The sequence below is a fragment of the Amblyomma mixtum genome, chromosome 3 (assembly GCF_055824585.1).
Source record: "Amblyomma mixtum isolate Tamu chromosome 3, ASM5582458v1, whole genome shotgun sequence".
Taxonomy (NCBI): Eukaryota; Metazoa; Arthropoda; class Arachnida; order Ixodida; family Ixodidae; genus Amblyomma; species Amblyomma mixtum.
The window spans coordinates 124,456,307-124,730,594 of record NC_143014.1 but is presented as its reverse complement, the minus strand read 5'-3'; the positions used below and the strand labels follow the sequence as shown (position 1 = coordinate 124,730,594).

Sequence of the window (274,288 nt, the reverse complement as noted above, 5' to 3'; positions counted from 1 at the left end):
CGTGCCAGCATTAACGTTGGAATATGCGGCCACCCTTCTTCTCCACTTGTAGGGATACTGTCAGCAGCGAAGATTCTAGGTTTTCGTCGATATGTGAATTGTCCGCACTCAAATATCCGGCTCGGCAATTTGGCTGCAAAGCCGCCGGTCGCCTCAGCCGTCAGGATTCTCAAGTTGTTTTCTTTTTTTCGAATTCATGTATTTTTGCTTAAAATGTATAGAAGAGGCTTTTGCTGCGATAGCAGTACCAGTGGCACTTGGCAAAAATGGCCGCGTCGTCCGTGTGAAGCTTCTGCGGGTGAAGCCTCCGCCCTACAGAAGTGTCACCAACCCACCGATCTCCACCCACTAAAAGCTTACGCAGGAGAACGAAAAAGCGACGACGCAGTGGAGAAAGCCAGCTACCCTCCAGAAACACCACCCACCTTCCCACCCCCGTAGTTAGGAGGCTGCCCACCCACACATGGTAACCTTCGACCCACCACCGCGCACGACTTCCATCCTCTAGAAGCGCCGCACTCGTCCGTCCTAGTTCACCCTTCAGGAGAGCTCTGTCGCTAGATTAAAATCACCAATGCAATATTCGGTGGCAAAATCTAACTGGGCTGCTTTCTTGCAACAGGTTTCGTGTTGTCAATGTTTCTTTTAATGGCAAAATACGCCACGCTTACTTCACTGAAAATGTAGCTACACCTTGTGTCCAGAGGCGTACGGTGAAGCACAACTTCAGTTGTACTGCACCGTAGTTCAAGTTTAGTTAAATTAGCTTAGGGATTCGGATGAGGATTTATCAATGGCAATAATTTTTTTCGGAAAACCTTCGAAGGACCAAAAAACTTTTTCCTGAAGCTCCGAAGCTTTGAGGGGTATTAGTTATGCATCAGCGAACGAATTCTTTAAAAAGCAGAGAGAGAGAGAGGAAAAGATAGGCGAACGGCGTTTGGCGCCTGAGTGCACCAGGTGGTTATATTTCTACTATATTATATCATATATTATATATTATTACCATATATTATAGTATATTTCTACTCGCGGTGACAACTGACGGCACTTGTCAAACAGATAAAGCGAATACAGTAAACGTTTTGTGCGCATTTATTTCAGTTCTGTCTCTTCCTGATCGCCTTCGTGGCATTTCTTCTTCCTTTGCATCGCTCGCGAGTTACATCACATCGCTTGCGCCCACCTGGGCGCCTTTGAATCAACGCGCCAGCCTCGGCGACCACTGTGGCTCAGCGGTTGCAACTCTGTCTCCACCGCTGCTGCGTCGTGGCTTCCACAGCTAGGCAAGGAGCCCGAAGCCACGGACCGGTAGTCCATCGCTTCGCTCCTGAACGCCAGGTTTCCTACGCTGGCCGAGATGGAGGCCAAGGGCAGGCCTCCAAATGAAAGCAGCGACTCCAGTGTGTCACCCGAAGAGGTAAGCCCAGTTGTCATACAGCAATCATCGGCAATCTTATTATGGACGCGACAGCCCCTGTTGGTAGCCCGCTGCATGTTTAGTTGCGGGAGACGAGGACCGGAAGAAGTCGAGACTGTCCCTCCGGGTCTGCCTCTTGTCTGCTGTCGCTCAGCAACACGCTAAGATTGATGTTTCAACGTCGACCAGACTGGGTTTTACTTTGGTGAAAGGGTTCAACTCACAACTGAACCTAGTCGGGTGGACGCTCCAGTTTTCTGTCCGTACACGCACGCTCGGCCTAATTACCAAATCACCGTTAGACGTTGCGGCGTGGACAGAAAAAGACAAAGGGGAAAGCCTGTATATATCCGACAAGCGTAGACTCGTCGGTATGGACACTATCAGTGAGCAATATATAATATCATACCGATGTTCCATACCATCTGTGAGTGGCAGTCAGTCACTAAAAAAACTGGTTGCTGTCGTTCACAGACTATGCATGGGTTTTGCTGCAGTCAAGCGTCGCTGAATTCCATGTTCAGTTGTACTTCTACCGCACTTGAGGTAATCGATGGGACCGAACATCTATTTTGGTAAGGCAACAGCTGCAGCAGCATAGCGTGAGTGGCCGCGAGAGAACGCGACCTTTAAGCGCACTGAGCGACTGACCCGCCATCTTGTCCCTGCTGCAGAGCCACACCTCGGGCCAGAGCCTGCGGCTGGACATACCGCTGACATGGGAGAACACCACCCATGTGTGCTGGCCATGCAAGGTCAGTTTCCAGCTTCCTAGCAAATTCATCGCCCACCCACTATACAAGCATGGTTTTCGCGGCACCCCCCGTCGCACCAAAGTGGAATGTCCCATCTGCCGCCGCAAGTGCAAGAACCAGAACATGATGGCCCTCCACCTGGACATGCACATGGGGGAGCGGCAGTGCTTCATGTGCGGCGCACAGTTCGCCAGCTCCCGCTCTGCCTTAATCCACAAACGCATCCACCGCAACGGTAGCCGCTTCCAGTGCAGTTTCTGCGGGAAGGTGTTCGATCATGAGAGCGGCCTGGACGAACACTTGCGCTTGGATCACGCCCCACAGCATTAGCCGAAGCGTCCGCGTGCTCCGGCCAGCCTGCAGCCCGCACAGCCAGGGAGAGCAGACACCACAATGTGTCACAGGTCGCATCTGAAGCTCTCTGAGTTCTCGCCTGTGGCTTGGAGTCAAATGGGCGCGTTAAAGTAAACAAGTTATCCGTTTTGAAAGCCCAGGTTTTCGCATGGTTTTTGTAGCTCTTCGCCAACCTGTGTATCCACCCGACCGAATCAGCAGACCAAAGGTTGCTAACAACGGGCGAGCGGCATTTCTCAATCTGTGCTAAGAACACGAAAAGGTCACTGTAGTTGATTTCTGCCCTTTTTGAGAGAAGTGGTCAAAATTCAGCCAGGAGCCCTCCACTACGTCGTCTGCTATACTCCATGTGCAACTTCAGGATGCTAGACCCACTACCATCACTGAGCAATATTTACCGTTTATATAGCCCAATATAGATCAGCGATGGCATAGAGGGCAAGGACAGCGATGGCGTAGAGGTAGAGCATCCCCCTCGCGTGCTAGAGGACCGGGGTTTAAATCCCGGTTAAAAAAAAAAACTCAGCGTGTCGATGGAATTGCCTAACCAGGCCTGGGGTGCTGCCTGATCTCGGTGACCAGACGAGAACGCACTCCCTCACCAGAACAGGACTTGGTCTCCCTGGTGTAGTACTTGGCCGCTACCTTCTACGAACAAACCAATTAACCCTAGGCCCTCAGTCCCCAGCGGCTGCGGAGCAACTGACCAAGGCGGCGGTCAGACCTGTGACGCACCGGAGGGTGCTAAGAATCACTGGCTCCAGACAGGCCACCATTGGAAACTGAATTTGACAACGTTTAACGCTAGAACCTTATCCAGTGAGGCTAGCTTAGCAGTGCTGTAGGAGGAATTAGCGGGTATTAAATGGGATGTCATAGGGCTTAGTGAGGTTAGGAGGACAGGTGAGGCTTATACAGTACTAAAGGGCGGGCACGCACTGTGCTATCGTGGATCAGCAGACAGACGAGAACTAGTTGTGCGATTCCTCAACAATCAAGATATAGCTGGCAACATAGCGGATATTAATAGTATTAACGAAAGGATGGCAGCTAATGTAATTAAGCTTAATATGACGTACAGGCTGAAGGTGGTGCAGGCCTACGTGCCCACATCAAGCCATGATGACCAGAGAGTTGAAGGCTTCTATGAAGACGTGGAATCGGCAATGACCAGAGTAAAATCACACTACACTGTACTGATGGGCGACTTCAATGAGCAGGTAGACAAGAAGCAGGCTCGGGACCAGGCGGTAGGCGACTATGCCATAGGTTCCAGGAATAGCAGGGGAGAGTTATTAGTAGAGTTCGAAGATAGAAATCATTTACGGATCATGAGTACCTTCTTCCGCAAAAGAGCAAACGGGAGGTGGACGTGGAAGGGCCCCAGTGGTGAGGCTAAAAACGTAACAGACTTCATACTGTGCGCTCATTCTGGCATCGTAGAGGATGTGGAGGTCGCCGGAAAGGTCCGTTGCAGCGACGTCAGAATGGTAAGGTCTCTTATTAGCTTAGATTTCAAGAGGGAACGCAAGAAACTAGTAAAGCGGAAGGCCTTTAACAAGTTAGCGGTAAGAGGGGAAGTAGAGGAATTGAGGATTTAGTTGAAGAACAGATTTTCTGCTTTAGCTGAAGAAGACTGTAATATTGAAACAATGAATGGTAATCTCACAGCTTTCATTGCGGAGTGCGCCGTAGAAGTATGCGGTAGGATGGTTCGACAGGATGTCGCCAAATTATCTCCGGAGTCTAAAGATCTCATTAAGAGACGCCAAAGCATGAGGACATCTAACTCCAGAGTGAATAGAACTAGCAGAGTTATCAAAGTTAATAAATAAGCGCAAAGTAGCCGACACAAGGAAGTTGAACATGGAGAATATCGAGCACGCTCTAAAGAACGAAGATAGACTAAAAGCAGTGAAGAGAAAACCAGGCATAGGTAAAAACCAGATGAATGCCTTAAGAGCATTAGCAATATGGATAAGATAGTTAAAGTAGCCGGAGAGTTCGGCACAAATCTATACAGAAGCGAATGTAATCAGAACACTTGCCACATAGCGCTAAACAGGCACGGGCACAGGGAGACACACAGGACGGGGCTATGTGGCAAATGAACCGCCACCGACTCGCCCAAGCTTCCACTCTGGTAATCAGAACGTTAATGAGAGAGGCAGTAGTGCACAGCAATGGGATTTCCCACCAGAGACGGAGGAGGAAGCAAAAAAAGCCTTGGGAGCAATGCAAAGGAGGAAAGCAGCTGGTGAGGATCAGGTAACCGGAAATTTGTCGAAGGACGGGGGTGAGATTGTGCTAGAAAAACTAGCCACCCTGTATACGCAATGCCTTGTCACCTCGAGCGTACGAGAAGCTTGGAAGAGCACTAAAATTATCTTCATTCATAAGAAAGGAGACGTCAAGGGCTTGAAGAATTACAGACCGATCAGCTTACTGTCAAGGTATTTACTAAAGTAAATACTGGCAAATGCAGGGCAGCTGGCAAAGGCAGGGTTAATTGGACAGACATGGAAAAGGCATTTGCCCTGCAGTGGGAGTAGTTAGGCTGATGATGATGATGATGAAAGCGCGCAGTTCTTCTTTCGAGACCAGGTGGCGCCACAGGAGCGCTCGGAACATGGCGCCATTACGGGCCTCGTAAGCCACCGGCGTGTACGCCTCGACGCAACAGTGAAAATATCGCGGGTGGGTGCCGAATGTGTTCTTTCTACGAAGATGTGGAAAGGGAGAGGAAATACATGCTGTATTTTGGATTGCAAGAATTGTGACAAAGAGTTAAAAGTACGGGATGCGATCATTTGCGAGCTTCACGGAACCGAACTGCACAATGACGCACTGCCCCTGTTCGCGCTCGTTCGCCATGCACCCCTTCTGAACGGGCGAACACAACAAGAGCGTTCGCCAGCGCTCGACAGCCATTATAGAAAGAATGGTTTCGATCTTGGAAAATCTGCGAGGGTAAGTTTATTAGCCCACCCGATAGATAAGCAGGAGATGTGCTTACGCATTTGTCGACACTAGCCTCCGATATCTGAAAAGCTCCTTTTATTTCCGTTCCCTATTCTTCGGTCACACAAGCTGAGATGATAGTTATTTTAAAGCAAGGTTTGCATTTGTGGCTTCCGCAAGAGTGGGTAAGGTGTCCAAATTCGTGATTTTGTTCAGATTATTGCTATGCTGTTTCAACGTTGTGTTATGGCATATTCTGACTTGCTTAACCGGTGTAGGATGATTCCAATGGCGGATGACACCAAGCGAATCATCTTTGTTGCTGTTGGCTTTTTCACGCATTAGGCTTTCTTAAGGTCACTGCCTCAATCTGCTTGGCAGTGTGCTGCTTACAAAGCATATAGGTGTTATCGCATAGATGCGTTTCGTATTACGTTTTGCAGCACTAATGCATGCGGAAAGTAAAGGTAACATTGTTTCGTGCATTTCTGCCTCAAGCTAGCTGCTACTCATTCATATCGGCAAAGTGCTGTTTCAGTAGTTCGTGTTGAAGCTGTGAGCGTTGCTGTGGATGAAAAATCGCATTATGAGCTCGGCCCGCACCATAAAAGACACATCACCGTCGTCCTTGGCGAAGGAGAAAGACAATAAAAAATCCATGAGGCCCGCGGCAGTTTAACAAACATTCGACACTTACTATGACGAAGCGCTGGCCATCCAAAATAAATCTGCCAGAGAAGTTGCTCCTTTTACTTTGGGAGGTCGTCTCCTTTGGGAATTGTGTTCGCCCTTTTGGGGGCCAAAATAATTGGCGGGGGCTTAGCTTTGGTTAAGCCTGGTAGGTTGCGAAAGCAAAAGCGCAGCGCCTCCAACTAAAGGAACGCAGTGCGCCGCGTCTACAGGTCACGCGTGGCTACCGGCCGCCGCTGCGCGACGACGCAAAGCGTCTTCGGTAAATTGTTTATATTTTGTTTTTGATGATGTTGCGACTGAGAGCAAGAAAACATAATCTGCAGCTGGTATGACGTCACGGCGGCAGTAGCGCCACAGGTGCGCGGCGCGGCGTAACTGCAGCCGGGCTATCTGAAGGAGCGAGTTGGTCAAACCGAGTTGGCTAAAGGTCAAACGTAGCTGCAGCCGGGTCACGCGAAGGCTTGAAAGAGGGAGTAGTACTGCTTTCGCAATAAAAAAATTCCCTGTGTGTATTTGCAATCGGCAACAGAGGGCATGCATAATCCCGTGTCCTCGACGGACGAAATACACTTGAAGCGAGTCACAATCGCGGTAGTCGCCTTGAACTAACAATTAAGAAGAAACAAGGCATCCACATCAAGTTACGATAAATATTAGACGCTGCTCACCGTCATAAATGCTACAAAGGCAACTATTTTCACATTATTTACAGCATGTTTACAGCAGGCGAGAGCTACACTGCATGCCGCCATCTTCCCACAAACTACGTTGCCAGGTTCCAATTCCGTTTATTGTCCAAATTTAGCATGTGTCTAAACAACCGGCAGAACACGAACCGTTGGATCATGGCGGCGTTCATGCGTTACCTACTAGCTTCTATGGCCCCAGTGCGCAACTTTCCCTATAGTGCCAGTATTTTCACTATTGTCATCCGCCTACCGACTCCCCGCGGGGGCAGGAAGCGTTTGGGCCGGCCGAGCAAAAGCTCCCTAACCCCCCGGGAAGGTTGGCGCCTCCGCACTGGACCCGCCTCGACGCCCAAAGGTCCACGTTTAAGTGACGTGTGTCCAACTCGCCGTTCGAGAGAGGTGGAATTCTCCATCGTATGAACCCCACTTTAATTACGGTGGGATGCCGACCTCTCGATGCATGAAAAGCCTAACTGCAGCACTTAAACGCTTAACCATTTAATGCTTGTTAACTAGCGTGCTGTATTTTGATGCACGCCACCTCTGACTTTGTTATGCCGAAGAAAGCTGCCTTCTAACTCGAAAAGCTCATTTTTTAAAAATGTCTGTCGTAGATGAAGAACCCTGTATAATCCTCATAAGTATAACAGCAATTGCCCGGACGGAGACTGCCTTTCGTTCAAACTTCGGTTGGCGGATATGCTCTTCCACTTTCACTCACTCTGTTCAAGTTAGTTCTTGAAAAAGAAAGTTTGTCGTTCTCTTCGAGAGTGAACTGCTGAAGATGACGACGACAGTAATGACCCAGGCTTTATGTAAGGTTTGGGAACGAACCAGTCTTTGAATATGGATATGAGCACGAGAAAGGACACACAGTGAGAAAATCCAATGATTGTCTGAGTCTATTCTCGAAATAGCGAAAAAGAATGCGCAAAGCTGACAAGACCAAAGAGCCAAGAAAACGCCACATTGCGAAATAAGTGGCAGAAAGCGACTCCACAGGAATGGTAAGTTACATTTCTTTTGGTCACAAATGCTATCTTGAAGGCGAAATTCATGCAATCTAGCAATTCATGCAATTCATGCTGAATTTCTTGAAGGCGAAATTCTAGAGGCCCGTGTGCTGTGCGATGTCAGTGCATGTTAAAGAACCCCAGGTGGTCGAAATTTCCGGAGCCCTTCACTACGGCGTCTCTCATACCCTCAGTCGCTTTGGGACGTTAAACCCCAATAAACCAACCAAACCAACCAACAAATGCTATCTGCCCATTAAACCTTAGCAAGAACAGCTGTTTGTACGATTTTCATTTCGAATACATGCCTTAGAGATGGTATTCGACTCAACTCAGGATATAGACGTGGAATATGAGACACATACCCTGCGTGAATTCGCGAGATGCTCATTTTAAAAATTTCAGCGGCGTTAGCAAATTCTTCGCCTGAGGTCATATTTGTGGTTACACTAACTAGCAAAAATCCTGCAGTTGTGATTCTTCATTGATTCATTTTCATTCAGGTCATTCAACGCTAAGCATTACGGACTAGCAACAGAAGTTGTACATCGTTGTGTGAAGTGACGTCAGAGGTGCGATGCCGATGACAGTAGCGCCGAATAGTCCCCAGTGAGGCTCCGCTAGGAAACCAGCTGCGTTGCAAGAACTTGGGCTAACACAAATAGAGCTCGTCGTCTCGATATTGTCAGGAAAGAATGAAACACGAACAGCACTGTGGGCCGTTCCTCCCGAGTTTTCTATGCAAAATCGACTAACAATGAGAAATTAAACTCGTGTATTATACGTTTCAGCATTCACGAGGCATTACGCGCCGCGCTTCTTCCCTACTTGTAGAGAAACGGTCAGAAGCGAAGATGCTAGGTTTGGTAAGTGTGCGAATTCTCTGCACTTGAAATTCTCGCTCGATAATATGCCTCCAAAGCCAGCACTCGTGTCAGCTCCTCCTGGAAGACGAGTGCGGGGGTTCAGCCGTTACAGTTCTGAAGTTTTTTTTTTTTTTTCCATTGCATGAATTTCAGCTTAAAAGTCGTAGAACAACTTTTTCCTGCGATAGAAGTACCGGTGGCACTTGGCGAAAATGCCGGAGTTGTCCGTGTGAAGACCTGCGAATGAAACCCTCGCCCTCCAGAAGTGTTACCAACCTGCCCCAATAGAAGCCCACACAGCAGAACGAAAAAGGAACGACGAACTCGAATTAAAAGAAGCAGTGGGAAAGCCTACTGCCCTCCAAAAGCACCACCCACCTTCCTTACCACGTAGTTGGGAGGCTGCCCACCCACACATGACCACCTTCGACCCACCACCGCGCACGACTTCCACCCTCCAGAAGCGCCGACCTACTCCGTCCTAGTTCACCCTTCAGGAGAATACTGCTGCTAGAGTAAAACCATTCGTTAGAGTAAAGTCACCAAAGTAATATTCGGTGGTCAATCCAACTGCGTACATTTCTCGCATCAGGTTTCGTGCTGCCAATTTTTCTTTTAATGGCAAAACACTGCACGCTCACTTCACTGAAAATGTAACTGTACGATGTGCCCAGAGGCGTACTGTGAAGCACAACCTTACTAACAGTAGTGATTGGGAGGAGCATTTTTCAGTGACAAGGATTTTTCGGTAACGGTCGGAAGGAGCAACAAATTTTATTTTCCGAAATTCCGAAGCTTTGAGAGTCATTAGTTATCTATTATCGAACGTATTCTTTTATATCAGTGAGAGAGAGAAAAAAATATAGACAAACGACGTTTGGCGACTGAGTGCACCAAGGTGTCCTTCCTCATCACTCCTACGAAATTGAGCAGTATTTCGGACAAACGGAACAATAAGTCCGCCAACAGCAGATTTTGCTAAAAAAATCAGCCCTCTCATTAGAAGCAATGCCAGAGTGTCCAGGGACCTAGTGAAAGCATACCTCTATAATATGTGGTGGAAGAAAAGATGGAAGGGAACGGCTCATGGGAGTATCTCTCAATCTTTCGGGCGCTGTCAAGACGGAAGGGCTCTCCGAAATTATCATAACCTGTCAGATACCGCAGAGAATCCTTATTAAGGCTAACTAAATGGCCAGAAACTCAGCGGCAGAATAGGGGTATTGTCAAGGGCCAGAAATTAATAACTCCAATCAAGAACCCTTAAGTAATCGTCAATGCCTTCCTTTTTATTTTGCTTGAAGGCGTCTCTCTAAGAACGGCAATATGGTTAGGAAAATTTTCAAGATACTACTTTATAAACCTACTTAACATATTGGCAGGCAGAATCTTAGCCTTCCTTGGGAGACGGTCTTCAAAAGACACTACCGTATCAGCCCACCGGTGAATAACTTGTACTAAATAATTTATTCATGCAGAATTTTTTTACACCAGGGGATTGATGAGCATAACCTAAGGGAGCTTAAACCTAGGCCAAATAGTGCCAAAGAAAAGAGTTGGGTTCGTTGAAATGATGGGTCTAGCCAAACCAGGAACAGGCTCCAAAGACCTTAAAAGCATCCGCACAGTAAGAAGAAGAATCCGCGAATTCAGATGAGGTACCCGCGCAGTCCAGCAGTTCATTTAGTTCTGTCTCTCCCTCTTCACCTTCGTGGCATCTCTTCTTCCATTGCATAGCTCGTGAGTTACGTCACATCGCTCGCGCGTAGCTGCGCGCCTCTCACTCAGCGCGCCAGCCTCGGCGACCGTTGTGGCTGAGCGGTTGCACCTCTGTGTCCACCGCTCCTGCGTTGTGACTTCCACAGCTTCGCGAGCAGCCCGGAGCCAAGGACCCGCAGACCTCCGCGTGGCTCCTGACCGCCAGGCGCAAGTCTCCAGATGAAGGTGTCGCCTCCGGTGTGTCACCCAAAAAGGTAAGCCGTGTTGCCATCCAACGACCATGGGCAATCTTATTATGGACCCGAAAGTCACTGTTTGTAACCCGCTGCATGTTTAGTTGCGGGAGCCGAGGACTGGAAGCAGTCGAGACTGTCCCTTCGGGACTGCCTATTGTGTGCAGTCGTTCAGCAGCAAGCTATGGTTCATGTTGTTTGAACATCGACCAGACTGGGTTTCGTTTTCGTGAAAGGTTACTTGAAAGGAGTACCGAACCCAGTCAGGTGGACGCTCCATTTTTCTGCCCATTCACGAGAGCTGGGCCTAATTACCAGATCACCATTAGGCGTTGCGGCATGGACGGAAATGGACAAAGCCGAAAGCCTGTATACATCCGACTAGCATAGACTCGTCGGTATCGAATATATCACTGAGCAACGAGCCATCTGCCCTGAAAAAGCACCACCCACCTTCCCTCCGCTGTAGTTAGGAGGCTGCCCACCCACACATACCCACCTTCGACCCACCACCGCGCACGACTTCCACCCTGCAGAAGCGCCGACCTGCTCAGTCCTATTTCACCCTTCAGGAGAATACTGCCGCTAGAGTAAAAATATTCGTTAGAGTAAAGTCACCAAAGTAATATTCGGTGGTAATCCAACTGCGCACATTTCTCACATCAGGTTTCGTGCTGTCAATTTTTCTTTTAATGGCAAAACACTGCACGCTTACTTCACTAAAAATGTAACTATACATTGTGCCCACGCCGTACGGTGAAGCACAACCTTAGAGGACGGCCTAGTCGAGTGAAGGGCTCTCGAAGTAAATTTTGTGGAGAGCAGCGCACTGCCGGCATGAGAGGAAACAGTGATCTACGGAATAAATTTTGCAACATGACCAACAAAGATTGCTCACAGATAACCCCGATCGACGTGAATAAAGATTTAGCCACGGTATTCTGCAGCGCAAGAAGGTCATGGACGATTCACATTGCTTTGAACTGCACGTCCGCACACTCCGAGCAGCAAGGAGAGGCTCGTGGTTGAAGTAGTGGAGACGCTGGAAACGCTGAAAGCATGCTAAAGTCAAGTAGACAGTATTTGGGACGAACGGTACCATAAGTCCACCAAGGGCGGAGTTTGTCAAAAAATCAGCGCTCTCATTAGAAGCAATTCCACAGCGCCCAGGGACATAGTGAAAGCATACCTCTGTAATATGTGGTGGACGAAAAGATTGAAGGGAACGGCTGGTGGGGTATCCCTCAATTTTTCGGGTGCTGTCAAGACGGAAAGGCTCTCTGAAATTATCATCACCTGTCAGATACCGAAGAGAATCCTTATTAAGGCTAACTAAATGGCTAGAAACTCAGCGACAGAATAGGGGTATAACAAGGGGCCAGAAATTAATAACTCCAATCAAGAACCCTTAAGTAATCGCCAATGGCTGCCTTTTCATTTTGCTGGAAGGCGTCTCTAAGAGCGGCAATATTGTTAGGAAAATCCTCTAGATACTACTTTATAAACCTACTTAACAAATTGGCAGGCAGATTCTTAGCATTGCTTGGGAGGGGGTCCTCAAAAGAGACTACCGTATCACCCCACTGGTGAATTACTTGTACTAAATAAATTATTCATACAGAATTTTTTACAGCAGGGGATTAATGAACATAACCTAAGGGAGCTAAAACCCAGGCCAAATAGTGCCAAAGAAGAGAGTTGGGTACGTTGTAATGATGGGTATAGCAAATCCAGGAACAGGATCCAAAGGTCTTAGAAGCATCCGCACAGTGAGAAGCAGAAACCGCGAATTCAGATGAGCTACCCGCGCATCCAAGTCCAGCAGTTCTTTTAGTTCTGTCTCTCCCTCTTCGCCTTCGTGGCATCTCTTCTTCCTTTGCATCGCTCGTGAGTTACGTCACATCGCTCGCGCGTAGCTGCGAGCCTCTGACTCAACGCGCCAGCCTCGGCGACCGTTGTGGCTTAGCGGTTGCACCTCTGTATCCACCGCTGCTGCGTCGTGACTTCCACAGCTTCGCAAGCAGTCCGGAGACACGGACCAGCAGACCGCCGCGTCGCTCCTGACCACCAGGTATTCTACGCCGACCGAGATGGAAGCCAGGCGCAAGTCTCCAGATGAAGGTGTCGCGTCCGATGTGTCACCTACAGAGGTAAGCCGTGTTGCCATCCAACGACCATCGGCAGTCTTATTATGGACCCGAAAGTCCCTGTTTGTAGCCCGCTGCATGTTTAGTTGCGGGAGACGAGGACCGGAAGCATTCGAGACTGTCCCTTCGGGAGTGTCTATTGTGTGCAGTCGCTCAGCAACAATCTATGGTTCATGTTGTTTGAACATCGACCAGACTGGGTTTCACTTTGGTGAAAGGGTAGTTGAAACCAGTACCGAACCCAGTCAGGTGGACGCTCCATTTTTCTGCCCATTCACGAGAGCTCGGCCTAATTACCAGATCACCATTAAGCGTTGCTGCATGGACAGAAATGGACAAAGGCGAAAGCCTGTATACATCCGACCAGGGTAGACTCGCCGGTATCGAATATATCAATGAGCAATGAGCCAGCCGCCCTCGAAAAGCACCACCCACCTTCCCTCCCCCGTAGATAGGAGGCTGCCCACCCACACATGACCTCCTTCGACCCACCACCGCGCACGACTTCCACCCTCCAGAAGCGCCCACCTGCACCGTCCTAGTTCACCCTTTAGGATAAGACTGCCGCTAGAGTAAAAACATTCGTTAGAGTAAAGCCACCAAAGTAATATTCGGTGGTGAATCCAACTGCGCACATCTCTCGCATCAGGTTTCGTGCTGTCAATTTTTCTTTTAATGGCAAAATACTGCACGCTTACTTCACTGAAAATGTAACTATACCTTGTGCCCAGAGGCGTGTGGTGAAGTACAACCTTACTAACAATAGGGTTCGGGAGGAGCATTTATCAGTGACAAGAATTTTTCGGTGACGGTCGGAAGAAGCAACAAGTTTTGTTTTCCGAAAGTCCGAACCTTTGAGAGTCATTAGTTATCTATCAGCGAATGTATTCTTTAATATCAGGAAGAGGGAGAGAAAAAAATATAGACAATCGACGTTTGGCGACTGAGTGCACCAAGGTGTCCTCATCACTGCTACGAAATTAAACAGCATGCAAAAAGAGTAAAACGGATATTTCGCATACTTTTTTATGTCTCTCGGAAAGTATATTCCAGTCCTCCTGCGTGTCCCCTGCTTTTTACGCCCGTTCAGAACAAAATATTACACAAACACAGAAAGTACGCTAGTCCCAACTACACGCCGCTTCATGAAAATCGCCACACGTGCTCTTTTCTGTACGCGGTTCGAATATTAACCGAATGCTTCGCAGCAATATGAAAAGGCCTAGCGGGATCTACAGGGTGTTTGGCACAGTTAAGTAAGCCACAAATTGGTGCTAGCCGCTTAGGGTCATCCAGCGGTGGGCACTGTGCCAGGAGAAACCTCAACTTTAGCGAAGAGTTGCGGCGCCTTTCTGCAGCTGTCGCAGCTCTAGAATTACGTTTGATTTTATGACTTCAGTTTACGTATCCACGGTTGTGGCGCATTTCCTGGTTTTCCTAACCACTTCAGGTCTGTGCTGCCTTCAGCTTGTGTAAGCACTTTTATGTCGAGAGTGCGCTTAAACACAAGACCATCGAGGACGGAATTTATTTTAGCAAATCTGCAGATGTCTTGAATAAAATGATACTTTAAGAGGCGTAGGCCATGCAATTTTTTTCATGCTGCAGCGTCCTCACAAAACTGGTCAACTAAAAAGCTCAACAGAGGCTCATGCGTGTTTTCTGCTTATTCATTCTTTTATACGATACATTTATACACTAAACTTTGTTTTTAAAGGCGTATTCAAATCAGCCAAGAATTGGTAAAAAGTTTATGATTGGTAAGTCTGGCGTGCTTCGAAAGAAAGTGTGCGTACCCTTACTGTACCTCAGTTTTATGGGACAGAAAAAAAATTGTATGAAAAAACTAGGAATAGGAGAAGCAGGGAGACTGACCAGAAGGGTGTTCCGGGTGGCTATCCTGCACTGGAGGAGAGGGACGAGGAGATGTAAAAGAGAAAGACAAAACTCAGAAATCTCTTTACTCTAGTAATGTGCTCAATTTCAGTTTAATTCTACTGTGGCTGCTCTGAATTTATGCACTACAGAATCGAAGCCTACACCCACTTTGTCCTTTAGTTTCATAGTTAGCCGGTGATAACGGATGGGCAGTATTACCCCTGGAACTCTATCTACACGTTCCGAGCGTTCATACAATCTTCGAATTATAGCCTTGTGCGGCCAATTTCCCTAATTTAAATTAGATTTACGTCCGGCTCCACCCCTTTTTTTTATTTTCCCGCATACGGTGGGAGGAGCCCACCAACGCATGGAGTGTCTTTCAGGCAGTCGCGTGGCGGCTTTCCTTTTCCTTTTATTTTGTTTTTGTTTTGTTTCCGCGAACAAGAAGATCTAATCAGAGACTACATGTAGCTGCAAATTAGGCCCACGGAGACAAAAATATCCGTGGACGTTTTGCTTTCGCCGATCCCTACGTATCACTCCGCCGATGGAAGAGCGGCAAGCCGCCACGGGACTGGTTGAAAGGTTGATCGACTCTTCCCACCGTCTGTGGGGAATTAAAGAAAGAAGGCTGGAGCCGGGATGTTTAATCAGATTTAAAGTAGAGAAATTGGCCGCATAGCGGAATAAGTCGCAGTTTCTAAGAACGCTCGGAACGTGTAGATAGAGCTCCAGCAGTAAAAGTACCAGTTCAGATTACTCTTCAGTGCACCTTTAACGAGAGGTAAGGAACGGAAGCGTGCTCCTTCACAAAACACAATCATTAAAGGGACTGCAACCACATCACTACCAAAAATGACAGCACCATCATCACCATCAGAAACGGTACAGCAGCGAGCAAGAACTACGACATAACAGGGACAGCAACGACAGAGAACACAACGAGAACGTCACCAACACCGCTGAGAACACCGACAACAGTCACGCCATCGCCCCCTCGTTGCTGAAGCCGCTACCCCTAGACTAAGCTGCAGAATTTCATGCCTCTTCATTTTAAAAAATGTTGAATATTTGGAATCACAAAACTTCCTCGTCGTAGAAAGACTCAGTTTACTTTGTCGCTTTTTTGCGCACATCGTGTAATACCTATTTGTTTTTATTGTACTGGTAAGTAGCCATATTATAAATTATTGTTTTCGTGGGGAACCGTATCTGCGCAACTTGTGCAGCTATCCGCTTGCTCTCTATATTTTTTTTTTTTACAGAGCCTTCCGTACAGGTTGGGATTAGCTCAACAATAGCAGAAAATAATGGGCTTGTTCAATTAAGTCCATAACACAAAAGGTTAACAGTAACAGTGTCAGCCGGATATCGTCTACTCCAGATGCCCCCTTGGCCCCGCCGCGGTGGGTCAGTGGTTACGGCGCTCGGCTGCTGGCCCAAAAGAAACGGGTTCGATCCCGGCCGCAGCAGTCTAATTTCAGTGGAGGCAAAATTCTGCAGGCCCATGTACTGTGCGATGTCAGTGTCAGTGTTAATGAACCCCAGGTGGTCGAAATTGCCGGAGCCTTTCACTGCGGCGTCCCTCAATGCCTGAGTCCCCTTGGGGTGCTAAACCTCAATAATCGAAACCAAACCAAACCAGATCCCCCCTTGTGCACACATTGCACGGTTTGACAGGAAGCATCAGCAATTACGGAGGACGGTGGCTAAATTCCAAGCATTTGTTTTAGAATCATCTTTACCCGGTGCATTCGACTCAAGGCAGTAGCAAATACTGACGGCGCTTGTCAACGAGCAAAAGCAAATACAGTGTACGTTTTGGCGCGTATGATGTCCCCAGGAGGCTAAATGCCGCATACCCACGACGGGGGATTGACCACGGTGCATAGCGGATACAAACGCACTCATGTGCAAGGAGTGGAGTATTTGGATAATTTTATGTCTTAGACTAGAATATGTAGGGAAAAAATGGGAAGAAGAACAACGCAAAAGAAAAAGCAGTGAATTCTTATTCTTCCAGAGGAGTCTACCTGGTGTAATTATATTGTCGTGAAGATAATCGCACACTGGTTTCAGGGCAAATCCCTACGCGCTTCCCCCAAGGAGAGGAGAATCGGAATAGATAGAGGACGCCCTATTCGAGGGAAGGGGTCTTGAAGAAAATTTTATGGAGAGAAACGAACCGACGGCATGAGAGGAAACAGTGATCTACGGAGTCAATCTCGCCACAAGACCAACAAAATTTGGTCACAGATAACCCCGATCGAGGTAAATAAAGATTTAGCCACAATATTCTGCAGCGCAAGAGGGTCATGGAGGACTCACATTGCTTTGAACTGATCATCCGCCCACTCCGAGGAAATGACAAGTGTTGAAAATCCGGTGCAGCAAGGAGAGGCTCATGGTTGAAGTAGTGGAGACGCTGGAAACGCTGAAAGCATGCTAAAGTCAAGTAGACATTATTTGGGACGAACGGAACCATAAGTCCACCAAGGGTGGACTTTGCTAAAAAATCATCCCTCTCATTAGAAGCAATGCCACAGTGCCCAGGGTCCTAGTGAAAGCATACCTCTGTAATATGTGGTGGAAGAAAACATTGAAGGGAACGGCTGATGGGGTATCTCTCAATCTTTCGGGCGCTGTCAAGACGGAAGGGCTCTCTGAAATTATCATAACCTGTCAGATACCGCAGAGAATCCGTATTAACGCTAACTAAATGGCCAGAAACTCAGCGACAGAATAGGGGTGTTTTCAGGGGCAGAAATTAATAATCACAAACAAGAACCCTTCAGTAATCGCCAATGGCTGCCTTTTCATTTTGCTAGAAGGCGTATCTGAACGGCAATATGGCTAGAAAATTCTCTAGATAATCCTTTATAAACCTATTCAACATATCGGCAGGCAGATTCTTAGCATTCCTTGGAAGTTGGTCGTGAAAAGAGACTACAATATCAGCCCACCGGTGAATAACTTGCAGTAAATATTTATTCATACAGAATTTTTTTACAGCAGGGGATTGATGAACATAACCTAAGGGAGCTTCAACCTAGGCCAAATAGTGCCAAAGAAGAGAGTTGGGTACGTTGTAATGATGGGTCTAGCGAATCCAGGAACAGGATCCAAAGGCCTTAGAAGCATCCGCACAGTGAGAAGCAGAAACCGCGAATTCAGATGAGGTACCCGCGCATCCAAGTCCAGCAGTTCATTTAGTTCTGTCTCTCCCTCTTCGCCTTCGTGGCATCTCTTCTTCCTTTGCATCGCTCGTGAGTTACGTCACATCGCTCGCGCGTAGCTGCGCGCATCTGACTCAACGCGCCAGCCTCGGCGACCGTTGTGGCTTAGCGGTTGCACCTCTGTATCCATCGCTGCTGCGTCGTGACTTCCACAGCTTCGCAAGCAGTCAGGAGACACGGAGCCGCAGACCGCCGCGTCGCTCCTGACCACCAGGTTTCCTATGCTGGCCGAGATGTTAGCCAGGCGCGAGTCTCCATATGAAGGTGTCGCCTCCAGTGTGTCACCCAAAGAGGTAAGCCGTGTTGCCATCCAACGTCCATGGGCAATCTTATTAAGGACCCGGAAGTCCCTGTTTGTAGCCCGCTGCATGTTTAGTTGCGGGAGACGAGGACCGGAAGCAATCGAGACAGTGCCTTCGGGACTGCCTATTGTGTGCAGTTGCTCAGCAACAAGCTATGGTTCATGTTGTTTGAACATCGACGACACTGGGTTTCACTTTAGTGAAAGGGTCACCAACACCGCTAAGAAGAAAGATTACAGTCGCGACATCGCCCCCTCTTTGTTAAGCCGCTACCCCTAGACTGAGCTGCTGAATTTCATGCCTCTTCATTTTAAAAAATGTTGAATGTTTGGAATCCTGAAACCTCCTCGTCGTACGAATTCTCAGCTTACCTTGGCGCTTTTTTGCGCACATCGTGCAACACCGATTTTTTTTTATTGTACTGCTAAGTGGCCATATAATAAATTATTGTTTTCCTGGTGAGCCACATCTGCGCAAATTGTGCAGCTATCCGCTTGCTCTCTCTCTCTCTCTCTCTTTACAGAGCCTTCCGTACAGCTTGGCATTAGCTCAACAGTAGCAGAAAAGAATGGGCTTGTTCAGTTTACTCCACAACACAAAAGGTTAACAGTAACAGTGTCAGCCGGATATCGTCTACTGCAGATGCCCGCATGGCCCCGCCGCGGTGGGTCAGTGGTTACGGCGCTTGGCTGCTGGCCTAAAAGAAACAGGTTCGATCCCGGCCGCGGCGGCTCAATTTTGATGGAGGCGAAATTCTAGAGGCCCGTGTACTGTGCGATATCAGTGCCCGTTAAAGAACCCCAGGTGGTCGAAATTGCGGAGCCTTTCACTGCGACGTCCCTGAATGCCTGAAGCCCCTTTGGCTGCTAAACGTCAATAAACCAAACCAAACCAGATCCCCCCTTGTGCACACATTGCACGGTTTGACAGGAAGCATCAGCAATAACGGAGGCCGGTAGCTAAATTCCAAACATTTGTTTTAGGGTCATCTTTACCGAGTACATTCGACTCAAGGCAGTAGCCCATACTGACGGCGCTTGTCAACGAGCAAAAGCAAACACAGTGAACGTTTTGTGCGCATATGATGTCCTCAGGAGCCTAAATGCCGCATACCCACGGCGGGGGATAGGCCAGGGTGCATCGCGTAGACAAACGCACTCATGTGCAAGGAGTGGAGTATTTGGATAATTTTGTGTCTTAGACTAGAATATGTAGGGAAAAAATGGGAAGAAGAACAACGCAAAAGAAAAAGCAGTGAATTCTTATTCTGCCAGAGGAGTCTACCTGGTGTAATTATATTGTCGTGAAGATAATCGCACACTGGTTTCAGGGCAAATCCCTAGGCGCTTCCCCCAAGGAGAGGAGAATCGGAATAGATAGAGGACGCCCTATTCGAGTGAAGGGGTCTCGAAGTAAATTTTATGGAGAGAAACGAACCGACGGCATGAGAGGAAACAGTGATCTACGGAGTCAATCTCGCCACAAGACCAACAAAGGTTGGTCACAGATAACCCCGACCGACGTAAATAAAGATTTAGCCACAATATTCTGAAGCGCAAGAGGGTCATGGAGGACTCACATTGCTTTGAACTGATCATCCGCCCACTCCGAGGAAATGACAAGTGTTGAAAATCCGGTGCAGCAAGGAGAGGCTCATGGTTGAAGTAGTGGAGACGCTGGAAACGCTGAAAGCATGCTAAAGTCAAGTAGACATTATTTGGGACGAACGGAACCATAAGTCCACCATGGGTGGACTTTGCTAAAAATTCAGCCCTCTCATTAGAAGCAATGCCACAGTGCCCAGGGTCCTAGTGAAAGCATACCTCTGTTATATGTGGTGGAAGAAAAGATTGAAGGGAACGGCTGATGGGGTATCCCTCAATCTTTCGGGCGCTGTCAAGACGGAAGGGCTCTCTGAAATTATCATAACCTGTCAGATACCGCAGATAATCCTTATTAACGCTAACTAAATGGCCAGAAACTCAGCGACAGAATAGGGGTGTTTTCAGGGGCAGAAATTAATAATCACAAACAAGAACCCTTCAGTAATCGCCAATGGCTGCCCTTACATTTTGCTAGAAGGCGTATCTGAACGGCAATATGGTTAGGACAATTCTCTAGATACTACTTTATAGACCTACTTAACATATTGGCAGGCAGATTCTTAGCAATCCTTGGGAGGGGGTCGTCAAAAGAGACTACCGTATCAACCCACCGGTTAATAACTTGTACTGAATATTTATTCATACATAATTTTTTTACAGCAGGGGATTGATGAACATAACCTAAGGGAGCTTAAACCTAGGCGAAATAGTGCCAAAGAGGAGAGTTGGGTTCGTAATAATGATGGGTGTAGCCAATCCAGGAACAGGCTCCAGAGGACTTAGAAGCATCCGCACAGTGAGAAGCAGAAACCGCGAATTCAGATGAGGTACCCGCGCATACAAGTCCAGCAGTTATCTTAGTTCTGTCTCTCCCTCTTCGCCTTCGTGGCATCTCTTCTTCCTTTGCATCGCTCGTGAGTTACGTCACATCGTTCGCGCGTAGCTGCGCGCCTCTGAATGAAAGCACCAGCCTCGGCGACCGTTGTGGCTTAGCGGTTGCACCTCTGTATCCACGGCTCCTGCGCCGTGACTTCCACAGCTTCGCGAGCAGCCCCGAGCCACGGACCCGCAGACCGCCGCGTCGCTCCTGACCACCAGGTATTCTACGCCGACCGAGAGTGAAGCCAGGCGCAAGTCTCCAGATAAAGGTGTCGCCTCCGGTGTGTCACCCAAAGAGGTAAGCCGTGTTGCCATCCAACGACCATCGGCAATCTTATTATGGACCCGGAAGTCCCTGTTTGTAACCCGCTGCATGTTTAATTGCGGAAGACGAGGACTCGAAGCAGTCGAGACAGTCCCTTCGGGACTGCCTATTGTGTGCAGTCGTTCAGCAGCAAGCTATGGTTCATGTTGTTTGGACATCGACCAGACTGGGTTTCACTTTCGTGAAAGGGTAGTTGAAACCAGTACCGAACCCAGTCAGGTGGACGCTCCATTTTTCTGCACATTCACGAGAGCTCGGCCTAATTAGCAGATCACCATTAGGCGTTGCGGCATTGACGGAAATGGGCAAAGGCGAAAACCTGTATACGATGTCTGTTAGAAAAGTATCCGACCTTTGGCCTAAGAAAAATAATTGGCATAACTGGAGCGTTGGAAACCTAATAACCTTCAAAGTAGTCTCCTTGGGACTCCACACACTTCTCCCAGCGGTGCTGCCATTCTTGGAAGCATTCCGAAAAGGCCTCTTTCCGAATGGAGTTTAGCTCAGCTGTCGCTCCAGCCATAATGTCCTCTCTTCTCTGAAATCGCGGTCCTTTCAATGACCTCTTGATTTTGGAAAACACCCAGAAGTCGCAGGGGGCCATATCAGGAGAGTAAGGAGTCTGTTGAACTGCAGGAGTCTGGTTCTTCGCCGAAAAAATCTGAATCAAGTGCGAGGAATGTGCAGGGGCATTGTCGTGATGGATGCGCCAATTTCCTTTTGACCTCAGCTCCTGTCTCTTGCGCCGCACAGCATCACGTAGGCGGCGGAGGACATTCCTGTAGTACTCAATGGTCATTGTTTGACCCTGCGGGGTGAGTACTCGCGGAGTGCCACACAGCGGTAGTCAAAGAAAGCAGTCAGCATCACTTTCTTGTTGCTGCGCACTTAGCGGGCCTTCTTTGGTCTAGGTGACGTTGAATGCTTCCGCTGTGACGACAGGGATTTCGTTTCCGGGTCGTACCTGTACACCCAAGACTCGTCACCAGTGATTATGGTGTTGATGAGGTCGGGGTCACTGTTTGTGGAATCCGGCATGTCCTGTGAGACTTCAACACGAAGCTGCTTTTGCTCCATTCTGAGCAGCTTCCTGCACGAATTTCGCCGCAACTGTCTCCATGGCTAAATTTTCGGTGATAATGGAATGTGCAGAAAAATTGCTGATGTCTACCTTTTCCGCTATTTCTCGGATAGTCACACGACGGTTCCGCATCACCACAACGTTCACTTCAGCAATGACCTGGTGATTTCGGCATGTTGTATGGCCGACCGGATTGTGGCTCGCTCTCCACCGATGTGCGGCCGTCCTTAAACCAGTTTTAACACAGCTTAACCTGTGTGCTGCTCATAACTTCGTCACCGAAAGCCATCTGAATATTCCGAATGGTTTCCACTTAGTTGTTGCCCAGTTTCTGGCAAAGTTTGATGCAGTAGCACTGCTCCTGTCGGTCCGTGATTTTACTCGCAATAAAAAACCGACGAGAGCTCTGCGGACTACCTCACTCAAACGCTGCATCCCAGCGACTGACGCTATCAGCAGGCGGGAAAAAAATTTGTACATGCGCATGAAGGTTCAAGGTAGGCTTATGCAAGGTCGCTTGTTTCATATCCCTCAGGTGTTCGAAAAAAAAAAATCGGATACTTTTCTAACAGACCTTGTATATCCGACTAGCGTAGACTCGTCGGTATCGAATATATCAGTGAGAAATGAGCCAGCTGCCCTCGAAAAGAACCACCCGCCTTCCCTCCCCCGTAGTTAGGAGGCTGCCCACCCACACATGTCCCCCTTCGATCCACCACCGCGCACGGCTTCCACCCTCCAGAAGCGCCGACCTGCTACGTCCTAGTTCACCCTTCAGGAGAGTTCTGCCGCTAGAGTAAAAACATTCGTTAGAGTAAAGTCACCAAAGTAATATTCGGTGGTGAATCCAACTGCGCACATTTCTCGCATCAGGTTTCGTGCTGTCAATTTTCCTTTTAATGGCAAAATATTGGGCGCTTACTTCATTGAAAATGTAACTATACTTTGTGCCCAGAGGCGTGTGGTGAAGCACAACCTTACTAACAATAGGGATTGGGAGGAGCATTTATCAGTGACAAGGATTTTGCCGTAAGGGTCGGAAGGGGCAACAAATTTTATTTTCCGAAAGTCCGAAGCTTTGAGAGTCATTAGTTATCTATCAGCGAACGTATTCTTTTGTATCAGTGAGAGAGAGAAAAAAAATTTAGAGAATAGACGTTTGGCGACTGAGTGCACCAAGGTGTCCTCATCACTCCTACGAAATTAAGCACCATGCAAAAAGAGTGAAACGGCAATTTCGCATACTGTTTATGGCTCTCGGAAAGTGTATTCCAGTCTTTCTTCGTGTCCCTTGCTTTTTACGCCTGTTCAGAACAAAATATTACAAAAACAAAGAAAGTACGCTAGTCCCAACTACACGCCGCTTCATGAAAATCGCCACATGTGCTCTTTTCTGTACGCGGTTCGAATATCAACCGAATGCTTCGCAGCAATATGAAAAGGCCTAGCGGGATCTACAGGGTGTTTGGCACAGTTAAATAAGCCACAAATTGGTGCTAGCCGCTTAGGGTCATCCAGCGGTGGGCATTGTGCTGGACAAACCTCAACTCTAGCGAAGAGTTGCGGCAACTTTCTGCTGCTCTCGCAGCTCTAGAACTCCGTCTCATTTTATAACTTTAGTTTGCGTATCCACGGTTGCGGGCACATTTCCTGGTTTTCCTAACCGCTTCAGGTCTGTCCTGCTTTCAGCTTCTCTAAGCACTTTTATGTCGAGAGTGCGCTTAAACACAAGACCATCGAGGACGGAATTTATTTTAGCAAATCTGCAGATGTCTTGAATAAAATGATACTTTAAGAGGCGTAGGTCATGCAATTCGTTTTCATGCCGCAGCGTCCTCACAAAACTGGACCACTAAAAAGCTCAACACAGGCTCATGCGTGTTTTCTGCTTATTCATTCTTTTATACGATACATTGATATGCTCAACTTTGTTTTTAAAGGCGTATTGAAATCAGCCAAGAATTGCTAAAGAGTTTATGATTGAATGCGTACTGGTAAGTCTGGCGTGCTTCAAAAGAAAGTGTGCGTACCCTTACTGTACATCACTTCTATGGGACAGAAAAAAAATATTATGAAAGAACTAAGAAAAGGAGAAGCAGGGAGACTGACCAGAAGGGTGTTGCGGTTCGCTATCCTGCACTGGAGGAGAGGGACGAGGAGATGTAAAAGAGAAAGACAAAACTCAGAAATCCCTTTACTCTAGTAATGTGCTCAATTTCAGGTTAATTCTTCTGTGGCTGGTCTGAATTTATGCACTACAGAATCGAAGCTTACACCCACTTTGTCCTTTAGTTTCATTAGTAAGCCAGTGATAACGGATGGGCAGTATTACCCCTGGGACTGTATGTACACCTTCCGAGCGTTCTTAGAATCTTCGAATTATAGCCTTGTGCGGCCACTTTCCCTAATTTAAGTCCGATTTACGTCCGGCTGCACCCCTTTTTTTTATTTCCCCGCATACGGTGGGAGGAGCCCACCAACGCATGGAGTGTCTTTCAGGCAGTCGCGTGGCGGCTTTCCGTTTGCTTTTATTTTGTTTTTTTTTGTTTCCGTGAAGAAGAAGATCTAATCAGAGACTACATGTAGGTGCAAATTAGGCCCACGGAGACAAAAATATCCGTGGACGTTTTGCTTTCGCCGATCCCTACGTATCACTCCGCCGATGGAAGAGCGGCAAGCAGCCACGGGACTGGTTAAAAGGTTGATCGACTCTTTCCACCGTCTGTGGGGAATTAAAAAAAAAAAGGCTGGAGCCGGGATGTTTAATCAAATTTAAATTAAAGAAACTGGTCGCACAGCGCAATAATTCGCAATTTCCATGAACGCTCGGAACGTGTAGATAGAGTTCCAGCAGTAAAAGTACCAGTTCAGATTCGTCTTCAGTGCACCTTTAACGAGCGGTAAGGAACAGAAGCGTGCTCCTTCACAAAACACAATCATTAAAGGGACTGCAACCGCATCACTACCAAAAATGACAGCACCAACATCACCATCACAAACGGTACAACAGCAAGCAAGAACTAGGACATAACAGTGACAGCAACGACAGAGAAAACAACGAGAACGTCACCAACACCGCTAAGAACACCGACAACAGTCACGCCATCGCCCCCTCGTTGTTGAAGCCGCTACCCCTAGACTAAGCTGCTGAATTTCATGCCTCTTCATTTTAAAAAATGTTGAATATTTGGAATCACAAAACTTTCTCGTCGTAGAAAGACTCAGTTTACTTTGTCGCTTTGTGCGCACTTCGTGCAATACCTTTTTTTATTGTACTGGTAGGTGGCCATATAATAAATTATTGTTTTCGTGGGGAACCATATCTGCGCAACTTGTGCAGCTATCCGCTTGCTCTCTCTCTCTCTTTTTTTTTACAGAGCCTTCCGTACAGCTTGGGATTAGCTCAACAATAGCAGAAAAGAATGGGCTTGTTCAGTTTAGTCCATAACAAAAAAGGTTAACAGTAACAGTGTCAGACGGATATCGTCTACTCCAGATGCCCCCTTGGCCCCACCGCGGCAGCTCAGTGGTTACGGCGCTCGGCTCCTGACTTGAAAGATGCGGGTTCGATCCCGGCCACAGCGGTCTGATTTCAGTGGAGGCAAAATTCTGCAGGCCCATGTACTGTGCGATGTCAGTGCCCGTGTTAAAGAAGCCCAGGTGGTCGAAATTGCCGGAGCCTTTCACTGCGGCGTCCCTGAATGCCTGAGTCGCTTTGGGGTGCTAAACCTCAATAAACTAAACGAAACAAAACCAGATCTTCCCTTGTGTACACATTGCATGGTTTGACAGGAAGCATCAGCAATAACGGAGGACGGTGGCAAAATTTCAAGCATTTGTTTTAGAATAATCTTTACCCGGTACATTCGACTCAAGGCAGTAGCAAATACTGACGGCGCTTGTCAACGAGCAAAAGCAAATACAGTGAACTTTTTTGCCCGTATGATGTCCTCAGGAGGCTAAATGCCGCATACGAGGGGGTACCCAAAAGAAACCGGAATAATTTTTTGAATCGCAAAGCTTCTGTGGTACCGCGTTTTGCCGCTAGGAGTGCATAGAACGAACATTTCAGATAACAATGGTCATGTAAATAAATCTGCAGTGGAAGTCAGCAAAAAGCGATTGGAGGATTGGTGGCTGAAAAGCAGAGATGTGGCATAAGGTTAGAATAGAAGGAAACCGTAGGAAAAGTTGATGGAGAATCTTAATGAGAATTGCCAACACAGTAAACAAAAAAAAATAATAAATAAAGAAAAGCTGAGCATGGTGGCAATTGCCACCACCCCGTTTCAAAGGGGGCGCTCCTATCCATCCATCCATCCATCCATCAGATTCAGTAAGCCGAGTGCCGTCGCTGAAGGAGGTCAGACTAGTTTAGGCAGAGTTTTAGAGTGACTACTGTTTTGTGTGAGCGTCGTTTTTGCAATGGTTGATGTTCGTGAACAGCGTGCGCCGGTGAAATTCTGATTTTTTCTCGGAAAAAGTGGAACGGAAACTCTTGAAATATTCAGAAAGACGTTCAAGGACGATGCTATGGGGACAACTTAAGTGTTCCTGAATTAAATCCTGAACAAAGCAACAGTCATGCCAATGGAAAACTAGAGTGCATAGCGGATACAAACGCACTCATGTGCAAGGAGTTGGGTATTTGGATAATTTTGTGTCTTAGACTACAATTTTTTAGGAAAGAAATGGGAAGAACAGGAACGCAAAAGAAAAAGCAGTGAATTCTTATTCTGCTTCCCCCAAGGACAGGAGAATCGGAATAGACAGAGGACGCCCTAGTCGAGTGAAGGGTCTCGAAGTAAATTTTATGGAGAGCAGCGAACCGCCGGCATGAGAGGAAACAGTGATCTACGGAATCAATCTCGCCGGAATCAAATGTTGGTCACAGATAACCCCGATCGACGTAAATAAAGATTTAGCCACAGTATTCTGCAGCGCAAGAGGGTCCTGGACGAATCACATTGCATTGAAGTGATCATCTGCACACTCCGAGCAAATGACAAGTGTTGAAAATCCGGTGCAGCAAGGAGAGGCTCATGGTTGAAGAAGTGGAGACGCTGGAAACGCTGAAAGCATGCTAAAGTCAAGTAGACGACAGTATTTAGGGCGAACGGAACCATAAGTCCACCAAGGGCGGACTTTGCTAAAAAATCAGCCCTCTCATTAGAAGCAATGCCACAGTGCCCAGGGTCCTAGTGAAAGCACACCTCTATAATATGTGGTGGAAGAAAAGATTAAAGGGAACGGCTGATGGGGTATTCCTCAATCATTCGGGCGCTGTCAAGACGGAAGGGCTCTCTTAAATTATCATAACCTGTCAAATACCGCAGAGAATGCTTATTCAGGCTAACTAAAAGGCCAGAAACCCAGCGACAGTATAAGGGTATTGTCAGGGGCAAAAATTAATAACTACAAACAAGAACCGTTGAGTAATCGCCAATGGCTGCGTTTTCATTTTGCTAGAAGGCGTCTCTGAACGGCTATATGGTTAGGACAATTCTCTAGATACTATTTTATAAACGTATTTAACATATTGGCAGGCAGATTCTTAGCATTCCTTGGGAGAGGGTCGTCAAAAGAGACTACCGTATCAGCCCACCGGTGAATAATTTGTACTAAATATTTATTCAAACAGAATTTTTTTTACAGCAGGGGATTAATGAACATAACCTAAGGGAGCTTAAACCTAGGCCAAATAGTGCCAAAGAAGAGAATTGGGTTCGTAATAATGATGGGTTTAGCCAATCCAGGAACAGGCTCCAGAGGCCTTAGAAGCATCCGCACAGTGAGAAGCAGAAACCGCGAATTCAGATGAGCTACCCGCGCATCCATGTCCAGCAGTTCATTTAGTTCTGTCTCTCCCTCTTCGCCTTCGTGGCATCTCTTCTTCCTTTGCATCGCTCGTGAGTTACGTCACATCGCTCGCGCGTAGCTGCGCGCCTCTGAATGAAAGCACCAGCCTCGGTTACTGTTGTGGCTTAGCGGTTGCACCTCTGTATCCACCGCTGCTGCGTCGTGACTTCCACAGCTTCGCAAGCAGCCCGGAGCCAAGGACCCGCAGACCGCCGCGTCGCTCCTGACCACCAGGTTTCCTATGCTGGCCGAGATGTTAGCCAGGCGCGAGTCTCCATATGAAGGTGTCGGCTCCGGTGTGTCACCCAAAAAGGTAAGCCGTATTGCCGTCCAACGACCATCGGCAATCTTATTATGGACCCGGAAGTCCCTGTTTGTAGCCCGCTGCATGTTTAGTTGCGGGAGACGGGGACCGGAAGCAGTCGAGACTGTCCCTTCGGGATTGCCTATTGAGTGCAGTCGCTCAGCAACAAGCTATGGTTCATGTGGTTTGAAGATCGACCAGACTGGGTTTCACTTTGGTGAAAGGGTAGTTGAAACCAGTAGCGAACCCAGTCAGGTGGACACTCCATTTTTCTGCACATTCACGAGATCTCGGACAGGCGGACAGGCAAATGCGTCCGTGCGAAGTTTGAGTACGTGGACATGTGATCTTTAAAGTGCACTGAAGAGGAATCTGAACTTGTATTTTTACCCCTGGAACTCTATCTACACGTTCCGAGCGTTCTTTGAACCTTCATATTATCGCCTTGTGCGGCTAATTTCCCTAATTTAAATCCAATTTACGCTTGGCTCCACCCCTTTTTTTTTATTTCCCCGCATACGGTGGGAGGAGGCGACCAACGCATGGAGTATCTTTCAGGCAGCCGCGTGGCGGCTTTGCTTTCGCTGTTATTATGTTTTTTTTTGTTTCCGCGAACAACAAGATCTAATCAGAGACTACATGTAGCTGCAAATTAGGCCCACGGAGACAAAAATACCCGTGGACGTTTTGCTTTCGCCGATCACTACGTATCACTCCGCCGATGGAAGAGCGGCAAGCCGCCACAGGACTGGTTGAAAGGTTGATCGACTCTTCCCACCGTCTGTGGGGAATTAAAAAAAAAGGCGGGAGCCGGGACGTTCAATCTGATTTAAATTAGAAAAATTGGCCGCCCAGCGCAAAAATTCGCAGTTTCCATGAACGCTCGGAACATGTAGATAGAGTTCCAGCAGTAAAAGTACCAGTTCAAATTCCTCTTCAGTGCACCTTTCACGAAAGGTAAGGAACAGAAGCGTGCTCCTTCACAAAACAAATTAATTAAAAGGACTGCAACCACATCACTACTAAAAATGACAGCACCAACATCACCATCAGAAACGGTACAACAGCAAGCAAGAACTATTACATAAGAGTTACAGTGACGACAGAGCACACAACGAGAACATCACCAACACCGCTAAGAACACGGACAATAGTCGCCAATTCGCACCCTCGTTGATGAGCCGCTACCCCTAGACTAAGCTGCTGAATTTCACGCCTCTTCATTTGAAAAAATGTTCAATGTTTGGAATCACGAAACTTGCTCGTCGTAGAAAGACTCAGTTTACTTGGTCGCTTTTGTGCGCACATCGTGCAACACCTATTTTTTTTTTATTGTACTGGTAGGTGGCCATATAATAAATTATTGTTTTCCTGGTGAACCACATCTGCGCAACTTCTGCAGCTATCCGCTTGCCCTCTCTTTTTTTTTTACAGAACCTTCCGTAGAGCTTGGATTAGCTGAACAATAGCAGAAAAAAATGGGCTTGTTCAGTTTGCCCCATAACACAAAAGGTTAAGAGTTAAAGTGTCAGCCGGATAACGTGTACTCCAGATCCACCCTTGCCCCGCCGCGGTGGCTCAGTGGTCACGGCGCTCGGCTGCTGGCCCAAAAGACACGGGTTCGATCCCGGCCGCGGCGGCCGACTTTTGATGGAGGCGAAATTCTAGAGGCCCATGTACTGTGCGATGTCAGTGCCCATTAGAGAGCCCCAGGTGTTCGAAATTGCCGGATCCTTTCACTACGGCGTCCCTGATAGCCTGAGTTTCTTTGGGGCGCTAAACCTCAATAAACCAAACCAGATCTCCCCTTGTGCACACATTGCACGGTTTGACAGGATGCATCAGGAATAACGCAGGAGGGTAGCTAAATTCCAAGCATTTGTTTTGCAGTCATCTTTACCCAGTATATTGGACTCAAGGCAGTAGCAAATACTGACGGCGCTTGTCAACGAGCAAAAGCAAATACAGTGAACGTTTTGTGCGCATATGATGTCCTCAGGAGGCTAAATGCCGCATACCCACGGCAGGGAATTGGCCAGGGTGCATAGCGGATACAAACGCACTCAAGTGCGAGGAGTGGAGTATTTCGATAATTTTGTGTCTTAGACTAGAATTTGTAGGGAAAAAAATGGGAAGAACAACAACGCAAAAGAAAAGCAGTGAATTCTTATTCTGCCAGAGGAGTCTACCTGATGTAATTATATGGTCCTGAATATAATCGCACACTGCTTGCAGGGTATATCCCTAGGCGCTTCCCCCAAGGAGAGGAGAATCGGAATACATAGAGGACGCCCTAGTCGAGTGAAGGGCCTCGAAGTAAATTTTATGGAGAGCAGCTAAGCGCCGGCATGAAAGGAAACGGTGATCTACGGAATCAATCTCGCCACAAGACCAACAAAACGACAGAAGGAACGAGCGTTTTTATATAGTAACGGCTAATCTCTTTTTCTGTCTCGTTATTTTATAGCTCTTTATGTTTTCTGTGACCCCTATTTATTCCCAGCGTTGCAATAAACGTTTTTTGTTGCTAGTAAGCGCTTGTCGTGTCTGTTCTTTTCCTCTCGTCTCCGTCTTGTCGCGCTTTGAAACCATCATGAATGTTTACCAACTTGCCCAACTTTCTGCCCTGCTTCAGACCAACAAAGGTTGGTCACAGATAACCCCGATCGACGTAAATAAAGATTTAGCCACGGTATTCTGCAGCGCAAGAGGGTCATGGACGGCTCACATTGCTTTGAACTGCACATCCGCACACTCCGAGGAAATGACAAGTGTTGAAAATTCGCTGCAGCAAGGAGAGGCTCATGGTTGAAGTAGTGGACACGCTGGAAACTCTGAAAGCATGCTATAGTCAAGTAGACAGTATTTGGGACGAACGGAACCATAAGTCCACCAAGGGCGGACTTTCCTAAAAAATCAGCCCTGTCATTAGTAGCAATGCCATAGTGCCCAAGGACCTAGTGAAAGCATACCTCTATAATATTTGGTGGAAAAACAGATTGATGGGAACGGCTGATGGGGTTTTCCTCAATCTTTCGGGCGCTGTCAAGAGGGAAGGGCTCTCTGAAATTATTATAACCTGTCAGATACCGCAGAGAATGCTTATTCAGGCTAACTATATGGCCAGAAACCCGGCGACAGAATAGGGGTATTGTCAGGGGCAAAAATTAATAACTACAAACAAGAACCGTTGAGTAATCGCCAATGGCTGCCTTTTCATTTTGCTAGAAGGCGTCTCTAAGAACGGCAATATGTTTAGGAAAATTCTGTAGATAATCCTTTATAAACCTATTTAACATATTGGCAGGCAGATTAGTAGCATTCCTTCGGAGGGGGTCGTCAAAAGAGACTACCGTATCAGCCCACCGGTGAATAACTTGTACTAAATATTTATTCGTACAGAATTTTTTTTACAGCAGGAGATTAATGAACATAACCTAAGGGAGCTTAAACTTAGGCCAAATAGTGCCAAAGAAGAGAGTTGGGTTCGTAATAATGATGGGTTTAGCCAATCCAGGAACAGGCTCCAGAGGCCTTAGAAGCATCCACACAGTGAAAAGCAGAAACCGCGAATTCAGATGAGGTACCCGCGCATCCAAGTCCAGCAGTTCATTTAGTTCTGTCTCTCCCTCTTCGCCTTCGTGGCATCTCTTCTTCCTTTGCATCGCTCGTGAGTTACGTCACATCGCTCGCGCGTAGCTGCGCGCCTCTGAATCAAAACACCAGCCTCGGCGACCGTTGTGGCTTAGCGGTTGCACCTCTGTATCCATCGCTGCTGCGTCGTGACTTCCACAGCTTCGCAAGCAGCCCGGAGCCAAGGACCCGCAGACCGCCGTGCCGCTCCTGACCGCCAGACTTTCTACGCCGGCCGAGATGGAAGCCAGGCGCAAGTCTCCAGATGAAGGTGTCGCCTCCGGTGTGTCACCCAAAGAGGTAAGCCGTGTTGCCATCCAACGACCATCGGCAATTTTATTATGGACCCGAAAGTCCCTGTTTGTAACCCGCTGCATGTTTAGTTGCGGGAGACGATGACCGCAAGCAGTCGACACAGTCCCTTCGGGACAGCCTATTGTGCGCAGTCGCTCAGCAACAAGCTATGATTCATGTTGTTTGAACATCGACCAGACTGGGTTTCACTTTGATGAAAGGGTAGTTGAAAGCAGTATCGAAGCCAGTCAGATGGAGGCTCCATTTTTCTGCCCATTCAAGAGGGATCGGCCTAATTACCAGATCACCATTAGGCGTTGCGGCATGGACAGGTGTTCGAAATTTCCGGAGCCCTCCACTACGGCGTCTCTCATAGCCTCAATCGCTTTGGGACGTTAAACCCCATAAACCAAACCAAACCAACCAAATGGACAAAGGCGGAAGCCTCGTATATCCGACTAGCATAAACTCGTCGGTATCGACACTATCAGTGAGCAATATAACATCATTCCGATGTTGATACCACCTGTGAGTGGTAGCCAGTTGGATTAGAATTTTAGCGGTCTTTGTCCTTATGGCTGAGAAGAGTGAAGATCAATTACAAAATGCCAAATACCGGTTGAGGTACCGATGGCTAAAAACTGGTCGCTGGCGCTCACCGACTATGCGTGGATTTTGCTGCAGTCAAGCCACGCTCCAGTTCATGTAATATTCAATTGTACTTCTGCCGCGCTTGAGGAAATCGATGTGGCAGAACATCTACCTTGGTAGCGAAACACCAGAAGCAGCATAGCGTCTGTGCCGATGAGAAAACGCGACCTTTAAGAGCACTGAGCGACCAACCCTCCGTGTTGTTCCTGCTGCAGAGCCACACCTCGGGCCAGAGCCAGCGGCTGGACATACCGGTGACATGGGAGAACATCGTCCATGTGTGCTGGCTGTGCAAAGCCACTTTCCAACTTCGTAGCGAGTTGAACGCGCACCAACAGGAGAAGCATGGTATTGGCGGCAGCCCCTCGTCGCACTAAAGTGAATAAAAAATAATGTTGGGCTAGTTGATGCTTTTGATCTAAAGACTGCGACATATTACTAGCGTTAAAATACACACAAAGGACCGAGAGCAGAAACACACAGGAAAGAAGCTAGAAGCGCCGTCTGTCCTGTGTGTTTCTGCTCTCTGTCCTTTGTGTGTATTTTAACGCTAGTAATATGTCGCAGACTAAAGTGAAGTGTCCCATTTGCCACCTCAAGTGCAAGAACAAGAACATGATGGCTCTCCACCTCGGCACGCACATGGGGGAGCGCCAGTGCTTCAAGTGCGGCGCACAGTTCGCCAGCTCCCGCTTTGCCATATTCCACAAGCGCAACGGTGGCAGCTTCCAGGGCGGTTTCAACAGGACGGTGTTCGCTCATAAGAGCGACCTGAACGAGCACGTGGGCTTAGAGCACGCCAAGCAGGAATAGCTGAAGCCTCCGCGTAATCCGGCCAGCCTGTAGGCGGCCGGATTACGCGGGGGCACACTGCCGATGTGCGCGGAAGAAGCGAAAGCGCGCACGTATTTACATCCACATTTATGCTAGAAATTTGAGCATCCTATTCGCTTCAATAATATATACTACATAGAACACCAGCGGCAGGTTTGACACAAGACGCACTTATATTAAGGGGTTATCTTAGAACTTTTATAAGGCCAGCCTGTGGTAGAAAGGAGGCTGTTTCATTTTAAGACGGCAGGTTGCTTTAATTCAAGCACGGATGCTCACATTCTGCAGCTAATTTATTGAATATACGACACATGTATACACCACTCGAGCGCCAGAATTTCATTCAACTGCGGAGGCCGCCGTCTGCAGCTTAGCAGTCTGGAGTGCATATTGCAACCGTGCAAAACGACGATGGACGAAGAGATGAAAACACAGGACTAAACGCGGAACTTCAACTAAGGTTTACTACAAGGAAAACCACATTTATACGAGGTTCGTAGTCACACCTGATTGACAGCAGACAACATCACCTTATACAGGAACGTGGGCGCGCATGGCACAAGTTAGCATCTAGATAGTGAAATGTTTAGGGGAATCCCCCAACGTGGATTCTATATTGGGCATCCAGATAGTTGAATTATTTCTTGGATAAGGATACTGAAGTGGTGCTCATGAAACGGTCATATTCTTTTTTTATGAAGTAGGCTTCAAAAATTGTTTTGCTAAGCTGGGTCGTTAATTTTTTCAGGACAATTATGTCGCGGAACCTGGGCGTGCAGTTACGACAATGGCGACAATGTTTTGCCAGTTCACCACCCCCCGCCAATGATTAAAAGGCTGCGTGGTGTTCCTGAAGTCTAACATTCAAGCAACGTCCAGTTTACCCTACGTAACAATTCCCACATGTGAGGGGTATTTGGTACACCACCCCTGTTTTGCAGGCAACGAACCTATCTACGTGCTTAATGCGGCACTCATTCTTTTTTCCATTTCCCTGCACCATATCGCACATGCCCGAAAGCTTTCTGGGCGCTCTGAAGACCACCGGGACATCACATTTCATGGCCACTTTTTTGAGGCGATGGGAAATCTGGTGGAAGTACGGCAAAGCCACGGGTTTCCGGTGTTGCGGTTCTTGTCTTGGGTAGTGTTTCGGTGGTCATCGAGCTTCCTTGGCAAGGGCTTCTATCACCGAGATGGCCATCTCACAAGGAAAATCAGCACTATTCAGTCGTAACTGAAATTGTACGTTATCCTGCATTTCATGTGGGCAATACTTATCAAGAGCTGCACGCAGGCAGTTTTTTTCCTATTCCCCTATTTATAAGCTTTGAATGAGCTGACTAGGGGTTTAGAATACCTTTTTTGAGCGAGGCTGGTACCTACAGAAAAACCTGGTTTCCACTAGTGCTAGTAACAATACAGATGTCCAAAAACTGCCAGCATCCCTGCAACGGCAACTCATAGGTGAAGCTCAACCCAAAGGCACACTCGCTGATTTCAAGAATTCGCTTCACTACTTTAGTAGCCCCTTCTAGAAATACCCCTTTCTAGAAAATGGCATAATCGTCTGCATATCTAAAAATCTTAACCGAGTGGGCTGTGTCAAGGCTTGCAGCGATTCGCTTGTCACAATATGATAAAAAGATGTCGCTTAACAATGGAGAAATACATGAACCGATACACACACCATGGTTCTGAATGAAGTTCTTTTCCTCAAAATTAACTATGCTCGAAGTAAGATAAAAACGAAGCATTTCTACAAAGTCATCCACACTTATGCCCCATGCGTTCTCAAAAGCTACTGGGCCGTAGTCACCTATGGTACCCTGAAGAGTACAAAGCAGTTTGTCTTGTGGTATGAAATAAAAAAGGTCAACAGCGTCAATTGAAAAAGGAAACAACGATCCACCTGCGTTTTCATGGTCACTAAGAAATGTAATGAGCTCTTCAGAATTCTTAGTCAAGAACGGGTCCTCAAAGTTGAGCATGCGTAGGTGTTTCTGAAGAAACTTCGAGACTGCCCCCTGCCACGTATCACGTTCAGGTACAATGGCTCGACATCGTCGCCATTGTCCTTACTGGACGCCCAGGTTCCGCGACACAGTTTCATTGTAAAAATTAAAAACCCAGCTTAGCCGGGAAATTTTTGAATCCTACTTCATAAAAAAAAGAAAATGACCGTTGCATAGGCACCACTTCAGTATCCTTATCCAAGAAAGAATTCAACTGTCTAGATGCTAACTTGTGCCACGCACGCCCACGTGCCTGTATTATGTGATGGTGTCTGCTGTCTATCAGGTGTAATTACGAATTTTGAATCAATGCAATTTTCCTTGTAGTAAACCTTGGTTGCAGTTTCGCGTTTTGTCCTGTGCTTTCCTCTCTCCTTCCCTCGTCGTTTCGCGCGGTTGCAACATGCACTCCATTGTCAACCACCAACCAGGCCGCCTTCGCCTGTTACATGTGGTTAGCGCTCGCATCAGCAATACTGTAATTCACAGAAATGATTCACTATGGTCTTGTTACACGAGAACGCATGCTTCAGAGCGCTCACTCGTGTGCGTGCTGTCCAAGCGTCGAAATCTTGATCAGTTGACGAATGCGTCCTGCAATCCGAAAAGTTGGACGGAACTGCGCCTTGGCGAAGGCGCCGACATGGCAAAGAAGCAGTGATTCCACGCCCTGAACCATCATTCAGGTAAGTACCTCTTTCAACATATCCGCCGAGGTTAAATGTGCCTTGCCTACACACGCATGCCGTATGCTCCGTATGCTCTGTAAATGCTAACACAATAAATGGAGCGCATTCGAAAACCGCACTTTTGTCAAGTTTTTTTCTTATCGTAGAGAAAACTATTTTATGGTAGAGTGTAAGCATAAATATATTGATTTAACACAAAAAGTTAGTAGACATAAATTTACCGGCTCAGCGGATCAATCATCGAAAACTGACTGCCGTTAACGGCCGAGAGGTCAGCAGTGGCAGCCCCGATTTGACGTTCACTGGCGACGCCCGTTTTGGCCTCTCTACGCTCACGTGCACACTCTGCCTTCTTCCGCTTGCGGTCATCGCTTTCAGCGCGTTACCGGCACACTTCATGGACTCCAGGGCCCGCTTGCATGAATACAATTAGACAGTCTAGTTCCCCGTGTTGTCTCAACGGCAGCCTAAACCCTTCATTTGTTTTTTGAAAGTAAAGATCAATGGGACCTCAATCCCGCTGCGACACAGATAACGCAAAGACGCCGTGAGTGCGACCTTTAGATCCCCACGTCAGGATGCTCAGGCGTCCTCAGGTTGCCCCTAACTGGTCCTCAAGCATTCCAACTTGGATCCATTAGACCGCCCTTTGCGCATACTCACGATGTCGTGAGGATCATGTTTGAGGACGTCTTCGGTAATGCTTCAGGATTTGTAGCAGTAGCTTTTTAAAGCTAATTTAATACAAGCTGACCAGATGAATAAAAATTGAGAGGCACAGCACGGGTTTACTCTGTCCAGGTCCGCAGAAAGCTATAGCTCCCTCAGGAATTTACTTTTGCTAAATGAATTGAAAAGACGAGTGGCCCCACAATCTAGAGCCCAACCCCATCAGAAGCATGCGTTACATAAGACCATTTTTAAAATAAAAAAAATATCTTGAGGCGTCACCTCAAGGCATTCAGTATTTTTGGCCACAGTGGTCTCCCCCATTATATACTATTGCACACACCTATCTTTTAATACAGCTGCAGTTGGAAAATAGTGAGAGCTAAAGTGGTTTCATCTCAGCTCACTTCCACAATATCGTCCTGCGATAGGACGATTTTAGGACGTTTGACCAATTTTCATCTTCGAGTTATCCAGGAAAGTGTAAACTGAGGACATCCTCATGAGGAGATTTAATTACCCATGATGCACTTACGAATGGTGCTCAGAGTGTTGTGTTCGGAAGAAGGACTTGCCGTCGATCGACGCAGGAGACCCGAGTCTGCCTGACCTGAGCAGCCCGACAAAGCGGGGGTGGACGGCTGATTTGTCCTTCCCTACCTGAAGAGTTCATCGATGTGAGCTGTCAGCACTCGTGTCTCCCGCGATTAGGGTCGCCGCATAAGGAGCCAACGACCTTTGAGCCTGGTCGGCCGGCGAGAAACCACTCAGTCCACGACTGCAAGACGCCAAGGTTCCTGCTTGCCAGTGCGTGTTTCTGTGAGATGTGCGCGGTGGCGTGGTGAGGGCGCAGCCTATGAAGAGGCCAAACGCCCATTGGACACTCGACTAGATATCGGAATCCCTAGCAGGGTTGCCTGAGGAATATCAACGGTACTTAAGCCGCAATCCGCCGTGTGTCAGAGTTTTTTTCCCACTTTTTGTCTCTCTGTTTATGTTGTGAATATGTAGAATAAACCTTCAAGTTTGCTACCTACCCTGAAGGCTTCCCTCCGTAGTCTGCCCGGTTCCTCCTGATGCGGTGAAGACCACGGTCCAGATCCACCAAGCACATCAGTGCCGAAAGGCGGCGGCGCTTGGCCTCGGCAGCGGGCAGCGCGTTTCCTAGCAGCGACCGCAGACGGAGCGTACCCCAACTCACTGGCCAACCTACTGGAGTCCGGCGTTTTAGTTGCGTGTGCTCAACTCCCCGTTCGAGACAGGAGGCATTTCCCAACGTGTGAATCCCACTTTCCTTATGATGGGATTCAGACCTCTCGATATATGAAAAGCATTACTAAAGTAGTTAAAGCTCAACTATTTATTACTATTTCATTGGCCTGTTGTGTTTTTCTGCACGCCATCAATGACTAGGCTATTCCGAAGAAAGCTGCATTCTAGCTCAAAATCCACTTTTAAAAAATGGCTGTTGTAGGTGAAGCACACTGTATAATCCTCACAAGTATAATAACAATTGCCGGCGGATATATCCTTCCGCCTTCAATGTTCTTCAAAGCGCAAATTTGTCGCTCTCTTCCATCGTGACCTGCTGAACAAATGATGACGGCAATAATGACCCAGACTGCATGTGCGTTTTCAAAAGGCACCAGCCTTTGAATATGGAAATTAATATGATAAAAAGAAGAGAGCGGGAAAATCCAATATTGGTCTCAGTAAATTACTCGAAATAGCCAAAAAGGACGTTCGAAGTTAAAAAGAACGCAGAACCCAGAAAGTGTCACAATGCCAAGTAAGTGACAAAAAGTGACTCCACAAGGACGGCCAGGTAAATTTCCGCTGCCACAAATGGACCCTGATCATTGAACCTCAGCAAGAAGAGCTGTTTGTGCAATTTTAATTTCGAATACAGGCCTTCGAGATATTTCTTACACACAACTCAAGGTATGGTCCCGGAAAATGAGCCACATGCCCTCTGTGAATCCCTGACATAGTCATTCTGAAAACTTCAGCGGTGTTAACAAATTCGACTTAGGTCATCTTTGTGGTCACATTAATTAGGAAAATCCCGAAATTGTTATTTTTCTTTGATTCTTTCTCAGTCAAGTCATTAAACGCTAAGCATTACGCAGTAGCAAGAGTAGTACATGGCTGGCTGCAGTGACATTTACACATCGGTGGCCCTTTTCTCGCATTTTTCACCCGCCTTACACGTTGTGCTCTCAGAGGTGCGATGCCGATGGCAGTAGCGCCCAATAGTCCGCAGCGAGGCTCCGCAAGGAAACCGAATATGTAGCGAGAACTTGGGCCTAACACAAGTACAGCTCGTCGGCTTTGTGTCGTCAGGAAAGGATGATATACAAACAGCACTGCTGGCCGTTCCTGTAGAGTTTGCGGTGGAATATCGATTAAAAATGAGAAACCAAATTCGTATTATACTTGTCACCATTCTCGAGGGAGTATGCGACACGCTTCTGCTCTACTTGTAGAGAAATGGTCAGACGCGAAGATTCCAGGTTTCCGTTGATATGTAATTTGTCCGCACCTAAAATTCTCGCTCGACATTGTGCCTGCAGAGGCGGCACTCGTGTGAGCTCCTCCTGGAAGACGTGTGCGATGGCTGCAGCCGTCATAGTTCTAGAGTTCTTTTTTTTATTGCATGAATTTTAGCTCAAATTCAAGTCATAGAACAGCTTTTCTCTGCGATAGCAGTACCAGTGGCACTTGGCGAAAATGCCGGCGTCGTCCGTGTGAAGCTTCTGCGGGTGAAGCCTCCGCCCTCCAGAAGTGTCACCAACTCACCCATCTCCATCCACTAAAAGCACACAACGCAGAACGAAAAAGTTGTAGGCTTATCAAGGTTAAGCCCAGTGGATGCGAAGCAGCCTTCGTTTTGCATTCTTATTATTAACGTCCTTAGCGTTTGGAGGCATCTTGACCGCATACACGCCCGGCGCAAAGACGCTGGCGCGGTTGCGGGCACAGAGATTGACGCGAAGGCGGGCGCGCGCCGCCTCATCCCTGGCGTGACGTCACATAACACGTGATGCAGCGATGGTGGCGCCGCCGCCGCATCGCGCGCGACGGCGCGAACCGAAGCGTGGCGGCCTCCGCCGGGCGACGTCCGACGGCGCGATATGAGGCCCCATCTGCAGCCGGTGTGACGTCATCACGTGACGTCACATCACGTGATCTCACTTCAAGGTCAATGGTGGCCACCGCCGGGTGTCGCGTGAAAGCCCGAAACCTACGTTAATATGCTTCGCATAAAAAACGACGACGCAGTGGAAAAGACGGCTGCCCTCCAGAAACACCAACCACCTTCCCACCCCCGTAGCTAGGAGGCTGCCCACCCACACATGACCAACTTCGACTCACCAGCGCGCACGACTTCGACCCTCTAGAAGCGCCGCCCTCCTCCGTCCTTGTTCACACTTCAGGAAAGTTCTGTCGCTAGAGTAAAACATTCGTTAGATTACACTCACCAAATTAATTTTCGGTGGTAAATCCAACTTCGCTTCTTTCTCGCATCAGGTTTCGCGCTGTCAATTTTTCTTTTATTGGCCCTGCGGCGACCTGCGCTGATGCTCCTCCACGAACAATGGCCCCGCGCGAAGCTCTCACTGGCGGCCTGAAAGTCATCGCGAGGGGCCGCGATCGGCCCATCTCCCTGCAACACGCAATTTGCACGCCCGCGCACCCCGTGCTCCAACAACCTTGCGCTGGCAGCTTCCCAGATTTATTTTTATTTTAATACCCTGTATTTGTACGTAGTATGTATTGCCGCCCTGCCCCTATCCTTCCTTCTATCACTCCCCCCTTTCTTTCCTTCTCCCTGTCCTCTCCGTGTCATTTTATTCACGCTAGCCACAGCCCAGGTGCTCCAGGCTTCGGTGGCAGATGCCGTGGCTAGCAACATCTGTTCCTTCGATTTATTATTTTCTTATCACCGATAAATAGCCGCTAACAAATACAGTACGCTTAGTTTACTGAACATGTAGCTACACCTTGTGCTCAGAGGCGTACGGTGCAGCACAACTTTACTTGCATTGAGGACTGGGGTGAGGGTTTACCAATGACAGTGATTTTTCTGTAACGGTTCTCAGGACGAACAAAAAAACATTGCTCCGAAACTCCGAAGTTTTGAGAGACATTAGGTGTGTTCCAGCGAAGAAATTTTTTAAAAGCCAGGGAGAGGGCGAAAAAAAAAGAGGCAATCGACGTTTTGCGCCTGAATGCACCAAGGTGTCCTCATCATTCGTACGAAATTGAGCACCATGCTAAAGAAGTGTAACGGCATTTTTGCATACTCCCCTATGGCTTTCGGGAAGTGTATTTCAGACTTTCTACGTGTCTTCTGCTTTTTGCGCGTCTTAAGACCAAAATATTACACAAACACAGACAGTGCACTCGACCCAAATACACGCTGCTTCATGAAAATGACCACACGTGCTCGTTTCTGTAGGCGTTTCGAATATTAACCGCATATTGCGCAGCAATATAAAAAGGCTTAGCAGGAGCTACCGGTTGTTTGGCGCAGTTCAATAAGCCACAAAATGATGCTAGCCGCTAAGGGTGATCCAGCGGCAGGCATTGGGCCGAGACAAACGTTGCTGCAACTTTCAGCAGCTCTGGCAGCTGTAGAATGCCGTCTGATTTAACATCACTTTACGTATGCGCTGTTGTGGGCACATTCGCTGGTATTCCTAAGCACTTCAACTCTGTCCTGCTTTCCGCTTACCTAAACACTTTGATGTCGAGAGAGTGCGCTTAAATACAAGACCATCAAAGCCAGAATAAATTTTAGCAAATCTCCAAATAATTTGAATACATTGCTACTTTACGAGGTGTAGGCCATGCAATTCTTCTTCATGCTGCGGCGTCCACACAAAACTGGACAACTGAAACGCTGTCATGGATGCCCTTAAGACGCAGAAACACAGGCTCATGCGTGTTTTCTCGTTATTCACTCTTTTATACGATACATTTATACGCTCCAATTTTTGTTTAGCGTGCATTCCAGTCAGTGAAGAATTGCTACAGAGTGTATGAGTGAATGCGTATTTGGATGTCTGGTGTGCTTCCAAGGAATGTGTGCGTACCCGTACTGTACTATCGCGCTCAATATGAGTTGCAACGCGCGGTGATCGACAGGGGCTCGTTCCGTGGTGTGCCTCCTCAAAACAGTCGCTCGGAATTCTGGGAGAAACTGCTGTTCCATGAAACAACAGCATTCCAGCTCAGGAAAAGGTTTCTCCCAGAATTCTGAGCGACTATTTGGAGGAGGCACATCACGGAACGAGCTCCGGTCGATGACCGCGCGTTGCAACTCATATTGAGCGCGATAGTACATCACGTCTATGGGACAGAAAAAAAATTGTATGAAAGAACTAGGAAGAGGGAAGGCGAGGAGACTGATCAGAAGGGTGCTCCGGTTGGCTATCCCGCACTGGAGGAGAGGGATGAGGAGATGTAAAAGGGAAAGACAAACCTCGTGACATCCCTTTACTCTAGTAATGCGCTTAATTTCTGTATAATGATTCTCTGACTGAAATGAATTTATGGACTACAGAATCGAAGCTTACAATCACTTTCTCCTTCAGTTTCGTAAGTAAGCCAGTCTTAACGGATGGGCAGAATGGAAGTCAGATTTATTTTTGGTAGAGTCGTTAGTCTTCAGTTCCAGTCATTTCGGGTGGTGAAGAAGGAATGGTCTAAAAGTAGCAAATTTGAAACTACATTTCTACCGTCTGGTACATTTCAGGAGCATTTAAAGTGCTTAGGCACCTTTAAGAGACAGTTGAAATATTCGCAATGTATCGCTATCATCTCGGCAAAAAGTTTCGGCTGGACGCACTGAGAGAAGCTGACAATTTCTATCGATGGACAGGCACATGCGTCCGTGCGAAATCCGAATACATGTCATTCGCAGCACGACTGTCACTCGGGCCCCATGTGGTCTTTCACGCTATAGGTAAATAACAGCTTATATATTCAAGCATAATTTGGTACAATACGGAACAGTGCTTTATACACTCCGCTGAAAAAGCACTACCACACCCTTTGGAGCCGCTGATGTGAACCAGAACACCGTCGGCACCTCACCAGATAGTACCCGCGCTCTCTCACCGGTCCGATAGAAGATAATTCCCTAAAGTGGTCAGTGCAGATTCGACTGCCTGGGGTAGGTTTCCGTCTATTCTTTGTTGAATTTGCCCTCTACAGATGGTATAACTTGGGCTTACGAGGGGGTACCCAAAAGAAACCGGACTTATTTTTGTTTGAACTTATTTGTTCACATTTTAAGCACAGACCTTCAATCTCCTTCAAAGTATTCCCCACTTGCAATGATACGCTTGTCGAATCTTTCATTCCATTTTTCAAAACATTGTTTAAATTCATCTTTTGTGATGCTTGACAGTGCCTCCGTCGTTTTTTTCTTCACCTCAGCAACATCAACGAAACGCTTTCCATTCACCTATTTTTTCATTCTAGGAAACAAAGAAAGTAGCACGGGGCAAGGTCGGGAGAGTATGAGGGTTGAGGAATAGGAGTCATGCCATTTTTGGTCCAAAATTGTCGTAGAGACAGGGCTGTGTGAGCAGGGGCATTGCCATGATGGAACAACCAGCCGCCCGACTGCCACAAATCTGGCCGCTTCCACTGCACACTGTTGCCCAATCTTTTCAAAACATCGAAGTAGAAAGCCTGGTTAACTGTCTGACCCTGCAGAACAAATTCTCAATGGACGACTCCTCTCACGTCGAAAAAACAAATCAGCATTGGTTTGAGGTTTGGTTTCACCTGACGAGCTTTCTTGAGGCGAGGTGAATTTGAAGTTTTCCATTGGCAAGATTGTTGCTTTGATTCAGGATTCGGTTCAGGAACACTTGACTTGTCCCCATAGCATCGTCCTTGTACGTCTTTCTTAATATTTCAAGAGTTTCCATTCAACTTTTTCCGAGCAAAAATCAGAATTTCACCGGCGCACGCTGTTCACGAAAATCAGCCATTGCAAAAACGACGTTCACACAAAACAGTCGTCACTCTAAAACTCTGCCTAAACTAGTCTGACCTCCTTCAACGACGGCACTCGGCTTACTGACTCCGGAATGTTCGTTCTATGCGCTCCTAGTGGCAAAATGCGGTACCACAGAAGTTTTGCCACGGCCGGTCTAGAGGGGGGCGCGCTCGCTCTTTTTCTTACGGCCTTCGCAATGGGGTCTGTTTCCGCCTCCCACCGCACCGCGGTGGGGTCGCCACTGCCCCACCGCTCCGCCGCTGTTTCCGCCGTTCACGCGAAAGGAGAACGCGCGCCCGCTCCAAGTCTGTCCCGCGTGAGCGGTAACCATGGCGGTAACCGTCAGGTCCTGATATTTCACCCTATGCATTACTCAGAGACCGTGCAATCAGCCTTTGCGATTTGACATCTGAGATTTATAAAACAACTGAATAATTACCGCGCGGCAGCGCGCGCTCTGCTTCAGCATGACTGCACGGTCGCATGATGAGCCTTTTGGGTTAAATTGACATCAACACTTCTCACCCCTAAAGTTTGCACAAAAACAAATCTATCAGCCTCATCAGTTCGTCTACTAACAGGTATTAACCAGTGTGCAGGTTTATAATAAGTGACCTGAAGCGTTTGCGTCACCGGTTCTTAAGGATTCCGAAGCGTTCATGAAATAGGTCATGAAATCTCAAGCGTTGCTGTTTTCGTTTCGCAGGAAAGCGGCTTTAGCAAGAAATCACGATGCTGCACGGGTTCAGAGAAAAGAAAACAATTTTATTCACAGCTAAATTCAAGTTGTCCAATGCAGAGCGTTCATCCATAAATTGAATATGTTTTACATTCAAAACATATCAGTTGGCTGAAATACTGTACATATCTAGTCTCGCGAATTGCGCACATCTATTATAGGTTTAGTTGGTAGATTGATCAACAACTTCTCATCAAAGAAGCAGGCATGAATAACGCGCTGTAGAAGTGAGAAGAGCGGCAAAAAAAATAAAAATTATTCGCCTCAAACACTGCACATTCTTTTGAAACTGTAGCCGCAATATATCCACATGAGTACGACCGGTGGTAGGAAAGTTCACAGTCTCAAAAACTTCCTTGACGGTTTATGCACATATGATTAGCTGGCTACTCGTTCCTGTCGGTGACTGTCTTGGTGTAGTTAACAAGAAGTATTCTGAGAAATTTCTCAGATATTAAAGAAGCAGACCTTATGGCACGGCTGCTGTCGATTCCTTCTGGACAACCGCATAACGAGGATCAGATATGTCCCGAAGACGGACAGCGGTCCTGGTTGCGTGTTTGTCCTTGCGCTGTTTTCTCGCATGTGTTCGTGCTTTAACAGTGCGTTAACGGCTTCGCGGAATGCACACAATGTTCGGGAGTAAAACCTTTCATGCGACGGCGTGGCTCGTTGAGTTTTAAAGAAATAGTCGAGCCTGCTTAACGGCCAGCCGCATGCTACCCCGTATTCCTGACAACCTGACAGCAAAAAGAAAGCAATAGATATGGCGGCATTGAAACTGCAGACAACCGCAGGAAAATCGGGCCAAGACAACAATGCCAATTAGTTCGTGCCAGCGTAATCTAAAGTAGAAGCAAAAGCGTGATGGGCCTGAGGCAGGGGCAGCGTTGTGACAGGGCTGTGATTAACAAATGGCAGCGATCTGCAGTTTCAATTAGAGTCATGTGGTGGGCCTCGCTGGTCCAGCCAGTCACGCGGCATGGCATCGCTTGCCCAATCGGCTTTGCGTGGAAGATGTAGCGGCAGCGTACATGGACATCATTCACACTTTGAATCTCGCCTATCGGCGGCGCGTCATCTACCGCATGTTGACTCCAACTGACCGACCAGGCGCCGATGTACTGGTTCGGATCTCTCTGTTCGCCTCCGTGAAAATGATTGAGGGCGCGCGGATAAAACTGGCCGCAATTGCTTTCGTAACGCGAGGTTTATGGGCCCAGGAATGATGGATGATGCTGTGCTCCAGGCGCACCAGACGCGCGTAGGTTTCTGGCAGGACGTCGCTGATGCTGTTGTCTGGACCTAATGCCGCCTGTATGAATCCGCCGCGACGGCTCAGTGGTTAAAGTGCTCAGCTCTGAGCCAGACGACGCGGGTTCTATTCCGGGCCGCGGAGTACGCGTTTTGATACTAACGTCAGAATTTTGCTATAAAAGCTCTACGTGTGAACTTCTTGGCTGACATGCAGAGCATTTGCTTTCTGTTTCCTTTCGTTTCGGTGAGTCGTTCAGCGAGAAGCAGCGGGAAACAGCACGAAACCAGGCGATCACCGTCCGCCGCCGCAGAAGCAGGCGAGGAGAGAGCGGTCGCGAGCGGTGGGGTCGTCGCGCCCCTGGCGGCGGCGGACGGCGTAACCCCCGGAGAAAAACTCGCATTGCTTCCGCGGCGAATGCGAAGGCCGTAGGAAAGAGAGCGCGCCCCCCTCGAGTCCGGCCGTGGTTTTGCCGAGCAAAAAATTTAGTCCGGTTTCTTTTGGGTACCCCCTCGTAGAGCTCGGGAACGGGCATGACAATAAAGCGCAGCGTTGACGACGCTAGCGCAACGGGACGACACGGAACTGAGCAGATGACGCTCCGTAAGTACCTGTTGTGTGTAGCGACGTCCTGTCGTCTGCTAGTATCTTGCCATTGCAATGCAAAATGCCCTTCTTTCTGCAACGCCTTTCCCGAAGACTTTGCTGGACTCCTCACGCAGTTGACGGCGTAGTAAGCAGGCAGTATCGGGTAAAAAGACGACAACCACGAAATGAAGAAGTTGCAAGGTGAAAATGGAAACTTAAAAGCCGTGCTCATGTCCGATTTCGTGCCCTGCCAAAGGCCGACTTTCGAGACGAGGCCGCTTATATCCGATAACTTCACTTTCGGGAGCCCCATGCGCCATCCAGCCTCATAGTAGAGATCACCTCGCCTTTTAAAAACGCACACATTAGCACTTGACAGAGAAATAAGTGCTTGTCGCTAAATTTCATTATCATCACACACTTTCTAAGCCGATGCGCACATCCAGAGATGTATCGTTCAGCATTTACTGCGCAAACTCGGGTCCAATCCAAACAGCGCTCCTCATATAATCGTGCACCTCGATGCGATTCACAGGTTCGCCTTCAGGATAGCGATTTCAGCATGAGCGAGGACTTCTGCCCAGCTACTCGACAAGCTCGAAAGAAACTTCTTGAGTTCGCGAAATCACTCAAAACTAAGTACAAGCTACGTCACAATAAATTGCTTGCCAAAGACAAATGCTACTTTTATGACGCGCTTACCAACAACATACGCGAGATGCCACCCGCTAGCCGAACAGTTGATAACGAGGCCCCACCTACCATGGCAACACGTTCTGGCCGCACTTACTCGTCCGAAAGTTAGGAATGGGTGAGGGGAAGCGGATCAGTGTCGAAAGTTTCCGTGCTGTACACGAACATTCGCAGCCTTTACAATAAAAAGGACTATCTTAATGCGCTAATTAACGACTCTGAAGCAGACATAATTGTCCTAACCGAAACTTGGCTTTCTGAGAAAATATCATCAAATGAACTGTTCGACTGCAATAAACACATCGTTACTTTTCCTTATGATCGAACTGATAGAATGGGTGGTGGAGTCCTAATTGCTATTAATGAATTCAGTGTTTTTCTATATCTATTGATTGTGACTTAGAAACAGTTTGGTGCTGTATAACTGTTGCTTTCAAAAAATTTGGTATTGGTGCCTGTTACCGCCCTCCCAGTTGCAGCACGGCGTTTTGTGAAGGTATCCATGACTGTCTTAACCAAATCACTGTACAGTTTCCTGGTGCACCTATTTTTTTGCTTGGGGATTTTAACTTCCCAAGCATTGACTGGTCCAATCTTTGCGCTAGTTCTACTACCGCTGAAGCTTCTAACTTTCTCACTGTTCGTTCTGACTTCAGTTTATCTCACCTTGTCAATCTACCAACACGTGTAACACCATCGTCATCTTCTTTGATTGATCTAATACTTACATCAGCTCCTGACATCCGTTCTGCAGTGTTACACGTACCAGGCTTCAGCGACCATGACATATTACACTTCTCGTTTTCAGTGCCATCTACGCGAGCAAAGCGACAAAAAAAAAAACGAATCCGAGATTACAACAAAGCCAACTTTGACGCTATTAATATGGAGCTCTCCTCATTTCTCGATGACATTTTACTAATCCACACGAGGCTTTCGGTTTCCGAACTCTGATCATCTTTTAAAAGTAAACTTCTCCATCTCAGTGACAAGTATATTCCACTAAGAACGATCCATCACTCATCCAGTGCCCCCTGGTATAACACCTATCTAAAACGCTTATCCAATAAGAAAAAAAGGCTCTTTCGCCAAGCAAAAATGAGATGTAGCCCTAACCGATGGTCAATATACAATCAGGCAGCACAAAACTACATAAACGCTCTGAAAACAGCTAAATTCAATTTCTTTAACACCACACTTCCTTCCTTAATAAGTACGAATCCGAAACAATTTTGGAACATTGTAAAGAGCTCCAACGATTGAACAATCACCCTGGTTGACGAGTCTGGCAAACAGGTCAGTGAAAATTTATATGCTGCCTTATTGAATAACACCTTTTCTCTCTCGTTCACTAGCCCCTCAGCCACTCAATGCCCGCTTTTCCCTCATGCTCATTTTTATCCAATGGACCACATTGTTTTTGATCCCGCCGGAATCAGAACCACCATTAATAAACTGAAACGATCATCGTCTTGTGGTGTCGATGGAATCACATCAAAACTCCTTCAGAACACTACTGAATACTGCTCTATTTTATTAAGCTTTATTTTTACCAAATCACTTAACGAGAGCTGTCTACCCAAAGACTGGAAAACAGGGAAAGTTGTTCCTATTTACAAATCTGGCCATTCACATAAACCGTCTAACTATCGCCCCATTTCCTTGACATCAGTACCCTGCAAAGTACTTGAGCACATAATCTTCACCAACCTCGTCAACGTTCTCGAATCAAACCAGTTTTTTCATCCCTCCCAGCATGGATTCCGTAAATTATACTCATGCGAAACACAGTTACTTATGTTCACCAATGATCTACATTCATTTTTAGACTCGGGGTTCATTACTGATTGTGCGTTTCTAGATTTTTCCAAGGCCTTTGATAAGATTAATCATCAACTTCTTATACTAAAACTCAGTCACCTTAACATCGATCCTGTAGTACTTGACTGGATAATTGCATTTCTTTCAAACCGCACCCAGTATGCCACAGCTAACGAGACTGACTCCCTTGAGGTACCCGTCCAATCAGGAGTGCCTCAGGGATCTGTCTTGGCTCCATTGCTTTTTCTTATTTATATTAATGACTTACCCTCTGCGTATCTAGCTCTATTTGTCTTTTCGCTGATGACTGTGTAATTTACCGTAAAATAACTAACGCTTCTGATGTGACTTTACTCCAGACTGACTTAAATAATATCGCTTCTTGGTGCTCCCTTTGGCAGATGAAACTGAATGCTGCAAAATGCAAAACAATGCGAATTTCCCGCAGTCAATCATCCTGTCCAAGCTACTGTATTAATGATTCTCCACTCGACTCCGTTTCAACTTATAAGTACCTTGGAGTACACATTGCGAATAACCTTTCCTGGAAGTTTCATATTAACTACACAACAGCCAAAGCCAATCGCATGCTTGGGTATTTGAAACGTAACTTTTCACTAGCTCCGTCGTCACTTAAAAACAGCTATATACTACCTATGTACGACCCAATCTCGAGTACGCTTCATCCATATGGGAACCTGGCCATGTATCACTGAATAAAACCTTGGAGAGCGTACAAAATCGCTCTGCTCGTTTTATTCTCAATAATTACCACCGCACAGCAAGCGTCACTAACATGAAACTAAATCTAAATTTGCCCCCTCTCACTGTCCGTCGTAAGATTTCTCGTATTTGCCTCTTCCATTAAATTTATCATCATAACCATCAACTCAGGACGCGCCTGATCACAGATGCTGCGCATGTTTCTGCCCGTGTAGATCACTGCTACAAAGTCGCCATACCTCGCCACAACACCATGACATATGCACACTCATTTCTACCAAAAACATCCCGTGACTGAAACCATCTACCTGCTGACCTGGTCGCTATCACCGACAACCACCGATTTCGTACTTGCCTTACTAACATATTTTGAAGCCCTTTTTTACTTTCTTTTTAAAACTTGCACTGGCGCTTATCATGATCTGTATGACTGTTCCTTTATTTTATTCTATTTATTTTTTTTTTACGTTGATGCTGTACTCTGCTGCATTCTGTTCAACCAAACTATTGCACATTTGTAACCGACCCGTGTGCTTTGAATACGTGCCGTTTTTGTTCTTTTTTCGTCGTTGTTGTTGTTGCCTTTATATTTTTTTTCTCTGTTTCCTTTTATTAACCAAATTGCATAGTGTCCCTTGTATTTCTGCCCCTCCCCTCTACAATGCTTTTGTAAGCCCTGAGGGTAAAATAAATAAAAAATAAAAAAGCGCAGTCTAAAAACCCGTCGATTCTCACATCGTGCAGACATCTGAATGCTGAGTTCATTCGGTCAATGACATCTCCCTAAAAGTTAGGTAACCCGTGTTTTTCTTTGATTTTTTTTTTTTGCACGCAAACAGACAATTTCCCCTTCGAGTCCGGAGGTCTTCCCAGTGTTTACCTTCTGATGGCTGAACGTAAAACTTGGGTGGCTGAAAAGCCGTGCCAAACCGACGGAGGCATTTTCTCAGAACGAAGCGCACTTTTTTTATTCAAACCACCGCCATTCGCTTCAAGCCCAGGCGTGGAGGATATCGCTCCTGCCTTCGCTGGCCTACCGGTTGCTCCCAGAGCGCGGACCCATCGGCTGGCGGAGGTGCTCCCGCTGGCAGTGGTCATCTCGGTCGCTCTTGTGGGCGAAGAGCTTTCTGCAAAACCCGCACTGGAAACGACCGCCCGTGCGGTGGAGGCGCCTGTGGGCAATGGCGGAGGTGGCGCTCGCGAACTCAGCACCGCACTTGAAGCACCGCCTCTCGCCGATGTGTTTTCCCAAGTGGAGGGCCATAATGGTCTCATTACGGCACTTTCGGTAGCACATCGGGCATGGCACTTTAGTGCCCCGGGGCTCGTCGCGATAGTCATGCTTGAAAATCTGGTGGGCTATGAGGCGGCTAGGGAGGTGGAAGTTTAATTCGCAGAGCCAGCAGACGTGTATGGTGTCCTCTCCGGCCGGCCGAATGGTCCGCAGGCGACGCCTCTGGTCCGACATGTGGCGCTGCTGCAGGGAGAAGAAAGCGGGTCGGTCACTCAGCGCACCCTTGATCGTACCCTTGTGCGCACCGAAGCTCGCCGAAATGTTCAACAGGAGCACCTGAACTAAAAATTGTGAAATACAATCAAGTGGCGGAACCGAAAGCGAAACTATTCACTCCTCTGAATATAGCCAGTAATTATAAAGTTCAAAAGAAAAAATAAAGAAACAGGCCTAGGCAAAACCTACGGAAAGTAAAGATAGATTACCAAAAGTTTTTAGATTAATCCTTACTTGAAGAACTTCGATATGCATTTTGGTCTTGAACGCAGAGACAGTTCAGCCGCTAAATTGCAATCTAGCCATGTGAGCAGTAATAGATGGCTTCTTTTGGTTTTGTGGGGGCTTAGCGTCCCATAGCGACTCAGGCTATGAGGGACGCCGTAGTGAAGGGCACCAGAAATCTCGACCACCTGGCGTTCTTTAACATGCACTGAAGTCGCACTGTATACGGGCCTCTGTAATTTCGCCTGCATCGAAATTCGACTGCCATGGCCGGGATCGAACCCGCGTATTTCGGGTCAGCAGCCGAGCGCCATAACCACTGAGCCACCGGCGCGGAAATCATGGATGGCATCGAAATAAATATTTATATATGGAGTACTCGTGGGCAGTGATGGGTATACGTCAATCGGCTATATGCAGTTGTTTTTGCTTGGTCCCTATCTGTCCATGCGGCTCACACCTCATGATGGCCCGCAAATTAGGCCGAACGTATGTGCTGTGGCAGGAAAATGAAGCATGCGCGTGAGTGGGTTGAACACTGCGTTCACCTGCCCTTTCTTAACAGCTAAAGCCAGTCTTGCCTATGCTTAAACAGCTACAATCCTTGATTCGTGTGGGGTGACTTAACGCAGCTGGCACTCACGATGTAGCAAGCCAGACAGATTCCGAACTTCGCCGTCTCTAGTTAACCACCCGCTGGGCGACCACGAGGGACCACCGCGTCCACTGAGGTAGCCGATGGTTGTCGGAAGAAAGTCGGGGCTTACCACTTCGGGTGGCACGTCCGAGTCGTAGTCTTCTTCAATGGCGCGCCTTCGCCTGGCTTCCATCTCGGCCAGCGATGGAAACCTGATGGTCAGCAGCGAGGCGACGGTCAGCACCCGGTCCATGGCTCCGCTCTGAGGCGATCGAAGGAAACCGAGGAAGCGGAGGTGCAACCACCGGGTCCAAACGGTCAGAGGAGTAGGCGCGGCGGTTGGTCGGCGGGCAGCGACCCGCGAGCGATGTGACGTAACTCACGAGCGATGCAAAGGAAAAAGAAACGCCACGAAGGCGAAGAGAAAGCGACAGTGCTAAAATAAGTGGGCGCAAAATATTCATGGTATTCGCTTTTTCTCGTTGATATCCGCAGTCCGTTATTAATACATCGTGAAATCAAAGGATTCGTTGGAGATGAGTTTAAACGTTAATACTGTTTAAACTTTAGAGTATCGCTGTGACTTTGGACTGCTGCTTTTGCTGCATCGGCATCTGTAAAACCTGTAGACGCGTGGGAACTGCCCTGCCGAAGAGCTTATACACCTCCGACTTTTGTGGTAAACCTCACGACCTATAGCACATACTCCCTGTAACTAGATATTCGTTGACATTCAAGAAACGCCAAGCTGCACGAACGGGTTCTTTGACGAAGAAAACAGATTACGCCCGCAGCTGCAACATAGCTGTGCCGTTGTGTATGGACAAACAGCGTTTTTTTTCCATCAGAGCGCATCAACCTTACGTGAAAGACATGAAGGTAAGTGCAAGGAAAGAGAAAAAAATAATGCTACAGCAAGGACTGTTGGATAAGCAACGGAGCCGTGCAGATACAACAAAGCTCATTTAAGTGGAAAAGTAAGGGCTGGTGAGCTGCGCAAAAACTGTTGCTGAGTGAAAACATGGCGCTTTCAAACACGCCCTCGCACATTTTCAGTCAAACCTCTCGATCTCATTTGCAAACATGTAGCTGTTTCCAGTTTCAGTCTGATTTATTGCACAGTTTTTCGGTTGTCTGCAGGGGCGTAGCCAGGGGGGGGGGGGGGGTGCTTATGGGGCTTCAGCCCCCCCCCCCCCCCCCCCCCCCCGAAATTTTCTCGAACTGTCACCGACCGCAGCATGGCTCAAGTACATATCGCGACTTCTGTTATCATACTTTTCTTCTTGTCTGGATGGTCTGTCTTTCCGTGTGTAAGGTTTACAAACTGTGATTGCGCAATATGTTTATTTGCCTTGCTTTACGCATTATATAATGTGACTTTTGCTTAGATACGTAGATTTAATGGAGACATACGTGTATTTGAATATCTTGTTGCGAGGTTTTGTGTGACTGTTTCCAGTGACACTTCTCTGTGCTTTATCAAGTTTTATATTCGCATTTCTAATATTACATTTTATATTCGCACTTGCAATGCATATTTTGCAGAACGCCTCGTTTATTCATGTGCTCTCTGTTGCGAATAAAATTTCGGTGCAATTACTCTCATACATGACCGGTGACAGCTGCTGCTGTGCAGTACACTGAAACGAAGGACAGTGTCATTGAGATTTTTCTTTGGCCGTTGCATCTGTACAAAAATGTAAAGGTTCTTGAACGACAAAGATTCATTAAAATATTTGTCCTCTACTTGTTCATTTCGTGACCTTTACGTGTTTCATATCAGCGGCACGCACTGCTTTGCAAGTTTCGGACTGATAGCAATGACATGGAAGCATTGGCATCAGTTATGCCTGCAATGGTTTTTAAGACTACGAATGCATTTTTTTTTATTTTAAAAACTGCATATTTCACTTTTCTAGACAGTGCTTAGCGTTATCTAATACACAATGGCATTGTCAACATGGCAATGCAGTCATTATTCTTGCGTTTGATCCCTCCACAAATTCTACGAGGAGGCCGCGCTGCAACATGAGCTCCCCCCCCCCCCCCCCCCCCCCCCCGAACAAAATTCCTGGCTACGCCACTGGTCTGTCTGGAAAACGGAAGTTAATTCGATGCCTGAGTTTGCTCGCTCGTAGTTCGAGGATGAGGTGATATCCGCCTCCGGGTACCCCAGTCAGAACTTACGGACTTCTTTCGGGTTGCCTATTCTAAAATTCTCTAATTATAAAATCCGCCACACCACCGCAAACAAACTTCATCGATTCGAAAAACGCATCTGAGGCAGTGGTGCAATCCTTAGCCTCTCACATAGCCACTTCCCTCTCACCACCTTCTGCTTAACGTGGCCTCGAAAGGAAGGAGAGTTCGTGAAGGTGGAACTTGTGTTTGATCATCCAGGAAAGACCCCCCGCCTGAAAAAAATAAACAATGGGCCCAACTGTGCATGCCATTTGGCTTCAATTGAAACCAGTCGGACCCAATAGGTCAGCCAATAGGGCCAATGAATCCGATTGGGTAGTCCATTTGGTTTCCTCAGTTCAAGTAGGGCATACCAATGGGTTCTGCATTTCTAATTGAATTACTCAACTGGCTCGTGAGATTCCAATTACTTTCGGCACTCCCAGTCGGAATGCCCAATTGGAACCATTTGAAACCAATTGAAGGTCCCAATTGGACCCAGAATGCCAAATGGAATGTACATTTGCTTTCAACTGGAAACTATAAGTGGAAGTTCATGGTGTCCTATTTATATATATATTGTCACGTAGCAGTTGGTACAGGTAGCGCCGCGTCCAGATGGCAGAGGAACGCCAACACCGAGATGATGCCAGCGCACACCGAGACGGCCAGGATGGAACGTCGAGCTTCGTCTTCTTCAGCAGCGAACAGCGTGGCGCACGAGCTGCGTGCCGAACAGCCGCCGAGCGGCTATTGTTGTAGACGCGGCATTACCCTCCCTCTCGGAAAGAGCATCGGCCCGATGCTTTAAAAAGAAAATAGGGAGAAAGAAACAAAAAAAAACAGAGTAACGCACAGCACTTAGTCACTGAATGTCTCGCGAAAAATAGGGCTTCATCCGCACTACATGAACAATCTCTGGTCTCTGCTGACGGTGAGTAGTCCGGGAAGCCCCATCCGGGAGAACTTCATAGGTTACGTCGCTTAGCTGACGGAGAACTCGGTAGGGGCCGAAATACTGCTTGAGCAGTTTTTCGGAAAGACCACGGCGTCGAATGGGGGATCATACCCACACTTTGTCGTCCGGGGCGAACGTCGACAGTCTGTGGCGGCGGTTGTAACGTCGGGCGTCACGGCGATATATATATATATATATATATATATATATATATATATATATATATATATATATATATATATAACTTTGAACTATATATATATATATAACTTTGTTATATATATAGTTATATATATATATATAACTTTTGTTATATATATATATATATATAACTTTGAACTAGTTAACAGCTTGCAAAAGAGATTGTAGCTGCATAATCTTCTAAATTGTTTTCATCATTTCCACCATCACCGCGGGCTGTCTTCAATAAGATAACTTCGCTTAACCGTCAACCGCCAATGGCCCCAGCGAGAAGGCCTCCCGATTGAGGTGTATAAGTGAGTGCAAAAGTGTGTTTTGCATATATATGTTGAGAACTTATGTTGGTATAGAGTGCGACTTTAGTTTTCCTGTGTGATGCAGCCTTGTTGGCCCCGTTTGATTTTCATAAAAACAAGTAATATAATTTCCATTCCCTTGTATAAATGCTAGCAGAGGTCTCGCACCAGTCACAGAAGAAAAGCCAAATAGTTCCAAATGGTATCCTAATTTTTTTTTTTTTTTGCTGGCCAGTTCAAACCACTTGAGTCGAATAGGTATGCCATCTGAGATCAATTGGTGGGCCATTTGGTCTGGTTGAGTGGCCAGTTATTTCTAATTGGAAAGTTGCGCTTGATTGGTCCAGCCGATTATGTTGCGAAAAAACAACTGGTTTTCGACCAAATGGTTTCAATTAGAAATTTTCTGATTGGAGCAATTGTATTTTTTTTTACTGGGATGTCACTAAAACGCGAGACTGACTTTCCGCACTTGTCACAAGGCATGCACAGAGAATGTGCTTTGGTCTCGTCGCACTGCAGATGATGCATGCAAAGTTATCTGCCACTGTATATGCATTCAGCGAGTCGGTTGAAGCCTATCCATAAATATGGGCGTATCTACAGGCGGGGCTAAACCCTCACTGTCACTAGGCAGGTGTAAATTCGTGTACCTGAAGGCCATGTTTCACAACGTATCACGTTTTGAAAGGAAAAAAAAAGAAAATAGAGACGCAGCAATTATGTTATTCTTACTGATTTTTCGCTCTAATAAATAAAAATGTGAATATATTTATTCACATTTTTTTTATTTAGTCATTTACAGAGTCGGAATGGGCATCATCGTAGGGGGAAAAAAGAAATATCATGCAATAGAAAGCAGCGTAAAAACGCAATTTTATGAGTAAAAACAATAAGACATTCAACGGCGTATTCACACAAAAAAGTGAATATAAAGGGTACAAAAAACAGAGAAAAATATTTACAATGCATTTACACAGATACGGATATTATTGCTACAGCTGTATCAGCATTTAGATGAAGCACACAAGACAAAAGGTTACATGGCAGCTAATTAACCAAAAACATTGCTAAAGCATCGTCAGAACAGGACGGCAGTGCGTAGACAATCTCTTCCGGTAAGTTGTTGGACGATTTTAGGAAAATGAAATGCATAAATATATTTTTTCGACACAGGCATTCTCGATCTTTTAGGGAGTGGTCAACTCCGGCGGGCCTGTAGTTAGGTTCAAGTAGATGTATTTCCTTCCTTGAACTCGTTGCACCTGTAAACAGATTGTGGAATAGTTTTAACCGTGCGTAATAGAACGTCAGTTGAAAGTCAGCGCTGGTTGTGTCTACTTTATATTTTGTCCTGTTTTTCCAGCTGTTGCATATTGGAATTTCAAAAACTTGCCCAAATTTTCGTTACTTTTATAGCGTTATCATTTGTGAAATGTCTTTAACTCCGCGAACCAACTAGCTTTGATCACTCGCCGTACTATAGTGCCTGTCATTATTCTGTTCTGTGTGCATTCTAAGTTGTTCTTTCCGACACTGTTTTGTTAGCTCCCGATTCTTGACCAAATTTGATAATGCGCGTCTCTGGTGCCAACAACAACAGTAGCAGCGAAGGGAATTTGAAGTCTTGCCCACCTCAGGTGTAGAGAGGCCGTTGGTTGCAATTACAAATTTCACTACAATCGCTTGTTCCAGGTGACCCCGCAATATTACTCGTTTCTACGGAGATGGCTGTACCTGGCATACTCGTAAAGAATGCCTGATCTCGGACAACTCAGACAATTCCATACTTCATCTCACGAGCTGTTTGCAGCGCTGTGAAAATAGAGTTCTCTCGCCCAGTTAGGGCCAAGCAAGGCAACAAATAGTCCCTCAGATATTTGTGCAGTTTGTGACTAGTGTTCATGCGATTATTGCAATGACTGAAAAGATAGTTCGGGATGGTGTCTCTCAAGTACAGCGAGCGTTTAATTCGTCGAGTAAATTATCAGACCAAGTCCGCATAAGCACAGCAATGCGGAGTGCTGCTGAAAAGTGGTGCGCCACCATTCGTGCGCTCGCCAAATCGGCCGAGCCTCCGATTTTTTTCCCAGAATGGAGGCACCAGTAGTGGGGTAAGGGGAAGAGGATAACGTTTCGTTTCGCGCGGTGTTCTGATTGGCTCATATCGCCGCAGCCTTCACAGCGCTGCAACCAGCTTGTGAGAGGGGGTATACAAGTGAGGAGTGGAGAGTAACATGGGCTAAGGTTGACTGGGGAGAGGATGTGCCTACAGGGGATGGAGGGAAAAGAGGGTGAGGCGACGCACAGCAGAGGGCTAAGCGTAGCCAAAGCTACGGCGCTGGGAAGTACGCAGTTACGCACAGGTGCCCCGAGGTGCTGTCGTCGTCTTCGGGTGGGGCGCACGCGCAACCGCGATCTCGTTACCACCCCAAGCAAAGTTACTAGAACTGAAGCAGTTTCGCAGCTTCCCATCCTGGCCAGCAGCGGAAAGGGGCACCAGTGGAGGTCACGAGAACTAACAACGCTGCAGTCGAGTCTTGCTTCCGGTCGAGCGCTGTCGTCTGCTACTCCCATAGCAAAACACAGGAACGAGAGGCCGAGTAACCGTGCTCGCGGGGCATTTCCTTTTTTAAGTTCTTCGTTTAGCTCAACTCTGCTCGACCGGGAAGAGAAGTGTCTAAATCGTGAGTGTTCTCTGTCAGCTCTGGCTGTGATCCTAAAGTCCGTTTTCATTGCTTATCATTCAGGGCCAAAGAGGTGTTCTTTGAGCTGCTTGAAACCGGTTAATATATCTGCGGTGGTTGTACTGGAGTGCCCAAAAGAAATTTTATTGCGAATTGCATATATATATATATATATATATATATATATATATATATATATATATATGAAAGAAGCCAACAGCCACAGAAACCAAGGGGCACAGGGGATGTTTAATTTATTTTTTATTTTGTGGTGTTGATCAATTTAGATATCACTGAACATGTTATCGCTTAAAGCTAATTGATTAGAAAAGCAGAAGAAAAAACAACCACTGCCGCCGGTGGGATCCGAACCCACGACCTCCGAATTACGCGTCCGGTGCTCTACCTCTGAGCTACGGCGACGGCTGTCAAATCTTCTGCTTTCGGGGGTATTTATGATTTACAAGTAACCTAACCTTGAGAGTGTTCATCAGCGCCACCCACGTTCATAAGCGGCGGACGTAGAACGTCCTGAGTTACCGCAGGTGTGACGTAGAACGTCATCGAACAGAGAGGGTGGAAGCTGCGTGAGAACCCTCTTATGCTTCCTATGGTGTCAAGGCTGCCAGAACCGAGGCCCTCGCTAAGCAATTAAGCAAACAAGGCAAGGGGAATGAGGGGCTCGTTATAAATATGAAAGAAGCCAACAGCCACAGAAACCAAGGGGCACAGGGGATGTTTAATTAATTTTTGTTTTGTGGTGTTGATCAATTTAGATATCACTGAACATGTTATCGCTTAAAGCTAATTGATTAGAAAAGCAGAAGAAAAAACAACCACTGCCGCCGGTGGGATCCGAACCCACGACCTCCGAATTACGCGTCCGGTGTTCTACCTCTGAGCTACGGCGACGGCTGTTAAATCTTCTGCTTTCGGGGGTATTAAATACCCCCCGAAAGCAGAAGATTTGACAGCCGTCGCCGTAGCTCAGAGGTAGAGCACCGGACGCGTAATTCGGAGGTCGTGGGTTCGGATCCCACCGGCGGCAGTGGTTGTTTTTTCTTCTGCTTTTCTAATCAATTAGCTTTAAGCGATAACATGTTCAGTGATATCTAAATTGATCAACACCACAAAATAAAAAATAAATTAAACATCCCCTGTGCCCCTTGGTTTCTGTGGCTGTTGGCTTCTTTCATATTTATAACGAGCCCCTCATTCCCCTTGCCTTGTTTGCTTAATTGCTTAGCGAGGGCCTCGGTTCTGGCAGCCTTTACACCATAGGAAGCATAAGAGGGTTCTCACGCAGCTTCCACCCTCTCTGTTCGATGACGTTCTACGTCACACCTGCGGTAACTCAGGACGTTCTACGTCCGCCGCTTATGAACGTGGGTGGCGCTGATGAACACTCTCAAGGTTAGGTTACTTGTAAAGCATAAATACCCCCGAAAGCAGAAGATTTGACAGCCGTCGCCGTAGCTCAGAGGTAGAGCACCGGACGCGTAATTCGGAGGTCGTGGGTTCGGATCCCACCGGCGGCAGTGGTTATTTTTTCTTCTGCTTTTCTAATCAATTAGCTGTAAGCGATAACATGTTCAGTGATATCTAAATTGATCAACACCACAAAATAAAAAATAAATTAAACATCCCCTGTGCCCCTTGGTTTCTGTGGCTGTTGGCTTCTTTCATATTTATAACGAGCCCCTCATTCCCCTTGAATTGTTTATATATATATATATATATATATATATATATATATATATATATATATATATATATATATATATATATATATATATATATATATAAGGTGGAACTGCTAAGTTCATCCACGAAAGAATTGCACGGAGGAGCTAATTGAGCCCTAACGGTAATCGGTTCCTGTATACTGGCTGGTAATACACGCTGTGACCACCCTGAAAATCTCAAAGATGCAGACAGCTGTAGTTCGTGTAATTGGAATGTGTGCATGAGAGAACTGCCGCTATCACTACTTTAGAGATGGTGCCAATTTATACCGTCATGTTCTTCTTCGAGCTCCCTCGTACTTCTCAATATATAATTTGCGCCCACCCACGGCGCCCATGCTCTTCCTCCAGCGCCGGCAAAATCCTTCCGACCTCAGAGCTGATCTGAACAAAGCCCTCCATGCACTCCCTGGCCCCGTCCACACTCACCGGGCGGTATGTTCCTGACCATGCTGCAGTCACAAAAAATGAGGTCACTTATCAGCTAGCCAGCGATTTTCTATTCTGGCACCTGTGATCCCCTGGTCGAGCACTTAATATGAGACGAGGCGCTGGCCTTCAAATGGACAATTTGGAAACAATAACAATAGATCAAAGTTTAACACGCCAACGTCTACCGCGGCCGCATACACTTCTCAGCGTTGACCAAGCCCAATACATTGTAGAATTAAAACATCCTCAATATCCTCCATGCCGCTTTTTTATCCGATTACGTTCTGACACACCCCCCCATTTCCGAACTGCTCTCTTCACTATGCCAATCCAGTTTCTACCCCTCTCCTCTCGCGCTGTCCACTCCCTCCGTCTTGTTCCCTCCACTCCTCTTCCGGAATGCCGAACCGTCGTTTGCGTAGCAGGATTAATTGCTCGCGCTGTTCTGGCAAGCTCCGTATACACTGTATTGCTGTCACTGTTCCCTCTATCTGCGGAAGGAGGGCGGGACATCTGCGGAGAACGATAAGCACGATTTTCTCTCCCACTGTTCTATTTTGCAAATGTAATTTAAAAATTAAAAAGAAACAGCTTAAGAGTTTGAAAAAGACTTTTAAGGGGTATGAACTTGTATCGAGAAGTTTCTCCCAAAGATCACGGCTCCCCAAGCCTCCGCTTTTGCCTTCGTTCAGAAGTTAGACTCCATGGCATGCCCCTATGCACAAGGTGTAGCTACATTTCCAATGATGTAAAGAAACCGCTCAGCTGTTATATAACACTTCAAACGAAAAAGAAAAATCCGCACAAGTAAGCGAAACGAAAAACCAATAAACCAGCACTGATACATCTATCTTGAGGCAGTAGTCATACACACCAGTGCTATGCACTAATCACTGGAAATAATTTTATGGGCTAGGACGCACCCACTGCGCATCTCTATGTTCCCCCATGTACGAGGAAAAGGCATGATGCCCGCATTGATGTGAATGCTGACGCCAAATGCAAGTTTACCTACTCATCATTAATCGATGTTCCATGAAGGTTTTCCTGACCATCAGACCGTAATGTGTGCAGGTGTTTCATCGTTTCCCGATAACGCCGAAGCGTGCCCGAGCTGTACTCCTGCTTTTGCCACAATTATCCTCAGGTCGCGACTTGCCTTTCAAAGCGTTGGAGGGGAAAGCGTTGGCACCGGTATAGCTTGATTAAAAGCGTCGTCGACTAGTCACGCTACTTACGACGCCACGAGGAATGCGCCGGTAGTGCTTGCGCAGATGGTCAGTTCCATCAGCCGTGTAGTACGTATTTTGCGATACTCGCTACAATCTGTAAGTGGTGCCACATTATTACTAATATATAACGTTTCTCGGAGATCATTCCCAAGGAACTTAAAGTTCTTAGAGGCAGAAACTGCGTCCAGAGTCACCAAGTGCTTTCACGAAGATTGCTGTACATGGCACGCTCCTCGAAGTATGTTACTCCCCTTCCCAGTACGTTGCAACGCAATGCTTGCCATCTCCTGCACGTGGATGATATCCTCCAGGCACGGCGGCGAGAAGAGACACTCGCGAAGGCGTCCCCGTCTGGTCACGTGATACCAAGGGGAAAGTCCATGCCGGACTCGGAGAGGGCGCTCACACGCCACGTCGAGGGAAACCGGAATGGTACGGCGACAACGAGCGCCATTTCATCCTGTCGAAGGACGGAGAGCAGATTTTTTCTTCGTTTGCTTCCTGTCACGTGCCTTTGCACCAGAAATAAGTTGCAGCCCAGTCGCATTTTCCTCTATCCGGCTTTTCCAATCTTGTATTAGTTTATTTATTTGGAAGATACTGCCGGCGCTTTTCGAGGCTGTTGCAGGATTTGGTTACACACAATTGTTCCAGACATGTCAAAAAGAAAAAAAAAGCATCGACAAATAGGAAGTTCACACAATAGAAATACCAACATGGGAAGATCGGTAGTCAGCTGGGGAAAAACACATGTTGTAATATTATGTAATACAATATCCGTATGGAAAATAAGACTTCTCAAAAAGGGGTACATGCAATGGCAGTACGTAATGGTTCAAATAAACAATTATGACAGCTTCGAAAGAAGACTTGTCAGAGATTCAGAACTAACAACATTCCCGCGTAATGTATTCCACTTACTGATCACTTGAGGGGAATATGAATAACGAATGGTGTCAGTATGATATTTATACTCAGCTAAATGCTGTGAATGTGTTGTTCTGGTATTTCTCCCCGTAAACGATTCACTCTCTCCACTCACGCTGGCAGTTGCCTGAACAATTATTCTGAAGTATAGTAAGCTGTACGTGATCCACTACCAAAATCTTTCAATAGCCTAACGGTTGGAATAACAAATACTTAAAAATTATAGCTGCGTACATCCACTTCCGCTAGCCACAGGCATCGTGGTACTCGAGCGCGCCCTGATAGCACGAACAACCCCAGTGGTTCAAGAAAAATATTAGTCAACGTCAGAGCTGTTAGAGTGCGAAGCCCGATATGAATGCGAGCATGCGTCGCACTTAGACATCGTTCGTGCTGCCATGTGCTCATGTACAAAGGTTGAGCCGTTGTCTTCAATAGACGGCTAACACCACACAATGTCTTGTCCTTCACCTCTCGCCGACGTCACCATTTTACCAGTCAGCACCACCTTGAACTTGTTCATTGGAAATAAGTTTTTATTTCATGTCGTTTCCCTAGATAAACATTAAAAAGCGAAGTGCGTCGACACTATTCAGTTATAAATCGAGCGAGAACGTCATTGTTCCGCAACGCTTTGTGGCTGTTCTCGTTACACACTGTTCCCAATTTGCCGCCGCGGTGGCTCAGTCATTATGACGCTCGCCTGCCGACCCAAACGACGCGGGTTCGATCCCGGCCACGACGGTCGAATTTTGATGGAGGCGAAACAATTTTGATGGAGGACCGTGTACTGTGCGATGTCAGCGCACGTTAAAGAACCCCAGGTGGCCGAAATTTCCGGACCCTTTCACTACGGCGTCCCTCTTAGCCTCAGTAACTTTGGGACCTTAAATACCCATAAACCATAAACCTGTTCCCATTTTATTGTTCTCACCTTCAAAAACAACGAAGTTACCACAGCTCGTAGATGCTGTATATATCGTTATATCCTTTTTTTCTTCTACATCAGGCCTCCTAGATAGCAAAAACCTCACACATGATGAAGGAATGAGTCGGTAAAGTCCCAAACTCACAGTATAAAAATACATTATCTTTCAAAGAAATGTTTATGCATCTGTCGCGCATAAAAACTTGGGTTCCTCGCTCCATGCACACTAGAGCAGCTCAACGTGCTGTCAACCAAAATTCTAAAAAAAAACTAACAGTTAGTCCAACTGTTAGGCGTTTGATCAGCGCTAGCTGGTTCAGAAAATGATTGAAGGAATGATAACCTTATGTATAACTACTTTCGTGATGGTTGCTGTGATGGTGACAGTGGATTCCTGAATGGTTGACTATCAAATTAATAATTTGTATACGCTGTCAATTCAGTCACAGCGTATATTGGCTCAGTTCATGTTCCGTTTCTCTAATTTTGATTATGCATGCGTTGTGGTCAGGGAATGCGTGCATGTGGGCGTAAGCGCCTGCTGAAGTCCCGATCTATGCAGATTTTTCATGCTCTCGAATGCGTTGGATTCGTGCTGTGAGCGAGGTCCTCTGATGGCAAGTTGACGACTAACTGCTAGTGCTTCCTGACGCCGACGCTGAAGTCGCCCGCAAGGATGACTGGCGAAAAGCAATGGAAGAGGGAGGCGAGGGGGTGATGAATTACAGGGTATTTTTTCTGAGAGGCATTTCGAGGCGTTAGGCGGGGGCTTGTTACGACCGCGCGACCCATCTGATGATGTGAAAGCTAGCACAAGGTGCGGGCTGCATTAACATGTGGGTCACGTGACTGCGGTCGGAGAAGCGCGCCCCGCTAAACGGCGACAAGGCAGAGCTAGGCACAAGTACCCTCTCCGCGGACGGGCGTGAAACGGGGGCAGATAAGGTCTAACAGCCAGTACGTCAAGAATTTGACATTATGAGTTTTAGTAATGGTCGATGTACTCACCGTCGGACGTTTTTTCAGGCAAGTTGGTTCATTTTCGCGAAAGGTTAGTAACTGCGCAACGAAACCAGGACAGGAGGTAAAGAAACGAACACGGCACCACGGACGCACCATTCCTTTATTTACCTCCTGTCCTCGCCCTTTTCGCAGTTTGTGACATTACTCTTTGTCGCACTGCGAGATTATGAACTCGTACTTCGCGTCTTCCGTAAAGCTGCGAGACCCAAATGTTGTGCTTGTGTCCCACATTCACTGCGAACTTTCGTGTTGGCCGTTTATTTTCCACCACGTTTCTGCATTTTTAATGGCAGTGCTTCTATAAATGTACTCACATTAGGAAAATAGTAGCACCAGGAGAAATATGAGCGTATAACTAAGTTCTGTCTTCGTCAGCCCTCTTGCCAGGCGGTGCACACCAGCATAGACGCTAGTTTCATTCGGAATACTCTCCCCGCAAGCTCGGCTGGTATACGGAAGTGCTTCCCTCAAAAATAACTTGTCATTCTGGCAATACGCTTCGATGTGTCTCACAGGTTCGCTCTGGAAGCTCAGGCAACATCTGCCGACCCCTAGTTCCCTGCCACGCGCAGACATTTTAATTTCGAGTTTCTTTGGCATGTAAGACGTCTCGCAAAAACAGGAGGATTTGAATGGTTTTGTCTTTCTATAGCAGACACTCAGAACACCTCCTGTTTCTTCATCTCACATTCCTGAAAGCCCCGTCAAAGAAATAGAAACCACAACATCCACAGTTGCCAACCTTTTACTCCATGCCACCAGTTCTAAACTACATCGTGACTGCCACCGCATGGCGTTATGCTCTACACAGTGGTCGGAAAGCGCGGACGCCTCATACGTCGCTGCCGGGAGTGCTCCACGCGGACATGTTCATCGCGGTCACTCTTATGGAGGAAGAGTACACCACAGAAGCCGCATTCAAAATTGCCGCCAGTGCGGTGGAAGGTCTTGTGTGCTGTTGCAGCTGCCGCACTGGCGAACTCTGCGCCGCACTCTGAGCATAGGCGCTCCCCGAGGTGAGTACCAATGTGGAGAGCCATGGTACTCTGGCTCCTCCAGCGATGCGGACACATGCGGCACTTCAAGGTATCGGTCTAAAGAATGTTTTCGGCACCGTGCCTAAACACGGCATGGGCCAGCAGTCTACTTTTAAGGTTGAACCTTCGTTGGCAATTGCGGCATTGATGAAGAGATGGCTCCCCCTCCACAAGGATTCGTTGTCGCTGCACGGAGAAGAAATGCGGTTGATTAGTCGTACGGTCTCCAGGGTTGCTTTTATTCGTGGCCACTCAAGGCCGCCTGCCGCAGTTCACACAGGTACTATAGTCGGATACAACTCAAGAACGATGCGGCAGATGCCCCTCAAATGAGGCCCTCCAGCCAATGGCGTCCACCGTTTTCCGTGACGCTGCGGTTCATCCGATTTAGCCCTGGCGAATCTTCTTTCAGCTGACACCCCCTGCCATGTCACTCTAGCAGGACGACTGGTGTTAATCTCGACCTCATGACAATCGGTCCACACCATTGGCTGAATGGTCTGCTTTGAGAGGCAAACCTGCCGCTTCATTCCTGAGTTGTATGTGACTATAGGTTGCAGGTCCGTTTCATGCCTTTAAGCGTACCATCCCTTTTTCCCTCGTAAAGTGGCACGACGATCGACTATGGCAGGTGCCAGGTCATGACGCAGTGACGGAATGATTTTTGCCGTACTCGCGGCAACAACCATTTCCATCACTGCGTCATGACCTCGGACCTCTTATACTCGATCGTCGTGCCACTTTAATGAATACACAGTGGATTCGAACTATTCCAAGCTTTTTTCTCGAAATATACTGTTTTCTATTTAAAACCGGCTCCCAGGACCCAGTAACTGTGCAGTTACCGGACACCACTTCCCGATGTTGTCTTTAAAATAAATCGATACTCAAGCCTTCGCATAACTTCTTCAAGCAAAGTGTTCTGAAATCTGCCTCCGGCATCTGCTCTGCGCATATCCAGGAGTGAAAATGCCCTGAATAACGGTCCTCCCTCGAGGCCATATGAGGCAACCGCTGTAGCCTATGCCCTTTTGAATGCGTACATCTGATCCAGAACCTGCACGCCAGGTGTACTCACGCATTTGTGCCAGCTCAGCGCACCAGTACTGCGGCGTCCGTACTCGCGGCAACGCTTTTGTGGCCGCACATGACAGCTCGCCTGGCTAATATTCCAGGAACGAGCATTCCCGAATAACAATAGAGACCATCCATTTCTTTAAATCATGCATTTCTTTCCATGGATTATACACTGCATGCATGTCCGCGCAGGTTGGAGAAGAGGTTATTCGTTTTGCGTCCAGGTGAACATGCTAGATTAGAAAGATGCCGAAGGAGCAGACGAAGAAGAGAGCCTCGACAGAATGCAGGGACTTCTCGCGGGCAATCGTTGGGGGCACGCTTCTGCAGAAAGTTGCACCCATTGTTCTGAGCGTCTATGTGCAGTTTTTCCCGCTTTTATATCGGCTGCTAAGACACCCATGATGAAGTCTCTTCAAAACACTAAGGGTAACCGTGCAAAGGATGTCGTACATCAAAGCGCCGAAGTAGGACTCTTGATGAATTGCGTGCATATTCAATAAGTATGCTGTAAAGCTTAAGCAAAGCACGCTGCTGGGCTAGTTGGTGGTGCATAATTAGATAAATTTGGAAGGGGAAAAAAAGAGGACAAAGGACGACAAACAACGATAAACGCCTGGAAACGTCCAATCCTTTTTTGCGCTAAGTTCTCCAAGACACTCTAAAGGACTGGCTAGTAGCCACCCATCGGAATACTGTTTCCAGCCGTTGTATAGAACATAGGTGAATACAATTCACGAGGCTTGTCGAGTCCGCAATACAGTTGCTTTCTTTGTGAACTACAAAACGAGCCGCAGCTTGTGCATACCCTCTACACATAGTACGTGAAAAAAAAAGAACAGCACCTGTTTCGTGTCGGTATGCAAGAGCGGCTACCCTTAATGCAAGGTGAAATGTTCTCTATTCAGGACACCAAAGAACGCAGAGAAGAGACAACATCAAGCAAGGCGACAGAGTGCTCGACGAGGATAGTGTCGTTTGCGAGCAACACTTCGAACCCTGCTTTATTGAGCGAAGTTTTAAGACTGTGATTCAGAGTAAGGTAGTTGAAATTCCCCAGGATGCGCCGCAACTCGCGAAGGATGCTGTTCCCACGCTGTTTCTTCACGCCCCAAAGCATATCTCGAAACCCCTGCCTCGGAAGAGGAAGGAAAGAAACTTCTGCGAGCAGAAACAATCGCCGGGAGTCAGACTACCACCTGAGAAAAAAAAAAGCGCATTGATCCTGAAGCACCAGTGGAGGTGGTTAAAGAACCTATCGGCGGTTGATCGGGTGAACTGATTCAGGTCCGGGAATGCAGAGAGCTGCAGCCACCACCACCTTGGACGAATATCGACCTTTCGGATGCTCAGCAAGTAACATTCGCACAGTGCCACTCAAACGAGAACGGCTCTCAGGACACGTTATACGTAAGTCTACGAGTTCTGCTCCGTCGCAGTGATTCAGATGTCACTGCCATGAAGGCTACTGTGTATATTCGAGGAAAAAAAATTGAAGGAGCGATACGTCATGTCCACAGAAGAAGCAACAAATCTTCAGGACATCGTGAAACTCAGCTTGTGCCCTGGCTGCCGATTGAAGCCCATCAGGAAATTCTTTTAGATCTTCAAATGGGCTTTACTTTGAGGTAAAGTGTTCCATTCTTTCCGACGCAGCATGCATAGCTTGCAAATACTTGCGAAATTTAACTCGAAAAACCCTGTAAAGGAGGAAAAAATCAAGTGTGCCGTGTGTAAAAAAGACGAAGACTTCAAAATATCGGACAGTGCGGCGAATGAAGTATAAAGCGGCAAAGCTGCGAAAAGCTCTAGATTCAGTGAAAAATGAAAATGGACAGCTTTCAAGACCAGAGTTTGAAAGAATGGTTAGTGGCCTTCCTCCTAAGGGCAGCTTGCTGTCAGAACTTGTTTTGAGACAGCCAAACGCAAGTCAACTAAAGGGATGGCATATTCTAATGAGTGGCTACTTGAATGTATTCTGATGCGAATGAATAGACCTAAGCTGTATGAACATACACGACGACACAGCATCCTGGCTCTTCCAGGTCGAACATGCTTACAAAAGTGCATCTACATCTTCAAGACTGGATTTGGTTTTAACCCAAATATGTTTATGCTTTATCAGAGAAGTCGAAACATATGGATGAGTTCTCACGCAAAGGAGGCATCGTTTTTGATGAAATTAAAATCTCGGAGCCCCTTGATGTGAAACCAACTGGCAAGTTGTTTTTAAGCAAGGTTTAAATGAAATATGTGGCGACTCTGTTTTCTGTACTGTACTTTACTAGTATTTCTACAGGTGAGCTAGAAGGATTCGTTGATCTTGCTCAGTTCAACCCTGATTCCCAAAAGGACCAACTCTCTGACCATCGCATGGTAGTTCTGTTCCAGACTTCCCAGGGTAATTTATTTTTCTGACATATTGGTTGGATCGGTCGCTTTACTGGTAAAGCACTGTGTTTTTGAAAAAAGTGAATCTGCTGTTTTATCTTTCTAGGTAAGTGGACACAAATCCTGGTGATTTTCGCATCACGTGGCAATTTCAAGGCGGATACCTTAGCAAAGATCATCACTGAGGCGACAATTCTTTGCGAGAGGACTGGATTCTTTGTTGACAAAGTCACGTACGTCGAAGCAAGCTGGAATATATCAATGTGGAAGCCTTTTGGCATTCGATGTAACGGCTATGGTTGTTCAAAGCATTCACTTAAAGCGCTGCCTCATTTCCTTGCAGGTGCGGGCACAGGCACACGGTGCAAGGCGCCACATCCTGCTAGCTGAACGCGTCATCTGCACTTTCTATCAGATTTTCCCCATCTGGTGCATTTGTAGGCAAACGTTTTGCCACACCTGAGGTTCGGGTGCACGTTTAACCGATCCGAGAAGCTTGGAAAATGGACAGCCAGAGTGTTTCGCTTAAACCCGTGCCAAAGGTCACCAGCACGCACCTGAATCCCAATTCATTTGAGAAAATGAGAGCCGCTCCAGCATTCCAGCTATTTGGTGATGGTGTAATTGGAGGTCTTTTTATTTATCGCACCCACTTAGGACGCTGTTACCGCTTCGTGGAAGCAAGTGAATCTTTTGTAAAAAGAATGAATAGGCTAATCAGGATAATGACTGCATGTGTGCCAAAAGCAGCGTTATAGCCGCAGTCACCAAACTTTACATTTCTAAAAGAGTTCCTGGAACACCTAACCGAGCGGGAAGATCACGCAAAGGCCACAGTCGGTGGGTTTTTGTGCTCCAGCACAGCAGAGGGACTCCGTGGTTCAATTGAGAGCACACTTAGTTTTGTTGCATATCTCAACGCACTTGATTTTAAGTACCTGATGACGGCAAACTTTAGCCAAGACAGGCTTGAAAGCGTAATTAGTATCGTTCGGCAGTCATCACGAACTAATGACCATCTTAATGCTGCTCAGTTTTTGGTTACTGTTAATGCTTTTGCGTTTTAATATCTTGCCAAACGACCCCCATCGCGAAACTGCACCAGAAGTGGTCACTTCATTAGTTTCGATGCCCAAGAAAGAGCCATGCAGTGAGAATACGTTAGCTATTCTCGATAGTCTTACTGATACAGGAGCTCTCAATGATGCAGAAATTGAATTGGTCTCTTGAGCTCCACGTACAAGTATTCCGTCCGACCACAGTGCTTGCGTGAGAGAAAAAAGCCGCGAGATACTGATTTGTTACATCTCGGACTACATCAGCTTTGACGGCTGAAAAAGCAGCGGCTACAGAAAATGGTCAAGCTGCAGCTGTCACTGCAAACTTTGATAACGGTGGCTTAATGTATCCCTCTGGCCCCTTGAAGAAAATTATCACCGTCCTTGAAGACAGCCTCATCAGTTATTTTAGTCTGAATAAGTTGCACGAGGAGAGCATTATTAATTTCGCTGATTTTTTACACATGTACATTTTCCGTCGCTGCCCTGTGTGAAACGTGGACGTGAAATTGCTAACGACATTATCAAATTCTATATTCTTCTTCGGCTATGCTTCTACGTGAAGTCAATCAACGTGGAGAGGGTTGCCAAGAAGGAGCAGCTGAAGCTGTTAAAGATGAGATGATGCCAGTAGCTGGTGCCAGCAGATTTGGGCAGCTTGACACCGAGTGCAGAGTCATTTTATAACAACCGTTTTTGTTTGGTTCCATGCATTAGTGATCCTTGTCTTTCGGTATCTTTTCCCTGACAGCAGGTGTGATCTACATTGAATGCGCTAATAATGCTATTTTCCCAAGCGCGGAATGCAAAGAAACTACATAGAATGCATGGTTATGTTCTTTACGTCGGTAACTCGTTCGCCTAGGTACTAAGAAATGCGTGTCCGCAGTTTCCCTAAATCACGTTGTGATTTATGGGCTTCAGGTTCTCACCTTGCGTGCTTTAATTCTGCGTGCATCTAGAAGTTTTGCAGGGTTCAATCTGTATTCTAACTTCATTCAAAGCGCGTAGAAGTTGAGATAATAATAGCACGAATGAAAATGCCGCTGTCAGTAGCGCTCTGTTGCACACACACGGTCGTCGGGTGAAGTATTGTAGGGTAAGGTTCTTGATGCAAGGGTATTTTTATTTATTTAAATTCCTCAGAAAACGGTAGTACAAAACGACACTGCAGCAGTATTCCGGGAGGAGAATAGGGTACAAAAATAAGCGGGTTCTTTTCGCCATCGACTCGGGAGTACGCGCACAAAATTTGTTCCCAAGAAAAAAACAACGTTTGCGTCGCTACGACGATAACTGAAGTGGACAACTAATCTAAAATTAAATTTTAAAAAAGTGCAATCGCATGCGCAAGGCATACGCTAAAGCTCAGCGAATTCGTTTCGCTAGGCAAAAAATTTACCGAAGACACTCTGGAAATTCTAAAGTGTGCTGGCGAAAGCCTCGTCTGCTCTGCCTCTATTGCTTTCGCATCAGGTGACATGTTCAGTCGGCGCCTGCACATTCGCTCCTTGTTCTTAATGTTTGGTGTTTGGGGAATCGGGCGTCCGCTGCCGCTTCCCCGAAACGTTTGGCGCGGAATCACTAGGCCGCTTCGGAGCTATGCGTCTCACTCACTCGGCTGCAACGAGACGTCTGGCGAAGCAGCGGCGGGGCAGCTGCCACCGCCGACGCGCGAGCGCTCGTTCTACCGCTACTGTGTGACGTCACGGTTGCTGTGCATAGCTGCGCCCCCCACCGGCGCGCCGGTTGCCAAGGAGAAGAGGAGGTTGCGCCGCTGCGCGGAGGAGAGGCCACAGCCATAAAAGGCTTTCGCCTTAAAACGCGCGCGTCTACTGTAGACACCTTGGGTGGCATGGCACACCGTTTGCTCGACCGCCCGGAGAACAAGCACAGATGCGCCTTGAACAGCAGGTCTTGGAAAACCAGCTCGCTCTGTGCGCGTGCAGCAAGCGCGAGTTTCGAGCTGAGCCAGGGCGCCGCTTCGTCGTCTTCCAACAGCGGCCGGTCGTGGAAGGGATTTTGCTACTACATATACACATAAATAATTAGTTTTTTTTTTTGCTGCTTTCCTCTCTATCCGTGTTATATATACTTAATGATCATCCGTTAATTACGCCGAATTCCGCACGCGCCGTGCCAGGAGAATAGAGCGTGTATACATGAATGGGTTGAACACTGCATTCATCTGCCCTTTCTTGAGCGAGACACGTCCATGCTCAAACTGCAGTCTTCCCTTCGTGCGGAGTGATTGCAAAGAACTGGTCCTATCGTACGAACGGGCGCGATTAGTTTGAAACTTTGTTTTCCGAAGCTAAACACACTCTTAGCGACCGAATGGGACCGTCACGTTCTGATGGCTGCTGATGGCTGCCGAGAGAGCAAGTCAGGACTTACCTTTTCTGGGGAGACACCGCTGTCGAAATTGTCGCGGGCCTCCCTATGCGTGGCTGCAGCCTCGGCCCAAAAAGGCTGCTCGTCGATCGAGACCGCGGCGGTACTATGCTGGTCCATGTCTGTCTTTTGTCCTCTCTGGCGATGAGGGCACAACTCGGAGCTTTGCAGTGGTCAGCGAGACTGGTGGGGAGGGCGAATGGCGGCACGTGAACGGCACGAGCGAATGAAGCCGGCGGTGCGCGGCACGTGGACGGTACGGTGCAGCTCGCGGAAGATTTTTAAAAAGGAATGAGAAATGCCACAAGAGCGACGTGGAAGTGAAGGCGCCCGAGCGAACGCGCGCAGAATACCCCCCAATCGTCATTTTCGCCTGGTTAACAAGCGTTTATTAATACTTGCTGTGGGCTACCTGGTGCATATTTAAGTAAAAAGACTTAGCGCCAAAACAGACAGCACACAGTAAGAGAGACGGGACAAGCGCAACTTGCAACTGTTTATTCACAGCGGATGCGAGTGAATATAAGGCGAAGAATCAAGAGGGAGAGGAGCAACCACACATCACTGTAGGGTTTACCATTTTCCGCATTATTGTAAAGCCTGCGGTAAAAAAGACGACAGCATGTGGGAAGCGAGGCTGCAAGAAACTATAAGATCTTAAACAGGCGTAAGTACAAGATAGCTTGTGAACTGGTCGAGACATTCTATATCAAAGGAAACAATAGCTAGTCAGTGTATAAACATGATATCACTTACCTTTTATAATATTGAAAGCGCATTTTTGCATAAGATGCGGTGTGAAACGTGTGGGCCTACCTTCGCTGCTCTGATCTGTTTACCCCTCGCGCGCATGTATCGTTCTTCAACTCCCTCTTGATACTTTGACTTATATTCACTCGCATCCGCGGTCAATAAACGCTTGCAAGTTGCACTTGTCCGTCACTCTTATGGGTGCTGTGTGCTTTCGCGCTAAGTCATTTTACGTAAATGAACAAGCGTTATTCGTTTCTATTGCCGCGCAGGGACGAAATATTCGTTACGGGTGCCATTGAGCCGCCGCGGTGGCTAAGAGCTTATGGCGCTAAACACGCAGGTTCGATCCCGGCCACGGAAGTCGAATTTCGATGGAGGCGAAATTCCAAGGCCCGTGTGCTGGGCGATGCCATGCGCGTTAAAGAACCCTAGGTGGCCGAAATTTTGGGAGCCCTTCACTACGGCGTCCCGTATAACCTGAGTCTATTTGGGACGTTAAACCCCCATAACCCGTAAACCGTTGGCGTGATTATAAAACGCCACGTGTTTAGCAATTTGCTACCACCGAGCATGCATTGTTGCGGTCGCTGTATTGGCAGCTATAAGGAGCCTGTCGACGCGTGGAACCTGCGCAGCAGTAGAATTTTTCCGTTTTCGTTGCGCTGCGAAATTTTCACCGTATGTACCGAGCCACATGCGACGCGTGCATCGTTCGCATTTCGAGCTTTTTTTTTTCTGCTCGTTTTCCCTAGAATTTGGGTGTGCTTTTTTCGCCTGTAACTAATCGCATGGGGAGGTAACAGAATCGTGCGCGCGATACGTGTTTGTCCTGCGATATTGCTACTTCCGAATTCGAGCGCCCATTAATACGTGAAGGTCGATGACGAGAGCATGTAAGTGGATTTCGTGGTACCGCTACTTGCGGTCTGCGATAAAATCCCGTCAATTTGAACCAGAAAGAAATTATCGAGTTCTTTCTTCCCGAACACAGGCATACAAAGTGACACTCGTTGCAAGGGCACTTAGGCACCCTTATTTGGACTCGGCCCTGGGCTGGACGATGCGCGCGTACCGGCAGAGAAAAAACCCAAATGAACCGATATCGCGGACTCCAATGATGACGTTTTTTTCTGTTTTTTTTTTTTTATCTGGATAGGGTCTTAGCGCGAGCGAAACAAGGACTTACCGACGAGAACAAACTTCCACTTTGCTCCAATAATAACAACCGTTTATTAGCACGCGGAACACCGTCCCTGCGCTGGCGGTTTATAGATGTGAACAGGTTTGGAATACCGTATAACGGTGTACGCCCTTCCAGCTAGCACCTATAGCGTAATTGCTGGAAAGACAAAAGGGAGGTCTTTGCTGAAGACGATGGTCATGCTGCAGCCTCGCTGAGGTCTATGAAACCTGTTCCCGCACATGATGCTTGCTAAGTCCTGTGCACTGCGGCGAACGAGGTTGTGGTCTCTCGCACGTCTGGCATTGGCACACTCCTCACCGCTTTCGCTGCAGGTGCGCTGACAAAATGGCCTGCAGGATGCATGGCCATCGCGTTCAGTGGCATGCAGCGTTTCCCACAGTGCGGATGCAGCAGCAGCGTTCTGCTAACTCCAAAAAGATAGTGAAAGCTTTTCTTCAGAAACTTCGTTGTTAGTTCCAGCATTCTGTTATGATTCTATGATTTTACGTGTTCTTTATTTTTCCGTTTGTTGCATTTTTTACTCCGCTCTTTGAATTTATTTTACTTTTCTTATCCCCCACTTTTTCTTTCTGTTTTTTGGCTCTTTGTGTGTTGGGTGCATGAGTTGTGTGCCGTCTGCTGCCGGGCGCTGCCACTCAAGCCTTCTAAGGCTTTGGCAGGCCCGCATTTGTATTGGAATGAATAAATAAAATTGTTATTATTATTATTATTATTATTATTATGGCCCAGCCGCCGGTGGTGGCGGTGGTGGCGGCCCGTTAAACGAGTCTGAGTGCTGCATGAAGGAAAGAGAGCTGTTATATTTTTTTTTCGGTCTTTTTGAATCGTGCGTTTGCGCTGTCTCCTCCCTTACACTTGCGAAACACTTTCAGATCAGCCGAAATAAGCACCCGGTACCTCAGAGACACGAAAGATACGAGTTCGATCCCGGCAGCGGCGGTCGCTTTTCGATGGAGACGAAATGATAGAGGACCGTGTACTGTGCGATGTCGGTCCACTTTAAAGATGCCCAGGTGGCCGAAATTATCTGGAGACCTTCACTACGGCGTCTCTCATAGCCTGAGTCGCTTTGAAATTAGTCAGACCCCATAAAAACAAAACCAGTACACTCTTAGGAAAAAGGTCGGAGAATTCACTAAGCAGATACTAGTCTCGAAAACCACTACCTTCTCGCATGGTTCGCATGACATTTTGAGTGATGCCTTCATTGATCAAGATTGTGTTCATATATGTGCTAAGACGCTTGTCCGCCTGAACAAAGAAATCAGAGTCAAAACCTGGCTGCATCCTGTGACGATCTTCAGATTAGAAGACAGCAAGGGCGTCCGCAGAATTTTTTGCAGGGGGGGGCCCCGTTGGTGTCCCGGGGGGGGGGGGGGGGGGGGGGGTATGTTCGTAGCAAAAAGGCGCTATTTGCGGAGTAAATTTATTTATTTATATATAAATAAAAATTAAACACAATGCACACATGAAAGAAAAATTACAAACAGCAAATTAAAGCGCGGCTAGGAGAGGTACATTGGAGTTTATCAACTAAGAAACAACTAAAATTAATAAAAAATGCAAAAAGATGCTATATCACTTCGTGGAGAAGAGTGCTCAGTCTTCCTGCATACGGGTTCTCGACTCACCCGGATTGATGACCAGCACACAGCACAATATGTTCGCAAACACGCAACTACAGTCACTCAGTCAGTCTTCCTTGAACAGCAACTGTAGGCGCCTGGGATTTTTCTGGGTGAATTGCGTAATTACACGTGTGATAAATTCACTTCTGTGCTTCATTACACGCTCTCGGTGCACACTCATCATACACATTGATTGGAAAAACTGTTGAACGCGTACGTTGAAAACAAAAGATGACTATATATACAACGAAAACTTATTTACAAGATAAATGCACGCTCGCAGCTTCATACACCTCGCTCCATCTTGCTTGCGCATCCGCACAGTCGAGCAACCCCACACACACTGCTCGCCGCTCGTCATTTTCTCGTCCGCTGTCTTGGTTGTTCTCAGCTTCGCTGACAACCGGCCACTAAAAACACCCAAGCACAAACACAGAGGCGCGCACACGTGCGAGGGCTTACTTGCCGCAGTATCCCCGAATGCGCACTTTGGGGGTGAAAGGAACGCCGCGCAACTTCCGAGGGGAAGGGACACTCGCCACTCCGGTCGGAAAATTTGTTTTTGTGTTTTTATGGGGTTCAGAGCCCCAAAACGACTCAGGCTATGAGGGATGGAGTAGTACAGAGTTCCGGGTAATGTCGACCACCTGGGTCTCTTTACCATGCACTGACACGCACAGTACATGGGCGCTGTTGTGATTTGAGGCCCAGCCAGAGGTGACAGGCGAGCCAGGCAGGCGCCATCGGGCTGCGTTGACCAAAGGCGCTGGTTTTCGCAGAAGACGCAAAGAACGCTGGTGTGGGGGCGCCTCGGGAGACTGCGTCGCCGTGAACAAAAGCAGCTAATCCCCTTTGCCGGAGATTCTGAAAGCGGCGCTTCTACCGAACTGCGCTACCCGTGGATCGGAGGAGACAGCGAGCGGCGGCGGCGCCAACTCATCGCCCGCTTGCCCCTGAGCAGCCCGACAAAGCGGGGGTGGACACGGCTGATTTGTCCTTCCCTCCTTAAGAATTCATCGGTGACCGGCGTAACGATAGGCGAAAACAAGATGCCCCGTGCACTGTCTGCCTCCGTGTCGCTATCTCTCTAGAGATCAAAGAAACAGACACCCATCTCAAGGCGGCTCGAAACACATGCTCGCCGGTGCCGCTGTATGTCTGGAACAGGTCGCCCTTCAGTAGAGCTAACGATGGCGTGGTTTGAAAACGGCGGAACGACGCACGCCCGGACGCGGCATTTCGCAGATGTGACCATGCGGGGCTGCTTTTACCCTTTTGACTGAGCGCACCACCGCCCCTGGCGTGCGGCCATCACTCACGATTCGAGTGAGTGATTTTCCAGGGGGGTGCAACCGCCCCCCCTTGCCCCCCCCTCCGGACGCCCATGGAAGACAGTGGCGCTGATTCTCAAATGAAACTCCATGGTCCCACGAGGATTTTTTTTTTTCGTGTTTTCGGCGCTCTTGAGCAGTTATTTGGTACATGAGCGTTTTGGGGAGGTTTCGGCCATGAATGAAGGAAACGGTACCTCCGAATCGTGGAAACGCCAACACGTGGTTTTTGACAGCGCAGTGAATGCGACGGAGAGCGAACTGTTTCATTACGCGAAAGCGTACACAGCTCGTTCGGTGGAGAAGCCGTCGGCCTCCGTAGTAGCTGTCGGCACCACGCGTAGGAAAAAATCGTATCATGCCAACCGTTTACCGCAGACTATTTCGGATGACCTCATGCGATTAAGCGTTTCGTTTGGTTTATGGCGTTTAACGTCCCAAAGCGACTCACGTTATGAGAGACGCCGGCTCCGGAAATTTCGACCACCTGGGGTTCTTTAACGTGCACTGACATCGCACAGTACACGGGCCTCTAGAATTTGGCTTCCATTCAAATTCAACCGTCGCGGCCGGGATTGAACCCGAGTCTTTTAATTGGGTCAGCAGCCGAGCGCCAGAACCACTGAGCCACCGCGGCGGCTATTAAGCGTTTCGTGCACCATAAGCTTATACTAATTAAGTTCGAGCCCAGCTCGCGATACGGATTTGAACCGGCGATCTATAATCGGGGGCTGCTTATCATGCGCGGTTCGGGTGTCCACCAAGACAAGTGACACTGTAACTACGTGATTTCCTTTCCTCGAAAAAACAATTTTCGATTTGTCCAACGGGCAAGGCGTCGCGCCGTTGTATTATAAACCAGAGTTCCTGTAAACTTTGGTAGCATATACAGTAACTCTATTATAAACCTTCTAGCCTCTATAGTTGTATGTACTCCATGGCCTACCATGCCCACGCTGCAAGACCCTGTCGCGTTCCATTCTTAATGGCGAAGCTTAAGCGCTCTCCAAATTTTTAATATAACTCGCTCTTTATTAATAAAATAACAAACGAAGGAAAAGATGTGGCTAGCTGCGGCATCTACCGTTGAAACCTGAAGCAGCTTTGGTGCGGCTCGCGTGACCGAAATGACAGGTAGAGGATAGGGAGAAAGAAAGTGACGAGCGATAGCAAAAAGAGATAAAGGGAAGGCGGCAATGTACACTATATACAAATAAAAATATGTAAAACAAACTGTTTCTTCTTCTTGGTATTTTGCTAATATCGTACCTCCGCCCATAGAGCTAATAGCCACCGCCCACTACTACGCCATCACCATCATCAGCGCTAGCCGATGCCCCAGAACATAATCCAAGGCGATCCGCGGTTGGTTGGCGGCAAGCATGGGCGGCAAGCAAACTTAATTGAAAGTAATTGAAAGTTCACATTTGGCGTTCTTTTTTCATCGTTTCTACGTGCCTGTCACCATTTGAGTCCGAAAGATCAAACGTGGTGAGAGAAGTAACCGGCGAGCTGACTACGTAAACATCATGACAGGTGCTTTTCGCGCCGATCTTGCCGGCGGTATTGTTTCTGTGTTCGTGGGGGACTTTTCGGCGTCAGACACGTAAATGTTGCCAGGACCCCGACGCCGCCAAGAGCGTGCTCAAACAGAGATTAGCAATATGTCACACGCGTTCCTGTGAGTTCGACCACCTCAAGTAGCAGCGAAGCCTCGAAGACGGAGCAGATCCAGAAGTCTTGACGCAGTCCCTGTGGAAGGACACGAAGTCCACGAGCAATGGGCCCACGGTCAGCGCGAATTATCAGAGGCTGCCCAACGCTGAGCAAAGGCGTGAAGGTTATGACAGAGGTGAGAGGGGGATTCCGACGACGACGCTGATGTGTGCAGCAGCGGAAGCACCGCAGCGGAGCAACATGAAATGCTGGTAACTGGTATTTGCACGCAACGATGTTCAAATATGAATTGAAATGCAAAGCAGCTCGAAACCATACCAACGCTATGGTGGCTCGTTGCAGCTTGATGAGCTGTAAAAAATGGTGCGAATCGGCAGTGAGTAGGCTAGGAATGAAGATATTGCAGTCGTGCTGTTTATGTAACAGTAGCTTGGTTTGGGCTAGTTGGTAACAGTTCTTCGAAAACATAGCGCAAAAAGGACACGGACGACACAGAAGTGGACAAGACAGGACAGCGCCTGTCCTGTCCACTTCTGTGTCGTCCGAGTCCTTTTTTGCGCTATGTTTTCGTCGTGCTGTTTATTGCGCAAACCTGTTTACCCACAAGTGTGACTTAAACTCGCGCAATAAACGAATGAAATTGTCGACGCCACCATCTATGCAAATTGCCCATGACATAGCACGTATGTATCGTATGCATTCTGTGATCGCTGTAGTGGGTAATTATAGTCATTTGTGACTAACCAATGCAGTGCCTTGTAGAATAGGTATTGGAGCTTTCAGCAAGCTTGAACCCAACTGTTGTATAGAGTTTGCATACATCTGAACTTGCAGCTCATACTGCCAGAGGTTTTTTTTTTTCAGAGCGCAGCTCTTAGGAGCCCGTTTCTCCGTTTCGCGGCGTCGCCGTTGTCCGTTGCAACCAGCAGTGGACACCCTTTAAACTGGGAAAGCAATTGAGCGGGAGCTTGGAAAGGAGAAAGTAAAAGCACAACATCCTCCCTTCCTTAGCAACCGGCGTGCCAGAGGGGGGCGGCTATGCATAGCAACCGTGATGTCACACAGTAGAGGTAGATCGAGCGCGCGCGCGTTGGTGGTGGCAGCTACATTGCCGCTCCTTCGCCAGACGTCTCGTTGCAGTCGAGTGAGTGAGTCACATGGCTCTGAAGCGTCGCAGTGATTCCGCGCCAAGTGATTCGGGGAAGCGGCAGTGCGTTGACCACAAGGCTTTCTCCAAGCACACTTTAGAATTTCCAAAGTGTCTTCGGTATTTTTTTGAGGAAAGGTAATGCGCAGTATCTGTCTCTACAGCTGCGAAACCAACAGAGCGGGGGCTTGGAAAGCATAGGGTAAAATTTGTAAATTGGTTTTTAAGGAATGGAAATGCGCAGTATCTGTCTCACACATCTCAGTGGACACCTGAACCAGAGGGAAGGTGCATAACTACCCTCTTGGAACAGTGGACACCTCAATCGTGCTTTAAGCTACGTGGTGGCAGTAGTGACAGATGTGCGCTGCATGTTTTGGCATCGACAACGATGTGCCAGAAACGCTGCCACCTGCCAGGGTGGTAGGGTGGGTGGGAACTTTAATGTAGATATAGAGACAAGCGCGAATTTCTTACCACTTATGCAGCAGAACATCCCGTTGCTCTCGCTCGTAACGGCTCCCACAGCTGTAACAACCTCGCAAAATACTTGCGCAGACCTCATCTTTGGGAACCAGGCATTGGTGCAGCAATTCGAGCATATATCCATCTATTCCTCTGTCCACAAAGCTTTCTTCTTGGCAGTCAAGAACTGTTGGTGTAGTGTTTCTTGATGACGGAATGTGTGTGAAAAATAACAAGTTGTCTGTAATTGTGCATACGTGTCTTGCTGGAATTTTTGCCTCAATCTATCGAAAAGCTGAAACAGCTGATGAGCTACGCTCAAATTTCACATTAGGAAGTAACATAATCGTCGGGAATTTTTTTTTTTTTTGCTATCTGTTACACACTTGAGGTTCAGACTTTTTTAAAAAATTGTTTGCAACCGAGAATCATTTTACCCTGGCGCCTAAGTATATGCGCTAAACCAGCTTTACAGAATCTTCTAGGTGCCTTCAACGTTGTTTTTTTTTGCAAAGACAACTGCATTTTTAGTATCAAACCTGCATCACCTTGTTCACCAGCCCACTCAGTTTTCTTTTTGTCGAAATAGTGTGTGCAGAATTAATCATCTTTTTGTACTCTATTAGGCAATTGTGTGAGTTCTGGTTGCACTTATCTCATGCCATAATCAAAGAAGATCAACTTGTATCTGATGCTGCTTTCTTTTGGTGCAGTTTCATGGCTTTCTGAACGAACTGTGTAAATTGCATGGCAGTTTGAACACTTGTCAGATGTTCGAACATATGTTGTGGTCTTCAGGTCACATTGGGCGCAGTTTGGATGAAGGGAGCAATCACAACATGCCCTCTCATTCTCTTGTGCGTGGGCATGCTTCAGTAATTGAATTGGGGGAGTTTTTTTTTTTTTGGCTGCTGTCTTAAATGAACCACGCGCTAAGAATCGCCTACGCTTGGTGCTTTATGTGGCAACATGCAGGTGACGTGGTACTGAATGATAGTCATGGCTCGGGTAGCTACATCTGTTTTTTTGTCATGGTTATTGAAATGGGACCAAAAGACTACTATTATGGCCTACCCACATTGCAGTGATCACAGCATAAATATTTGGCTAGTTAGCATCCAAGATAGCATTTCACAGGTAACTGGATGGTCGAGGTGACTTTATTAAGCACTGTTGAATCATTTTGATAGATAGGGCCGTTGGTGACAAGGCACTCCCAGTTATCTGTTCAATTTGCAGGCTTCTCGAAGTGTGTATTGCATGGATTTTCAGCCACGATGTTCATGACTGTTGCTCCCTGTGAAATGCATGTCTTCATTCAAAACATTTTAATTTTCTTGTGGTCTTTTAAAGGTCTACCACACAGTAAACACACATTTTTCAGCCCATTACTGCTTGACCAGTATTTTTAAAAGTTATCAGAGAGAGTATATTGAAGCATTCTTAATGATGCTATCAAAATGCATGCAACATCTGCACTGCCCATCTTTTCATTGGTTTATTTGTGAAATTGAAAAAATTAAAGTAGTTTGCTTATTTTCTCCAGTAAAGACATAGGTTTAGTCAGAGCAGAGTGAAAAATCATTTGAACTGAATATGAGAGTGTTGTTAGAGCTCTGTTCACTTCAGTAAGACAGTAAGTTGAGCTAGTTGGTACGTATTCACTGTGAATAACAGTGCAGAGACAGGTTACAAAGGAAGCAGACAGGACTGGTGCTGACTAGCAACTGTTGTTTATTAGAAAGAAACACAAAAAATACTCTTTTCACAACCAGGAGTGCATGTCCAACACCAAAAGACTAACTGGTAACTTCAGTCATATGAATCCAGATATTTTAGTTCGTAATCATGAACACATGCACAAGGCGTGCTTAGGCAGAGTTGGGACTCGTCGACAAAAACCATGACTCGTGCATAAGCACCCCCTCTGTATAGGTTCATGATTGTGAACTAAAATATCGGGATTCATACAATTAAGCCTGATGAATCTTTGTAGCTGCCATCTGTTCCAAGTTTTCACAACTATGTCAGAGTTGCTGCAGTTTATGAAATCCTTTTTTTTAATGTGCTCTCCTATCCTCAGTTTTTCTCTAAATCTCATGTTGATCACATCCAGTGTTGTCGGTAACGCGTTACAAGTAACGCCGTTACCGGTAATGTGTTACTTTTTTCGGTAACTTAGTAACGTACTCGTTACCTTTTCGGAACTGTAACGGGTAATGTACTTCCGTTAACATTTTCCGGTAACGTGAGGTGTCTCGTTACTAGCTACTTTTTATTTCAATTATCCCCCTCCGCCTCTTTTTCAGAAAAAAAAAACGCCGAAAATGATGTTGCAAATAAACAAAACCTACGGGTGCTCTCGACGACCCTTGTTGCGGCTCGCATGGATGCCAGAAAACACCTGCCCTTGACGACGCACCCAACTAAAAAAAAAAAATGCGAACACGCATTCACACACTTGTCTCTATTCCAGGCGACACTCTCGCATTCTTTGTGGAAGAAGTTCCCTCTTCTGAGTAAACTCAGTAATGTCGCCACTTTACTTCAAGATGGCCCCAAGAGAGCCGTCGAAAGAGTACAATGGTACAGCACAGAAAAGGGGATTGCAGTCGACCGGCTGTAGCACCGAAATAGAGGAAGAAAAAGAAAATGGGTCTTTGTTAATTCCTGTGCCGGCAGTAGTGAGCTACCTCACACTAAACTTTCTAAAAATTTTCTGCTGAACAACGCTGTCCCTCCAACTTTCTCCCGTCATAGTCATACCCCCCCCCCCCCCCCCCTTTCTCCCCTAGCCAGAACCAGGAACAACGCACTCCGCACAGCACTGTAACTAAGGACGGCCTCCCTCCGTTTCCTGCCTAGACTGTTGCAAGCAGAGTGCGACCATCCGGAGTTACCATTCGCTTGAAGAATATGAGCGTGTCGTCAGGGTTTGAGATCTTTTGGTTGGAAAACAAGCCTTGCAGAGAAGACGAGTTATAGGTTACAGTTACAGCGAAGACGCACTGATTAATATTTATGGCCATGGAGTAACGGCAAAGTAACGTGCGATACTTTTTTTCGGGAACGGTAACGGTAACGCGTTAACTTTTTTTGTAGGTAACGTAGGGTGGTAACGCGTTCTTTTTTTCTTAGCGTAACGAGTAACGTATTTAGTTACTTTTTTTCGGTAACGCCTACAACACTGATCACATCTTATCACATTTTGTGCAGCTCTTGGAAATTCTGCTGATGCAAGCCACTGAGTGGTCTGGCAGACGACAAATTTGTTTGCGGCATTTATGACATGGTCTTCCCAACTAGGCTGCGCAGTTGACGCTACTTGTGTAACCATCTTCCATCACACACTGCACCTTACAAGTTTACAGTGAGTAGCAAAGTTTTCTCCTGTCTTGATGAGTCACACCACCACTACAACATAAAGCACTAAGAGGACTAAGGCCAGTATGTGTGTGAGCAGTGTAACATGGGTTTTGAAACAGCAGCTGCACTTTCTTTTCGCAGGTAGTGCATGGTATCACCATGACATCCCTATTGAGGCGTACACGTGTGAGTACCACCTGTGCATATTTTCGTGCAGGACATCTATAGCATGGACGTGGCTAACTTGCACTGACAAAGCAGATTATGTGTTATGCTCAGTTGTGCAGCTGAATGTAAACTGCACTTCTCTTTTCATTTCGGTTCACCTTTGCAGCATATCTTTCACATTTTAGCCTACGCTGCCAAATAATGCATGTTAAAATAGTGAGTTGGCAAGGAAAATTAAAACAGTATCATTCTGGAGACAGGCCGCCGCGGTGGCTCAGTGGTTATGGTGCTCGACTGCTGACCCAAAAGACGCGGGTTCGATCCTGGCCGCGGCGGCTGGAATTTCTTTGGAGGAGAAATTCTAGAGGCCCGTGTACTGTGCGATGTCAGTGCACGTTAAAGAACCCCAGATGGTCGAAATTTCCGGAGCCCTTCACTACGGCGTCTCTCATAGCCTGAGTCGCTTTCGGACATTAAACCCCATAAACCAACCATTCTGGAGACAGGTGGGGTGAGGAAAACGCAAAAAGGAAAAGAACTCTGTGCTTATCACAGGTAAAAAAGAAAAGTTTTCATTAAGGCTGAAAGACTTCATTGCGTACAAAAACAGGGATGCAACAGCAAGACATAAAAAGAATGCAAGAACTTAGGCACGAAACATTTTTTTCTTCATGGCCTAAACGAGCAGATTTCTGACCGCAACCAACAAGATGCACACATTTGAGAGCTAACAAGTTAAATTCACCATGTAATTACGAGTTGAGCAATACTACAAGTTCTTTGCCACCAAATCAGAGATGGGTAGTTTGCTCAACATGCGCCACCTTTGTAACAGATTCAAAGAAGCTTTCATTGCCTCACAGGTGGTCTGATCCCCTGTTTATGAATAAAATTCTTTTTTGTGCTCTGTGAAAGACTAGCGCTGTGATCTGCACTGAGCCGTCTTCAGTAAATCCTGGGATGGTAGGCCCATTGGTTGTCGGCTTTGGTGTCTTTCTAGGCACCGCTCTGCATCTCTCAAGGTCATCTTGCACACACAACACAACAGGTTGTGGCACTGCTGCGTGCTTCTCACGCCTGACTTTATGTGCTTCATGTTTTCTTTATCCATCTCTCTACCTTTTCTTTTTTTAATCCCCTCTTTCCCATGATTGCAAAGTAGCAAACTCAAAACCTCTTCCTGGTTAGCTTCAATGCCTTGGCTTTCCATTTCTCTCCTGCAGCTCTTTCAAGCCCTACCGAACACTTACCTGGCAAACCCTGCTGTCCGTTGTGGGAATTCACATTGTTCTGTTAAGAAGCTGCACGTTGTCTCAAGCATACATTGACAGATTTTGTCTTCTGGTGAGTATATGCTTTGCTGTTGGACAAAATGTTCTGTAAATCACAAATATGATGCTGCGTATCGGAACATGCATGCTTCTTGTCACACCATTCTTTCTTTGAACTCCGTATTCTTTCTGCTCTCTTTAGCAGAGCAGCAGAAATCGCAGATAACATTTTGGAATTGAAAGGATGCATTTAGCTTTATAGTACCCTGCAACACTTTGATCCTGCGGGACTTCTTGTGAATCTAAAATGTGACATCTCATTTGCTGTAGTTTCTTTTCTGAGCTTGCAGAAAACAGCAGCTGCCTCTTAAGTTTTGTTTCCTAACTAGGCAATTGCAAATGATGATGATGGAGAAGGGACCAGCTGGCAGCTTTTAGTTTGCATTTTCATTTTGCCTAAATTCAGCCATGGTCACTGAGCTATCTGGAAGTGAGCCTTTGTAAGACTTAAAAAGTTCCTGCTAGGCTTGTGTAAATGCTTGAGTTTTGCATTCAAATTGAAAAGTAGCCTAATATATGTTTTATGCATTTTTACACGGTTATCAAAACTACACGTTTGAATGACCTGTATCAGTTTGTGAAGAGCTTAATAAATGTACCTTTGGAGGCTGTAACCAAAGGTATATTGAGAACCCAATGTCTGAGACCTGGTCTGACTCCTTTCTTGAGATAGAATTTGTAATGTGCAACAGCACTTTTATTCTTATATGCCTATGTAAGTTTCTTTTTGTGTGTAAAGCAGCCCTTTGAAGATCCCGAATGCATATATACTTTGAATTGGTCTCAAAGTATGCTTAACAGTACCTGTTATTTGCTGAAGGTGTAAGGATTTTTCTTTTTAGGTAAGACCCTGTTTTACCTGATTTTTACACCCTAGGGAGATGTCGTCAAAATAAGGTTCAAGCCAATTCCTACCCGAAAAGGCAGCTTCAAAAAATGTACCTTGCTGTTGTGAAAACTTTAAGGCTCCACCTGAAAACTCACAGGCATCATAAAGTCATTACTGGGCACTGTTATTATTTAATTGTTGATTATTTGAAACCTCTTTCAACACTTGTTACCCAAGGCATAGGTTCACCTCGGCAGAAGTTTGGGGATATCCATTAGGAGCAATGAAGGCCTGAAGCTCAAGCACTATACTGACATACTATTGGCATCATTATGTGAAGTTCCGCCTATGCTAGTGACATTTTGCTTCAACATTGTTGTGAGTTTCTAATTTGTAGCTCTGATGTTGAAGGAACATTTTCATTGTGCACGTGCGAAAGGAGCAAGTCTAGCACAGATGCAGATATGCTATGCATGGCAGTGGCAATGTATGAGAAAAAATAATGGCAATAAATTAGAAAAAGGGAAATACCTGATTTGGTAAATAGTCCCTCGGTGCACCATGCCATTTGTGGATTGTTCACGAAAATTATATGAAAAGATGTAGCATTTTGTATCTCACAGCTCTTGGAGTGCTCAGAGTTAATTATGTTTGTTGGGAAGAATACAGGAAAAAATAGCCTGATTAGTTCCAACTGTTTCTTCAGAACCATGTCATTTGCCCTGTTGCCTGGGTGGTCCGCCGGCATGTTCAGACGCTGCTGTTGTCAAAGCTTTGCTGTAAAATATGCATTAGAAGTGCTGTTACATGGATGTTCACACGTTAAGGAAATAGAAAAACCACTGAATGTCATTGCATAAGTTTTCATAGCTAGCAACACAGAGAGAGCATGGGAGCAGGAAGTTTTCGCGCTTTAGTGGAATGCTTGCAGGATGGTGACAGCATAGTTTCCTACATCAGGCGCTCAGCTTAAAGGAGCAGAACACTGAATTTTAATAACCTACCTTTGTTCAGCCCAACGGAAAGCCTGCTGTCTAAGGTGCTGTATTCCACAACGGTTTTACTGTGCGCCTAAAGGCTGTAGAAAATTTTTACAAATACTTTTTATATACTGTTTTTATGTATCCCGATGCTGGAAACCATGATCTGCAATCGCGATGGTGATTGCACATCAGCAAAAGCGCTGTGACAAAAACCTACATAAATCTCACCTGCCAGACAGTAATGAGATATATTTATTATATCGATTAGCATCCATTTTAGTTTCCATACCGGAAGCTGTTATGGCACAGTAATGCGAAGGAAGCATTGTATTTCATCGAATGGTGCACTGTGGAGATTGTAAACTACAGTAAAACATGACAAACATTCCTGAAAGAAAAAAACACTGTGCACTTAAAACAAATGAGCGATATTTTACCGAGATGTGGTCACGGGGTGGAGAACTATGGTAATGGAGGATTTCACTGCAAGATGGTTTTCTGTGGGATTTTCAATGCCAAATTAAATTATAAATCCTTGTTTCTTTGATATTGCAGTGCTCAGTTCTTACAGGTTAAAGCATGATCTTTTCATTTCCGCCATAATACTAAGACAGGTTCTGGTCAATGTTGGGTCCCTTTAATTTCCAAAAAGATTCTTTGCTTGCAGTGGAAAGACCTGTGCAAATAATAGGTGTTGCTTGTTAAGAAACATCACTGAGCCCTAAATCAGCACATTTAAAGCACGAATAGTTTTCTGCATGTATGTTTCTGTGCGTCCTGTTGCACCATGTGTATGTGATATGGTGCTTTGTTTTCCACGAGGTGGTGGAAGTGGGTGTGATATATTGCTGTCATTTGAATTCCATTTCACTCGCATTCTTTTTTCACTTAGATTGCCACATTCTCTCACTGTTTCTGAAATCACTCAGATAGGCGAGAAGATTACAAGCATAGAATAGAATAGGATGAAAATGGTCTTAAATACACTACATAAAAATGGTCTTACATTCACTACATGCTTTGCATTCACTACTTACAAACAGACTGAAAGCACACGGCATGATCAATTCCTCCTAGAGCACAGTGCATGGAAATAAGCAACCTCTGATTCCTCGCGTTCCATATGTAGGCATATTTAGAAATATGTGTTCTTATTTGGAATGGAGTTGTGGTTAATAAAATTTATGAGCATTAAAAAAACAGAAAAAGGTGCAGCTTTATCAGTGAAAACTCAAGCTATAGTGACTGGTAAATGTTTCTAACTTCTTGCCGGGGAAACACAGTGACAAATTCAAAATTAGTGGGTCTTGTTTGTCTGTGGTGGTAAATGTACTGCAGCTACGGGCAAGTGGTTTGGACACTCGTCTGGGATGCGGGAGGTGGTTGGTTCGCAACTCACTGCCAGCTCCCACCAGTAATCATGGGTACAAGCATTCCTGGGCCTGCCACCCAGCTTTCAGCATTCTTCAGGTGGAGTGCAATAAAATTTATGAGCATTAAAAAAACAGAAAAAGGTGCAGCTTTATCAGTGAAAACTCAAGCTATAGTGACTGGTAAATGTTTCTAACTTCTTGCCGGGGAAACACAGTGACAAATTCAAAATTAGTGGGTCTTGTTTGTCTGTGGTGGTAAATGTACTGCAGCTACGGGCAAGTGGTTTGGACACTCGTCTGGGATGCGGGAGGTGGTTGGTTCGCAACTCACTGCCAGCTCCCACCAGTAAACATGGGTACAAGCATTCCTGGGCCTGCCACCCGGCTTTCAGCATTCTTCAGGTGGAGTGCAATAAAATTTATGAGCATTAAAAAAACAGAAAAAGGTGCAGCTTTATCAGTGAAAACTCAAGCTATAGTGACTGGTAAATGTTTCTAACTTCTTGCCGGGGAAACACAGTGACAAATTCAAAATTAGTGGGTCTTGTTTGTCTGTGGTGGTAAATGTACTGCAGCTACGGGCAAGTGGTTTGGACACTCGTCTGGGATGCGGGAGGTGGTTGGTTCGCAACTCACTGCCGGCTCCCACCAGTAAACATGGGTACAAGCATTCCTGGGCCTGCCACCCGGCTTTCAGCATTCTTCAGGTGGGGTGCACTTGGGAGACTCTCCGTAAACAATGTTGCGCCCCCCTGCTGGCCAAGGCCAGTTTCGAATGACCTCACAGCCTGCTAAAGGTGGTGCCCTTCAGCCAACACAGTTCAGATGTGTGCAAACCCTCGATGTGCTGTCACTGGTCACAGGCACACCCTAGAGCAACGGCTCCAGTGAGGGCAAACAGCCTTTTTACACCTGCTGAGAAGGTGGAGACCGCAGTGTCTGCAGGTCAACCATATAGCTACGGTGTCTCCACAATGGCGCCCCGTGGCAAGACGCTTACACCGTCACCTCTAGTTGTGAGGCAAAGCACACATCTCTCACCAAGCCTTGATCTGTTGACGCACAGCAGCATCAGCAGCAGTGCTTTTAGTTTTGTGTTTCACTGGTTTTGCAATGTTCTTCATCATTGATTTCATTGATTTTCAATTCTCTTCTAAGCCCACGTGCACACATGCCTACCGCTCTGCAGTCATGCCGGCCTTTACAACACCACCATGCTGTATCAGTGGAGGTGCTCCCTCTATGTCCTGAAAATTCTCAGTACGTATGCTGTAATTGAAATGAAGATGCCTGTGTTGATAAATTCTCACGAAGGCCAGTTTGTGGATTAATTAGCTCACAGCACTCATCAGTGACAGTGTTGTGTTGTCTGTTTAGGTGTGGTAATCTCTAGTCTGAGTCCTTTGCAAGGTTTAAAAGTGACATCAAAACAGACAGCTGGCAATCTGCAAACAACACCAACTGCTTTAGCCGATGTCTCAGAGGCACTGTTCTAGAGTGCAGGTTTACCATACTGACAGAGTCAGTCAGTTTCGAGATGTAATAGCTGCATCCATGAGACTGCAGCTTCCTTAGTCTGCACACTTTTTGATGGTTAAGCTCAAAGCTTTTTTTCTCCTGAAGTGCTTTCTTCTGGAAGGTTTTGTCAACATGTTCCTTGTTGTCACAAATGTGGCAGCTTGTGTTATGGCAGCAGCAGGTGTGTGTATTAGGTCTCCTCTATTTGGCTTCACTTTCTGCATCAGTTCTGGTTTCTGTAGCACTCGATTTGTCAGTGCAGCTAGCACCTCCTGCATTTCAGCATTTGATTTGACGCAGTGCTGCACAAGTTGTGCGAGGTGCTTGGCACCCTCCCTAGCAGACAAGTAGCAGACGGCTCATGGCCATGCTTGTTAATGACACTGAAATGGCCACATTTCCCGTGCTAGACGACCACATGCAGCACAACGGAGAGTTTGTGAAAGAGACGGAAGGTGATGTTTTTAATGCATGAGTGATTGCAACGTTTGTGATGACTCGCTGCCACTCATGCCTTTTTGCCTAGATGGCTTCGTATCGGCATTCATATTGTTTTTTTATTACATGGGTGATCGTAACACTTGTGATGACTGGTTGGGACCCTTTTCTTTTTTGCCTAGGTGGCTCCATATCAGGATTTAGCACATGGCAGCATCATCCGCACCTCTTCTTACAGTAATGATTGCCTTTGACATTGCCACTCAGGTCACGCCTTCACCTCTTAGTCAGCCCAGATCATTCCCTGCCGGTCAGCTTCTGACAATCACTGTGCCGCCACCATACGCCAACAGTGAACACAAGTTGTGTTGTTCAAATAAGTCGATGCTCAAAGTTATCAGGCTACTCTTCTGCTGAAATTGACGGACGACCGCAGACACTTTTCGGGTAGAATGGCAACAGCCCGACCCATGCACACAAAGGTCTCGTGTAAGTCTGAATGGCCTTTTGAAATTTCATTGTACCTCTTTTCGTTGCTACCGCTCCAAACTTGATGGCGGTCGACCCGTGCCACTTTGCACAACACAACAAAATGGGTGGAGTCAAGTTCTTCATCACTGTCGGAATCAACAAGTTTTCTGACAACACCAACACATGGCCACAGCAGATGAACATTTTTGCACTTTTGTGCTCAATGTGGCCGCTGCAACGAGAGTGCTGTCAGACGACACTTGTGCTGCAAGAATGGTCACTGCTCTGGCATGGCACTTTTGTGATCTAGTGCAGAAAGTGCAGCGAAATCAGGGATACCTGTTGTTCTCATCAGTGCAACATCAAACATGGTTGACTTGTCAGGGATGCAGCGAAGAAAGCTGGCGTTTAGTGGTATAGTTTTTCATCGTAACAGCTTCTCCAGTAGCACATGCCAGCAGGACTGCTTTCAACAACTAGAGATCAGGCTTAGCCCCGAAATACAGCAGAATTTTCTCTTCATGCAAACCACAGGCAAGGTCATTGCAGAGAAAGCAGGCAAGCTAATCTTCAAAAGATGTGGCAAAGTAATTATTGAAGTGCAGTGAGATAATCTTGAACTGATTCATCAGGCAGCTGACCTCCTATTTCAAACCAGGAATATTTTATTGTAACTGAGAGCTTCCTTAAAAAGTGTACGTTGAGCTTGCCAATCATAATGTGTAACAATTTCTGCACCACAAAATCTCTGATGGTGCCTTGAGTGTGCAGAGCAAGCCCACCAGGGTATACTTCTCATGGCTGCATGTGCTGCAAAGCGTAGCCAATTTGTTGTCACCTGACCTCGTGCCATGGGCTTGAAAATAGAACTGGATACTCTGGATAGGCAAACTGGGGAAAAGGCTCAGCTTGCAAGAATTTGCCTGTTGTTTCCAGAAGCATCAGTGTTGCCATTGACAAGCAAAGCTTTACTGGGTTGAATTGGGATCTTATGTCACAGGCTTGGGGTGATCTTATCCTCATTGCTAGTAAATTGTTAACCTCTGAATCTTGGACAAAATTGTTTATTCAAAGTGAATGCGTACATCAGCATGGGACTGCAGTTGTGCAATATGGTAATGAGAAAGTGTGAGATGGTCACATCCATCAAATGTCATGCATGTACAGAGGTGGTCTGTGAAGGAGTCGAAAGGCAGCTGATATAGAGTTATGAGGTTTTTCTGGGCTATTGCAATCCAGGAAAAAGTTAATGGTGCGTTTAAACACACAGATGTAATTGGAGGCAGTGGCTATGGAGCATCAAGTATACTGCAGAGATCCATAAATTGCAGTGATGCCTCAGTAGAGAATGGTGTGCACTTGCTTTAGGCCACAGCAGCACTGATGCTCCCTAAATAAGTCACCAATGCTTTATTTGCTCACAGTGCAAACAATGGGGATTGCAGTCTGCCATTTCATGCAAAAAAGTCCTTGTTAAAGTATCATTGTCACTTATGCCTGCAATTTTTATCGTAACCATTATTTGGAGCTTGCTGGCTTCTTATGCAAAAGTATTGAGTTGCAATAGAATAAGAATTCAGTTTTGTTGCAGCTGCACTCTTGCTATAGGGAGAATCACTGTTAGGGTAGCTAGTGTGGTGGCTAGTGACTCAAAGTGAACATGGAACCATGGATAAATGGTGCAGCCAGTGCATGCAGAGTTACCAAAAATGCACTTCACACAGAATTTGCTGTCACTTTCAGTTTTTGCTGTTGCAGGAGGGCAGAAAAGAAAGCAAGAGGAGCATAAGGAGACACTCATGCCCAAGGAGCTTCACCGACATTTGCCTACTGAGCGTGTCAGCGACCTCTTGCCAGAAGAAACAGCAGTGGTAATGATGCTGGTATTGTTTTCATGTGAGCTACACTCATTTGACACACACAGCAAACAGGTGTGAATGTACACGTGTCAAATCATCGAGAGCCTGGGTAGCTGAAACACAATTAGTGCAAATGTTAAAACCCACCTAAAGAGGACCTTCAAGCCCATGAATCCCGATGTCATGAGGCAGCTTGAAGCAAATGGTTGTGTCCATTGTGCCCACATGTTTGTTTCCTCCTCAAATACCTGGTGTAGTGCTCGTGTGCCTCTGCATGACGGTAAGGCAGAGGCGTAGAGTTCTCGGAGTGAGCAGTCTTTGGAACAAATCCGTAATTATAGTGTCATGACTCAACCCTTCATTAGAAGTGTGAAGATTGTGGGAGCTTCTCTTCATCTTCTAAAGCAGTGCAGTCATATTTATTTTGTAGAGAAAGGGCCTAGTTAGTCCTCCTAAATCTAGCTTGCATGTGGTGCATTAGGTTCAACAGAGAATATATAGTAGAAAGCAGACTACAGGCACAGGTAGTGTATACTCTATCCCTTGCATCCCTTGTGGCCCTGTTGTGTATTTCTTTCTTCATCATCCTTTTGAGTCTCATCTAATTTCCTTCTGCATTGTTTATTTATTTATTTTATTTCTTTATTCAAGTACCTCACGGGCTCTGACTGGAGTATTATGTGAGGGGGGTTACATAACTGGGGTGGGAAAAAGAAGCAAGTAGAAGATGGTTATTTTAACATCGTTATACAATAGCAACAAACCAACCAGAAAAATCGAACTAAATTAGTGCTAAATAGAACTAAATTGTCCAGTGTAGTGCCTATACATTGTAAGCGAGTCAGGCTAGCTACCTAGGTTAGACTGGATGTGCATTCTGTTATGAACATTTCACCCATGTGAGCACTGCTTTTTGGAAAAATATTACGTCTCTTGAGGAAAATGCACATTTTTCTCACCAGTTACCAGTGGTGTTACTAGAAGGGTTCGGGTCACGCCAAGTGCAGTGCTAGAAGTGCAGCTCCAGATGAGAGGGACTGCCATGGCTGCGATGCTGCACTTGAGCCAAGTTTGAAATGTTGCAGGTTGCAAAGAAAATGTGCTTGCCCTTTACTTTTGCATGATTTGCAGAGAGGGTGCAGCTCGCATAGGATGAAAACACACTGGAGAACAGTGTGGGCATAAAGTGTAATAGTAGGAATGCTTGAGAGAAGTGTTGAAAGGGTCCAGTATGCATATCACTCTGGCAGGAGGGCCAGTCTGGTAGCGCTGCGTTTGAAAGCCTTCGGAAGAAGAGGGTGCAGGGTAAAAAGATGTGAACTGGAGGTGATGCTCGCCCTGAGAAAAATCAGGATGCTCTAGAACAAACTTTAAAAGGAAGCATATCCAAGAACACTAGTATTCATGTGCTGTCATACCTCGGCTCCATTACAGGTGGCTCAATCACACTTGCACTCACAGCCACTCGCATTTACATCCACTCACTCACACTCGCATTCATGTTTACTCGCACTCACAGCCATTCAGTCACATTCATGCCCACTCGCACTCATGACCACTTGCTCTCATGTCCACTCAGAGTCACAACCACTCACTCACACTCGTCCTTATGTCTACTCAGACTTACAACCACTCACTCACTCTCACGACCATTCACTCACGCTCATGTCCACTCATTCACATTCACGTTCACTCACTGTTTCTTTGTTTGCGGGCAACGGAGGGGATGAGAGATTTACTGCCACGGCTGACTACTCTCGTGGTTCCCCTGGCACAGCCTGGGTTGCACAGATGTGGTTGTGAGCCGCCCAGGGCTCTGTCGGGCTCTTTGGCCAACTTTCAGTTTCGATCCTTAAAGAAAGTGGTAACTTATCACGCTTCTTCTGTGTCCCGAACCAATGTTATGCATGTGTGCTCCGGTGTCAGCACAGCTAAGATGCTTAGACACGATTTTGTTGAACAATGTCCATAGGAGTGTGCAGGGTTCCTTATTAAAATGAGCCAAGCTTCAGTGCAGTCCCCCAACTCCTCCTCTCACCAAGGCCGCTACCTCCTCTAAGGCCAAAACGGAGAGCAGAGATGAGGAATGATTATAAAACATTTATTTCAGTGGAATGAAATCGCAAAATATACAGGATATTTTTGAGCAGTAGTTTTTACTTCCAGGTGTAACATCGGCAGAGGAATAGCTATTGTAGAGAGAGGTATAGGTGGATTGCTTCTCTGGGTGCCACCCACATTTCAACAAGAGTACTTATCCCCGCCCACATGAAGACAAGTCCTCTTGTTGAAACGATGGCAAACACCATGAGGCTTTCCCTTGCCTTGTTCACTTTGTGAGTACCGTCAGAGGATGGACGTCCCTGCACCGCTGTGGCATCAGTGTAACAACATGCTTCCGAATGAATTTGCATTACCTCTGAATCACAAAAAATACGACACATCTCTCTTTTGTTAACTGCAAAAAAGAACCTGAAAAGATTGCCTCAAAGTGACTCGGCAAGTAAACAGTTCTTGGGACACAACATCGTGGGTCTTCGGCTGCCAGTATCGTAAAAAAACCTGCATGGCCATAACACTGCATTATAAACAATGTCGGAGAAGGTTCGATTGCATAAAGCTATTCCCCCCCCCGCTGTGCACACGGCTATGACGGAGTTTTTGAAAAGATTAGTGTGTTCCTCACAGAAAGAGATGGCGGGAATGGGCCACTAGTTTAGGTTTGCCCGGCATAAAAAGGATGCTAGCGGGAGGGGCCATTATCAACCCCCTTACAAAACTTATTGGGCTTACTTTAGGGCACAGTTAAGAGCAAGGCAGGCTTCATCCAGCCAGAGCAGGCATGCGCGGATGATTTGTGGACATGTCTGCCATGCAGTATGTTGTCTGTGTGAAAATATTGTAAATATCCTATGTGAAAATATTGTAAATATCCGCCATTTTTGGTACGAGTGTTTTCTTGTGAGAAAATAAATTCTTTACGGATCAAGTACTCGAAGTCCTGTGTACACTCGTATTATGTAGATATTGCAGTGAATGAAACAGCTAACCCTGCTGCTTGATTACAGTAGAAAAATGACTAAGATATTGTTTGGGCACAGGCTCTCTTTCTTTTTATTTTTTACTGGCGGCGTATAACATCCCCCGAAAAAAATTTCTGGCTACACCCCTGTTCAGAGATGTTATATTTTAGATCTTCTCCCAAGTTTGTAAAAATTAAGTTCGAATTGTATGTCGAACCAATCAATAAGGGTGCGGCCAATTAGACCGCAACCTGATATCCACTGCCGAAAATCGCCGCAGCCTTTCATCGCCATAGGTACAAACTATCATTTCTGGTGCAGATTAAAACATTAAATACTACCGCTTCACCTATCTTCTTGGCGTCAAGCCACCACCCTGTTTGATGCGGTGCATACAAAAAATAAAAACCAAATGCTCGATTTGTGATTCTGGGCTCCTTCAAGTACATGACAAACAAGAACCTTTAGCACGACCAAAAAGCGTGCTTGGTTTTCGCGTCGTTTCCTCCTTGAGCCAAGTTCATGCAGTTCAAGAGCTGGGCCAAGTAGGTCAGGTTCTCTGCGTGGATCTGGCCCAGTCAGAAAGTTACGGCAAGAGCGAAGCTCTGCAATGCACACACCCAGGCACAAAAAAAAAAAAACCTATGCGTCACTGCATTACTCGAGATCCCACATTAGGCTAGTTACTGCTGAGAAGCGGATGCTTTTTGTTTCAACGCAAGCATTGGAACTCTGCATATACAAGCGCGTGCAGTGTAGGAGGCGTGACCAGAGACAGCTACCTTTCTAGCTGTGGCAATGCGAAATTAGATCAAAGGATCTGACGCAACTTGTAGCAGCTCATTGCACCCGCAAAGGGCCTGTGCCTATACAATGGTGAACTAGAAAAGTGAATAGCAACGAAAGATTGCCGTTCCCACGCCAATCCTCTGCTTCAGTTGTCCAAAGACACCGGCCTAATGCCTTATGCTGTCTTGAGCGCCCTTGGCAATGAATGTTTGCTTCCATTGGCTGTCAACAACATGAAAATAGCTAATACCATCTTCGCGAAACACACGCAACCAACTTCGCTGTCGCGTCCACCCACTACTCACATACACTTGCCACTCACGTAGATTCACATCCACTCATGTCAACTCACATCCACTCATTACTCATGTCTACTTGCCACCCACCTCTACTCACACAAAGATCCACTCACTCATGACCACTCACATCCGCTCACTCGTACTTGCACTCATCTCCTTCCACACTCACATCCACTCACTCACACTCATCGTCACCCACACTCGCATTCACTCAGCGCATTCACATTCACGTCCACTCATACTCGCAACCACTCACTCAAACTCATGACCACTCGTACTTTCAGACGTGAGTGTGAGTGAGGCATTGTGAGTGCACTCATGAGTGAGTGTGCCGACCTATGTGTCCTGTGCATGGAAGTTCCAAACTTATTTGTTTGGAATGCTGTAACATCCATCCATTTAGTGATATCCATTCATTATCAGCATTCCTGAGTCTGAAGATTCTTTTCCAGCTTAAAAATGATTCTTCTGATTATGGCATGTAATCTGTAAGCGAGCCAGAACTGCAAATAATATAAGCACCAAAAGGATCTGAGACGATGGCTGAGGGTAACCCTACTCATGACACTACCAAGGACACAAGTAATGTTCTGGGACAAGGTTCATGACCATGTGAGGTTCCATGTTGTCTGATACCTCTTGCGGATATTTGTTGGATTCAAATCATAAAAGCAGCCACTGTTATGACTCAGTAGTTGTGGTGCTCGGCTGCTGACCTGAACAGCGTGGGTTCGATCCCAGCCGCGGCGGTCGCATTTCAGTGGAGGCAAAATGCTAACAGGCCCGTGTACTGTGCGATTTTGGTGCACGTTGAAGAACCCCAGGTGTTCGAAATTATTCGGAGCCCTCCTTGTCGGTGTCCCTCATAGCCTCAGTCACTTTGGGATGTTAAACCCCATGAAACAAAATGAACAAATGAAATCAGAAAAATGGGAAGTGCTGCTTTTCAGAACAAGGATGAACTTTTCTGTGCAGGGTAGAAGCAAGAAATGAAAGCCAAGTGAAAGCTTGCCTATCTTTCTGAAGACTCATTATTCAAACTAATTCCAGATATTCAGATAATTTTGCAGTCATGGGTGGTTTACTCACCTGTCAACAAGCACCTGTACTTTCCGTCCTGCATCGTAGCAGGCTCTACAACACCTGTTGCAAGCATGCAAAACTTGCACAACAAACCTTGCAGAAGAAACCTGCAGCACAACCTCGTACGGCCAAACAAAGCAGCATCCCTATGAGCTCTCGCGAGCTTCCTTAGCTGCAGTGGCCAAGAAGGGCTTCGCTCAAGCTTCTGCATCAGCGTACACTAGCACCTAACATATACTAAAACTAACTTTACTTGCAAAGCCCACATATCAAACCTAACAAGTTTCAAGCTCGAAGTGATCTCGAAGTCACCCACTCGAGAGTATAAGCCAAATTGGCTCATGAATGACTTCGGTGTACATCCGTTCCTCAGCGGGCACTCTCACAATTCGCAGCGCAGGTAAACCTATGTACAACGAATACCTGCTGCAAGTCAATTTGCATCTAGTCTTTAAACATAACTGTCGCAATGAAAGAAAAGAAACAAAACCTAGCAGAATAACCACGCGGATGAGACTACACCTCACAAAACTTGTTCGTGCTGCAAAGAACTGCGCCATACATAGGTTACATAAAAAGAAGCGTTGTCAAAGTTACATAACTACAGCGAAAGTTAACTAAAGGTACAAAATTCCACGCAGGTATAAAAGCTCAAAACTTCGTTTGCTTTCATTTTTGTACAGTTGCTTAAATGAATAAAAAAGCAAACACTAAATACAAGAAGTCCTTATGGGTAACGGAGTGGATTCCAAGAGAAGGCAACCGTAGCAGCGGGCGGCAGAAAATTAGGTGGGCAGATGAGATTAAGAAATTTGCGGGAATACAGTGGCCGCAACTGGCACAGGAATAGGATAATTGGAGAGACATGGGAGAGGCCTTTGCCCTGCAGTGGGCGTAGTCTTGCTGATGATGATAATGATGATTATTCATGGAATTCTCCATTCTTCAGCCGCGCTCTCTGCGGTCACGGTCGGAAGGCCGGGCTACCAGCTAACGTCTCCAAAAATCTGAGGGTCTGATTACTTCCACCTCTGCGGGACATGTGTCCAAAGCCAGGGTAGCGCTTGAGAAGCTCAAAGCTAGAGGAGCGCTTTCTCCTATCTTGGATCCCTGCATGTTGTGTCCCCCTCTGACTCGCGGGTCCTCTGTGGCACTCTTTTGTGTGGCGACCATGCATCCTCCTCTGTAGCCCGCCGCGGGCTTCACCTGCCTCATCATAACCCGTGCTGCAGTCCCACAATGGAGCTTCGTTAAAAGATTAAGTTGGGCTAGTTGGTAACGGCTTGAAGGAATCATATTCTTAGCGGTAAGAAACAGCGGTGTTTGTCTTGGTATTGTGTCTGTTTCTTACCGCTAAGAATATGATTCCTTCAAGTCCACAATGGAGCTGGTGGCTTACGCCCTGACTGCGCATGATGAGTAGGCTGGGCTATTATGCAACGCTTGCAAACTTTTGAGCACCGCAGTGGCAATTTCGAGAAATTACGCGAGGTCCTCAAATGTAAAAGCTTGACTTTTACATTTTACTTTTACATCCCTGACTTTTTGCTTTCTCGCAGAAGTGTTCGGATTAGCTGCCTTCACGCATAGCCGTCTTCCGGAATCTTTGCCTGTTGACTTTCATTGCCTGTCAAAAGTTTTCCTGTTGCCAACAGGTGCTATGCTGCCGGCCCTCCCCTCAGTCGACCCATGAATTCCCAAAGGCCCGTCATAATTGCAATTTTTTTTGCCGCGCAGGGAAGCCACTTGCGCTTTGCCCACAATGCCAGGCGCCGGCTCACCTGCGCAACCTCTCGCTCCCGTGACCTCTGCTGTTTCTTCTAAGCACAACAGCTCGTTTCCCTGCACTTAAATTTCTGCCGAGCATAACAGTTCGCTGTCCTGAATTGTGCGTTTTGGTGCAGAGTCATTATCATTTCAGCTTCCATTAACAATCTGAGCGACATCGTCCTTTTCATCTAACGCTGCGCTCTGACTTGGCGCATCAACGTTGCCATTCAGTGGCTCTCTGTGACACTCTTTTCCGGAAAGCTGTATTTCGGTGCGGAGGCATACAAGCTCACTACAGATTTTCTGGCGCGGAACGTCCACCTCATTTGCCATAGCGGCATCTATCTCAGGGCCATAACCGGCCTTGTCACTTATTTCCTCACTGTCTGCATTTGCTGCCAAAACATTCTTGGTGCTTTTGTTATGACTGGCGGCATTGTAACTCTTTTTGTCTGCCTTTAGACCTACACTTTCGGTCCCTGCTCCTGCCGAACTGGCAGTTATTTCTGAGCTTGAAGCTGCCCTGTCACTACTCTCCTGAGCGACTGTTGTGTCCATAACTGACCAAGCGGGGTTCTTAAGGTGGTCGCTGACACTCTCATCGAGGCGTTCCGCGCTGCCATCACTTCGGCCTTTGGAGCCAACGTCTACATTGATGCCAAAGAAGCGGAAGAGGGCCCTTTTCGCTGTTTCATAGCTGTCGACCTCCTCGTCGGACAGGCGCGCCAATACGCTGCTGACATGAACAGGAAGGACAACATTGACCATTCGGCCTGGTCTATCTCCTCCTCCCTACAGATTTGGTCAAAATTTCTGAGGAAAGTTTTGAAGTTTTCACCTCTTCGGAAACTCCTGAGGCGATCTCGGGGCCTTTGCCATTTGACAAACTGAATCTTACGCATGAGCTCCTGCTGCTCTCGTTTGCGTAGTTCCTCTAGCTCAGCCCGTCTCTTACGAGTCTGCTCCTGCCATTCTCTTTCTTGCTCCTCGCGGAGCCTTCGTCTTTCCTGCTGCTGAAGCAGTTCTCTCTTCTCTTTCTCCTCGCAGAGTTTTCGCTTTTCCTGCTCCTCTCGCTTCTCTCTCTCCTGGAGAAGCCGTCACGTTTTTTTCTTTGCTTTTCATTCCGCAATCTTCTCCCACGTCTCGTCTGCCTCCTCGACTGTCACCTCCTCTGCCCGCATCACATCCAGAATCGCCTCTCTCGTTTTAGTGGGGTCTACTGATATGCCCAGTTCTTCCAAAATTTCAAGGAGGTCCTCTACCTTGAACTTCTCCGTCATGGAACATACCTCGTGCCACTAATCCCCACTAAAACACAAAGCCTCAGCTTGAAGTGAACAAAACAAAACCTGCCAAATATTTATTTTCTAAAGCACACAAAACTCACTACTAGCATCTGCCTGTCCTAGTGCGGTCTGGTGAAACGAATGGCAAACATCGGGCACTCACCCTCCCGAGATACAGCTGACGCCGTCAGTCCCATAGCTGCCGGGGTCCTTTGGAGCTGGTGACCTGGCGTGTCCGTCTGTCGGTTTGCAGAAGAATACTTGGTGCCGTCGGTCCTGAAGCTGCCGAGGTCCGTTTTAGCCGGTGACTTGACGTGGACATCTCATAGCTGCCTTCCAGTTGTTGGGACGCAGCTTCCATCTTGCCGCTGGCAACCAGTTATTGGGATCCGGTAGCGTAGTTGGGCCGGAGGAGGGGACGAGGAAGTCGGAGACGATTTTAAGAGAACAGGAGGAAAAACTTTATACAGGCTATTTACATGATTTACAAAAAGAGCAACTGAGAGTGCCTCTCAGTGGAAGGGAACTTCTTCGCCAACGGGGGAGTCTCTCGGCCACACTCACAGCCGAGTTAAACAGGCCTCTCATTCCCTAGAGTCCCTAGACAGAGGACCGCCTCGCCCAGGAGGGAGTGGCCTGAACGTTCACTTTCGCGCACAGCCTCACTGCTTCTCTCACTTGTAGCCACGCACCTGTCACATGTTAGAGCTTGAGTGAGGAGAATGTCGGCGAGGTCGCGTAGGCTGCGGTAGGTCAGCACGGGTTGTTCCATGGCCAGCTGATGGAAGACACGTGTTGCCGAAACCTGTGCTTAATAACACCCGACTCGTGGTGCAGGCACGCAGAAGGGCAACACCTGAAAGAAGACCTTCGTCTCCAGACCTGGCCGCGATCACTGGGAAAGATAACATTCGACGGCTCGCTGCTGTGGCTGTGGGCACGTGGGGCGACACAGGAAATTGGGCACTTTTGTGCACATCAAGCGTAACATGGCACAAGTGATTGCTGAGTTTACGTGGTAAGTTCAGTGCAATAAGCAAAGTGGCATCAGTAAATTTATGAGCACCTGCATACACATGGCCACTTTTTAAGCACAGGTCATAGTAATAATGTTAAGTAGCTCTGCAATCCCTAATCATTAATGTTCAGCAAAACTTTTTCTGTGGTGAAGAATTTTTTTTAGTGCTACCGTAGCGCTCTGCTTTTAAGATTCATTACGTTCGTCTATTATCGTATAAGGCTATTATTATGCCATTTTGGTAACAGTCAGCACCTGCAAGGCACTGTCAGCAGCTCCATCTCAAGTGAATGCTGAATGGCCTTGGCAATAAATGCGGTGTCCTTGCTTCAGCACTGAATAAATGTTTATTATTCACTGAGCATTGTTTTTTTTCTCCACTTAACGTTATTAAACTTTGCTGTTCTTTTGGAAAATGCAGTAAAACACAGCTCAGCTCTTGAAATCGCACTGAAAACTGTACATTGAAGCAACATCGTCGAAATCGTGAAACAAAACATTTATCTTTGTGCTAGCACCGATTTGATGGGAGGGATTTAACCAACGCTGCTCCCGCTTTCTGAAATGCTCGCCAAAGAGGGCACTAATTGCTTGATCCCAAAGCACCTCCTGGCCAAGCTTGGGACCCCTTTGCAACATAAAAATGACAGCAGTTGTTAACAATTAAACATACAGCATTCGCTATGAATATAACAGAATATAGCAAGTGCACTTATGCAATAGATACAAATCTACACTGAATATTAAGTTTTGCATCACTGCTCTGGAGAGAGTAAGAAATATAGGAACAGATAAATGTTAAGGCATCATAAACTATTTTGTGAGCTATTTCTTCAGTTTACGAGCGAAACTGCATGATTTTTTTTTCAGAGCTATAGTTGGCATGTTTCATATTTTAGTTGCCACAAATTGCAAAAAACATCTACCATAGATATTTTGTGTGGGTGGGAAATTTTCTAAGGAAAGGCCTGTGGCGGACTGAAGGAGTGGGTAAAATGATACATGGAAAGGGCAATGATATTTGTGACGATAGAGATGTTTTAGTATGCTAGCACTAATGCCCCTACTCACTGATTTTGAGGATCTTTGTCTAAAGCCTGTTTGACCTGAAATAAAATGAAACTACAATAAAACACACACAGCGCCATGAATAAAACACAGCAGCATAAACAGATCAGCCTCTCTGTCCACTGCATTAGACATCTATGCCATTGCCGCAGCTGAACATCCCACATGTTGAACTGCCAGTCTCTCGTGGTGTACTTTGGGTGTCATCGTCTTCATCAACTTCCATTCGTGCGCAGTGGATCCCAGCGCCAAAACTGAAGTGCTAGCGCGCCTAATTTGCATTTGGCTTAACCATGCTAGAACGCCCGTCTTTTTTTTTTTAATGGTGTAATAGATAAAAAGGAAAAACCTATCAGCTGAAAACTTACAGCTTGTTGAAATCGTTATAGTTAACCTTGTTTATTATTTTTAGCTAACATTATCTTAATTCATAAGAAAGGTGACGTCAAGGACTTGAAGAATTACAGACCGATCAGCTTATTGTCCGTTGCTTACAAGATATTTACTAAGGTAATCGCTAATAGAGTCAGGACAACCTTGGACATTAGTCAACCAAATGATGAGGCAGGCTTTCGGAAAGGATACTCGACAATAGACCACATTAACACTATCAATCAGGTGATAGAGAAATGCGCAGAATATAACCAACCCCTATATATAGCCTTCATTGATTACGAGAAAGCATTTGACTCAGTGGAAACCTCAGCTGTCATGCAGGCATTGTGGAGTCAGGGTGTGGAAGAGTGTTATGTGAAAATATTGGAAGATATTTATAACGATTGCACAGCTACTATACTTCTCCATAAAGTCAGCAATAAAATTCCAATACGGAAAGGTGTCAGGCAGGGAGACACGATCTCGCCAATGCTCTTCACTGCCTGCTTACAGGAGGTATCCGGGGACTGGAATGGGAACAGTTGGGGATAAGATTTAATGGAGAATACCTGAGTAAGTTGCGTTTCGCTGATGACATTGCCTTGGTAAGCCACTCAGGGCAAGAACTGCAAAGCATGATCAATCAGTTAGACAGGCAGAGCAGAACGGTGGGGCTAAGAATTAACATGCAGAAAACCAAAGTTATGTTCAACAGCCTAGCAAGGGAACAGCAGTTCGCAATTGGTAGCGAGGTGCTGGAAGTAGTAAGAGAATATGTCTACTTAGGGCAGGTAGTGACCGCAGATCCGGATCATGAGAGGGAAATAACTAGAAGAATAAAAATAGGGTGGAGCGCATATGGCAGGTTCTCTCAGATCATGAATGGTAGCTTACCAATATCCCTGAAGAGAGAAGTATACAACAGCTGTATCCTACCGGTACTCACCTATGGGGCAGAAACGTGGAGGCTAACAAAGAGGGTTCAGCTTAAGTTAAGAACAACGCAGCGAGCTATGGAAAGGAAAATGATAGGTGTAACGCTAAGAGATCGGAAGAGGACGGTTAATGACATCTTAGTTGAAATCAAGAGGAAGAAATAGGCTTGGGCAGGGCATGTAATGCGAAGGCAAGATAACCGCTGGTCCTTAAGGGTAACGGAGTGGATTCCAAGATAAAGCAAACGTAGTAGGGGACGGCAGAAAGTTAGATGGGCGGATGAGATTAAGAAGTTTGCGGGGATACAGTGACGGCAACTGACAAAGGACAGGGTTAATTGGAGAGACATGGGAGAGGCCTTTGCCCTGCAGTGGGTGTAGTCAGTCTGATGATGATGATGATGATTATTTTTAGCACTATCTTTTGCAATTGCATGATTAGATCCTGATAACTTTTGTATGTCCCATCCCAAGCTTCGATACAATATGGTAGGTGGCTAATAAATGCGAAATAGAGTGCACATAATGCCAGTATATCAAAAAATTCCCTAACCTGCCAAAGGGCATGACACCCACACACCATTTTCTGGGAAGCCACATCAGTCAGGTTGTGCTAGTGCAAATGGCTGCCCAACGTGATGCCTGTTTATTTATATGGGAATGTGCATTCTAATCAGCAAGTCATGGACTGTTATTTGAACACTGGTTGTGTCTTTGTCATTTAAATACCATGCATTTGTTTTTGCTTTTTGCACTTACAGTAAGCTTATTTGCTAAATACAATTTTTCTTCTTCAATCACTTCTTGATTTGCTTTTCCTTCTAATTCCTTCATGCCATCACGTGTCATCATCATGTCATCATTCTAAGTCACGTGTCATCACCACGCATCAATTTTTTTTAATAGTCAACTACTAATGGTTCGTTATTAACATATAATGGTGCATGGTATATGGGGTTTGAAATCTCAAAGCAACACAGGCTACGAGGGACGCAATAATGGAAAGGTCCAGATTATTGTAGACAACCTGGGGTTCTTTAACAGGCACTGACATCGCACCGTACTATGCGGGCACCTATCACAGACTAAGTATGGATCCTTGTGGAATTCCTGTATAAAGAGAGTGCGGTGAAGGAAAATTTTATTAGCATAACATGACTAGCAAGGAGTTGAGAAATGTTATACCCAAAGCTGTAGTGTTTTAGTTTTGCTATGATAATAAAATGATAATGCCTTCTTTAAATAAAAAAATATCACTATTGCTATCATGTCATGTTATACTGCATTATTTATATGAGTAATGATACCACTGCAGTGGAAGTTGAATGATTCGGCCTAAATCCATGTTTTTATTCTCAGAGGATACCATATTTCTCAATAAACTTTTTTAATCTCTGCCCAAGAATTCTATTTAGAATGTTATTAATTATGCTAATAAGAGAAATTTGCCTGTAACTGTTGGAATTACTACGGTCACCATCCTTATATACTGGTGTAACCTTTGTTGTCATAAGAATTTTAAGATATTTAGAAGCAATAAAAGAATGATTAAAACAGTACATAATCACACCAAAAGTCTAAAAGATCACCTCAAATAACCATCTAGACCTGCTACTTTTTTCTTGGGCATTTCTTTAAAATATAGGTTCTATTTCTCCGAGTTCATTTTAAACACAGCAAAATATTAGGCATGCTCGGCATATTAGAATTTAAGTTCAGTAGCATCACAGCTAGATATGTTCTCTAGAAGCTGAGGAATTATTCAAAGTTTCAACTATTTCCGTCCACTGATTTAGAAAGTGCGTAATATAATTGTGGGTTCTCACAACTTTTCCACAATTTTCAGGAGTCTTCGAGTTTCCATTGACCCATTCTATCCAATCCCTGTGAAATTCCCTTTTTGAGCTTTCATCATTGTCACAAACTTGTTTCGTGTGGTCTTAAACTTGTAGTGTGCCAACTGTGACGGGTTCTGCTACCACCGTGCACCAACACCACGCTACGCCTGCGGACGAAGAAGTTGCCCCACTCTCTTGATGCTGGCTACGCCTCAATATGCTGCAAGATCCTACACAGTGGCTCGGTCTCTCCAAGGGTACATAATAAACGCACCTCTACAACTGACAGAAATAAAACTCTTCTTTTTCACGCTTCCATTTATTATGCCAGTAATCTTTACCTCTTAAACCTGCAGGTATGGATTGGTTCATTCCGAGGCGAGGCGGTCTATTACGAGAGCAATCCCTGATTCTACAACTGGTATTTACTCTTGTATTCAAGGACATAGTGCTGGGGGTTACTATAGGTAGTCGGAACATTTTGCCTCCTTGGCAGGAACTTTTGAAGCGACAGAAGTGGAAGCATATTGCATTCAAATAAAATTTTGGAACGTCCTGTGCCTTGAAGTACTTCACTTTTTTGTTGTTGTTTTTTATTGTGTGTACAGGGTGCTTCTCCTAACTTTGCTTCGCTTTAAAAGACAACAGTGCACTCTGCAAGGACCCGACTAGAGTACTGTTGTCGGCAGTCATCTTGACCAAGTCCACATACATTTAAATGCGACTGATTAGCTGCAGCTGAATAACAAAAAGGTTGTAATCTTTGTGTTTTTTCTTTTTTTCTCATTTTATTTATTTTGCGTCTTGTTCCGCCAAATTTCGATTTCTGCTGACTACCAGTTGTTGCTCTTTTCTTGCTTCTTTTTTTGCCCTGTTACACATGTTAGATGTTCCTTCTATATATTCAAGTTCTAATTTTTACCACTCCCTATGTAATACCCTCGTAAAGAGGGCCTTTAAGGGTATCTTGAAATAAAGAAAAAATAAAACAAAAATAAATTAACAAATCAACCTGTTGTTAGCTCTGGAGGAAAATTTTCAGTTTAGAAGTTCTAGAGTCTGTTAAATAATGTGCAGGCGCGCAGGAAACTCGATTAAAGCGCACCGCCGCTGATGACGTGTTGCAATGGCTACGACGCCAAATTCGAACTGCCTGCTCTAAAATACTCCGACATGCACTTTCTTCCGTTTCGGTGCTCTCAAAAATAACGACCACGCAGTTAGCGATGACTGCCCTTTTCCTTTCGCCAGAACACTACAGTAGCGTAGGCAGCTGGAACTTCAAATAGGGCATCCTAGGCAAGAGAAGCCGGCAACGACGTGGCATTTACATCAAGATTGCTTGCGCGCCTCACGCGCTCAGTTTCGGTTTCGTTCTTAAAAAAGCGCTGGACTTCCTTTGCGCCGCAGAGCTTTATGGAATTTTTTTCTTCGGTGCAAAAACTGAGATGCAGGAAGGAAAACTGAGGAGAGGCCCTCGCTACGGTGGCTAGATGAGTAGGCAGAGTAGGTGTGCCAAACGGTATGGGATAAAGCGTAGTTCCGCGCGCCTCCGCTTCGTGATAACAAATCTAGCGCTGCTGCTTTCCACCCGGCGCTCGGGTACGGATCGTCTGCGATGCTGCTACTCGCCGCGGTTGCATTTGGCTTTTCGCTCACCTCAATTATGGCTTACAACGTAACTTTCTGTTTCTGTGTTAACTATCGCTGAAGAAGATATTCACTATTTGGCAATGAAATGTTAAAAGTAAGAGACAACCGCTACTTTATCTTCGTCTGTTTCCGTCAGCGCTCTAGCGCAGTGCAGTTCGCAACAGAACTAGTGCTTTATCGTAAAAATAAAAAAAGAACCTTACAGTAGGGTCCCTACTTACAGTCAGCTTAAAACTGGTGAGTAAGAGGCTTAAATTTCCATTGCTTTGGTGCTATGGTGTCCCAAATTGTTTAGAAAATGCGAGTTGTTCGTCATGTGGCTAAGTACAGTATTGCGAGACTTTACAAAATTTTCTCGCCTCAACCGCTGGCTCTTTAACGCAGAAACTGCGCACAGAATTTGGATATTCTATTGAATATTGAAGAATTTGAATCAGCCGCGCATGATGCAAACACGTAATCGTCTCTCTCAAAATCGACGAACCAAAAGCCAAATCTGGTTTTTCTCCAAAGGGCGTTTGTGACGCCATCTGTTGTGTGTCTAGAAAAGCGTCTCAACGCAAAGAGCGCTGAGGTCAGCATTACAAGCTGCGCAGGTCATTTGATGGCGCTACGGTCGCCCTTTGCGGCAACCCGCCTCTGGCGCGCGTTTCAGTTCGTCGATCTCGGCGCAGACGACTACGGAGTTCCATCGTTGCGGCTATATCAAGTAAGTACCGTTGTAAAACTTGCTACGAGTCAAAAGTTAGCATAATGCGCAAGCTCTGTTTTGAGGCGACAAAACTTTTTGAAGTCTTCACGATGAAGATATGCGCAATACTGTATGTACTGGACGTCGCCTTCAATGTGACTTCGAGCAGCAGTTCACCGAACGTACGGGACAACACATTTGTCATTGAAGGCAACGCTTTTAGTCTACCAAAATCATTTTCTACGTGGCATGATATGCAGCACAGACGCTATGGGGAATGCGAGCGTTTTTTGGGACCGGCGCTACCGTTCTAGTTGTGGCCGCGGCCACATGCCAGCCTGCGCGAAAATGGGAAGCCTGCTATTCTCACCTGCTGCTTCAAATGGACACCTTCGCGACTGCTTGCACGTTCGCTCGCTCGGCTAGTGTGACAAAGCATATATAGGCGAGTTTGCCTGGCCACTTAGCTATTTCCCGCGGCGAGGGGTTTCACAAGGAAATGAAATTAGGGGAGAGGGGGAGTGTTGAAGGTAGAGGAGAAGCGGCAGTCATTTTTATTTTTATTTGTGTCGTTGATGTGTCGCGTAACACTCGTGAGAAAGTGCAAAAAAAAATTCGTTGCGAAATAAGCGGGTGGCTTAATTCAGGAAGGCAAGGGCGGGGATGGAGGATGGAGTGTAGGGAAATCACTGCCCGTGGCTCAAATGTGCCATATGAGATGGGATGTGAGCAGCATATCAGACCAGCTAACAAATCGTGTCAGCAAGCTTAAGTCTATCGCAGGCCTTCATTTCATTCATAGCTAAGGCCCCCCTCCTTGAAAAAGAAAAGTAAAAACAGCGCGTGTTTAAAGTGTGAGGGAACGTAGCGCTGAGACGTGCGCTTAACTGATAAACAAGTGCTGATAAACGCTCCAATGTTCATGAGTTACTTTATTTCGTTCCTTTACTCATTCGCTTCAGTATCGAATTTAAATATAAGCTAATATTCTATCGATCATTTCCAATTTGCTAGATCCCTGTTCATCGTGTAAATGCACTAAGCATGTATTTCGTTGAAATACGTGGATTACGGTTACGTGATGCTGTTGTCATTTTCAGAAGGAAACTGTAGAAAAAACTGCCATAATATGACGGTTGAACTTTTACACAGGGCAGAGCCTTATAGAACACAGCAGTCAGGGGAAAACATGCTGTACCTACGGCCGAGCTGAACAACTCCGATAGTCCAAACTCTGCATCCCTGGCACTATAATATGCGCACCTCTCTCTCTCTCTTTTTTCCTTGTGCAGTTTACTCTCAGCATATATCGCATATATCGGAGTAATATCGATATTAATCGGCTTCACACATGCATAGCAAAGGCCGGAGGAAGCTGCCGCGAACCGAGATTTCACCGGCGGCGCCACCGCTGCATCATGACAAAAGGGCGCGCGCTTCCACACCCGAGCTACAGAGGCTAGAAGGTTTTCCTAGTGTCGTGAACGGCCGCCGTTTCAAGGGGCCCCTGTGAAACCGGTTTGGATGCACAGCGTAGGTGGCGCTGCAGCTGCCAGGCGTGCGGCTTTTGGCGCGCTATGCAAGCCGCGCCGTTCGCCCAGCCAGTTGGCAAGTGCGCGCGGGCGATTTGGGCGTGATTTGTTTGTGCGACTCTCGATGCCTCGTAGTGTTGAGAAAAAGTGGCGTCTGTGCAGCACGTGTGATAATGCCGACAAAAAAAGGTCGCACGTGTTTCGTGCCGCTCTGCAAAGGTGGCTACAAGTCGTCGAAAGAAAAAGTATCGTTGTTCCGCGCCCCGTCCGACCCTCATCGGTTGCAAGAATGGGCTCGAAATATAAAGCGAGATGACAAGGCTCTCGACAAGTACTTGTTGACTGCAAACCTAAGCCAAGACAGGATGGAGAATGTATTTGGGATTGTGCGCCAGTGCTTGTTGCGATGATCATCCAACTGTGGGGCAGTTTTTGATAATTATCAACAACCTTTCTTTCTACAGCCTCGCAAAGCCTCCAAAAGGAGCAAACGTACCTGCAGAAGTCGTGACTGCCCTCTTGCAACCATCTGATGTTCCAAAAGAAAAAAATGAACGAATAACTGAACTTGTCGATAATTTACTGGATGGCGGAAACTTGGCTTCTGCTGCAGAGCTGTTCGAGGAGCACAGCAGCCTGAGCGATCATCAGGGCTGTGTAGACAAAAAAAGTGACAGCAGACTAATTTTTTATGTAGCTGGGTATGTTGTAAGAAATATCCTTAAAAGATTTCCTTGCCCCGAATGTGCAACTTGTTTCAGCAATTCGCATTTGCAAGCCGAGTCAAACAACAATGCCTCACTTACTCGAAATTTTGACCATGGAGGCTTAGTTTATCCATCAAGGCCAATTGAACAGCTCATAGCTAAGCTTGAGGACGCATTTACGGTGTTTTTCAGCCGCAATGAGCTACACGAAGATAGCTGTTGTTGTTGTTGTGACTGAGAGAAGTATGAAAAGGAAATTGCACTGGCCTGCTACTGGCTCGAGCCAAGCCACCACCGCTGCCACGTGCAGATAGAGGAGAGTTAAAAGGTCAGAGGAAAGAGAAAAAGGAAAGAAAAGACGCGCGTCGCAGCAACAACTGCGTCCGCCGGAGCGGACGCTGCTCAAAAAACAGATAAGCGGCCGAAGCCGCTCTCGCCGAAGCGAGGACAGATACTATGGTCAGCTTTCTGCATTTTCTTCAGGGACGTGAGCTTCAAGGTGTGGGCTGCGCGGAGCATGGACGTCGAATTACGACAGAAGTGGTCAAGTTTTACGCCTTGACTAGGATGCATTTCCTTGTAAAGTCGGTAAACAAAGAGCGCGGCGCGCAGCGAGAAAAGAAAAAGTTGCTGAAAATGAGGCGCTGTCAGTAGCCTCGCACAGGGTACTTCGCACAAAAAAAGGCATTAGTACATTGTTGTCATGGAACCTTGTGTAATAAAGACGTTCCACCCTGCAATTTGTGCCGCTTCCTTTTCGCATTTCGGTATCATGTACAAAATGCGTTTTTACGCTTCTTTACGGCGCAGTAGGTGAGGCCCGACGTGAGGCTTGCATTTGCTCCTGCCGCGGCACACTGTCGGTGTTACAGCTAGTCCGTGTCGAATCTAAATGAGAAGAGAACCTATGCCAGTGTTTGCACCGTCTTTAACACTTTAAGGCATTGTCAAAGCAGTGATAGCAACCCACACACGATCAACCGACTGAACCAGCGAGCACTCCCCATAGGGGCTTCATGCGCCCGCCCGCACGCCAGCGGGCGGCAGCGCCATCTGCCTTGAGCATAGCAAGTTATTTCAGCTGCGCCGGCCCGGTCGCGACACTAGGAAAACCTTCTAGCCTCTGTACCCGAGCTGCACCCCAAAAAACATGCTGGAAGTCACGCGCTTTCGCAAGGAATATTGGGAGTTTTTGGCCGGCGGCGCAGCCGTTAGTAACGATGGGCGCACCGGTGTAGTCTGCTGTGCTGCAATGCCTACTGCGCACGCGCAAGCGCACCGAGACGGTGGCCAGGTAGGGCGGAGCAGGGGGGGGGGGGGGGCTAGGAAAACTGTGACCCAACCGCCTCTCCTGAGTTCTTTACTTCCTCCATGAAAACTGATGAGGCATCGTCTTGCCCTGGCTTCAAACTCCACATACTGTAGTAATTAGTAAAAGTTTAGTTAATTTCTTCCCTAATTAGGATTGTTTTTATTGTTCGCTTTATTGCAGATGATCATCGGCTGCAATTTTATTGCAGCTGATGATGAATTCTCGATCGTGTGAATGCCACTTTACTCACGGTTGGATGCAGACCTCTCGATAAATGCAGAGTCTAAATTTAGTAGTTCAAGGATTAACTATTTAATGCTAGTTAACTTGCCTGCTGTATATAGGTGAACGCCACTGCTGACTGCGCTTTCCTGAAGAAATCGGTCTTCTAACTCGAAACTGCCATTTTTAAAAACGTCTTTCGTAGTGAAGCAGTCTGCATAATCCTCACGAGTGTATAACAGCGATTGCCCAGACGAAGACTGCCTTTTATTGACACTTTAGCCGGCGGATATACCTTTCCGCCTTCGCTCACTCTGTTTAAGTAGTGCTTCAAAGAGCACCTTTGTCGTCCTCTTCGAGCGTGAACTGCTGCACAGATGACGACGAGAGTAATGACTCAGACTCCATGTACGTTTTGGAAAGGGACCCGTCTTTGAATATGGATATTAGCATCCAGAAGAGAGGACAGTGGGAAAATCTAATGATTGTCTGAGTCTGTTCTTCGAAATAACGAAAAAGAATGTGCGAACTTTACCAGAACACAGAGCCCAGAAAACGTCGCATTGCCAAGTAAATGGTAGAAAGCGAATGCACAAAAACGGTGAGATATATTTCCGTTGTCACAAGTGCACTCTGCTCATTCAGCCTTAGCAAGAACAGCTGTTTGTACGATTTTCATTTCGAATACAGGCCTTCGAGATGGTCATCCACACAGCTCAGGATATAGTTGCGGAAAATGAGCCACGTGACCGCTTTTAATTCGCGAGATACTCGTTTTCAAGATTTCAGCGGCGTTAACAAAGTCTTCGACCTAGGTCATCTTTGTGGTTACACTAACTATCAAAAACCCGCAGTTGTGATTCTTGTTTGATTCTCTCTGAGTCAGGTCATTCAACGTACGGATCACGGACGAGCAATAAAAGTTGTACACGGCTGGCTGCAGTGACATTTACAACATCGATGGCGCTTTCGTCGCATTTTCCCCCAGCCTTACACGTTGCGCTGTCACTGGTGCGACACCGATGGCAGTATCGCCCAACAGTCCCCAGCGAGGCTCCGCAAGTAAACCAGCTACGTTGCGAGAACTTGGGGCTAACACAAGTAGAGCTCGTCGTCTCGGTGTTGTCAGGAAAGAATGAAATGCGAACAGCACTGCGAGCCGTTCCTCCCGAGTTTGCGGTGGAACATCGATTAGCAATGAGAAACTAAACTCGTATTGTACGTGGCAGCAATAACGTTGGAATATGCGGCCACCCCTCTTCTCCACTTGAAGGGAAACTGTCAGCAGCGAAGATTCTAGGTTTTCGTCGATATGTGAATTATCCGCACTCAAATATCCGGCTCGACAATTTGGCTGCAAAGCCGCCGGTGGCCTGAGCCGTGAGGGTTCTCAAGTTATTTTCTTTTTCGAATACATGTATTTTTGCTTAAAATGTATAGAAGAGGCTTTTGCTGCGATAGCAGTACCAGTTTCACTTGGCAAAAATGGCCGCGTCGTCCCTGTGAAGCTTCTGCTGGTGAAGCCTCCGCCCTCCAGAAGTGTCACCAACCCACCCATCTCCACCCACTAGAAGCCTACGAAGGAGAACGAAAAAGCGACGACGCAGTGGAGAAAGCCAGCTGCCCTCCAGAAACACCCCCCCCCCCCCCCCCCTTCTCACCCCCGTAGTTAGGAGGCGGCCCACCCACACATGGCAACCTTCGACCCACCACCGCGCACGACTTCGACCCTCTAGAAGCGCCGCCCTCCTCCGTCCTAGTTCCCCCTTCAGGAGAGTTCGGTCATAGAGTAAAATCTCCAATCTAATATTCGGTGGCAAAATCTAACTGGGCTGCTTTCTTGCAACAGGTTTCGTGTTGTCAATGTTTCTTTTAATGGCAAAATACGGCACGCTTACTTCACTGAAAATGTAGCTACGCCTTGTGCCCAGAGGCGTACGCAATGGCGTATGCAATGAGTAATTACTCCCTTATTAGGCGTACGATGCAGCACAACTTCAGTTGTACTGCACCGTAGTTCAAGTTTAGTTAAATTAGCTTAGAGATTCGGATGAGGATTTATCAATGGCAATAATTTTTTTCGGAAAACCTTCGAGGGACCAAAAAACTTTTTCCTGAAGCTCCGAAGCTTTGAGGGGCATTAGTTATGCATCAGCGAACGAATTCTTTAAAAAGCAGAGAGAGAGGGGAAAAGATAGGCGTTAGGCGCCTTTGTGCACCAGGGGGTTATATTTGTACTATATTATATCATATATTATATATTATATATTATTATTATATATTATAGTATATTTCTACTCGCGGCGACAACTGACGGCACTTGTCAAACAGCTAAAGCGAATACATTGAACGTTTTGTGCGCATTTATTTCAGTTCTGTCTCTTCCTGATCGCCTTCGTGGCATTTCTTCTTCCTTTGCATCGCTCGCGAGTTACATCACATCGCTCGCGCCCACCTGGGCGCCTTTGAATCAACGCGCCAGCCTCGGCGACCACTGTGGATCAGCGGTTGCAACTCTGTCTCCACCGCTCCTGCGTCGTGACCTCCACAGCTAGGCAAGGAGCCCGAAGCCACAGACCGGCAGTCCATCGCTTCGCTCCTGAACGCCAGGTTTCCTACGCTGGCCGAGATGGAGGCCAAGCGCAGGCCTCCAAATGAAAGCAGCGATTCCAGTGTGTCACCCGAAGAGGTAAGCCCAGTTTTCATACAGCAATCATCGGCAATCTTATTATGGACGCGACAGTCCCTGTTGGTAGCCCGCTGCATGTTTAGTTGCGGGAGACGAGGACCGGAAAAAGTCGAGACTGTCCCTCCGGGTCTGCCTCTTGTGTGCTGTCGCTCAGCAACAAGCTAAGATTGATGTTTCAACGTCGACCGGACTGGGTTTTACTTTGGTGAAAGGGTTCAACTCAGAACTGAACCTAGTCGGGTGGACGCTCCATTTTTCTGTCCATATACGCGCACGCTCGGCCTAATTACCAAATCACCGTAAGACGTTGCGGCGTGGACAGAAAAAGACAAAGGCGAAAGCCTGTATATATCCGACAAGCGTAGACTCGTCGGTATCGACACTATCAGTGAGCAATATATAATATCACACCGATGTTCCATACCATCTGTGAGTGGTAGTCAGTCACTAAAAAAACTGGTTGCTGTCGTTCACAGACTATGCATGGATTTTGCTGCAGTCAAGCGTCGCTGAATTCCATGTTCAGTTGTACTTCTACCGCACTTGAGGTAATCGATGGGACCGAACATCTATTTTGGTAAGGCAACAGCTGCAGCAGCATAGCGTGAGTGGCCGCGAGAGAACGCGACCTTTAAGCGCACTGAGCGACTGACCCGCCGTCTTGTCCCTGCTGTAGAGCCACACCTCGGGCCAGAGCCTGCGGCTGGACATACCGCTGACATGGGAGAACACCACCCATGTGTGCCGGCCATGCAAGGTCAGTTTCCAGCTTCCTAGGAAATTCATCGCCCACCGACTATACAAGCATGGTTTTCGCGGCACCCCCCGTCGCACCAAAGTGGAATGTCCCATCTGCCGCCGCAAGTGCAAGAACCAGAACATGATGGCCCTCCACCTGGACATGCACATGGGGGAGCGGCAGTGCTTCATGTGCGGCGCACAGTTCGCCAGCTCCCGCTCTGCCTTAATCCACAAACGCATCCACCGCAACGGTAGCCGCTTCCAGTGCAGTTTCTGCGGGAAGGTGTTCGATCATGAGAGCGGCCTGGACGAACACTTGCGCTTGGATCACGCCCCACAGCATTAGCCGAAGCGTCCGCGTGCTCCGGCCAGCCTGCAGCCCGCACAGCCAGGGAGAGCAGACACCACAATGTGTCACAGGTCGCATCTGAAGCTCTCTGAGTTCTCGCCTGTGGCTTGGAGTCAAATGGGCGCGTTAAAGTAAACAAGTTATCCCTTTTGAAAGCCCAGGTTTTCGCATGGTTTTTGTAGCTCTTTACCAACCCGTGTATCCACCCGACCGAATCAGCAGACCAAAGGTTGCTAACAACGGGCGAGCGGCATTTCTCAATCTGTGCTAAGAACACGAAAAGGTCACTGTAGTTGATTTCTGCCCTTTTTGAGAGAAGTGGTCAAAATTCAGCCAGGAGCCCTCCACTACGTCGTCTGCTATACTCCATGTGCAACTTCTGGATGCTAGACCCACTACCATCACTGAGCAATATTGACCTTTTATATAGCCCAATATAGGACAGCGATGGCGTAGGGGTAGAGCATCCCCCTCGCGTGCTAGAGGACCGGGGTTTCAATCCCGGTTAAAAAAAAAAACTCAGCGTGTCGATGGAATTGCCTAACCAGGCCTGGGGTGCTGCCTGATCTCGGTGACCAGACGAGAACGCACTCCCTCACCAGAACAGGACTTGGTCTCCCTGGTGTAGTACTTGGCCGCAACCTTCTACGAACAAACCTATTAACCCTAGGCCCTCAGTCCCCAGCGGCTGCGGAGCAACTGACCAAGGCGGCGGTCAGACCTGTGACGCAGCGGAGGGTGCTAAGAATCACTGGCTCCAGACAGGCCACCATTGGAAACTGAATTTGACAACGTTTAACGCTAGAACCTTATCCAGTGAGGCTAGCTTAGCAGTGGTGTAGGAGGAATTAGCGGGTATTAAATGGGATGTCATAGGGCTTAGTGAGGTTAGGAGGACAGGTGAGGCTTATACAGTACTAAAGGGCGGGCACGCACTGTGCTATCGTGGATTAGCAGACAGACGAGAACTAGGTGTGCGATTCCTCATCAATCAAGATATAGCTGGCAACATAGCGGATATTTATAGTATTAACGAAAGGATGGCAGCTAATATAATTAAGCTTAATAAGAGGTACAGGCTGAAGGTGGTGCAGGCCTACGTGCCCACATCAAGCCATGATGACCAGAGAGTTGCAGGCTTCTATGAAGACGTGGAATCGGCAATGACCAGAGTAAAATCACACTACACTGTACTGATGGGCGACTTCAATGAGTAGGTAGACAAGAAGCATGCTCGGGACCAGGCGGTAGGCGACTATGCCATAGGTTCCAGGAATAGCAGGGGAGAGTTATTAGTAGAGTTCGAAGATAGAAATAATTTACGGATCATGAGTACCTTCTTCCGCAAAAGAGCAAACGGGAGGTGGACGTGGAAGGGCCCCAGTGGTGAGGCTAAAAACGTAACAGACTTCATACTGTGCGCTCATTCTGGCATTGTAGAGGATGTGGAGGTCGCCGGAAAGGTCCGTTGTAGCGACGTCAGAATGGTAAGGTCTCTTATTAGCTTATATTTCAAGAGGGAACGCAAGAAACTAGTAAAGCGGAAGGCCTTTAACGAGTTAGCGGTAAGAGGGGAAGTAGAGGAATTCAGGATTTCGTTGAAGAACAGATTTTCTGCTTTAGCTGAAGAAGACTGTAATATTGAAACAATGAATGGTAATCTCACAGCTTTCATTGCGGAGTGCGCCGTAGAAGTATGCGGTAGGATGGTTCGACAGGATGCCGCCAAATTATCTCCGGAGTCTAAAGATCTGATTAAGAGACGCCAAAGCATGAGGACGTCTAACTCCACAGAGTGAATAGAACTAGCAGAGTTATCAAAGTTAATAAATAAGCGCAAGGTAGCCGACACAAGGAAGCTGAACATGGAGAATATCGAGCACGCTCTAAAGAACGAAGGTAGACTAAAAGCAGTGAAGAGAAAACCAGGCATAGGTAAAAACCAGATGAATGCCTTAAGAGACAGAGGGCAATGTCATTAGCAATATGGATAAGATAGTTAAAGTAGCCGGAGAGTTCGGCACAAATCTATACAGAAGCGAATGTAATCAGAAGACTTGCCACATAGCGCTAAACAGGCACGGGCACAGGGAGACACACAGGACGGGGCTATGTGGCAAATGAACCGCCACCAACTCGCCCAAGCTTCCACTCTGGTAATCAGAACGTTAATGAGAGAGGCAGTAGTGCACAGCAATGGGATTTCCCGCCAGTGACGGAGGAGGAAGCAAAGAAAGCCTTGGGAGCAATGCAAAGGAGGAAAGCAGCTGGTGAGGATCAGGTAACCGGAAATTTGTCGAAGGACGGGGGTGAGATTGTGCTAGAAAAACTAGCCACCCTGTATACGCAATGCCTTGTCACCTCGAGCGTACGAGAAGCTTGGAAGAGCGCTAAAATTATCTTCATTCATAAGAAAGGAGACGTCAAGGACTTGAAGAATTACAGACCGATCAGCTTACTGTCAAGGTATTTACTAAAGTAAATACTGGCAAATGCAGGGCAGCTGGCAAAGGCAGGGTTAATTGGACAGACATGGGAAAGGCCTTTGCCCTGCAGTGGAAGTAGTTAGGCTGATGATGATGAAGATGAAAGCGCGCAGTTCTTCCTTTCGAGACCAGGTGGCGCCACAGGAGCGCTCGGAACATGGCGCCATTACGGGCCTTGTAAGCCACCGGCGTGTACGCCTCGACGCAACAGTGAAAATATCGCGGGTGGGTGCCGAATGTGTTCTTTCTACGAAGATGTGGAAAGGGAGAGGAAATACATGCTGTATTTTGGATTGCAAGAATTGTGACAAAGAGTTAAAAGTACGGGATGCGATCATTTGCGAGCTTCACGGAACCGAACTGCACAATGACGCACTGCCCCTGTTCGCGCTCGTTCGCCATGCACCCCTTCCGAACGGGCGAACACAACAAGAGCGTTCGCCAGCGCTCGACAGCCATTATAGAAAGAATGGTTTCGATGTTGGAAAATCTGCGAGGGTTAGTTTATTAGCCCACCCGATAGATAAGCAGGAGATGTGCTTACGCATTTGTCGACACTAGCCTCCGATATCTGAAAAGCTCCTTTTATTTCCGTTCCCTATTCTTCGGTCACACAAGCTGAGATGATAGTTATTTTAAAGCAAGGTTTGCATTTGTGGCTTCCGCAAGAGTGGGTAAGGTGTCCAAATTCGTGATTTTGTTCAGATTATTGCTATGCTGTTTCAACGTTGTGTTATGGCATATTCTGACTGGCTTAACCGGTGTAGGATGATTCCAATGGCGGATGACACCAAGCGAATCATTTTTGTTGCTGTTGGCTTTTTCACGCATTAGGCTTTCTTAAGGTCACTGCCTCAATCTGCTTGGCAGTGTGCTGCTTACAAAGCATATAGGTGTTATCGCATAGATGCGTTTCGTATTACGTTTTGCAGCACTAATGCATGCGGAAAGTAAAGGTAACATTGTTTCGTGCATTTCTGCCTCAAGCTAGCTGCTACTCATTCATATCGGCAAAGTGCTGTTTCAGTAGTTCGTGTTGAAGCTATGAGCGTTGCTGTGGATGAAAAATCGCATTATGAGCTCGGCCCGCACCAGAAAAGACACATCACCGTCTTCCTTGGCGAAGGAGAAAGACAATAAAAATCCATGAGGCCCGCGGCAGTTTAACAAACATTCGACACTTACTATGACGAAGCGCTGGCCATCCAAAATAAATCTGCCAGAGAAGTTGCTCCTTTCACTTTGGGAGGTCGTCTCCTTTGGGAATTGTGTTCGCCCTTTTGGGGGCAAAATAATTGGCGGGGGCTTAGCTTTGGTTAAGCCTGGTAGGTTGCGAAAGCAAAAGCGCAGCGCCTCCAACTAAAGGAACGCAGTGCGCCGCGTCTACACGTCACGCGTGGCTACCGGCCGCCGCTGCGCGACGACGCAAAGCGTCTTCGGTAAATTGTTTATATTTTGTTTTTGATGATGTTGCGACTGAGAGCAAGAAAACATAATCTGCAGCTGGTATGACGTCACGGCGGCAGTAGCGCCACAGGTGCGCGGCGCGGCGTAACTGCAGCCGGGCTATCTGAAGGAGCGAGTTGGTCAAACCGAGTTGGCTAAAGGTCAAACGTAACTGCGGCCGAGTCACGCGAAGGCTTGAAAGAGGGAGTAGTACTGCTTTCGCAATAAAAAAATTCCCTGTGTGTATTTGCAATCGACAACAGAGGGCATCCATAATCCCGTGTCCTCGACGGACGAAATACACTTGAAGCGAGTCACAATCGCGGTAGTCGCCTTGAACTAACAATTAAGAAGAAACAAGGCATCCACATCAAGTTACGATAAATATTAGACGCTGCTCACCGTCATAAATGCTACAAAGGCATCTATTTTCACAATATTTACAGCATGTTTACAGCAGGCGAGAGCTACACTGCATGCCGCCATCTTCCCACGAACTACGTTGCCAGGTTCCAATTCCGTTCATTGTCCAAATTTAGCATGTGTCTAAACAACCGGCAGAACACGAACCGTTGGATCATGGCGGCGTTCATGCGTTACCTACTAGCTTCTATGGCCCCAGTGCGCAACTTTCCCTATAGACCAGAATCCAGAGCCGCTCCTGGGCGCGGCCATTTTCCGCCGACTGGTGCGCCGCGGTGCGGGCGTTTCTTTGGGGACTGCGGGGCTGCGGCAGCTCCGCGGCAGCGCCTGCATATAGCCGCGCTTCGGGCGCTAAAGAAACATTGCCGAGCATACTTCCGCAGCGTGGCTGTGTTGCAGGAAGTATTAACGTTATCAAAGGGAGTACATTGATGCGTTTTAATGACATTTAGTTTGACATTCACGTGAATTGTGCTGACGCTTAGAACGCGCTCCTGCTTATATCGCTACCGTCTTGGTGGTCCACTGCAAAAAAAAAAAACAACTTTTTGTTCAATATCAAGTATTAGGTCTGCGGCTAGCATGCAGATCCAATTCCCATGCACTCTTAATGCTTCGGCCATAAAGTTTCTTTTTATTTATTGTCCTTCGGCCATAAAGTACGACCCACAAACAGGGTTTTGTCGCATGCGTGGTGCGCCAGTTTATCAACAAATTACCGCTTTGAGCTTAACTGAGTCGCAGCGCCAACAAAAAACAAAATTTGTCATGGTTTATGCAACCCGGTGCATAAAAACATACTTTTGCTCAAATTATCAAAGCTTGAATAGATATTAGCAGCGAATCCAGCTTTCACGAATTGTGAGGTCCCAAGTCGCGTTCATTTTATTCGGTAGCTCTCGCCGCGTGTGACAGCGTTGCGTAGGCGTTTGGCTAAGTGTGCATGAATGTATTAAAATCGCGCATTTTCCTATGATTAAGGTAGATAGCAAAAGCAGACAGACACTACGGTAAACCCTTTACCCCCCCCCTTAATCCCTATGAGATGCGTGCGGAAAGAGCAACTGAAATCGGTAGCGGTCGTGCTTACAATCCTGTGCATGAAATGTGTTTAATGGGAACTAGAGCAAGCTCAGCGCAAGGAGGTGATCGAAAACACGCGCTTCGTCGGGACAAACTTCAGTCTGCAGCTCGCCTGTCCAGTTATTACACCACTGATTCAAATCAATAAACCCACATTCCTGCGCCTAAAACTATCATAGATGATAGCGCACGTAAAAGACGGCAACAAACGACACGCCAGCGCAGAAATCTGCTTAGAAGTGCCGGTTTCCAGTCCGTACGCTACCTGGCCGACTACTCCGCGGGAAAAATCCGTGCTGTTTGCAATACTATTCCAGAATTTCCCTGAGCAGCGCCGCTGCACCAGCGGCTCGGTGGAGCAGCGTCGCCGCTGCGGTGCCAGCGTTTAGAATCCTCAGCCAGCCAGCAGAATATCATCATTGAAAAACGTAGCGCGAAAAACGAGACACAGAAAAGGTGAAGACAGGACACGAGCGCTAATCATCAATATCAATGTCATCAAGGTGGGCACAAACAACGAGACCGACGCGCACTGCCTCGCCGCACTTACTCACATCCAAATGAACGGAAAAAAACCCGGAGGTGTCACGTTAACGACTATCTGCGCGCAAGATAACTGCAGTACTGTCTGGAAGAGGGAAAATGTGAGTAGTGACGCACAGCACACACCCTCATACGTTATGATGGAGCACTACAACGGCAGAAGCGAACACGTAAACATGCATTCTACGCGCGGCGCCGGCGCGACCCGCAGTCCATCGGTCCGCGCGCGCCGATAGATGGCGACTGGTGTCGAGAGTAGGGGCGCGCCAGCAGCCTGCGTGTGAGGGTAAAAGAATCTGGTCTATAGTGCCAGTATTTTCACTATTGTCGTCCGCCTACCGACTCCCCGCGGGGGCAGGAAGCGTTTGGGCCGGCCGAGCAAAAGCTCCCTAACCCCCCGGGAAGGTTGGCGCCTCCGCACTGGACCCGCCTCGACGCCCAAAGGTCCACGTTTAAGTGACGTGTGTCCAACTCGCCGTTCGAGAGAGGTGGAATTCTCCATCGTATGAAGCCCACTTTAATTACGGTGGGATGCCGACCTCTCGATGCATGAAAAGCCTAACTGTAGCACTTAAACGCTTAACCATTTAATGCTTGTTAACTAGCGTGCTGTATTTTGATGCACGCCACCTCTGACTTTGTTATGCCGAAGAAAGCTGCCTTCTAACTCGAAAAGCTCATTTTTAAAAATGTCTGTCGTAGATGAAGAACCCTGTATAATCCTCATAAGTATAACAGCAATTGCCCGGACGGAGACTGCCTTTCGTTCAAACTTCGGTTGGCGGATATGCTCTTCCACTTTCACTCACTCTGTTCAAGTTAGTTCTTGAAAAAGAAAGTTTGTCGTTCTCTTCGAGCGTGAACTGCTGAAGATGACGACGACAGTAATGACCCAGGCTTCATGTAAGGTTTGGGAACGAACCAGTCTTTGAATATGGATATGAGCACGAGAAAGGACACACAGTGAGAAAATCCAATGATTGTCTGAGTCTATTCTCGAAATAGCGAAAAAGAATGCGCAAAGCTGACAAGAACACAGAGCCAAGAAAACGCCACATTGCGAAATAAGTGGCAGAAAGCGACTCCACAGGAATGGTAAGTTCCATTTCTTTTGGTCACAAATGCTATCTTGAAGGCGAAATTCATGCAATCTAGCAATTCATGCAATTCATGCTGAATTTCTTGAAGGCGAAATTCTGGAGGCCCGTGTGCTGTGCGATGTCAGTGCATGTTAAAGAACCCCAGGTGGTCGAAATTTCCGGAGCCCTTCACTACGGCGTCTCTCATAGCCTCAGTCGCTTTGGGACGTTAAACCCCAATAAACCAACCAAACGAACCAACAAATGCTATCTGCCCATTAAACCTTAGCAAGAACAGCTGTTTGTACGATTTTCATTTCGAATACAGGCCTTAGAGATGGTATTCGACTCAAATCAGGATATAGACGTGGAATATGAGACACATACCCTGCGTGAATTCGCGAGATGCTCATTTTAAAAATTTCAGCGGCGTTAGCAAATTCTTCGCCTTAGGTCATATTTGTGGTTACACTAACTAGCAAAAATCCTGCAGTTGTGATTCTTCTTTGATTCTTTCTCATTCAGGTCATTCAACGCTAAGCATTACGGACTATCAACAGAAGTTGTACATGGTTGTGTGAAGTGACGTCAGAGGTGCGATGCCGATGACAGTAGCGCCGAATAGTCCCCAGTGAGGCTCCGCTAGGAAACCAGCTGCGTTGCAAGAACTTGGGCTAACACAAATAGAGCTCGTCGTCTCGATATTGTCAGGAAAGAATGAAACACGAACAGCACTGTGGGCCGTTCCTCCCGAGTTTTCTATGCAAAATCGACTAACAATGAGAAATGAAACTCGTGTATTATACGTGTCAGCATTCACGAGGCATTACGCGCCGCGCTTCTTCTCTACTTGTAGAGAAGCGGTCAGAAGCGAAGATGCTAGGTTTGGTAAGTGTGCGAATTCTCTGCACTTGAAATTCTCGCTCGATAATATGCCTCCAAAGCCAGCACTCGTGTCAGCTCCTCCTGGAAGACGAGTGCGGGGGCTCAGCCGTTACAGTTCTGAAGTTTTTTTTTTTTTTCCATTGGATGAATTTCAGCTTAAAAGTCGTAGAACAACTTTTTACTGCGATAGAAGTACCAGTGGCACTTGGCGAAAATGCCGGAGTTGTCCGTGTGAAGACCTGCCAATGAAACCCTCGCCCTCCAGAAGTGTTACCAACCTGCCCCAATAGAAGCCCACACAGCAGAACGAAAAAGGAACGACGAACTCGAATTAAAAGAAGCAGTGGGAAAGCCTACTGCCCTCCAAAAGCACCACCCACCTTCCTTACCACGGAGTTGGGAGGCTGCCCACCCACACATGACCACCTTCGACCCACCACCGCGCACGACTTCCACCCTCCAGAAGCGCCGACCTACTCCGTCCTAGTTCACCCTTCAGGAGAATACTGCTGCTAGAGTAAAACCATTCGTTAGAGTAAAGTCACCAAAGTAATATTCGGTGGTGAATCCAACTGCGCACATTTCTCGCATCAGGTTTCGTGCTGCCAATTTTTCTTTTAATTTCAAAACACTGCACGCTCACTTCACTGAAAATGTAACTGTACGATGTGCCCAGAGGCCTACTGTGAAGCACAACCTTACTAACAGTAGTGATTGGGAGGAGCATTTTTCAGTGACAAGGATTTTTTGGTAACGGTCGGAAGGAGCAACAAATTTTATTTTCCGCAATTCTGAAGCTTTGAGAGTCATTAGTTATCTATTATCGAACGTATTCTTTTATATCAGTGAGAGAGAGAAAAAAAATATAGACAAACGACGTTTGGCGACTGAGTGCACCAAGGTGTCCTCATCACTCCTACGAAATTGAACAGTATTTCGGACAAACGGAACCATAAGTCCGCCAACGGCAGATTTTGCTAAAAAAAATCAGTCCTCTCATTAGAAGCAATGCCAGAGTGTCCAGGCACCTAGTGAAAGCATACCTCTATAATATGTGGTGGAAGAAAAGATGGAAGGGAACGGCTGATGGGAGTATCTCTCAATCTTTCGGGCGCTGTCAAGACGGAAGGGCTCTCCGAAATTATCATAACCTGTCAGATACCGCAGAGAATACTTATTAAGGCTAACTAAATGGCCAGAAACTCAGCGGCAGATTAGGGGTATTGTCAGGGGCCAGAAATTAATAACTCCAATCAAGAACCCTTAAGTAATCGCCAATGTCTTCCTTTTTATTTTGCTTGAAGGCGTCTCTCTAAGAACGGCAATATGGTTAGGAAAATTTTCTAGATACTACTTTATAAACCTACTTAACATATTGGCAGGCAGAATCTTAGCCTTCCTTGCGAGACGGTCTTCAAAAGACACTACCGTATCAGCCCACCGGTGAATAACTTGTACTAGATAATTTATTCATGCAGAATTTTTTTATTTTTTTTACACCAGGGGATTGATGAGCATAACCTAAGGGAGCTTTAACCTAGGCCAAATAATGCCAAAGAAAAGAGTTGGGTTCGTTGAAATGATGGGTCTAGCCAAACCAGGAACAGGCTCCAAAGACCTTAAAAGCATCCGCACAGTAAGAAGAAGAAACCGCGAATTCAGATGAGGTACCCGCGCAGTCCAGCAGTTCATTTAGTTCTGTCTCTCCCTCTTCACCTTCGTGGCATCTCTTCTTCCTTTGCATAGCTCGTGAGTTACGTCACATCGCTCTCGCGTAGCTGCGCGCCTCTCACTCAACGCGCCAGCCTCGGCGACCGTTGTGGCTGAGCGGTTGCACCTCTGTGTCCACCGTTCCTGCGTTGTGACTTCCACAGCTTCGCGAGCAGCCCGGAGCCAGGGACCCGCAGACCTCCGCGTGGCTCCTGACCGCCAGGCGCAAGTCTCCAGATGAAGGTGTCGCCTCCGGTGTGTCACCCAAAAAGGTAAGCCATGTTGCCATCCAACGACCATGGGCAATTTTATTATGGACCCGAAAGTCACTGTTTGTAACCCGCTGCATGTTTAGTTGCGGGAGACGAGGACCGGAAGCAGTCGAGACTGTCCCTTCGGGACTGCCTATTGTGTGCAGTCGTTCAGCAGCAAGCTATGGTTCATGTTGTTTGAACATCGACCAGACTGGGTTTCGCTTTCGTGAAAGGTTAGTTGAAAGGAGTACCGAAGCCAGTCAGGTGGACGCTCCATTTTTCTGCCCATTCACGAGAGCTGGGCCTAATTACCAGATCGCCATTATGCGTTGCGGCATGGACGGAAATGGACAAAGGCGAAAGCCTGTATACATCCGACTAGCATAGACTCGTCGGTATCGAATATATCACTGAGCAACGAGCCATCTGCCCTGAAAAAGCACCACCCACCTTCCCTCCGCTGTAGTTAGGAGGCTGCCCACCCACACATACCACCTTCGACCCACCACTGCGCACGACTTCCACCCTGCAGAAGCGCCGACCTGCTCCGTCCTATTTCACCCTTCAGGAGAATACTGCTGCCAGAGTAAAAATATTCGTTAGAGTAAAGTCACCAAAGTAATATTCGGTGGTAATCCAACTGCGCACATTTCTCACATCAGGTTTCGTGCTGTCAATTTTTCTTTTAATGGCAAAACACTGCACGCTTACTTCACTAAAAATGTAACTATACATTGTGCCCACTGCCGTACGGTGAAGCACAACCTTAGAGGACGGCCAAGTCGAGTGAAGGGCTCTCGAAGTAAATTTTGTGGAGAGCAGCGCATTGCCCGCATGAGAGGAAACAGTGATCTACGGAATAAATTTTGCAACATGACCAACAAAGATTGCTCACAGATAACCCCGATCGACGTGAATAAAGATTTAGCCACGGTATTCTGCAGCGCAAGAAGGTCATGGACGATTCACATTGCTTTGAACTGCACGTCCGCACACTCCGAGCAGCAAGGAGAGGCTCATGGTTGAAGTAGTGGAGACGCTGGAAACGCTGAAAGCATCCTATAGTCAAGTACTCAGTATTCGTGACGAACGGAACCTTAAGTCCACAAATCGCAGACTTTGCTAATAAATCAGCCCTCTCATTAGAAGCAATACCACTGTGCCCAGGGACCTAGCGAAAGCATACCTCTATAATATGTGGTGGAAGAAAAGATTGAAGGGAACGGCTGATGGGGTATCCCTCAATCTTTCTGGCGCTGTCAAGACGGAAGGGCTCTCTGAAATGATTACAACGTGTCAGATACCGCAGAGAATACTTATTAAGGCTAACTAAAAGACCAGAAACTCAGAGACAGAATAGGGGTATTGTCAGGGGCCAGAAATTAATAACTCCAATCAAGAACCCTTAAGTAATCGCCAATGGCTGTCTTTTCATTTTGCTAGAAGGCGTCTCTAAGAACGGCAATATCGGTAAGAAAATTCTCTAGATACTCCTTTATAAACCTATTTAACATATTCGCAGGCAGATTCTTAGCATTCCTTGGGAGCGGGTCGTCAAAAGAGACTACGGTATCAGCCCACCGGTGAATAACTTGTACTAAATATTTATTCATACAGAATTTTTTTACAGCAGGGGAATAATGAACATTACCTAAGGGAGCTTAAACCTAGGGCAAATAGTGCCTAAGAAAAGAGTTGGGTTCGTACTAATGATGGGTCTAGCCAGTCCAGGAACAGGCTCCAGAGGCCTTAGAAGCATCCGCACAGTGAGAAGCAGAAACCGCGAATTCAGATGAGGTACCCGCGTATCCAAGTCCAGCAGTTATCTTAGTTCCGTCTCTCCCTCTTCGCCTTCGTGGCATCTCTTCTTCCTTTGCATCGCTCGTGAGTTACGTCACATCGCTCGCGCGTAGCTGCGCGCCTCTGACTCAACGCGCCAGCCTCGGCGACCGTTGTGGCTTAGCGGTTGCACCTCTGTATCCATCGGTGCTACGTCGTGACTTCCACAGCTTCGCAAGCAGTCCGGAGACACGGACCCGCAGACCGCCGCGTCGCTCCTGACCACCAGGTTTCCTATGCTGGCCGAGATGGAAGCCAGGGGGAAGTCTCCAGATGAAGGTGTCGCCTCCAGTGTGTCACCCACAGAGGTAAGCCGTGTTGCCATCCAACGACCATCGGCAGTCTTATTATGGACCCGAAAGTCCCTGTTTGTAGCCCGCTGCATGTTTAGTTGCAGGGAGACGAGGACCGGAAGCAGTCGAGACTGTCCCTTCGGGAGTGCCTATTGTGTGCAGTCGCTCAGCAACAATCTATGGTTCATGTTGTTTGAACATCGACCGGACTGGGTTTCACTTTGATGAAAGGGTAGTTGAAACCAGTACCGAACCCAGTCAGGTGGACGCTTCATTTTTCTGCCCATTCACGAGAGCTCGGCCTAATTACCAGATCACCATTAAGCGTTGCGGCATGGACAGAAATGGACAAAGGCGAAAGCCTTTATATATCCGACTAGCGTAGACTCGTCGGTATCGAATATATCAGTGAGCAATGAGCCAGGCGCCCTCGAAAAGCACCACCCACCTTCCCTCCCCCGTAGTTAGGAGGCTGCCCACCCACACCTGACCTCCTTCGATCCACCACCGTGCACGACTTCCACCCTCCAGAAGCGCCCACCTGCACCGTCCTAGTTCATCCTTCAGGATAATACTGCCGCTAGAGTAAAAACATTCGTTAGAGTAAAGCCACCAAAGTAATGTTCGGTGGTGAATCCAACTGCGCACATTTCTCGCATCAGGTTTCGTGCTGTCAATTTTTCTTTTAATGGCAAAACACTGCACGCTCACTTCACTGAAAATGTAACTGTACGATGTGCCCAGAGTCGTGCGGTGAAGCACAGCCTTATTAACAATAGGGTTCGGGAGGAGCATTTATCAGTTACAAGAATTTTTCAGTGACGGTCGGAAGGAGCAACAAGTTTTGTTTTCCATTAGTCCGAAGCTTTGAGAGTCATTAGTTATCTCTCAGCGAACTTATTCTTTAATATCAGGGAGAGAGAGAAAAAAAATATAGAGAATCGACGTTTGGCGACTGAGTGCACCAAGGTGTCCTCATCACTCCTACGAAATTAAGCACCATGCAAAAAGAGTGAAACGGCAATTTCGCATACTGTTTTAGGCTGTCGGAAAGTGTATTCCAGTCTTTCTTCGTGTCCCTTGCTTTTTACGCCTGTTCAGAACAAAATATTACACAAACACAGACAGTACGCTTGACCCAACTATACGCCGCTTCATGAAAATCGCCACACGTGCTCTTTTCTGTACGCGGTTCGAATATCAACCGAATATTTCCTAGCAATATGAAAAGGCCTAGCGGGATCTACAGGGTGTTTGGCACAGTTAAATAAGCCACAAATTGGTGCTAGCCGCTTAGGGTCATCCAGCGGTGGGAATTGTGCTGGACAAACCTCAACTCTAGCGAAGAGTTGCGGCAACTTTCTGCAGCTCTCGCAGCTCTAGAATTCCGTCTCATTTTATAACTTTAGTTTACGTATCCACGGTTGTGGGCACATTTCCTGGTTTTCCTAACCACTTCAGGTCTGTCCTGCTTTCAGCTTGTCTAAGCACTTTTATGTCGAGAGTGCGCTTAAACACAAGACCATCGAGGACGGAATTTATTTTAGCAAATCTGCAGATGTCTTGAATAAAATGATACTTTAAGAGGCGTAGGCCATGCAATTCTTTTTGATGCTGCAGCGTCCTCACAAAACTGGCCAACTAAAAAGCTCAACAGAGGCTTATGCGTGTTTTCTGCTTATTCATTCTTTTATACGATACATTAATGCGCTCAACTTTGTTTTTAAAGGCGTATTGAAATCAGCCAAGAATTGCTAAAGAGTTTATGAGTGAATCCGTATTGGTAAGTCTGGCGTGCTTCGAAAGAAAGTGTGCGTACCCTTACTGTACATCACTTTTATGGGACAGAAAAAAAATTGTATGAAAAAACTAGGAAGAGGAGAAGCAGGGAGACTGATCAGAAGGGTGTTCCGGTTCGCTATCCTGCACTGGAGGAGAGGGACGAGGAGATGTAAAAGGGAAAGAGAAAACTCAGAAATCCCTTTAATCTAGTAATGTGCTCAATTTCAGGTTAATTCTACTGTGGCTGGTCTGAATTTATTTACTACAGAATCGAAGCTTACACCCACTTTGTCCTTTAGTTTCATTAGTAAGCCAGTGATAACGGATGGGCAGTATTACCCCTGGGACTCGATGTACACCTTCCGAGCGTTCTTATAATCTTCGAATTATAGCCTTGTGCGGCCAATTTCCCTAATTTAAATCCGATTTACGTCCGGCTGCACCCCTTTTTTTTATTTCCCCGCATACGGTGGGAGGAGCCCACCAACGCATGGAGTGTCTTTCAGGCAGTCGCGTGGCGGCTTTCCGTTTGCTTTTATTTTGTTTTTTTTTTGTTTCCGTGAAGAAGAAGATCTAATCAGAGACTACATGTAGGTGCAAATTAGGCCCACGGAGACAAAAATATCCGTGGACGTTTTGCTTTCGCCGATCCCTACGTATCACTCCGCCGATGGAAGAGCGGCAAGCCGCCACGGGACTGGTTGAAAGGTTGATCGACTCTTTCCACCGTCTGTGGGGAATAAAAAAAAAAGGCTGGAGCCGGGATGTTTAATCAAATTTAAATTAAAGAAATTGGTCGCACAGCGCAATAATTCGCAATTTCCATGAACGCTCGGAACGTGTAGATAGAGTTCCAGCAGTAAAAGTACCAGTTCAGATTCCTCTTCAGTGCACCTTTAACGAGCGGTAAGGAACAGAAGCGTGCTCCTTCACAAAACGAAATAATTAAAGGGACTGCAACCACATCACTACCAAAAATGACAGCACCAACATCACCATCAGAAACGGTACAACAGCGAGCAAGAACTACGACATAGCAGTGACAGCAACGACAGAGAACGTCACCAACACCGCTAAGAACACCGACAACAGTCACGCCATCGCCCCCTCGTTGTTGAAGCCGCTACCCCTAGACTAAGCTGCTGAAGTTCATGCCTCTTCATTTTAAAAAAAATGTTGAATATTTGGAATCACAAAACTTTCTCGTCGTAGAAAGACTCAGTTTACTTTGTCGCTTTTGTGCGCACATCGTGCAATACATTTTTTTTTATTGTACTCGTAGGTGGCCATATAATAAATTATTGTTTTCGTGGGGAACCATATCTGCGCAACTTGTGCAGCTATCCGCTTGCTCTCTCTCTCTCTTTTTTTTTTTACAGAGCCTTCCGTACAGCTTGGGATTAGCTCAACAATAGCAGAAAAGAATGGGCTTGTTCAGCTTAGTCCATAACCAAAAAGGTTAACAGTAACAGTGTCAGACGGATATCGTCTACTCCAGATGCCCCCTTGGCCCCACCGCGGCAGCTCAGTGGTTACGGCGCTCGGCTCCTGACTTGAAAGATGCGGGTTCGATCCCGGCCGCAGCGGTCTGATTTCAGTGGAGGCAAAATTCTGCAGGATCATGTACTGTGCGATGTCAGTGCCCGTGTTAAAGAACCCCAGGTGGTCGAAATTGCCGGAGCCTTTCACTGCGGCGTCCCTGAATGCCTGAGTCGCTTTGGGGTGCTAAACCTCAATAAACTAAACGAAACAAAACCAGATCTCCCCTTGTGCACACATTGCACGGTTTGACAGGAAGCATCAGCAATAACGGAGGACGGTGGCAAAATTTCAAGCATTTTTTTTGCAGTCATCTTTACCCAGTATATTCGACTCAAGGCAGTAGCAAATGCTGACGGCGCTTGTCGACGAGCAAAAGCAAATACAGTGAACGTTTTGTGCGCATATGATGTCCTCAGGAGGGTAAATGCCGCATACGCACTGCGGGGAATTGGCCAGGGTGCATAGCGGGTACAAACGCACTCATGTGCAAGCAGTTGGGTATTTGGATAATTTTGTGTCTTAGACTACAATTTGTAGGAAAAAAAATGGGAAGAACAGCAACGCAAAAGAAATAGCAGTGAATTCTTATTCTGCCAGAGGAGTCTACCTGATGTAATTATATAGTCCTGAATATAATCGCACACTGCTTGCAGGGCATATCCCTAGGCGCTTCCCCCAAGGAGAGGAGAATCGGAATAGATAGAGGACGCCCTAGTCGAGTGAAGGGGTCTCGAAGTAAATTTTATGGAGAGAAACGAACCGCCGGCATGAGAGGAAACAGTGATCTACGGAATCCATTTCGCCACAAGACCTACAAGGGTTGGTCACAGATAATCCCGACCGACGTAAATATAGATGTAGCCACGGTATTGTGCAGCGCAAGAGGGTCGTGGACGGCTCACATTGCTTTGAACTGATCATCCGCACACTCCGAGGAAATGACAATTGTTGAAAATCCGCTGCAGCAAGGAGAGGCTCATGGTTGAAGTAGTGGAGACGCTGGAAACGCTGAAAGCATCCTATAGTCAAGTACACAGTATTCGTGACGAACGGAACCTTAAGTCCACAAATCGCAGACTTTGCTAATAAATCAGCCCTCTCATTAGAAGCAATACCACTGTGCCCAGGGACCTAGCGAAAGCATACCTCTATAATATGTGGTGGAAGAAAAGATTGAAGGGAACGGCTGATGGGGTATCCCTCAATCTTTCTGGCGCTGTCAAGACGGAAGGGCTCTCTGAAATGATCACAACGTGTCAGATACCGCAGAGAATACTTATTAAGGCTAACTAAAAGACCAGAAACTCAGCGACAGAATAGGGGTATTGTCAGGGGCCAGAAATTAATAACTCCAATCAAGAACCCTTAAGTAATCGCCAATGGCTGCCTTTTCATTTTGCTGGAAGGCGTCTCTAAGAGCGGCAATATGGTTAGGAAAATCCTCTAGATACTACTTTATAAACCTACTTAAATAATTGGCAGGCAGATTCTTAGCATTCCTTGGGAGCGGGTCGTCAAAAGAGACTACCGTATCAGTCGCGTGTCGCTAAAAAGATGTCACTAAGACATGGTGCTAGGCACGATCCAATGCATACTCCTTGTTTTTGAATGAATGTCATATCTTTCCACTGCGCATACGTGGAAGTCAGGTACATTGTTAACAGTTCGAAGAAGTTGTCAACCGATAAACCAGCATTATTTTGGAAGGCTGTTGCACCATGGCTGTCAATACAATCGCGGACATTTTTTAAGAGACAATCGTGAGGTATGGAATAATACAAGTCCTTTATATCTGCTGACAGGGCTGACATGCGTTTGCTGTTATTTGATTTTAAAAACTCAATTATTTCGTCCGAATTTTTTACCCTAAAGGGATCGTTAATTTCTAAAACACTCAACTTCTCTTGCAAGAACCTGGCAACGGCTTGCTGCCAGGACCCCTTTTCGGAAACAATCACTCGGAAAGGGCATGCATCCTTGTGTGTCTTGCCACTGAAGAACATGTTTAAAGATAACTTCTCAGCTTTCTCTACAGAGTGCACTAGCCCATCCAGCTTTAACGTCTCGATAAACTTCATTGCTTTTGTCTTAACTTTCGCGAGTGAAAGCTTTTTACACTCTTTGAAATTTGTAGCGATCGCTTCTGAAGCCTTCTGAAGATACATCGTTTTTTCCAGGACACAGAAGCCTCCCTCCTTATCGGCCGGTACGATATTCAAGGCATTATCCTTCAGGTACCGAATAGTCTTTTCAACAGGTAGGGTCCTAGTTGACGACCTGTGATGTTGGAGGAAGTCAACACCTTCGGAGACACACCTATCGGCTTCAGCCCCTGAACGTCGCGAGACTTGCCTGACCATTTCCAGTAGTTCAGCTGGAGACCTCCGAGGTTCGGTGGCGAACTTTGGTCCGAGGCTGAGTACCTGCTGGGTCTGCTTCGGAAGTGACACGTTCCCCAACGTGTGGACGTTGTTCCCAGGTCCAGCGTTCACTTTTGGTACGCACCGTCGAAGGAGGGGAAGTGCTCGTTGCCACAGGAATTCTGTAGTACTGTTGATCATCACGCAGAATTGGCGCCATTGCGATGAAGCACTGGAAGGCTGCGTGCACTCTTGTAGCCGAATCCACAGAAATTCTTTGTACAGACGGCACTGCCTCTGGTACTCCGAGCGCAATATTTTGCACACTCTCCTTCCGTGCCCGGGCGAAGGTGTGCAGCCGCCAAACAGCGCTATAACTTCGCCAGGAAGCACCGTTTTTCGGATACAGAACCCAAGTTCTCTGGACTTGCAAGCCACATGGGCAATGATGGGAACAAGTTGCGACGGAAACAAGGAATAGAGGAAAGGAACGCCTGCAGAACTAGAATATAACTTGCGAGTATGTTTTTGCAGGCTAGTTGGTGCCTAAGCATTGTGGGTTTTTTGCGCAAAAGACACGACACAGAAGAAACGAGGTAGACAGGACAAGCGCTTACTAACAACTCAGGTGTTTATTGACATAACATTTGCTTAAATACAGCAGCTGCTCTTATCAAACACGAAAAGGGAAAGAAAAGACTTCGCATACATATATATCAGATCAGCACAGATCCCACCATCGCACGTGTGACAAGACACACAAGGATGCATGCCCTTTCCGAGTGATTGTTTCCGAAAAGGGGTCCTGGCAGCAAGCCGTTGCCAGGTTCTTGCAAGAGAAGTTGAGTGTTTTAGAAATTAACGATCCCTTTAGGGTAAAAAATTCGGACGAAATAATTGAGTTTTTAAAATCAAATAACAGCAAACGCATGTCAGCCCTGTCAGTAGATATAAAGGACTTGTATTATACCGTATCAGTCCACCGGTGAATAACTTGTACTAAATATTTATTCATACAGAATTTTTTTACAGCAGGGGAATAATGAACATTACCTAAGGGAGCTTAAACCTAGGCCAAATAGTGCCAAAGAAAAGAGTTGGGTTCGTACTAATGATGGGTCTAGCCAATCCAGGAACAGGCTCCAGAGGCCTTAGAAGCATCCGCACAGGGAGAAGCAGAAACCGCGAATTCAGATGAGGTACCCGCGTATCCAAGTCCAGCAGTTATCTTAGTTCTCTCTCCCTCTTCGCTTTCGTGGCATCTCTTCTTCCTTTGCATCGCTCGTTAGTTACGTCACATCGCTGGCGCGTAGCTGCGCGCCTCTGAATCAAAGCACCAGCCTCGGTGACTGTTGTGGCTTAGCGGTTGCACCTCTGTATCCACCGCTCCTGCGTCGTGACTTCCACAGCTTCGCAAGCAGTCCGGAGACACGGACCCGCAGACCGCCGCGTCGTTCCTGGCCACCAGGTTTCCTATGCTGGCCGAGATGGAAGCCAGGCGCAAGTCTCCAGATGAAGGTGTCGCCTCCGGTGTGTCACCCAAAAAGGTAAGCCGTATTGCCATCCAACGACCATCGGCAATCTTATTATGGACCCGGAAGTCCCTGTTTGTAGCCAGCTGCATGTTTAGTTGCGGGAGACGAGGACCGGAAGCAGTCGAGACTGTCCCTTCGGGAGTGCCTATTGTGTGCAGTCGCTCAGCAACAATCTATGGTTCATGTTGTTTGAACATCGACCGGACTGGGTTTCACTTTGGTGAAAGGCTAGTTGAGATCAGTACCGAGCCCAGTAAGGTGGACGCTCCATTTTCCTGCTCATTCACGAGAGCTCGGCCTAATTAGCAGATCACCAGTAGGCGTTGCGGCATTGACGGAAATGGACAAAGGCGATAGCCTGTATACATCCGACTAGCATAGACTCGTCGGTATCGAATATATCAGTGAGCAATGAGCCAGCTGCCCTCCAAAAGCACCACCCACCTTCCCTCCTCCGTAGTTAGAAGGCTGCCCACCCACACATGACCACCTTCGACCCACCACCGCGCGCGACTTCCAACCTCCAGAAGCGCCGACCTGCTCCGTCCTAGTTCCCCCTTCAGGAGAATACTGCGGCTAGAGTAAAAACATTCGTTAGAGTAATGTCACGAAAGTAATATTCGGTGGCAAATTCAACTGCGCACATTTCTCGCATCAGGTTTCGTGCTGTCAATTTTTCTTTTAATGGCAAAATATTGCACTCTTACTTCATTGAAAATGTAACTATACTTTGTGCCCAGAGGCGTGTGGTGAAGCACAACCTTAATAACAATAGGGATTGGGAGGAGCATTTATCAGTGACAAGGATTTTTCCGTAAGGGTCGGAAGGAACAACAAATTTTGTTTTCCGAAAGTCCGAAGCTTTGAGAGTCATTAGTTATCTATCAGCGAACGTATTCTTTTGTATCAGTGAGAGAGAGAAAAAAAATATAGAGAATCGACGTTTGGCGACTGAGTGCACCAAGGTGTCCTCATCACTGCTACGAAATTAAGCACCATGCAAAAAGAGTGAAACGGCAATTTCGCATACTGTTTTAGGCTGTCGGAAAGTGTATTCCAGTCTTTCTTCGTGTCCCTTGCTTTTTACGCCTGTTCAGAACAAAATATTACACAAACACAGAAAGTACGCTTGACCCAACTACACGCCGCTTCATGAAAATCGCCACACGTGCTCTTTTCTGTACGCGGTTCGAATATCAACCGAATATTTCCTAGCAATATGAAAAGGCCTAGCGGGATCTACAGGGTGTTTGGCACAGTTAAATAAGCCACAAATTGGTGCTAGCCGCTTAGGGTCATCCAGCGGTGGGAATTGTGCTGGACAAACCTCAACTCTAGCGAAGAGTTGCGGCAACTTTCTGCAGCTCTCGCAGCTCTAGAATTCCGTCTCATTTTATAACTTTAGTTTACGTATCCGCGGTTGTGGGCACATTTCCTGGTTTTCCTAACCACTTCAGGTCTGTCCTGCTTTCAGCTTGTCTAAGCACTTTTATGTCGAGAGTGCGCTTAAACACAAGACCATCGAGGACGGAATTTATTTTAGCAAATCTGCAGATGTCTTGAATAAAATGATACTTTAAGAGGCGTAGGTCATGCAATTCGTTTTCATGCTGCAGCGTCCTCACAAAACTGGACAACTAAAAAGCTCAACACAGGCTCATGCGTGTTTTCTGCTTATTCATTCTTTTATACGATACATTGATATGCTCAACTTTGTTTTTAAAGGCGTATTCAAATCAACCACGAATTGCTAAAGAGTTTATGAGTGAATCCGTATTGGTAAGTCTGGCGTGCTTCGAAAGAAAGTGTGCGTACCCTTACTGTACATCACTTTTATGGGACAGAAAAAAAATTGTATGAAAAAACTAGAAATAGGAGAAGAAGGGAGACTGACCACAAGGGTGTTCCGGGTGGCTATCCTGCACTGGAGGAGAGGGACGAGGAGATGTAAAAGAGAAAGACAAAACTCACAAATCCCTTTAATCTAGTAATGTGCTCAATTTCAGTTTAATTCTACTGTGGCTGGTCTGAATTTATGCACTACAATATCGAAGCTTACACCCACTTTGTCCTTTAGATTCATAAGTAAGCCAGTGATAACGGATGGGCAGTATTACCCCTGGGACTCTATCTACACGTTCCGAGCGTTCTTAGAATCTTCGAATTGTCGCCTTGTGCGGCCAATTTCTCTAATTTAAATCCGATTTACGACCGGCTGCACCCTTTTTTTTTATTTCCCCGCATACGGTGGGAGGAACCCACCAACGCATGGAGTGTCTTTCAGGCAGTCGCGTGGCGGCTTTCCGTTTGCTTTTATTTTGTTTTTTTTTGTTTCCGTGAAGAAGAAGATCTAATCAGAGACTACATGCAGGTGCAAATTAGGCCCACGGAGACAAAAATATCCGTGGACGTTTTGCTTTCGCCGATCCCTACGTATCACTCCGCCGATGGAAGAGCGGCAAGCCGCCACGGGACTGGTTAAAAGGTTGATCGACTCTTTCCACCGTCTGTGGGGAATTAAAAAAAAAAGGCTGGAGCCGGAATGTTTAATCAAATTTAAATTAAAGAAATTGGTCGCACAGCGCAATAATTCGCAATTTCTATGAACGCTCGGAACGTGTAGATAGAGTTCCAGCAGTAAAAGTACCAGTTCAGATTCCTCTTCAGTGCACCTTTAACGAGCGGTAAGGAACAGAAGCGTGCTCCTTCACAAAACACAATCATTAAAGGGACTGCAACCGCATCACTACCAAAAATGACAGCACCAACATCACCATCAGAAACGGTACAAAAGCAAGCAAGAACTACGACATAACAGTGGCAGCAACGACAGAGAGCACAACGAGAACGTCACCAACACCGCTAAGAACACCGACAACAGTCACGCCATCGCGCCTTGTTGTTGAAGCCGCTACCCCTAGACTAAGCTGCTGAATTTCATGCGTCTTCATTTTAAAAAAATGTTGAATATTTGGAATCACAAAACTTTCTCGTCGTAGAAAGACTCAGTTTACTTTGTCGCTTTTGTGCGCACATCGTGCAATACCTTTTTTTTATTGTACTGGTAGGTGGCCATATAATAAATTATTGTTTTCGTGGGGAACCATATCTGCGCAACTTGTGCAGCTATCCGCTTGCTCTCTCTCTCTCTCTCTTTTTTTTTTACAGAGCCTTCCGTACGGCTTGGGATTAGCTCAACAATAGCAGAAAAGAATGGGCTTGTTCAGTTTAGTCCATAACAAAAAAGGTTAACAGTAACAGTGTCAGACGGATATCGTCTACTCCAGATGCCCCCTTGGCTCCACCGCGGGAGCTCAGTGGTTACGGCGCTCGGCTCCTGACTTGAAAGATGCGGGTTCGATCCCGGCCGCAGCGGTCTGATTTCAGTGGAGGCAAAAATCTGCAGGATCATGTACTGTGCGATGTCAGTGCCCGTGTTAAAGAACCCCAGGTGGTCGAAATTGCCGGAGCCTTTCACTGCGGCGTCCCTGAATGCCTGAGTCGCTTTGGGGTGCTAAACCTCAATAAACTAAACGAAACAAAACCAGATCTCCCCTTGTGCACACATTGCACGGTTTGACAGGAAGCATCAGCAATAACGGAGGACGGTGGCAAAATTTCAAGCATTTGTTTTGCAGTCATCTTTACCCAGTATATTCGACTCAATGCAGTAGCAAATGCTGACGGCGCTTGTCAGCGAGCAAAAGCAAACACAGTGAACGTTTTGTGCGCATATGATGTCCTCAGGAGGGTAAATGCCGCATACCCACTGCGGGGAATTGGCCAGGGTGCATAGCGGATACAAACGCACTCATGTGCAAGCAGTTGGGTATTTGGATAATTTTGTGTCTTAGACTACAATTTGTAGGAAAAAAAATGGGAAGGACAGCAACGCAAAAGAAATAGCAGTGAATTCTTATTCTGCCAGAGGAGTCTACCTGATGTAATTATGTAGTCCTGAATATAATCGCACTCTGGTTTCAGGGGATATCCCTAGGCGCTTCCCCCAAGGAGAGGAGAATCGGAATACACAGAGGACGCCCTAGTCGAGTGTGGGGTCTCGAAGTAAATTTTATGGAGAGAAACGAACCGCCGGCATGAGAGGAAACAGTGATCTACGGAATCAATCTCGCCACAAGACCAACAAAATTTGGTCACAGATAACCCCGATCGACGTAAATAAAGATTTAGCCACAGTATTATCCAGCTCAAGAGGGTCATGGACGACTCACATTGCATTGAACTGATCATCCGCACACTCCGAGGAAATGACAAATGTTGAAAATCCGGTGCAGCAAGGAGAGGCTCATGGTTGAAGTAGTGGAGACGCTGGAAACGCTGAAAGCATCCTATAGTCAAGTACACAGTATTCGTGACGAACGGAACCTTAAGTCCACAAATCGCAGACTTTGCTAATAAATCAGCCCTCTCATTAGAAGCAATACCACTGTGCCCAGGGACCTAGCGAAAGCATACCTCTATAATATGTGGTGGAAGAAAAGATGGAAGGGAACGGCTCATGGGAGTATCTCTCAATCTTTCGGGCGCTGTCAAGACGGAAGGGCTCTCCGAAATTATCATAACCTGTCAGATACCGCAGAGAATACTTATTAAGGCTAACTAAATGGCCAGAAACTCAGCGGCAGAATAGGGGTATTGTCAGGGGCCAGAAATTAATAACTCCAATCAAGAACCCTTAAGTAATCGTCAATGTCTTCCTTTTTATTTTGCTTGAAGGCGTCTCTCTAGGAACGGCAATATAGTTAGGAAAATTTTCTAGATACTACTTTATAAACCTACTTAACATATTGGCAGGCAGAATCTTAGCCTTCCTTGCGAGACGGTCTTCATAAGACACTACCGTATCAGCCCACCGGTGAATAACTTGTAATAAATAATTTATTCATGCAGAATTTTTTTACACCATTGGATTGATGAGCATAACCTAAGGGAGCTTTAACCTAGGCCAAATAATGCCAAAGAAAAGAGTTGGGTTCGTTGAAATGATGGGTCTAGCCAAACCAGGAACAGGCTCCAAAGACCTTAAAAGCATCCGCACAGTAAGAAGAAGAAACCGCGAATTCAGATGAGGTACCCGCGCAGTCCAGCAGTTCATTTAGTTCCGTCTCTCCCTCTTCACCTTCGTGGCATCTCTTCTTCCTTTGCATAGCTCGTGAGTTACGTCACATCGCTCGCGCGTAGCTGCGCGCCTCTCACTCAACGCGCCAGCCTCGGCGACCGTTGTGGCTGAGCGGTTGCACCTCTGTGTCCACCCTTCCTGCGTTGTGACTTCCACAGCTTCGCGAGCAGCCCGGAGCCAAGGACCCGCAGACCTCTGCGTGGCTCCTGACCGCCAGGCGCAAGTCTCCAGATGAAGGTGTCGCCTCCGGTGTGTCACCCAAAAAGGTAAGCCGTGTTGCCATCCAACGACCATGGGCAATTTTATTATGGACCCGAAAGTCACTGTTTGTAACCCGCTGCATGTTTAGTTGCGGGAGACGAGGACCGGAAGCAGTCGAGACTGTCCCTTCGGGACTGCCTATTGTGTGCAGTCGTTCAGCAGCAAGCTATGGTTCATGTTGTTTGAACATCGACCAGACTGGGTTTCGCTTTCGTGAAAGGTTAGTTGAAAGGAGTACCGAACCCAGTCAGGTGGACGCTTCATTTTTCTGCCCATTCACGAGAGCTGGGCCTAATTACCAGATCACCATTAGGCGTTGCGGCATGGACGGAAATGGACAAAGGCGAAAGCCTGTATACATCCGACTAGCATAGACTCGTCGGTATCGAATATATCACTGAGCAACGAGCCATCTGCCCTGAAAAAGCACCACCCACCTTCCCTCCGCTGTAGTTAGGAGGCTGCCCACCCACACATACCACCTTCGACCCACCACTGCGCACGACTTCCACCCTGCAGAAGCGCCGACCTGCTCCGTCCTATTTCACCCTTCAGGAGAATACTGCTGCTAGAGTAAAAATATTCGTTAGAGTAAAGTCACCAAAGTAATATTCGGTGGTAATCCAACTGCGCACATTTCTCACATCAGGTTTCGTGCTGTCAATTTTTCTTTTAATGGCAAAACACTGCACGCTTACTTCACTAAAAATGTAACTTACATTGTGCCCACTGCCGTACGGTGAAGCACAACCTTAGAGGACGGCCAAGTCGAGTGAAGGGCTCTCGAAGTAAATTTTGTGGAGAGCAGCGCACTGCCCGCAGGAGAGGAAACAGTGATCTACGGAATAAATTTTGCAACATGACCAACAAAGATTGCTCACAGATAACCCCGATCGACGTGAATAAAGATTTAGCCACGGTATTCTGCAGCGCAAGAAGGTCATGGACGATTCACATTGCTTTGAACTGCACGTCCGCACACTCCGAGCAGCAAGGAGAGGCTCATGTTTGAAGTAGTGGAGACGCTGGAAACGCTGAAAGCATCCTATAATCAAGTACACAGTATTCGTGTGAACGGAACCTTAAGTCCACAAATCGCAGACTTTGCTAATAAATCAGCCCTCTCATTAGAAGCAATACCACTGTGCCCAGGGACCTAGCGAAAGCATACCTCTATAATATGTGGTGGAAGAAAAGATTGAAGGGAACGGCTGATGGGGTATCCCTCAATCTTTCTGGCGCTGTCAAGACGGAAGGGCTCTCTGAAATGATCACAACGTGTCAGATACCGCAGAGAATACTTATTAAGGCTAACTAAAAGACCAGAAACTCAGAGACAGAATAGGGGTATTGTCAGGGGCCAGAAATTAATAACTCCAATCAAGAACCCTTAAGTAATCGCCAATGGCTGCCTTTTCATTTTGCTGGAAGGCGTCTCTAAGAGCGGCAATATGGTTAGGAAAATCCTCTAGATACTACTTTATAAACCTACTTAACAAATTGGCAGGCAGATTCTTAGCATTGCTTGGGAGGGGGTCCTCAAAAGAGACTACCGTATCACCCCACTGGTGAATTACTTGTACTAAATAATTTATTCATACAGAATTTTTTACAGCAGGGGATTAATGAACATAACCAAAGGGAGCTAAAACCCAGGCCAAATAGTGCCAAAGAAGAGAGTTGGGTACGTTGTAATGATGGGTCTAGCAAATCCAGGAACAGGATCCAAAGGTCTTAGAAGCATCCGCACAGTGAGAAGCAGAAACCGCGAATTCAGATGAGGTACCCGCGCATCCAAGTCCAGCAGTTCTTTTAGTTCTGTCTCTCCCTCTTCGCCTTCGTGGCATCTGTTCTGCCTTTGGATCGCTCGTGAGTTACGTCCCATCGCTCGCGCGTAGCTGCGCGCCTCTGACTCAACGCGCCAGCCTCGGCGACCGTTGTGGCTTAGCGGTTGCACCTCTGTATCCACCCTTCCTGCGTTGTGACTTCCACAGCTTCGCGAGCAGCCCGGAGCCAAGGACCCGCAGACCTCTGCGTGGCTCCTGACCGCCAGGCGCAAGTCTCCAGATGAAGGTGTCGCGTCCGGTGTGTCACCCAAAAAGGTAAGCCGTGTTGCCATCCAACGACCATGGGCAATTTTATTATGGACCCGAAAGTCACTGTTTGTAACCCGCTGCATGTTTAGTTGCGGGAGACGAGGACCGGAAGCAGTCGAGACTGTCCCTTCGGGACTGCCTATTGTGTGCAGTCGTTCAGCAGCAAGCTATGGTTCATGTTGTTTGAACATCGACCAGACCGGGTTTCGCTTTCGTGAAAGGTTAGTTGAAAGGAGTACCGAACCCAGTCAGGTGGACGCTTCATTTTTCTGCCCATTCACGAGAGCTGGGCCTAATTACCAGATCACCATTAGGCGTTGCGGCATGGACGGAAATGGACAAAGGCGAAAGCCTGTATACATCCGACTAGCATAGACTCGTCGGTATCGAATATATCACTGAGCAACGAGCCATCTGCCCTGAAAAAGCACCACCCACCTTCCCTCCGCTGTAGTTAGGAGGCTGCCCACCCACACATACCACCTTCGACCCACCACTGCGCACGACTTCCACCCTGCAGAAGCGCCGACCTGCTCCGTCCTATTTCACCCTTCAGGAGAATACTGCTGCTAGAGTAAAAATATTCGTTAGAGTAAAGTCACCAAAGTAATATTCGGTGGTAATCCAACTGCGCACATTTCTCACATCAGGTTTCGTGCTGTCAATTTTTCTTTTAATGGCAAAACACTGCACGCTTACTTCACTAAAAATGTAACTTACATTGTGCCCACTGCCGTACGGTGAAGCACAACCTTAGAGGACGGCCAAGTGGTGTGAAGGGTTCTCGAAGTAAATTTTGTGGAGAGCAGCGCACTGCCCGCAGGAGAGGAAACAGTGATCTACGGAATAAATTTTGCAACATGACCAACAAAGATTGCTCACAGATAACCCCGATCGACGTGAATAAAGATTTAGCCACGGTATTCTGCAGCGCAAGAAGGTCATGGACGATTCACATTGCTTTGAACTGCACGTCCGCACACTCCGAGCAGCAAGGAGAGGCTCATGTTTGAAGTAGTGGAGACGCTGGAAACGCTGAAAGCATCCTATAGTCAAGTACACAGTATTCGTGACGAACGGAACCTTAAGTCCACAAATCGCAGACTTTGCTAATAAATCAGCCCTCTCATTAGAAGCAATACCACTGTGCCCAGGGACCTAGCGAAAGCATACCTCTATAATATGTGGTGGAAGAAAAGATTGAAGGGAACGGCTGATGGGGTATCCCTCAATCTTTCTGGCGCTGTCAAGACGGAAGGGCTCTCTGAAATGATCACAACGTGTCAGATACCGCAGAGAATACTTATTAAGGCTAACTAAAAGACCAGAAACTCAGAGACAGAATAGGGGTATTGTCAGGGGCCAGAAATTAATAACCCCAATCAAGAACCCTTAAGTAATCGCCAATGGCTGCCTTTTCATTTTGCTGGAAGGCGTCTCTAAGAGCGGCAATATGGTTAGGAAAATCCTCTAGATACTACTTTATAAACCTACTTAACAAATTGGCAGGCAGATTCTTAGCATTGCTTGGGAGGGGGTCCTCAAAAGAGACTACCGTATCACCCCACTGGTGAATTACTTGTACTAAATAATTTATTCATACAGAATTTTTTACAGCAGGGGATTAATGAACATAACCTAAGGGAGCTAAAACCCAGGCCAAATAGTGCCAAAGAAGAGAGTTGGGTACGTTGTAATGATGGGTCTAGCAAATCCAGGAACAGGATCCAAAGGTCTTAGAAGCATCCGCACAGTGAGAAGCAGAAACCGCGAATTCAGATGAGGTACCCGCGCATCCAAGTCCAGCAGTTCTTTTAGTTCTGTCTCTCCCTCTTCGCCTTCGTGGCATCTGTTCTGCCTTTGGATCGCTCGTGAGTTACGTCCCATCGCTCGCGCGTAGCTGCGCGCCTCTGACTCAACGCGCCAGCCTCGGCGACCGTTGTGGCTTAGCGGTTGCACCTCTGTATCCACCGCTGCTGCGTCGTGACTTCCGCAGCTTCGCAAGCAGTCCGGAGACACGGACCCGCAGACCGCCGCGTCGCTCCTGACCACCAGGTATTCTACGCCGACCGAGATGGAAGCCAGGCGCAAGTCTCCAGATGAAGGTGTCGCGTCCGGTGTGTCACCCACAGAGGTAAGCCGTGTTGCCATCCAACGACCATCGGCAGTCTTATTATGGACCCGAAAGTCCGTGTTTGTAGCCCGCTGCATGTTTAGTTGCGGGAGACGAGGACCGGAAGCAGTCGAGACAGTCCCTTCGGGACTGCCTATTGTCTGCAGTCGCTCAGCAACAATCTATGGTTCATGTTGTTTGAACATCGACCAGACTGGGTTTCACTTTGATGAAAGGGTAGTTGAAACCAGTACCGAACCCAGTCAGGTGGACGCTCCATTTTTCTGCCCATTCACGAGAGCTCGGCCTAATTACCAGATCACCATTAAGCGTTGCGGCATGGACAGCAATGGACAAAGGCGAAAGCCTTTATATATCCGACTAGCGTAGACTCGTCGGTATCGAATATATCAGTGAGCAATGAGCCAGGCGCCCTCGAAAAGCACCACCCACCATCCCTCCCCCGCAGTTAGGAGGCTGCCCACCCACACCTGACTTCCTTCGATCCACCACCGTGCACGACTTCCACCCTCCAGAAGCGCCCACCTGCACCGTCCTAGTTCATCCTTCAGGATAATACTGCCAGTAGAGTAAAAACATTCGTTAGAGTAAAGCCACCAAAGTAATATTCGGTGGTGAATCCAACTGCGCACATTTCTCGCATCAGGTTTCGTGCTGTCAATTTTTTTTTAATGGCAAAATACTGCACGCTTACTTCACTGAAAATGTAAGTATACCTTGTGCCCAGAGGCGTGCGGTGAAGCACAGCCTTACTAACAATAGGGTTCGGGAGGAGCATTTATCAGTGACAAGAATTTTTCAGTGACGGTCGGAAGGAGCAACAAGTTTTGTTTTCCATTAGTCCGAAGCTTTGAGAGTCATTAGTTATCTCTCAGCGAACGTATTCTTTTGTATCAGTGAGAGAGAGAAAAAAAAAATAGACAATCGACGTTTGGCGACTGAGTGCACCAAGGTGTCCTCATCACTCCTACGAAATTAAGCACCATGCAAAAAAAGTGAAAAGAGAAATTTGCATACTGTCCTATAGCTCTCGGAAAGTGTATTCCAGTCTTTCTTCGTGTCCCTTGCTTTTTACGCCTGTTCAGAACAAAATATTACACAAACACAGACAGTACGCTTGACCCAACTACACGCCGCTTCACGAAAACGACCACACGTGCTCTTTTCTGTACGCGGTTCGAATATTAACCGAATATTTCCTAGCAATATGAAAAGGCCTAGCGGGATCTACAGGGTGTTTGGCACAGTTAAATAGGCCACAAATTGGTGCTAGCCGCTTAGGGTCATCCAGCGGTGGGCATTGTGCCAGGAGAAACCTCAACTCTAGCAAAGAGCTGCGGCAACTTTCTGCAGCTGTCGCAGCTCTAGAATTACGTTTGATTTTATGACTTCAGTTTACGTATCCACGGTTGTGGGCGCATTTCCCAGTTTTCCTAACCACTTCAGGTCTGTGCTGCTTTCAGCTTGTCTAAGCACTTTTATGTCGAGAGTGCGCTTAAACACAAGACCATAGAGGACGGAATTTATTTTAGCAAATCTGCAGATGTCTTGAATAAAATGATACTTAAAGAGGCGTAGGCCATGCAATTTTTTTCATGCTGCAGCGTCCTCACAAAACTGGTCAACTAAAAAGCTCAACAGAGGCGCATGCGTGTTTTCTGCTTATTCATTCTTTTATACGATACATTTATACGCTCAACTTTGTTTTTAAAGGCGTATTCAAATCAGCCTAGAATTGGTAAAAAGTTTATGATTGGTAAGCCTGGCGTGCTTCGAAAGAAAGTGTGCGTACCCTTACTGTACCTCACTTTTATGGGACAGAATAAAAATTGTATGAAAAAACTAGAAATAGGAGAAGAAGGGAGACTGACCACAAGGGTGTTCCGGGTGGCTATCCTGCACTGGTGGAGAGGGACGAGGAGATGTAAAAGAGAAAGACAAAACTCAGAAATCCCTTTACTCAAGTAATGTGCTCAATTTCAGTTTAATTCTACTGTGGCTGGTCTGAATTTATGCACTACAGAATCGAAGCTTACACCCACTTTGTCCTTTAGTTTCATAGTAAGCCGGTGATAACGGATGGGCAGTATTACCCCTGGGACTCTATCTACACGTTCCGAGCGTTCATTGAATCTTCGAATTATAGCCTTGTGCGGCCAATTTCCCTAATTTAAATCCGATTTACGTCCGGCTCTACCCCTTGTTTTTATTTCCCCGCATACGGTGGGAGGAGCCCACCAACGCATGGAGTGTCTTTCAGGCAGTCGCGTGCCGGCTTTCCTTTTCCTTTTATTTTGTTTTTGTTTTGTTTTCGTGAACAAGAAGATCTAATCAGAGACTACATGTAGCTGCAAATTAGGCCCACGGAGACAAAAACATCCGTGGACGTTTTGCTTTCGCCGATCCCTACGTATCACTCCGCCGATGGAAGAGCGGCAAGCCGCCACGGGACTGGTTGGAAGGTTGATCGACTCTTCCCACCGTCTTTGGGGAATTAAACAAAAAAGGCTGGAGCCGGGATGTTTATTCAGATTTAAAGTAGAGAAATTGGCCGCATAGCGGAATAAGTCGCAGTTTCTAAGAACGCTCGGAACGTGTAGATAGAGTTCCAGCAGTAAAAGTACCAGTTCAGATTCCTCTTCAGTGCACCTTTAACGAGAGGTAAGGAACGGAAGCGTGCTCCTTCACGAAACAAAATAATTAAAGGGACTGCAACCACATCACTACCAAAAATGACAGCACCATCATCACCATCAGAAACGGTACAGCAGCGAGCAAGAACTACGACATAAAAGGGACAGCAACGTCAGAGAACACAACGAGAACGTCACCAACACCGCTAAGAACACCGACAACAGTCACGCCATCGCCCCCTCTTTGTTAAGCCGCTACCCCTAGACTAAGATTCTCAATTTCACGCCTCTTCATTTTCAGAAAATGTAGAATGTTTGGAATCACGAAACTTGCTCGTCGTAGAAAGTCTCAGCTTACATTGTCGCTTTTGTGCGCACATCGTGCAATACCTATTTTTTTTAATTGTACTGGTTTGTGGCCATATAATAAATTATTGTTTTCCTGGTGAACCATATCTGCGCAACTTGTGCAGCTATCCGCTTGCTCTCTCTCTATTTTTTTTTACAGAGCCTTGCGTACAATTTGGGATTAGCTCTACAATAACAGAAAAGAATGGCCTTGTTCAGTTTGCTCCATAGCACAAAACCGCCGGACGTCGTCTACTCCAGATCCCCCCTTGGTCTCGCCGCGGTGGCTCAGTGGTTACGGCGCTCGTCTGCTGGCCCAAAAGAAACGGATTCGATCCCTGCCGCGGCGGCCGAATTTTGATGGAGGCGAAATTCTAGAGGCCCATGTCTTGTTCGATGTCAGTGCCTGTTAAAGATCCCCTGGTGGTCGATATTGCCGGAGCCTTTCACTGCGGCGTCCCTGAATGCCTGAGTCGCTTTGGGGTGCTAAACCTACATAAACCGAACGAAACCAAACCAGATCCCCCCTTGTGCACACATTGCACGGTTTGACAGGAAGCATCAGCAATTACGGAGGACGGTGGCTAAATTCCAAGCATTTGTTTTAGAATCATCTTTACCCGGTACATTCGAATCAAGTTAGTAGCAACTACTGACGGCGCTTGTCAACGAGCAAAAGCAAATACAGTGAACGGTTTGGCGCATATGATATCCCCAGGAGGCTAAATGCCGCATACTCACGGTGGGGGATAGGCCAGGGTGCATAGCGGATACAAACGCACTCATGTGCAAGGAGTGGGGTATTTAGATAATTTTGTGTCTTAGACTAAAATTTGTAGGAAAAAAATGGGAAGAACAACAACGCAAAAGAAAAGCAGTGAATTCTTATTCTGCCAGAGGAGTCTACCTGATGTAATTATATAGTCGTGAATATAATCGCACACTGGTTTCAGGGCAAATCCCTAGGCGCTTCCCCCAAGGAGAGGAGAATCGGAATAGATAGAGGACGCCCTAGTCGAGTGCAGGGGTCTCGAAGTAAATTTTATCCAGAGCAGCGAACCGCCGGCATGAGAGGAAACAGTGATCTACGGAATCCATTTCGCCACAAGACCTACAAGGGTTGGTCACAGATAACCCCGATCGACGTAAATCAAGATTTAGCCACGGTATTCTGCAGCGCAAGAGGGTCATGGACGGCTCACATTGCTTTGAACTGATTATCCGCCCACTCCGAGGAAATGACAATTGTTGAAAATCCGGTGCAGCAAGGAGAGGCTCATGGTTGAAGTAGTGGAGACGCTGGAAACGCTGAAAGCATCCTATAGTCAAGTACACAGTATTCGTGACGAACGGAACCTTAAGTCCACAAATCGCAGCCTTTGCTAATAAATCAGCCCTCTCATTAGAAGCAATACCACTGTGCCCAGGGACCTAGCGAAAGCATACCTCTATAATATGTGGTGGAAGAAAAGATGGAAGGGAACGGCTCATGGGAGCATCTCTCAATCTTTTTGGCGCTGTCAAGACGGAAGGGCTCTCTGAAATGATCACAACGTGTCAGATACCGCAGAGAATCCTTATTAAGGCTAACTAAATATCCAGAAACTCAGAGACAGAATAGGGGTATTGTCAGGGGCCAGAAAGCAATAACTCCAATCAAGAACCCTTGAGTTCTTGCCAATGGCTGCCTTTTCATTTTGCTAGAAGGCGCCTCTAAGAACGGCAATATGGTTAGAAAATTCTCTAGATAATCCTTTATAAACCTATTCAACATATTGGCAGGCAGATTCTTAGCATTCCTTGGAAGTTGGTTGTGAAAAGAGACTACCGTATCAGCCCACCGGTGAATAACTTGCAGTAAATATTTATTCATACAGAATTTTTTTACAGCAGGGGATTGATGAACATAACCTAAGGGAGCTTCAACCTAGGCCAAATACTGCCAAAGAAGAGTGTTGGGTACGTTGTAATGATGGGTCTAGCCAATCCTGGAACAGGATCCAAAGGCCTTAGAAGCATCCGCACAGTGAGAAGCAGAAACCGCGAATTCAGATGAGGTACCCGCGCATCCAAGTCCAGCAGTTCATTTAGTTCTGTCTCTCCCTCTTCGCCTTCGTGGTATTTCTTCTTCATTTGCATCGCTCGTGAGTTACCTCACATCGCTCGCGCGTAGCTGCGCCCCTCTGACTCTACGCGCCAGCCTCGGCGACCGTTGTGGCTTAGCGGTTGCACCTCTGTATCCATCGCTGCTGCGTCGTGACTTCCACAGCTTCGCAAGCAGTCCGTAGACACGGACCCGCAGACCGCCGCGACGCTCCTGACCACCAGGTTTCATATGCTGGCCGTGATGGAAGCCAGGCGCGAGTCTCCATATGAAGGTGTCGCCTCCAGTGTGTCACCCAAAGAGGTAAGCCGTGTTGCCATCCAACGTCCATGGGCAATCTTATTATGGACCCAGAAGTCCCTGTTTGTAGCCCGCTGCATGTTTAGTTGCGGGAGACGAGGACCGGAAGCATTCGAGACAGTCCCTTCGGGACTGCCTATTGTGTGCAGTCGCTCAGCAACAAGCTATGGTTCATGTTGTTTGAACATCGACGAGACTGGGTTTCACTTTAGTGAAAGGGTCACCAACACCGCTAAGAAGAAAGATAACAGTCGCGACATCGCCCCCTCTTTGTTAAGCCGCTACCCCTAGACTGAGCTGCTGAATTTCATGCCTCTTCATTTTAAAAAATGTTGAATGTTTGGAATCACGAAACCTCCTCGTCGTACGAATTCTCAGCTTACCTTGGCGCTTTTTTGCGCACATCGTGCAATACCGATTTTTTTTTATTGTACTGGTAAGTGGCCATATAATAAATTATTCTTTTCCTGGTGAGCCACATCTGCGCAACTTGTGCAGCTATCCGCTTGCTCTCTCTCTCTCTTTTTTTACAGAGCCTTCCGTACAGCTTGGGATTAGCTCAACAGTAGCAGAAAATAATGGGCTTGTTCAGTTTACTCCACAACACAAAAGGTTAACAGTAACAGTGTCAGCCGGATATCGTCTACTCCAGATGCCCCCTTGGCCCCGCCGCGGTGGCTCAGTGGTTACGGCGCTCGGCTGCTGGCCTAAAAGAAACAGGTTCGATACCTGCCGCGGCGGCTCAATTTTGATGGAGGCGAAATTCTAGAGGCCCGTGTACTGTGCGATGTCACTGCCCGTTAAAGACCCCAGGTGGTCGAAATTGCGGAGCCTTTCACTGCGGCGTCCCTGAATGCGTGAAGCCCTTTGGGCTGCCAGACCACATCTCCCCTTGTGCACACATTGCACGGTTTGACAGGAAGCATCAGCAATAACGGAGGCCGGTAGCTAAATTCCAAGCATTTGTTTTAGAATAATCTTTACCCTGTATATTCGACTCAAGGCAGTAGCCCATACTGACGGCGCTTGTCAACGAGCAAAAGGAAACACAGTGAACGTTTTGTGCCCATATGATGTCCTCAGGAGCCTAAATGCCGCATACCCACGGCGAGGGATAGGCCAGGGTGCATAGCGGATACAAACGCACTCATGTGCAAGAAGTGGAGTATTTGGATAATTTTGTGTCTTAGACTAGAATATGTAGGGAAAGAATGGGAAGAAGAACAACGCAAAAGAAAAAGCAGTGAATTCTTATTCTGCCAGAGGAGTCTACCTGCTGTAATTATATTGTCGTGAAGATAATCGCACACTGGTTTCAGGGCAAATCCCTAGGCGCTTCCCCCAAGGAGAGGAGAATCGGAATAGATAGAGGACGCCCTAGTCGAGTGCAGGGGTCTCGAAGTAAATTTTATGGAGAGAAACGAACCGACGGCATGAGAGGAAACAGTGATCTACGGAATAAATCTCGCCACAAGACCAACAAATGTTGGTCACAGATAACCCCGATCGACGTAAATAAAGATTTAGCCACAATATTCTGAAGCGCAAGAGGGTCATGGAGGACTCACATTGCTTTGAACGGATCATCCGCCCACTCCGAGGAAATGACAAGTGTTGAAAATCCGGTGCAGCAAGGAGAGGCTCATGGTTGAAGTAGTGGAGACGCTGGAAACGCTGAAAGCATGCTAAAGTCAAGTAGACATTATTTGGGACGAACGGAACCATAAGTCCACCAAGGGCGGACTTAGCTAAAAGCAATGCCACAGTGCCCAGGGTCCTAGAGAAAACATACCTCTGTAATATGTGGTGGAAGAAAAGATTGAAGGGAACGGCTGATGGGGTATCCCTCAATCTTTCTGGCGCTGTCAAGACGGAAGGGCTCTCTGAAATGATCACAACGTGTCAGATACCGCAGAGAATCCTTATTAAGGCTAACTGAATGGCCAGAAACTCAGCGACAAAATAGGGGTGTTTTCAGGGGCAGAAATTAATAATCACAAAGAAGAACCCTTCAGCAATCGCCAATGGCTGCCTTTTCATTCTGCTAGAAGGCGTCTCTGAACGGCAATATGGTTAGGACAATTCTCTAGATACTACTTTAGAGACCTACTTAACATATTGGCAGGCAGATTCCTAGCATTCCTTGGGAGGGGGTCGTCAAAAGAGACTACCGTATCAGCCCACCGGTTAATAACTTGTACTTGATATTTATTCATACAGAATTTTTTTACAGCAGGGGATTGATGAACATAACCTAAGGGAGCTTAAACCTAGGCGAAATAGTGCCAAAGAGGAGAGTTGGGTTCGTAATAATGATGGGTGTAGCCAATCCAGGAACAGGCTCCAAAGACCTTAGAAGCATCCGCACAGTGAGAAGCAGAAACCGCGAATTCAGATCAGAGGTAACCGCGCATCCAAGTCCAGCAGTTCATTTAGTTCTGTCTCTCCCTCTTCGCCTCCGTGGCATCTCTTCTTCCTTTGCATCGCTCGTGAGTTACGTCACATTGTTGGCGCGTAGCTGCGCGCCTCTGAATCAAAGCACCAGCCTCGGTGACTGTTGTGGCTTAGCGGTTGCACCTCTGTATCCACCGCTCCTGCGTCGTGACTTCCACAGCTTCGCAAGCAGTCCGGAGACACGGACCCGCAGACCGCCGCGTCGTTCCTGGCCACCAGGTTTCCTATGCTGGCCGAGATGGAAGCCAGGCGCAAGTCTCCAGATGAAGGTGTCGCCTCCGGTGTGTCACCCAAAAAGGTAAGCCGTATTGCCATCCAACGACCATCGGCAGTCTTATTATGGACCCGGAAGTCCCTGTTTGTAACCCGCTGCATGTTTAGTTGAGGGAGACGAGGACTCGAAGCAGTCGAGACAGTCCCTTCGGGACTGCCTATTGTGTGCAGTCGTTCAGCAGCAAGCTATGGTTCATGTTGTTTGGACATCGACCGGACTGGGTTTCACTTTAGTGAAAGGGTAGTTCAGATCAGTACCGAACCCGGTCAGGTGGACGCTCCATTTTTCTGCCCATTCACGAGAGCTGGGCCTAATTACCAGATCACCATTAAGCGTTGTGGCATGGACAGAAATGGACAAAGGCGAAAGCCTGTATACATCCGACTAGCCTAGACTCGTCGGTAACGAATATATCAGTGAGCAATGAGCCAGCCGGCCTCCAAAAGCACCACCCACCTTCCCTCCCCCGTAGTTAGGAGGCTGCCCACCCACACATGACCACCTTCGACCCACCACCGCGCACGACTTCCACCCTCCAGAAGCGCAGACCTGCTCCGTCCTAGTTCACCCTTCAGGAGAATACTGCCGCTAGAGTAAAAACATTCATTAGAGTAAAGTCACCAAAGTAATATTCGGTGGTGAATCCAACTGCGCACATTTCTCGCATCAGGTTTCGTGCTGTCAATTTTTCTTTTAATGGCAAAATACTGCACGCTTACTTCACTGGAAATGTAAGTATACCTTGTGCCCAGAGCCGTGCGGTGAAGCACAACCGTACTAACAATAAGGATTGGGAGGAGTATTTATCAGTGACAAGGATTTTTCGGTGACGGTCGGAAGGAGCAACAAATTTTGTTTTCCGAAAGTCCGAAGCTTTGAGAGTCATTAGTTATCTATCAGCGAACGTATTCTTTTGTATCAGTGAGAGAGAGAAAAAAAATATAGAGAATAGACGTTTGGCGACTGAGTGCACCAAGGTGTCCTCATCACTCCTACGAAATTAAGCACCATGCAAAAAGAGTGAAACGGCAATTTCGCATACTGTTTTAGGCTGCCGGAAAATGTATTCCAGTCTTTCTTCGTGTCCCTTGCTTTTTACGCCAGTTCAGAACAAAATATTACACAAACACAGACAGTACGCTTGACCCAACTACACGCCGCTTCATGAAAATCACCACACGTGCTCTTTTCTGTACGCGGTTCGAATATCAACCGAATATTTTCTAGCAATATGAAAAGGCCTAGCGGGATCTACAGGGTGTTTGGCACAGTTAAATACGCCACAAATTGGTGCTAGCCGCTTAGGGTCATCCAGCGGTGGGCATTGTGCTGGACAAACCTCACCTCTACCGAAGAGTTGCGGCAACTTTCTGCAGCTCTGCTAGCTCTAGAATTCCGTCTGATTTTATAACATCAGTTTACGTATCCACGGTTGTGGGCACATTTCCTGGTTTTCCTAACCACTTCTGGTCTGTGCTGCTTTCAGCTTGTCTAAGCACTTTTATGTCGAGAGTGCGCTTAAATACAAGACCATCCAGGACGGAATTTATTTTAGGAAGTCTGGCAGATAACTTGAATAAAATGATACTTTAAGAGACGTAGGCCATGCAATTCTTTTTGATGCTGCAGCGTCCTCACAAAACTGGCCAACTAAAAAGCTCAACAGAGGCTCATGCGTGTTTTCTGCTTATTCATTCTATTATACGATACATTTATACGCTCTACTTTCTTTTTAAAGGCGTATTCAAATCAACCACGAATTGGTAAAGAGTTTATGAGTGAATGCGTATTGGTAAGTCTGGCGTGCTTCGAAAGAAAGTGTGCGTACCCTTACTGTACATCACTTTTATGGGACAGAAAAAAAATTGTATGAGAAAACTAGAAATAGGAGAAGAAGGGAGACTGACCACAAGGGTGTTCCGGGTGGCTATCCTGCACTGGAGGAGAGGGACGAGGAGATGTAAAAGAGAAAGACAAAACTCAGAAATCCCTTTAATCTAGTAATGTGCTCAATTTCAGTTTAATTCTACTGTGGCTGGTCTGAATTTATGCACTACAATATCGAAGCTTACACCCACTTTGTCCTTTAGATTCATAAGTAAGCCAGTGATAACGGATGGGCAGTATTACCCCTGGGACTCTATCTACACGTTCCGAGCGTTCTTAGAATCTTCGAATTGTCGCCTTGTGCGGCCAATTTCCCTAATTTAAATCCGATTTACGACCGGCTGCACCCCTTTTTTTTATTTCCCCGCATGCGGTGGGAGGAGCCCACCAACGCATGGAGTATCTTTCAGGCAGTCGCGTGGCGGCTTTCCTTTGGCTTTTATTTTGTTTTTGTTTTGTTTCCCTGAACAAGAAGATCTAATCAGAGACTACATGTAGGTGGAAATTAGGCCCACGGAGACAAAAATATCCGTGTACGTTTTGCTTTCGCCGATCCCTACGTATCACTGCGCCGATGGAAGAGCGGCAAGCCGCCACGGGACTGGTTAAAAGGTTGATCGACTCTTCCCACCGTCTGTGGGGAATTAAACAAAAAAGGCTGGAGCCGGGATGTTTACTCAGATTTAAAGTAGAGAAATTGGCCGCATAGCGCAATAATTCGCAGTTTCTAAGAACGCTCGGAACGTGTAGATAGAGTTCCAGCAGTAAAAGTACCAGTTCAGATTCCTCTTCAGTGCACCTTTAACGAGAGGTAAGGAACAGAAGAGTGCTCCTTCACAAAACGAAATAATTAAAGGGACTGCAACCACATCACTACCAAAAATGACAGCACCAACATCACCATCAGAAACGGTACAACAGCGAGCAAGAACTACGACATAGCAGTGACAGCAACGACAGAGAACGTCACCAACACCGCTAAGAACACCGACAACAGTCACGCCATCGCCCCCTCGTTGTTGAAGCCGCTACCCCTAGACTAAGCTGCTGAAGTTCATGCCTCTTCATTTTAAAAAAAATGTTGAATATTTGGAATCACAAAACTTTCTCGTCGTAGAAAGACTCAGTTTACTTTGTCGCTTTTGTGCGCACATCGTGCTATACCTTTTTTTTTATTGTACTCGTAGGTGGCCATATAATAAATTATTGTTTTCGTGGGGAACCATATCTGCGCAACTTGTGCAGCTATCCGCTTGCTCTCCCTCTCTCTTTTTTTTTACAGAGCCTTCCGTACAGCTTGGGATTAGCTCAACCATAGCAGAAAAGAATGGGCTTGTTCAGCTTAGTCCATAACAAAAAAGGTTAACAGTAACAGTGTCAGACGGATATCGTCTACTCCAGATGCCCCCTTGGCCCCGCCGCGGTAGCTCAGTGGTTACGGCGCTCGGCTGCTGGCCTAAAAGAAACGGGTTCGATCCCGGCCGCGGCGGCCGAATTTTGATGGAGGCGAAATTCTAGAGGCCCATGTACTGTGCTATGTCAGTGCCCGTTAAAGAACCCCAGGTGGCCGAAATTGCCGGAGCCTTTCAACACGGCGCCCCTCATAGCCTGGGTCCCTTTGCGGTGCTAAGCATCAATAAACCAAACCAAACCAAACCAGATCCCCCCTTGTGCACACTTTGCACGGTTTGACAGGAAGCATCAGCAATAACGGCGGACGGTAGCTAAACTCCAAGCATTTGTTTTAGAATCATCTTTACCCGGTACATTCGAATCAAGTTAGTAGCAACTACTGACGGCGCTTGTCAACGAGCAAAAGCAAATACAGTGAACGTTTTGTGCGCATATGATGTCCTCAGGAGGCTAAATGCCGCATACCCACGGCGGGGGATTGGCCAGGGTGCATAGCGGATACAAACGCACTCATGTGCAAGGAGTGGGGTATTTAGATAATTTTGTGTCTTAGACTAAAATTTGTAGGAAAAAAATGGGAAGAACAACAACGCAAAAGAAAAGCAGTGAATTCTTATTCTGCCAGAGGAGTCTACCTGATGTAATTGTATAGTCGCGAATATAATCGCACACTGGTTTCAGGGCATATCCCTAGGCGCTACTCCGAAGGAGAGGAGAATCGGAATAGATAGAGGACGCCCTAGTCGAGTTAAGGGGTCTCGAAGTAAATTTTATGGAGAGAAACGAACCGCCGGCATGAGAGGAAACAGTGATCTACGGAATCCATTTCGCCACAAGACCTACAAGGGTTGGTCACAGATAACCCCGACCGACGTAAATAAAGATTTAGCCACGGTATTGTGCAGCACAAGAGGGTCATGGACGACTCACATTGCTTTCAACTGATCATCCGCACACTCCGAGGAAATGACAATTGTTGAAAATCCGCTGCAGCAAGGAGAGGCTCATGGTTGAAGTAGTGGAGACGCTGGAAACGCTGAAAGCATCCTATAGTCAAGTACACAGTATTCGTGACGAACGGAACCTTAAGTCCACAAATCGCAGACTTTGCTAATAAATCAGCCCTCTCATTAGAAGCAATACCACTTTGCCCAGGGACCTAGCGAAAGCATACCTCTATAATATGTGGTGGAAGAAAAGATTGAAGGGAACGACTGATGGGGTATCCCTCAATCTTTCTGGCGCTGTCAAGACGGAAGGGCTCTCTGAAATGATCACAACGTGTCAGATACCGCAGAGAATCCTTATTAAGGCTAACTAAAAGACCAGAAACTCAGCGACAGAATTGGGGTATTGTCAGGGGCCAGAAATTAATAACTCCAATCAAGAACACTTGACTAATCGCCAATGGCTGTCTTTTCATTTTGCTAGAAGGCGTCTCTAAGAACGGCAATATCGGTAAGAAAATTCTCTAGATACTCCTTTATAAACCTATTTAACATATTCGCAGGCAGATTCTTAGCATTCCTTGGGAGCGGGTCGTCAAAAGAGACTACCGTATCAGCCCACCGGTGAATAACTTGTACTAAATATTTATTCATACAGAATTTTTTTACAGCAGGGGAATAATGAAGATTACCTAAGGGAGCTTAAACCTAGGCCAAATAGTGCCAAAGAAAAGAGTTGGGTTCGTACTAATGATGGGTCTAGCCAATCCAGGAACAGGCTCCAGAGGCCTTAGAAGCATCCGCACAGTGAGAAGCAGAAACCGCGAATTCAGATGAGGTACCCGCGTATCCAAGTCCAGCAGTTATCTTAGTTCTGTCTCTCCCTCTTCGCCTTCGTGGCATCTCTTCTTCCTTTGCATCGCTCGTTAGTTACGTCACATCGCTGGCGCGTAGCTGCGCGCCTCTGAATCAAAGCACCAGCCTCGGTGACTGTTGTGGCTTAGCGGTTGCACCTCTGTATCCACCGCTCCTGCGTCGTGACTTCCACAGCTTCGCAAGCAGTCCGGAGACACTGATCCGCAGACCGCCGCGTCGTTCCTAGCCACCAGGTTTCCTATGCTGGCCGAGATGGAAGCCAGGCGCAAGTCTCCAGATGAAGGTGTCGCCTCCGGTGTGTCACCCAAAAAGGTAAGCCGTATTGCCGTCCAACGACCATCGGCAATCTTATTATGGACCCGGAAGTCCCTGTTTGTAGCCCGCTGCATGTTTAGTTGAGGGAGACGAGGACCGGAAGCAGTCGAGACTGTCCCTTCGGGACTGCCTATTGTGCGCAGTCGCTCAGCAACAAGCTATGATTCATGTTGTTTGAACATCGACCAGACTGGGTTTCACTTTGGTGAAAGGGTAGTTGAAAGCAGTATCGAAGCCAGTCAGATGGAGGCTCCATTTTTCTGCCCATTCAAGAGGGATCGGCCTAATTACCAGATCACCATTAGGCGTTGCGGCATGGACAGGTGTTCGAAATTTCCGGAGCCCTCCACTACGGCGTCTCTCATAGCCTGAGTCGCTTTGGGACGTTAAACCCCATAAACCAAACCAAACCAACCAAATGGATAAAGGCGAAAGCCTCCTATATCCGACTAGCGTAAACTCGTCGGTATCGACACTATCAGTGAGCAATATAACATCATACCGATGTTGATACCACCTGTGAGTGGTAGCCAGTTGGATTAGAATTGCAGCGGTCTTTGTCCTTATGGCTGAGAAGAGTGAAGATCAATTACAAAATGCCAAATACCGGTTGAGGTACCGATGGCTAAAAACTGGTCGCTGGCGCTCACCGACTATGCGTGGATTTTGCTGCAGTCAAGCCACGCTCCAGTTCATGTAATACTCAATTGTACTTCTGCCGCGCTTGAGGAAATCGATGTGGCAGAACATCTACCTTGGTAGCGAAACACCTGAAGCAGCATAGCGTCTGTGCCGATGAGAAAACGCGACCTTTAAGAGCACTGAGTGACCAACCCGCCGTGTTGTCCCTGCTGCAGAGCCACAGCTCGGGCCAGAGCCAGCGGCTGGACATACCGCTGACATGGGAGAACGTCGTCCATGTGTGCTGGTGGTGCAAAGCCGCTTTCCAACTTCGTAGCGAGTTGAACGCGCACCAACAGGAGAAGCATGGTATTGGCGGCAGCCCCTCGTCGCACTAAAGTGAATAAAAAATAATGTTGGGCTAGTTGATGCTTTTGATCTAAAGACTGCGAAATATTACTAGCGTTAAAATACACACAAAGGACCGAGAGCAGAAACACACAGGAAAGAAGCTAGAAGCGCCGTCTGTCCTGTGTGTTTCTGCTCTCTGTCCTTTGTGTGTATTTTAACGCTAGTAATATGTCGCAGACTAAAGTGAAGTGTCCCATTTGCCACCTCAAGTGCAAGAACAAGAACATGATGGTTCTCCACCTCGGCACGCACATGGGGGAGCGCCAGTGCTTCAAGTGCGGCGCACAGTTCGCCAGCTCCCGCTTTGCCATATTCCACAAGCGCAACGGTGGCAGCTTCCAGGGCGGTTTCAACAGGACGGTGTTCGCTCATAAGAGCGACCTGAACGAGCACGTGGGCTTAGAGCACGCCAAGCAGGAATAGCTGAAGCCTCCGCGTAATCCGGCCAGCCTGTAGGCGGCCGGATTACGCGGGGGCACACTGCCGATGTGCGCGGAAGAAGCGAAAGCGCGCACGTATTTACATCCACATTTATGGTAGAAATTTGAGCATCCTATTCGCTTCAATAATATATACTACATAGAACACCAGCGGCAGGTTTGACACAAGACGCACTTATATTAAGGGGTTATCTTAGAACTTTTATAAGGCCAGCCTGTGGTAGAAAGGAGGCTGTTTCATTTTAAGACGGCAGGTTGCTTTAATTCAAGCACGGATGCTCACATTCTGCAGCTAATTTATTGAATATACGACACATGTATACACCACTCGAGCGCCAGAATTTCATTCAACTGCGGAGGCCGCCGTTTGCAGCTTAGCAGTCTGGAGTGCATATTGCAACCGTGCAAAACGACGATGGACGAAGAGATGAAAACACAGGACTAAACGCGGAACTTCAACTAAGGTTTACTACAAGGAAAACCACATTTATACGAGGTTCGTAGTCACACCTGATTGACAGCAGACAACATCACCTTATACAGGAACGTGGGCGCGCATGGCACAAGTTAGCATCTAGATAGTGAAATGTTTAGGGGAATCCCCCAACGTGGATTCTATATTGGGCATCCAGATAGTTTAATTATTTCTTGGATAAGGAAATTGAAGTGGTGCTCATGCAACGGTCATATTCTTTTTTTATGAAGTAGGCTTCAAAAATTGTTTTGCTAAGCTGGGTCGTTAATTTTTTCAGGACAATTATGTCGCGGAACCTGGGCGTGCAGTTACGACAATGGCGACAATGTTTTGCCAGTTCACCACCCCCCGCCAATGATTAAAAGGCTGCGTGGTGTTCCTGAAGTCTAACATTCAAGCAACGTCCAGTTTACCCTACGTAACAATTCCCACATGTGAGGGGTATTTGGTACACCACCCCTGTTTTGCAGGCAACGAACCTATCTACGTGCTTAATGCGGCACTCATTCTTTTTTCCATTTCCCTGCACCATATCGCACATGCCCGAAAGCTTTCTGGGCGCTCTGAAGACCACCGGGACATCACATTTCATGGCCACTTTTTTGAGGCGATGGGAAATCTGGTGGAAGTACGGCAAAGCCACGGGTTTCCGGTGTTGCGGTTCTTGTCTTGGGTAGTGTTTCGGTGGTCATCGAGCTTCCTTGGCAAGGGCTTCTATCACCGAGATGGCCATCTCACAAGGAAAATCAGCACTATTCAGTCGTAACTGAAATTGTACGTTATCCTGCATTTCATGTGGGCAATACTTATCAAGAGCTGCACGCAGGCAGTTTTTTTCCTATTCCCCTATTTATAAGCTTTGAATGAGCTGACTAGGGGTTTAGAATACCTTTTTTTGAGCGAGGCTGGTACCTACAGAAAAACCTGGTTTCCACTAGTGCTAGTAACAATACAGATGTCCAAAAACTGCCAGCATCCCTGCAACGGCAACTCATAGGTGAAGCTCAACCCAAAGGCACACTCGCTGATTTCAAGAATTCGCTTCACTACTTTAGTAGCCCCTTCTAGAAATACCCCTTTCTAGAAAATGGCATAATCGTCTGCATATCTAAAAATCTTAACCGAGTGGGCTGTGTCAAGGCTTGTAGCGATTCGCTTATCACAATATGATAAAAAGATGTCGCTTAACAATGGAGAAATACATGAACCGATACACACACCATGGTTCTGAATGAAGTTCTTTTCCTCAAAATTAACTATGCTCGAAGTAAGATAAAAACGAAGCATTTCTACAAAGTCATCCACACTTATGCCCCATGCGTTCTGAAAAGCTACCGGGCCGTCAACAGCGTCAATTGAAAAAGGAAACAACGATCCACCTGCGTTTTCATGGTCACTAAGAAATGTAATGAGCTCTTCAGAATTCTTAGTCAAGAACGGGTCCTCAAAGTTGAGCATGCGTAGGTGTTTCTGAAGAAACTTCGAGACTGCCCCCTGCCACGTATCACGTTCAGGTACAATGGCTCGACATCGTCGCCATTGTCCTTACTGGACGCCCAGGTTCCGCGACACAGTTTCATTGTAAAAATTAAAAACCCAGCTTAGCCGGGAAATTTTTGAATCCTACTTCATAAAAAAAGAAAATGACCGTTGCATAGGCACCACTTCAGTATCCTTATCCAAGAAAGAATTCAACTGTCTAGATGCTAACTTGTGCCACGCACGCCCACGTGCCTGTATTATGTGATGGTGTCTGCTGTCTATCAGGTGTAATTACGAATTTTGAATCAATGCAATTTTCCCTGTAGTAAACCTTGGTTGCAGTTTCGCGTTTTGTCCTGTGCTTTCCTCTCTCCTTCCCTCGTCGTTTCGCGCGGTTGCAACATGCACTCCATTGTCAACCACCAACCAGGCCGCCTTCGCCTGTTACATGTGGTTAGCGCTCGCATCAGCAATACTGTAATTCACAGAAATGATTCACTATGGTCTTGTTACACGAGAACGCATGCTTCAGAGCGCTCACTCGTGTGCGTGCTGTCCAAGCGTCGAAATCTTGATCAGTTGACGGATGCGTCCTGCAATCCGAAAAGTTGGACGGAACTGCGCCTTGGCGAAGGCGCCGACATGGCAAAGAAGCAGTGATTCCACGCCCTGAACCATCATTCAGGTAAGTACCTCTTTCAACATATCCGCCGAGGTTAAATGTGCCTTGCCTACACACGCATGCCGTATGCTCCGTATGCTCTGTAAATGCTAACACAATAAATGGAGCGCATTCGAAAACCGCACTTTTGTCAAGTTTTTTTCTTATCGTAGAGAAAACTATTTTATGGTAGAGTGTAAGTATAAATATATTGATTTAACACAAAAAGTTAGTAGACATAAATTTACCGGCTCAGCGGATCAATCATCGAAAACTGACTGCCGTTAACGGCCGAGAGGTCAGCAGTGGCAGCCCCGATTTGACGTTCACTGGCGACGCCCGTTTTGGCCTCTCTACGCTCACGTGCACACTCTGCCTTCTTCCGCTTGCGGTCATCGCTTTCAGCGCGTTACCGGCACACTTCATGGACTCCAGGGCCCGCTTGCATGAATCCAATTAGACAGTCTAGTTCCCCGTGTTGTCTCAACGGCAGCCTAAACCCTTCATTAGTTTTTTGAAAGGAAAGATCAATGGGACCTCAATCCCGCTGCGACACAGATAACGCAAAGACGCCGTGAGTGCGACCTTTAGATCCCCACGTCAGGATGCTCAGGCGTCCTCAGGTTGCCCCTAACTGGTCCTCAAGTATTCCAACTTGGATCCATTAGACCGCCCTTTGCGCATACTCACGATGTCGTGAGGATCATGTTTGAGGACGTCTTCGGTAATACTTCAGGATTTGTAGCAGTAGCTTTTTAAAGCTAATTTAATACAAGCTGACCAGATGAATAAAAATTGAGAGGCACAGCACGGGTTTACTCTGTCCAGCTCCGCAGAAAGCTATAGCTCCCTCAGGAATTTACTTTTGCTAAATGAATTGAAAAGACGAGTGGCCCCACAATCTAGAGCCCAACCCCATCAGAAGCATGCGTTACATAAGACCATTTTTAAAATAAAAAAAATATCTTGAGGCGTCACCTCAAGGCATTCAGTATTTTTGGCCACAGTGGTCTCCCCCATTATATACTATTGCACACACCTATCTTTTAATACAGCTGCAGTTGGAAAATAGTGAGAGCTAAAGTGGTTTCATCTCAGCTCACTTCCACAATATCGTCCTGCGATAGGACGATTTTAGGACGTTTGACCAATTTTCATCTTCGAGTTATCCAGGAAAGTGTAAACTGAGGACATCCTCATGAGGAGATTTAATTACCCATGATGCACTCACGAATGGTGCTCAGAGTGTTGTGTTCGGAAGAAGGACTTGCCGTCGATCGACGCAGGAGACCCGAGTCTGCCTGACCTGAGCAGCCCGACAAAGCGGGGGTGGACGGCTGATTTGTCCTTCCCTACCTGAAGAGTTCATCGATGTGAGCTGTCAGCACTCGTGTCTCCCGCGATTAGGGTCGCCGCATAAGGAGCCAACGACCTTTGGGCCTGGTCGGCCGGCGAGAAACCATTCAGTCCACGACTGCAAGACGCCAAGGTTCCTGCTTGTCAGTGCGTGTTTCTGTGAGATGTGCGCGGTCGCGTGGTGAGGGCGCAGCCTATGAAGAGGCCAAACGCCCATTGGACACTCGACTAGATATCGGAATCCCTAGCAGGGTTGCCTGAGGAATATCAACGGTACTTAAGCCGCAATCCGCCGTGTGTCAGAGTTTCTTTCCCACTTTTTGTCTCTCTGTTTATGTTGTGAATATGTAGAATAAACCTTCAAGTTTGCTACCTACCCTGAAGGCTTCCCTCCGTAGTCTGCCCGGTTCCTCCTGATGCGGTGAAGACCACGGTCCAGATCCACCAAGCACATCAGTGCCGAAAGGCGGCGGCGCTTGGCCTCGGCAGCGGGCAGCGCGTTTCCTAGCAGCGACCGCAGACGGAGCGTACCCCAACTCACTGGCCAACCCACTGGAGTCCGGCGTTTTAGTTGCGTGCGCTCAACTCCCCGTTCGAGACAGGAGGCATTTCCCATCGTGTGAATCCCACTTTCCTTATGATGGGATTCAGACCTCTCGATATATGAAAAGCATTACTAAAGTAGTTAAAGCTCAACTATTTATTACTATTTCATTGGCCTGTTGTGTTTTTCTGCACGCCATCAATGACTAGGCTATGCCGAAGAAAGCGGCATTCTAGCTCAAAATCCACTTTTAAAAAATGGCTGTTGTAGGTGAAGCACACTGTATAATCCTCACAAGTATAATAACAATTGACGGCGGATATATCCTTCCGCCTTCAATGTTCTTCAAAGCGCAAATTCGTCGCTCTCTTCCATCGTGACCTGCTGAACAAATGATGACGGCAATAATGACCCAGACTGCATGTGCGTTCTGGAAAGGCACCAGCCTTTGAATATGGATATTAATATGATAAAAAGAAGGGAGCGGGAAAATCCAATATTTGTATCAGTCAATTACTGGAAGTAGCCAAAGAGAACGTTTGAAGTTAAAGAAAACGCAGAACCCAGAAAATGTCACAATGCCAAGTAAGTGACAAAAAGTGACTCCACAAGGACGGCCAGGTAAATTTCCGCTGCCACAAATGGACCCTGATCATTGAACCTCAGCAAGAAGAGCTGTTTGTGCAATTTTAATTTCGAATACAGGCCTTCGAGATATTTCTTACACACAACTCAAGGTATGGTCCCGGAAAATGAGCCACATGCCCTCTGTGAATCCCTGACATAGTCATTCTGAAAACTTCAGCGGTGTTAACAAATTCGACTTAGGTCATCTTTGTGGTCACATTAATTAGGAAAATCCCGAAATTGTTATTTTTCTTTGATTCTTTCTCAGTCAAGTCATTAAACGCTAAGCATTACGCAGTAGCAAGAGTAGTACATGGCTGGCTGCAGTGACATTTACACATCGATGTCGCTTTTCTCGCATTTTTCACCCGCCTTACACGTTGTGCTCTCAGAGGTGCGATGCCGATGGCAGTAGCGCCCAATAGTCCGCAGCGAGGCTCCGCAAGGAAACCGAATATGTAGCGAGAACTTGGGCCTAACACAAGTACAGCTCGTCGGCTTTGTGTCGTCAGGAAAGGATGATATACAAACAGCACTGCTGGCCGTTTCTGTAGAGTTTGCGGTGGAATATCGATTAAAAATGAGAAACCAAATTCGTATTATACTTGTTACCATTCTCGAGGGAGTATGCGACACGCTTCTGCTCTACTTGTAGAGAAATGGTCAGACGCGAAGATTCCAGGTTTCCGTTGATATGTAATTTGTCCGCACCTAAAATTCTCGCTCGACATTGTGCCTGCAGAGGCGGCACTCGTGTGAGCTCCTCCTGGAAGACGTGTGCGATGGCTGCAGCCGTCATAGTTCTAGAGTTCTTTTTTTATTGCATGAATTTTAGCTCAAATTCAAGTCATAGAACAGCTTTTCTCTGCGATAGCAGTACCAGTGGCACTTGGCGAAAATGCCGGCGTCGTCCGTGTGAAGCTTCTGCGGGTGAAGCCTCCGCCCTCCAGAAGTGTCACCAACCCACCCATCTCCATCCACTAAAAGCACACAACGCAGAACGAAAAAGTTGTAGGCTTATCAAGGTTAAGCCCAGTGGATGCGAAGCAGCCTTCGTTTTGCATTCTTATTATTAACGTCCGTAGCGTTTGGAGGCATCTTGATCGCATACACGCCCGGCCGAAAGACGCTGGCGCGGTTGCGGGCACAGAGACTGACGCGACGGCGGGCGCGCGCCGCCTCATCCCTGGCGTGACGTCACATATCACGTGATGCAGCGATGGTGGCGCCGCCGCCGCATCGCGCGCGACGGCGCGAACCGAAGCGTGGCGGCCTTCGCCGGGCGACGTCCGACGGCGCGATATGAGGCCCCATCTGCAGCCGGTGTGACGTCATCACGTGACGTCACATCACGTGATCTCACTTCAAGGTCAATGGTGGCCACCGCCGGGTGTCGCGTGAAGGCCCGAAACCTACGTTAATATGCTTCGCATAAAAAACGACGACGCAGTGGAAAAGACGGCTGCCCTTCAGAAACACCAACCACCTTCCCACCCCCGTAGCTAGGAGGCTGCCCACCCACACATGACCAACTTCGACTCACCAGCGCGCACGACTTCGACCCTCTAGAAGCGCCGCCCTCCTCCGTCCTTGTTCACACTTCAGGAAAGTTCTGTCGCTAGAGTAAAAACATTCGTTAGATTACACTCACCAAAGTAATTTTCGGTGGTAAATCCAACTTCGCTTCTTTCTCGCATCAGGTTTCGCGCTGTCAATTTTTTCTTTTATTGGCCCAGCGGCGACCTGCTCTGATGCTCCCCCACGAACAATGGCCCCGCGCGAAGCTCTCACTGGCGGCCTGAAATTCATCGCGAGGGGCCGCAATCGGCCCATCACCCTGCAACACGCAATTTGCACGTCCGCGCACCCCGTACTCCAACAACCTTGCGCGGGCAGCACCCCAGATTTATTTTTATTTTAATACCCTGTATTTGTACGTAGTATGTATTGCCGCCCTGCCCCTATCCTTCCTTCTATCACTCCCCCCTTTCTTTCCTTCTCCCTGTCCTCTCCGTGTCATTTTATTCCCGCTAGCCACAGCTCAGGTGCTCCAGGCTTCGGTGGCAGATGCCGTGGCTAGCAACATCTGTTCCTTCGATTTATTATTTTCTTATCACCGATAAATAGCCGCTAACAAATACAGTACGCTTAGTTTACTGAACATGTAGCTACACCTTGTGCTCAGAGGCGTACGGTGCAGCACAACTTTACTTACATTGAGGACTGGGGTGAGGGTTTACCAATGACAGTGATTTTTCTGTAACGGTTCTCAGGACGAACAAAAAAACATTGCTCCGAAACTCCGAAGTTTTGAGAGACATTAGGTGTGTTCCAGCGAAGAAATTTTTTAAAAGCCAGGGAGAGGGCGAAAAAAAAAAGAGGCAATCGACGTTTTGCGCCTGAATGCACCAAGGTGTCCTCATCATTCGTACGAAATTGAGCACCATGCTAAAGAAGTGTAACGGCATTTTTGCATACTCCCCTATGGCTCTCGGGAAGTGTATTTCAGACTTTCTACGTGTCTTCTGCTTTTTGCGCGTCTTAAGGCCAAAATATTACACAAACACAGACAGTGCGCTCGACCCAAATACACGCTGCTTCATGAAAATGACCACACGTGCTCGTTTCTGTAGGCGTTTCGAATATTAACCGCATATTGCGCAGCAATATAAAAAGGCTTAGCAGGAGCTACCGGTTGTTTGGCGCAGTTCAATAAGCCACAAAATGATGCTAGCCGCTAAGGGTGATCCAGCGGCAGGCATTGGGCCGAGACAAACGTTGCTGCAACTTTCAGCAGCTCTGGCAGCTGTAGAATGCCGTCTGATTTAACATCACTTTACGTATGCGCTGTTGTGGGCACATTCGCTGGTATTCCTAAGCACTTCAACTCTGTCCTGCTTTCCGCTTACCTAAACACTTTGATGTCGAGAGAGTGCGCTTAAATACAAGACCATCAAAGCCAGAATAAATTTTAGCAAATCTCCAAATAATTTGAATACATTGCTACTTTACGAGCTGTAGGCCATGCAATTCTTCTTCATGCTGCGGCGTCCACACAAAACTGGACAACTGAAACGCTGTCATGGATGCCCTTAAGACGCAGAAACACAGGCTCATGCGTGTTTTCTCGTTATTCACTCTTTTATACGATACATTTATACGCTCCACTTTTTGTTTAGCGTGCATTCCAGTCAGTGAAGAATTGCTACAGAGTGCATGAGTGAATGCGTATTTCAATGTCTGGTGTGCTTCCAAGGAATGTGTGCGTACCCGTACTGTACATCACGTCTATGGGACAGAAAAAAAATTGTATGAAAGAACTAGGAAGAGGGAAGGCGAGGAGACTGATCAGAAGGGTGCTCCGGTTGGCTATCCCGCACTGGAGGAGAGGGATGAGGAGATGTAAAAGGGAAAGACAAACCTCGTGACATCCCTTTACTCTAGTAATGCGCTTAATTTCTGTATAATGATTCTCTGACTGAAATGAATTTATGGACTACAGAATCGAAGCTTACAATCACTTTCTCTTTCAGTTTCGTAAGCAAGCCAGTCTTAACGGTTGGGCAGAATGGAAGTTAGATTTACTTTTGGTAGAGTCGTTAGTCTTCTGTTCCACTCATTTCGGGTGGTGAAGAAGGAATGGTCTAAAAGTAGCAAATTTGAAACTACATTTCTACCGTCTGGTACATTTCAGGAGCATTTAAAGTGCTTAGGCACCTTTAAGAGACAGTTGAAATATTCGCAATGTATCGCTATCATCTCGGCAAAAAGTTTCGGCTGGACGCACTGAGAGAAGCTGACAATTTCTATCGATGGACAGGCACATGCGTCCGTGCGAAATACGAATACATGTCATTCGCAGCATGACTGTCACTCGGGCCCCATGTGGTCTTTCACGCTAGGTAAATAACAGCTTCTATATTCAGCCATAATTTGGTACAATACGGAACAGCGCTTTATACACTCCGCTGAAAAAGCACTACCACACCCTTTGGAGCCGCTGATGTGAACCAGAACACCGTCGGCACCTCACCAGATAGTACCCGCGCTCTCTCACCGGTCCGATAGAAGATAATTCCCTAAAGTGGTCAGTGCAGATTCGACTGCCTGGGGTAGGTTTCCGTCTATTCTTTGTTGAATTTGCCCTCTACAGATGGTATAACTTGGGCTTACGGGGGGGTACCCAAAAACCCAAAAGAAACCGGACTTATTTTTGTTTGAACTTATTTGTTCACATTTTAAGCACAGACCTTCAATCTCCTTCAAAGTATTCCCCACTTGCAATGATACGCTTGTCGAATCTTTCATTCCATTTTTCAAAACATTGTTTCAATTCATCTTTTGTGATGCTTGACAGTGCCTCCGTCGTTTTTTTCTTCACCTCAGCAACATCAACGAAACGCTTTCCATTCACCTATTTTTTCATTCTAGGAAACAAAGAAAGTAGCACGGGGCAAGGTCGGGAGAGTATGAGGGTTGAGGAATAGGAGTCATGCCATTTTTGGTCCAAAATTGTCGTAGAGACAGGGCTGTGTGAGCAGGGGCATTGCCATGATGGAACAACCAGCCGCCCGACTGCCACAAATCTGGCCGCTTCCACCGCACACTGTTGCCCAATCTTTTCATAACATCGAAGTAGAAAGCCTGGTTAACTGTCTGACCCTGCAGAACAAATTCTCAATGGACGACTCCTCTCACGTCGAAAAAACAAATCAGCATTGGTTTGAGGTTTGGTTTCACCTGACGAGCTTTCTTGAGGCGAGGTGAATTTGAAGTTTTCCATTGGCAAGATTGTTGCTTTGATTCAGGATTCGGTTCAGGAACACTTGACTTGTCCCCATAGCATCGTCCTTGTACGTCTTTCTTAATATTTCAAGAGTTTCCATTCAACTTTTTCCGAGCAAAAATCAGAATTTCACCGGCGCACGCTGTTCACGAAAATCAGCCATTGCAAAAACGACGTTCACACAAAACAGTCGTCACTCTAAAACTCTGCCTAAACTAGTCTGACCTCCTTCAACGACGGCACTCGGCTTACTGACTCCGGAATGTTCGTTCTATGCGCTCCTAGTGGCAAAATGCGGTACCACAGAAGTTTTGCCGAGCAAAAAATTTAGTCCGGTTTCTTTTGGGTACCCCCTCGTAGAGCTCGGGAACGGGCATGACAATAAAGCGCAGCGTTGACGACGCTAGCGCAACGGGACGACACGGAACTGAGCAGATGACGCTCCGTAAGTACCTGTTCTGTGTAGCGACGTCCAGTCGTCTCCTAGTATCTTGCCATTGCAATGCAAAATGCCCTTCTTTCTGCAACGCCTTTCCCGAAGACTTTGCTGGACTCCTCACGCAGTTGACGGCGTAGTAAGCAGGCAGTATCGGGTAAAAAGACGACAACGACGAAAAGAAGAAGTTTCAAGGTGAAAATGGAAACTTAAAAGCCGTGCTCATGTCCGATTTCGTGCCCTGCCAAAGGCCGACTTTCGAGACGAGGCCGCTTATATCCGATAACTTCACTTTCGGGAGCCCCATGCGCCATCCAGCCTCATAGTAGAGATCACCTCGCCTTTTAAAAACGCACACATTAGCACTTGACAGAGAAATAAGTGCTTGTCGCTAAATTTCATTATCATCACACACTTTCTAAGCCGATGCGCACATCCAGAGATGTATCGTTCAGCATTTACTGCGCAAACTCGGGTCCAATCCAAACAGCGCTCCTCATATAATCGTGCACCTCGATGCGATTCACAGGTTCGCCTTCAGGATAGCGATTTCAGCATGAGCGAGGACTTCTGCCCAGCTACTCGACAAGCTCGAAAGAAACTTCTTGAGTTCGCGAAATCACTCAAAACTAAGTACAAGCTACGTCACAATAAATTGCTTGCCAAAGACAAATGCTACTTTTATGACGCGCTTACCAACAACATACACGAGATGCCACCCGCTAGCCGAACAGTTGATAACGAGGCCCCACCTACCATGGCAACACGTTCTGGCCGCACTTACTCGTCCAAAAGTTAGGAATGGGTGAGGGGAAGCGGATCAGTGTCGAAAGTTTCCGTGCTGTACACGAACATTCGCAGCCTTTACAATAAAAAGGACTATCTTAATGCGCTAATTAACGACTCTGAAGCAGACATGATTGTCCTAACCGAAACTTGGCTTTCTGAGAAAATATCATCATATGAACTGTTCGACTGCAATAAACACATCGTTACTTTTCGTTATGATCGAACTGATAGAATGGGTGGTGGAGTCCTAATTGCTATTAATGAATTCAGTGTTTTCCTATATCTATTGATTGTGACTTAGAAACAGTTTGGTGCTGTATAACTGTTGCTTTCAAAAAATTTGGTATTGGTGCCTGTTACCGCCCTCCCAGTTGCAGCACGGCGTTTTGTGAAGGTATCCATGACTGTCTTAACCAAATCACTGTACAGTTTCCTGGTGCACCTATTTTTTTGCTTGGGGATTTTAACTTCCCAAGCATTGACTGGTCCAATCTTTGCGCTAGTTCTACTACCGCTGAAGCTTCTAACTTTCTCACTGTTCGTTCTGACTTCAGTTTATCTCACCTTGTCAATCTACCAACACGTGTAACACCATCGTCATCTTCTTTGATTGATCTAATACTTACATCAGCTCCTGACGTCCGTTCTGCAGTGTTACACGTACCAGGCTTCAGCGACCATGACATATTACACTTCTCGTTTTCAGTGCCATCTACGCGAGCAAAGCGACAAAAAAAACGAATCCGAGATTACAACAAAGCCAACTTTGACGCTATTAATATGGAGCTCTCCTCATTTCTCGATGACATTTTACTAATCCACACGAGGCTTTCGGTTTCCGAACTCTGATCATCTTTTAAAAGTAAACTTCTCCATCTCAGTGACAAGTATATTCCACTAAGAACGATCCATCACTCATCCAGTGCCCCGTGGTATAACACCTATCTAAAACGCTTATCCAATAAGAAAAAAAGGCTCTTTCGCCAAGCAAAAATGAGATGTAGCCCTAACCGATGGTCAATATACAATCAGGCAGCACAAAACTACATAAACGCTCTGAAAACAGCTAAATTCAATTTCTTTAACACCACACTTCCTTCCGTAATAAGTACGAATCCGAAACAATTTTGGAACATTGTAAAGAGCTCCAACGATCGAACAATCACCCTGGTTGACGAGTCTGGCAAACAGGTCAGTGAAAATTTATATGCTGCCTTATTGAATAACACCTTTTCTCTCTCGTTCACTAGCCCCTCAGCCACTCAATGCCCGCTTTTCCCTCATGCTCATTTTTCTCCAATGGACCACATTGTTTTTGATCCCGCCGGAATCAGAATCATCATTAATAAACTGAAACGATCATCGTCTTGTGGTGTCGATGGAATCACATCAAAACTCCTTCAGAACACTACTGAATACTGCTCTATTTTATTAAGCTTTATTTTTACCAAATCACTTAACGAGAGCTGTCTACCCAAAGACTGGAAAACAGGGAAAGTTGTTCCTATTTACAAATCTGGCCATTCACACAAACCGTCTAACTATCGCCCCATTTCCTTGACATCAGTACCGTGCAAAGTACTTGAGCACATAATCTTCACCAACCTCGTCAACGTTCTCGAATCAAACCAGTTTTTTCATCCCTCCCAGCATGGATTCCGTAAATTATACTCATGCGAAACACAGTTACTTATGTTCACCAATGATCTACATTCATTTTTAGACTCGGGGTTCATTACTGATTGTGCGTTTCTAGATTTTTCCAAGGCCTTTGATAAGATTAATCATCAACTTCTTATACTAAAACTTAGTCACCTTAACATCGATCCTGTAGTACTTGACTCGATAATTGCATTTCTTTCAAACCGCACCCAGTATGCCACAGCTAACGAGACTGACTCCCTTGAGGTACCCGTCCAATCAGGAGTGCCTCAGGGATCTGTCTTGGCTCCATTGCTTTTTCTTATTTATATTAATGACTTACCCAACTGCGTATCTAGCTCTATTTGTCTTTTCGCTGGTGACTGTGTAATTTACCGTAAAATAACTAACGCTTCTGATGTGACTTTACTCCAGACTGACTTAAATAATATCGCTTCTTGGTGCTCCCTTTGGCAGATGAAACTGAATGCTGCAAAATGCAAAACAATGCGAATTTCCCGCAGTCAATCATCCTGTCCAAGCTACTGTATTAATGATTCTCCACTCGACTCCGTTTCAACTTGTAAGTACCTTGGAGTACACATTGCGAATAACCTTTCCTGGAAGTTTCATATTAACTACACAACAGCCAAAGCCAATCGCATGCTTGGGTATTTGAAACGTAACTTTTCACTAGCTCCGTCGTCACTTAAAAACAGCTATATACTACCTATGTACGACCCAATCTCGAGTACGCTTCATCCATATGGGAACCTGGCCATGTATCACTGAATAAAACCTTGGAGAGCGTACAAAATCGCTCTGCTCGTTTTATTCTCAATAATTACCACCGCACAGCAAGCGTCACTAACATGAAACTAAATCTAAATTTGCCCCCTCTCACTGTCCGTCGTAAGATTTCTCGTATTTGCCTCTTCCATTAAATTTATCATCATAACCATCAACTCAGGACGCGCCTGATCACAGATGCTGCGCATGTTTCTGCCCGTGTAGATCACTGCTACAAAGTCGCCATACCTCGCCACAACACCATGACATATGCACACTCATTTCTACCAAAACATCCCGTGACTGAAACCATCTACCTGCTGACCTGGTCGCTATCACCGACAACCACCGATTTCGTCCTTGCCTTACTAACATATTTTGAAGCCCTTTTTTACTTTCTTTTTAAAACTTGCACTGGCGCTTATCATGATCTGTATGACTGTTCCTTTATTTTATTTTATTTATTTTTTTTTATGTTGATGCTGTACTCTGCTGCATTCTGTTCAACCAAACTATTGCACATTTGTAACCGACCCGTGTGCTTTGAATACGTGCCGTTTTTGTTCTTTTTTCGTCGTTGTTGTTGTTGCCTTTATATTTTTTTTCTCTGTTTCCTTTTATTAACCAAATTGCATAGTGTCCCTTGTATTTCTGCCCCTCCCCTCTACAATGCTTTTGTAAGCCCTGAGGGTAAAATAAATAAAAAAGAAAAAAGCGCAGTCTAAAAACCCGTCGATTCTCACATCGTGCAGACATCTGAATACTGAGTTCATTCGGTCAATGACATCTCCCTAAAAGTTAGGTAACCCGTGTTTTTCTTTGATTTTTTTTTTGCACGCAAACAGACAATTTCCCCTTCGAGTCCGGAGGTCTTCCCAGTGTTTACCTTCTGATGGCTGAACGTAAAACTTGGGTGGCTGAAAAGCCGTGCCAAACCGACGGAGGCATTTTCTCAGAACGAAGCGCACTTTTTTTATTCAAACCACCGCCATTCGCTTCAAGCCCAGGCGTGGAGGGTATCGCTCCTGCCTTCGCTGGCCTACCGGTTGCTCCCAGAGCGCGGACCCATCGGTTGGCGGAGGTGCTCCCGCTGACAGTGGTCATCTCGGTCGCTCTTGTGGGCGAAGAGCTTTCTGCAAAACCCGCACTGGAAACGACCGCCCGTGCGGTGGAGGCGCCTGTGGGCAATGGCGGAGGTGGCGCTCGCGAACTCAGCACCGCACTTGAAGCACCGCCTCCCGCCGATGTGTTTTCCCAAGTGGAGGGCCATAATGGTCTCATTACGGCACTTTCGGTAGCACATCGGGCATGGCACTTTAGTGCCCCGGGGCTCGTCGCGATAGTCATGCTTGAAAATCTGGTGGGCTATGAGGCGGCTAGGGAGGTGGAAGTTTAATTCGCAGAGCCAGCAGACGTGTATGGTGTCCTCTCCGGCCGGCCGAATGTTCCGCAGGCGACGCCTCTGGTCCGACATGTGGCGCTGCTGCAGAGAGAAGAAAGCGGGTCGGTCACTCAGCGCACCCTTGATCGTACCCTTGTGCGCACCGAAGCTCGCCGAAATGTTCAACAAGAGCACCTGAACTAAAAATTGTGAAATACAATCAAGTGGCGGAACCGAAAGCGAAACTATTCACTCCTCTGAATATAGCCAGTAATTATAAAGTTCAAAAGAAAAAAAAAAGAAACAGGCCTAGGCGAAACCTACGGAAAGTAAAGATAGATTACCAAAAGTTTTTAGATTAATCCTTACTTGAAAAACTTCGATATGCATTTTGGTCTTGAACGCAGAGACAGTTCAGCCGCTAAATTGCAATCTAGCCATGTGAGCAGTAATAGATGGCTTCTTTTGGTTTTGTGGGGGCTTAGCGTCCCAAAGCGACTCAGGCTATGAGGGACGCCTTAGTGAAGGGCACCAGAAATCTCGACCACCTGGCGTTCTTTAACATGCACTGAAGTCGCACTGTACACGGGCCTCTGTAATTTCGCCTGCATCGAAATTCGACTGCCATGGCCGGGATCGAACCCGCGTATTTCGGGTCAGCAGCCGAGCGCCATAACCACTGAGCCACCGGCGCGGAAATCATGGATGGCATCGAAATAAATATTTATATATCGAGTACTCGTGGGCAGTGATGGGTATACGTCAATCGGCTATATGCAGTTGTTTTTGCTTGGTCCCTATCTGTCCATGCGGCTCACACCTCATGATGGCCCGCAAATTAGGCCGAACGTATGTGCTGTGGCACGAAAATGAAGCATGCGCGTGAGTGTGTTGAACACTGCGTTCACCTGCCCTTTCTTAACAGCTAAATCCAGTCTTGCCTATGCTTAAACAGCTACAATCCTTGATTCGTGTGGAGTGACTTAACGCAGCTGGCACTCACGATGTAGCAAGCCAGACAGATTCCGAACTTCGCCGTCTCTAGTTAACCATCCGCTGGGCGACCACGAGGGACCACCGCGTCCACTGAGGTAGCCGATGGTTGTCGGAAGAAAGTGGGGGCTTACCACTTCGGGTGGCACGTCCGAGTCGTAGTCTTCTTCAATGGCGCGCCTTCGCCTGGCTTCCATCTCGGCCAGCGATGGAAACCTGATGGTCAGCAGCGAGGCGACGGTCAGCACCCGGTCCATGGCTCCGCTCTGAGGCGATCGAAGGAAACCGAGGAAGCGGAGGTGCAACCACCGGGTCCAAACGGTCAGAGGAGTAGGCGCGGCGGTTGGTCGGCGGGCAGCGACCCGCGAGCGATGTGGCGTAACTCACGAGCGATGCAAAGGAAAAAGAAACGCCACGAAGGCGAAGAGAAAGCGACAGTGCTAAAATAAGTGGGCGCAAAATATTCATGGTATTCTCTTTTTCTCGTTGATATCCGCAGTCCGTTATTAATACATCGTGAAATCAAAGTATTCGTTGGAGATGAGTTTAAACGTTAATACTGTTTAAACTTTAGAGTATCGCTGTGACTTTGGACTGCTGCTTTTGCTGCATCGGCATCTGTAAAACCTGTAGACGCGTGGGAACTGCCCTGCCGAAGAGCTTATACACCTCCGACTTTTGTGGTAAACCTCACGACCTATAGCACATACTCCCTGTAACTAGATATTCGTTGACATTCAAGAAACGCCAAGCTGCACGAACGGGTTCTTTGACGAAGAGAACAGATTACGCCCGCAGCTGCATCATAGCTGTGCCGTTGTGCATGGACAAACAGCGTTTTTTTTCCATCAGAGCGCATCAACCTTACGTGAAAGACATGAAGGTAAGTGCAAGGAAAGAGAAAAAAATAATGCTACAGCAAGGACTGTTGGATAAGCAACGGAGCCGTGCAGATACAACAAAGCTCATTTAAGTGGAAAAGTAAGGGCTGGTGAGCTGCGCAAAAACTGTTGCTGAGTGAAAACATGGCGCTTTCAAACACGCCCTCGCACATTTTCAGTCAAACCTCTCGATCTCATTTGCAAACATGTAGCTGTTTCCAGTTTCAGTCTGATTTATTGCACAGTTTTTCGGTTGTCTGCAGAAGCGTAGCCAGGGGGGGGGGGGGGGGGGGGGGGCTTATGGGGCTTCAGCCCCCCCCCCCCCCCCCCCCGAAATTTTCTCGAACTGTCACCGACCGCAGCATGGCTCAAGTACATATCGCGACTTCTGTTATCATACTTTTCTTCTTGCCTGGATGGTCTGTCTTTCCGTGTGTAAGGTTTACAACCTGTGATTGCGCAATATGTTTATTTGCCTTGCTTTACGCATTATATAATGTGACTTTTGCTTAGATACGTAGATTTAATGGAGGCATACGTGTATTTGAATATCTTGTTGCGAGGTTTTGTGTGACTGTTTCCAGTGACACTTCTCTGTGCTTTATCAAGTTTTATATTCGCATTTCTAATATTACATTTTATATTCGCACTTGCAATGCATATTTTGCAGAACGCCTCGTTTATTCATGTGCTCTCTGTTGCGAATAAAATTTCGGTGCAATTACTCTCATACATGACCGGTGACAGCTGCTGCTGTGCAGTACACTGAAACGAAGGACAGTGTCATTGAGATTTTTCTTTGGCCGTTGCATCTGTACAAAAATGTAAAGGTTCTTGAACGACAAAGATTCATTAAAATATTTGTCCTCTACTTGCTCATTTCGTGACCTTTACGTGTTTCATATCAGCGGCACGCACTGCTTTGCAGGTTTCGGACTGATAGCAATGACATGGAAGCATTGGCATCAGTTATGCCTGCAATGGTTTTTAAGACTACGAATGCATTTTTTTTTATTTTAAAAACTGCATATTTCACTTTTCTAGACAGTGCTTAGCGTTATCTAATACACAATGGCATTGTCAACATGCCAATGCAGTCATTATTCTTGCGTTTGATCCCTCCACAAATTCTACGAGGAGGCCGCGCTGCAAAATGAGCTCCCCCCCCCCCCCCCCCCCCCACCCAACAAAATTCCTGGCTACGCCACTGGTCTGTCTGGAAAACGGAAGTTAATTCGATGCCTGAGTTTGCTCGCTCGTAGTTCGAGGATGAGGTGATATCCGCCTCCGGGTACCCCAGTCAGAACTTACGGACTTCTTTCGGGTTGCCTATTCTAAAATTCTCTAATTATAAAATCCGCCACACCACCGCAAACAAACTTCATCGATTCGAAAAACGCATCTGAGGCAGTGGTGCAATCCTTAGCCTCTCACATAGCCACTTCCCTCTCACCACCTTCTGCTTAACGTGGCCTCGAAAGGAAGGAGAGTTCGTGAAGGTGGAACTTGTGTTTGATCATCCAGGAAAGACCCCCCCGCCTGAAAAAAATAAACAATGGGCCCAACTGTGCATGCCATTTGGCTTCAATTGAAACCAGTCGGACCCAATAGGTCAGCCAATAGGGCCAATGAATCCGATTGGGTAGTCCATTTGGTTTCCTCAGTTCAAGTAGGGCATACCAATGGGTTCTGCATTTCTAACTGAATTACTCAACTGGCTCGTGAGATTCCAATTACTTTCGGCACTCCCAGTCGCAATGCCCAATTGGAACCATTTGAAACCAATTGAAGGTCCGAATTGGACCCAGAATGCCAAATGGAATGTACATTTGCTTTCAACTGGAAACTATAAGTGGAAGTTCATGGTGTCCTATTTATGTATATATTGTCACGTAGCAGTTGGTACAGGTAGCGCCGCGTCCAGATGGCAGAGGAACGCCAACACCGAGATGATGCCAGCGCACACCGAGACGGCCAGGATGGAACGTCGAGCTTCGTCTTCTTCAGCAGCGAACAGCGTGGCGCACGAGCTGCGTGCCGAACAGCCGCCGAGCGGCTATTGTTGTAGACGCGGCATTACCCTCCCTCTCGGAAAGAGCATCGGCCCGATGCTTTAAAAAGAAAATAGGGAGAAAGAAACAAAAAAAAAAACAGAGTAACGCACAGCACTTAGTCACTGAATGTCTCGCGAAAAATAGGGCTTCATCCGCACTACATGAACAATCTCTGGTCTGCTGACGGTGAGTAGTCCGGGAAGCCCCATCCGGGAGAACTTCATAGGTTACGTCGCTTAGCTGACGGAGAACTCGGTAGGGGCCGAAATACTGCTTGAGCAGTTTTTCGGAAAGACCACGGCGTCGAAATGGGGATCATACCCACACTTTGTCGTCCGGGGCGAACGTCGACAGTCTGTGGTGGCGGTTGTAACGTCGGGCGTCACGGCGATATATGTATATATATATATATATATATATATATATATATATATATATATATATATATATATATATATAATACAGAACTTTGAACTAGTTAACAGCTTGCAAAAGAGATTGTAGCTGCTTAATCTTCTAAATTGTTTTCATCATTTCCACCATCACCGCGGGCTGTCTTCAATAAGATAACTTCGCTTAACCGTCAACCGCCAATGGCCCCGGCGAGAAGGCCTCCCGATTGAGGTGTATAAGTGAGTGCAAAAGTGTGTTTTGCATATATATGTTGAGAACTTATGTTGGTATAGAGTGCGACTTTAGTTTTCCTGTGTGATGCAGCCTTGTTGGCCCCGTTTGATTTTCATAAAAACAAGTAATATAATTTCCATTCCCTTGTATAAATGCTAGCAGAGGTCTCGCACCAGTCACAGAAGAAAAGCCAAATAGTTCCAAATGGTATCCTAAATTTTTTTTTTTTTTGCTGGCCAGTTCAAACCACTTGAGTCGAATAGGTATGCCATCTGAGATCAATTGGTGGGCCATTTGGTCTGGTTGAGTGGCCAGTTATTTCTAATTGGAAAGTTGCGCTTGATTGGTCCAGCCGATTATGTTGCGAAAAAACAACTGGTTTTCGACCAAATGGTTTCGATTAGAAATTTTCTGATTGGAGCAATTGTATTTTTTTTTACTGGGATATCACTAAAACGCGAGACTGACTTTCCGCACTTGTCACAAGGCATGCACAGAGAATGTGCTTTGGTCTCGTCGCACTGCAGATGATGCATGCAAAGTTATCTGCCACTGTATGCATTAAGCGAGTCGGTTGAAGCCTATCCATAAATATGGGCGTATCTACAGGCGGGGCTAAACCCTCACTGTCACTAGGCAGGTGTAAATTAGTGTACCTGAAGGCCATGTTTCACAACGTATCACGTTTTGAAAGGAAAAAAAAAAGAAAATAGAGACGCAGCAATTATGTTATTCTTACTGATTTTTCGCTCTAATAAATAAAAATGTGAATATATTTATTCACATTTTTTTTATTTAGTCATTTACAGAGTCGGAATGGGCATCATCGTAGGGGGAAAAAGAAATATCATGCAATAGAAAGCAGCGTAAAAACGCAATTTTATGAGTAAAAACAATAAGACATTCAACGGCGTATTCACACAAAAAAGTGAATATAAAGGGTACAAAAAACAGAGAAAAATATTTACAATGCATTTACACAGATACGGATATTATTGCTACAGCTGTATCAGCATTTAGATGAAGCACACAAGACAAAAGGTTACATGGCAGCTAATTAACCAAAAACATTGCTAAAGCATCGTCAGAACAGGACGGCAGTGCGTAGACAATCTCTTCCGGTAAGTTGTTGGACGATTTTAGGAAAATGAAATGCATAAATATATTTATTCGACACAGGCATTTTCGATCTTTTAGGGAGTGGTCAACTCTGGCTGGCCTGTAGGTAGGTTCAAGTGTATGGATTTCCTTCCTTGAACACGTTGCACCTGTAAACAGATTGTGGAATAGTTTTAACCGTGCATAATGGAACGTCAGTTGAAAGTCAGCGCTGGTTGTGTCTACTTTATATTTTGTCCTGTTTTTTCAGCTGTTGCATATTGGAATTTCAAAAACTTGCCCAAATTTTCGTTACTTTTATAGCGTTATCATTTGTGAAATGTCTTTAACTCCGCGAACCAACTAGCTTTGATCACTCGCCGTACTATAGTGCCCGTCATTATTCTGTTCTGTGTGCATTCTAAGTTGCTCTTTCCGACACTGTTTTGTTAGCTCCCGATTCTTGACCAAATCTGATAATGCGCGTCTCTGGTGCCAACAACAACAGTAGCAGCGAAAGGAATTTGAAGTCTTGCCCACCTCAGGTGTAGAGAGGCCGTTGGTTGCAATTACAAATTTCACTACAATCGCTTGTTCCAGGTGACCCCGCAATATTACTCGTTTCTACGGAGATGGCTGTACCTGGCATACTCGTAAAGAATGCCTGATCTCGGACAACTCAGACAATTCCATACTTCATCTCACGAGCTGTTTGCAGCGCTGTGAAAATAGAGTTCTCTCGCCCAGTTAGGGCCAAGCAAGGCAACAAATAGTCCCTCAGATATTTGTGCAGTTTGTGACTAGTGTTCATGCGATTATTGCAATGACTGAAAAGATAGTTCGGGATGGTGTCTCTCAAGTACAGCGAGCGTTTAATTCGTCGAGTAAATTATCAGACCAAGTCCGCATAAGCACAGCAATGCGGAGTGCTGCTGAAAAGTGGTGCGCCACCATTCGTGCGCTCGCCAAATCGGCCGAGCCTCCGATTTTTTTTCCCAGAAATGGAGGCACCAGTAGTGGGGTAAGGGGAAGAGGATAACGTTTCGTTTCGCGCGGTGTTCTGATTGGCTCAGATCGCCGCAGCCTTCACAGCGCTGCAACCAGCTTGTGAGAGGGGGTATACAAGTGAGGAGTGGAGAGTAACATGGGCTAAGGTTGACTGGGGAGAGGATGTGCCTACAGGGGATGGAGGGAAAAGAGGGTGAGGCGAAGCACAGCAGAGGGCTAAGCGTAGCCAAAGCTACGGCGCTGGGAAGTACGCAGTTACGCACAGGTGCCCCGAGGTGCTGTCGTCGTCTTCGGGTGGGGCGCACGCGCAACCGCGATCTCGTTACCACCCCAAGCAAAGTTACTAGAACTGAAGCAGTTTCGCAGCTTCCCATCCTGGCCAGCAGCGGAAAGGGGCACCAGTGGAGGTCACGAGAACTAACAACGCTGCAGTCGAGTCTTGCTTCCGGTCGAGCGCTGTCGTCTGCTACTCCCATAGCAAAACACAGGAACGAGAGGCCGAGTAACCGTGCTCGCGGGGCATTTCCTTTTTTAAGTTTTTCGTTTAGCTCAACTCTGCTCGACCGGGAAGAGAAGTGTCTAAATCGTGAGTGTTCTCTGTCAGCTCTGGCTGTGATCCTAAAGTCCGTTTTCATTGCTTATCATTCAGGGCCAAAGAGGTGTTCTTTGAGCTGCTTGAAACCGGTTAATATATCTGCGGAGGTTGTACTGGAGTGCCCAAAAGAAATTTTATTGCGAATTGCATATATATATATATATATATATATATATATATATATATATATATGAAAGAAGCCAACAGCCACAGAAACCAAGGGGCACAGGGGATGTTTAATTTATTTTTTATTTTGTGGTGTTGATCAATTTAGATATCACTGAACATGTTATCGCTTAAAGCTAATTGATTAGAAAAGCAGAAGAAAAAACAACCACTGCCGCCGGTGGGATCCGAACCCACGACCTCCGAATTACGCGTCCGGTGCTCTACCTCTGAGCTACGGCGACGGCTGTCAAATCTTCTGCTTTCGGGGGTATTTATGCTTTACAAGTAACCTAACCTTGAGAGTGTTCATCAGCGCCACCCACGTTCATAAGCGGCGGACGTAGAACGTCCTGAGTTACCGCAGGTGTGACGTAGAACGTCATCGAACAGAGAGGGTGGAAGCTGCGTGAGAACCCTCTTATGCTTCCTATGGTGTCAAGGCTGCCAGAACCAAGGTCCTCGCTAAGCAATTAAGCAAACAAGGCAAGGGGAATGAGGGGCTCGTTATAAATATGAAAGAAGCCAACAGCCACAGAAACCAAGGGGCACAGGGGATGTTTAATTTATTTTTTATTTTGTGGTGTTGATCAATTTAGATATCACTGAACATGTTATCGCTTAAAGCTAATTGATTAGAAAAGCAGAAGAAAAAACAACCACTGCCGCCGGTGGGATCCGAACCCACGACCTCCGAATTACGCGTCCGGTGCTCTACCTCTGAGCTACGGCGACGGCTGTCAAATCTTCTGCTTTCGGGGGTATTTATGCTTTAGAAGTAACCTAACCTTGAGAGTGTTCATCAGCGCCACCCACGTTCATAAGCGGCGGACGTAGAACGTCCTGAGTTACCGCAGGTGTGACGTAGAACGTCATCGAACAGAGAGGGTGGAAGCTGCGTGAGAACCCTCTTATGCTTCCTATGGTGTCAAGGCTGCCAGAACCGAGGCCCTCGCAAAGCAATTAAGCAAACAAGGCAAGGGGAATGAGGGGCTCGTTATAAATATGAAAAAAGCCAACAGCCACAGATACCAAGGGGCACAGGGGATGTTTAATTTATTTTTTATTTTGTGGTGTTGATCAATTTAGATATCACTGAACATGTTATCGCTTAAAGCTAATTGATTAGAAAAGCAGAAGAAAAACAACCACTGCCGCCGGTGGGATCCGAACCCACGACCTCCGAATTACGCGTCCGGTGCTCTACCTCTGAGCTACGGCGACGGCTGTCAAATCTTCTGCTTTCGGGGGGTCCCACGGCGGCTATATATATATATATATATATATATATATATATATAAGGTGGAACTGCTAAGTTCATCCACGAAAGAATTGCACGGAGGAGCTAATTGAGCCCTAACGGTAATCGGTTCCTGTATACTGGTTGGTAATGCACGCTGTGACCACCCTGAAAATCTCAAAGATGCAGACAGCTGTAGTTCGTGTAATTGGAATGTGTGCATGAGAGAACTGCCGCTATCACTACTTTAGAGATGGTGCCAATTTATACCGTCATGTTCTTCTTCGAGCTCCCTCGTACTTCTCAATATATAATTTGCGCCCACCCACGGCGCCCATGCTCTTCCTCCAGCGCCGGCAAAATCCTTCCGACCTCAGAGCTGATCTGAACAAAGCCCTCCATACACTCCCTGGCCCCGTCCACACTCACCGGGCGGTATGTTCCTGACCATGCTGCAGTCACAAAAAATGAGCTCACTTATCAGCTAGCCAGCGATTTTCTATTCAGGCACCTGTGATCCTCTGGTCGAACACTTAATACGAGACGAGGCGCTGGCCTTCAAATGGACAATTTGGAAACAATAACAATAGATCAAAGTTTAACACGCCAACGTCTACCGCGGCCGCATACACTTCTCAGCGTTGACCAAGCCCAATACATTGTAGAATTAAAACATCCTCAATATCCTCCGTGCCGCTTTTTTATCCGATTACGTTCTGACACACCCCCCCCCCCCCCCCCATTTCCGAACTGCTCTCTTCACTATGCCAATCCAGTTTCTACCCCTCTCCTCTCGCGCTGTCCACTCCCTCCGTCTTGTTCCCTCCACTCCTCTTCCGGAATGCCGAACCGTCGTTTGCGTAGCAGGATTAATTGCTCGCGCTGGTCTAGCAAGCTCCGTATACACTGCATTGCTGTCACTGTTCCCTCTATCTGCGGAAGGAGGGCGGGACATCTGCGGAGAACGATAAGCACGATTTTCTCTCCCACTGTTCTATTTTGCGAATGTAATTTAAAAAATAAAAATAAACAGCTTAAGAGTTTGAAAAAGACTTTTAAGGTGTATCAATTTGTATCGAGAAGTTTCTGCCAAAGATCACGGCTCCCCAAGCCTCCGCTTTTGCCTTCGTTCAGAAGTTAGACTCCATGGCATGCCCCTATGCACAAGGTGTAGCTACATTTCCAATGATGTAAAGAAACCGCTCAGCTGTTATATAACACTTCAAACGAAAAAGAAAAATCCGCACAAGTAAGCGAAACGAAAAACCAATAAACCAGCACTGATACGTCTATCTTGAGGCAGTAGTCATACACACCAGTGCTATGCACTAATCACTGGAAATAATTTTATGGGCTAGGACGCACCCACTGCGCATCTCTATGTTCCCCCATGTACAAGGAAAAGGCATAATGCCCGCTTTGATGTGAATGCTGACGCCTAATGCAAGTTTACCTACTCATTATTAATCAATGTTCTATGAAGGTTTGCCTGGCCATCAGACCGTAATGTGTCTTGGTGTTTCATCGTTTCCCGATAACGCCGAAGCGTGCCCGAGCTGTACTCCTGCTTTTGCCACAATTATCCTCAGGTCGCGACTTGCCTTTCAAAGCGTTGGAGGGGAAAGCGTTGGCACCGGTATAGCTTGATTAACAGCGTGGTCGACTAGTCACGCTACTTACGACGCCACGAGGAATGCGCCGGTAGTGCTTGCGCAGATGGTCAGTTCCATCAGCCGTGTAGTACGTATTTTGCGATACTCGCTACAATCTGTAAGTGGTGCCACATTATTACTAATATATAACGTTTCTCGGAGATCATTCCCAAGGAACTTAAAGTTCTTAGAGGCAGAAACTGCGTCCAGAGTCACCAAGTGCTTTCACGAAGATTGCTGTACATGGCACGCTCCTCGAAGTATGTTACTCCCCTTCCCAGTACGTTGCAACGCAATGCTTGCCATCTCCTGCACGTGGATGATATCCTCCAGGCACGGCGGCGAGAAGAGACACTCGCGAAGGCGTCCCCGTCTGGTCACGTGATACCAAGGGGAAAGTCCATGCCGGACTCGGAGAGGGCGCTCACACGCCACGTCGAGGGAAACCGGAATGGTACGGCGACAACGAGCGCCATTTCATCCTGTCGAAGGACGGAGAGCAGATTTTTTCTTCGTTTGCTTCCTGTCACGTGCCTTTGCACCAGAAATAAGTTGCAGCCCAGTCGCATTTTCCTCTATCCGGCTTTTCCAATCTTGTATTAGTTTATTTATTTGGAAGATACTGCCGGCGCTTTTCGAGGCTGTTGCAGGATTTGGTTACACACAATTGTTCCAGACATGTCAAAAAGAAAAAAAAAGCATCGACAAATAGGAAGTTCACACAATAGAAATACCAACATGGGAAGATCGGTAGTCAGCTGGGGAAAAACACATGTTGTAATATTATGTAATACAATATCCGTATGGAAAATAAGACTTCTCAAAAAGGGGTACATGCAATGGCAGTACGTAATGGTTCAAATAAACAATTATGACAGCTTCGAAAGAAGACTTGTCAGAGATTCAGAACTAACAACATTCCCGCGTAATGTATTCCACTTACTGATCACTTGAGGGGAATATGAATAACGAATGGTGTCAGTATGATATTTATACTCAGCTAAATGCTGTGAATGTGTTGTTCTGGTATTTCTCCCCGTAAACGATTCACTCTCTCCACTCACGCTGGCAGTTGCCTGAACAATTATTCTGAAGTATAGTAAGCTGTATGTGATCCACTACCAAAATCTTTCAATAGCCTAACGGTTGGAATAACAAATACTTAAAAATTATAGCTGCGTACATCCACTTCCGCTAGCCACAGGCATCGTGGTCCTCGAGCGCGCCCTGATAGCACGAACAACCCCAGTGGTTCAAGAAAAATATTAGTCAACGTCAGAGCTGTTAGAGTGCGAAGCTCGATATGAATGCGAGCATCCGTCGCACTTAGACATCGTTCCTGCTGTCATGTGCTAGTGTACAAAGGTTGAGCCGTTGTCTTCAATAGACGGCTAACACCACACAATGTCTTGTCCTTCACCTCTCGCCGACGTCACCATTTTACCAGTCAGCACCACCTTGAACTTGTTCATTGGAAATAAGTTTTTATTTCATGTCGTTTCCCTAGATAAACATTAAAAAGCGAAGTGCGTCGACACTATTCAGTTATAAATCGAGCGAGAACGTCATTGTTCCGCAACGCTTTGTGGCTGTTCTCGTTACACACTGTTCCCAATTTGCCGCCGCGGTGGCTCAGTCATTATGACGCTCGCCTGCCGACCCAAACGACGCGGGTTCGATCCCGGCCACGACGGTCGAATTTTGATGGAGGCGAAGCAATTTTGATGGAGGACCGTGTACTGTGCGATGTCAGCGCACGTTAAAGAACCCCAGGTGGCCGAAATTTCCGGACCCCTTCACTACGGCGTCCCTCTTAGCCTCAGTAACTTTGGGACCTTAAATACCTATAAACCATAAACCAAACCATAAACCTGTTCCCATTTTATTGTTCTCACCTTCAAAAACAACGAAGTTATACCACAGCTCGTAGATGCTGTATATATCGTTATATCCTTTTTTTCTTCTACATCAGGCCTCCTAGTTAGCAAAAACCAAAGACATGATGAAGGAATGAGTCGGTAAAGTCCCAAACTCACAGTATAAAAATACATTATCTTTCAAAGAAATGTTTATGCATCTGTCGCGCATAAAAACTTGGGTTCCTCGCTCCATGCACACTAGAGCAGCTCAACGTGCTGTCAACCAAAATTCTAAAAAAAAACTAACAGTTAGTCCAACTGTTAGGCGTTTGATCAGCGCTATCTGGTTCAGAAAATGATTGAAGGAATGATAACCTTATGTATAACTACTTTCGTGATGGTTGCTGTGATGGTGACAGTGGATTCCTGAATGGTTGACTATCAAATTAATAATTTGTATACGCTGTCAATTCAGTCACAGCGTATATTGGCTCAGTTCATGTTCCGTTTCTCTAATTTTGATTATGCATGCGTTGTGGTCAGGGAATGCGTGCATGTGGGCGTAAGCGCCTGCTGAAGTCCCCAGCTATGCAGATTTTTCATGCTCTCGAATGCGTTGGATTCGTGCTGTGAGCGAGGTCCTCTGATGGCAAGTTGACGACTAACTGCTAGTGCTTCCTGACGCCGACGCTGAAGTCGCCCGCAAGGATGACTGGCGAAAAGCAATGGAAGAGGAAGGCGAGGGGGTGATGAATTACAGGGTATTTTTTTCTGAGAGTCATTTCGAGGCGTTATGCGGGGGCTTGTTACGACCACGCGACCCATCTGATGATGTGAAAGCTAGCACAAGGTACGGGCTGCATTAACATGTGGGTCACGTGACTGCGGTCGGAGAAGCGCGCCCCGCTAAACGGCGACACGGCAGAGCTAGGCACAAGTACCCTCTCGGCGGATGGGCGTGAAGCGGGGGCAGATAAGGTCTAACAGCCAGTACGTCAAGAATTTGACGTTATGAGTTTTAGTAATGGTCGATGTACTCACCGTCGGACGTTTTTTTCGGGCAAGTTGGTTCATTTTCGCGAAAGGTTAGTAACTGCGCAACGAAACCAGGACAGGAGGTAAAGAAACGAACACGGCACCACGGACGCACCATTCCTTTATTTACCTCCTCTCCTCGCCCTTTTCGCAGTTTGTGACATTACTCTTTGTCGCACTGCGAGATTATGAACTCGTACTTCGCGTCTTCCGTAAAGCTGCGAGACCCAAATGTGCTTGTGTCCCACATTCACTGCGAACTTTCGTGTTGGCCGTTTATTTTCCACCACGTTTCTGCATTTTTAATGGCAGTGCTTCTATAAATGTACTCACATTAGGAAAATAGTAGCACCAGGAGAAATATGAGCGTATAACTAAGTTCTGTCTTCGTCAACCCTCTTGCCAGGCGGTGCACACCAGCATAGACGCTAGTTTCATTCGGAATACTCTCCCCGCAAGCTCGGCTGGTATACGGAAGTGCTTCCCTCAAAAATAACTTGTCATTCTGGCAATACGCTTCGATGTGTCTCACAGGTTCGCTCTGGAAGCTCAGGCAACATCTGCCGACCCCTAGTTCCCTACCACGCGCAGACATTTTAATTTCGAGTTTCTTTGGCATGTCAGACGTCTCGCAAAAACAGGAGGATTTGAATGGTTTTGTCTCTCTCTATAGCAGACACTCAGAACACCTCCTGTTTCTTCATCTCACATTCCTGAAAGCCCCGTCAAAGAAATAGAAACCACATCATCCACAGTTGCCAACCTTTTACTCCATGCCACCAGTTCTAAACTACATCGTGACTGCCACCGCATGGCGTTATGCTCTACACAGTGGTCGGAAAGCGCGGACGCCTCATACGTCGCTGCCGGGAGTGCTCCACGCGGACATGTTCATCGCGGTCACTCTTATGGACGAAGAGTACACCACAGAAGCCGCATTCAAAATTGCCGCCAGTGCGGTGGAAGGTCTTGTGTGCTGTTGCAGCTGCCGCACTGGCGAACTCTGCGCCGCACTCTGAGCATAGGCGCTCCCCGAGGTGAGTACCAATGTGGAGAGCCATGGTACTCTGGCTCCTCCAGCGATGCGGAAACATGCGGCACTTAAAGGTATCGGTCGAAAGAATGTTTTCGGCACCGTGCCTAAACACGGCATGGGCCAGCAGTCTACTTTTAAGGTTGAACCTTCGTTGGCAATTGCGGCATTGATGAAGAGATGGCTCCCCCTCCACAAGGATTCGTTGTCCCTGCATGGAGAAGAAATGCGGTTGATTAGTCGTACGGTCTGCAGGGTTGCTTTTATTCGTGGCCCCTCAAGGCCGCCTGCCGCAGTTCACACAGGTACTATAGTCGGATACAACTCAAGAACGATGCGGCAGATGCCCCTCAAATGAGGCCCTCCAGCCAATGGCGTCCACCGTTTTCCGTGACGCTGCGGTTCATCCGATTTAGCCCTGGCGAATCTTCTTTCAGCTGACACCCCCTGCCATGTCACTCTAGCAGGACGACTGGTGTTAATCTCGACCTCATGACAATCGGTCGACGCCATTTGCTGAATGGTCTGCTTTGAGAGGCAAACCTGCCGCTTCATTCCTGAGTTGTATGTGACTATAGGTTGCAGGTCCGTTTCACGCCTTTAAGCGTACCAGCCCTTTTTCCCTCGTAAAGTGGCACGACGATCGACTATGGCAGGTGCCAGGTCATGACGCAGTGACGGAAATGATCTTTGCCGTACTCGCGGCAACAACCATTTACATCACTGCGTCATGACCTCGGACCTCTTATACTCGATCGTCGTGCCACTTTAATGAATGCACAGTGGATTCGAACTATTCCAAGCTTTTTTCTCGAAATATACTGTTTTCTCCTTAAAACCGGCTCCCAGGACCCAGTAACTGTGCAGTTACCGGACACCACTTTCCGATGTTGTCTTTACAATAAATCGATACTCAAGCCTTCGCATAACTTCTTCAAGCAAAGTGTTCGGAAACCTGCCTCCGGCATCTGCTCTGCGCATATGCAGGCGTGGAAAGGCCCTGAAGAACGGTCCTCCCTCGAGGCCATACGAGGCAACCGCTGTAGCCTATACCCTTTTTAATACGTAAATCTGATCCAGAACCGGCACGCCAGGTGTACTCCCGTATTTGTTCCAGCTCAGCGCACCAGTACTGCGGCGTCCGTACTCGCGGCAACGCTTTTGCGGCCGCACATGACAGCTCGCCTGGCTAATATTCCAGGAACGAGCATTCCCGAATAACAATAGAGACCATCCATTTCTTTAAATCATGCATTTCTTTCCATGGATTATACACTGCATGCATGTCCGCGCAGGTTGGAGAAGAGGTTATTCGTTTTGCGTCCAGGTGAACATGCTAGATTAGGAAGATGCCGAAGGAGCAGACGAAGAAGAGAGCCTCGACAGAATGCAGGGACTTCGCAAGGGCAATCGTTGGGGGCACGCTTCTGCAGAAAGTTGCACCCACTGTTCTGAGCGTCTATGTGCAGTTTTTCCCGCTTTTACATCGGCAGCGTAGACACCCATGATGAAGTCTCTTCAAAACACTAAGGTTAACCGTGCAAAGGATGTCGTACATCAAAGCGCCGAAGTAGGACTCTTGATGAAATGCCTATTCAATCAGTGTGCTGTAAAGCTGAAGCAAAGCACGCTGCTGGGCTAGTTGGTGGTGCATAATTAGAAAAACTTGGAAGGGGAAAAAAAAAGATGACAAAGGACGACAAACAAGGATAAACGCCTGGAAACATCCAATCCTTTTTTGCGCTAAGTTCTCCTAGACACTCTAAAGGACTAGCCAGTAGCCACCCATCGGAATACTGCTTCCAGCCGTTGTATAGAACATAGGTGAAAACAATTCACGGGGCTTGTCGAGTCCGCAATACAGTTGCTTTCTTTGTGAACTACAGAACGAGCCGCGACTTGTGCATAGCCTCTACAAAGAGTACGTGATAAAAAAAGAGAACAAAACGCAATCACAGTTCGAGAAGCGCAATTGTTGATATAATGAATGCAGCCCATAATTCCGCACTCGGAAAGTGAACCCGGCCTCATCAGAAGTGAGCCTGTGCAACAAGGGTAGGCCATTAATAATTATTAACGAGAAGCTTTTAGCGAAAAACATCAAGACGCGCTTGCAGGGCCCTTAGAAATATTAGATAGCCTGCCGTCCGCGCGGAGCATACCTTCAGAACCACTTGGCTGCGCCTTGGATGAATGCGCAGGGGGCACGGCACGCATTCGGAACGGTGTGCCTGCAGCGGTGGTCGTGCTATGCCTGCTGTGGCTACGCAATTGTTGCGCGCTGCTTCTTTGTCGCGATCCCGGAATACTAGTGTTTTTTGTCAAATCCGTAAATGTTGACTTGTGTGTGCGTAGGTGTGCGTGTTCTTATAGATGTGGGACCGCGTCATGTCAAGACAACGGGACAAGTGCGACAGCACGTGTTTCGTGTCGGTATGCAAGAGCGGCTGCCCTTAATGCAAGGTGATATGTTCTCTGTTCAGGACACCAAAGAATGCAGAGAAGAGACAACATCAAGCGTGGCGACAGAGTGCTCGACGAGGCTAGTGTCGTTTGCGAGCGACACTTCGAACGCTGCTTTATTGAGCGAAGTTTTAAGACTGTGATTCAGGGTAAGGTAGTTGAAATTTCCCGGGATGCGCCGCAACTCGCGAAGGATGCTGTTCCCACGCTGTTTCTTCACGCCCCAAAATATATCTCGAAACCCCTGACTCGGAAGAGGAAGGAAAGAAACTTCTGCGAGCAGAAACAATGCCGGGAGTCAGATTACCACCTGAGAAAAAAAAAAAGCGCATTGATCCTGAAGCACCAGTGGAGGTGGTTGAAGAACCTATCGGCGGTGGATCGGGTGAAATGATTCAGGTCCGGGAATGCAGAGAGCTGCAGCCACCACCACCTTGGACGAATATCGACCTTTCGGATGCTCGGCAAGTAACATTCGCACAGTGCCACTCAAACGAGGACGGCTTTCAGGACGCGTTATACGTAAGTCTACGAGTTCTGCTCTGTCGCAGTGATTCAGACGCCACTGCCATGAAGGCTACTGTGTATATTGGAGGAAAAAAATTGAATGAGCGATACGTCATGTCCATAGAAGAGGCAATAAATCTTCAGAACATTGCGAAACTCAGCTTGTGCGCTGGCTGCCGATTGAAGCCCATCAGGAAATGCTTTACATCTTCAAATGCAGCATACATAGCTTGCAAATACTTGCGAAATTTAACTCAAAACACCGTGTCAAGGAGGAAGAAATCAAGTGTGCCGTGTGTATAGAAGACGAAGACTTCAAAATCTCGGAGAGTGCGTCGAATGAAGTATAACGCGGCAAAGCTGCTAAAAGCTCTATATTCAATGAAAAATGAAAATGGACTGCTTTCAAGACCAGAGTTTGAAAGAAGGGTTAGTGGCCTTCCTCCTAAGAGCTGCTTGCTCTCATAACTTGTTTTGAGGCAGCCAAACGCAAATCAGCGAAAGGGATGGCATATTCTATTGAGTGACTATTTGAATGCATTCTGATGCGAATGAATAGACCTAATCTGTATGAACATACACGACGACACAACATCCTAGCTCTTCCAGGTCGAACATGCTTACAAAAGTGCATCCACATCTTCAAGACTGGATTTGGTTTTAACCCAAATATGTTTATGCTTTATCCGAGAAGTATAAACATATGGATGAGTTCTCACGCAAAGGAAGCATCGTTTTTGATGAAATTAAAATCTCAGCCGCTGCGGTGGCTCAGTGGCTATGGTGCTCGGCGGCTGACCCGAAAGACGCGGGTTCGATCCCGGCCGCGGCGGCTAGAATTTTTTTGGAGGAGAAATTCTAGAGGCCCGTGTACTGTGCGATGTCAGTGCACGTTAAAGAACCCCAGGTGGTCGAAATTTCCGGAGCCCTCCACTACGGCGTCTCTCATAGCCTTAGTCGCTCTGGGACGTTAAACCCCAATAAACTAAACTAAACTGAAATTAAAATCTCGGAGCACCTTGATGTGAAACCAACTGGCAAGTTGTTTTTAAGCAAGCTTTAAATGAAATATGTGGCGACTCTGTTTTTGTGTACTGTACTTTACTTGTATTTCTACAGGTGAGCTAGAAGGAATCGTTGACCTTGCTCAGTTCAACCCTGATTCCCAAAAGGACCAACTCTCTGGCCATCGCATGATAGTCCTGTTCCAGCCTTCCCAGGGTAATTTATTTTTCTGGCATATTGGTTGGGTTGGTCGCTTTACGGGTAAAGCACTGTGTTTGTGGAAAAAGTGAATCTGCTGTGTTATCTTTCTAGGCAAGGGGACACAAATCCTTGGGATTTTATCGCGTGGCAATTTCAAGGCGGATACCTTAGCAAAGATCATCACTGAGGCGACAATTCTTTGCGAGAGGACTGGATTCTTCATTGACTATGTCACGTAGGATGAAGCAAGCTGGAATATATCAATGTGGAAGCCTTTTGGCATTCGATGTAACTTCTGTACTGAATATAATTGCAAATTTTTGTCTTAAGGTCATTCGGGCGGTTATGGTTGTTCAAAGCATTCACTTTAAGCGTTGCCTCATTGCCTTGCAGGCGCGGGCACAGGCACACGGTGCAAGACGCCACAGCCTGCAAGCTCTACGCGTCATCTGCACTTTCTATCAGATTTTCCCCATCTGGTGCATTTGTAGGTTTAACACACCCGAGGTTCGGGTGCACGTTTAACCGATCCGAGAAGCTTGGAAAATGGACAGCCAGAGTGTTTCGCTTAAACCCGTGCCAAAGGTCACCAGCACACACCTGAATCCTAATTCATTTGAGAAAATGAGAGTCGCTCCAGCATTCCAGCTATTTAGTGGTGGTGTAATTGAGGTCTTTTTATTCATCGCACCCAGTTAGGGCGCTGTTATCGCTTCGTGGAAGCAAGTGAATCTTTTGTAAAAAGAATGAATAAGCTAATCAGGACAATGACTGCATGTGTGCCAAAAGCAGCGTTATAGCCGCAGTCACCAAACTTTACATTTCTAAAAGAGTTCCTGGAACACCTAGCCGAGCGGTAAGATGACGCAAAGGCCATAGTCGGTGGGTTTTTGAGCTCCAGCACAGCAAAGGGACTCCGTGGTTCAATCGAGAGCACACTTAGTTTTGTTGCATATCTCGGCGCACTTGATTTTAAGTATCTGATGACGGCAAACTTTAGCCAAGACAGGCTTGAAAGCGTATTTAGTATCGTTCGGCAGTCGTCAGGAACTAATGACCATCTTAATGCTGCTCAGTTTTTGGTTACTGTTAATGCTCTCGCGTTTTAATATCTTGCCAAACCACCCCCATCGTGAAACTGCACCAAAAGTGGTCACTTCATTAGTTTCGATACCCAAGAAAGAGCCATGCAGTGAGAATATCTTAGCTATTCTCGATAGTCTTACTGATACAGGAGCTCTCAATGATGCAGAAATTGAATTGGTCTCTTGAGCTGCACGTACAAGTATTCCGTCTGACCACAGTGCTTGTGTGAGAGAGAAAAGCTGCGAGATACTGATTTGTTACATCTCGGACTACATAGCTAGAAAAGCACTGAAAAAAGCCAGTGCATACACTGTGCATCAGCTTTGACGGCTGAAAAAGCAGCGGCTACAGAAAATGGTCAAGCTGCAGCTGTCACTGCAATCTTTGTTAATGGTGACTTAATGTATCCCCCTGGCCCCTTGAAGAAAATTATCATCGTCCTTGAAGACAGCCTCACGACTTATTTTAGTCTGAATAAGTTGCACGAGGAGAGCATTATTAATCTCGCTGATTTTTTACACATGTACATTTTCCATCGCTGCCCTGCGTGAAAAGTGGACGTGAAATTGCTAACGGCATTATCATATTCTATATTCTTCTTCGGCTATGCTTCTATGCGAATTCAATCAACGTTGAGAGGGCTTCCAAGAAGGAGCAGCTGAAGCTGTTAGAGATGTGGTGATGCCAGTAGGTGGTGCCAGCAGATTTGGGCAGCTTGACACCGAGTGCAGAGTCATTGTTTAACAACCGTTTTTGTTTGGTTGCATGCATTAGTGATCCTTGTCCTTCGGTATATTTTCCCTGACAGCAGGTGGGATCTACAGTGAATGCGCTAATAATGCTATTTTACCAAGCGCGGAATGCAAAGAAACTGCATGGAATGCTTGTTGTGTTCTTTACGTCGGTAACTCGGTCGCCTAAGTAGTAAGGAATGCGTGTCCGCAGTTTGCCTCAATCACGTTGTGATTTATGGGGTTCAGGTTCTCACCTTGCGTGCTTTAATTCTGCGTGCATCTAGAAGTTTCCAGGGTTCAATCTGTATTCTAACTTCATTCAAAGCGCGTAGAAATTGAGATATCAATGGCACCAATGAAAATGCCGCTGTCAGTAGCGCTCTGTTGCACACGCACGGTCGTCGGGTGAAGTATTGTAGGGTAAGGTTCTTGATGCAAGGGCATTTTTATTTATTTAAATTCCTCAGAAAACGGTAGTACAAAACTACACTGCAGCAGTATTCCGGGAGGAGAATAGGGCACAAGAATAAGCGGGTTCTTTTCGCCATCGGCTCGGGAGTACGCGCACAAAATTTGTTCCCAAGAAAAAAAAACGTTTGCGTCGCTACGACGATAACTGAAGTGGGCATTAATATACCACGACTCATCTAAAATTAGATTAAAAAAAAGTGCACTCGCATGCGCAAGGCATGCGCTAACGCTCAGCGAATTCGTTTCGCTAAGCAAAAAATTACCGAAGACACTCTGGAAATTCTAAAGTGTGCTGACGAAAGCCTCGCCTGTTCTGCCTCTCTTGCTTACGCATCAGGTGACATGTTCAGTCGGCGCATACACATTCGCTCGTTGTTCTTCTGACGTTTGGTGAATCGGGCGTCCGCTGCCGCTTCCCCGAAACGGTTGGCGCGGAATCACTAGGCCGCTTCGGAGCTATGCGTCTCACTTACTCGGCTGCAACGAGACGTCTGGCGAAGCAGCGGCGGTGCAGCTGCCACCGCCGATGCGCGAGCTCTCGTTCTACCGCTACTGTGTGACGTCATGATTGCTGTGCACAGCTGCGCCCACCACCGGCGCGCCGGTTGCTGAGGAGGAGAGGAGGTTGCGCCGCTGCGCTGAGGAGAGGCCACAGTTGGCACGATTCTTGCGAACGGACGGACACCGCGAGTATGAGCCATAAAAGGCTTTCGCCTTAAAACGCGCGCGTCTACTGCAGACACCTTGGGTGGCATGGCACACCCTTTGCTCGACCGCCCCTGCGGCGATCATTCAGCAGCAGCCGCCGCCGCCGCCGGCGTACGCTATACTAGCACGTATTTCTAGGTAACCTACGCTTGGTCATCGTGCGGTTGAATACGGTCAGCCGTCAGGGCAACGCGCGCTGCAACCTTATCAAGCGTGCAGAGTGATTCTCGTTGATCAGTCATACGCTGAATCGGAATAAGTATGATAGATATCTCAAGTATCTATACAGTGAAAAGGGTCAACTGCTTGTGGGGGTGAAACATCGGCACCGCTATCGGCCGCGGCTGAAATGCGATGAAGGGGCGCCCTGGCTCAGCTCGAAGCTCGTGCCCGGCGCGCGAGCACAGAGCGAGGTGGTCTGCCAAGACGTTTCATTCAAAGCGCGTCTTCCGCTTTTCCTGATGGTAGTATCAACAGGGACGCGAGACCATGAAACAAAGGTGGTTGTATTGGTAAAACACCGACATGTTGCCGGAGAACAAGCACAGATGCGCCTTGAACAGCAGGTCTTGGCCAAACCAGCTCGCTCTGTGCGCGTGCAGGAAGCGCGAGCTTCGAGCTGAGCCAGGGCGCCGCTTCGTCGTCTTTCAGCAGCGGCCGGTCGTGGAAGCGATGTTGCTACTACACATAAATAATTAGTTTTTTTTTGCTGCTTTCCTCTCTATCCGTGTTATATATACTTAATGATCATCCGTTAATTACGCCGAATTCCGCACGCGCCGTGCCAGGAGAATGGAGCGTGTATACATGAACGGGTTGAACACTGCATTCATCTGCCCTTTCTTGAGCGAGATTCGTCCATGCTCAAACTGCAGTCTTCCCTTCGTGCGGAGTGATTGCAAAGAACTGGTCCTATCGTACGAACGGGCGCGGTTAGTTTGAAACTTTGTTTTCCGAAGCTAAACACACGCTCAGCGACCGAATGGGACCTTCACGTTCTGATGGCTGCTGATGGCTGCCGAGAGAGAGAGCCGGGACTTACCTTTTCTGGGGAGACATCCCAGTCGAAATTGTCGCGGGCCTCCTTGTGCGTGGCTGCAGCCTCGGCCCAAGAAGGCTGCTCGTCGATGGAAACCGCGGCGGTACTACGCTGGTCCATGTCTGTCTTTTGTCCTCTCTGGCGATGAGGGCACAACTCGGAGCTTTGCAGTGGTCAGCGAGATTGGTGGGGAGGACGAATGGCGGCACGTGAACGGCACGAGCGAAAGACGCCGGCGGTGCGCGGCACGTGGACGGTACGGTGCAGCTCGCGGAAGATTTTTAAAAACGAATGAGAAATGCCACATGAGCGAAGTGGAAGTGAAGGCGCCCAAGCGAACGTGCGCAAAATGTCCCATAATCGTCAATTTTGCTTGGTTAACAAGCGTTTATTAATACTTGCTGTGGGCTAGGTAGTGCATATTTAAGTAAAAAGACACAGCGGATGCGAGTGAATATAAGGCGAAGAATCAAGAGGGAGAGGAGCAACCACACATCACTGTAGGTTTCGCCATTTTCCGCATTATTGTAAAGCCTGCGGTGAAAAAGACGACAGCATGTGGAAAGCGAGGCTGCAAGAAACTATAAGATCTTAAACAGGCGTAAGTACAAGATAGCTCGTGAACTGGTCGAGACATTCTATATCAGAGGAAACGAGTAGTCAGTGTATAAACACGATATTGTAGCGTGCAACGCCAAAAAAGAACACCAGCGCAGAGACGGAAAACCTGCGGCGGTCCCTCAGTGGTCCCTCGGCGGTCCCTCAATGATGACGTTTTTTTGTTTTTTTTTTATCTGGATAGGGTCTTAGCGCGAGCGAAACAAGGACTTACCGACGAGAACAAACTTCCACTTTGCTCCAATAATAACAACCGTTTATTAGCACGCGGAACACCGGCTCTGCGCTGGAGGTTTGACAGGTGAACAGGTTTAGAATACCGTATACCTTCCAGCTAGCACTTATAGCGTAATTGCTGGAAAGACAAAGGGGAGGTCTTGGCTGGAGACGGTGGTCATGCTGCAGCCTCGCCGAGGTCTATGAAACCAGTTTCTGCACAGGATACTTGCCAAGTCCTGTGCACTGTGGCGAACGAGGTGGTGGTCTTCCGCACGTCTGGCATTGGCACACTCCTCGCCGCTTTCGCTGCAGGTGCACTGACAAAATGGCCTGCAGGATGCATGACCATCGCGTTCAGTGGCATGCAGCGTTGCCCACAGTGTGGACACAGCAGCATTGTGGCCCAGCCGCCTGTGGTGGTGGCGGTGGTGACGATGGCGGCCCGCGAAACCAGCCTGAGTCCTGCACGAGGGAAAGATCTGTTATATATTTTTTCTTTCTTCTTGAGTCGTGCGTTTGCGTTGTCTCCTACCTTACACTTGCGAAACACTTTCAGATCAGCCGAAATAAGCAAACGGTACCTCAGAGACCCGAAAGATACGGGTTCGATCCCGGCCGCGGCGGTAGCTTTTCGATGGAGGCGAAATGCTAGAGGCGCGTGTACTGTACGATGTCGGTCCACGTTAAAGATGCCCAGGTGGCCGAAATTATCTGGAGCCCTTCACTACGGCGTCTCTCATAGCCTGAGTCGCTTTGAAACGTTAGTCAAACCCCATAAAAACAAAACCAGTGAACTCTTACGAAAAAGGTCGGAGAATTCAGTAAGCATCCAGATACTAGTCTCAAAAACCACTACCTTCTCGCATGGTTCGCATAACATTTTGAGTGATGCCTTCATTGATCAAGATTGTGTTCATATATGTGCTAAGACGCTTGTCCGCCTGAACAAAGAAATCCGAATCAAAACCTGGCTGCATCCTGTGACCATCTTCAGATTAGAAGACGCTGGCGCTGATTCTCAAATGAAACTCCATGGTCCCACGAGGTTTTATTTTTTTTTTCGTGTTCTCGGCACTCTTGAGCAGCTTACTTGGTACATGAGCGTATTGTAGGAGGTTTCGGCCATGAAGGAAAGAAACGGTACCTCTAAATCGTGGAAAAGCCAACACGTGGTTTTTGACAGCGCAGTGAATGCGACGGAGAGCGAACTGTTTCATTACGCGACAGCGTACACAGCTTGTTCGGTGGAAAAGCCTTCAGCCTTCTTATTGGCTGTCGGCACCACGCGTAGGAGAAAATCGTATCATGCCAACCGTTTGCGGCAGACTTTCGGATGACCTGATGCGATTAAGCGTTTCGTTTGGTTTATGGCGTTTAACGTCCCAAAGCGACTCAGGTTATGAGAGACGCCGTAGTGAAGGTCTCCGAAAATTTCGACCACCTGGGGTTCTTTAACGGGCACTGACATCGCACAGTACACGGGCCTCTAGAATTTCTCCTCCAAAGAAATTCTAGCCGCCGCGACCGGGATCGAACCCGCGTCTTTTAATTGGGTCAGCAGCCGAGCGCCAGAACCACTGAGCCACCGCGGCGGCGATTAAGCGTTACGTGCAGCATAAACTTACTTAGAGCCTAGCTCCTGCTTATCATGCGTGGTTCGGGTGTCCACCAAGACAAGTGACACTGTAACTACGTGATTTCCTTTCCTCGAAAAAACAATTTTCGATTTGTCCAACGGGCAAGGCGTCGCGCTGATGCATGTACTCCATGGCCGCGGTGCAAGAACCTGTCGCGTTCCATTCTTAAAGGCGAAGCTTAAGCGCTCAAAATTTTTAACACATTATTAATAAAATAACAAAGGAAGGAAAAGATGTGGCTAGCTGCGGCATCTACCGTCGAAACCTGAAGCACCTTTGGTGCGGCTAGCGTGACCGAAAGGACAGGTTGAGGATAGGGAGAAAGAAAGTGAGGAGCGATAGCAAAAATAGATAAAGGGAAGGCGACAATGTACACTATGTACAAATAAAAATGTGCAAAACAAACTGTTTCTCCTTCTTTGTATTTTGCTACAGTCGTACCGCGGCCCACTACTACGCCATCACCATCATCAGCGCTAGGCGAAGCCCGAGAACATAATCCAAGGCGATCCGCGGTTGACTGGCGCCAATCAAACTGTATTGAAAGTTCACCTTTGGCGTTCATTTTTCATCGTTTCTACGTGCATGTCATCATTTGAGTCCGAAAGATCAAACGTGGTGAGAGAAGTAACCGGCGAGCTGACTGCGTAAACGTCATGACAGATGCTTTTTGCGCCGATCTTGCCAGTGGTATTGTTTCTGTGTTCGTGGGTGATTTTTCGGCGTCAAATACGTAAATGTTACCAGGACCCCGACGGTGCCAAGAGCGTGCCCAAACAGAGATTAGGAATATGTCACACGCGTACCTGTGAGTTCGACCACCTCAAGCAGCAGCTAGCGAAGCCTCGGTTGCACTTATGCCATGCCATAATCAAAGAAGATCACCTTGTATCAGATGCTGCTTTCTTTTGGTGCAGTTTCATAGCTTTCTGAACGAACTGTGTAAAGTGCATGGCAGTTTAAACACTTGTCAGATGTCGAACATATGTTGTGGCTTTCAGGTCACATTGGGCACAGTTTGGATGAAGGGAGCAATCACAACGTGCCCTCTCGTTCTCTTGTGCGTGGACATGCTTCAGTAATTGAATTGGGGCAGTTTTTTCTGGTTTTTTTTTTTTTTTGCTGCTGTCTTAAATGAACCACGCGCTAAGAATCGCCTACGCATTGTGCTTCATGTGGCAACATGCAGGTGACGTGGTGCAGAATGATAGTCATCACTTGGGTAGATCTGTTTTTTTGTCATGATTATTGAAATGGGACCAAAAGACTAATATTATGGCCTACCCACATTGCAGTGATCACAGCATAAATATTTGGCAAGTTAGCATCCAAGATAGCATTTCATAGGTAACTGAATGGTCAAGGTGACTTTATTAAGCACTGTTGAATCATTTTGATATATAGGGCCATTGGTGACAAGGCACTTCCAGTTATCTGTTCAATTTGCAGGCTTCTCACAGTGTGTATTGCAGAGATTTTCAGCCAGGATGTTCATGACTGTTGCACCCTGTAAAATGCATGTCTTCATTGAAAACATGTTAATTTTTTTGTGGGCTTTTAAAAGCCACAAAAGGCTTTTAAAGGCCACACAGTAAACGTGTACACATCTTTCAACCCAGTACTGCTTTACCAATATTTTTAAAAGCCATGAGAGAGAGTGTATTGAAGCATTCTTAATGACGCTATCAAAATACATGCAACGTCTGTGCTGCCCATCTGTTTTCGTTTGTTTATTTGTGAAATTGAAAAAATAAAGTAGTTTGCTTATATTCTCCAGTAATGGCATAGGTCTAGTCAGAGTGGAGTGAAAAATCATTTGAACTGAATTTAAGAATGTTGTTAGAGCTCTGTTCACTTCAGTAAGACAGTAAGTTGAGCTAGTTGGTACGTATTCACTGTGAATAACAGTGCAGAGACAGGTTACAAAGGAAGCAGACAGGACTGGCACTGACTAACAACTGCAGTTTATTAGAAAGAAATACAAAAAATACTCTCTTCACAACCAGGAGTGTATGTCCAACACCGAAAGACTAACTGATAACTTCGGTCATATGAATCCAGATATTTTAGTTCATAATCATGAACACATACACAGGGCATGCTTAGGCAGAGTTGGGACTCGTCGACAAAAACCATGACTCGTGCATCAGCACCCCCTCTGTGTGGGTTCATGATTGTGAACTAAAATATCTGGATTCATAGGATAAAACTCAATGAATATTTGGGGCTGCCATCTCTTTCAGGTTTTCACAACTATGTAAGAGTTGCTGCAGTTTATGAAATTCATTTTTTAATGTGCTCTCCTATCCTGAGTTTCTCTGTAAATGTCATGTTGATCGCATCTTATCACATTTTGTGCAGCTCTTGGAAATTCTGCTGACGCAAGCCACGGAGTGGCTCTGACAGACGACAAATTTGTTTGCGGCATTTACAACATGGTCTTCCCAACTAGGCTGCGCAGTTGACGCCACTTGTGGAACCGTCTTCCATCACACACTGCACCTTACAAGTGTACAGTGAGTAGCAAGTTTTCTCCAGTCTTGATGGGTCAAGTAACCACTACAGGATAAAGCACTAAGAGGACCAAGACCAGTATGTGTGTGAGCAGTGTAACATGGGTTTTGAAACAGCAGCTGCACTTTCTCGTCGCAGGTAGTGCATGGTATCACCATGACATCCGTATTGAGGCGTACACGTGTGAGTACCACCTGTGCATATTTTAGTGCAGGACACCTATGGCATGGACTTGGCTAACTTGCACTGACAAAGCAGATTATGTGTTATGCTCAGTTGTGCAGCTGAATGTAAACTGCACTTCTCTCACTGCCATGGTTGTCTTTTCATTTCGGTTCACTTTTGCAGCATATCTTTCACATTTTAGCTTACGCTGCCAAATAATGCATGTTAAAATAGCGAGTTGGCCAGGAAAATTAAAACAGTATCATTCTAGAGGCAGGTGGCATGAGGCAAACACAAAAAGAAAAAGAACTCTGTGCTTATCACAGGTAAAAAAGAAAAGGTTTCATTAAGGCTGAAAGACTTCATTTTGTACAAAACATGGATGCAACAGCAAGACATAAAATGAATGCAAGAACTTAGGCACTAAAACTTTTTTTTTTTCATGTCCTAAACGAGCAGACTTCTGACTGCAACCAAGAAGATGAGCACATTTGAGAGCTAACAAGTTAAATTCACCATGTAATTACGAGTTGAGCAATACTACAAGTTCTTTGCCACCAAATCAGAGATCGGTAGTTTGCTCAACATGTGCCACCCTTGTAACAGGTTTAAAAAGCTCTCATTGCCTCACAGGTGGTCTGATCCCCAGTTTATAAATAAAATTCCTGTTTGCACCCTGTGAAAGATGAGCGCTGTGCTGTGCACTGGGCCATCTTCAGTAAATCCTGGGATGGTACGACCATTGGTTATCGGCCTTGGAGTCTTTCTAGGCACCGCTCTGCATCTCTCAAGGTCATCTTGCTCACACAACACAACAGTTTGTGGCACTGCTGCGTGCTTCCCACGCCTGACTTTATGTGCTTCATGTTTTCTTTATCCATCTCTCCACCTTATCTTTTTTTAATCCCCTCTTTCCCATGATTGCAAAGTAGCAAGCTGGAACCTCTTCCTGGTTAGCTTCAATGCCTTGGCTTTCCATTTCTCTCTTGCAGCTCTTTCAAGCCCTACCGAACACTTACCTGGCCAACCCTGCTGTCCGTTGTGGGAATTCACATTGTTCTGTTAAGAAGCTGCACGTTGCCTTAAGCGTTCATTGACAGATTTTGTCTTCTGGTGAGTATATGCTTTGCCGTTGGACAAAATGATCAGTAAATCACACAAATATGATGCTGCGTATCGGAACATGCATGCTTCTTGCCACACCATTCTTTCTTTGAACTCCGTATCCATTCTGCTCTCTTTAGCAGAGCAGCACAAATCGCAGATAACATTTTGGAATCAAAAGGATGCATTCAGCTTCATAATACCCTGCAACACCGTTATCCTGCGGGACTTCTTGTGAACCTAAAATGTGACATCTGATTTGCTGTAGTTTCTTTTCTGGGCTTGCAGAAAACAGCAGCTGCCTCTTAAAGGGCCTGTGCCCACCCCAGCGCAGCAGACACTCTCTACCTCTCTTTGAGCGAGCCTCCTCTCCTTCCATTCCCTCCTCGAAATTCTTCTCTCCCGCTCCTCGTCGAGTAGGCTCGGCAAGGCAAAATCACCCCTTCCTTCTCCGGTGTAAGCCGGAGGCGTGGTGTCTGTGGAGTGCGTCACAGGGCGACGTCATGGCCCCGCCTTCAATAGAATTCTTTTCTTGGTTTTTGCATTTTCTCCGCACACTGAACGATCGAGAGGCGCGATCGGCTCGACCACCTAGACTTGTTAGCGAGCGCATCCTTTCATACATCTGTTTGTCATTCCCAGTTAACGAGCCACCTTTTCATTTTCTTTTAGGCCTCCCCACCGTTTCACGAGCGGAGGGGCGGAAGTCGGTTGTGTTCGAAACACACGGCGAAGCGCGGACCCGGCAACCGCCCGTTTGCTTTTCTCCATGCGTGTTTGTGTTCTGTGTGTTTGTGTCTTTTCTCCGCTCCAAAGCATATGTCATTCATTGGAGTCAAGGCGTACGCAAGATGCACGAAAGATAAGCGGTGTGTGTGCGGAGCGGTGAAGTGGGCGAGCGAGGGAAAGGCTCTGCTGCACTACTAATTAAAACCTTGTTTTGGGGGGCTCACATAGAAGAAAAGAAACTGAGAAGGGAGCGCGCACGCAGAGCGTCTCGTGACGTGATCACGGCGGGGGCGGAGGGGGGGCGAACCAACTCCCTCTGTTTTACTATTTTTTTACTTTTTATGGCTAGGGTTCAAGGCTGTCGCCGCACGCTCCCTCCGCAGTTTTTTTTTTTTTTGTTCCTTCATGCGGGTTTGTAGGCATGAGCCAGAACAGAAGGCGCTGCGGAAAGCCTTGTGCAGACGACGCGACGCCAAGGCTACGCCCAACCTTCTCCCGTCAGTCAGAACGATGCACCAATGGAGTGCCTTTAGCGAAAGTAGCCCCCCTTGACGTCAGCGGGGTGCAGAGTAGTGGGCCGGGCCCGTTTTTGAAGGAAGGAAAGAACGAACGGGCTTTGATTTGAATTTTCGCAGCTTTTCGGGGCGCGCATGGCTCTAGTATTTTGCAGAGGTTATCTTCGATGCCTCATCTATGCAGTGGGCTTGTTTTTCAAAAATGTCCGGACCCTGGGCAGTGGCCCTTTAAGTTTTGTTTCCTAACTAGGCAATTGCAATTGATGATGATGGAGAAGGGACCAGCTGGCAGCTTTTCATTTGGATATTCATTTTACCTAAATTCAGCCATGGTCACTGAGCTATCTGGAAGTAAGCCTTTGTAAGACTTAATAAGGTCCTGCTAGGCTTGTTTTAATACTTGAGTTTTGCATTCAAATTAAAAAGTAGCCTAATATATGTTTTATTCATTTTTACATGGTTATCAAAACTAAACGTATGAATGACCTGTATCAGTTTGTGAAGAGCTTAAGAAATGTGACTTTAGAGGCTATAACCAAAGGAATATTGAGAACCCAATGTCTGAGACCTGGTCTGACTCCTTTCTTGAGATAGAAGTTGTAATGTGCAGCAGCACTTTTTTTCTTATATGCCTGTGCTCCTGCCAGTTTCTTTTTGTGTGTAAAGCAGCCCTTTGATGATCCCGAATGCACATTGAATTGGGCTCAAAGTATGCTTACTAGTTCCCGTTAGTTGCTGAAGGTGTAAGGATTTTTGTTTTTAGGTAAGACCCACTTTACCTGATTTTTACACCCTAGGGAGATGTTGTAAAAATAAGGTTAGAGCCAATTGCTACCCAAAAAGGCAGCTTCAAAAAATGTAACTTGCTATTGTGAAAACTTTAAGGCTCCACCTGAAAACTCACAGGCATCATAAAGTCATTATAGACCACTGTTTTTATTTAATTGTTGATTATTTGAAACCTCTTTCAACACTTGTTACCCAAGGCATAGGTTCACCTCGGCAGAAGTTTGGGGATATCCATTAGGAGCAATGAAGGCCTGAAGCTCAAGCACTATACTGACATACTGTTGGCATCATTATGTGAAGTTTCGTCTATGCTAGTGACATTTTGCTTCAACACTGTTGTGAGTTTCAAATGGGTAGCTCTGATGTTGAAGGAACATTTGCATTGTGCACGTGCGAAAGGAGCAAGTCTAGCACAGATGCAGAGATGCTACGCATGGCAGTGGCAGTGTACGAGAAAAAATAATTGTAATGCATTAGAAAAAGGGAAATACCTGATTTGGTAAATACTAGTCCCTCGGTGCGCCATGTCATTTGTGGATTGTTCTTGAAAATTATATGAAAAGATGTAGCATTTTGTATCTCGCAGCTCTTGGAGTGCTCAGAGTTAATTATGTTTGTTGGGAAGAATACAGGAAAAAATAGCCTGATTAGTTCCAACTGTTTCTTCAGAACCATGTCATTTGCCCTGTTGCCTGGGTGGTCCGCCGACATGTTCAGACGCTGCTGTTGTCAAAGCTTTGCTGTAAAATATGCCTTAGAAGTGCTGTTACATGGATGTTCACACGTTAACGAAATAGAAAAACCTCTGAGTGTCATTGCATAAGTTTTCTTAGCTAGCAACACAGAGAGAGCATGGGAACAGGAAGTTTTCACGCTGTAGTGGAAAGCTTGCAAGATGGGGACAGCATAGTTTCCTACATCAGGCGCTCAGCTTAAAGGGGCAGAACACTGAATTTTAATGACCTACTTTTGTTCAGCCCAACGGAAAGCCTGCTGTCTAAGGTGCTGTATTCCACAACGGTTTTACTGTGCGCCTAAAGGCTGTAGAAAATTTTTACAAATACTTTTTATATACTGTTTTTATGTATCCCGATGCTGGAAACCATGATCTGCAATCGCGATGGTGATTGCACATCAGCAAAAGCGCTGTGACAAAAACCTACATAAATCTCACCTGCCAGACAGTAATGAGATATATTTATTATATCGATTAGCATCCATTTTAGTTTCCATACCGGAAGCTGTTATGGCACAGTAATGCGAAGGAAGCATTGTATTTCATCGAATGGTGCACTGTGGAGATTGTAAACTACAGTAAAACATGACAAACATTCCTGAAAAAAAAAAAACACTGTGCACTTAAAACAAATGAGCGATATTTTACCGAGATGTGGTCACGGGGTGGACAACTATGGTAATGGAGGATTTCACTGCAAGATGGTTTTCTGTGGGATTTTCAATGCCAAATTAAATTATAAATCCTTGTTTCTTTGATATTGCAGTGCTCAGTTCTTACAGGTTAAAGCATGATCTTTTCATTTCCGCCATAATACTAAGACAGGTTCTGGTCAATGTTGGGTCCCTTTAATTTCCAAAAAGATTCTTTGCTTGCAGTGGAAAGACCTGTGCAAATACGAGGTGTTGCTTGTTAAGAAACATCACTGAGCCCTAAATCAGCACATTTAAAGCACGAATAGTTTTCTGCATGTATGTTTCTGTGCGTCCTGTTGCACCATGTGTATGTGATATGGTGCTTTGTTTTCCACGAGGTGGTGGAAGTGGGTGTGATATATTGCCTCCATTTGAATTTTACTTCACTCGCATTCTTTTTTCACTTAGATTGCTGCATTCTCTCACTCTTTCTGAAATCAGTCAGATAGGCGAGAAGATTACAAGTATAGAATAGAATAGGATGAAAATGGTCTTACATACACTACATAAAAATGGTCTTACATTCACTACATGATTTGCATTCACTGCTTACAAACAGACTGAAAGCACAAGGCATGATTAATTCCTACTAGAGCACAGTGCATGGAAATAAGCAACCTCTGATTCCTCACGTTCCATATGTAGGCATATTTAGAAATATGTGTTCTTATTTGGAATGGAATTATGGTTAATAAAATTTATGAGCATTAAAACAACAGAAAAAGGTGCAGCTTTATCAGTGAAAACTCAAGCTATAGTGACTGGTAAATGTTTCTAGCTTCTTACCGGGGATGCACAGTGACAAATTCAAAATTAGTGGGTCTTGTCTGTCTGTGGTGGTAAATGTACTGCAGCTACGGGCAAGTGGTTTGGACACTCGTCTGGGATGCGGGAGGTGGTTGGTTCGCAACTCACTGCCGGCTCCCACCAGTAAACATGGGTACAAGCATTCCTGGGCCTGCCACCCGGCTTTCAGCATTCTTCAGGTGGGGTGCACTTGGGAGACTCTCCGTAAACAATGTTGTGCCCCCTGCTGGCGAAGGCCAGTTTCGAATGACCTCACAGCCTGCTAAAGGTGGTGCGCTTCAGCCAGCACAGTTCAGATGTGTGCAAAGCCTCGATGTGCTGTCACTGGGCACAGGCACACTCTAGAGCAATGGCTGCAGTGAGGGCAAACAGCCTTTTTACACCTGCTGAGAAGGTGGAGACCGCAGTGTCTGCAGTTCAACCATATAGCTACGGTGTCTCCACAATGGCGCCCCGTGGCAAGACGCATACACCGTCACCTGTAGTTGTGAGGCAAGGCAGACATCTCTCACCAAGCCTTGATCTGTTGACGCACAGCAGCATCAGCAGCAGTGCTTTTAGTTTTGTGATTCACTGGTTTTGCAATGTTCTTCATCATCGATTTCATTGATTTTAAATTCTCTTCTAAGCACACGTGCACACATGCCTACCGCTCCGCAGTCATGCCGGCCTTTACAACACCACCATGCTGTATCAGTGGAGGTGCTACCTCTATGTCCTGAAAATTCTCAGTACGTATGCTGTAATTGAAATGAAGATGCCTGTGTTGATAAATTCTCACGAAGGCCAGTTTGTGGATTAATTAGCTCACAGCACTCATCAGTGACAGTGTTGTGTTGTCTGTTTAGGTGTGGTAATCTCTAGTCTGAGTCCTGTGCAAGGTTTAAAAGTGACATCAAAAGAGACAGCTGGCAATGTGCAACCAACACCAACAGCTTTAGCCAATGTCTCAAAGGCACTCTTCTAAGTTGAAGGTTTACCATACTGACGTCAGTTTCGAGATGTAACAGCTGCATCCATGAGACTGCAACTTCCTTAGTCCACACACCTTTTGAAGGTTACGCTCAAAGCTTTTTTTCTCCTGAAATGCTTTCTTCTGGAAGGTTTTCTCAACATGTTCCTTGTTGTCCAAATGTGGCAGGTTGTGTTATGGCGGCAGCAGGTGTGTGTATTTGGTCTCCTCTATTTGGCTTCACTTTCTGCATCAGTTCTGGCTTCTGTAGCACTCGATTTGTCGGTGCAGCTAGCACCTCCTGCACTTCAGCATTTGATTTGACGTAGTGCTGCACAAGTTGTGTGAGGTGCTTGGCACCCTCTCTAGCAGACAAGTAGCAGACGGCTCATGGCCATGTTTGTTAATGACACTGAAATGGCCACATTTCCCATGCTAGACGACCACATGCAGCACAACAGAGCGTTGGTGAAAGAGACGGAAGGTGATGTTTTTAATGCGTGAGTGATCGCAACGTTTGTGATGACTCGCTGCCACTCATGCCTTTTTGCCTAGGTGGCTTAGTATCGGCATTCATATTGTTTTTTTATTACATGGGTGATCGTAACATTTGTGATGACTGGTTGGGACCCTTTCCTTTTTTGCCTAGGTTTCTCCATATCAGGATTTAGCACATGGCAGCATCATCCGCACCTCTTCTTACAGTAATGATTGGCTTTGACATTGCCACTCAGATCACGCCTTCATCTCTTAGTCAGCTCAGATCTTTCCCTGTCAAACAGCTTCCGACAATCACTGTGCCGCCACCATACGCCAACTGTGAACACAAGTTGTGTTCAAATAAGTTGATGCTTGAAGTTATCAGGCTACTCTTCTGCTGAAATTGGCGGACGACCGCAGACACTTTTCGGGTAGAATGGCAACAGCCTGACCCACGCACACAAAGGCCTCGCGTAAGTCTGAATGGCCTTTTGAATTTTCATTGTACCTCTTTTCGTTGCTACCGCTCTAAACTTGATGGCAGTCGACCCGGGCCACTTTGTGAAACACAACAAAATGGGTGGAGTCAAGTTCTTCATCACTGTCGGAATCAACAAGTTTTCTGACAACACCAACACATGGCCACAGTAGATGAACATTTTTGTACTTTTGTGCTCAATGTGGCCGCTGCACCGAGAGTGCTGTCAGGCGGCACTTGTGCTGGAAGAATGGTCACTGCACTGGCACGGCACTTTTGTGATCTAGTGCAAAAAGTGCAGCGAAATCAGGGATACCTGTTGTGCTCATCAGTGCAACATCAAACATGGTTGACTTGTCAGGGATGCAGTGAAGAAAGCTGGCCTTGAGCGGTATAATTTTCTATCGTAGCAGCTTCTCCAGTAGCACATGCCAGCAGGACTGCTTTCAACAACTATAGGTCAGGCTTAGCCCAGAAATACAGCAGAATTTTCTCTTCATGCAAACCACAGGCAAGGTCATTGCAGAGAAAGCAGGCAAGCTAATCTTCAAAAGATGTGGCAAAGCAATTATTGAAGTGCAGTGAGGTAATCTTGAACTGATTCATCAGGCAGCTGGCCTTGTATTTAAAACCAGGGATATTTTATTGTAACTGAGAGCTTCCTGAAAAAGTGTAAATTGAGCTTGCCGATCATAATGTGTAACAATTTCTGCACCACAAAATCTCTCTGATGGTGCCTTGAGAGTGCAGAGCAAGCCCACCAGAGTATACTTCTCAGGGCTGCATGTGCTGCAAAGCGTAGCTAATTTGTTGTCTCCTGACCTCGTGCCATGGGCTTGGAAATAGAACTGGATATTCTGGGTTGATTCGGGATCTTATCTTGCAGGCTTGGGGTGATCTTATCCTCATTGCTAGTAAATTGTTAACCTGTGAGTCTTGGACAAAATTGTTTATTCAAAGTGAATGCGTACATGAGCATGGGACTGCAGTTGTGCAATATGGTCATGAGAAAGTGCGAGAGGGTCACATCCATCAAGTGTCATGCATGTACAAAGGTGGACTGTGAAGGAGTCTGAAGGCAGCTTGCTTTAGGCCACAGCAGCACTGATCCTCCCTAAATAAGTCACCATTGCTTTATTTGCTCACAGTGCAAACAATGGGGATTGCAGTGTGCCATTTCATGCAAAAAAGTCCTTGTTAAAGTATCATTGTCACTTATGCCTGCAATTTTTATCGTAGCCATTATTTGGCGCTTGCTGGCTTAGCAAAAGTATTGAGTTGCAGTAGAATAAAAATTCACTTTTGTTGCAGCTGCACTCTTGCTACAGGGAGTATCACTGTTAGGGTAGCTAATGTGGTTGCTAGTGACTCAAAGTGAAGGAACCATTGATAGGTGGTGTAGCCAGTGCATGCGGTGTTACCAAAAATGCATTTCACACAGAATTTGTTGTCACTTTCAGTTTTTGCTGTTGCAGGAGGGCAGAAAAGAAAGCAAGAGGAGCATAAGGAGACACTCATGCCCAAGGAGCTTCACCGACATTTGCCTACTGAGCGTGTCAGCGACCTCTTGCCAGAAGAAACAGCAGTGGTAATGATGCTGAGATTGTTTTCATGTGAGCTATGCTCATTTGACACACACAGCAAACAGGTGTGAATGCACACGTGTCAAATCATCGAGAGTCTGGGTAGCTGAAACACAATTAGTGCAAATGTTAAAACCCACCTAAAGAGGACCTTCAGGCCTACGAATCCCGATGTCATCAGGCAGCTTGAAGCAAATGGTTGTGTCCATTGTCCCCACATGTTTGTTTTCTCCTCAAATACCTGGTGCAGTGCTCGTGCGCATCTGCATGACAGTAAGGCAGAGGAGTAGAGTTCTCGGAGTGAGCAGTCTTTGGAACAAATCCGTAATTAGAGTGTCATGACTCAACCCTTCTTTAGAAGCGTGAAGATTGTGGGAGCTTCTCTTCATCTTCTAAAGCAGTGCAGTCATATTTATTTTGTAGAGAAAGGGGCTAGTTAGTCCACCTAAATCTAGCTTGCATATGGTGCATTAGGTTCAACAGAGAATATATAGTAGAAAGCAGACTACAGGCACAGGTAGTGTATACTCTATCCCTTGCTTCCCTTGTGGCCCTTTCGTGTATTTCTTTCTTCATCATCCTTTTGAGTCTCATCTAATTTCCTTCTGCATTGTTTATTTATTTATTTTATTTCTTTATTCAAATACCTCACGGGCTCTGACTGGAGTATTATGTGAGGGGGGTTACATAACTGGGGTGGGAAAAAGAAGCAAGTAGAAGATGGTTATTTTAACATCGTTATACAATAGCAAGAAACCAACCAGAAAAATCGAACTAAATTAGTGCTAAATAGAACTAAATTGTCCAGTGTAGTGCCTATACATTGTAAGCAAGTCAGGCTATAGCTACCTAGGTTAGACTGGATGTGCATTCTGTTATGAACATTTCACCCATGTGAGCACTGCCTTTGGAAAAATATTACGTCTGTTGAGGAAAATGCACATTTTTCTCACCAGTTACCAGTGGTGTTACTAGAAGGGTTCGGGCCACGCCAAGTGCAGCGCTACAAGTGCAGCTCCAGATGAGGGGGAGTGCCATGGCTGCGATGCTGCACTTGAGCCAAGTTTGAAATGTTGCAGGTTGCAAAGAAAATGTGCTAGCCCTTTACTTTTGCATGATTTGCGGAGAGAATGCAGCTCGCATAGGATAAAAACACAGTGGAGAACAGTGTGGGCATAAAGTGTAATAGTAGGAATGCTTGAGAGAAGTGTTGAAAGGGTCCAGTATGCATGTCACTCTGGCAGGAGGGCCAGTCTGGTAGCGCTGCGTTTGAAAGCCTTTGGAAGAAGAGGGTGCAGGGTAAAAAGACGTGAACTGGAGGTGATGCTCGCCCTGAGAAAATCAGGATGCTCTAGAACAAGCTTTAAAAGGAAGCATATCCAAGAGGACTAGTATTCATGTGCTGTCATACCTCGGCACCATTACAGGTGGCTCAATCACACTCGCACTCACAGCCACTCGCATTCACATCCACTCACTCACACTCGCATTCATGTTCACTCGCACTCACAGCCATTCAGTCACATTCATGTCCACTCGCACTCATGACCACTTGCACTCATGTCCTCTCAGAGCCACAACCATCACTCACACTCGTCCTTATGTCTACTCAGACTTACAACCACTCACTCACTCTCACGATCATTCACTCACGCTCTTGTCCACTCACTCACATTCCTGTTCACTCACTGTTTCTTTGTTTGTGGACAACGGAGGGGATGAGAGATTTACTGCCGCGGCTGACTACTCTCGTGGTTCCCCTGGCACAGCCTGGGTTGCACAGATGTGGTTGTGAGCCACCCGGGGCTCTGTCGTGTTCCTTGGCGAACTTTTCAGTTTCGATCCTCAAAGAAAGTGGTGACTTATCACGCTTCTTCTGTGTCCCGAACCAATGTTATGCATGTGTGCTCCAGTTTCAGCACAGCTAAGATGCTTAGACACGGTTTTGTTGAACAATGTCCATAGGAGTGTGCAGGGTTCTTTATGAAAGGGAGCCAAGCTTCAGCGCAGTCCCCCCACTCCTCCTCTCACCAAGGCCGCTACCTCCTCTAAGGCCAAAACGGAGAGCAGAGATGAGGAATGATTATAAAACATTTATTTCAGTGCAATGTAATCGCAAAATATACAGGATATTTTTGAGCAGTAGTTTTTACTTCCAGGTGTAACATCGGCAGAGGAATAGATTGTAGAGAGAGGTATAGGTGGATTGTTTCTCAGGGTGCCACCCACATTTTAACAAGAGTGCTTATCCCCGCCCACATGAAGACAAGTCCTCTTGTTGAAACGATGGCAAACACCATGAGGCTTTCCCTTGCCTTGTTCACTTTGTGAGTACCGTCACAGGATGGAAGTCCCTGCACCGCTGTGGCATCAGTGTAACAACATGCTTCCGAATGAATTTGCATTACCTCTAAATCACAAAAAATACGACACATCTCTCTTTTGTTAACTGCAAAAAAGAACCTGAAAAGATTGCCTCAAGGTGACTCGGCAAGTAAACAGTTCTTGGGACACAACATCGTGGGTCTTCGGCTGCCAGTATCGTAAAAAAACCTGCATGGCCATAACACTGCATTATAAACAATGTCGGAGGAGGTCCGATTTCGTAAAGCTATGCCCCCCCCCCCCCCCCCGCTGTGCGCACGGCTATGATGGAGTTTTTGAAAAGATTAGTGTGTTCCTCACAGAAAGAGATGGCGGGAATGGGCCACAAGTACAGGTTTTCCCGGCATATAAAGGATGCTAGGGGGAGGGGCCATTATCAACCCCCTTGCAAAACTTATTGGGCTTACTTTAGGGCACAGTTAAGAGCAAGACAGGCTTCATCCAGCCAGAGCAGGCATACGCGGCTGATTTGTGGACATGTCTGCCATGCAGTATGTTGTCTGTGTTGCACATAATCCCTGTCTGAAAGAGGCCTTGCAAATCAGCACAGTGTTCTCGCTTGAGGCCGGTGCATGCGCAGACCACGTACGCATCTGCGTGGGCGCAGGGGGTGCTGACGTTGCGCCTAATTATTCTCCCATGGTCCCCCGCATCATGGGTCGAGGAAACGTCCGTCATGGAAGAATGCGTATGCAGCTAACAAGTGAGCGATTCTGTAGTGCATTACCTTCTGAAATGGCAGGACGTAACAGGGAAAAAGCCCTATTCAGATATTCTTAGACGAAATCGTATTGTCCGGTTCAAAGGATTCCTCATGCTCTCCAGATATCAGTGCAGGTAGAACTGCTGAAATCAGAGCGTGCAAACAGAAGTTATTCCACTTACCGTGTTGAAAACAGAAAGAAAAACGAAATCGCATTTCAGAAGCCCATTTCACTCGCCCACTACTAAAGATTGGGCACCACCAATCAGGACCGCGCCTTGCACACATGCAGCGGAAGCTTGTATGCAGTTGTTGACTTGCTAGGACAGCCCCCAGCAGCTCAAAGTGCCGGTAGAAAAAACAGTAGAAAAATGACTAAGATATTGTCACGACCACAGTAGCCGTGAAGGTAGACGTCGGGAAGAACCCAAGACTGGGAGTCTTCTTTTAATTATCGAGCCAGGTTCCACGACACAGAACAGAACAGCGCGCCTCAAGAGCCCACCGCCGCTTCGTCGTCTTCTTCGACTCAGCGCGGAGGCCGCGCGGCACGTTAGGCGCGTGGCATTATTCCCTCCCGCGAAAGCAAACATCGTCTCGATGTGGAATGGGGTATATACAGTGAGGGGAGGAGGAGCAAAAAAAAGAAGAAAAATAGGGGTGAGGGGAACTATACAATGCGCGCTAGATGACATGCGGGAAGAGTCAAGTTCACACGTGGGGCAAGGGGAAAAAGGTAGGAAACACAGCGTGAACACAGCGCTCAGTCACGCGAAAAGTACGGCTTTAAGCGCACTACATGCACGATTTCAGGCCGTTGACGCTGAGGGCCGACGACCACAGTTCCATGGGGGACAACTTCGTAGTTGACGCTGTTCAGGCGGCGCAGGACTCTGTACGGGCCAAAATACCTATTTATGAGCTTTTCGCACAATCCCTTGCGGCGCACTGGTGTCCACACCCACACGTGGTCGCCCGGCTCGTAGTGCACGTCCCTGTGCCGAAGGTTATAGTGTCGGGCATCGGCGGATTGCTGGTCCGTGACTGGGGTTGCGTTGTCGGAGCGATTCAAGCGGCGCGTTGGGGGAAACTCCTCGGCGATGCGGCGTCCGGCGTCGGGGCGATTGGGTCGGTGCGGCGGCGGAACCGGGTCGGCGATTGGGGTTGCGGCATCGCGGCGATATGAGAGACACGTCGGGGAAAACTGTGCAGTGATGCGGCGTGCGACGTCGGGGCGATTCAGTTGCTGCTGCGGTGGAAGCTTTGCGTCGGAACGGCGTTCGGCGGCCTCGCCTCCAAAGGCCGCCGGAGCTAGTTTTCCCGACGAGGGCTCGAGGAACCACGTTGTCCTGAGGCGAAACGGGACCCAGAGGGCGAAGACCGGCGTGGAGAAGGCGATCGCGACTCGCGGCGCGGAGGAGACGGTGAACTACGCTGACGGGTCACATACTCGGCGATGTCTTGAGGGCGCTCTCCAGGGCGTGGACGGGGGCTGTCGATAGAAAAGCCGCGTAGTCCCATTTCGCGATAGGGGCACCGCCGGTAGAGATGGCCGGCCTCACCACAGTGGTAGCAGAGCGGTCGTTGATCCAGAGTGCGCCAGAGGTCAGTCTTCCGCGGTGCCTGGCGCCGATCCGCCCAGTAAGGAGTCGGCTGGGCAGAGTGCACCGCGACCAATGGTGCGGTGTAAGGCGAAGGCCCAGGAGGTGGGGCCGCGCGCCGCACGACGTCCGCGTACGTGACAGGCTGGACAGGAGTCGGGTACGGCGAGGGAACGTATGGAGTCGGTTGCGACGCCGGCGCAACTGCAGCGTCTTGTGCCCTGAGTGCCTGCCGGACTTCTTCGCGGATGACGCTGGTGACGGAATCGACGCGAGGGGCAAAGGTTGCTTGAAGGTGCTGCAGCTCCTCGCAGACCACGGAACGGATAATTTCGCGAAGGGAGGCCGGATTCATCCTGGGATCATGGTCGAACCGCTCCAACGTTGATAGAGTCGACGTTGGAGGCAGTTGCCGGTCGTACTGATGGTATCTCTGCTGCAGCAATTTCTCCATGTGCACGGCGTCGGCCAGAAACTCCGCGACGGTGTTGGGCGGGTTCCGCACGAGGCCGGAAAAGAGCTGGTCTTTTACGCCGCGCATCAGGTGCCGCAGCTTTTTTTCTTCAGGCATGGCCGGATCGGCGCGATGGCAAAGACGCGTCACATCCTCGACGTACATAGCAACGCCCTCGTTGGGGACCTGAATTCGAGAGGAAAGGGTACGCTCTGCGCTCTCCCGGCGGTCGCTGTTGGCGTAGGTACTCAGGAGCTGACGTCGAAAGTCCGGCCACGTAGAGAAAGTAGTCTCATGGTTTTCGAACCACGTGCGTGCAGAGTCTTCAAGGCTGAAGTACACGTTACGCAGCTTTGTAGCGTCGTCCCAGCAGTTAAAGGTGGCCACCCGTTCGTAGTGAGCCAACCAGTCTTCGGCATCTTCAAACAGGTCACCGTGAAAGGGCTTAGGCGAGCGTGGGGTCTGCAGGGTGAGATAGGTGGGGCTCGCTGCAGGGACAGGCGTAGGCAGGGCGGGTAGTGGCGTCGCCATGAGTGGAGTGGTATTTGAAGGCGCGCTGACAATAGGGAGGGCCTCGGGGGACAGGCCTCGGATCCTCCGGCTGGCACGATGGACAGGGGTGGTCACAAGAGGCGGGCGCGTCGAGTCGTCCTCAGGAGTAGGGAGCATCGGTCGCACCTCCACCAGTGTCACGACCACAGTAGCCGTGAAGGTAGATGTCGGGAAGAACCCAAGACTGGGAGTCTTCTTTTAATTATCGAGCCAGGTTCCACGACACAGAACAGAACAGCGCGCCTCGAGAGCCCACCGCCGCTTCGTCGTCTTCTTCGACTCAGCGCGGAGGCCGCGCGGCGCGTTAGGCGCGTGGCAATATTGTTTGGGCGCAGGCTCTCTTTCTTTTTATTTTTTACTGGCGGCATATAACATCCCCCGAAAAAAATTTCTGGCTACGCCCCTGTTCAGAGATGTTATACTTTAGATCTTCTCCCAAGTTTGCAAAAATTAAGTTCGAATTGTATGTCGAACCAATCAATAAGGGTGCGGCCAATTAGACCGCAACCTGATATCCACTGCCGAAAATCGCCGCAGCCTTTCATCGCCATAGGTACAAACAATCATTTCTGGTGCAGATTAAAACATTAAATACTACCACTTCGCCTATCTTCTTGGCGTCAAGCCACCACCCTGTTTGATGCTGTGAATACAAAAAATAAAAACCAAATGCTCGATTTGTGATTGTGGGCTCCTTCAAGTACATGAGAAACAAGAACCTTTAGCACGACCAAAAAGCGTGCTTGGTTTTCGCGTCGTTTCCGCCTTGAGCCAAGTTCATGCAGTTCAAGAGCTGGGCCAAGTAGGTCAGGTTCTCTGCGTGGATCTGGCCCAGTCAGAAAGTTACGGCAAGAGCGAAGCTCTGCAATGCACACACCCAGGCACAAAAAAAAAAAACCTATGCGTCACTGCAGTACTCGAGATCCCACATTAGGCTAGTTACTGCTGAGAAGTGGACGCTTGTTGTTTCAACGCAAGCATTGGAACTCTGCATATACAAGTGCGTGCAGTGTAGGAGGCGTGACAAGAGACAGCTACCTTTCTAGCAGTGGCAATGCGAAATTAGATCAAAGGATCTGACGCAACTTGTAGCAGCGCATTGCACCCACAAAGGGCCTGTGCCTATACCAATGGTGAACTAGAAAAGTGAATAGCAACGAAAGATTGCCGTTCCCACGCCAATCCTCTGCTTCAGTTGTCCAAAGACACCGGCCTTATGCCTTATGCTGTCTTGAGCGCCCTTGGCAATGAATGTTTGCTTTCATCGGCTGTCAACAACATGAAAATAGCTAATACCATCTTCGCGAAACACACACAACCAACTTCGTTGTCGCGTCCACCCACTACTCACATACACTTGCCACTCACGTCGATTCACATCCACTCATGTCAACTCACATCCACTCATTACTCATGTCTACTTGCCACCCACCTCTACTCACACAAACATCCACTCACTCATACTTGCACTCATCTCCTTTCACACTCACATCCACTCACTCACACTCATCGTCAGCCACACTCACATTCACTCAGTGCATTCACATTCACGTCCACTCATACTCGCAACCGGCCTATCTCGCTCACTTGCATCCCATGTAAAATTCTAGAACATGTCCTTGCCTCAAATCTAGCTAGCTTTCTCGAATCTAATTCATTTTTCTCACCATCGCAACATGGCTTCCGCAAGACTTATTCATGTGAAACACAACTAGTATCATTCACGCATCAGCTAAACGTCATCCTTGACCGCTGTTTACTTGCCGACTGTATATTTTTAGATTTCTCGAAAGCATTTGATAAAGTATGCCATAACCTTCTATTGTTTAAGTTACATCAACTTAACATTGATCCCAAACTGCTTGCTTGGATCGAATGCTTTCTTTTTAACCGTTCGCAATTTGTTTCTGCTAATGACTCAACCTCGCAGCCAAGTAAAGTACAGTCCGGCGTACCTCAAGGGTCGGTACTTGGTCCTCTACTTTTTTTAATTTACATTAATGATCTACCCTCTTGTGTTTCCTCTAACATTCATTTATTCGCAGATGATTGCGTCATCTACAGGGAAATAATTTGCGACGATGACATATCTTCTCTTCAATCAGACCTTAACGCTATCTGTATTTGGTGCCAATCATGGTCAATGGAATTAAACATCAAAAAATGTAAATTTCTGCGTGTATCAAGAACATCCGGCCAGCTACCTTCCTATCACCTTAATAATGTCCCTCTAGATCCTGTTTCTTCTTACAAATATCTTGGTATCCATATTACTAGCAACCTCACTTGGTCCATTCACACTTCTTACGTAATTAATAATGCTAATCGCATGCTGGGATATCTAAAACGTAATTTCTCTAAGGCACCTTCTTCCCTAAAACTACTTCTATATAAGACACTGGTCTGCTCAAAGCTAGAGTATGCTGCAGCAGTGTGGGATCCCTTTCAACAAAACCTAATTCACTCATTAGAAATGGTCCAGAATAATTCTGCTCGTTTTATTGTATGTAATTATAATCGAACTGCCAGCATCTCTGCAATGAAATTAAATCTCAGCCTGCCATCTTTAGCATCTCGGCGTAAAGCCCTTAGACTCTCACTTTTTCACAAGATATTTTATCATCCTTCACTTTGCCACGAACTGATCTCCCCTCCCCAATACATTTCATCAAGGCTAGATCACAATAACAAAGTCGGAATTCCATTTTGCAAAACCAATGCCATGTTTCAGTCATTTCTTCCGCGCACAGCTGCTGAGTGGAATCACCTTCCTGCATCTACCGCTACCATTACTGACAACCAACGCTTCAAAACAGCATTAGAAAACTTTGTATAAGTAGGAGCATCATCTTTTTTTTTTTAATTCTATATTCTTGTTGTTTTTTGTACGAGCATTTTGTTTGTTTGTTTTTCACTGTATTGCTGCGCTGTATTTTGTGTATTATATGCTATTAACCAGCACACCAAGAACCCAACAGCTAATAATGTATGACTAGGAGCAATCATTTTTGTATTACTAATTAGTTTGCTACACTGTACATTTTTTTTTCTTGAATTTTTGTAACCACTCCCCTCTATAATGCCTCTGGCCCTGAGGGTACACGAAATAAATAAATAAATAAACCACTCACTCAAACTCGTGACCACTCGCACTTTCAGACGTGAGTGTGAGTGAGGCAATGTGAGTGCACTCATGAGTGAGTGTGCCGACCTATGTGTCCTGTGCGTGGAAGTTCCAAACTTATTTGTTTGGAATGCTGTAACATCTATCCATTTAGTGATATGCATTCATTATCAGCATTCCTGAGTCTGAAGATTATTTTCCAGCTTAAAAATGATTCTTCTGATTATGGCATGTAATCTGTAAGCGAGCCAGAACTGCAAATAATAGAAGCACCAACAGGATCTGAGACGATGGCTGAGGGTAACCCTACTCATGATGCTACCAAGGACACAAGTGTTGTTCTGGGACAAGGTTCATGACCATGTGAGGTTCCATATTGGCTGATACCTCTTGCGGATATTTGTTGGATTCAAATCAGAAAAGCAGCCACTGTTATGACTCAGTAGTTGTGGTGCTCGGCTGCTGACCTGAACAGCGTGGGTTTGATCCCAGCCGCGGCGGTCGCATTTCAGTGGAGGCGAAATGCTAACAGGCCCGTGTACTGTGCGATTTTGGTGCACGTTGAAGAACCTCGGGTGTTCGAAATTATTCGGAGCCCTCCTCTTCGGTGTCCCTCATAGCCTCAGTCACTTTGGGATGTTAAACCCCATGAAACAAAACTAACAAATGAAATCAGAAAAACAGGAGGTGCTGCTTTTCAGAACAAGGATGAACTTTTCTGTGCAGGGTAGAAGCAAGAAATGAAAGCCAAGTGAAAGCTTGCCTATCTTTCTGAAGACTCATTATTCAAACTAATTCCAAATATTCAGATAATTTTGCAGTCATTGATTTATTCACCTGTCAACAAGCACCTGTACTTTCCGTCCTGCATCGTAGCAGGCTCTACAACACCTGTCGCAAGCATGCAAAACTTGCACAACAAACCTTGCAGAAGAAACCTACTGCGCAACCTCGTACGGCCAAACAAAGCAGCATCCCTATGAGCTCTCGCGAGCTTCCTTAGCTACAGTGGCCAAGAAAGGCTTCACTCAAGCTTCTGCATCAGTGTACACTAGCACCTAACATATACTAAAACTAACTTTACTTGCAAAGCCCACATATCAAACCTAACAAGGTTCAAGCTCGAAGTGTTCTCGAGTCACCCACTCGAGAGTATAAGCCAAATTGGCTCATGAATGACTTCGGTGTACATCCATTCCTCAGCGGGCACTCTCACAATTCGCAGCGCAGGTAAACCTATGTACAACGAATACCTGCTGCAAGTCAATTTGCATCTAGTCTTTAAACATAACTGTCGCAATGAAAGAAAAGAAACAAAACCTAGCAGGATAACCACGCGGATGAGACCACACCTCACAAAACTTGTTCACGCTGCAAAGAACTTCGCCATACATAGGTTACATAAAAAGAAGCGTCGTCAAAGTTACATAACTACAGCGAAAGTTAACTAAAAGTACAAAACTCCACGCAGGTATAAAAGCGCAAAACTTCGTTTGCTTTCATTGTTGTACAGTTGCGTAAATGAATAAAAAAGCAAACACTAAATACAAGAAGTCCTTATGGGTAACGGAGTGGATTCCAAGAGAATGCAAGCGTAGCAGGGAGTGGCAGATAGTTAGGTGGGCGGATGAGATTAAGAAATTTGTGGAAATACGGTGGCCGCAACTGGCACAGGAATAGGATAATTGCAGAGACATGGGAGAGGCCTTTGCCCTGCAGTGGGCGTAGTCAGGCTGATGATGATAATGAAGGTTGTTCATGGAATTCTCTATTCTTCAGCCGCGCTCTCCGCGGTCACGTTCAGACGGCCAGGCTACCAGCTAACATCTCCCAGAATCTGAGGGGCTGATTACTTCCACCTCTGCGGGACATGCGTCCAAAGCCAGGGTAGCGCTTGAGAAACTCAAAGCTAGAGGGGCGCTTTCTCCTATCTTGGCTCCCTGCATGTTGCGTCCCCCTCTGTCTCACGGGTCCTCTGTGGCACTCTTTTGTGCCGCGACCGGGCATCCTCCTCTGTAGCCCGCCGCGTGCGTCACCTGCCACCCGTGCTGCAGTCCCACAATGGAGCCGGCGGCTTACGCCCTGACTGCGCATGATGAGTAGGCTGGGCTTTTATGCAACGCTTGCGAACTTTTGAGCACCGCGGTGGCAATTTCGAGAAATTACGCGAGGTCCTCAAATGTAAAACCTTGACCCGTACTCTTTGCTTTCTCGCAGAAGTGTTCGGATTAGCTGCCTTCATGCGTAGCCGTCTTCCGGAATCTTCGCCTGTTGACTTTCGTTGCCTGTCAAAAGTTTTCCTGTTGCCAACAGGTGCTAAGCTGCCGGCCCTCCCCTCAGTCGACCCATGAATTCCCAAAGGCCCGTCATGTTCGCAATTTTTCTTGCCGCGCAGGGAAGCCACTTGTGCTTTGCCCACAATGCCAGGCGCCGGCTCACCTGCACAACCGCTCGCTCCCGTGACCTCTGCTGTTTCTTCTAAGCACAACAGCTCGTTTCCCTGCACTTAAATTTCTGCCGAGCATAACAGTTCGCTGTCCTGAATTGTGCGTTTTGGTGCAGAGTCATTATCATTCCGGCTTCCATTAACAATCTGAGCAACATCGTCCTTTTGATCTAACGCTGCGCTCTGACTTGGCGCATCAACGTTGCCATTCGGTGGCTCTCCGTGACTCTTTTCCAGAAAGCTGTATTTCGGTGCGGAGGCATACAAGCTCACTACAGATTTTCTGGCGCGGAACGCCCACCTCATTTGCCATAGCGGCATCTATCTCAGGGCCATAACTGGCCTTGTCACTGATTTCCTCACTGTCTGCATTTGCTGCCAAAACATTATTGGTGCTTTTGTTATGACTGGCAGCATTGTAACTCTTTTTGTCTGCCTTTAGACCTACACTTTCGGTCCCTGCTCCTGCCGAACTGGCAGTTATTTCTGAGCTTGAAGCTGCCCTGTCACTACTCTCCTGAGCGACTGTTGTGTCCATAACTGACCAAGCGGGGTTCTTAGGGTGGTCGCTGACACTCTGTTCGAAGCGTTGTGCGCTGCCATCACTTTGGCCTTTGGAGCCAACGTCTACATTGATGCCAAAGAAGCGGAAGAGGGCCCTTTTCGCTGTTTCTTAGCTGTTGACCTCCTCGTCGGACAGGCGCGCCAATACGCTGCTGACATCACCAGGAAGGACAACATTGACCATTCGGCCTGGTCTATCTCCTCCTGCCTACAGATTTGCTCAAAATTTCCGAGGAAAATTTTGAAGTTTTCACCTCTTCGGAAACTCCTGAGGCGATCTCGGGGCCTTTGCCATTTGACAAACTGAATCTTACGCATGAGCTCCTGCTGCTCTCGTTCGCGTAGTTCCTCTAGCTCAGCCCATCTCTTACGAGTCTGCTCCTGCCATTCTCTTTCTTCCTCCTCGCGGAGCCTTCGTCTTTCCTGCTGCTGAAGCAGTTCTCTCTTCTCATTCTCCTCGCAGAGTTTTCGCTTTTCCTGCTCCTCTCGCTTCTCTTTCTCCTGGAGAAGCCGTCGTGTTTTTTTCTTCGCTTTTCGTTCCGCAATCGTCTCCCACGTCTCATCTGCCTCCTCGGCTGTCACCTCCTCTGCCCGCATCACATCCAGAATCGCCTCGCTCGTTTTAGTGGGGTCTACTGATATGCCCAGTTCTTCCAAAATTTCAAGGAGGTCCTCTACCTTGAACTTCTCCGTCGCGGAACGCACCTCGTGCCACTAATCCCCGCTAAAACACAAAGCCTCAGCTTGAAGTGAACAAAACAAAACCTGCCAAATATTTATTTTCTAAAAAACACAAAACGCACTACTAGCATCTGCCTGTCCTAGTGCGGTCTGGTGAAACGAATGGCAAACATCGGGCACTCACCCTCCCGAGATACAGGTGACGCCGTCAGTCCCATAGCTGCCGGGGTCCGTTGGAGCTGGTGACCTGACGTGTCCGTCTCTCGGTTTGCAGAAGAATTCTTGGTGCCATCCGTCTTGAAGCTGCCGGGGTCCGTTTGAAAGGATGCTCGACAATAGACCACATTCACACTATCAATCAGGTGATAGAGAAATGCGCAGAATATAACCAACCCCTATATATAGCCTTCATTGATTACGAGGAAGCATTTGACTCAGTGGAAACCTCAGCTGACATGCAGGCATTGCGGAGTCAGGGTGTAGAAGAGTGTTATGTGAAAATATTGGAAGATATTTATAACGATTGCACAGCTACTGTAGTTCTCCATAAAGTCAGCAATAAAATTCCAATACGGAAAGGTGTCGGGCAGGGAGACACGATCTCGCCAATGCTGTTCACTGCCTGCTTACAGGAGGTATTCCGGGGACTGGAATGGGAACAGTTGGGGATAAGAGTTAATGGAGAATACCTGAGTAATTTGCGTTTCGCTGATGACATTGCCTTGGTAAGCCACTCAGGACAAGAACTGCAAAGCATAATCAATCAGTTAGACAGGCAGAGCAGAACGGTGGGGCTAAGAATTAACATGCAGAAAACGAAAGTTATGTTCAACAGCCTAGCAAGGGAACAGCAGTTTGCAATTGGTAGCGAGGTGCTGGAAGTAGTAAGAGAATATGTCTACTTAGGGCAGGTAGTGACCGCAGATCCGGATCATGAGAGGGAAATAACTACTAGAAGAATAAGAATGGGGTGGAGCGCATATGGCAGGTTCTCTCATATCATGAATGGTAGCTTACCAATATCCCTGAAGAGAAAAGTATACAACAGCTGTATCCTACCGGTACTCACCTATGGGGCAGAAACGTGGAGGCTAACAAAGAGGGTTCAGCTTAAGTTAAGAACAACGCAGCGAGCTATGGAAAGGAAAATGATAGGTGTAACGCTAAGAGATCGGAAGAGGGCGGAGTGGGTGAGGGAACAAACGCGGGTTAATGACATCTTAGTTGAAATCAAGAGGAAGAAATGGGCTTGGGCAGGGCATGTAATGCGAAGGCAAGATAACCGCTGGTCCTTAAGTGTAACGGAGTGGATTCCATGAGAAAGCAAACGTAGCAGGGGACGGCAGAAAGTTAGGTGGGCAGATGAGATTAAGAAGTTTGCCGGGATACAGTGGCGGCAACTGACAAAGGACAGGGTTAATTGGAGAGACATGGGAGAGGCCTTTGCCCTGCAGTGGGTGTACTCAGGCTGATGATGATGATGATTATTATTTTTAGCACTATCTTTTGCAATTGCATGATGAGATCCAGATAACTTTTGTATGTCCCACCCCAAGTTTCGATACAATATGGTAGGTGGCTAATAAATGCAAAATAGAGTGCACATAATGCCAGTATATCAAAATATATTCCCTAACCTGCCAAAGCGCATGACAACCACACACCATTTTCTGGAAAGCCACATCAGTCAGGTTGTGCTAGTGCAAATGGCTGCCCAACGTGATGCCTGTTTATTTATATGGGAATGTGCATTCTGTCAGCAAGTCATGGACTGTTATTTGAACACTGGTTATGTCTTTGTCATTTAAATGCCATGCATTTGTTTTTGCTTTTTGCACTTACAGTAAGCTTATTTGCTGAATACATTTTTTTTTCTTCAATCACTTCTTGATTTGCTTTTCCTTCAAATTCCTTCATGTCATCACATGTCATCATCATGTCATCACTCTAAGTCACGTGTCATCACCACGCATCAATTTTTTTTAATAGTCAACTACTAATGGTTCGTTATTAACATATAATGGTGCATGGTATATGGGGTATGAAATCTCAAAGCAACACAGGCTACGAGGGACGCAATAATGGAAAGGTCTAGATTATTGTAGACAACCTGGGGTTCTTTAACATGGACTGACATCGCACCGTACTATGCGGGCACCTATCACAGACTAAGTATGGATCCTTGTGGAATTCCTGTATAAAGAGAGTGCGGTGAAGGAAAATTTTATTATCATAACATGACTAGCAAGGAGGTGAGAAATGTTATACCCAAAGCTGTAGTGTTTTAGTTTTGCTATGATAATAAAATGATAATGCCTTCTTTAAATAAAAAAATATCACTATTGCTATCATGTCATGTTATACTGCATTATTTATATGAGTAATGATACCACTGCAGTGGAAGTTGAATGATTCGGCCTAAATCCATGTTTTTATTCTCTGAGGATACCATATTTCTCAATAAACTTTTTAAATCTCTGCCCAAGAATTCTATTTAGAATGTTATTAATTATGCTAATAAGAGAAATTTGCCTGTAACTGTTGGAATTACTACGGTCACCATCCTTGTATACTGGTGTAACCTTTGTTGTCATAAGAATTTGAAGATATTTAGAAGCAATGAAAGAATGATTAAAAGAGTACAAAATCACACCAAAAGTCTAAAAGATCTCCTCAAATAACCATCTAGACCTGTTACTTTTTTCTTGGGCATTTTTTAAAATATAGGTTCTGTTTCTCCGAGTTCATTTTAAACACAGCAAAATATTAGGTATGCTCGGCATTTTAGAATTTAAGTTCAGTAGCATCACAGCTAGATATGTTCTCTAGAAGCTGAGGAATTATTCAAAGTTTCAACTATTTCCGTCCAATGATTTAGAAAGTGCGTAATATAATTGTGGGCTTCTCACAACTTTTCCACAATTTTCAAGAGTCTTCGAGTTTCCATTGACCCATTCTATCCAATCCCTGTGAAATTCCCTTTTTGAGCTTTCATCATTGTCACAAACTTGTTTCGTGTGGTCTTAAACTTGTAGTGTGCCAACTGTGACGGGTTCTGCTACCACCATGCACCGACACCACGCTACGCCTGCGGACGAAGAAGTTGCCCCGCTCTCTTGATGCTGCCTATGCCTCAATATGCTGCAAGATCCTACACAGTGGCTCGGTCTCTCCAAGGGTACATAATAAACGCACCTCTACAACTGACAGAAATAAAACTCTTCTTTTTCACGCTTCCATTTATTATGCCAGTAATCTTTACCTCTTAAAACTGCAGGTATGGATTGGTTCATTCCGAGGCGAGGCGGTCTATTACGAGAGCAATCCCTGATTCTACAACTCGTATTTACTCTTGTATTCAAGGACATAGTGCTGGGGGTTACTATTGGTAGTCGGAACATTTTGCCTCCTTGTCAGGAACTTTTGAAGCGACAGAAATGGAAGCATATTACATTCAAATAAAATTTTGGAACGGCCTGCGCCTTGAAGTATTTGACTTTTTTGTTGTTGTTTTTATTGTGTGTACAGGGTGCTTCTCCTAACTTTGCTTCCCTTTAAACATAGAGTTTCTTACTATTACATAGAGGGAAAGCTGGCGGCGCTGCACTTCAGCCACCATGGACGCTCAAAGCATCATGGGGCGGTGAGCTTCTTGTTGCGGCACAGTCGTAGTTTTTTGGGAACATGAAGTGGCACTACTAAGACGTTTCATTCCGAAAACGCTATTCGTGTGTGCGCAGACGACTTTCGCGCGAACGCAGTGGGCAAAACCCATAGCGGTGAAAACGCAACGACACACTACGCCAATAAAAGGTTTCACTTTTCCGAAATGCCATTAAAAAACCTCTTATAGTAATTAAGCAACAGCATCTTTTTTGAAAACATATTTACTTTTAAAAGTGCGCCTGCCATTTACGAAATATTAGTTTTTATAGTGTTCACTACTTGGCCAATAGGAGAGCGAGTCGTCTGTTATTTTGGGCAAACTTTGCATTTAAATGCTTTTCTGCTCGTTTGTTGCAATCTTTAGACAAGATATTGAATGTTAGGACGTTTGTAGTTATCAAACAGCTTTATTTTTCTATTATTTTTTGGCCAAAAGTTGCAGTTCCGCAACAAGTAGCTCACCGCCCCATGATGCTTTGAGCGCCCATGGTGGCTGAAGTGGTCTCGAGGGGTCGCCATGCAAACTCCCATAGACGGGCTGCCAGCTTTCCCTCTAGGCAATAGTAAGAAACTCTATGGCTTTAAAAGACAACAGTGCACTCTGCAAAGGACCCGACTAGAGTACTGTTGTCTGCAGTCATCTTGACCAAGTCCACATACATTTAAATGCGTCTGATTAGCTCAAGCTGAATAACAAAAAGGTTGTAATCTTTGGTTTTTTCTTTTTTTATTTTATTTATTTTGCGTGTTGTTCTGCCAAATTTCGATTTTTGCTGACTACCAGTTATTGCTCTTTTCTTGCTTCTTTTTTTGCCCTGTTACACATGTTAGATGTTCCTTCTATATATTCAAGTTCTAATTTTTACCAGCCCCTATGTAATACCCTCGTAAAGAGGGCCTTTAGGGGTATCTTGAAATAAAGAAAAAATAAAACAAAAATAAATTAACAAATCTACCTGTTGTTAACTGTGGAGGAAAATTTTCAGTTTAGAAGTTCTAGAGCCTGTTAAATAATGTCCAGGCGCGCAGGAATCTCGATTAAAGCGCACCGCCGCTGATGACGTGTTGCAATGGCTACGGCGCGAAATTCGAACTCCCTGCTCTAAAATACTCCGACATGCACTTTCTTCCGTTTCGGTGCTCTCAAAAATAACGACCAAGCAGTTAGCGATGACTGCCCTTTTCCTTTCGCCACAACACTACAGTAGCGTAGGCAGCTGGAACTTCAAATAGGACACCGTAGGCAAGAGAAGCCGTCAACGACGTTGCATTCACATCAAGATTGCTGCGCGCCTCACGCGCTCAGTTTCGGTTTCGTTCTTTAAAAAGCGCTGGACTTCCTTTGCGCCGCAGAGCTTTATGGAATTTTTTTCTTCGGTGCAAAAACTGAGATGCAGGAAGGAAAACTGAGGAGAGGCCCTCGCTACGGTGGCTAGATGAGTAGGCAGAGTAGGTGTGCCAAACGGTATGGGATAAAGCGTAGTTCCGCGCGCCTCCGCATCGCGATAACAAATCTAGCGCTGCTGCTTTCCACCCGGCGCTCGGGTACGGATCGTCTGCGATGCTGCTACTCGCCGCGGTTGCATTTGGCTTTTCGCTCACCTCAATTATGGCTTACAACGTAACTTTCTGTTTCTGTGTTAACTATCGCTGAAGAAGATATTCACTATTTGGCAATGAAACGTTAAAAGTAAGAGACAACCGCTACTTTATCTTCGTCTGTTTCCGTTAGCGCTCTAGCGCAGTGCAGTTCGCAACAGACCTAGTGCTTTATCGTAAAAATAAAAAAACAAACTTACAGTAGGGTCCCTACTTACAGTCAGCTTAAAACTGGTGAGTAAGAGGCTTAAATTTCCATTGCTTTGGTGCTATGGTGTCCCAAATTGTTTAGAAAATGCGAGTTGTCCGTCATGTGGCTAAGTACAGTATTGTGAGACTACAAAATTTTCTCGCCTCAACCGCTGGCTCTTTAACGCAGAAACTGCGCACAGAATTTGGATATTCTATTCAATATTGAAGAATTTGTATCAGCCGCGCATGATGCAAACACGTAATCGTCTTTGTCAAAATCGACGAACTAAAAGCCAACTCTGGTTTTTCTCCAAAGGGCGTTTGTGACGCCATCTGTTGTGTGCCTCGAAAAGCGCCTCAACGCAAAGGGCGCCGAGGTCCGGATTACAAGCTGCACAGGTCATTTGATGGCGCTACGGTCGCCCTTTGCGGCAACCCGCCTCTGGCGCGCGTTTCAGTTCGTCGATCTCGGCGCAGACGACTACGGAGTTCCATCGTTGCGGCTATATCAAGTAAGTACCGTTGTAAAACTTGGTACGAGTCAAAAGTTAGCATAATGCGCAAGCTCTGTTTTGAGGCGACAAAACTTTTTGAAGTCTTCACGATGAAGATATGCGCAATACTGTATGTACTGGACGTCGCCTTCAATGTGACTTCGAGCAGCAGTTCACCGAACGTACGGGACAACACATTTGTCATTGAAGGCAACGCTTTTAGTCTACCAAAATCATTTTCTACGTGGCATGATATGCAGCACAGACGCTATGGGGAATGCGAGCGTTTTTTGGGAACGGCGCTACCGTTCTAGTTGTGGCCGCGGCCACATGCCAGCCTGCGCGAAAATGGGAAGCCTGCTATTCTCACCTGCTGCTTCAAATGGACACCTTCGCGACTGCTTGCACGTTCGCTCGCTCGGCTAGTGTGACAAAGCATATATAGGCGAGTTTGCCTGGCCACTTAGCTATTTCCCGCGGCGAGGGGTTTCCCAAGCAAATGAAATTAGGGGAGAGGGGGAGTGTTGAAGGTAGAGGAGAAGCGGCAGTCATTTTTATTTTTATTTTTATTTGTGTCGTTGATGTGTCGCGTAACACTCGTGAGAAAGTGCAAAAAAAAAAATTGGTTGCGAAATAAGCGGGTGGCTTAATTCAGGAAGGCAAGGGCGGGGTTGGAGGATGGAGTGTAGGGAAATCACTGCCCGTGGCTAAATGTGCCATATGAGATGGGATGTGAGCAGCATATCAGACCAGCTAACAAATCGTGTCAGCAAGCTTCAGTCTATCGCAAGCCTTCATTTCATTCATAGCTAAGGCCCCCCTCCTTGAAAAAGAAAAGTAAAAACAGCGCGTGATTAAAGTGTGAGGAAACGTAGCGCTGAGACGTGCGCTTAACTGATAAACAAGTGCTGATAAACGCTCCTATGTTCATGAGTTACTTTACTTTGTTCGTTTACTCATTCGCTTCAGTATCGAATTTAAATATAAGCTAATATTCTATCGATCATTTCCAATTTGCTAGATCCCTGTTCATCGTGTAAATGCACTAAGCATGTATTTCGTTGAAATACGTGGATTACGGTTACGTGGTGCGGTTGTCATTTTCAGAAGGAAACTGTACAAAAGACTGCCATAATATGACGGTTGAACTTTTACACAGGGCAGAGCCTTACAGAACACAGCAGTCGGGGGAAAACATGCTGTACCTACGGCCGAGCTGAACAACTCCGATAGTCCAAACTCTGCATCCCTGGCACTATAATATGCACACCTCTCTCTCTCTCTCTTTTTCCTTGTGCAGTTTACTCTCAATATATATCGCATACATCGCAGTAATATCGATAGTAAGAGTGAAGTTAATCGGCTTCACACATGCATAGCAAAGGCCGGAGGAAGCGGCCGCGAACCGAGATTTCACCGGCGGCGCCACCGCTGCATCATGACATAAGGGCGCGCGCTTCCCCCGCCCGTCGGCACACCTATACTCACGTAGACGCCACACCCTCGCTACACCCGAGCTGCACCCGAGCTGCACCCCAAAAAACGTGCTGGAAGTCACGCGCTTTCGCTAGGAAAACTGTGACCCAACCGCCTCTCCTGAGTTCTTTACTTCCTCCATGAAAACTAATGAGGCATCGTTTTGCCCTGGCTTCAAGCTCCACATACTGTAGTAGTTAGCAAAAGTTTAGTTAATTTCTTCCCTAATTAGGATTGTTTTTATTGTTCGCTTTATTGCAGATGATCATCAGGTGCAGTTTTATTGCAGCTGATGATGAATTCTCGATCGTGTGAATGCCACTTTACTCACGGTTGGATGCAGACCTCTCGATAAATGCAGAGTCTAAATTTAGTAGTTCAAAGATTAACTATTTAATGCTAGTTAACTTGCCTGCTGTATATAGGTGCACGCCACCGCTGACAGCGCTTTCCTGAAGAAAGCGGTCTTCTAACTCGAAACTGCCATTTTTAAAAACGTCTTTCGTAGTGAAGCAGTCTGCATAATCCTCACGAGTGTATAACAGCGATTGCCCAGACGAAGACTGCCTTTTATTGACACTTTAGCCGGCGGATATACCTTTCCGCCTTCGCTCACTCTGTTTAAGTAGTGCTTCAAAGAGCACCTTTGTCGTCCTCTTCGAGCGTGAACTGCTGAACAGATGACGACGAGAGTAATGACTCAGACTCCATGTACGTTTTGGAAAGGGACCCGTCTTTGAATATGGATATTAGCGTACAGAAGGGAGGACAGGGGGAACATCTAATGATTGTCTGAGTCTGTTCTTCGAAATAACGAAAAAGAATCTGCGAACTTTACCAGAACACAGAGCCCAGAAAACGTCGCATTGCCAAGTAAATGGTAGAAAGCGACTCCACAGGAACGGTCAGATAAATTTCCGTTGTCACAAGTGCACTCTGCTCATTAAACCTGAGCAAGAACAGCTGTTTGTACGATTTTCATTTCTAATACAGGCCTTCGAGATGGTCATCCACACAGCTCAGGATATAGTTGCGGAAAATGAGCCCTGTGACCGCTTTTAATTGGCGACATACTCATTTTCAAGATTTCAGCGGCGTTAACAGTCTTCGACCTAGGTCATCTTTGTGGTTACACTAACTATCAAAATCCCGCAATTGTGATTCTTGTTTGATTCTCTCTGAGTCAGGTCATTCAACGTACGGATTACGAACGAGCAATAAAAGTTGTACACGGCTGGCTGCAGTGACATTTACAACATCGATGGCGCTTTCGTCGCATTTTCCCCCCGCCTTACACGTTGCACTGTCACTGGTGCGACACCGATGGCAGTAGCGCCCAATAGTCCCCAGCGAGGCTCCGCAAGTAAACCAGCTACGTTGCGAGAACTTGGGGCTAACACAAGTAGAGCTCGTCGTCTCGGTGTTGTCAGGAAAGAATGAAATGCGAACAGCACTGCGAGCCGTTCCTCCCGAGTTTGCGGTGGAACATCGATTAGCAATGAGAAACTAAACTAGTATTGTACGTGCCAGCATTAACGTTGGAATATGCGGCCACCCTTCTTCTCCACTTGTAGGGATACTGTCAGCAGCGAAGATTCTAGGTTTTCGTCGATATGTGAATTGTCCGCACTCAAATATCCGGCTCGGCAATTTGGCTGCAAAGCCGCCGGTCGCCTCAGCCGTCAGGATTCTCAAGTTGTTTTCTTTTTCGAATTCATGTATTTTTGCTTAAAATGTATAGAAGAGGCTTTTGCTGCGATAGCAGTACCAGTGACACTTGGCAAAAATGGCCGCGTCGTCCGTGTGAAGCTTCTGCGGGTGAAGCCTCCGCCCTACAGAAGTGTCACCAACCCACCGATCTCCACCCACTAAAAGCTTACGCAGGAGAACGAAAAAGCGACGACGCAGTGGAGAAAGCCAGCTACCCTCCAGAAACACCACCCACCTTCCCACCCCCGTAGTTAGGAGGCTGCCCACACACACATGGCAACCTTCGACCCACCACCGCGCACGACTTCCATCCTCTAGAAGCGCCGCACTCGTCCGTCCTAGTTCACCCTTCAGGAGAGCTCTGTCGCTAGAGTAAAATCACCAATGCAATATTCGGTGGCAAAATCTAACTGGGCTGCTTTCTTGCAACAGGTTTCGTGTTGTCAATGTTTCTTTTAATGGCAAAATACGCCACGCTTACTTCACTGAAAATGTAGCTACACCTTGTGCCCAGAGGCGTACGGTGAAGCACAACTTCAGTTTTACTGCACCGTAGTTCAAGTTTAGTTAAATTAGCTTAGGGATTCGGATGAGGATTTATCAATGGCAATAATTTTTTTCGGAAAACCTTCGAAGGACCAAAAAACTTTTTCCTGAAGCTCCGAAGCTTTGAGGGGTATTAGTTATGCATCAGCGAACGAATTCTTTAAAAAGCATAGAGAGAGAGAGGAAAAGATAGGCGAACGGCGTTTGGCGCCTGAGTGCACCAGGTGGTTATATTTCTACTATATTATATCATATATTATATATTATTACTATATATTATAGTATATTTCTACTCGCGGTGACAACTGACGGCACTTGTCAAACAGATAAAGCGAATACAGTAAACGTTTTGTGCGCATTTATTTCAGTTCTGTCTCTTCCTGATCGCCTTCGTGGCATTTCTTCTTCCTTTGCATCGCTCGCGAGTTACATCACATCGCTCGCGCCCACCTGGGCGCCTTTGAATCAACGCGCCAGCCTCGGCGACCACTGTGGCTCAGCGGTTGCAGCTCTGTCTCCACCGCTCCTGCGTCGTGACTTCCACAGCTTGGCAAGGAGCCCGAAGACACGGACCGGCAGTCCATCGCTTAGCTCCTGACCGCCAGGTTTCCTACGCTGGCCGAGATGGATGCCAAGCGCAGGCCTCCAAATGAAAGCAGCGGCTCCAGTGTGTCACCCGAAGAGGTAAACCCAGTTGTCATACAGCAATAATCGGGAATCTTATTATGGACGCGAAAGCCCCTGTTGGTAGCCCGCTGCATGTCTAGTTGCGGGAGACGAGGACCGGAGAAGCCGAGACTGTCCCTCCGGGTCTGCCTCTTGTGTGCAGTCGCTCAGCAACAAACTAAGATTGATGTTGTTTTAACGTCGACCAGACTGGGTTTTACTTTGGTGAAAGGGTTCAATTAGAACTGAACCTAGTCGGGTGGACGCTCCAGTTTTCTGTCCGTACACGCACGCTCGGCCTAATTACCAAATCACCGTTAGACGTTGCGGCGTGGACAGAAAAGGACAAAGGCGAAAGCCTGTATATATCCGACAAGCGTAGACTCGTCGGTATCGACACTATCAGTGAGCAATATATAATAACATACCGATGTTCCATACCATCTGTGAGTGCTAGTTAGTCACTAAAAAAACTGCTTGCTGTCGTGCACAGACTACGCGTGGATTTTGCTGCAGTCAAGCGTCACTGAATTCCATGTTCAATTGTACTTCTACCGCACTTGAGGTAATCGATGGGACCGAACATCCATTTTGGTAAGGCAACAGCTGCAGCAGCATAGCGTGAGTGGCCGCGAGACAACGCGACCTTTAAGCGCACTGAGCGACTGACCCGCCGTCTTGTCCCTGCTGCAGAGCCACACCTCGGGCCAGAGCCTGCGGCTGGACATACCGCTGACATGGGAGAACACCACCCATGTGTGCTGGCCATGCAAGGTCAGTTTCCAGCTTCCTAGCAAATTCATCGCCCACCGACTATACAAGCATGGTTTTCGCGGCACCCCCCGTCGCACCAAAGTGGAATGTCCCATCTGCCGCCGCAAGTGCAAGAACCAGAACATGATGGCCCTCCACCTGGATATGCACATGGGGGAGCGGCAGTGCTTCATGTGCGGCGCACAGTTCGCCAGCTCCCGCTCTGCCTTAATCCACAAGCGCATCCACCGCAACGGTAGCCGCTTCCAGTGCAGTTTCTGCGGGAAGGTGTCCGATCATGAGAGCGGCCTGGACGAACACTTGCGCTTGGAGCACGCCCCGCAGCATTAGCCGAAGCGTCCGCGTGCTCCGGCCAGCCTGCAGCCCGCACGGCCAGGGAGAGCAGACACCACACTGTGTCACAGGTCGCACCTGAAGCGCTCTGAGTTCTCGCCTGTGGTTTGGAGTCAAATGGGCGCGTTAAAGTAAACAAGTTATCCCTTTTGAAAGCCCAGGTTCGCATGGTGTTTGTAGCTCTTCACCAACCCGTGTATCCACCCGACCGAATCAGCAGACCAAAGGTTGCTAACAACGGGCGAGCGGCATTTTTCAATCTGTGCTAAGAACATGAAAAGGTCACTGTAGTTGTTTTCTGCCCTTTTTGAGAGAAGTGGTCAAAATTCAGCCAGGAGCCCTCCACTACGTCGTCTGCTATACTCCATGTGCAACTTCAGGATGCTAGACCCGCTACCATCACTGAGCAATATTGACCGTTTATATAGCCCAATATAGGGCAGCGATAGCGTAGACGGCAAGGACAGCGATAGCGTAGAGGTAGAGCATCCCCCTGGCGTGCAAGAGGACCGAGGTTTGAATCCCGGTGCCGCGCAATTCTCTACCGGGTTAAAAAAAAAAACTCAGCGTGTCGATGGAATTGCCTAACCAGGCCTGGTGTGCTGCCTGATCTCGGTGACCAGAGACGAGAACGCACTCCCTCACCAGAACGGGACTTGGTCTACCTGGTGTAGTACTTGGCCGCAACCTTCTACGAACAAGCCAATTAACCCTCGGCCCTCAGTCCCCAGCGGCTGCGGAGCAACTGACCAAGGCGGCGGTCAGACCTGTGACGCAGCGGAGGGTGCTAAGAATCACTGGCTCCAGACAGGGCACCATTGGAAACTGAATCTGACAACGTTTAACGCTAGAACCTTATCCAGTGAGGCTAGGTTAGCAGTGCTGTAGGAGGAATCAGCGGGTATTAAATGGGATGTCATAGGGCTTAGTGAGGTTAGGAGGACAGGTGAGGCTTATACAGTACTAAAGGGCGGGCACGCACTGTGCTATCGTAGATTAGCAGATAGACGAGAACTAGGTGTGCGATTCCTCATCAATCAAGATATAGCTGGCAACATAGCGGATATTTATAGTATTAACGAAAGGATGGCAGCTAATGTAATTAAGCTTAATAAGAGGTACAGGCTGAAGGTGGTGCAGGCCTACGTGCCCACATCAAACCATGATGACCAGATAGTTGAATGCTTCTATGAAGACGTGGAATCGGCATTGACCAAAGTAAAATCACACTACACTGTACTGATGGGCGACTTCAATGAGCAGGTAGACAAGAAGCAGGCTGGGGACCAGGTGGTAGGCGACTATACCATAGGTTCCACGAATAGCAGGGGAGAGTTATTAGTAGAGTTCGAAGATAGAAAAAATTTACCGATCATGAATACCTTCTTTCGCAAAGGGCAAACGGGAAGTGGACGTGGAAGAGCCCCAGTGGTGAGACTAAAAACGGAACAGACTTCATACTGTGCGCTCACCCTGGCATCGTAGAGGATGTGGAGGACGCCAGAAAGGTCCGTTATAGCGACGTCAGAATGGTAAGGTCTCTTATTAGCTTAGATTTCAAGAAGGAACGCAAGAAACTAGTGAAGTGGAAGGCTTTTAACGAGTTAGCGGTAAGAGGGGAAGTAGAGGAATTCAGGATTTCGTTGAAGAACAGATTTTCTGCTTTAGCTGAAGAAGACTAATATTGAAACAATGAATGGTAATTTCACAGCTTTCATTGCGGAGTGCGCCGTAGAAGTATGCGGTAGGATGGTTCGACAGGATGCCGCCAAACAATCTCCGGAGACTAAAGATCTGATTAAGAGACGCCAAAGCACGAGGACGTCTAACTCCACAGAGTGAATAGAAATAGCAGAGTTATCGAAGTTAACAAATAAGCGCAAGGTAGCCGACACAAAAAAGTTGAACATGGAGAATATCGAGCACGCTCTAAAGAACGAAGGTAGACTAAAAGCAGTGAAGAGAAAACCAGGCATAGGTAAAAACCAGATGAATGCCTTAAGAGACAGAGGGCAATGTCATTAGCAATATGGATAAGATAGTTAAAGTAGCCGGAGAGTTCGGCACAAATCTATACAGAAGCGAATGTAATCAGAACACTTGCCACATAGCGCTAAACAGGCACGGGCACAGGGAGACACACAGGACGGGGCTATGTGGCAAATGAACCGCCACCAACTCGCCCAAGCTTCCACTCTGGTAATAAGAACGTTAATGAGAGAGGCAGTAGTGCACAGCAATGGGATTTCCCGCCAGTGACGGAGGAGGAAGCAAAAAAAGCCTTGGGAGCAATGCAAAGGAGGAAAGCAGCTGGTGAGGATCAGGTAACCGGAAATTTGTCGAAGGACTGGGGTGGGATTGTGCTAGAAAAACTAGCCACCCTGTATACGCAATGCTTTGTGACCTCGAGCGTACGAGAAGCGTGGAAGAGCACTAAAATTATCTTAATTCATAAGAAAGGAGATGTCAAGGGCTTGAAGAATTACAGACCGATCAGCTTACTGTCAAGGTATTTACTAAAGTAAATACTGGCAAAGGCAGGGTTAATTGGACAGACATGGGAAAGGTCTTTGCCCTGCAGTGGGAGTAGTTAGGCTGATGATGATGATGATGAAAGCGCGCAGTTTTTCCTTTCAAGACCAGATGGCGTCACAGGAGCGCTCGGAACATGGCGCCATTACGGGCCTCGTAAGCCACCGGCGTGTACGCCTCGACGCAACAGTGAAAATAACGCGGGTGGGTGCCGAATGTGTTCTTTCTACGAAGATGTGGAAAGGGAGAGGGAATACGTGCTGTATTGTGGTTTGCAAGAATTGTGACAGAGTTAAAAGTGCGGGATGCGATCATTTGCGAGCTTCACGGACCCGAACTGCACAATGACGCACTGCCCCTGTTCGCGCCCGTTCGCCATGCATCCTTTCCGAACGGGCGAACACAACAAGCGCGTTCGCCAGCGCTCGACAGCCATTATAGAAAGAATGGTTTCGTTCTTGGAAAATCTGCGAGGGTAAGTTTATTAGCCCACCCGATAGATAAACAGGAGATGTGCTTACGCATTTGTCGACACTAGCCTCAGATATCTGAAAAGCTCCTTTTATTTCCCTTCCCTGTTCTTCGGTCACACATGCTGAGATGATAGTTATTTTAAAGCAAGGTTTTCATTTGTGGCTTCCGCAAGAGTGGATAAGGTGTCCAAATTCGTGATTTTGTTTAGATTATTGCTATGTTCTTTCAACGTTGCGTTAAGGCATCTTCTGACTGGCTTAACCTGTGTAGGATGATTTCAATGTCGGATGACACCGAGCGAATCATCTTTGTTTCTGTTGGCTTTTTCACGCATTAGGCTTTCTTAAGGTCACTGCCTCAATCTGCTTGGCAGTACACATTGGTGCTGCTTACAAAGCATATAGGTGTTATCGCATAGATGCGTTTCGTATTACGCTTTGCAGCACTAATGCATGCGGAAAGTAAAGGTAACATTGTTTCGTGCATTTCTGCCTCAAGCTGGCTGCTACTCATCCATATCGGCAAACTGCTGTTTCAGTAGTTCGTGTTGAAGTTGTGAGCGTTGCTGTGGACGAAAAATCGCATTATGAGCTCGTCCCGCACCAGAAAAGACACATCACCGTCGTCCTTGGCGAAGGAGAAAGACAATAAAAAACCCATGAGGCCCGCGGCAGTTTAACAAACATTCGACACGTACTATGACGAAGCGATGGCCATCCAAAATAAACCTGCCAGAGAAGTTGCTCCTTTTACTTTGTGAGGTCGTCTCCTTTGGGAATTGTGTTCGCCCTTTTGGGGGCCAAAATAATTGGCGGGGGCTTAGCTTTGGTAAAGCCTGGTAGGTTGCGACAGCAAAAGCGCTGCGTCTCCAACTAAGGAACGCAGTGCGCCGCGACTACAGGTCACGCGTGGCTACCGGCCACCGCTGCGCGAGGACTCAAAGCGTCTTCGGTAAATTTTTTATATTTTGTTTTTGATGATGTTGCGACTGAGAGCAAGAAAACATAATCTACACCTGGTATGACGTCAAAGCGGCAGTAGCGCCACAGGAGGGCTGCGCTGCGTAACTGCAGCCGGGCTATTTGAAGGAGCGAGTTGGTCAAAGCGAGTTGGCTAAATGTCAAACGTAACTGCGGCCGGGTCACGCGAAGGCTTGCAAGTGCGAGTAGTATTGCTTTCGCAATAAAAAAAAATTCCCTGTGTGTATTTGCAATCGACAACAGAGGGCATGCATAATCACGTGTCCTCGACGGACGAAATACAGTCCGAGCGAGTCACAATCGCGGTAGTCGCCTTCAGCTAACAATTAAGAAGAAACAAGGCATCCACATCAAGTTATGATAAATATTAGACGCTGCTCACCGTCATAAATGCTACAAAGGCATCTATTTTCACAATATTTACAGCATGTTTACAGCAGGCGAGAGCTACACTGCATGCCGCCATCTTCCCACGAACTACGTTGCCAGGTTCCAATTCCGTTCATTGTCCAAATTTAGCATGTGTCTTAACAGTCGGCAGAAAACGAACCGTTGGATCATGGCTGCGTTCATGCGTTGCCAACTAGCTTCTATGGCCCCAGTGCGCAACTTTCCCTCTAGAGCCAGTATTTTCACTATTGTCGTCCGCCGGCCGAACTCCCCGCGGGGGCAGGAAGCGTTTGGGCCGGCCGAGCAAAGGCTCCCTGACCCCGCGGGAAGGTTGGCGCCCCCGCACTAGACCCTCCTCGGCGCCAAAAGGTCCGCGTTTAAGTGACGTGTGTCCAACTCGCCGTTCGAGAGAGGTGGAATTCTCCATCGCGTGAAGCCCACTTTAGTTACGGTGGGATGCCGACCTCTCGCTGCATGAAAAGCCTAACTCCAGCACTTAAACGCTTAACCATTTAATGCTTGTTCAATAGCGTGCTGTATTTTGATGCTCGCCACCTCTGACTTTGTTATGCCGCAGAAAGCTGCCTTCTAACTCGAAAACCTCATCTTTAAAAATGGCTTTCGTAGATGAAGCACCCTGATTGCCCGTACGGAGACTGCCTGTTGTTCAAACTTCGGCTGGCGGATATGCTCTTCCACTTTCACTCACTCTGTTCAAGTTAGTGCTTGAAAACGAAACTTCGTCGTTCTCTTCGAGCGTGAACTGCTGAAGATGACGACGAAAGTAATGATCCAGTCTTCATGTAAGGTTTGGGAATGGACCAGTCTTTGAATATGGATATTAGCACGAGAAAAGACACACAGTGAGAAAATCCAGTGATTGTCTGAGTCTATTCTCGAAATAGCGAAAAAGAATGCGCAAACCTGACAAGAACACAGAGCCAAGAAAACGCCACATTGCGAAATAAGTGGCATAAAGCGACTCCACACGAACGGTCAGTTAAATTTCTTTTGGTCACAAATGCTATCTGCCCATTAAACCTTAGCAAGAACAGCTGTGTGTACGATTTTCATTTCGAATGCAGGCCTTCGAGATGGTATTCGACACAACCCAGGATATAGTCGCGGAAAATGAGACACATGCCCTCTGTGAATTCGCGAGATACTCATTTTAAAAATTTCAGCGGCGTTAACAAATTCTTCACCTTAGGTCATATTTGTGGTTACACTAACTAGCAAAATCCCTCAGTTGTGATTCTTCTTTGATTCTTTCTCATTCAGGTCATTCAACACTAAGCATTACGGACTAGCAACAGAAGTTGTACATGGTTGCGTGAAGTGACGTCAGAGGTGCGATGCCGATGACAGTAGCGCCGAACAGTCCCCAGCGAGGCTCCGCTAGGAAACCAGCTACGTTGCGAGAAATTGGGGCTAACACAAATAGAGCTCGTCGTCTCGATATTGTCAGGAAAGAATGAAACACGAACAGCACTGCAGGCCGTTCCTCTCGAGTTTTCTATGCAACATCGACTAACGATCAGAAATTAAACTCGTGTATTATACGTGTCGCCATTCACGAGGCATTATGCGCCGCGCTTCTTCTCTATTTGAGACAGAAAAGGAAAATAGCGCTGCAAAAAGACGTACACAAGAGAGACTGGCACAGGACTTGCGCTAACTTTATCTGATTTTATTTACTGCAAAGCTAGAAAATATATAGAAAATTCAAAGGCATGCGCAATAGAAACACCAGTACAACAGGCATCAATAAAACCGTTCAAGATATGCTATCTCAGTCTTGAAAAGGCGGACCGAGGTATCACTGACGCAATCTAATCCCCTCTTCCTAATGTGGAATGCTTCCAACAGCTCCCGCGCCTTCGTATCTCCACTCCTGCCCAGAATCTTTATCTCCCGAAGCCGTGGCTCACACTTCTTGCATTGCTGGCATATTTTTTGCCCCTGCCCATGTTCTGCCGCACGATTACACACGAAGCACTCAGCGCAGTGCTGCTAAAGATGTGCAACTCCTAGATTTGTTAGCGATCGTGCGTGCTCAACCACGCGGTCATTAACGCATCGCCCGGTTTGGCCCACATAGGCTTTTCCGCAGGTCAGTGGTATTTCATAAACCACACCTGTGCAGCACTTCACGTACTGCTTGCCATGCTTTTTGTTGCAGGAGCTCTTTTTATCACTCCCAATGCGCACGCATAGCTGGCCAAGCTTTCGTGGGGCAGGAAACACGACCGGCACGCCATGTCGCACATTGTGCGCGACCCTGTGCACATAAGGCACCACTTCAGGTCTCACGGACGGTTTGTTCGGCTCAGTCGGCTTCTGACACATCGCACACTTGATTTTTCTTAGGAGGGCTACAGCAACTGCTGTGATAACCGTGCATGGGAACCCCGCCGAAACCAACCGATCAACTTGCCTATCAAAACTGGCCTGCATAGCATGGTGGCACGACTTCACGAGAGCCGACTCAAGGTAGAGGCGAGCAATGGCGCGTTTTACAGTTTTTGAATGAGCTGATGTGTAAGGCAATAGCTTCTTCTGGGCTCGAGGGGAGTAAAGCCAACAAACATGATCCTCGCCCAGCAGGGTAATATTAAGATCCAAAAACTGTAAGCACCCCCCTTTAGGTAGCTCGTGAGTGAACACCAACCCACTCCCCTCTTTTTGGAAGTTAGCTAAAACCATGCATACAGCATCCGTGTAGGTCAAGTCTTTTTGTTTTTTAGAAACCACTAGAATATCGTCAACATACCTAAATACTTTTAGTACTCCCTTCCCTGCTAAACTTAGTTCTAGGGCGCGGTCAATAAATATTAGAAAAATGTTAGTAAGCACTGGAGCTACGCAGGATCCGATGCAAATCCCTTGTCTTTGACGGTAAAATTTGTTGTCAGATGAGACAAACGTCACACTAAGATAAAATTCAAGTAACTTGATAAAATCACAAATTGACACGCCTGAGGAGCTCTGGAATTCAACAGCACCGCAACTTTCTATGGCATCCCTCACGGAAGAGAACAAAGCATCGTGGGGCACCGAATAAAACAAGTCTTCTACATCCACTGAAAAAATATAACCATAGATGCATTTCCCTCCAGAAGCCTAACAACATCTTTTGAACTTTTTGAACTTGTCTACTTGTAGAGAAACGGTCAGAAGCGAAGATGCTAGGTTTGGTAAATATGTGAATTCTCGGCACTTAAAATTCCCGCTCGATGATATGCCTGCAAAGGCAGCACTCGTGTCAGCTCCTCCTGGAAGACGTGTGCGGTAGCCTCAGCCGTTATAGTTTTTTTTTCGATTGCATGAATTTCAGCTTACAAGTCGTAGAACAACTTTTTACTGCGATAGAAGTACCTGTGGCACTTGGCTAAAATGCCGGAGTTGTCCGTGTGAAGACTTCCGAATAAAATTCTCTCCCTCCAGAAGTGTTACCAAACTGCCCCAATAGAAGCCCACGCAGCAGAACGAAAAAGGAACGACGAACTCGAATTAAAAGAAGCAGTGGGAAAGCCAGCTGCCCTCCAAGAGCACCACCCACCTTCCCTACCCCGTAGATAGGAGGCTGCCCACCCACACATGACCTCCTTCGATCCACCACCGCGCACGACTTCCACCCTCCAGAAGCGCCGACCTGCTCCGTCCTATTTCACCCTTCAGGTGAATACTGCCGCTAGAGTAAAAATATTCGTTAGAGTAAAGTCACCAAAGTAATATTCGGTGGTAATCCAACTGCGCACATTTCTCACATCTGCTTTCGTGCTGCCAATTTTTCATTTAATGGCAAAACACTGCACACTCACTTCACTGAAAATGTAACTATACCTTGTGCCCAGAGGCGTACGGTGAAGCACAACCTTACTAACAATAGGAATTGGGAGGAGCATTTTTCAGTGACAAGGATTTTTCGGTAACGGTCGGAAGGAGCAACAAATTTTATTTTCCGAAATTCCGAAGCTTTGAGAGTCACTAGTTATCTATTATCGAACGCATTCTTTTATATCAGTGAGAGCGAGAAAAAAAATATAGACAAACGACGCTTGGCGACTGAGTGCACCAAGGAGTCCTGATCACTCCTACGAAATTGAACAGTATTTGGGACAAACGAAACCATAAGTCCGCAAACGGCGGATTTTGCTAAAAAATCAGCCCTCTCATTAGAATCAATGCCAGAGTGTCCAGGAACCTAGTGAAAGCATACCTCTATAATATGTGGTGGAAGAAAAGATGGAAGGGAACGGCTGATGGGGTATCCCTCAATCTTTCGGGCGCTGTCAAGACGGAAGGGCTCTCTGAAATGATCACAACCTGTCAGATACCGCAGAGAATCCTTATTAAGGCTAACTCAATGGCCAGAAACTCAGCGCAGAATAGGGGTATTGTCTGGGGCCAGAAATTAATAACTCCAGTCAAGAACCCTTGAGTAATCGCCAATGGCTTCCTTTTCATTTTGCTTGAAGGCGTCTCTCTAAGAACGGCAATATGGTTCGGAAAATTTTCTAGATACTACTTTATAAACCTATTCCTTAGGATAGGGTCGTCAAAGGACACTACCGTATCAGCCCATCGGTGAATAACTTGTACTAAATAATTTATTCATGCCGAATTTTTTTACACCAGGGGATTAATGAACATAACCTAAGGGAGCTTAAACCTAGTCCAAATAGTGCCAAAGAAGAGAGTTAGGTTCGTTGAAATGATGGGTCTAGCCAAACCAGGAACAGGCTCCAAAGACCATAAAAGCATCCGCACAATGAGAAGCAGGAACCGCGAATTCAGATGAGGTACCCGCGCAGTCCAGCAGTTCATTTAGTTCTGTCTCTCCCTCTTCACCTTCGTGGCACTTCTTCCTTTGCATCGCTCGTGAGTTACGTCATATCGCTCGCGCGTAGCTGCGCCTCTGAATCAACGCGCCTGCCTCGGCGACCGTTAAGGCTCAGCGGTTCCACCTCTGTCCACCGCTCCTGCGTCGTGACTTCCACAGGTTCGCGAGCAGCCGGAGCTACGGACCCGCAGACTTCCGCGTGGCTCCTGACCGCCAGGCGCAAGTCTCCAGATGAAGGTGTCGCCTCCGGTGTGTCCCCCGAAAAGGTAAGCCGTGTTGCCATCCAACGACCATGGGCAATCTTATTATGGACCCGAAAGTCAATGTTTGTAACCCGCTGCATGTTTAGTTGCGGGATACGCGGACCGGAAGCAGTCGAGACAGTCCCTTCGGGAGTGCCTATTGTGTGCAGTCGTTCAGCAGCAAGCTATGGTTCATGTTGTTTGAACATCGACCAGACTGGGTTTCACTTTCCTGAAAGGTTATATGAAAGCAGTACCGAACCCAGTCAGGTGGACGCTCCATTTTTCTGCCCATTCACGAGAGCTGGGCCTAATTACCAGATTACCATTAAGCGTTGCGGCATGGACAGAAATGGACAAAGGCGAAAGCCTGTATACATCCGACTAGCATAGATTCGTCGGTATCGATTATATCAGTGAGCAATGAGCCAGCTGCCCTCCAAAAGCACCACCGACCTTCCCTCCCCTGTAGTTAGGAGGCTGCCCACCCACACATACCCACCTTTGACCCACCACCGCGCACGACTTCAGCCCTGCAGAAGCGCCCACCTGCTCCGTCCTATTTCACCCTTCAGGTGAATACTGCCGCTAGAGTAAAAATATTCGTTAGAGTAAAGTCACCAAAGTAATATTCGGTGGTAATCCAACTGCGCACATTTCTCACATCAGGTTTCGTGCTGTCAATTTTTCTTTTAATGGCAAAACACTGCACGCTTACTTCACTAAAAATGTAACTATACATTGTGCCCACTGCCCTACGGTGAAGCACAACCTTAGGGGACGGCCTAGTCGAGTGAAGGGCTCTCGAAGTAAATTTTGTCGAGAGCAGCGCACTGCCGGCATGAGAGGAAACAGTGATCTACGGAATAAATTTTGCCACAAGACCAACAAAGGTTGGTCACAGATAACCCCGATCGATGTGAATAAAGATTTAGCCACGGTATTCTGCAGCGCAAGACGGTCATGGACGATTCACATTGCTTTGAACTGCACGTCCGCACACTCCGAGCAGCAAGGATTGGCTCATGGTTGAAGTAGTGGAGACGCTTGAAACGCTGAAAGCATGCTAAAGTCAAGTAGACAGTATTTGGGACGAACGGAACCATAAGTCCGCCAAGGGTGGACTTTGCCAAAAAATCAGCCCTCTCATTAGAAGCAATTCCACAGTGCCCAGGGACCTAGTGAAAGCATACCTCTATAATATGTGGTGGAAGAAATGATTGAAGGGAACGGCTGATGGGGTATCCCTCAATCTTTCGTGCGCTGTCAAGACGGAAAGGCTCTCTGAAATTATCATAACCTGTCAGACACCGCAGAAAATCCTTGTTAAGGCTAAATAAACGGCGAGAATCCTTATTTAGACTAACTAAATGGCGAGAAACTCAACGACAGAATAGAGGTACAGTCAGCGGCCAGAAATTAATAACTGAAGTCAAGAACCCTTAAGTAATCGCCAATGGCTTCCTTTTCATTTTGCTGGAAGGCGTCTCTAAGAGCGGCAATGTGGTGGAAGGAAAGATTGAAGGGAACGGCTGATGGGGTATCCCTCAATATTTCGAGCGTTGTCAAGACGGAAAGGCTCTCTGAAATTATCATCACCCCGTGTACTGTGCGATGTCAGTGCACGTTAAAGAACCCCAGGTGGTCGAAATTTCCGGAGCCCTTCACTACGGCGTCTCTCATAGCCTTAGTCGCTTTGGGACGTTAAACCCCATAAAACCAAACCAACCAACCTGTCAGATACCGCAGAGAATCCTTATTTAGACGAACTAAATGGCGAGAAACTCAGCGACAGAATAGAGGTACAGTCAGGGGCCAGAAATTAATAACTGCAATCAAGAACCCTTAAGTAATCGCCAATGGCTCCCTTTTCATTTTGCTGGAAGGCGTCTCTAAGAGCGGCAATGTGGTGGAAGGAAAGATTGAAGGGAACGGCTGATGGGGTATCCCTCAATCTTTCGGGCGCTGTCAACACGGAAAGGGTCTCTCAAATTATCTTCACCTGTCGGATACCGCAGAGAATCCTTATTTAGACTAACTAAATGGCGAGAAACACAGCGAGAGAATAGAGGTACAGTCAGGGGCCAGAAATTAATAACTGCAATCAAGAACCCTTAAGTAATCGCCAATGGCTCCCTTTTCATTTTGCTGGAAGGCGTCTCTAACAGCGGCATTGCGGTAGAAGAAAAGATTGAAGGGAACGGCTGAGGAGGTATACCTCAATCTTTCATGCGCTGTCAAGAGGGAAAGGCTCTGAAATTTTCATCACCGGTCAGATACCGCAGAGAATCCTTATTAAGGCTAACTAAATGGCGAGAAACTCAGCGACAGAATAGGGGTATAGTCAGGGGCCAGAAATTAATAACTCCAATCAAGAACCCTTAAGTAATAGCCAATGGCTCCCTTTTCATTTTGCTGGAAGGCGTCTCTAAGAGCGGCAATGTGGTGGAAGAAAAGATTGAAGGGAACGGCTGATGAGGTATACCTCAATCTTTCGGGCGCTGTCAAGACGGAAAGGCTCTCTGAAATTACCATCACCTGTCAGATACCGCAGAGAATCCTTATTAAGGGTAACTAAATGGCGAGAAACTCAGCGACAGAATAGGGGTATAGTCAGGGGCCAGAAATTAATAACTCCAATCAAGAACCCTTATGTAAGTGCCAATGGTTCCCTTTTCATTTTGCTGGAAGGCGTCTCTAAGAGCGGCAATGTGGTAGAAGAAAAGATTGAAGGGAACGGCTGATGAGGTATACCTCAATCTTTCATGCGCTGTCAAGAGGGAAAGGCTCTCTGAAATTTTCATCACCGGTCAGATACCGCAGAGAATCCTTATTAAGGCTAACTAAATGGCGAGAAACTCAGCGACAGAATAGGGGTATAGTCAGGGGCCAGAAGTTAATAACTCCAATCAAGAACCCTTAAGTAATCGCCAATGGCTGCCTTTTCATTTTGCTGGAAGGCGTCTCTAAGAGCGGCAATGTGGTGGAAGAAAAGATTGAAAGGAACGGCTGATGAGGTATACCTCAATCTTTCGGGCGCTGTCAAGACGGAAAGGCTCTCTGAAATTATCATCACCTGTCAGATACCGCAGAGAATCCTTATTAAGGCTAACTAAATGGCGAGAAACTCAGCGACAGAATAGGGGTATAGTCAGGGGCCAGAAATTAATAACTCCAATCAAGAACCCTTAAGTAATCGCCAATAGCTCCCTTTTCATTTTGCTGGAAGGCGTCTCTAAGAGCGGAAATGTGGTGGAAGAAAATATTGAAGGGAACGGATGATGGGGTATCCCTCAATCTTTCGGGCGCTGTCAAGACGGAAAGGCTCTCTGAAATTATCATCACCTCTCAGATACCGCAGAGAATCCTTATTAAGGCTAACTAAATGGCGAGAAACTCAGCGACAGAATAGGGGTATAGTCAGGGGCCAGAAATTAATAACTCCAATCAAGAACCCTTAAGTAATCGCCAATGGCTGCCTTTTCATTTTGCTGGAAGGCGTCTCTAAGAGCTGCAATATGGTTAGGAAAATCCTCTAGATACTACTTTATAAACCTACTTAACATATTGGAAGGCAGATTCTTAGCATTGCTTGGGAGGGGGTTCTCAAAAGAGACTACCGTATCAGCCCACTGGTGAATAACTTGTACTAAATAATTTATTCATACAGAATTTTTTTACAGCAGAGGATTAATGAACATAACCTAAGGAAGCTTAAACCCAGACTAAATAGTGCCAAAGAAGAGAGTTGGCTACGTTGTAATCATGGGTCTAGCCAATCCAGGAACAGGCTCCAAAGAGCTTAAAAGAATCCGATGAGTGAGAAGCAGAAACCGCGAATTCAGATGAGGTACCCGCGCATCCAAGTCCAGCAGTTCTTTTAGTTCTGTCTCTTCCTCTTTGCCTTCGTGGCATTTCTTCTTCATTTGCATCGCTCGTGTGTTACATCACATCGCTGACGCGTAGCTGCGCGCCTCTGACTCAACGCGCCAGCCTCGGCGATAGTTGTGGCTTAGCGGTTGCACCTCTGTATCCACCGCTCCTGCGTCGCGACTTCCACAGCTTCGCGAGCAGCCCGGAGACACGGACCCGCAGACCCCCGCGCCGCTCCAAACCACCAGGGTTTCTACGCCGGCCGAGATGGAAGCCAGGGTCAAGTCTCCAGATGAAGGTGTCGCCTCCAGTGTGTCACCCAAAAAGGTAAGCCGTATTGCCATCCAACGACCATCGGCTATCTTATTATGGACCCGGAAGTCCCTGTTTGTAGCCAGCTGCATGTTTAGTTGCGGGAGACGAGGAGCAGTCGAGACTGTCCCTTCTGGAGTGCCTATTGTGTGCAGTCGCTCAGCAACAATCTATGGTTGATGTTGTTTGAACATCGACCAGACTGGGTTTCACTTTGGTCAAAGGGTAGTTGAGATCAGTACCGAGCCCAGTCAGGTGGACGCTCCATTTTTCTGCCCATTCACGAGAGCTGGGCCTAATTACCAGATCACCATTAAGCGTTGCGGCAAGCACAGAAATGGACAAAGGCGAAAGCCTGTATACATCCCACCAGCGCAGACTCGCCGGTATCGAATATATCAATGAGCAATGAGCCAGCCGCCCTCGAAAACCACCACCCACCTTCCCTCCCCCGTAGATAGGAGGCTGCCCACCCACACATGACCTCCTTCGACCCACCACCGCGCACGACTTCCACCCTCCAGAAGCGCAGACCTGCTCCGTCCTATAGGGTCCAGCCTTCAGGAGAATACTGCTGCTAGAGTAAAAACATTCGTTAGAGTAAAGTCACAAAAAAAATATTGGATGGTGAATCTAACTGCGCACATTTCTCGCATCAGGTTTCGTGCTGTCAATTTTTCCTTTAATGGCAAAATACTGCACGCTTACTTCACTGAAAATGTAAGTATACTTTGTGCGCAGAGCCGTGCGGTGAAGCACAACCTTACTAACAATAGGGATTGGGAGGAGCATTTATCAGTGACAAGGATTTTTCGGTGACGGTCGGAAGGAGCAACAAATTTTATTTTCCGAAAGTCCGAAGCTTTGAGAGTCATTAGTTATCTATCAGCGAACGTATACTTTTATATCAGAGAGAGAGAAAAAAAAATGTAGACAAACGACGTTTGGCGACTGAGTGCACCAAGGTGTCCTCATCACTCCTACGGAATTGAGCATCATGCAAAAAAGTGAAATGTGAATTTTGCATACTGTCCTATAGATCGAGGAAATGTATTCCAGTCTTTCTGCGTGTCCCCTCCTTTTTACGCGTGTTCAGAACAAAATATTACACAAAGACGGAAAGTACGCTTGACCCAAATACACGCCGCTTCATGAAAGTGACCACACTTGCTCTTTTCTGTACGCGGTTCGAATATTAACCGAATGCTTCCCAGCAATATGAAACGGCTTGGTGGGATCTACAGGGTGTTTAGCACAGTTAAATAAGGCACAAATTGGTGCTAGCCGCTTAGGGTCATCCAGCGGTGGGCATTGTGCCAGGACAAACCTCAACTCTAGCGAAGAGTTGCGGCAATTTTCTGCAGCTCTGGTAGCTCTAGACTTCCGTCTGATTTTATGACTTCAGTTTACGTATCTACGGTTGTGGCCACATTTCCCGGTTTTCCTAACCACTTCAGGTCTGTCCTGCTTTCAGCTTGTCTAAGCACTTTTATGTCGAGAATGCGCTTAAACACAAGACCATCCAGGACGGAATTTATTTTAGGAAATCTGGCAGATAACTTGAATAAAATGAAACCTTAAGAGGCGTAGGCCATGCAATTCTTTTTCATGCTGCAGCGTCCTCACAAAACTGGACAACTAAAAAGCTCAACACAGGCTCATGCGTGTTTTCTGCTTATTCATTCCTTTATACGATACATTTAGACGCTCTAGTTTCTTTTTAAAGGCGCATTCAAATCAGCCAAGAATTGCTAAAGAGTTTATGACTTAATGCGTATTGGTAAGTCTGGTGTGCATCGAAAGAAAGTGTGCGTACCCTTACTGTACATCACTTTTATCGGACAGAAAAAAAAATTGTATGAAAAAACTAGGAAGAGGGAAGGCAAGGAGACTGATCAGAAGAATGTTCCGGTTGGCTATCCTGCACTGGAGTAGAGGGATGAGGGGATATAAAAGAGAAAGACAAAACTCAGAAATCCCTTTACTCTAGTAATGTGCTCAATTTCAGTTTAATTCTACTGTGGCATAACTGAATTTGTGCACTACAGAATCGAAGCTTAGACCCACTTTGTCCTTTAGTTTCATAAGTAAGCCAGTAATAACGGATGGGCAGTATTACCCCTGGAACTCTATCTACACGTTCCGAGCGTCCTTAGAATTTTCGAATTATCGCCTTCTGCGGCCAATTTCCCTAATTTAAATCCGATTTACGTCCGGCTCCACCCCTTTTTTTTTATTTCACCGCATACGGCGGGAGGAGCCCACGAGGCATGGAGTGTCTTTCAGGCAGTCGCGTGGCGGCTTTGCTTTCGCTTTTATTTTGTTTCTTTTTTTTTGTTTCCGTGAACAAGATATAATCAGAGACTACATGTAGCTGAAAATTAGGCCCACGGAGACAAAAACATCCGTGGACTTTTTGCTTTCGCCGATCCCTACGTATCACTCCGCCGATGGAAGAGCGGCAAGCCGCCACGGGACTGGTTGAAAGGTTGATCGACTCTTCCCACCGTCTGTGGGGAAATAAAAAAAAAGAAGGCTGGAGCCGGAATGTTTAATCAGATTTAATGTAGAGAAATTGGCCGCATAGCGCAATAATTCGCAGTTTCTAAGAACGCTCAGAACGTGTAGATAGAGTTAAAGGAGTAAAAGTACAGTTCAGATTCCTCTTCAGTGCACCTTTAACGAGAGGTAAGGAACAGAAGCGTGCTGCTTCAAAAAACAAAATAATTAAAAGGACTGCAACCGCATCACTACCAAAAATGATAGCACCAACATCACCATCAGAAACGGTACAACAGCGAGCAAGAACTACGATATAACAGTGACAGCAACGACAGAGAACACAACGAGAACGTCACCAACACCGCTAAGAACACCGACAACAGTCACGCCATCGCCCCCTCGTTGTTGAAGCCGCTACCCCTAGACTGAGCTGCTGAATTTCATGCCTCTTCATTTAAAAAAATGTTGAATATTTGGAATCACGAAACTTGCTCGTCGTAGAAAGTCTCAGTTTACTTTGTCGCTTTTGTGCGCACATCGTGCAATACCTGTTATTTTATTGTACTGGTAGGTGGCCATATAATAAAGTATTGTTTTCCTGATGAACCATATCTGCGCAACTTGTGCAGCTATCCGCTTGCTCTCTCTCTTTTTTTTTTACAGAGCCTTCCGTACAGCTTGGGATTAGCTCAACCATAGCAGAAAAGAATGGCCTTGTTCAGTTTCCTCCATAACACAAAAGGTTAACAGTAACAGTGTCAGCCGGATATCATCTACTCCAGATGCCCCCCTTGCCACGCCGCGGTGGCTCAGTGGTTACGGCGCTCGGCTGCTGGCCCAAAAGAAACGGGTTCGATCCCGGCCGCGGCGGCCGAATTTTGATGGAGGCGAAATTCTAGAGGCCCATGTACGGTGCGATGTCAGTGCCCGTTAAAGAACCCCAGGTGGTCTAAATTGCCCGAGCCTTTCACTGCGGCGTCCCTGAATGCCTGAGTCGCTTCGGGGTGCTAAACCTCAATAAACCAAACCAAATCAAACCAAACCAGATCCCCCCTTGTGCACACATTGCACGGTTTGACAGGAAGCATCAGCAATAACAGAGAACGGTAGCTAAATTCCAAGCATTTGTTTTAGAATCATCTCTACCCTGTATATTCCACTCAAGGCAGTATCAAATATTGACGGCGATTGTCAAGGAGCACAAGCAAACACAGTGAATGTTTTGTGCGCATATGATGTCCCCAGGAGTCTAAATGCTGCATACCCACGGCGGGGGATTGGCCAGGGTGCATAGCGGATACAAACGGACTCATGTGCAAGGATTGGGGTATTTGGATAATCTTGTCTCTTCGACTAGAATTTGTAGGAAAAAAATGGGAGGAAGAACAACGCAAAAGAAAAAGCAGTGAATTCTTAATCTTCTAGAGGAGTCTACCGGATGTAATTGTATAGTCGTGAATATAATCGCACACTGGTTTCTGTGCATATCCTTAGGCGCTTCCCCCAAGGTGAGGTGAATCGGGATAGATAGAGGACGTCCTAGTCGAGTGAAGGGGTCTCGAAGTAAATTTCACGGAGAGCAGCGAACCGCCGGCATGAGAGGAAACAGTGATCTATGGAATCAATTTCGCCACAAGACCAACAAAGGTTGGTCACAGATAACCCCGATCGACTTAAATAAAGATTTAGCCACGGTATTCTGCAGCGCAAGAGGGTCATGGACGGCTCACATTGCTTTGAACTGCACATCCGCACACTCTGAGGAAATGGCTAGTGTTGAAAATCCGCTGCAGCAAGGAGAGGCTCATGGCTGAAGAAGTGGAGACGCTGGAAACGTTGAAAGCATGCTATATTCGAATATACAGTAGTTGAGACGAGCGGAACCATAAATCCACCAAGGGCGGACTTTGCTAAAAAATGAGCCCTCTCATTAGAAGCAATGCCACAGTGTCCAGGGACCCAGTGAAAGCATACCTCTATAATATGCGGTGGAAGAAAAGGTGGAAGGGAACGGTTGATGGGAGTATCCCTCAATCTTTCGGGCGCTGTCAAGACGGAAGGGCTCTCTGAAATTATCATAACCTGTCAGATACCGCAGAAAATCCTTATTAAGGCTTACTAAATGGCCAGAAACTCAGCGGCAGAATAGGGGTATTGTCAGGGGCCAGAAAGTAATAACTCCAATCAAGAACCCTTGAGTTCTTGCCAATGGCTGCCTTTTCGTTTTGCTAGAAGGCGCCTCTAAGAACGGTAATATGGTTAGAAAAATTCTCTAGATAATCCTTTATAAACCTATTCAACATATTGGCAGGAAGATTCTTAGCATTCCTTGGAAGTTGGTCGTGAAAGGAGACTACCGTATCAGCCCACCTGTGAATAACTTGTAGTAAATATTTATTCATACAGAATTTTTTTACAGCAGGGAATTGATGAACATAACCTAAGGGAGCTCGAACCTAGGCGAAATAGTGCCAAAGAAGAGAGTTGAGTTCGTAATAGTGATGGGTCTAGCCAATCCAGGAACAGGCTCCAGAGGCCTTAAAAGCATCCGCACAGTGAGAAGCAGAAACCGCGAATTCAGATGAGGTACCCGCGCACCGAAGTCCAGCAGTTATCCTAGTTCTGTCTCTCCCTCTTCGCCTTCGTGGCATCTCTTCTTCCTTTGCATCGCTTGTGAGTTACGTCACATCGCTCGCGCGTAGCTGCGCGCCTCTGAATCAAAGCACCAGCCTCGGCGACCGTTGTGGCTTAGCGGTTGCACCTCTGTATCCATCGCTGCTGCGTCGTGAATTCCACAGCTTCGCAAGCAGTCCGGAGCCACGGACCCGCAGACCGCCGCGTCGCTCCTGACCACAAGGTTTCCTATGCTGGCCGAGAGGGAACCCAGGCTCAAGTCTCCCGATGAAGGTGTCGCCTCCGGTGTGTCATCGAAAAAGGTAAGCCGCATTGCCATCCAACGACCATCGCCAATCTTATTATGGACCCGGAAGTCCCTGTACGTAACCCACTGCATTTTTAGTTGCGGGAGACGAGGACCTGAAGCAGTCGAGACTGTCCCTTCAGGACTGCCTATTGTGTGCAGTCGCTCAGCAACAAGCTATGGTTCATGTTGTTTGAACATCGACCAGACTGGGGTTGACTTTGGTGAAAGGGTAGTTGAAACCAGTACCGAACACAGTCAGGTGGACGCTCCATTTTTCTGCCCATTCACGATTGCTCGGCCTAATTAGCAGATCACCATTAGGCGTTGCGGCATTAACGGAAATGGACAAAGGCGAAAGCCTGTCGGTCGGTCGGTCGGTCGGTCGGTCGGTCGGTCGGTCGGTCGGTCGGTCGGTCGGTCGGTCGGTCGGTCGGTCGGTCGGTCGGTCGGTCGGTCGGTCGGTCGGTCGGTCGGTCGGTCGGTCGGTCGGTCGGTCGGTCGGTCGGTCGGTCGGTCGGTCGGTCGGTCGGTCGGTCGGTCGGTCGGTCGGTCGGTCGGTCGGTCGGTCGGTCGGTCGGTCGGTCGGTCGGTCGGTCGGTCGGTCGGTCGGTCGGTCGGTCGGTCGGTCGGTCGGTCGGTCGGTCGGTCGGTCGGTCGGTCGGTCGGTCGGTCGGTCGGTCGGTCGGTCGGTCGGTCGGTCGGTCGGTCGGTCGGTCGGTCGGTCGGTCGGTCGGTCGGTCGGTCGGTCGGTCGGTCGGTCGGTCGGTAGGACAGGTGAGTGCGTCCGTGCGAAGGTTGACTACGTGGACATGTGATCTTTAAAGGTGCACTGAAGAGGAATCTGAAGTTGTATTTTTACCCCTGGAACTCTATCTACACGTTCCGAGCGTTCTTAGAATCTTCGAATTATCGCCTTGTGCGTCCAATTTCCCTCAATTAAATCCGATTTGCCGGACGTAAATCGAATTTTTTAGGGAAATTGGCCGCACAAGGCGATTACCCCTTTTTTTATTTCTCCGCATACGGTGGGAGGAGTCGACCAACGCATTCAGTGTCTTTCAGGCAGTCGCGTGGAGGCTTTGCTTTCGCTTTTATTTTGTGTTTTGGTTTCCGTCAACAAGAAGATCTAATCAGAAACTACATGTAGCTGAAGATTAGGCCCACGGAGACAAAAATACCCGTGTAATATTTGCTTTCGCCGATCACTACGTATCACTCCGCCGATGGAAGAGCGGCAAGCCGCGACGGGGCTGGTTCAAAGGTTGATCGACTCTTCCCACCGTCTGTGTGGAATTTAAAAAAAAGTCTGGAGCCGGGATGTTTAATCAGATTTAAAGTAGAGAAATTGGCCGCATAGCGCAATAATTCGCAGTTTCTAAGAACGCTCGTAACGTGTAGATAGAGTTCTAGCAGTAAAGGTACCAGTTAAGATTCCTCTTCAGTGCAATTTTAACGAGAGGTAAGGAACAGAAGCGTGCTCCTTCAAAAAAAAATATTAAAAGGACTGCAACCACATCACTACCATAAATGACAGCACCAAGTCACCATCAGAAACAGTACAACAGCAAGCAGGAACTACCACATAACAGTGACAGCAACGACACAGAACACAAAGAGAACGTCAACAACACCTCTAAAAACACCGATAACAGTCGCGCCTTCGCCCCCTTGTTGTTGAAGCCGCTACCCCTGGACTAAGCTGCTGAATTTCATGCCTCTTCATTTTAAAAATGTTGAATATTTGGAATCACGAAACTTGCTCGTCGTAGAAAGAGTCAGTTTACTTTGTCCCTTTTTTGCGCACATCGTGCAATACCTATTTTTTTTATTGTACTGGTAGGTGGCCATATAATAAATTATTGTTTTCCTGGTGAGCCACATCTGCGCAACTTGTGCAGCTATCCGCTTGCTCTCTATTTTTTTTACAGAGCCTTCCGTACAGCTTGGGATTAGCTCATCAATAGCAGAAAAGAATGGGCTTGTTCAGTTTAGTCCATAACACAAAAGGTTAACAGTAACAGCGTCAGACGGATATCATCTACTCCAGATGCCCCCTTGGCCCCACCGCGGTGGCTCAGTGGTTACGGCGCTCGGCTGCTGGCCCAAAAGAAACGGGTTCGATCCCTGCCGCGGCGGTCGAATTTTGATGGAGGCGAAATTCTAGAGGGCCATGTACTGTGCGATGTCAGTGCCCGTTAAAGAAGCCGATTTGGTCGAAATTGCCGGAGCCTTTCAATGCGGCGTCCCTCAATGCCCGAGTCGCTATTGAACGTTAAACTCCACTAAACCAAATCAAACCAGATCGATCCCCCCTTGTGCACACATTGCACGGTTTGACAGGAAGCATCAGCAATAACGGAGGACGGTAGCTAAATTCCAAGCATTTGTTTTAGAATCATCTCTCCCTGTATATTCGACTCAAGGCAGTAGCAAATACTGACGGCGCTTGTCAACGAGCAAAAGCAAACACAGTGAACATTTTGTGCGCATATGATGTCCCCAGGAGGCTAAATGCCGCATACCCACGGCGGGGGATTGGCCAGGGTGCATAGCGGATACAGACGCACTCATGTGCAAGGAGTGGAGTATTTGAATAATTTTGTGTCTTAGACTAGAATTTGTAGGGAAAAAATGTAAAGAAGAACAACGCAAAAGAAAAGCAGTGAATTATTATTCTGCCAGAGGAGTGTGCCTGATGTAATTATATAGTCGTGAATATAATCGCACACTGGTTTCGGTGCATATCCCTAGGCGCTTCTCCCAAGGAGACGAGAATCGGAATTGATAGAGGACACCCTAGTCGAGTGAAGGGGTCTCGAAGTAAATTTAATGCAGAGAAACGAACCGCCGGCATGAGAGGAAACAGTGATCTACTGAATCCATTTTGCCACAAAACCAACAAGGGCTGGTCACAGATAACCCCGACCGACGTAAATAAAGATTTAGCCACGGTGTTCTGCGGCGCAAGAGGGTCGTGGACGACTCACATTGCTTTGAACTGATCATCCGCACACTCCGAGGAAATGGCAAGTGTTGAAAATCCGCTGCAGCAAGGAGAGGCTCATGGTTGAAGTAGTGGAGACGCTGGAAACGCTGAAAGCATCCTATAGTCAAGTAGATAGTATTCGGGACGAACGGATCCATAAGTCCACCAAGGGCGGACTTTGCTAAAGAATCAGCCCTCTCATTAGAAGCAATGCCACAGTGTCCAGGGACCTAGCGAAAGCATACCTCTATAATATGTGGTGGAAGAAAAGATTGAAGGGAACGGCTGATGGGGTATCCTTCAATCTATCGGGCGCTGTCAAGACGCAAGGGCTCTCTGAAATGATCACAACCTGTCAGATACCGCAGAGAATCCTTATTAAGGCTAACTAAAAGGCCAGAAACTCAGCGACAGAATAGGGGTATAGTCAGGGGCCAGAAATTAATAACTCCAATCAAGAACACTTGAGTAATCGCCAATGGCTGTCTTTTCATTTTGCTAGAAGGCGTCTCTAAGAACGGCAATATCGTTAGGAAAATTCTCTAGATACTCCATTATAAACCCATTTAACATATTCACAGGCAGATTATTAGCATTCCTTGGGAGAGGGTCGTCAAAAGAGACTACCGTATCAGCCCACCGATGAATAACTTGTACTAAATATTTATTCATACAGAATTTTTTTACAGCAGGGGAATAATGAACATAACCTAAGGGAGCTTAAACCTAGGCCAAATAGTGCCAAAGAAAAGAGTTGGGTTCGTAATAATGATGGGTCTAGCCAATCCAGGAACAGGATCCAAGGCCCTTAAAAACATCCGCACAGTGAGAAGCAGAAACCGCGAATTCAGATGAGGTACCCGCGCATACAAGTCCAGCAGTTATATTAGTTCGGTCTCTCCCTCTTCCGCTTCGTTGCATTTCTTCTTCCTTAGCATCACTCGTGAGTTACGTCACATCGCTCGCGCGTAGCTGCGCGCCTCTGAATCAAAGCACCAGCCTCGGCGACCGTTGTGGCTTAGCGGTTGCACCTCTGTATCCACCGCTCCTGCGTCTTGACTTCCACAGCTTCGCAAGCAGCCCGGAGCCAAGGACCCGCAGACCGCCGCGTCGCTCCTGACCACCAGGTTTCCTATGCTGGCCGAGATGGAAGCCAGGGTCAAGTCTCCAGATGAAGGTGTCGCCTCCAGTGTGTCACCCAAAAAGGTAAGCCGTATTGCCATCCAACGACCATCGGCTATCTTATTATGGACCCGGAAGTCCCTGTTTGTAGCCAGCTGCATGTTTAGTTGCGGGAGACGAGGAGCAGTCGAGACTGTCCCTTCTGGAGTGCCTATTGTGTGCAGTCGCTCAGCAACAATCTATGGTTGATGTTGTTTGAACATCGACCAGACTGGGTTTCACTTTGGTCAAAGGGTAGTTGAGATCAGTACCGAACCCAGTCAGGTGAACGCTCCATTTTTCTGCTATTCACGACAGCTCGGCCTAATTAGCAGATCACCATTAGGTGTTGAGGCATTGACGGAAATGGACAAACGCGAAAGCTTGTATATATCCGACTAGCGTAGACTCGTCGGTATCGAATATATCAGCGAGCAATGAGCCAGCTGCCCTCATCAGCACCACCCACCTTCCGTCCCCCGTAATTAGGAGACTGCCCACCCACACATGACCTCCTTCGACCCACCACAGCGCACGACTTCCACGCTCCAGAAGCGCCGACATGCTCCGTCCTAGTTCCCCCTTCAGGAGAATACTGCCGCTAGAGTAAAAATATTTGTTCGAGTAAAGTCACCAAAGTAATATTCGCTGGTAAATTCAATTGGGCACATTTCTCGCATCAGGTTTCGTGCTGTCAGTTTTTCTTTCAATGGCAAAATATTGGACGCTTACTTCATTGAAAATGTAACTATACTTTGTGCCCTGAGGCGTGCGGTGAAGCACAACCTTACTAACAATAGGGATTGGGAGGAGCCTTTATCAGTGACAAGGATTTTTCGTTAAGGGTCGGAAGGAGCAACAAATTTTATTTTCCGAAAGTTCGAAGCTTTGAGAGTCATTAGTTATCTATCAGCGAACGTATTGTTTTGTATCAGGAAGAGGGAGAAAAAAAATGTAGACAATCGACGTTTGGCGACTAAGTGCACCAAGGTGTACTCATCACTCCTACGAAATTAAGCACTATCCAAAAAGAGTGAAACGGCAATTTCGCATACTTTTTTATGGCTCTCGGAAAGTGTATTCCAGTCTTTCTGTGTGTCCCCTGCTTTTTACGCGTGCTCAGAACAAAATATTACACAAACACATAAAGTACGCTTTACCCAAATACACGCCGCTTCATGAATATGACCACACGTGCTCTTTTCTGTACGCGGTTCGAATATTAACCGAATGCTTCGCAGCAATATGAAAAGGCCTAGCGGGATCTACAGGGTGTTTGGCACAGTTAAGTAAGCCACAAATTGGTGCTAGCCGCTTAGGGTCATCCAGCGGTGGGCACTGTGCCAGGAGAAACCTCAACTTTAGCGAAGAGTTGCGGCAACTTTCTGCAGCTCTGGCAGCGCTAGACTTCCGTCTGATTTTATGACTTTAGTTTACGTATCTACGGTTGTGGGCACATTTCCCGGTTTTCCTAACCACTTCAGGTCTGTCCTGCTTTCAGCTTGTCTAAGCACTTTTATGTCGAGAGTGCGCTTAAATACAAGACCTTCGAGGTCAGAATTTATTTTAGCAAATCTGCAGATGACTTGAATACAATGATACTTTAAGAGGCGTAGGCCATGCAATTCTTTTTCATGCTCCAGCGTCCTCACAAAACTGGACAACTAAAAAGCTCAACACAGGCTCATGCGTGTTTTCTGCTTATTCATTCTTTTATACGATACATTTATACGCTCTATTTTCTTTTTAAAGGCGCATTCAAATCAGCCAAGAATTGCTAAAGAGTTTATGACTTAATGCGTATTGGTAACTCTGGTGTGCATCGAAAGAAAGTGTGCGTACCCTTACTGTACATCACTTTTATCGGACAGAAATAAAATTGTATGAAAAAACTAGGAAGAGGGAAGGCAAGGAGACTGATCAGAAGAACGTTCCGGTTGGCTATCCTGCACTGGAGGAGAGGGATGAGGGGATGTAAAAGAGAAAGACAAAACTCAGAAATCCCTTTACTCTAGTAATGTGCTCAATTTCAGTTCAATTCTACTGTGGCATAACTGAATTTGTGCACTACAGAATCGAAGCTTAGACCCACTTTGTCCTTTAGTTTCATAAGTAAGCCAGTGATAACGGATGGGCAGTATTACCCCTGGAACTCTATCTACACGTTCCGAGCGTCCTTAGAATTTTCGAATTATCGCCTTTTGCGGCCAATTTCCCTAATTTAAATCTGATTTACGTCCGGCTCCACCGTTTTTTTAATTTCCCCGCATACGCTGGGAGGAGCCCACCAACGCATGGAGTGTCTTTCAGGCAGTCGCGTGGCGGCTTTGCTTTCGCTTTTATTTTGTTTTTTTTTTTTGTTTCCCTGAACAAGGAGATCTAATCAGAGACTACATGTAGCTGCAAATTAGGCTCAAGGAGACAAAAATATCCGTGGACTTTTTGCTTTCGCCGATCCCTACGTATCACTCCGCCGATGGAAGAGCGGCAAGCCGCCACGGGATTGGTTGTAAGGTTGATCGACTCTTCCCACCGTCTGTGGGGAATTAAAAAAAAAGGCGGGAGCCTGGACGTTTATTCAAATTTAAATTAAAGAAATTGGCCGCAGAGCGCAATAATTCGCAATTTCCATGAACGCTCGGAGCGTGTAGATAGAGTTCCAGCAGTAAAAGTACCAGTTCGGATTCCTCTTCAGTGCACCTTCAACGAGAGGTAAGGAACAGAAGCGTGCTCCTTCACAACACAAAATGATTAAAAGGACTGCAACCACATCACTACCAAAAATGACAGCACCAACATCACCATCAGAAACGGTACAACAGCAAGCAAGAACTACGACATAACAGTGACAGCAACGACAGAGAACACAACGAGAACGTCACCGACACCGCTAAGAACACCGACAACAGTCACGCCATCGCCCCCTCGTTGTTGAAGCCGCTACCCCTGGACTAAGCTGCTGAATTTCATGCCTCTTCATTTTAAAAATGTTGAATATTTGGAATCACGAAACTTGCTCGTCGTAGAAAGACTCAGTTTACTTTGTCGCTTTTGTGCTCACATCGTGCAATACCTTTTTTTTATTGTACTGGTAGGTGGCCATATAATAAATTATTGTTTTCCTGGGGAACCATATCTGCGCAACTTGTGCAGCTATGCGCTTGCTCTCGCTTCTTTTTTTTACAGAGCCTTCCGTACAGCTTGGGATTAGCTCATCAATAGCAGAAAAGAATGGGCTTGTTCAGTTTAGTCCGTAACACAAAAGGTTAACAGCAAAAGCGTCAGACGGATATCATCTACTCCAGATGCCCCCTTGGCCCCACCGCGGTGGCTCAGTGGTTACGGCGCTCGGCTGCTGGCCCAAAAGAAACGGATTCGATCCCTGCCCCGGCGGGCGAATTTTGATGGAGGCGAAATTCTAGAGGCGCATGTACTGTGCGATGTCAGTGCCCGTGTTAAAGAACCCTAGGTGGTCGGAATTGCCGGAGCCTTTCACTGCGGCGTCCCTGGATGCCTGAGTCGCTTTGGGGTGCTAAACCTCAATAAACCAAACCAAACCAAACCAGATCCCCTCTTGTGCACACATTGCACGGTTTGACAGGAAGCATCAGCAATAACGGAGGACGGTAGCTAAATTCCAAGCATTTGTTTTAGAATCATCTCTTCCCTGTATATTCGACTCAAGGCAGTAGCAGATACTGACGGCGCTTGTCAACGAGGAAAAGCAAACACAGTGAACATTTTGTGCGCATATGATGTCCCCAGGAGGCTAAATGCCGCATACCCACGGCGGGGTATTGGCCAGGGTGCATAGCGGATACAGACGCACTCATGTGCAAGGAGTGGAGTATTTGGATAATTTTGTGTCTTAGACTAGAATTTGTAGGGAAAGAATGTAAAGAAGTACAACGCAAAAGAAAAAGCAGTGAATTCTTATTCTGCCAGAGGAGTCTGCCTGATGTAATTATATAGTCGTGAATATAATTGCACACTGGTTTCGGTGCATATCCCTAGGCGCTTCTCCCAAGGAGATGAGAATCGGAATTGATAGAGGACACCCTAGTCGAGTGAAGGGGTCTCGAAGTAAATTTAATGCAGAGAAACGAACCGCCGGCATGAGAGGAAACAGTGATCTACTGAATCCATTTTGCCACAAAACCAACAAGGGCTGGTCACAGATAACCCCGACCGACGTAAATAAAGATTTAGCCACGGTATTCTGCAGCGCAAGAGGGTCATGGACGGCTCACATTGCTTTGAACTGCACATCCGCACACTCTGAGGAAATGACAAGTGTTGAAAATCCGCTGCAGCAAGGAGAGGCTCATGGTTGAAGTAGTGGAGGCGCTGGAAACGCTGAAAGCATCCTATGGTCAAGTTGACATTATTCGGGACGAACGGAACCATAAGCCCACCAAGGGCGGACTTTGCTAAAGAATCAGCCCTCTCATTAGAAGCAATGCCACAGTGCCCAGGGACCTAGTGAAAGCATACCTCTATAATATGTGGTGGAAGAAAAGATTTAAGGGAACGGCTGATGGGGTATCCCTCAATCTTTCGGGCGCTGTCAAGACGGAAGGGCTCTCTGAAATGATCACAACCTGTCAGATACCGCAGAGAATCATTATTAAGGCTAACTAAAAGGCCAGAAACTCAGCGACAGAATAGGGGTATTGTCAGGGGCCAGAAATTAATAACTCCAATCAAGAACACTTGAGTAATTGCCAATGGCTGTCTTTTCATTTTGCTAGAAGGCGTCTCTAAGAACGGCAATATCGTTATGAAAATTCTCTAGATACTCCTTTATAAACCTATTTAACATATTCACAGGCAGATTCTTAGCATTCCTTGGGAGAGGGTCGTCAAAAGAGACTACCGTATCAGATCACCGATGAATAACTTGTACTAAATATTTATTCATTTCATTTCATTTCATTTAATTGTCCCTTAAAGGCCCGAAGGCATTACATAAGGGGGCGTACATACAGGTTGGAGGGTAGTAGCAGAGAACAAAAAAATAGAAAGGGGGAAAAATACACGGGGTACAAAAAGAGTACAATAATATAGAAACTAAAAGCAAGAAATAAACATACAAAAAGAAAACAAGGAACAGTTGGCACTTCATGTTTATGAGAAGTGATTAGCCAGTTTCTCGCGGAAAAGGCGGCGATCGGAGCATGTTATTATGTTGTCGGGAAGGCCATTCCAGAGCACTATGGCGTCGGGAAAAAACGAACTGCTCATTGCGGAGGTGCGGGTTTTAATGCGTGCGATTGGGTTACTGTGGTTTAGGCTGGATGACGTACGTGGGGGTGGCTGCAGCAACAAATGTCTTGGTGAGCTATAAAAGAAAGAGTGAAAGAGGCATAGACGGGAAATAACACGGCGAGTTGCTAGTGTTTGAAGGCCGAGGGATCGTTTTAGTAATGTTACGCTGGTATTTCTTGAGTACTGCGCTGTAATGAAACGGGCGGCGCGATTTTGAATGGCTTCAAGGTCTGAGATGAGATACGATTGTGATGGATGCCAGACAGATGACGCGTACTCCAATTTAGGACGTACGAATGTTACGTATGCCAACTTTTTTACTTCAGGTGATGCAGATTCTAGATTGCGCCGGAGAAAACCAAGTGTGCGTGATGCTTTGAAACAGATGGTCTGAATGTGTGTTGTCCATGACAGCGATGATGTGATGTGTACTCCTAGGTATTTATAAGATGATGTTCTGGTGACGGCAACCGATTTTATGTTGTAAGTGCTATCAATAACTGTGTTTTTGCGGGAGAATGATATGGATTGGCATTTATTTAGATTAAGAGGCATGTGCCATTTGTCACACCACGCTGAGATAGTGGTTAGATCCTGTTGAAGAGCGGCAATGGCGCTAGCGGCGTGGATGGGGCTGTAAATTACGCAGTCATCTGCGAATAAACGTAGCGTGGATTTTATGTTGATCGGTAGGTCATTGATGTAGATGAGGAATAAAAGAGGTGATAAGCCTGCACCTTGAGGTACGCCGGATGTTACGTCGGTAAAAGCTGAGCGACAGTTATTAACACAGGTGAACTGCTTACGTCCTTTAAGGAAGTGCTCTAGCCAGGAGAGCAAAGTTTGTGGAATGCCGAGCGATGACAACTTAAAAAGAAGAAGATTATGGGAAACACGATCAAATGCTTTTGAAAAGTCGAGAAAGATAGCGTCGATCTGGACAAGGTTATCTAAGTATTGTAGAATGTCGTGGGTGAATTCGGCGAGCTGGGTCTCACATGACAGCTGCTTCCGGAAGCCGTGTTGATTCGGATAGAAAAAGTTCATTGATTCTAGGTGGGTCATAAGATTGGAAAAAATAATGTGCTCAAGTAGTTTAGACGGTATACTAGTGAGGGAAATGGGACGATAGTTGTTAGGGCACGTGCGGTGATCCGCTTTAAGTATGGGTGTAATTTGAGCTTTTTTCCAATCGTCAGGGACAACCCCGGTATCTAAGGATTGCGAAAAAATTAGATGCAGTACCTCGCTAGACAATGAAATGGTATTTTTTAGTAGCTTACTGTTAATTTGATCGCAGCTGGCAGATGTAGATATTTTCAGTGAGGCAATAAGCTTTGATACACCATCAGTGTTAATTTCGATTTTAGGCATTTCTGACAGTGAGATTTCTGGAATGTGTTCATTAGCAGTAATGTTAGCAGCGGAAAAAACTGACGTAAAGTAATTGTTGAGCGCGGTCGCACAGTCATCGCTTTTGTTTGGTTCTCCATCGGCATCTAGGAGTTGTACATGGCGATCTTGTGGTTTATTAGATAGCATGCGCCAGAAGTTGTTGGGGTTAGAGTGAAGGATTGATAGTAAATCTTGAGAGTAAAACTTATCTTTAGCACTTGTCTGTTCTGTGGTATACTGTTGGGCGCATAAACGATATTTTTCCCATGCTAAGTGACTATTTTGAATTTTTTACAGCAGGGGAATAATGAACATAACCTAAGGGAACTTAAACCTAGGCCAAATAGTGCCAAAAAAGAGTTGCGTTTGTAATAATGATGGGTCTAGCCAATCCAGGAACAGGCTCCAGAGGACTTAAAAGCATCCGCACAGTGAGAAGCAGAAACCGCGAATTCAGATGAGGTACCCGCGCACCGAAGTCCAGCAGTTCTTTTAGTTCTGTCTCTCCCTCTTCGCCTTCGTGGCATTTCTTCTTCCTTTCCATCACTCGTGAGTTACGTCACATCGCTCGCGCGTAGCTGCGCGCCTCTGAATCAAAGCACCAGCCTCGGCGACCGTTGTGGCTTAGCGGTTGCACCTCTGTATCCACCGCTCCTGCGTCTTGACTTCCACAGATTCGCAAGCAGCCCGGTGCCAAGGACCCGCAGACCACCGCGTCGCTCCTGACCACCAGGTTTCCTATGCTGGCCGAGATGGAAGCCAGGTGCAAGTCTCCAGATGAAGGTGTCGCCTCCAGTGTGTCACGCAAAAAGGTAAGCCGTATTGCCATCCAACGACCATCGGCAATCATATTATGGACCCGGAAGTCCCTGTTTGTAGCCAGCTGCATGTTTAGTTAAGGGAGACGAGGACCGGGAGCAGTCGAGACTGTCCCTTCGGGAGTGTCTATTGTGTGCAGTCGCTCAGCAACAATCTATGGTTCATGTTGTTTGAACATCGACCAGACTGGGTTTCACTTTGGTGAAAGGGTAGTTGAGATCAGTACCGAACCCAGTCAGGTGGACGCTCCATTTTTCTGCTTATTCACGAGAGCTCGGCCTAATTAGCAGATCACCATTAGGCGTTGCGGCATTGACGGAAATGGACAAACGCGAAAGCCTGTATATATCCGACTAGCGTAGACTCGTCGGTATCGAATATATCAGTGAGCAATGAGCCAGCTGCCCTCCATAAGCACCACCCACCTTCCGTCCCCCGTAGTTAGGAGGCTGCCCACCCACACATGACCTCCTTCGACCCACCACAGCGCACGACTTCCACGCTCCAGAAGCGCCGACATGCTCCGTCCTAGTTCCCCTTTCAGGAGAATACTGCCGCTAGAGTAAAAATATTTGTTCGAGTAAAGTCACCAAAGTAATATTCGGTGGTAAATTCAACTGGGCACATTTCTCGCATCAGGTTTCGTGCTGCCAATTTTTCTTTTAATGGCAAAACACTGCACGCTCACTTCACTGAAAATGTAACTATACCTTGTGCCCAGAGGCGTACGGTGAAGCACAACCTTACTAACAATAGGGATTGGGAGGAGCCTTTATCAGTGACAAGGATTTTTCGGTAAGGGTCGGAAGGAGCAACAAATTTTATTTTCCGAAAGTCCGAAGCTTTGAGAGTCATTAGTTATCTATCAGCGAACGTATTCTTTTGTATCAGTGAGAGAGCGAAAAAAAATGTAGACAATCGACGTTTGGCGACTGAGTGCACCAAGGTGTCCTCATCACTCCTACGAAATTAAGCACCATGCAAAAAGAGTGAAACGGCAATTTCGCATACTGTTTTATGGCTCTCGGAAAGTGTATTCCAGTCTTTCTGCGTGTCCCCTCCTTTTAACGCCTGTTCAGAACAAAATATTACACAAACACAGAAAGTACGCTTGACCCAACTACACGCCGCTTCATGAAAATCGCCACACGTGCTCTTTTCTGTACGCAGTTCGAATATTAACCGAATGTTTCGCAGCAATATGAAAAGGCCTAGCGGGATCCACAGGGTGTTTGGCACAGTTAAATAAGCCACAAATTGGTGCTAGCCGCTTAGGGTCATCCAGCGGTGGGGATTGTGCCAGGACAAACCTCAACTCTAGCGAAGAGTTGCGGCAATTTTCTGCAGCTCTGGTAGCTCTAGACTTCCGTCTGATTTTATAACATCAGTTTACGTATCCACGGTTGTGTGCACATTTCCCGGTTTTCCTAACCACTTCAGGTCTGTCCTGCTTTCAGCTTGTCTAAGCACTTTTATGTCGAGAATGCGCTTAAACACAAGACCTTCGAGGACGGAATTTATTTTAGCAAATCTGCAGATGTCTTGAATAAAATGATACTTTAAGAGGCGTAGGCCATGCAATTCTTTTTCATGCTGCAGCGTCCTCACAAAACTGGACAACTAAAAAGCTCAACACAGGCTCATGCGTGTTTTCTGGTTATTCATTCTTTTATACGATACATTTATAAGCTCTATTTTCTTTTTAAAGGCGCATTCAAATCAGCCAAGAATTGCTTAAGAGTTTATGAGTGAATGCGTATTGGTAAGTCTGGCGTGCTTCGAAAGAAAGTGTGCGTACCCTTACTGTACATCACTTTTATGGGAAAGAAAAAAAATTGTTTGAAAAACTAGGAAGAGGAGAAGCAGGGAGACTGATCAGAAGTGTGTTCCGGTTGGCTATCCTGTACTGGAGGAGAGGGATGAGGAGATGTAAAAGAGAAAGACAAAACTCAGAAATCCCTTTACTCCAGTAATGTGCTCAATTTCAGTTTAATTATATTGTGGCTTGTCCGAATTTATGCACTACAGAATCGAAGCTTACACCCACTTTGTTTAGAGTCATAATTAAGCCAGTGATGACGGATGGGCAGTATTACCCCTGGGACTATCTACACGTTTCGAGCGTTCATAGAATCGACGAATTGTCGCCTTGTGCGGCCAATTTCCCTAATTTAAATCCGATTTACGTCCGGCTCCACCCCTTCATTTAGTTCTCCGCATACGCTGGGAGGAGTCGACCAACACATGGAGTGTGTTTCAGGAAGTCGCGTGGCGGCTTTCCGTCTGCTTTTATTTTTTTTTTGTTTCCGTGAACAACAAGATCTAATCAGAGACTACATGTAGCTGCAAATTAGGCCCATGGAGACAAAAATATCCGTGGACATTTTGCTTTCGCCGATCCCTAGGAATCACTCCGCCGATGGAAGAGCGGCAAGCCGCCACGGGACTGGTTGAAAGGTTGATCGACTCTTTCCACCGTCTGTGGGGAATTAAAAAAGAAAGGCTGGAGCCGGCATGTTTAATCAAATTTAAATTAAAGAAATTGGCCACACAGCGCAATAATTCGCAATTTCCATGAACGCTTGGACCGTGTAGATAGAGTTCCAGCAATAAAAGTACCAGTTCAGATTCATCTTCAGTGCACCTTTAACGAGAGGTAAGGAACAGAAGCGTGCTCCTTCACAAAACAAAATAATTAAAGGGACTGCAACCGCATCACTACCAAAAATGACAGCACCAACATCACCATCAGAAACGGTACAACAGCGAGCAAGAACTACGACATAACAGTGACAGCAACGACAGAGAACACAACGAGAACGTCACCAACACCGCTAAGAACACCGACAACAGTCACGCCATCGCCCCCTCGTTGTTGATGCCGCTACCCCATAGACTGAGCTGCTGAATTTCATGCCTCTTCATTTTAAAAAATGTTGAATATTTGGAATCACGAAACTTGCTCGTCGTAGAAAGTCTCAGTTTACTTTGTCGCTTTTGTGCGCACATCGTGCAATACCTGTTTTTTTTTTTATTGTACTGGTAGGTGGCCATATAATAAAGTATTGTTTTCCTGGTGAACCATATCAGCGCAACTTGTGCAGCTATCCGCTTGATCTCTCTCTTTTTTTTTTTACAGAGCCTTCCGTACAGCTTGGGATTAGCTCAACCATAGCAGAAAAGAATGGCCTTGTTCAGTTTCCTCCATAACACAAAAGGTTAACAGTAACAGTGTCAGCCGGATATCATCTACTCCAGATGACCCCTTGCCCCGCCGCGGTGGCTCAGTGGTTACGGCGCTCGGCTGCTGGCCCAAAAGAAACGGGTTCGATCCCGGCCGCGGCGGCCGAATTTTGATGGAGGCGAAATTCTAGAGGCCCATGTACTGTGCGATATCAGTGCCCGTTAAAGAACCCCAAGTGGTCTAAATTGCCCGAGCCTTTCACTGCGGCGGCCCTCATAGCTTCAGTCGCTTTGGGGTGCTAAACCTCAATAAACCAAATCAAACCAAACCAGATCCCCTCTTGTGTACACATTGCACGGTTTGACAGGAAGCATCAGCAATAACGGAGGACGGTAGCTAAATTCCAATCATTTGTTTTAGAATCATCTCTACCCTGTATATTCCACTCAAGGCAGTATCAAATATTGACGGCGATTGTCAAGGAGCACAAGCAAACACAGTGAATGTTTTGTGCGCATATGATGTCCCCAGGAGTCTAAATGCTGCATACCCACGGCGGGGGATTGGCCAGGGTGCATAGCGGCTAAAAACGGACTCATGTGCAAGGAGTGGGGTATTTGGATAATTTTGTGTCTTAGACTAGAATTTGTGGGAAAAAAATGGGAAGCAGAACAACGCAAAAGAAAAAGCAGTGAATTCTTAATCGGCCAGAGGAGTCTACCGGATGTAATTATATAGTCGTGAATATAATCGCACACTGGTTTCAGTGCATATCCCTAGGCGCTTCCCCCAAGGTGAGGTGAATCGGGATAGATAGAGGACGCCCTAGTCGAGTGAAGAGGTCTCGAAGTAAATTTCACGGAGAGCAGCGAACCGCCGGCATGAGAGGAAACAGTGATCTACGGAATCAATTTCGCCACAAGACCAACAAAGGTTGGTCACAGATAACCCCGATCGACTTAAATAAAGATTTAGCCACGGTATTCTGCAGCGCAAGAGGGTCATGGACGGCTCACATTGCTTTGAACTGCACATCCGCACACTCTGAGGAAATGACAAGTGTTGAAAATCCGCTGCAGCAAGGAGAGGCTCATGGCTGAAGAAGTGGAGACGCTGGAAACGTTGAAAGCATGCTATATTCGAATATACAGTATTTGAGACGAGCGGAACCATAAGTCCACTAAGGGCGGACTTTGCTAAAAAATGAGCCCTCTCATTAGAAGCAATGCCACAGTGTCCAGGGACCTAGTGAAAGCATACCTCTATAATATGCGGTGGAAGAAAAGGTGGAAGGGAACGGCTGATGGGAGTATCCCTCAATCGTTCTGGCGCTGTCAAGACGGAAGGGCTCTCTGAAATGATCACAACGTGTCAGATACCGGAGAAAATCCTTATTAAGGCTTACTAAATGGCCAGAAACTCAGCGGCAGAATAGGGGTATTGTCAGGGGCCAGAAAGTAATAACTCCAATCAAGAACCCTTGAGTTCTTGCCAATGGCTGCCTTTTCGTTTTGCTAGAAGGCGCCTCTAAGAACGGCAGTATGGTTAGAAAAATTCTCTAGATAATCCTTTATAAAGCTATTCAGCATATTGGCAGGCAGATTCTTAGCATTCCTTGGAAGTTGGTCGTGAAAAGAGACTACCGTATCAGCCCATCTGTGAATAACTTGTAGTGAATATTTATTCATACAGAATTTTTTTACAGCAGGGGATTGATGAACATAACCTAAGGGAGCTCAAACCTAGGTGCAATAGTGCCAAAGAAGAGAGTTGGGTTCGTAATAGTGATGGGTCTAGCCAATCCAGGAACAGGCTCCAGAGGCCTTAAAAGCATCCGCACAGTGAGAAGCAGAAACCGCGAATTCAGATGAGGTACCCGCGCACCGAAGTCCAGCAGTTATCTTAGTTCTGTCTCTCCCTCTTCGCCTTCGTGGCATCTCTTCTTCCTTTGCATCGCTTGTGAGTTACGTCACATCGCTCGCGCGTAGCTGCGCGCCTCTGAATCAAAGCACCAGCCTCGGCGACCGTTGTGGCTTAGCGGTTGCACCTCTGTATCCAACGCTGCTGCGTCGTGACTTCCACAGCTTCGCAAGCAGTCTGGAGCCACGGACCCGCCGACCGCCGCGTCGCTCCTGACCACAAGGTTTCCTATGCTGGCCGAGATGGAAGCCAGACTCAAGTCTCCCGAAGAAGGTGTCGCCTCCGGTGTGTCATCGAAAAAGGTAAGCCGCATTGCCATCCAACGACCATCGGCAATCTTATTATGGACCCGGAAGTCCCTGTACGTAACCCGCTGCATGTTTAGTTGCGGGAGACGAGGACCTGAAGCAGTCGAGACTGTCCCTTCAGGACTGCCTATTGTGTGCAGTCGCTCAGCAACAAGCTATGGTTCATGTTGTTTGAACATCGACCAGACTGGGGTTGACTTTGGTGAAAGGGTAGTTGAAACCAGTACCGAACACAGTCAGGTGGACGCTCCATTTTTCTGCCCATTCACGAGAGCTCGGCCTAATTAGCAGATCACCATTAGGCGTTGCGGCATTGACGGAAATGGACAAAGGCGAAAGCCTGTCGGTCGGTCGGTCTGTCGGTCGGTCGGTCGGTCGGTCGGTCGGTCGGTCGGTCGGTCGGTCGGTCGGACAGGTGAGTGCGTCCGTGCGAAGGTTGACTACGTGGACATGTGATCTTTAAAGGTGCACTGAAGAGGAATCTGAAGTTGTATTTTTAGCCCTGGAACTCTATCTACACGTTCCGAGCGTTCTTAGAATCTTCGAATTATCGCCTTGTGCGTCCAATTTCCCTCAATTAAATCCGATTTGCCGGACGTAAATCGGATTTTTTTTAGGGAAATTGGCCGCACAAGGTGATTACCCCTTTTTTTATTTCTCCGCATACGGTGGGAGGAGTCGACCAACGCATTCAGTGTCTTTCAGGCAGTCGCGTGGCGGCTTTCCTTTCGCCTTTATTTTATTTTTTGGTTTCCGTCAACAAGAAGATCTAATCAGAGACTACATGTAGCTGAAGATTAGGCCCACGGAGACAAAAATACCCGTGTAATTTTTGCTTTCGCCGATCACTACGTATCACTCCGCCGATGGAAGAGCGGGAAGCCGCCACGGGACTGGTTCAAAGTTTGATCGACTCTTCCCACTGTCTGTGCGGAATTAAAAAAAAAATTCTGGAGCCGGGATGTTTAATCAGATTTAAAGTAGAGAAATTGGCCGCATAGCGCAATAATTCGCAGTTTCTAAGAACGCTCGTAACGTGTAGATAGAGTTCTAGCAGTAAAGGTACCAGTTCAGATTCCTCTTCAGTGCAATTTTATCGAGAGGTAAGGAATAGAAGCGTGCTCCTTCAAAAAAAAAATTATTAAAAGGACTGCAACCACATCACTACCATAAATGACAGCACCAAGTCACCATCAGAAACAGTACAACAGTAAGCAGGAACTACCACATAACAGTGACAGCAACGACACAGAACACAAAGAGAACGTCACCAACACCGCTAAGAACACCGATAACAATCGCGCCTTCGCGCCCTCGTTGTTGAAGCCGCTACCCCTGGACTAAGCTGCTAAATTTCTACCCCTTCATATTAAAAAATGTTCAATGTTTGGAATCACGAAACTTGCTCGTGGTAGGAAGTCCCAGCTTACCTTGTCCCTTTTTTGCGCACATCGTGCAATACCTATTTTTTTTATTGTACTGGTAGGTGGCCATATAATAAATTATTGTTTTCCTGGTGAGCCACATCTGCGCAACTTGTGCAGCTATCCGCTTGCTCTCTATTTTTTTTTTACAGAGCCTTCCGTACACCTTGTGATTAGCGCAACAATAGCAGAAAAGAATGGGCTTGTTCAGTTTGCTCCATAACACAAAAGGTTAACAGTGACAGTGTCAGCCGGATATCGTCTACTCGAGATCTCCCTTGGCCCCGCCGCGGTGGCTCAGTGGTTACGACGCGAGGCTGCTGGCCCAAAAGAAACGGGTTCGATCCCGGCCGCGGCGGCCAAATTTTGATGGAGGCGAAATTCTAGAGGCCCATGTACTGTGCGATGTCAGTGCCCGTTAAAGAACCCCAGGTGGTCGAATTTGCCGGAGCCTTTCACTGCGGCGTCCCTCAATGCCCGAGTCGCTTTTGAACGTTAAACTCCACTAAACCAAACCAAACCAGATCGATCCCCCCTTGTGCACACATTGCACGGTTTGATAGAAAGCATCAGCAATAACGGAGGACGGTAGCTAAATTCCAATCATTTGTTTTAGAATCATCT

At 46.8% G+C, this 274,288-nt stretch overlaps 3 protein-coding genes, 1 long non-coding RNA gene and 2 pseudogenes across 17 annotated transcripts; 4 read left to right on the top strand and 2 right to left on the bottom strand.

Annotated features, from left to right (window-relative positions):
• Positions 1-50,976: 50,976 nt before the first annotated feature.
• On the bottom strand, positions 50,977-52,568 carry LOC149351730 (zinc finger protein 711-like). Its single transcript, XM_089575632.1, has 2 exons — positions 52,446-52,568; positions 50,977-51,420 (listed from the first exon to the last, which is right to left on the bottom strand). The coding sequence occupies exons 1-2, from the start codon at positions 52,566-52,568 to the stop codon at positions 50,977-50,979; spliced, it is 567 nt and encodes a 188-aa protein (XP_089431758.1).
• Positions 52,569-69,160: 16,592 nt separating this feature from the next.
• LOC149351729 (uncharacterized) lies at positions 69,161-71,113 on the top strand (annotated as a pseudogene).
• An 8,028-nt stretch (positions 71,114-79,141) lies between these two features.
• On the top strand, positions 79,142-107,466 carry LOC149351728 (uncharacterized). 14 transcript variants are annotated; one of them, XR_016290638.1, is made up of 7 exons: positions 79,142-79,726; positions 84,304-84,457; positions 84,595-84,639; positions 85,845-85,965; positions 90,327-90,397; positions 93,323-93,435; positions 107,022-107,212. XR_016290638.1 is itself a non-coding variant. In XM_089581084.1 (7 exons), exons 4-7 carry the CDS (start codon positions 90,352-90,354, stop codon positions 107,376-107,378), a joined length of 417 nt encoding a protein of 138 aa, XP_089437210.1. In that variant the 5' UTR covers positions 79,142-79,726; positions 84,304-84,457; positions 85,845-85,965; positions 90,327-90,351; the 3' UTR covers positions 107,379-107,466. The 14 variants fall into 14 exon arrangements, 8 of the variants coding, with proteins under 8 accessions (XP_089437210.1, XP_089437209.1, XP_089437212.1 ...); XR_016290636.1 differs by having other exon boundaries at positions 90,296-90,397; XM_089581084.1 differs by lacking the exon at positions 84,595-84,639 and adding an exon at positions 107,264-107,466 and having other exon boundaries at positions 107,022-107,164.
• Positions 107,467-110,711: 3,245 nt separating this feature from the next.
• On the top strand, positions 110,712-194,017 carry LOC149351726 (uncharacterized; annotated as a pseudogene).
• Positions 175,343-176,934, bottom strand: LOC149351727 (zinc finger protein 711-like). The gene is made up of 2 exons (XM_089584079.1): positions 176,812-176,934; positions 175,343-175,786 (listed from the first exon to the last, which is right to left on the bottom strand). Exons 1-2 carry the CDS (start codon positions 176,932-176,934, stop codon positions 175,343-175,345), a joined length of 567 nt encoding a protein of 188 aa, XP_089440205.1.
• A 7,083-nt stretch (positions 194,018-201,100) lies between the features above and the next one.
• On the top strand, positions 201,101-227,880 carry LOC149351725 (uncharacterized). Its single transcript, XR_016290633.1, has 5 exons — positions 201,101-201,230; positions 202,974-203,128; positions 204,284-204,404; positions 212,052-212,164; positions 227,705-227,880. It is a non-coding gene; the product is annotated as an uncharacterized LOC149351725 (long non-coding RNA).
• The last annotated feature ends 46,408 nt before the right edge of the window (positions 227,881-274,288 follow it).

Bases quoted from the DNA above. Each gene is read 5' to 3' on its own strand.
- LOC149351727 (XM_089584079.1), bottom strand. From the start codon at position 176,934: ATGGACCGGGTGCTGACCGTCGCCTCGCTGCTGACCATCAGGTTTCCA. The intron at 175,787-176,811 runs GTAAGCCCCCAC...TTCTCTCTGCAG, and splicing joins CGGACGTGCCACCCGAAGTG to CAGCGCCACATGTCGGACCA.
- LOC149351730 (XM_089575632.1), bottom strand. From the start codon at position 52,568: ATGGACCGGGTGCTGACCGTCGCCTCGCTGCTGACCATCAGGTTTCCA. The intron at 51,421-52,445 runs GTAAGCCCCGAC...TTCTCCCTGCAG, and splicing joins CGGACGTGCCACCCGAAGTG to CAGCGCCACATGTCGGACCA.
- LOC149351728 (XM_089581081.1), top strand. From the start codon at position 84,372: ATGACATGGTCTTCCCAACTAGGCTGCGCAGTTGACGCTACTTGTGTA. The intron at 84,458-85,844 runs GTGAGTAGCAAA...TCTCTCCTGCAG, and splicing joins CTGCACCTTACAAGTTTACA to CTCTTTCAAGCCCTACCGAA. The intron at 93,436-102,510 runs GTAATGATGCTG...CTCGTGGTGCAG, and splicing joins TGCCAGAAGAAACAGCAGTG to GCACGCAGAAGGGCAACACC.